Source organism: Tinamus guttatus, unplaced genomic scaffold (genome assembly GCF_059628265.1).
Source record: "Tinamus guttatus ecotype Peru unplaced genomic scaffold, ASM5962826v1 Tinamus_guttatus_pri_ptg000314l, whole genome shotgun sequence".
Taxonomy (NCBI): Eukaryota; Metazoa; Chordata; class Aves; order Tinamiformes; family Tinamidae; genus Tinamus; species Tinamus guttatus.
Genome location: NW_028288848.1, coordinates 5,346,351 through 5,602,189, shown reverse-complemented (window position 1 = coordinate 5,602,189; position 255,839 = coordinate 5,346,351). Strand labels below are relative to the sequence as shown.

At 45.4% G+C, this 255,839-nt stretch overlaps 8 protein-coding genes across 11 annotated transcripts; 3 read left to right on the top strand and 5 right to left on the bottom strand.

Annotated features, from left to right (window-relative positions):
• Nucleotides 1-5,269: 5,269 nt before the first annotated feature.
• On the bottom strand, nucleotides 5,270-28,994 carry PCGF6 (polycomb group ring finger 6). Of its 3 annotated transcripts, none has more exons than XM_010224955.2 (10): nucleotides 28,681-28,994; nucleotides 27,410-27,509; nucleotides 26,255-26,351; nucleotides 25,521-25,576; nucleotides 24,506-24,565; nucleotides 23,831-23,939; nucleotides 19,844-19,871; nucleotides 16,594-16,692; nucleotides 10,514-10,600; nucleotides 5,270-5,593 (listed from the first exon to the last, which is right to left on the bottom strand). In XM_010224955.2, exons 1-10 carry the CDS (start codon nucleotides 28,972-28,974, stop codon nucleotides 5,537-5,539), a joined length of 987 nt encoding a protein of 328 aa, XP_010223257.2. In that variant the 5' UTR covers nucleotides 28,975-28,994; the 3' UTR covers nucleotides 5,270-5,536. The 3 variants fall into 3 exon arrangements, with proteins under 3 accessions (XP_010223257.2, XP_088384782.1, XP_088384783.1); XM_088528656.1 differs by having other exon boundaries at nucleotides 28,675-28,905; XM_088528657.1 differs by lacking the exons at nucleotides 5,270-5,593; nucleotides 19,844-19,871 and having other exon boundaries at nucleotides 10,529-10,600; nucleotides 28,681-28,974.
• Nucleotides 28,995-29,788: 794 nt separating this feature from the next.
• TAF5 (TATA-box binding protein associated factor 5) lies at nucleotides 29,789-41,927 on the top strand. Its single transcript, XM_010224963.2, has 11 exons — nucleotides 29,789-30,349; nucleotides 31,440-31,680; nucleotides 32,859-33,174; nucleotides 33,866-34,029; nucleotides 34,409-34,544; nucleotides 35,618-35,738; nucleotides 37,095-37,224; nucleotides 38,240-38,404; nucleotides 38,817-38,994; nucleotides 39,116-39,293; nucleotides 40,610-41,927. The coding sequence occupies exons 1-11, from the start codon at nucleotides 29,797-29,799 to the stop codon at nucleotides 40,825-40,827; spliced, it is 2,400 nt and encodes a 799-aa protein (XP_010223265.2). The 5' UTR covers nucleotides 29,789-29,796; the 3' UTR covers nucleotides 40,828-41,927.
• Nucleotides 41,928-44,434: 2,507 nt separating this feature from the next.
• ATP5MK (ATP synthase membrane subunit k) lies at nucleotides 44,435-46,593 on the bottom strand. The gene is made up of 4 exons (XM_088528873.1): nucleotides 46,490-46,593; nucleotides 45,733-45,824; nucleotides 45,557-45,652; nucleotides 44,435-44,526 (listed from the first exon to the last, which is right to left on the bottom strand). The coding sequence occupies exons 2-3, from the start codon at nucleotides 45,817-45,819 to the stop codon at nucleotides 45,560-45,562; spliced, it is 180 nt and encodes a 59-aa protein (XP_088384999.1). The 5' UTR covers nucleotides 45,820-45,824; nucleotides 46,490-46,593; the 3' UTR covers nucleotides 44,435-44,526; nucleotides 45,557-45,559.
• A 146-nt stretch (nucleotides 46,594-46,739) lies between these two features.
• PDCD11 (programmed cell death 11) lies at nucleotides 46,740-71,785 on the top strand. The gene is made up of 36 exons (XM_088528645.1): nucleotides 46,740-46,760; nucleotides 47,751-47,862; nucleotides 48,421-48,558; nucleotides 49,555-49,722; nucleotides 50,618-50,779; nucleotides 51,002-51,125; nucleotides 51,485-51,666; nucleotides 52,172-52,279; nucleotides 52,774-52,980; nucleotides 53,354-53,478; nucleotides 53,988-54,048; nucleotides 54,664-54,810; nucleotides 54,940-55,191; nucleotides 55,982-56,125; nucleotides 56,851-57,051; nucleotides 57,453-57,623; nucleotides 57,969-58,188; nucleotides 59,160-59,312; nucleotides 59,741-59,856; nucleotides 60,029-60,543; nucleotides 61,035-61,097; nucleotides 61,552-61,660; nucleotides 62,199-62,288; nucleotides 62,604-62,706; nucleotides 63,179-63,356; nucleotides 64,130-64,186; nucleotides 64,975-65,097; nucleotides 65,393-65,515; nucleotides 65,719-65,917; nucleotides 66,324-66,455; nucleotides 66,845-66,982; nucleotides 68,079-68,329; nucleotides 68,941-69,109; nucleotides 69,616-69,769; nucleotides 70,316-70,481; nucleotides 71,343-71,785. Exons 2-36 carry the CDS (start codon nucleotides 47,761-47,763, stop codon nucleotides 71,512-71,514), a joined length of 5,523 nt encoding a protein of 1,840 aa, XP_088384771.1. The 5' UTR covers nucleotides 46,740-46,760; nucleotides 47,751-47,760; the 3' UTR covers nucleotides 71,515-71,785.
• A 4,197-nt stretch (nucleotides 71,786-75,982) lies between these two features.
• Nucleotides 75,983-77,945, bottom strand: CALHM2 (calcium homeostasis modulator family member 2). The gene is made up of 2 exons (XM_010224959.2): nucleotides 77,132-77,945; nucleotides 75,983-76,694 (listed from the first exon to the last, which is right to left on the bottom strand). The coding sequence occupies exons 1-2, from the start codon at nucleotides 77,672-77,674 to the stop codon at nucleotides 76,278-76,280; spliced, it is 960 nt and encodes a 319-aa protein (XP_010223261.1). The 5' UTR covers nucleotides 77,675-77,945; the 3' UTR covers nucleotides 75,983-76,277.
• A 4,075-nt stretch (nucleotides 77,946-82,020) lies between these two features.
• On the bottom strand, nucleotides 82,021-83,634 carry CALHM1 (calcium homeostasis modulator 1). The gene is made up of 2 exons (XM_088528848.1): nucleotides 83,086-83,634; nucleotides 82,021-82,476 (listed from the first exon to the last, which is right to left on the bottom strand). Exons 1-2 carry the CDS (start codon nucleotides 83,632-83,634, stop codon nucleotides 82,021-82,023), a joined length of 1,005 nt encoding a protein of 334 aa, XP_088384974.1.
• A 5,300-nt stretch (nucleotides 83,635-88,934) lies between these two features.
• On the bottom strand, nucleotides 88,935-91,344 carry CALHM3 (calcium homeostasis modulator 3). Its single transcript, XM_010224965.2, has 3 exons — nucleotides 91,058-91,344; nucleotides 90,033-90,288; nucleotides 88,935-89,396 (listed from the first exon to the last, which is right to left on the bottom strand). The coding sequence occupies exons 1-3, from the start codon at nucleotides 91,342-91,344 to the stop codon at nucleotides 88,935-88,937; spliced, it is 1,005 nt and encodes a 334-aa protein (XP_010223267.2).
• A 16,533-nt stretch (nucleotides 91,345-107,877) lies between these two features.
• Nucleotides 107,878-246,887, top strand: NEURL1 (neuralized E3 ubiquitin protein ligase 1). 2 transcript variants are annotated; one of them, XM_088528655.1, is made up of 6 exons: nucleotides 107,878-108,016; nucleotides 193,889-194,130; nucleotides 199,478-199,799; nucleotides 233,445-234,125; nucleotides 245,233-245,379; nucleotides 246,628-246,887. In XM_088528655.1, the coding sequence occupies exons 1-6, from the start codon at nucleotides 107,932-107,934 to the stop codon at nucleotides 246,867-246,869; spliced, it is 1,719 nt and encodes a 572-aa protein (XP_088384781.1). In that variant the 5' UTR covers nucleotides 107,878-107,931; the 3' UTR covers nucleotides 246,870-246,887. The 2 variants fall into 2 exon arrangements, with proteins under 2 accessions (XP_088384781.1, XP_088384780.1); XM_088528654.1 differs by lacking the exon at nucleotides 107,878-108,016 and adding an exon at nucleotides 171,097-171,184.
• Nucleotides 246,888-255,839: the final 8,952 nt, after the last annotated feature.

Below are 255,839 nucleotides of genomic sequence, written 5' to 3'. Positions count from 1 at the left end.
CCAGAAAGTACCTAAATGCACCAGAAAGGAGCAGTCTGGGGTTTAGGTGACCTTAGGAGTTTGAGGGCACCTCTGCTCCATCCCAAGGACCTTGCAGGGTCTGATCCTGCCCCAGTGACTCCCACAGCAGCCTGTGACCTGCTGCGCCTGATGTAGCTGGGCTGGTCCCAGCCCAGGGGTCCCCCACACAGGGCCACCTTCCAGCACAGCCAGCAGCTCACACAGCTCTGCCAGGCAGAGGCATATGGAAAGGTCACAGCAACCACCCGGGGCAGCAGGGAGGCTCTCAGCCTGGGTCCGGAGCAGGTCCTGACCTGCTCTCACCTCCTACCCTGCGGGATGCTCCTTGCCCTCGCTCTTCCCGGCTTTAGCAGAGTATTGAAGCCAACAGAGAGCTCAGCATGACCTGTTCAGCAGGTCACCAGCACTGTCCCCAGCTGGGGGCATCCACCCAAACCTACAGCTGCCACCTGCACCGCGGCTCCTCGCGCCTGCCGGCTCATGGCACCTCCTGAAGCCTTCGCCAGCACAGCGCCCAGCTCGAGCAGGGCAATAAATCCTCTTTTGCGGTCCCATCTTTTTTTTTCCTGGTTTAATCACCAGGGCTGCCCAGGGAAAGGATCAGAACACACTGCAGGTGCTGCAAGATTTACGCCTCTGCAGAGCCTTGACCGTGCAGATAAAAGGCAGTTGCAGACACCGACTGCACCATTGCATGGGGAGAAGCAAAGAGCAGTCCTTTCTCCACAATGCTACCTTGTGTTCGTCCCTATACCATGAAGGATTCCAGCCACCAAGAAGGGGGACAAGCTCCAACCCTGGAGCTGGCTGGAGATGCGGGCCTGTGCGCAGGCAGCCGTGCTTCGTGGCAGATTCGCTCTGCTCGTTTAATCTCCCCGTGGGCGAGATGGAGCCGCCCGTGCACAGTGGGACACCAACGGAGCGGGTCTGGGTCACCTTCTGCTGCGGCGATGGGAGGTGCTTGTATTCCATCATGATTCTGGAAGCTGGAGAGCTCCTGGGGAGCCTTGCAGTAAGTGAAGCTTACTGAAGCTCCTGAAACGTGCAGCTTCTGAAAGGCAGCAAGAGTCCCTGCACACGGAGGAGAAATTTAGCCAGTGAAACTTGTTGGTGCTGGAATTCATGAAAGAGCAAGCTGCTGAATTGAGCCAAACAAAAATCTTTCAGAGGAAAAAAAAAAAAAAAAAAAAGCACATTTGTCTCTGGAAAGAATGCAAACATCTCCAGCTCTAGGCAGGGAAGAGTCCTGTTACTGAGCAAGGAGGAATCTACAGGCAATTCAGAGCAGAGTCTCCTCCAGCTCCAGAGCACAGACACCTCTGCAGGGGGAAGAGCTTCCTCTGGAGCGAGCAATCCACAGTGAGAGCAGACCCTGAATGGGAGCAGCCAGATGTGCACCTGAACATCTGCAGCAGTAGGGTTTGACACTTCAACACTGCAGAAACAACACTGGTGATATGAGCTCATTTGGGCAAGTATTCACAGGCACTTGGAAATAAGGATCATTTATTCTGCTGGCTGCCTGTGACAGGGAGACCTGGTGGAAGACACAGGGGGCACCACAGGGAATATCCCAGTGTAGCACAGAGGCCCTGGAGATCTATGACTAAAAATGCCCATCACTATTTGAGGCAGGGTAAAATGTTTCCAGCAAAATGAAATGTCCTTAGACTAGAGCCTTAGGGAACCAAGGATTATGTGAGCCTACTGTGAGTGGACACACTCCCTTCCCCGGGCATTTTTTCTGCTCATCAGCTTAACTTTAGCCATATTTGACAGGGAGCAAAGGCCTCAAAGACACCAAACTCCTCTCAGTTTCACACAGGCAGCTGCAAAGGCAAAACATACTCATTGATAACAAATATGAATCCTCTTATTAGTCACGCATGCAGAAGGCAGGAATTATGAACACCTCAAGACCAGTGCAAGCTCTCTTGTGAGCTCATTTACGGGCAAAAGACAAAGTACAAAAGAAAAAGAAAAGAAAGGAACTTTACTGCTTTTTACTGTTTGTTGACTGGACAACTTGTTTCTTTAAAACGGAAATTCTCCACAGGCAAACAAATCAATCACGTGCAGCCACAGCGCCCTACCAATTGCACCTTGTTATTCATCACTCGGAAGAATTTTAAACATGTAAAATTCTGGTCCTCACAAGGTTGCTTTGGTAATAACTATTGGTCCCGCTCTGCCTGTTTTCCTTCGTTAGGCTATGAAAAAGATGGTAGAGTTTTTCAGCTGGTTGCCCACCCTTACATATCCAGCCCAGCACGCAGGGTCTCAATCACACGTGTTCCTGTTGCTCTAAATGGACAAACCGCGGAGGGAGGAACTCGCTTCAAGGCCGCAGAGCAGGTCGGTGACGGAGCTGCCAAGGGAAGGCAGCCGTCCTTGTGTTCAGTGTTTTCACTCGCACGGTCTTCCCAACGCAGAAAAGCCACCATCGGCCACCTTCTCTATGCTGTGGCATTTAAACAATGCTCTATTTTATCACCATTTGTAGGTGAAATATTTTCCCAGGTCCCAGCCCCAGGCGGTCTCACCTCTCAGTCCCTGGTATATGCAGGAATGTGGTATTGTTTCTGGCAGGACACACTGGGTCACCCCTTGAAATAGCATCTTATCTCATCACAGCCTACATAAAAGGCTGCCGCGAGCTCCGAGCGAACTGTGCTATCTTGGAAGGCCGGCTTGCCCCTCGGCACGCAGGGAAAAGGGCTCTCCAGGAACACGCTGTTTTCTTCTTCGTCATCTCTGCCGAGCCCCCACCCGCTTCTCCCTTATTAACGCCGCCCTTGGAGGAAAACAAGTTTTAAGATTTTCTTTCTGAAAAACCGCTCTAATCAAGTGGTAAGAAAAAAAAACAAAAACAAAAAAACAACTCAGAACTTTTTTTTAACTTAGCAAAATAGTTTGTGTCAAAGCAGCAGTAATCTACAATCTAAAAAAACGGGATAAACTAAATCAGAATGTGGTAAAGGTGATGATACTGTTGCAGTTGCAAAATGCTCGCTGAAGCTGAGTGCAAGGCAGTCAATCAATATTGCATTTCACCTCAGAATGGATTACGACTCACCTCAAAAGCAAATAAATAAATAAATAAATAAATAAATAAAATCAATAAAACTTGACCTGTGCAGTAAGGTCAGCACCTTGTAACTGTAGGTACAGTTCCTGTACCTATGGCAACTCTTTGAACCCTCAGCAAATATAGGAAGCTATTAGCTCTTTGTGTGAAGGTCTTGCAAAGTTGCATGGGGGAAGGGGGGGGGAAGGGGGGAAGAGAGAGATGAATGCAAAGCAAAGCCATCTATTCTGTAGGCATGAAGTTCATGTAAGCCACAACCATAGTGCTTTTTATATACATATACACACACACAGTGTTTTGTTATACATAAGAAAAAATATCAACATAAGTAATAATGAAACAGCAGGTGGAAGTATTGTCAAATTGCGTGACTTGAATAAACCCAAGAAGATCAGAGCTGCAGAGACAGAAAAGATTCACAAAGGACCATCCATAAACATGGATGAAAAAGATCTAGAAGCAAACACAGATATATTGAGAAAAAGTGGTCACAACTACATAGCATGCTTTGCATCTGTGTTGACAAGTAATCTGGACGTGTCATTTCCCACTCAAACTCTCATTAACATGATAGTCCCAGAGATTCCACGTAGTTCCAGTTAATGCTATGGTATTCTGGTATTAAACTACTCTACCTTACAACTTTCTCATTTCTTCATTGGAATTTCTAATTCCCTCAGAGCACATCCAGCAGTTTCAATCTGAACTGCTACAATTTTGATGATGACATACAGAAATAGCATGGAAATAAATGAGAGTTGAATTTGAAATCGACTAAAATAAAGTTTATTTTACTGTTACAATATATAATCTCTTATTAACACAACTCACAAAGTGTTTACAAAATAATCTTGTTTGCTGCATTTTCAACACTACTTTTATACAAACTTTGAAAGTAAAATAGTAAATTGTGGTTAGAAACGCTTTTGTTTTCTTTTTTTAGAAGCATCACAAAAATTACTTCAAATAAACACCACTTTTTTCTTTCCTTATGGTTTCATTTTTGCAGGCAAAACCAAGTATTTATTGCAAAGACCTGAAGAAGGATTCACAAAAGCTTTCTTTCAACAGCGGCTGCTGGTCTCCCCCTTGATTGACTGCACAGCAGTAAATATGACGGTGAACAAGTGCATGCGAGTTAAATTAGTTAATGAGTTAAGTTAGGTGCTCTGAGACGCAGAGTGCTCTGAATTTTGCAGAGAAACCTCCTCTCTCCCCCTGCACCAGTGACACAGGGAGTCTGGTCTCCCACGCTTAAAGGCGGCTTTTGTGAATCCACACGTTTACAATGGTGTTCAGCAAGACCACAACACACAAAGCTCTGGTTTTTAATTCTGTGCAAGAAACCATGAAGTCTTGAACACAGCAGAATTTTGAAGTATTGCAGTTTTCAGGAAATTTAGTATTTTAATATGTTAAAACTAAAGTTACCCACCATCATTTTGTGAATCAGGGAGTACCACGTGTGCTTTATGTTGTTCAACATCTTCAACTGTGGTCTCCACTACAACACACTAATATACTTTAAGACTGCAAGAGCTACTGTTTTCACTGGTGCTAGAAGGACAGGCTGAAATGGAAGAGGATCTGTGCTCTTGACTGTCAAAACAGTTAAAGGATGTTACATGACAGCAGAATCAGGCTGATAGTGATTACTTTATGTAGAGCAAGCAGGCACAAAGCGCTACTTTTTTTTTTAAAACAAAACATGCATAGTTTAACCAGCTGGCTCATCTCCATTAAGACTATAAATGCATCATGCACCATTTGGTATAAGTCCAACTACCACCATATTCCCAGTGCAAACAAAATTGTCCTTCTTGAAGAAATACAATTACATTTAATGCTAGCTCTAGAAAGAAAGAGAGAAAAAACAAACCCACCCACACTTGTGTTTTCTTCCTATTTTGGTCTGAATTTGGAAAACTCTTCTCTCCCCCCGCCCAAATCACTTCTGAAGACAGATCACCACAGAACCCTCTTTTTTAGGAAATGACTGTCCTCTCCCAGAATACACTGTACTGCTGACTGAGGATTATCCCTGAGAGCACCCTTCCAGGCAAACACTCCAAAGGCATGCAATATCTCACAGCTTAAAGGAAAAAGACAGTTAACATTCGAGATCTAGGGGGTTAACAGAGTAATTAAGAAAAAATAATGCAGCAAGGCTGAGCACTTAAGTTCCCTGAGCGGAGTGAAATTTGGAGACAGTCATTTCTAACACTAAGCGTAGCAATACGTCTAGCTGCACTTTCAGAAGTTGTAATTTTTACATTAGTAAGACAGGTGTTACATTACAGGCATACAGCAGTTGGTGTTCCCTTAGCTTTCTGGCACTGGAAATAAGATGGCCTTCTTTGGTGAGAGACGGCACTGAGGAAGCTCCATGACTCTGGATTCTTTCACCATCCCACATTGTAGAGATCTTTAAGTTACTGGTAGTGGAGCTACTACAAGGCCATAGTGCAGAACAAGCAAACCATCCTAGAGAAGAGAGAGAGAAACTGTTCTTCACACCACTTTGACCACACAGGGAAGGAAATAACAGGGAAGAAAGTCATTCTGCATCAGAACCTCAGTTTTATCCTCTTTCAGCACTTCATTCCATTCCACTTCCACAGGGCAAAGAAATTTTGAATATCAAAGTAGAGAAATATATCCCCCTTTCCTCTTTGAGGCAGAGAAAGTTTTTTTTTTTCCCCTCAAGAAAAACATTAAAAAACCCACAAATACATACATTATTTTTATAAAAAGATAAAGGGAGTTGTCTTGTCTTCTGTATGTATAATAGGCCCCATTTACAACACATGCTGCTTTTTGCAAGATATTGAAAGGCAGAAAAAAGTTCCCAGTGAATGCTTTTACAAGGAGCCATCAAAAAAGCTTTTAACTTTAGTCACCAAAGGAACAAAACAAACAACCAAATTAACAAATCTCACAACTCTCACCCCCACAGGAATATAGGGCAGGAATGCAGGAAAAGGGAAAGTCATCATTGCCTGTGCACAGTTTTGGATCTCAATCTCTAATCTTAATTTCACTAATCCACTGCTGGCTCTGGCAAATCACTCCTGCCTCTTACAACTGAGGTAAGACACAGAAAGGAGACATGGAAGATCACATAAAAAGCAAAACAGATAAGCATATAATTCTATAATTTCATATTTTTATGAATGAGCCCTGGATATCTCAATAATATGTAATTAATATAATTCTCTTACAGCAGTGTTGTGATTATTTCCTTATATAAAAGCAGTTGGAGAAACTCACACGAGCATCTTACTATTTCTTCCTAATTCTGGATGCATAACTATATTTCTCTTTCAACCCCATAATATTAATGAAATCAATATGCACATAGCAAGTGATACTCCCTGCTTTCATGGGACTACTATTCATACTCAGTATTCCTCAAAGATTGTTGCCTACTTGAGCCTGCAAGCACAGGCATCCTTCTTGCATAAAATTACTCTCCCCTTTCCTAGGGGGGCAATACTCAGAGGTTTTTTGCTTTCCTGAGACATAATGTTCTTCCCCCATCCACTCCTTTTCCTAAAATAATGTCACTACACTGAAAATGCCCAGAACAGTACTACATATTTATTAAGTGAATGCAAGGGACACACACAAAAAAATCCATTATTTTATTAAATCACGGTTCTGTTCTGAGTCTGCTCCACTTAATAGAAAAACCTTCATCTGCAAGACTAGATGTTTCCTGGCTCGTTATAGTCTGTTTTACTTGTATCACTTGATGCATGTGCAGCTGAGAAGCACTCAGTCCGCATCCACCTCTGAAACCTGCTGGCTCTGCTGATCCGCTGGGTATCCAACTAGTTGCCTTAGACCTATTTACATGGACAGCTGCTAATGAAAGTTAGAAATTCTACCATATTTTGGTTTTAATATTTGGATCCACTTGTATGTAGGAACTAAGATAACATGTTCAGATATTTTATGCATTTCTGCATGACACAATGCAGCAGCACATAATAAACATTTTTTTTTATACTGTAGCACTGGCATATTAAAGTTATAGTACAAAGCTCTACATTATTCTTAGTGTTTTGAAATAACTTTTTTTAAGAAAAAAGAATACAATAGTTTATTGTCTATGGGAAAAATATTATCGGATTGTTTGCATCAACTACTTGGAGTAATCTCTGAATGTTTGTGGCACAGGAAACCTAAAATTAAAGAATTGACCTCAAAGAGAATCAACAGAACTCGCTTTTCCGTACTTCTGTGACATTCCCTTTGGCAATTCTTTTCAGACAGTGCCTATCAACACCCTCATTATTTGCCTGAAAGATGTCTTCTTACTAGAAGAACAGCTTTGTTTTGCCTGCAGTGCCACAATGCTCTTTCAACAACAACAACAGCAACAAGAACAACAACAAAAAAAAACCACACACACACAAAAAAACAGAGATTAATTGCTACTGGGTATAACTATTTAACCTCCCCTTCTAGTATGCAGTTTCTTAGATCTGTTCGGCAGCTTAATGGGGTTTCTGGGCAACAAAGCTACTGTTTGTAAAGTAAAATGTTGCAGCTTGTTATCTGTGGAGAAAAAGAAAGTGGAACAGGAACTGGAGTTTTCAAATGCACTGAACAGACTCCTAACAAAGATGATCAGATTTCCAAGAGCAGTAACTTTGCTTTAAGTAGCTTTGCCAGCGTGCTCATTTAGGCTCAAAACTTAACTTCTGCCTATCAATATTCCAAGTCAGGAAAAGACAGCAACACAAGAGCCAGCAAAAATAATAATGACAATAAACAATATACATTTTAGCAATGAAATCTAAAGTCCTAAGAACAGCCGCATCAGGGCAGACCAAAAAGATACCTAGTCCACTGGTGAAAGCCTACATAAAAAAATGTATGGAAAGAACAAATACGTAGTAGTAGCTCCCCAGAAAACTCCTCCAGCCTCCAAAACCTTACTTTTCTGCAACATCGTTAAGATGCAGTTTTGCATTCAGTGTCTTTTATTTTCAAATGAATTTCCTTCCATGAACATGCCTAACCACTTTTCAATTCACAAACTTCTTGCATCTACAAATTGAATCCAAATGCCTTCCAAACTGATGTCAGTCACATGTTCCAGATTGATTATCAAGACAAAGGATTAAAGTGCAAGTGCTGAGAAAAGTGGGCAAAATATTATGAGAACCTACAAGAACAACTAGATGTTGAAAAATGGTCATGTTGAAAAATGGACAGCACATAAACTAACTACAAGCTGCAATATGCATATAAATACATAAATACACTAAAACCTGTGTATATGTACACACACACACTCTACAGCTAGGTGATACAAGTGCTTCAGAGTAACAGCAAACATGCCCATGAGTCTTGTGGAGACATTTCACCTTCCCTTAAGGGAAGCTTACAATGACAAATGAGGGCTTAGTGCAGGCTAGGTGTCAACACCCATCTTAACTTCAATGGACGGGAATGCAAATAGAGTTATTACCAAGAATTATTTTATTGCTGTTTTATAACTGCCAGCTCATTAACTTTCACTTCTCATCCTGTTAATTACTGGGCACCCATGGCTACTCCTAAAAGGATACTGTGAAGAGGTAGGAGCATTTATTTACCCATTTACTCAATGCCTAAAGCAAAGTAAAATGACTATGTTGTATTGAGAAGATAGGATCCTGCTCAATGACAACACAAGACTTCAGAATACCAGACCTATTTGCCCAGCATAGTAGGCTTGCTACAATTCACTGCTAACGGACTAGTTTTGTAGTAACAAAATGTGATACATCCTTGAAGAATGCATGCCGAGATGACTGCTCTTGAAGTTGTTGACTTAGTAACTAAACAGTCACACAAATCCATTTCTAAAAACTGAACCAATGCAGTTTTCCTTTAAGTCCTTTCCCAAGGATATTTTTCAAACATGAAAAGTTTCTGTGAGGATGAAGTTTAAAAGCACTTAAATTTGTCTGTGAATCATTCCCCTTACGTTTACTGAAGTTTTTGGTAGAGGGTATTTCATCACTGTGCTCATTACTGCCTTATTTAGATCAATTCATAAAGTCAGAAGTGAGTTTATGCAGTCAGTGGCTTCCTTTTCCTAATTTCTGCTCCTCACCCCCTGCAGATTGCATTGGCAGTTTTTCTTCATATTTCTCTGTAATGAGCCAAGTCAGCAAGTTTGATATTCACTTCAGTTTCTGAGGTGAAAGAGAATAAAGTTCACAAGCCTCAAAGATTTTTTGAAGGTCTGTCATCACTGCAACACCAGTCATGTGCAAATCCCGGGAGGGGTAAGTCAGGAAAGGACACGTACTGTACAGGATTACTTGAAACAGGCACTCGCTTCTTGCCCCGACCAAGAATTCATAGAATCATAGAATAGAATCATGGAATGCTTAGGGTTGGAAGGGACCTCTAGAGATCATCTAGTCCAACCCCCCTGCACACGCAGGGTCACCTAGAGCATGTGGCACAGGACTGCATCCAAGCGGGTTTTGAAGATCTCCAGAGAAGGAGACTCCACAACCTGTCCGGGCAGCCTGTTCCAGAATTGCAGCATTAAAGGTTTTAATTGGAAATTTAAATACACAGTATTTTGCATACATGTGTGCAAGTAAACTGAGTCTTCAACTACTTCAGTTTTTATGCCAAGTCTTTAGGTTACTTTTCAAATATTATACTGTAACAATATACTTTTCAAATACAATTTAGGTCAGCATTAGATTAGCCATTATTTTAGACTTCCAAAGGTTACATCATGGTTTCCACCTATATCCTACTCTGCACTGTACAGATAACTGTGTTGCTGCTGCACTTCAAAAACAGTGTGAATCCTCTCACTACACAAACACTTTCAAAGATTCCTAAGGAATAAGAAATGCTTTCTTATTTGCAGACTTCGCAACAGTAAGTTACCAACAAGAAGTCACTGGTTATACAGTCAGGCTGCTTTCAGGAACTGTATAATACACAACAACTGATTCCATTCATTAATCTGCATCTTCGGATTGCACTTTTGAGAGCAAAATTGATTCTACAGCCTTGTCACGAGGTTAGTCTTATTTGGGATGCTTTAGTCCTTTTTTTCCCCCCCAGTGGTTACTACCATCAAGGAAGATGACAAGAAATGGGACTGTAAAGAAAGTCTTGCAAAATTCATTTCTGCCATGATAGCAGCTTGTGCCAGACTAGAAAAAGTTTATATCCCAACTATAACACAGACAAGAATGCTCTTAGCACATGGTACACATCTCATATCTATCTACAATATAAAGACCACTTTCTGCAAAGCTGAAGATATTTTGTACGTGACTTCTCCAGACAAGCTGGTGCTAGCTGACAGTTAACAAAGGAGTGTTCTAGTTTAAAACACACAACCAAGAACAAAGCCCCTGCTAGCACACTAACCTGTATTGCACTCTCTCCTATGACCTGACGAATTTCTCTCAGAGTCTGGAAGTGTTCTAGCAGGTGATCGCCACAGATTATGTCTACCTGTGAAAGAACACAAACATGGTTAAGAGTTCGATCTGTCTTTAGAAGAATAAAACAGGTAAGCACTTAATATTTGGCATTTCATAAAGTAAATTCGATGCTGACAAGTGCTATTCTAGCATCTCGTACACCTGGAACAGAGGGAACTGTTTGTTTTACTCGCAGTTTGGTCTTATTGCTGAGAAGAAAGCTGTTTAGTAATAGCTGTGATGGATTCAACGGGAATTTAGATTACATACATTAAAGTTGCCTCACAAGCATCCATCATTATTCATCGGGTCCAAGAAAAAAGTAAATTGCCTGTGCTACTGGCAGGAGATTTAACAGTACTACTCTCATCCTTATCCTGAGTGAGAAAACACATATGTCTGCTTACTAACACGGGTTTGGGCAAAGTGGCTAAACAGAAAAGAACAGCTCACTGCATGCTACTGCCAGCAAGTGCCTCCCACAGCCCTTCTTCAAAATGCAATGAGTACTTCCGCGACACGAGTGAAGGGCTACGCAGCAGTTCTCAGTCATGTCCTCCACTGTGGCAAAATTATGTCAATGATGCCCGCAATTCTGGAGGAGGCACTAGCATTAAGCAACCGTCCACAAAACCAGTTATTTGGGGAAAATGACAGCTGATGCAGGTCCTGTAATCCTTGCCTTGATTATTGTGGATTACAGATTTCTCCACAAAAACATGATTGATTTAGTAGGTGTCACTAAGAAACCATATATAACACAAACACAGTCTCTAACATTTCAAATCAGACCGGCAAGCAGCACAGTTATATTCTTTCACAACTGCAGTTTGGTTACATTTTTCTTATAAGCAAATCCTAAGCTGGAAAATGAGAGGGTTCCCATCTCTCACTTAGTTACAATAACCAAACTGGAAATTAGAATTTAAGAGCATTGACAATAAGCTGTCCAACTTTCTGTGAGGGATAAAACTGAGCTTTGCACTGCAGTAGTCAAGAGGACACTGCAATATCATTACATATTCTCTTACACGGCTATATAGAGAGACTGTACTAACAGGGTATGCTGTTTTCTCTTTCAGCTATTCAGTTTGCCTGGATTTCTATTCTTCTTCATATTCACCCACTATTTTTCTCTTGTTCTTCATGAAAAGATTCTGAAATTATGCCTCATGCTGGTCGACCCCATAGAGACTCAAAAGAGTTAAGTTACTTTACATCATCTGCAATATGACAACTATGCGGTATAATCCATCCCCTCTGGATGCTTTAAATAATGCTTCTAAAATGGGCGGAAGATATAAATTGTTTAGTATTACTTCTGTTTTTAACTTTAGGAAGGAACCAGCATATAAAAATTCATCCAGATATCATATTAAATATTCAAGACCATTAACCCTAATAACGATTTTTTTCTTTGCTTGGGTAACTTGAGTATTTGAGATGTTTTAAAGACAGAACCTGAAAGAAAAAAAAAAAACTTTTTCTTTTTGAAAGCTGTCTACAATTATTACTCCTCTGCTTCCCTTGCACTCTAGCCTGTATGATTATTACCCAAGGAGGAAAGGCATGCCTGCCTTCCATGCTTTCTGCTGACATGAGATTAATTACATCTTATAATTATGTATACCATAAGGCACTGAAAACTGAAACTGCTTCTACACTGGTGCATGGGCATGCATGTGTAAGCATACACACAAATGTATTCTATATGGAAATGGAAAAAAAAATCTAATTGTCTGCTAAAGGATACAAAGACACAGTGACAATCGCTGACAATCTTGCAATACAGAATGTGAATACCTGCTTGAAAACACTCCACTGTTAACCCTACTGTTCCAGTTTCAAATTATAGTCATTAAAGATTCAGTACCTTCAAATAAATTATGGAGAACGGTTTTGAACATCCACCTCCTTAGAGTGCTCTGAATACCAAATGCTTAATCTCCTCATTCTAGCACCAGAGCCTGAATTTCTCCTCACTAATTGTTATGCTGAGATTCACTCTGAAAGGGGAGTAAAATATGCAATGAATAAAGTGTCAGCAAAAGTATGGAAATCAGTTGCAAAATAGCTGTCTTGGAGGTATTCTTATGCAAAAAAAAAAAAATCAATATATTCTATATACAAAAGATGCACCATCAAAATGATACAAATTTACTATAATCTCAACTGATGAAATTACAGTCATCTAATACTGACAGCTACTGAGAACTGAAAACACATTTTGACCTTTTCCTGAAACATCAAAGTGCACCTTACAAATTACTCACACTTGACAAAATTCTTAGCAAAATAAAGTAGCCTTTCCATTACGCCATTTATTTTCATTAGGTGGTATGTTTACTGCACACAATAGCTATTTATCTAAAAGCCAACAATTACAAGTTAACAGCCATTAAGTAAAATGAAGATAAAGTGGGAAGCTCATACGGGCTATCCCATATAAGGCTCATCCCAAGAGAAAATTTGGCCCAGAAAGCCAATTCTCCATGGATTCTTCCCTGGATAATATGAGTTGTTATAGAAACTATGCATGGAAGGACAAATAAAAAAAATATTAGAGGTTGGTCTGAGTATTTGGGCTAATTATCCAAAAGCTGGCAAAGCCTTCTGCTTCCTTTAGCTGTTATTTACTCTTCCAACACACCAAATACAACTATTCTGGAGTCTAAGTCTAGCATGAAGGCACTGTATCAGCTACTACACAATGTGAGCACGGACTTGCTTCCAATCTTTTCTCACAGGCTCCAGTTTCCATGCATGCTTTCAGGAGCACACATTAGGGAACATTTCTATCCCATAAACCACACTAATGCATTCAGATCAAACGAGCTCAAGCCTCCACTCTGCAATTAAGGGATTGCTCTGCTATCTTTGGCAAGAAATGATAATGCTGCTACAGGATACTCAAATGAAGTGATATATCCCATTAGCTTCCCATTTTCTCTCAATTTCCAGGCAAAACACAAACTGTACAGATGTGTATCAGATGCCAAAGCTAAATGTTCCATACACCGCTGCCTGTATTTAGTTCAAATTGAATGTTACCTACTTAGCTCTGTTACCTACTTAGTAATCCTCAAAAGTCTCTCTCAAAACCTCAATATTTCCTCAAAAAGAAAAAAAAAACAACTAGAACATTAAAGACTTTGTAATTAGAAATACATGCATACACATAAGAAATTAATTATTGCCCAAAGCACAGAGATCAAAAAAAGGATAAGAGCACACCAGTCTGTCATCCGAAGTGTTAGATATAAACAGACAAAGCCTTAACCTTTCGGTAAATAGCAAATTTGAACCATTATTCACTTGCAAACTCATGCAAGAGTCAGCAAATAATTTCAGGCTTGCAGGTTACAGACTAGAAAAGACAGTAATTCAAAGCTGCCTTTAGATTTATATAGAGTGTCACACATGAGACGGATGGTTTCTCCTTTCACATTTTCATTAAACACAATCCACCCCACTTAGGCAGGTCTACAAGTAAGTGCAAATATTAGCTAAGATAGCCCAGAAACAAATCAAGTTAAAAAAACAAACAAAAAAAAAATCTAAGAACAGCCAGTAGTTTGGAATAATGAGTAACATATACTTTTCATCAATCAGTCATTGAATCAACTCTAACAAGGAAGAAGCAGAACACTCCAAATAACACTTCTGCAGACTAACAAAATAAGCTGCTCGGTAACAGCCATTTCATTTGCGGAAACACCAAAACTGCTATCCTTACCAAAAGCATCAACAAACTAAGGATATAATCAATGCGCTAAGGAGAAAAAGGAGGGAGGACACACAAGTCTTCTCACAGTAAAACCATTTCAAGTTCTAGGTAAAGCATGATTAAACTCTGTGCCATTAACAGTTTTCTCTAAATAAAAACAGGAAAAATATCCTGCAAGTACAGAGCATTTTTAGCAGAAGAGTGACTGAAACTGGTGCTTCAGTGAAAGGAATTTCCTGTCCTCCCAAGAGGATACTGTTCTCGGATTCTAAGACATACCAAGCTCATGACATTTTTATGCAGAAATTAGTTATTTTAGGTTAGTTATTAATATTTTCTGCTTCTTTAACATACCTGGGGAAGCCTACAGAAAGTGAACCTTTACAATTTCTGAACCATTTCCTATCTAATTTCCATCCCCCCTCCTGCTCCAAAAGGAGCAGACATGTACCCTTCACTTTTACATTCTTTGCATACATAATTGACAGCGTATCTCCCTACCTGCTTCTGTCTGTGCCAATTTAAATATATTTTCCTCCCTTTTTTATCTTCAGTGACACATCTGATATTTCTTCCTCTCCCTAAATCTTTATCGACAAGCCATAAGCTTCAGTTCTGCATACTACAATGAGAGGATGACAGTTTGGTACATATAATACTGCCTTACTTCTAAGCCCTTATGTGGCACAGAAATGATGAATCAATATAGGAAAAATAGTCCCCGTTTCATTTTCTTAATTTCCTAACTTTCAAAAATAGGCCTGAATATACTCTGGAAATCATACAATTTGCAGCCTGAAAAAAGATACATCTTTCTAGTGAGCAATGGAAAGAAAAAAAAAAAAAAAAATCAATTAAAAAAAAAATCAGATAAAGGATCTGACTGGAAAAATTAGAGCAGACTTAATGCCTCTCCCTGATGGGCCTTCTCTATGTATATTCTGCCTGATATTAGAATTAGTCAAGCATTGTGCATTATTACTCTACTCCAGAATAGCATATTGGATACTAGCAGAGATAAGTGATTTGGTCAGCATATAGTCATATCATCTTGAGAAAGTAAGGCTCTAAAGTCATAAGCTTTTTTAGACACAGTTATCTTTCTTCATTAAGACTGGATCACTTCTTGCCTGGTGAAGTCCAAACAGAGAGCAATTCATTATGAATGCACAGCATTTCTGAAAACTTGAGATTATGGTATAATGCTTAAGAAAAACCTAGACAATCCCTTCACCTCAAATAAGCTGCAAGTTCATTAATGTAGGAGACTGCTCTAGCCTCACTTTGAGGAAGTTTTTATTTGCTCATAACATCAAGGCACCACCATATGACAAAGAAGCTACAGAGATTCTTACCAAGAGGAAAATCAGTAAGTGAAAACATTACTCCTTCAGGATTATGAATAATTTATATTCAATTTGTTCTGTCCCCACGGAAAAAGCAGGCAACACAGTGTTGCCTCAAAAAATTATCACTTCATGAAACAACCTTAACTTCTATCACATCTGTTCTCATTAGCAGCAGTGGATTTTCCAATAAACAGTATTTACGAGAACCATTTATACATTATGAAATTCATGAGGCCTTCTTAAAATAAATTCCAGCAAACATTCAGTTAGGAGTTGGGACTGCATATCAAGATTACAGATCACTATAGCTTATAATATAATGTTCAGATTGCACAGCAAAATCTCATCAACTTGGCTGAGAAATGGGAATTTTTTCATTTTATATTCTATTCCACCAAATTCTAAACTTGAAAGCAGGAGCCTACATTTAGCACTCACAGCTTTCATCTCAACTCTTCCACCCAAAATATCATCATCCTTTCTCATCTTTCTCCATTCACTTCCTTCAATGTTCAACTCAATTTACTTTTACTCAGCTCTTATCTCAGTCTCTGCCTTCATATACTCCCATGTTTCAGCATTTTTCTGTCTATGCTTAGTTTTATCTTGGAGCATTATCTTTTGCATTTGGATTTTAACTGCTGAAATTTTACATGACACTTCAGAAGTTCTTTGTTCTTTATTTTATCTTAACTCTTAAAATCTTCTTTATTCATATAACAAAATTAAACATTGCGAGTTGGAAGTTGCAAGTGAGTTATTCCTTGTGGACCACATTTAATAGTTCACAGTATTAAACTATATTACTTCTAACATAAAAGTGTTCTGCCTGAAGCATATGCATTACATGGATCACAGTCAACTACTAAGAGCCAAACATATCATCCACTTCACACATTAGAAGAAAAGCTTTCACTCTATAAAAGGCTTGCCAGTTTTACAGCATACCTGACAAGCAGGATCCAGATCCATTTTTCTTCTGAGAAATTTCTCCACATGTCCAATGGTCGCCTCCCCTGAGACACGCACAAACTTCTTTTCCAAAGGCTACGAGGAAGAAACATGAGATTTTAAGACACTGAACATTTCCAGCCACCATCCCCCACAGAACAAGTGAGGACAACTTAACTTTTGGACCCTTCTCTCATCTACTTCCCAATGACCCCATAGAAAATAAATTAAATATGAATTAATCAGAATCTGGGTTGAAACCTCCTGCTATTTAAAGCAATGCTTTGACTTCAATATTTTTGTATTACTGAAGTACTGGGAAAGTGAGATTTGCCATCACATCAGCAAAGAAATCAGTATCACTGAATTTTAAGAACTTTTATTCCAGAAAATAAACCATTTACTCAGAGGCGCATTAGAGATATTTTCTAAAATCTGCTTATTTTTTCCAAATCAGTCTTGTGTGCCAAACGAATTCAGAAAAGAAAACCTAGTCACTCTATCACACGGAGCTTTGAAATTCTTTACTATTCCAAAAGTATTATGGCTTGAGTGGAATCAACTTAACCTGTGAAATTCCAGACCATTAATATATGCTACTGTGTAGTACATTAGGGCAAGCCTGGTCTGAAACCTTCTCATATAATTTCTAATTATTTTCACAAGGAGAATCTCAGTAACTAAATATCTATGACATCAATCTCAAATATTTTAGTGGTTTTCTCTTCTATGGATAAAATTTTAAACAGCCAACTGGTGCTATGCATGCCTTAGTGAAGAAGAATAAAAACAAAGCAGATTATTGAAATCCATGCCAATAGATTTTCAATACCTGTGATTTGCTATCCAGCTTCACTATTCAGCTTTACCATATTCTTCCCATTTGAAATAGGGTTAGTCTATCCTTCAATTAAATCATGAAGGCACATATGTATCCATGATAACTGTGGTTTTGGAAGAATAATTTGATCAATACATTTAAGAGCTAGAAATATCAATGAGACCTTATCTGGGAACCACGACACTAAAAGTTTGGTGATGACACATGTACAACCCCACCCTCACCCCTTGCATAAAAGCAGCAATCTCTTGCACATGTAATTCAATGTTTAATTCAGACAAACAAGGTAGATAAACAATTGAAAACAATGCTAAGAAGATGAAGATATGTTTTGTGACAAGCGGATATTGAGAGAGGGATTTGGAAGGCTGAGGAGCAAACATTTTGGACAAAGCAAGCAGGAAGAACAAGGAAGTACAAAGGCAGTAAAGAAAAACATGAGGATAGGAAGAAATGACAGTAGACTAAAGTAGAGTTGAGATCACCACAGAATTTTTAAATGGTAGAAAAATATACTAGCTAGGATTTAAAAAAAAATAGCCACCATCTTACAGTATTTCTTAATCTCTTAAATCTATCTATCTTTATATATATGCACTAAATGGCACTTCAGTCCACGGCTTAGTCTACCATACCAGTAAGACTATTTGCAGAAAAGAACTATACATGGGGAGTAAACGTAGGCAGCCCTTCTTGTTCACCACTAGCACTGGAGTTAAAGTAACCAGACATTACTTATGACTTAGAAAGGAATACACATGAAAAAAAATCCACTTCCAAATCATAAACATCCCTTAACAATATCACAGCTAAGTTTGTCTTTTTATTTTTAAGGCAAAAGTGCTCCCTCTGAAAGAGCATGAACCTTAAAAAAAATAAAGAAGGAAATGTCAAACATATTTAATAAAAAAAAAAAAAAGAAAGAAAGAAATTAGTGACACAATTGAACTGTCCTACAATCATTCTTATTGGGCCCTGGATAAATAGGGTGAAAATAAAGAAGTATGAGATGAGAAGGATATGAAGCAATATGAAAAGAAGAAACAATAGAAAAAGGAAGAAGCCAATTAGAAATGTAAGAAATAAGGGGAAATAGGAGAAGCTAGAGAAGAACAACAAAGGAACAAGAAAATTTTAATGGGTGCAATTTCAGGAAAATTCCTTCCCTTCTAGAACTGTAGTCATAATTCAGCTCTTTGGGAAAGGGAAGCCCTTTTTTCCCCATAATTTTTAAGTTTTGTTTGAAATTGCATGCTATGCTCTGACGTAACAAACACTATTATTGTTATAAATAGCATATGTAATTGCAGTCTCATTGAACTGTTCATATTTTTGCCAGAAAATATATTGATCAGAAATCAATACAGCTGAAAACAAAGGAAATTAATAAAATGGAACAATTAAGACAATCCATGCTTAAGTTAGTAAAATGCCTTTGGCATTTTTATTTGCATTTTCTTAAATAGTAAAATTATAGTTTATCTAACTGAACCAATTAAAGTGTCTTACACTCCATTACTCTGTGCCTTTTTGTATCTTTTTATTCCTACAATTCCGATACAAGGAAAGATTAACTGTTATATATACTGTGTAATTTTAAATTGTATCTCCTTGTCCCTGAATAGAGTCCGTTTTCTAAATGTTTAGCCAAACAGTGAAATGAAATCCTCTGAACATCTCTAATTACAGACTACGAAATCATGAATGCAGCAGACAATGTGCAGTTTCCCTATGAATTTGTACCAATTCAGCTCAGTAAGAACAGCTATATTGGAAGAGCAGCCATACTCTTTAGCAAGGATGAGGAATAGCCCCCATTCAGGCAGTGATTGTTGGTTGCCAAGTTCTCAAGAGAATCAGTTTACTGCTAGATAAGGAAGATTAATGTGAGGACTAGCAAAAATATGTATACTTATTTTTTGTTGTATTTTTAAACATACATAATTCCGTTGTTATGCCTCAGGCTACCCTCCCTCAGTATAATATATGTATGTGCTTCACTACAACGAGGGAAACCTTTCCAGACCATTTTTTAAGACAATGGCTATGCCCTTGTGTAGGATTCCAAAAACAAGCCACAGCAATGCTTCTCCTAGAGGGAGATGTAGGAATAGAAAGCTAGGAACATCTAGAGGAAGTTTCATTAGCAAATTCCCCTTCTCCCACTAAAAAACAAACAAAAAACCCTAACATCTAGGGAAATCTAGTCTTTTCTACTAGTCTTTTCCTACTCAGTGATGTTACACAGCAGTAGATTTAAAAGCACACTGTAACATTACCACTATGCTGATCAAAGTTCAGGTTGCACGCAGTGCAAGAAAAACAGAGATAAACTAAATTAAATACATTCAAATTATACATATTTTGAAGTAAATAATGTAAGAAAAAATCAAGTCACATCTGCACCTTAAAATTCCCTGTGCCTTCGTTAGCTCTGAAAAACAAGAGAAAACACAATCAATATTGCTAAGGCAACAGTTTATTAATACCCTTCAAGCTCTTAAATCAGTCACTATTCTAACAAAGAGTCTAGCATATCAAATTCCATTTTTTTTAAATCAGGCTCTTCCTTTTATTAAAATCTAAGAAACGACATAATAGTAGCCTAAATCTATATATCTTTCTCCTACCCTTTACTTGGAATCCCCTTTCACTACTTATGTCTTTAAATGTAGCCTTTATGCAATGGAGAAGGAAAAAAGGCAACAAAATGCAGCCTAACATTACATTTTATATATGCTGTAACACTAATTTTCATAGGAATAGGTTGCCATATTAATGTTGTTTAGTCATTCTAAGTTTCCTGTCCTCAATACTTGAAACTTTAACAGACTGTGCCTAGGAGCTGCTGACAGAACATGCCAAACTGCTGCAGAGACTTCCTCACCCAGCAGAGACTTCCTGGCCCACATGTCAACCTTGTAGACTATTTGTATCACAGCATTAATGCTAACATTATCTAGGAACTTAGGAAGGTAGTGAATGCTTCTCTGGAAGGCGACACGAAGGTGGCAAAAGATCAAAGTGATTACATCCTGCAGTACAAGATGGGAAACACTGAGTATATAAAAATGTCCTGAGGAATTATGTCCAATGCACAGTATCTCACAGTGACATACTACTCTTGCATTGCATTAGTGAGTGCGTATGAACAAAAGAAATGCTATAACTCACTATATCGGAGAAGGTATTAAAAAAAATCAAGTATCACTATAAATAAATTGTATTTCTAGAGAGCATTCGGTATAGCAAAAAAGAATAAAAGAAATCTAAAGTTAGTACAGATCGCACATTAGTACGACACTTAAGGTTACAAAATTTAAGTAATTACATCTCTGAAATATGTACCTGCCATGAGAGAGAGTTAATATCAAACTCTGTTGCTGAAAGGAAATTTAAAGGTAGTGTAGTAAGGTATGTAAGCTTCTCTACTTCAGCATTTTCTTTGACATACTTCAATTGCCATGGGAAAGTTCCAATCATTTAACATACTCCAGAGACACAATACAGACAATTTAAAACAAACTTTTACAGTGAAAAAAACTTCTGTTGAATGGCCCTATCTGCTCCTACTTTATCCACAGAGCTTTCTAAACCTCTCATTGCCAACATTAAAGAGGAAGATATATTAACTCTTAAACATGAGGCATAACAAAGATTATAAGTCATCAAAATAAATTACAAGATAGAAATAAAAAGTAAAAATGAATTCAAAACACATAATTGGAAACCTGTAGGTTGTTAAGTTTCGTATTAGAAATTTTCTGTGGTTCCCTCCATCTGAGTAATGGAAACACACACAACAGTTGCATGGTGTTTGTACAATATTACTTGCTTTGCTACCCCAGGAAAGAAATCTAAAAGTCAACTAGTTTCACATGTGGACACGTACATGTGAATTACTTCCAAAGTCTAAATTTCCTGACATCTTCCTCTTAGAAATAGATGTACCTACTGATAGTCACAAGAGGGGAAAAAAAAAGAAACAAAACAAACAAACAAACAAAAAAACCAGGAGCCTTTAGCAGTAGAAACCATAAACAAAGTACCTTCACTCCAAGGAATACGAACTGTACCTGTTTCTTCAGTCAACACAGTCTCATGAAATTTTTATAGAGTCCCTAGAAACAATGTTTGAACCTGAAGGGACACACTTGGAACAGAATTCTAGTTTCAGATCTTACAGTGATTTTACAGTGTAACCGGCAATGTATCATTGACAAAGGCATACAGTTCTTGGTATAAACATGTGTCAACGAGGACCCTGGGCTCTCTCCGCCATCTACCGGCCCAGCACAGCACTAGCTGGTACCCATCAGGTATCAAAAATGCACCAGGACCCTGACTTCATGAGGTCACAGCTGAGGCAATCAGATAACTGCATACAAAATGAAGTTTCGGTGAAACCATTTTACCTTATGTCTGTGTACATGCAGTTACTCACATTATACTCAACCGAGTATAAAAATCACATGCCTGAACAGAAGGTCTGCACTAAAAAGTGTGTGAATTTTACATGGCGTTCATTGAAAAACAAAACAAACACCAAAAATTAAAAAATACATCAAATTTAAAGTGTTCATTAAACAGAATGGACAATTACCACTCAATGAACCGCTATATAACATCTTGTTTCTCTCCCTGTTCAGTACTTGACTACTGGCTTTATTTATGAAAACTCTGCTTTTATGGCAAAAGCATTAGTTTCCTCAGTGGTCTCATTTCTTCATACAAATGAACGCATCTGCATGTCTTCCTATTCTGCAGGATGGCAATATCGTACCCTGCTTAGAAAGAGGAGCCCAAGACAGATTGTGCCAGGATGTTATCAAGAATTGCAGGTACCCAGTTTGAGACAGCTAAAACGAGTCCCACTGCTTTCAGTTGCACTTGTGAGCGTTTAGCATTTCTGCATGTCAGGCATACAGAAAAACATCAAATTATATCATGTGTATAGATTTACATGGAGACAATAGCACAGGCAGGGTTGGATCTAGTTTTCTACTGGTTTAACTGAAAAACAGACCTTCTCCTCTCTTTCTGCAATCATCTCTCTCATCCAGTGGACGAAACAAAGAAAAAACTACATACCAAAAATTTATCTACAAAGAAAATTTGCTCTTTAAGTGGAAATACTGGACATAACATTCAAAGACGATATAATGATGCCTACACAGAGTGAGATTCAATCAAGATGGCACATTTTGCTGCTAGAATTTCCCAATATTTGAACACTTGACTTCACATCATTTGTGTAATAGTTTGCTATGATTATATACTTGAGTTGTCCAAACAATTTGTTCAGACGAAATCAGGCCAAAAGCAGGCACAGTCTGGGTAAAAGGATAAGAGTTGCACAAGCGTCAAGCTCATCCCTCCCCCACAAATGAAGTGCAGCTACCAGAGCCATTCAGCTCTTACAACGTGCCCTCCCTTTCTTAAATGCTCTCCTGAAAGTCTGCACAAGGGAAAAGTAAAGCAGTGCAATTTCTCCTTCTGGGTTCCTGAAAACAGCTCAAGTTTTGGGGCAGAGATTTACCTCTTAATTTATATTTAAGGGTCATTCTAACCCAAACACTTCAACCACTGATCGAGTCGGCCAAATTCCTTCGGGGCATCAAATTCCTAATGCATTGTCCAAGAAGCTCTTAAGCCTCCAGTATCAGAAGCCAGCACAGTAAGAAGGTATTTCTCCTGCCAAAGTAGCACCACAGTTGCCTGAAGACTGTTTCTAAGTACTAAATTGGTGACAATATTTTAAGTAACCTGTACTGCTCAGCAAAGCAGGATTAGTTATAAGACTCTCCCAGGCATACAGTATCATAGTGATACTATACATTGTAATTTCAACTAATATATGCGAATTACTCATCTTCACACGCTCTATCCTGAAGCTCAAAACATCAATACTCCAATCATGGTGATTTTAGTGCCATTTCCTTCCTTTTCTTCCCCGGTTCTAAAGTGCTACAGCTCACCTTCCTAGTGAGTTGTTTCTAGAACACAGCATTTTCTGGCTAATGAGCACGAAATAATGTACAATTACAGTCCCCTAGTCACCTGAGCCAGTCTGGCAGAGTCAGCATTAGCAGTACTGCCGCCTACACGAATTAGCAGAGTGTAGGAGAGACAGATCTTACTCTCACTCAGGTTATCAAAACTATACTGCTTTGTCAAAAGTAAACAAAACAGAGATAGTTTTAATATTTGAAACTTTTAGGAAGCTCTTTTCATAGGAAGATACCTTCAATGTTTAACTGGGTAACTAGCCACTACTCATTGCTGACTGCTGCTACCTGCTATTAAAGATGGGGAAAAAAACAGTAATGGTCCAACACGCACAAGCAGCATCCTCACACGGGGCATCTACTCTTAAATTTGTCCATAACTCACCCAATGAACTCCAGAAGTATCGAGATATCAAGTTCTGGTGGGATCCGGAACACGGAGCCCAGAACTTTTCGAGGTCTTCCTCGGCTCACTGGAACTGGCTGGGGGACAGCTAAAATATTCAAATAGTTGAAATGCAAACACAAGTTGAAATAAAAAGAACATAAGACACTAACATACACAAGAAAACTAGGAAGAAATGCCCATGTAATTCACCCTAATTATTCTACTAAATCAGCTCTTCTGTGCATCTGAACCACTAGCATTTTCTTGGCATTCAGCGTGGCACCTCTTCAAACAGCTGTGTTTAACAGTAAAACAAAACAAAAGAAAAAACACAGTTAAGAAATTCTCATCTGTTAATGGACTCTCGAGTTCTTCTTACTCTTCTACCTTCTATCACTTACGGCAAGAAAATAAAAATAATGCTCACTTTATAAGAATTTCCTTCTTCTATGCAGAGAAAGATCTGTAACTAAAAATAACAAAATCCAAACAGAAACTGGTTTCAAGCGCTGTCAGTGTCATCCTGCAGCTTGTGTACTGTGACCAATCACAGTAATCAAAAACAAATGATCCCATTTCTTCAATTGTGAACTTGTATTTCAAAGTAATCATTAAGAATTAATGCTATAGCAGATATCTCTAACACAGTCTTCTAGAATGATTATAGCTCACCTGGTTTGGGAACTTCTAGTCCTCTTTCTTTATAGAAGTCATGCATCTGTTTTTTCTCTCCTGGAAAGCACAACACAGAACAGATTGGAATATTACAGAGGCTAAGAATAGCGATGTAGTTTCCTATAGTCAGGACAATTCTGGCTAACATTAGCAGAGACACTGAAAGTATCGACAGACCTTCACTGTCACTAGTATTCCCTACTATACTGGGCTATTTGAGGTACCTAGACTAAGATTTTGTTAATAAAAATGAAAAATATAATCAGACAAGCCAGTTATAAAACTAGCATCCTTCTCACTGTCAAGATTTCATTTATCTGTCTCTACATATACATACAAGCACACTGATCTAAATATAGACCATATAGGCACATATCTACCCCAGGGGACTGCGCAGCACTATCAGATTCATTGTCTCCAAGTTCAAGATAATTGGCTTGTGACAGTAAATGATCTAATAAATCAAAGAAATGTGACAGTGAGAGAAAAATAAAAGCACTTGAGAAAATTGAGCAGTCCTAGTAACTTCTTGCAATGGAGATAAATAAACCTATGATGATTAGACAGAATGACATTTACTGTACGCATACAAAAACCCAAGACATGATACTAGAATATTATATGGATTGTTTTCTGGAAACAATGCAATGTTTATTTCATGACATTAGAAAGCGAAATAAAACACATCCAACAATTGTCTGCTTTGTCCAATAGCAGATCTCGAACAAGACTTTCAAAAACATCAGTGTAAATTTAACTTTAGTATCACTACTATTTCATTGTAAGGATAAGAAAAATAACAGATACCAGAGTATCTTAGCAGGCAAAAAGATGCTAGTTGGTATGGCTATTCACTAAGATTCATAGTCAAGTTACACCATATCTTCTGGTTTTATGAAAAATACTTTACAAAACTACTCTAATGAGCCCAGAATAGAAATGGGGCTTTGAATTATTCTCTTTTCTGTTCAGTCTTTCCAGTATCTAGATGGTAATAAAGAAAGCGACTTACTTTCCTCTAAATTGACGACTAATTTATATACTATGTCTTGCAATTGCCGGTCCAGTCTATAAAGGAAGAAAACCATGAAAATGAGTGTCCTTCAATTCTGAAGGTTCAAAGTACTTAAGTTACTAAAAAGCCGGATAATTCAGGAAACATGCTACAACGTATTTTTGGTGCATTACAGAATTTTTTATATTAAATCACAACAAAGCTGCCAGATACACTGCCAAAATAAGTGACAGATGGAGCTGCTGATCTGCCTTCCTAAATTCAGGTCTTGACAACACAGCTCCAAGAAGGGAAGTCACTCAAACATGAAAAAAGTCTAAAATAGTTAAAGAAACTAAAACTCTAGTTTCAGGGTTAGAAACAAGTATACTATGCAAACCAAGGTTTGTCTAAAAGGCAATGAAAGCAAATAGTTAAGATTTAGTTTCTGGGCAAATGCATAAAAATACCTATTCAGTTGCAGAAAAAAAATAAAACAAAACAAATACATCAGAAACTAGAGAAGAGAAGAAACCAAGTAATCATATTTTCATTGTTGAAACTGTCTGAAGCCTATACGTACATATATATATATATAAAGATGTGTTTCGTTGAACTGTTTCTTCACATGTTAGGTTACCGATTTATTATGCTTTCCTATTACACCAAAGAATCCTGAAACAACACATTTTAAGTAAACAGTACAACTTCATGATAAAAATTACACCTATAAAATGGTATGAATTTATTACCTGATATTATAAAGTGGTTGTGTCTGATGTACAACAATATTGCATTTTGGACATCTGTTGCTGTAGTAGAAGTGTCTCACAATGCAGCTTTTACAAACTGTAACAAAACAAACAAAACACATAAGTCACATGTCCTTGATACAATAGCATTTGTAAGATGCAAGAGAAGAAATTACAGCCAGTTTTGTCACATACAGGTTGCTTGAGAGCAAATCCTTCAGCAATGCTGTAAGACCCAAATAAACCACAACCCTATCTGTACAGACTTCAGCACTCTCTAGTCTTTATAGTTCACAATACCCTACCCACTGATGCATAGGAAGATGTTTAATATTACAACCGTACAACTGTATATAAGAATACATTGTCCTAACTAATAAGTCTTTATTTTCCTAAATTATAAACTGCATTGAAGATTACATGGCATATATTAACTAATTAAAAAAAACAGGCAGAAAAAAAACAGTTTGTGAACTGGCAGGGACTGGAGTACCAAGGAGCAGAGAACTTGAACTAAGACAGAAACATGGCTTAAAGAGACAGTTTCACAGAAAATAATGTAATAGCTTTGCGAGAAAAGAGCAGTTCTGAGTAATAAAAAAAAAAGCATTATTAGAACAGGGACAGAGAAGAAAATAAACATTGGGATCATTTTTGACTAACAATCTATAAATCAGTCACGGGTTCTGTGAATCCATATAAAAATTTCCTGCCATTTCCATGTATCTTCAGCGTTGTGAACAGCTGACATTAGCAACAGTTTAGAAAACTTTCCTACACATTATGGGCAGTGCCACTCAGCTTTCATTTCTCAATTATGTATTTATTACAAATTCCCAGAGCCTACTTTAAGGAGATATGTAATACGTCTGCTTTTGTTTTACTCGGGCTACTTCTTTCTTTACATTTTCCTTCTTTCCCTCTTAACTGGGGAAACTGAGCTGACAGTTATTACTTCAGATTTTCTGATGCTTAAGATATCTGTGCCTATATTCTCTCAAGGAATGATAACGACCACAACACATGCTCACTTACAGAAGTGGGCAAACTCACTTTGTGAAGCCAGACCAAAAGGAACTCAACCAGAACAAATCAACTCCTGTTTTTTATTTAAATTTGCAACTAAATTCTTAGAATGAAAATACTGGTACTTACAGGTGTGTAGACACTCTGTAATGGTTGTAGCATCGATAAAATAGCCTTTACAGATGGAACACAGGATGTAAGGGGTCAACTCAGAGAGGTTTATCATACGCTGCAAACCAAAACAGTTGAAATGAACTTGAATACACAGAATAAGCCAAGAAGTTTCCTGATTCTTGCCTCGAAAATATCCCTATCTCAGACCATATTAAAGATGGAGGGAAAAAAATAAAAAAGAGTCTGAGTCAACATGCTGTAAAAATGTGTTTTCATAAGAGGTCAGTCATTCCTCAGATAAAAGTTATTTTCTAAGAACTTTTAACGCTGCTTTTGGGTTGACTTTTTTTTGTGAGTGATGATTTAATTTATTCGTGAATCATATTCAAAAAGCAAACCACAAGTACCTACACAAGTAAGTCACTTGAGAACACATTTATCAAATACCCAAAAAACCCAGGAAGTCTGAAGCGGCTACCAGCAACAAATAAAAACATTATTTGAAGAGGGCTCAGCAAATATATAGGGCCCCTCAATCAAATACCAACAAACAGAATTTGTGTTATTTCTTCTTTCAGTACACAGTTATCATTCACAGAAATACACACTGAAACAAAGATTCAAATTTCACCATTTTAAATTCTGATTAAAAGTATGTTTACCAGGAAAGCATACAAGGAATTCCATGTTTTGTTTTCTTTCCTATCAGAAGCCTATTAACTTGAATAAAAACAAGCTTATTCTATAGCAGTGGCTTTCACTTGGAGGTTTGCGGCTACCTGCTGCCTCAGAAAGGTAACTCAATAAGTTTTAGTTACGTTCCCCCTAGTCTCAAGAGCGACTTGCTCTCTCTTCCTCGCGCCATTCGCATGGCCCGCATGCTGCTGTTTACCACCTTACAGCCACGCCGCGGGCTTGCATAAACCTCAAGGCGAATCAGGCTGAGCAAATGAACGCGAGCAACAGAAATAATGAGGCGAAGCCCCCTGCAAGGGGCGGTCTGAACTGGCGCTGGGAAGTTTTCAGGAGAACCCGGAGGCGCGTCAAGCTGTGAGCGCCGCTCCGCGGGGCCGGCGGCCGAACGCGGGCTCGCGGCGAGCGCAGCGGGGGCTCCAGCGGGGCCTCCGGCCGCCCGCTCCCCGCGCCGCCCCGCGCGCCCGTCATGGCGGCGGCGGGCAGCGCGCACCCCCGCCTCGAGCCGCACGCGCCGCCGAGGCGCGGGGCACGCCGGGAGCGGGGCCCGGCGCGACCGTTGGCGCCCCCGGCCCAGCTGCCCCCACCTTCACCTCCCGGTCGTCGTCGGAGTCGAGCTCCCCGTCGTCCATGCCGAAGGGGGGCCCTGCCGCCCCCTCCAGCTCCTCTTCCTCCTCCAGCTCCTCTTCCTCGTCGTCCTCGTCGTCGTCTTCGTCGCCGCTGGAGTCCGAGCGGCTGCGCTCGAACTCGAAGGGCAAGGAGCGCGACCCCGAGCAGCTGGGCGCGCCCTCCATCTCCTGCTCCATCTCCTGCTCCTCCTCGGCCGGGCCGGCGCCAGACCCGTCGCCGCCCGAGACCACGGAGCCCGCGTCCACCTCCGTGTCCATGACTCGGGCTGGGGTGGCACCGGGGCGAGGGCTGGGAGCCGCGGGCAGTGCGCACGCGCAACGGCCGCCCTGGGGCCGCCTGGGAATTGTAGTTCAAGGGGGCATGTGACCGGGCCGTGGCGCATGCGCATCAGCCTCTAGCCTTTAACACCCTACATTTCTTTTTTTTTCTTTTTTTTTCTCTTAATTGTCCTTTTATTCTCCTTCACTGAAGAGTTAATTGACCAGTTAAAGAAAAGTAAGAAAAAAAAAATGAAAACTCGTCAGTGACAAGTTACCATCTAAAAGCGCTAGTTCAAAGCACCAAAGAATCTGCAGTTGCAAATAGAAAAAGATGATAGAAATAACTAGAAGCCTAAATGAGGGGAGGGGGGGGGCAATATAAAGGATTATTTTCTCTGTAAGGATTTTGAATATCCTAAAAGGCCCTTAGCAGCTCTTTAATGCTCATTTACAGCATCGTGGAAACACTGCTAATTTATAAAGAGGCTGTAAGAGACCTTATAACAAAAACTGCTACAACAGGTGAATAAAGTTCCGTCTTTCACGCCGCTGGGGGTGGTCAAGAACGCTGTCACCTGCCGCCTAGGCTCCTGCCGCGTAACCCACCCCGCCAGCGGCGCCCGAGCTTCGCCTCTTCTGCGGCGGGTCCCGCGCGGGGCCCTGTCGCCCGCGCTACCGTAAACCACTCCCGACAGCGTCGCAAAGAGAAGCCGCTAGTGCGCGGGGAGGCGGCCGCGCTTTGCCCGGAGTGTCGCAAAAGCGTCCGCGCCTGGCGGCGGCGGTCGCCCGCCCGCCCGCGGCGGATGGGGGCGGCGCAAGATGGCGGCGCTACCCGAGGAGCCGGCGGAGGTGGTGGCCGTGAAGCCGGACCCTGACGCGGGGCCGCCGCCGCCGCAGCCCCCCGCGGCCCCGCCGGCCGTCGCCGCCTCTCCCGCCGTCCCCCCGGCCGCGGCGGCGGAGGGGGAGGCGGCGGCGGCGGGCGGCGGCGGGGAGGCGGCGCCCCCCAAGGCGGCAGCGGCGGCGCCGGGCCCGGCCGCCTCCTCGTCCTCCTCCTCCTCCGCCTCGCCGGCGGCGCTGGACCGGCAGACGCTGGTGGCGGTGCTGCAGTTCCTGCGGCGCAGCAACCTGCGCGAGTCCGAGGAGATCCTGCGGCGCGAGGCGCGGCTGCTCGGCGACGAGCTCGGCGCGGGCGCCCTCAGCCCCGCCGGCCTCGCGGGAGCGGCGGGCGGCGAGGCGGACGGCGCCGGGGCCGGCGAGGCTCTGCTGGGCCGCGTCTCCGCCGCTGCCGCCATCGGCAGTGGGGGCAATGTCGCCGCCGTCGCCTCCACCAGCCCTGGCGTGGCGGCTGTGGCCGCGGTGCCGCCGGGGAAAGGTGGGACCCGCTGCGGGGCTCGGGAGGGTGCGAGGCGCTGCCCTTCGCGGGAGCCCCCGGGCCACACGATCCCCCGCGGGGCAGGGGAGCCCGCCCGGGGTGCTGGGGCTGTTCCGCGGGGCGAGCGGAGAGATGGAGGTGATCACCGCGCCGTCAGGACAGAGGGGGCTCCTGCCACCGTCCCCCAGCTTTGTCCCCCTCTGAGCTAAGAGGCTCTGGGTCCCCTTGGCCCTCAGAGAGGACAGTGCAAGGTGTGGCTACCGGTATGCGAATGGATGCCCATGGCTCTGGATATGTCGAGAGAATGGAACCATAGGATACTTTTGATGGAGGCTCCCTCTCTTTCTAGTCCCCCTTGGAACTTGTGTTCCTGGGGTAGTTTGTGCCAGAGTGCTTTTAAGCAGTGGTTTTCATGGAGCAACTTCACAGAATTTTGAAAGAATTATGAAAGCTTTGGAACTGATGTGTCCAAGATTCAGTACTATAAAGTTATCTTGTTCCCAGTATCAACTCATATGATCATTTTTACGTAAAAGATGAAGTGATGAAAATATGCCTTGACTGCTGTAGATAACAGAGCTTCAAGAGTTGTTAGCAGGGGCGAAACATCACTGCCCTGTAGTGGTTGTGTTGTGCTCCCAGTGAACTGTTCACTTCAAGCTAATTCATTTGGTAAAAGTAAAATAATTACAGCGGGCGTATTCTGCAGACTCAGAAAGATCCTGTTTCTCGTCTGTTTCTAGCCTGAGCAGTGAAGAGAACTTTATCTGATGCTAGCTGTTAGTTAATATAGGGCCTAATTCTGCTAAGATTTTACATGAAAAAGTAGAAACAACTAATTCATGGGCAACTACTAGCAAGAAAGAACAAAAAATAGCTGAGGGTGCAAGAAGAATTGGCTGGTGGGCTGTAGTTCATGTGCTACCACCTTGCTGTTCTTAATGCTTAGGCAGCATTGAACCAGCACAGCTTGGTGTTGAAGTTTTGCTCTGACCACATCACCTTAGCAGAGGGTATGTGAGGCACTGCGTGTTTGTGAGTTCTTTCTGTCCAGCTCACAAGCTCTTGTCGTTTGATAATACCTTTACAGTTGGAGGAGGTGTTGTTGTGGAAGACCAGCCAGATGTGAGTGCAGTGTTATCTGCCTACAATCAGCAGGGGGATCCGACACTCTACGAGGAATACTACAGTGGATTAAAACACTTCATCGAGTGTTCCCTGGACTGTCATCGAGCTGAGCTATCCCAACTGTTTTATCCTCTCTTTGTGCACATGTATTTGGAATTGGTTTACAATCAACACGAGAGTGAAGCAAAGTCTTTCTTTGAAAGGTAATTTATTTATTTTATATATTTGTTATGTAGTTTTGTTTTGTTGGTTTGATAAATCTATGAATGATAGTAGGCTAGCATTGCATATCTATGAATGTGTTATTTTCCTTCTCTAACGGCGAAGGGATTTGACTGAACTAGCAGTAATGTGCATTTCTGTAACAGTTCTTAAATTTTTTTCCATTCTCGTGTGTTAAAAATATATGTTAACTACATGCTTTTGAAGTATATAAATGCACACTTCGAACCTTTTAAATAATTGGCTCATGTGAATTTGAATAGGTAGATGCAAATCATTAAAAAAGAGGTGGTTCTTTCTTAGCGAAAGATTGCTGGGTCGTTTTTTTTCACACTAGGAAACTGCACCGAAATGCAAAAGTACTTCTCAAAGGATTAAGTGAGACATAGTGAGATAAAAAGAAAAAAAGAAAAAAAAAAAAAGGGGTTAACCATAAGTGAATTACTTCAATCTTATTTGAAGATTTTTTTTTGGCACAAACCATGACATTATCCATGAAATTAACAAGTTTTTATAGTGCTGTCACTATGTCTCACTTAATCCTTCGAGGAGAAATTAAAATTTGTTTGGGGTTTTTTGGGCATTCAGGGTAATTACTTCAACCCAAAAGAATAACTTTTTCCTTTAAATGCGGTCATAAAAATAGTTCTGTAAGTGCAGTTAAAATGTTCTTTACCACCAATATTTTATAACACCATTTGAGTAAAATGAAAAGCGTATTTTCTTGAGACTCATGTTGACTTTTAGATATTGCAAGTAGAGAGTAAGAAGCACCTGCCTGTTCATTGCAGATATACATATTCACGTAATTAATCAGCTCTAAATACTAGCAGTCTTGTATAACCAAAAATGCCCTGTAGTTTCTGATTAAGGTTTCTGTAAATAAGCTCGTTAATGTAAATGTTCACTGCAGGTAGTAACCTTTTGCTCATATGAATTCTGTGAGCTTCCATTTGTTCTCCTAATCCTGTTTTTTAGCTACTGTTGGGTGCTTTTATTTTGTACCGTAAATCACTGCTCTAACCCTCTCCAGTATAAAATCTTATTTCAGCAGTAAACATTTTCTTAGTAACTTCTGAAAGCTCTTTAAATGTTTAATGTAACGTGTTCACTTAGGAGGTTTTCATAATAAACACTTCATCTTAAATTGTTACAATAGATTTCATGGAGATCAGGAGTGTTATTACCAGGATGACCTGCGCGTATTATCAAGCTTAACCAAAAAAGAACATATGAAAGGTAATGAGACCATGCTGGACTTCCGAACAAGCAAGTTTGTGCTGCGTATTTCCCGTGACTCCTACCAGCTCTTGAAGAGGCATCTTCAGGAGAAGCAGAACAATCAGATCTGGAACATAGTTCAGGAGCATCTCTACATTGATATCTTCGATGGGATGCCTCGCAGTAAGCAGCAGATAGATGCTATGGTTGGAAGCCTGGCTGGGGAGGCAAAGCGAGAGGCCAATAAAGCAAAGGTAGGAGGCAATGGTTGTTGCACTCTTATTATTGAGTAATTTGAGAAGGTTGGGAAGACATTTTTCACTTTACTATAGGCTGCCCATTGCTCCTGGAGATTTTAACAGACAGCGTGAATGAAGAGAAGGGTGCAATTAGGTGCTGACAGGAGTAGAGAGAGGGACCACTAGCTGGTCTCAGAAGAACCTGTCAAATCTCAGTGAGATATGGTTCAGCTGGTCTGAACACAAGGTGAATTCCTGCATTATTCAGTGATTTTAAAATGAACACCTGGGTCTTTGACTTCTTCTCTTGTATGACCAAGGTAACTTTTAGTTACTGTCACTTGCTATTGTGAGGATTGTTTGTGCGAGTCTAATATGCTTATAGTACTGCATAGACAAGGTATGTAAGCTGTAGGAGCTTACAGAGCAGGAATCTTGCTCTAAGAATGTGCTAAGAGATGGTGGGAGAAATTGCAGTTGTTCAGATGGTCTGTTCGATAAAGACAGCAGAACATATACATCATCAGATTGTTATAGGATAACCAGTAATGAATGCAGTAGTATTAAACATAATAGTTTTAAATAGGCAGCTCTGTTATTTTACGATCTTGGACTACTGTATTGAAGAGTTTCCATTTCAAAAAAAAACTTTTCTGTAGGAACAGCAAATATTGTTTTGTCTCATGTCTGTCATATTGCCTTCCAGGTTTTCTTTGGTTTACTTAAAGAGCCAGAGTTTGATGTGCCTTTGGATGATGAAGATGAAGAAGGGGAAAATGAAGAAGGAAAACCAAAGAAGAAAAAACCTAAAAAAGATAGTGCAGGATCTAAAAGTAAAAAACAAGACCCTAATGCTCCTCCCCAAAACAGGTAACAAGGAGGAGGAGGGCCTCATGGAGAGAGCTTATTAAATCTAGTTCAGTTATACCCAATCTGTAACTTGGCTTACATGGTTTATTTATTTATTTGTCTCTTTGGCTGTTCCATCTGTAGCTGTAAGCTGTTAAAATTTATGTCAGTTACCTTCTAGTGTTTTCAGTCTTGATTGTTGCATTCTTTGTTGCCTGTCTGGAATGAAATTTCTCAAAGAACTGTTGGCTCTCCATTTATTTATTTGTCAGTTAATCTACATATTCTTTCAACTCTTCAATTCTTATTTTGTATTTGAATATTGAGCTATTGAGGTGTCTGTGCTTAAACTGACAAAATGGAAGGTGCTTTTAATTGGTCAAATGTGTCCTGCTTGTAGAATTCCTCTGCCTGAACTGAAAGACTCTGACAAATTGGATAAAATAATGAATGTGAAGGAGGCTGCAAGACGTGTGCGTCTTGGCCCAGACTGCCTGCCCTCCATCTGTTTCTACACGTTCCTTAATGCTTATCAGGTTAGTAAAAGAAGGCCTTGGGTAATATGGAAGAGGGAATCAAAGTGAGAAATTGCCACTCAGTGTAAAAAAGGATGCTTTGATGCATGATTCTTTTTAGGTTTGCAGACTGAGATAACTGGATTGACCATTATATAGTGATTCTGCTCAAAGATCTTCTTGATGAATATTTAGGTTAAAATTTGTAACTTAAATACTGGGACAGCATAGTACGTGGAGTAAAATTGGCTCTGGGCATAAGCAAGCATGGCAGTGACTTAAAGTAGCCGAGTGCTTTGAGGGACAAAATATCCATGGCTCTAGTGCCTAGTTAGAGTTAAATACTGGAAAGCCAAGCTGGCAGCTTTTTTGCCACTATGGGAAAGAGCTGCTGGGAGAAAGTTGTCTGAGCAAGAACAGTCATTTCCCACACGCTGGCCATTCTCCCATCATCAACAGCAAGCTGTAGTTAACAGCTCCTCTGCTTCCTGTGCCAGGAGGATCCAGACTCTGCCTCCTAATACTCAGAATAGCAAAATCTGATGTTTACCCATAGTTTTGAGAAATTTTGTGCCATTTAGCTCACTACTTTCCTCTTTCTTTCTTTTTTTTTTTTTTTTTCCCCCCTCTCCGGCTTCTTGGCAGAATTAGCAAGGCTTACTAGAGTGTAGGGGTGTATTTGGAATGAGCATCCCAGCTCTTTCAAATAATGTTTAAAGGCTTCCTTAAAGTATTTAATTTCTGTGATTTCTGTGGTTTTGTTCTGGTTTTACTGTATTTTTTTTTACCACTTTTCCTGTAGGGTTCTGAGTGTATTTTGTAGAATACACTTGAATACAGTAGATAATTTGCCCTGAAATACTGAAAAGCAGTACTGTCATATTGTTATTAACCAGACTCCATTCATGTTTATTCTGCATGGCATAGAGATGCATGTGTGTTCATTTGAAGTACATGTATACTTTTGTCCAGCATTTTTTAGAATTATTTATTTTGCATATCAATCTAATTTTCTTAGCAGTATTTAGGATTTTCTAGTATTCAAATAATTGTAAAACATACCGACTTATTATAAATGGCTGTTTTGCATGTAGGGTCTAACTGCAGTGGATATTACAGATGACTCTAGCATGATTGTAGGAGGCTTTGCTGACTCTACTGTCAGAGTGTGGTCTGTGACTCCGAAGAAGCTTCGTAGTGTGAAAACAGCAGCAGGTAATGAAATGATGCGTGCTTATCTTAAATGTTATGCTCTTAATATGCTCTTAAGGCAGCTCTGCCCTGTGTGAATAGGGAAAGGTGTCTGTATCAGGAGAAATGTCTTCAGTGGTCAGATGTTATCACTTAATTGATTTTGGAAGAAGCAATATGTGCACAGGTGTGTAATTGTGTACTGTAGTTTGGTGGTTTTTGTTTTTTTAAAAGGATTTTCAGTGCTATATAGAGAGGAAATACACGTTCTTTTTGATGACCAAAACATTGCAGCTCTTTGCTTTAGTCCCCAGTTGGGCATAATCCATAAGCACATATATCTTTTGTGGACAAATAGATTATATTTAGATTTACTGTTATGGAAAGTCAGAGTTTGGATTGCCCAGCACATTGAGCTGTATGGTTGATGTAGCACTTGGCCTTGCTCTGTAATGAGTTAGGTATCAGGCAATTGGAGCTATCAGCTCATAAGTAGTAGTTTAGGTGATCACTCTGTTCCAACAGCTCTCCTGGAAACAATAATTCAGAAGGAATAGTTTTCTTTAGCCAAATCAGTGCCGGAAAAATATCAGAGAGCTCAGTAGTTACCTGTTGTGAGTGTCTGCTGCTAGGTAGTCAGCATGCAGAGCTTGGAATGGCCATACTGCATCTTGCTTCTTGAATGTATGGTGGCCATAGGGTGTAGGAGACAGCCAGGTGTAGGAGATTTAGGGGAGAGACTAGAGGTATCATAGGGGAAATCAAAAGGGGAAACTTTGAGGAGGATGGAAGAAAATGTCAAGTATTTCATCACATGCACAGATTCATGGAAACCAGGCTTCTTTAATTCTGCTGTTATGAAATAGTGTGCTATGTTTGAAGCTAAATATCAAATGAACGTTTCTTTATATTTAACTGACATGTGATTGTGGTGTTCAGCAATCTGTGGTCTACAGACTAGAAGTTATTTTAAGTTGTGCATAGTGTGCTGCTGTCAAAACGTGCCTGAATAGCATGTTTATGGCATATTAACTTTCTGGGAAAAGACAGGAAAAATTGGCATCTCTGTCAAGAAAGGTGTTTGTTTAGAGATTGGATTGTATGCATATGAAAAATAACATACCAGGATTAGTTTATTCTCTACTTTTCATCAAGAGCTTTAAAAAAAAGAGTGGTTAGGTAAAGCGTTGTTTTTACTTCTTTTGGTGATAAAAACACTTCTAAATGCCACTTTGAATTTCAGAATTACAATTCCCTGGTGCTGTATCTTGTTCACTTCATACTCACCTTTTAAAAAGAATACCAACTGCGTTGCTCTTCATGGCAAAATTGTCTTTACTGAATTTCTGACTGTTATGCATGAAATTTGAAATGTTACAGACCTCAGTCTCATCGACAAGGAATCAGATGACGTCTTGGAGAGGATCATGGATGAGAAAACAGCAAGTGAGTTGAAGATTTTATATGGTCACAGTGGACCTGTCTATGGCACCAGCTTCAGTCCTGATAGGTAAAACAAGTTTATGAGTTCCCTAGATAGCTTGTTCCGAGACTTGATCGTATGTTACTGCTATGAACATGTTGATGCAGCTTTTTCCAGAAGGTGAAAGTGATTCTTGTGTACACAGGTTATAAGGAACTGCTAGGTGGGAGTGTAAGTGCTCAGTAAGCCCTGAGAAAGGGCAAGTGTTTGCCCTTGTCAGCTTTTACTGAAATCAATGAGGAGTCAAGGATGCCCTGCACTTTTATTGAGATTTGGGACTTATATGGCAAAATAGACCAAGTTGCAATTTCAGCTGGGTTTTAGCTAAGTGAATTGTAGAGAGGGAAACTACTGCTGCATCGATCCGACATGTGATAATGTAAAACATAAAAATGGACTGAACATAACTTCTCTCTACACTTATTCGTTTCCCTTATGTCCTATAAGCCTTTATTTTCAAAATGTATAGCATGGTATCTTTGAAATGGAGGTTAAAAAACATGAGGTAACTATGAGAGTCTGTACTGCAGAAAGTACATTCAGACAGCTGAAGTATTGCTCACGTGTATGTGGTTGCACAGGAAACAATCACAGCAGAAATACATCTGGGAAGTAAACTCTGTATAGAATCTCAGCATTTTGTTTAGTGTGTTCTTCTTGTTTTAAGTAATAGTGTAAGCCCTTAGTGGGCATTATTTCCATATAACTGGAATTCCTGATTAAAGGTGAGCTGCTTTCCTTCCCCGCTCCTATCCCTCTGCCTCAGTATTGCGATATCATCAAAAATGGTTTCATCAACATCCCAAACTGTCCTTATTTTATTCATTTTTTTTTTAAACATTAGGACCTAAATAAGATTCCTCTTGAACCTTACCTTGCCAGAAGTGTTCATTTCTATTTGACAAGCTGAACAACCGCTGATCAATGGACAATTTCTCTTACCATAGAGCTCATAGTATTTCTGTAGATATAAACATATATGTGGAAATAAATTTTGTGTGTAAGGTCCATATATAACATGCTCTACTCTCTCTTGTGACAGAAACTATCTCCTGTCCTGTTCTGAGGATGGCACAGTTAGATTATGGAGTCTGCAAACATTCACATGTTTGGTGGGATATAAAGGACACAACTACCCAGTATGGGATACGCAGTTTTCTCCTTATGGATATTACTTTGTGTCAGGGGGACATGATAGAGTGGCTCGGTAAGAAACCGGATGACTTTTTAACTTGTAACTTTGTGGTGGATGTGTCTTGGAAACTGATTAGCTGAAACTTTCTAGCCCACTTTGTTGATAGGAATGAATTTTATTTCATGTGAATTAATATGTATATTTTGATGTAGTTTGTTTGCATTTCAACACACTAAATTAAAACAAATGAGATGGTGCACTCTTATGTGTCCATCTAATCATAAGTATTATCTTTCTATTGCTTAATAACATGACAGTATATTTTTCAGCTTCTGAAATGCATCCTTTTCCCAAGCAGCTTTTGCTACTTTAATAAAGTGTCCAGTCAGAAACCACTGCTTAGATACTTTTTTCTATTCCTCAATGTACAACAGATCTCAAAATTCTTTAGGGTTTTCTGTGTTAATTAAATTTTTCTTTCAAGTCTATGGGCAACAGATCACTACCAGCCTTTACGGATATTTGCTGGCCATCTTGCTGATGTGACGTGTACCCGATTTCATCCCAACTCTAACTATATTGCTACGGGCTCAGCAGACAGGACTGTGAGGCTCTGGGATGTTTTGAATGGAAACTGTGTGAGAATATTCACTGGGCATAAGGTAAAGGCAAATCACTCACGGTGTGAAAGTGAGATGCTGAAAAGCAGTGTTCAGCACAAATACAGCTTGACTGAAGGTGAGTAGACCTCATTAACTAATTCTGCCTAAATGTGTGTTTCAGGGACCAATTCATTCACTGGCATTTTCTCCCAATGGACGATTCTTGGCTACTGGAGCAACAGATGGGAGAGTTCTGCTGTGGGACATTGGGCATGGCTTGATGGTGGGAGAACTGAAAGGGCACACTGATACCATCTACGCACTGAGATTCAGTAGAGACGGGGAGATCTTGGCATCAGGTAAAACCCACTGGAGACAGGGAAGTTTCCATTGTGCTCCCTCAATCTGAAGCAGAACAGTATCACTGATTCTTTTAAGATGAAGAAGGCAAATCACTTGCCTAGCAAAAGTAGCAGATTAAACTCTTTCCAAGCTGAGTATTTAAAGGACCACTAAGCATGAACTGAGAGAGAAGTGTTACACTGTTAAAGAGAGTGCAGTGAAGTTCAGGATCTGGGTACAGCAGCAGCAGAGCTTGAAGCAGGAATTAGAAATAACTCTCAGGTAGAAGTGGCTGTAGTAAGAGAGGCGGAATATTGGAATGGGAGGTGGACAAGCGGCAGGACTGGTAAGAGTAGAGAGGAAGGGACGAGTTATGCATTACCTTGTTATTTCTTTATGATAGATTTTTGATATAGAAATATGTGTGTAATATTGCACGTGTATGTATTTACAAATATACATGCACATAGAAATACTCATATAACGATAGTCAGTTCTATGAGCAGTGCTACTTCTGAGGTCTCCTTGTTTTTCCAACTTGTCCATGCAGACTATCTGATGTCTAATATAGCAGAGCCTCTCCTCCAGGAGGAGGAACTAAATGTAGTGTCTCTAACTTCAGTCAACTGTTTACATATTATGTATAGTGATTTATTAATTTTAATTTGCTTTGCTCTGTAAACTACTTGAAACTTAACAACACATTCAAGATACTGATAGGAAAAAAACAATTCATGGAGAGGGCAATCATATAAGGATAACTTTCTTAGGAAAGGTTAAAAATATTTGAGACTTTTTTTTCTTTTGTACATACCTAATTAAGTGCAGTGAAAATCCTTAGTAAACCACAACCACAGGAATGAAAGCTAGCAGATAAGGTATAGGTCTGATCCAGCCCACAGGCTCATTCCTTCAATATATCTCTTAATATTGTAAAGAAAACAGTTCTCTGGACCTATAAAATGATGCTGTCCTCCCTGTATGGAACAGAGAAACTGACACTTGTGATGGGATCATAAACATGTCCTGAAATCAGCTTCTAGACCTCAGGATAGTTGTACTTCCCGGTGCTGATCAGTGTAATCCAAACCCATATGCTTGGAGAAGGAATTTCCTTGGGCTTTATCCACAGCTTCCATTTGAGGTTGCATAAGGGTGGCAATCTGAGGACTTTAATGGGCGTTCAGTTAAGTTAGCGGCTCATTAGAATGAGGAGGAGGGCATAAGTATTCTCTGCTCCAAGCAAACCTTCCATGGGCTCTACTTTTTGTTAAATTTCTCCCCCTTTGTAAAGTGTAAGACCTTAAACTGTTTTTCTCCCATTTCCTCTTAGGTTCAATGGATAACACAGTTCGGCTGTGGGATGCTGTGAAAGCATTTGAAGATTTAGAAACTGATGATTTTACTACTGCCACTGGACATATAAACTTGCCTGAAAACTCACAGGACTTGTTACTGGGCACCTACATGACCAAATCAACCCCGGTGGTACACCTCCATTTCACACGCAGAAACTTGCTGCTAGCTGCAGGAGCCTATAGTTCACAGTAAATTACGAAGCTGTAAGACTGACTGCCAAGTCATTGCAGGAATGACCTCAGGGCTTGAGACGAGGAGGAATGTCTTGTACAGATGGACCCTGCTGGTTTGTTGGAGGAAGAAAAAGCAAAGCTATGTAAACTAATGCAAACAGCATCTTCTCAGTTCTGCATTTCACATTTGTCCACAATTTGAAAATACTGGAAATTGACAAGACATCGTGGCTTTGAAGGAAGGAATTGTTTCATGGTGCTTTTGATAAATACATATATACACGTGTATGAAAATGGCTGTCTCCTCTCAGAGATGGTTTTGAGCTCTGCTGAAACTTTTGGAAAGCTAACAGCCTCCATATGTGTTCTCAAACTTTTTTTAAAGCACTTAATTTATGGTTGGCAAATGTTTACTCTGTCTCAAACACAGGCAAAAACTGTTCACATGCACTCAGAAAAGAAGAATGTAGTGGAATTCACTGTAGCCTGGGCTGGGCAACAGATATGCTGCGAGTAATACTGCAACAAATCGGGCATTGAAAAAGTGGGCCCAACAGGTAGGGGCTGTGGGAACTACAAGGAAGTTGCAGGTTAGAGCTTTTCTGTATCCAAGTATTAACTCCTGTAAAGATTTCAAGTTCCTGCACTCATTTGAGATGCTAGAAATGCAGATCTTGTAATTCTGTTTTCAGAGGTAGCCTACATGTTTTATGTGATATGCAACCAGAACTGAAACCTGAACACCTTGTTGTATGAAAAGAAGGAATTGAGGCACAACTGAGAGATTTTACTCTTAAAAACAGTGGACTTGAACCCTTCTGCAGTATATTAGAAAAGATCTAAAGAGATTTAAAAACCTGCTTCCTTTCTGCATGAGTCTTAATATATCAAATTGTAAATGTAGTGAAGAGCCAAGAAAACGAAACATTGCATCAGAAAGCTTAATCAGTCCTAAGTGCAGAATTTGCTTTTAAAGCTTTTCAAAGGTTGACTTGTCTGCAGAGGTGACAATTTCCACCTGCCAAAATGTTATCCCAGTTATCCCAATAAGTCTTCCTAGAAAATCAGTAAAGCTTGGAACTTGGCTTCTAAGGAAAACAAAACACTGGGAGGTTTAACCTATTTCTGTGTCTTTTAATAGAAGCAACAGCACCAAAGGACAGGTCCTGTTTCTTTCAAATCTTTTACAAGCTGCACAGGGGGAAATCTGTTTTGCATTCCTCTCTGCTTCCAGTAAGAGCTTGGACACTTGTACAATCTACTGCCTTTCCAGAGAAAATAAGAAAAGTGAGACTGGACATTTCTAAGGTAAAGTGAACAGAGAACTACCTCCCCCTCTCACCCTTTCTATGCTTCTAAACCCTGAAGTAAAGGGGAACCTTACATGTCAAAATAAAGGGTGGAAAATCCATTAGGGAAGCTCCCCTTGAAACAGGGGTTAAAATAAATTATTATGGAGGATTTTTTTTGTGTGTTATGGCTGAGTTGTTAGTACTGGTACCTCAACAAAACTTAGCGCTCGATCTGAGCAGTTGGATTTTAGTACAGTTATGGTGAATCAAACAAGTTACCTAAAACATGCACAGTTTTGACAGCTTAAAAAACCTGCCACATTCTGCCTTTGTATTTTGTACAGTTTTATACTTTTGATATTATAATAAATACTAAAACCATTTAGTTTGTGTCTATAGACTTATGTATTGCAGGAAGATGTTTTCTTCCGTGGATACTTGCAACAGAAGCAAGAGCACTGCTGGTAAGTGTAAGCACTCTGCTAAAGGAAACAATAATTTAGAAATGAGTAACTGATAACTTATGTTTAACTATTTAATACGATTTAGTTCTACAGTGGATGATGGCTTCTAGTAATGAGGTGCATTACACTGTTACAGCAACCATTTTATCTGTAAGAATGTATATAGTGCTATACAAACAAGAAGAGGAAGAGTTTCTTGGAACTGCACTCAGTTTTTCACTACTCTGTTTATGCCCCTGTGCTGCTACCCTCAGCTTGGGAAGTAGGTTCTGTGCTTCAGCAGGCAGGTTCAAGCCCTGCTGCTGGCAGCCTTCCAGGCAGCACCGTGTTACTTAATCCTATCCACACAGAAGGCAACATTTCAGTGCTGGGCAGGGAGCAGTTAGGTGCATCCAGCTGTGGTGGAAGTAGCTCACCCAGAGGTGCCTGTGTCTAGGAAAAGGCATCACCTGTCTCCTGGAGTTGGTCTGTGAATCTGCTGGCTTCCATGGTTGGGTCTCTGCCTCCACTATTTTCTGCTGTAACAAATTCAAGGGCCAGTGACTTTCTGCAATGCTTTAACACTCACAGAAAACTGTTTAGTGCTAAGGAATGTGAGTCTTGTTACAGGAATTTAAGCCTCCATTAAATATCTAAGGCAATTGTAGCCTACTTTTTTCCATTTCTAATAATCCCACAGCCTCTAACTGCACTATACAGCCTTATAGTTCCCAGCCTAAATTAATCTTTTGATGAGTTGAACCACATCCCTTCACCCCATTAGATGGTCAGGGCTGAATAAGAACAAGGGCCTTTGAACCTTAAGTGGAATTTTCATATGCATTTGGGCATGTTTGCACTGAAGGGGAAGACTCAGCTTGGCTCCTATTAGCTACAAGATGCCTCTTTGGTACTTGTTTTGGTCTTGGCTAGGAAGCTTCCCTCCAGACTATCTCCTCCAGTCATCCACCTTAACAGTACTTACCTTTCATGATCACCAGAAATGTGCAAAACGCCTTACTCCAATGCAGCACAGTATATTTCAGGTTGAACAGGTAACACACCATCCCTTATAAGGCTTTAATATCAGCTAGAAATTAACCATTTTCTTTCTGGCAGTTATCTCTGCACGAGGCTTCTCACAGATAAAAAGCTAAATACCATATTTCATAGTTGGGCTCCAGCACCAAACCCTGCTTCATTGTTTGGTCCCCTAACTCCCCAGCCACTCCTCTCAACTAGGGTGCCTAAAGCAGTGCTGTGTAAAAGACTCTCACTGGAATACTCGGGAGACACTGCACTAAATAGCTTCCTAACATCAATGTTACCTAAGTGATAAGCAAAAGAAAACAAGCACCTCCATTCACTCATTCTTTTCTCCTCCTTGGGAAAAGGAGACACAGACACACACGCTACACTTTATCAGTCTGTGTTGGAAGGCTTTCCATTCAAAGCAAACAGATTCTGTAAAAATCACACAATACAGACAACTGAGGCAAAAGTAAATCCTGTTAATGTACATCAAATCGCTGTGAGAGAGAGACATGTTTTTAAGCTTTTAAAATACTAAGAACTTAAAAGATGGGAATCAATCAGGACAATCAGTTAACTGCAAACCTCTCATTCAGTAAATTATTTGGGAATACAGAGAGGTTTTGACCAGCTGCAAGCTCCATGCTTGGACATTTATGCTGTTGAGGTTTTTTGCTGCCAAGTTGCCTGAGCTGATGCTCAGGACCTTTTAGAATATGTCATAACAGCAAAAGCATAAAGTAAGGCTAGTAATAACAAGAATCAGCTCCTACACTACAGATAAATATTTTTGTCAGAGAGCGGGGAGAAAGCTAAGTGACACGATTCTGTTCTGTTGCACAATTTCATATTTTAAAGCCAGTTGTTGTATATATTTTATTAGACTAGCCATAACAAGACATCAACTTCTGTTACAGTGACACAGATGGGAGGTTAAGTCATGCCAGCAACCTGCCAAAAGAAGAAAGATCAATCATAGCAGGTCTTGCATAGCAATACTAGTAAGCAAGCACCACTTTCCCTTAAACCCAATTTAAGAGCAAGTAAACTTGACCATACCCAAGACCAAAAGGAAAAAAAAATCTTTTAACTGGCTATGGTTATTGTTTTACAATTAATGCAGATCAGGAGAGACCGTAGTATCCCCTTCTCCCTGCCCGCCCCCCCCCCCCCCCCCAAAAAAGGTCATTTCAGTAGGAATTTTATATTTGACTCTGCTCTTTGCCAGAGTTGTGCAACACGTGTTTGTTGCTATACCAGAACAAAAAGTCTATGAAGCTTTATCAGGTTTGGCTGTACAGACCTTCTTTTTACCATGCTCTAATTCACAAGTCAAATGCTTGTGTTAAGAAATAAAAACATAACCACCCATCAAGCACAGTTCACCCTTGCAGGGATTCACTCTATTAGTCTGAGCACTCGTCTGTAGGGCCCTTCAACAATGAACTGTGCCAGGTGTAGTTTCTTTGTATGCTGCTCCTTCATTATATTTAAAGCAAAGTTTGAAGCAAATGCATCAATCTCTTCCTGGAACTCTTTAATACTACTAACAAATTATTATTGTTGGGTCCTCAACTATTATTTTATTACTTCTATACCCTATGAAGTGACAAGTTAGCCCCATTTAACTGCAAAACATCAGGATAGAGGCACCTAACAGTTTTAGGAAAGGCTGACACACCTTGCTGGGACACCTTTCAATTACCCCTTTCTTGCTGCTTCTCTTTTTCCCTATTCTGCAGGGTAGGGATCATAGTAACCCAAAATTTCTATATCCCCTACTAGGGACCTACTTTGAATATAACCCCAAAGCAAAATGACTTGGTATTTACCATTTTAAGTGGTAAGCTCAACTGAGCTATCAAGTTCACATGCCTATGCTTCTAACTCTAATATTTTTCTAGAAACTTGTCCTTTGTCACTCTTTCTTCCTGGACTAACATTGAATCGTTTTGGTCGTGGAAAAATAGCAGCCACTTACCATTCACTTCTCTGCCACTGCAGGAGTACTCTTTTTAGGCCTAAATTTGAAGTATAAGACGATCATTGCAACGGTGGCGTATGTCGCTAATACATACTGAAAAATAAAAGTCTAGTTTGAGTTCAAAGCCCCTCAAACACCATCACACTACACTACATAAGTTAAGCAATACATACATTCCTCCTGCCTATGATGGTGTAGGAATTGAAGTACTTCTGGAATCCAGTGAACTGGTGTTGAGAGCCCGAGTCATGGCCTGCCATGGTCACTTGTCCTAACAAGCAAAACAGGTAAGTTAGGACAGGATAAGCTGCTAATCATATCCAGTTCTACAGTGAACTTAATGCTTCCGTTGTCAAATATTAAGCTGCCTCAGGGCATTCAGCGGATGCTGAATAAACATAAGGGATAGACATATTCAGAGCACTTTATCTGGAAATGCAGTGTTGCACAAGTGACAGGAATGGAGACAAGGAAGGACAGGGAGGATATTTGTGGTTATATATACACATACATACATATGTATAATACATAAGCTATTATAGCATATACATTATACCTTAGAGCATATGCATATAGCATATGTATATAGCATATGCATTATACATTACATCTTATGTATTATACATATCTATTTATATATATAATGGGGATAGCTGGCTGTTAGTGTGCAAGCAGTGTAAACGCAGCACGGGTGCCCCAGGCTACCCGGGGAAGCAGGAGCGGGCGAGGGCTACGAGCCGCCTCCGCGGCGCGTCCCTCCTTCTCCCCCAAACCGCAGCCTGTCCCGTGCGGGGCGCCCTTGAGCGACCCCATCGCCCGCCCTCCGCCGCAGCCTAGCACCAAGGCCCGGGCCCGACTCCCGCCGTAGGAGGCCGCGTCCCCGGTGCCCCCAGGGCGGAGCGGCCCCCGCCCACGAGGCTTCCCCACTACCTGCGCCGCCGCCGCCACCGCCGTCCCTCAACCGTCGCCGCTCTGCCCTTCGCCAGCGCCCTCCCACAAAATGGCGGCCGCCAGCGCACCGCCCACTGGGCCGCGCCATAGGCCGGCGCCGCCGCGGGGGGCGCGGATTGGCTGCGCCGCCGAGGGCGCGGTCCTTCCCCGCCCCTTTTCCCACTGGTTGGTTGCCGACGCAGGGTTTTGCTTCCGCTTGCCCTTTGCCCCGTGCACGCTGCTTCGGGCGGCGCGGCGGCCGCACGTGCAGGTGAGGGCGGCGCGGCGGGAGCCCCGGGCCGGCCCCAAGGCCCGGGCGGCCCCGGTCACCGTGCGGCTGGACAGGCCCAGAGCGCGCGAATCTCTCCTTGCAGTCCCTTCATTTTTATTTTTAACAGCGTTTAATCCATAGTTAAGGCTCTCCCGGGGGGCGGGAGCAGCCGCTGTCCCTGGGGATCTCGGTGACTGCTGCCTCGGGTCAGTTACCCGCGCTGGGAAGCGTCTTGTTGATTATAGCTCCATGGATAAGTCTATTTGTATGGGCTCCTATTTTATATTCTCCTATTTTAAATCTGTTTTCGTCCTCAAGATAGCGAGCTAGTGCAAATTTCCCTGTAAGTGCTGTGGACCTAAGCAATAAACAGCAAGTGAACCGTGACCCAATAAAAGGCTTTAGCTACTGCCTCGAGCGAATTAAGGTTAAGCAGAGCTGTTAAATTAAATACACATGAGCTTATACACCTTATTTTCATAGCGGTGTTATATGAACTTTTAAGGGCAGCACTTTGAAAGTCGAGATATAGACTAAGCTCCTCCTTATTTAAGTTATTATTTTCTTTTTAACAGTTAAAGCTGCTAATTTCAGCTCCTCCATTTGGTGTAATAGAAGCATACTTAGAGAATATTTCTGAACCACTTTTCTGTGTGTGTATATGGTGCTTTTACTGCTTCAAAAATTTGATACTTAAGTAGAATTAGTAGTAAAAATGTTAGGAGTACATGTGTTTAGATGTACCCTCATAATATTTTGGTGTAGTCAAACATTACATATGGTTAGGTGGGAGTTTTGGTTTTATTTGCAAAATAGCCATCTGAGTTCTTGTTTAGTTTTGCCCCTCCCCCCCACACACTTTTTTTCTCCAGTTTTGATGGGATGTAATTGGTCGTAATAGATATTATTGGTTACCAGATATTATTGGTCATAATATCTGTATACTTAAACTGTTTTTGTTTATTTGTTTTTCCTCTCCTTGCTCTGTAGAAGTTCAAACATGGCATCTGTGGAAGAAAGCTTTCCCCGAGGTGGCACCCAGAAAAAAGCCACAGAGGAAAAAGCAGCCAAACCAAAGATTGAGCAGGACAACTTGTTTGATGTATGTTGTTTATATGTACTTAATGAACTCTTATTAGAACTCTCTAAAACGTGCCCTGAAATCCTTCCTACTGACTTCTCTATACTTATCTCATATAGTTTGTGTTATTTGGACTTTGGGAATGTCTGCTGCCATTCACTTATCTTGTGACTTTTTAAAGATCTTGAATATATGACTTAGGGTGAAGGTAGTGCTAAAAAGTTTGAGCAAAATTGCCAATCAGGCATCAACACTGTAATATTCCACAAGCTCTGGATCCTGAGTTACTTGCTGCTATATTGCAGGGTTGGACCCATCTGTACAGTGATGCTGCAATGAGTTGCATGTTGAGGAATTGTGTTCCTCCCCCACCCCCTCCAAGTTTTAACAAATAATCATCCTCAGCCCAAAAAGATATCTTGAAAGACTTGCATGTAGACCGAGTAATTAGCAAGGGCTTTCCTTTTTCCCTACAATGCCAGCACTTTTTCTCTATTTTTATTCCTAGCAGTGGAATTCTTCAGTAGTATTCTGTTCACCTCTTCTATTATTTTTCTATCTGACTTTAATCTGATTTAGATCCATCATGAAGAAAAAACACACAAAAGAAAAAGAAGTCAAGTTGATCAAGGAAAGCAGAAGAAAAAGAAGCTCAAGCTGGACAAAAAAGACACTTCTAAAGACAATGCTGTCAATCTTGAACCGCTCACAGTTGAGGTTTGTGGATAAATGTTTTGTTTTGTGTGTTTCTGTCATTCTCAAGATGATGAGCTAGGATCTACACAAGGTTTAAAGAAGGGAGTAGATATTTCTTTTTTTAATAGCAACCTTGATAGTTACTTAATGGTAAGAGATAATAGTTTTTGTGTTTTCAGGTTCTAGGCTAGTGTACTAGAGCAAGAGTGAGATGTATATCATGGACATGTTGTAAGGTATCATTTGGAGTTTCTGGGGATTCTAAAATCTTTCATGGGACCAAAAGCTTCTGCTTAATCCTGAGTTGGATTCTAGTGTCATGTGTGTCTGTGTGGGAATGCCACATCCAGTTTGGAAATAAGATTTTATTTCAGAAGTGTTCCATGACTTCTATGAATCAAATGCTGTGGACTGAGAACAATGCGTGGTTGCTACACCTGTAGCTGTTTCTCCTGAACACAGTGAGCCCTCCAGTCATTGTTGTTCCTGTGCCAAGACAGAGATCTTTTCCAGCCTCTTCCTAAACACTGTCAGGCTGTTTTCTGGCTTTCTTCGCCGTATTTATAGATTTTTCTAGAACAAGGCCTCTTCTGTTGAGTCCTGTTACTTCCAGTTAATATGTGCTTATGTAACTGGTGGGTTTGGTTTGATTATGGTGTGAGTTAACATGGTAAATGCTGATGAGCTCCTTTTTGGTTTTGGTGTGATGTCAAACATGGAACATGGGGCTGTTGGGAGACATGAGTCTGTTCTAGCCCTGCTGGATACATTATTGTTTTGTCTGTTTTCCCCTAGTAAAATGGGGAGGGATAGTTCTGATCCATAAAGAGTGTATTATAAAGTACCAGGTGCAAATATTATTTCAGCCTTTTTATTTTGGGGGTTTGGCAGACATTGCGTGTTTTTCTTGTTAAATTTGTACATAGAGCAGTGATTCATAAGGCATTTATATCTACCATACTGTTATCACTCACTTGCCAAAATATCCACCAAATGCTGTTCTTTCTGCTTTCCCAGGCGCTCTGTGAGGGGATGCTGCTTCTTGGTTGTATAAAAGAAGTCAATGACTTTGAATTAGTCATCAGCTTGCCCAATGGACTCTCTGGCTTTGTCCCAGTGACACAGATCAGCGATGCCTACAGCAAGATGCTGAGTGAGCAGGTGGCTGAAGGAGAACTCCGGGAGGTGAGACCTTGGATCTGCACTGGGATTTGTACCAAATTGTTCAGGAGGATTAATAAGATCTCCGAATCAGCCCGAAGGTCTTGCTGAGGAGTCTGGTTTTTATTGTCTCACAGCAGACTTCAGTTTGCCTTCAGCAGCTCACCCTTAGCTATGTGGTCCATGAATTTAGTAGATAGCCTTTTGAACGTGAAGAAATTTGTGTTTGCTGCTGTAGCTAAATACAGATTCCTGTCTGTGCAGCACAGGGAGGAAGTCAAGGAAGTGTGTGGAAGAAGGTGCAAGGTTGCTCACTGGGGCTTGGGGAGTGTTCCAACCTTGAAATTACACTGTATGATCTGTTGTGCAGCATGCTGCTAGGTAGTGCTATTTTAGACTGACCTTGGTTTGGACTATGCTTTTCCAAGCTGCCTTTATAATTTCATGACAATGTTCATTACTGGAAAAACAGAAGAGGGGGATATGTTAGCTCATCTCTCCAGTGTCTGCTTTGCTTAAAAAGGTGGTGTGTAATGTGGGATTTGTGCAAGGTACTAATCTTTTATTGGTGGTGTTTTCCTCTCCTGAAGACGGGGCTGAGATTGGGGTCACTCTTGGCTCTGTGGTTGTGCTTTGACCCTCAGCTACAAGCTCCTGATCGCAGCCCCCATAGCATTCCTTTTTTTTTTTTTTTTTTTAAAGAAAACTTGCCAGACTTGTTGAAATCATATAATTTCATCTCAGCCTCTATACTGAAAAATGTTTTTTGCCTTTTATTGTACTGTTGACAGAGAAACAGCTTTCTTGGGGGGGAGTGAGGGTGGGGAAATAGTTTCAAAAACTGTTTCAGTACCAAACTCTGATGCTCTTGAATTATTTAATATTGTTTCCTTATTCTCTTGATCATCTTGCTGGGCAGGACTTGAACTCTCTCTTGGACATGTATTCTCCAGGAACATTGGTCAGATGCATTGTGACCAGTGTTGAGAAAAGTGCTGATGGACGACGAAGCATCAGATTGTCCATCAACCCCAAGAAGGTCAACAAGGGTCTGGCCGCTGCAGCGCTCGCAGTAGGCATGGTACGTGCTCTGGGTCTGCTGCAGCCTACCGAGGCTTCAGAGGCTCCCCTTGCAGAATCTGCCTTGTAGGGGCACTTAATTGTTTGGATTTTGTATTTCCAGCTTTATGATTGAAGGTACATCTAATTAGAGCACATGCTATTGCTAAGCATCATTTTTTTTTCATGTTTCTTTTCAGCCATTTCTTCACACTACTGATTTGCATTGTCTTTCTCCCAACAGCTGCTCTCTGGCACAGTGTCTAGTGTGGAAGACCATGGTTATATCATTGATATTGGAGTCAGAGGGACTAATGCGTTCCTGCCTCGTCAGAAAGCCCAAAATTACATCAAATTAGCCAAGAAAGGTAGGAAGTAATCAGGATTTTAGTGGGGATGGGTAATAGCAATAACTGGAGCCTTTTATACATTTGGTATTAGTATACCTTAGTGAGATTAGGTCAAAGTGGAGTCTTTTTGTTGCTGAAAGCAATGGCTTTGTGTCTGATCTGGAAGGCCACTAAGCTGCAGTCTGTTTTCTGACAGAGCATGTTCTTATTCCAAGCTCTTCCATCCCTGCTTGCAGTAGACTTTACTTTGATGGAAAAAAAAAAGTTCAGACTTGAAGACAAGGGGCTTTGAAAAGGCTTGGGATAAGGCGGTAGGCAGAAGGGAACCCCTGAAAGTACCTGAAGGAGGTTTTATGCTGTGTGTATTGCTTTTGTAGGACCTGACTTGAAGATAGGCCAGAACCTGAACTGCCTCATTGTGGAAGTAAAGAATGAGGGAAGAATTGTCCGTTTGTCCATTGATCGGTCAGAAGTTGCTGCATCCCTTGCAACAGAGCGACAGAACTGGACACTCACTAACTTACTGCCCGGGCTGGTGGTAAAAGCTCAAGTGCAGAAGGTTAGCACTGGTTTTGTTGAATGTTCCTGGAAGCAGAGGGAGGCAGGGGGAACAAGTGAAATGGAGATGGAAATTTATACCCTGGGAGATTTTGTGCTTTAAAAAACACTTAAACACTTTCCTTTAGATACTCCCTAAGTATCAGTTTCACCTAAGCTCCAATCTCTGCACTGGTTGTGAAATTGCAAGTATAAAGGTTATGTCCTGGAAATGGTGGTGATCTTTGAAACAGAACAGAATCCAGTTTATTATCCTTTTGTCTAGGAAGAGTTGTCTAGGAAAAGTTGAGTAATAGACTTCAAAATAAATACAATATTAGAAAAAAAAATTTTTGCAAAGCAATGTAAATAGATGTAAAAAGCAGAATTGTCAATAATCTGCCTCTCTCGATATACTCGATCTTTAATACCAGGAGACTTTGTGAAATGTGAACATGACTCTCTGAAACTGAGAAACGGAGCACCAATTTATTAGGTATCTCACATAATTTCTTTCTCCTTTCTAGGTGGCCCCATTGGGGATCACTCTGAGCTTTCTCTCTTCCTTCACTGGCATTGTGGATTTCATGCACATGGATCCAAAAAAATCCATGAACTATTCTCCAAATCAAGTGGTAAGGAGAGGATGAAGTACAGCTGAAATTGATATGTTACTTAGAGCATCTCTTCTCTAGCAGCATCCTGGTGAAGAATTATTTATCCAGTGGATTAATCTGTGAAATCTTACTGATAATGACCTCTTGTGTTCGAATTCTAATCATGGCTGCTGTAGAGCTGTAAAGAGCAAAGCCATTCTTGGGATAATGGAAGACTTGTGTGGGAGGCATGAGAGATTTGAGAAGGATGGGAAATGACTTTAGCAGTTCCTCTCACCACACTGGTACCAAATTAGTCTTTATAACTTTAGCAATGAATAAAAGCCAAAATCCCAGAGCTGTGAAGCTGTTAGAACTGAAATAATGTCTTAGTAGCAGTACTGGAAGGTGCTTGTAAGTGGACAAAGAGTTCAGGTACCGAAGATAACATCTAAAAACATGAGCGAGATGGATTTTTCTGCTTCTGTTTATAAGATGGTCTTTAATAAGCCCCCTGTCTTCTCACCATGCAGGTGAAAGCTTGCATCCTCTCCATCCACCCCACCTCCAAGCTGGTGCGACTTACTCTACGGCAGAGCTTCCTCCAGCCTGGAGGATCCCCCAACCAGCTCTCCAGTGACCGCATGGGGGTCGTGGTGGAGGAGTCAACGGTGAAGGCCTTCTTCAAGCAGTTTGGTGCTTTCTTTGAGCTTGATGATGGCAGCCTTGCGTATGCACGGGTAAGTGCCGAGAACCACAAGAGCAGTGAGAGAACTCCTTTGTAGATCTTGTAGCTTATTGAGAAATAAGTTTAGGAGGAAGCTTTATTTTCTTTCTTTTATGTTCGGTGTGAAAAATGTAACAAAATTAGGAGAAACTGGAAGATGTTTGCTAAACTCCCCACTGTCCAGGTATGGAATGTAGGAGGGTTACAAAGGAAGACAGAACTTGTGCAACCTGCTGCACAAGGGGATTGCATTAGAGGGAAGGTTTTGTGAAATTCTGCCATTTTAACCTAGGCTTCAAGGCAGTGTTTCTTATTTCCAAACACTAAATCATTCTTTTTTGTTGTTGTTGGGTTTTTTTTTGTTTGCTTGTTTGTTTTTTTTCTAGTTGAAACACCTTTCAAAAACAAGAAAGTCCTTTAAACCTGCAGCATTTAAGACAGGGTGCAAACACAAATGCCGGATAATTGACTACAGCCTGATGGATGAGATGTGTATTTTATCCCTGAAGTAGTAAGTTTCACAGACTTCCATAACGTTATTTGAAGGCTTAGAAGGGTTTGCGCGAGAGTGGAAAATGCTGCTTTGCTTTGTTGACGTGAAACCTGTTGTTTGGAGTTTCCAGCTTGTATCTGTCTTGTTTCAAGTCAGGGTGCCTGAGCATCTCAAGTATCCTCCTGAAACCCTGGGGAAGAGGGATACCATCTGTTTAACTGGTGGGCCACAGGGAAGCAGGGAGGCTAAATGTCTTTTGTTGGAAGGCTGTAGATGACTGGTGGCCATGACTCTGTAGTTGTCACCTGGAATGGAGTCTGGTGAACCTGTCTGAACTTGATGACCAGAGAGTGGTGGGAGGGGAGTGAACAGAAGTAAAATACAACCCCAAAGTTATGCAGCACGGGCGAGTAAGACAGGGATTTGGGATTTTTTTTTTTTAGGACAAGACAGAGGAGATTGTTTCTCTTATTCTAGTTTTCCTCCAGTGGAGTGATTGGTCATGTCTTGCTGTGTTTCTTTTCTAGTCAAGTTATCGAAGCTCGGTTCCTGCAGTATCAAGATGTCCATACTGGGGATGTGGTGAAGGTGAGATCCCGAAGGACTGACACAGTATCTGGAGCAGTTGCATTTATTTTGCCAAATGCTTGTTTTCAATTTCTGATCCAGGCTGGTGATATAAAAATAAGGAGAAAAACTTCTCCTTGGTGGACTTGCTTAATGGAATTTGGTACTTTACCAAAATTTTGTTTTGTTTTTCATGATGCCTCTAAGTCAATCACATTTCAGCCACATCCAATCACATATTTAAGGCCCTGAATACATTTTTAGCTTCCTTCATTCAGCCTTTCTAAAACTTAACTTGTACTTGGTGCACTGGAAGCATGGAGGTCAAGTGTCCACCATAATCCACAGAAACAATTACTGTGTTATGTCTGACCCATGTATGACTGTTGGATATATCTCTGGAAACATGTAGTCCGACAGAGTCAATTTTGCAGAAGAAGGCTATGCTCAAAAATGAGGTAGTAAACAGTCTTGTTTAACATATGAGCTAATGGATCAGATTGGGTGGATTGTACTTTTGGGAGGGTGGTTAGAGTTGGTGGTAGTTTGTAGTGTGATGCATCAACTGTTTCCTACCCACATACACTGTGCTTACCATGTTGAATTTACACATCTTTTCCCTCTTTTGTGCTCTAGGGTAAAGTATTAGCTCTGAAACCCATTGGGATGCAAGTAAAAATTACTGATGGGATTAAAGGGCTTGTGCCCTCCATGCATCTTGCTGACACAATCCTGAAGCAGCCTGAGAAGAAGTACAGTGTGGGAGATGAAGTCAATTGTCGGGTAAGAGCTGCCAAACAGGGTCTTCAGCTGCTTTAGGCTGCACTTTCTCACTTTGAGTGCTGTGAGCAACTGGCTGATCAGCCAATGGCAGAGATGCTTTTTGAACCTCTTCCTGTTCTGTTCTTCTAGGTGCTGGAGTGCAGACCTGAAGAAAAGAAGCTATTTCTTACTCTGAAAAAAACTCTTGTCCAGTCAAAGCTTCCAGTCCTTTCTAATTATGAAGAGGCTACACCAGGTCTGATCACACATGGCTTTGTGGTGTGTGCAAGGGAGTTTGGCTGCATTGTGAAGTTCTACAATGATGTCAAAGGTCTGGTACCCAAGAATGAGCTGAGTTCAGAGCCCATATCTTCTCCAGAGGAAGTCTTCCATGAAGGCCAGGTAATTCATGCACCTAAACCTATGTTTCATGAAAGAATGCCAAAAAAAGCTGCAGTGTAGTTGGCTCTGGCATGGGGTCTTCCAAAGAAGCGGCAGCTACACCAAGAGATGTCCATGTTCTTTTACATTAGGCAATAGCTGTAGTCGATTTAAGTAGATTGTGTGAGAGACAGCTTCTTGAGCGCTTCAGAACTGAATTTGCTTGTTTTTTCTTTCTAGACTCTTCTGCAGGACAGCAGGCGCCATGTTGTGTGACTTAGGGACCATGGAGATCTTAGTTTGGGATTCTGGGCCACATCTTCTTTTAAGGGAATTAATGCTCTTAATTAAAAAAATCAGGAGAATGGTTTCTTCTTCCTTTATTTTCTCCTGTTTGCTTCAGGTTTTGTGCATCCCTAAGTAGGAACCCTGGGAGTTGTATTGTGGGCAGGCTCAGCCCTATTCACTGTTTTTGTGGAGCACACTCTTGTCTGAAATCCTACTGTTTGTTGGCTAAGGAGAAAAATTTTCAGGAGTTGTGACTGCGGGTCTGGAGATCTGAGTTTTGTTCTCAACTCTGCTACAGACCTGTCAAAGTCATCTCATGACTTAATGAAAGTTATTTATGTGCTTATTTTCCATCTGTGAGGTCAAGAGATGGTTTCTCTGGTGGATCTTAAGGATAGCAGATTTTAACTTAGGGGTGGTAGAAAAATGTATATTTATTTGCCTGTCTCGTATAGGTTGTAGTACGCTGAGGAGGAGGAATGCATCTAAACCTTGTTTATTATTTTTTTTTATTTAACCACAGGTTGTCAAAGTAATGGTCTTAAAATGTGAACCCCAGCAGGAAAGACTTCTGCTGTCCTTCAAGTTAACAAGTAAGCCTGTCCCTAAAGGTAAAAGGGAACATATTCCAATGAAGAACCAGCATGCGAAATATGAAATAGGAAAGGTATTGGATTTAGTGACTGCTTTTTTTGTTGTTGTTGTTATTGTTGTTTTCCCAACCCAGTATTGCAGGCGAGACAATTTGGTATCACTTTGAACAACTTTAGGAAAGGCTTTTGGAGATCAAGAAGTAGCATTAAATGTATTTCTCCTATTGGGTGGTTTGCCTACTGATCAAAGGCAGGAAGGATTTGATCTCATCAGAGGACACGATAAAGAAATCCTGCGGCTCTCTTCTAGGAGATGCAAAAGTTAGTGCCCTTGCTGCTGGGTGAAGTCCTCTCCTGGGTGCTGCTGATGTTCAAGACATCAGAAGCAGTTGCTTTTCTTTGAGAGAGAAGAGAAAAAACAAACAAACAAACAAACATAGATGAACTGTTTTGAAACACTTCACTGCTGTCTTTGGGTTTAAAAAATTGCTTCCAACACTCTGCAGATACTACTAGTGTGGGCAAGGGGCGGTCCTAATTTTCTTTAAATAGTTCTCATCTTTCAATCAGGAAGTTAAAACTAAGTGTTTTTAGCCCTTGATTTCTTTGGTAGCTCAGATTTAATATCAATGTTGACATGCTTTTGAAGCTTGGCTCTGTTGGTGTGAGGCTATTTCCCATATACAGCTGAGAGGTCATGTCAGAACCCTTCCAGTACAGCATTTGGTACTTGTGCCTCAAAAGAGGTCACTTCAAAGGTTCTTGGTATTTTTTATCGCTATGCTTGTTCTTTCTTTAGATGGTTGATGTGAAAGTCTTGAAGAAGAAGGAGAATGGCCTAGAGGTTTCCATCTTGGATGATGAAGGCAAAGCCATTGCCTCGCTTCCCACAGTTTACCTTTCAGACTTCGTTGCTAACTGCAAGCTCCTGTACCATTGCCTTCAAGAGGGAGATGTCCTGCCTAGAGTTATGTGCCTAAATAACAAGGGAGAGCGTATTGTATCCTTTAGCATCTCAGCTGCTTGAATGGAGACCTTTTTTGAGATATATATATATATATATATATATATATATATATATATTTAAACAGATATCTGTAAGAAACAGAAAATATAAGTTTTAATAAGATCACAGTTTTGGCAAAGATTCTGCAGTTTTATCAGTTCTGTCTTTTTGGTAGTGTTGGGAGGTTTACATTTCAGCTAGTGTAAGGTATGCATCTTTAATGCTGTACCTCTTTTGAGAAATTGATTGCTAAAATTTAGTATAGAGAAATCAAGACAGTAATTAAAATTGTGTGATTTTGGGGGCTTCTGTACAATCCTGCCACCGAAGACAGCCAGAGATTTGCTTGGCTCCATTCATTCCTCTTTTCCCGTTTCCCCTAACTGGTGGTTCAGATTTTGTGCAGAAAGTCTGCAGTCATTTCTGCTGTACAGGAGGAGCAAGTGGTGAGAAGCTTCTCTGAAATCCAGCCTGATATGCTTCTGACTGGCTATGTGAGGAGCGTGATGCCTTTTGGCGTGTTTGTGGAATTCCCTTATGGCCTTACAGGACTGGCACCCAAAACAGTAAGTCATGTGTTAGCTTGACTTCAAAAATAGCATGTGTGTAATCAGCAGGCAAGCTTGAAACAAGGCATTAGGCAGAGCTGGAGGGAACAATGGGGCTGTAGATCCTGCATTCACTCTGTCTCCCCCAAAAGCTGCTCTTAGGTTTGTGTGTTAATTCTCTTCCAAAATGAAGTAAAGAGTTTGTTCAAATGAACTTAAGGGATAAGGGGGGATTTAATGTGATATCATTTACCTGTTTATATAGATAGCTTTTCTGTTGTCTTGGCTAACTTTTCCTGAACAGCACTGCAGGTGCTTGGCAGCTGCACTCAGTAACCTCGCTCCTTTGTTTTGTCTGCACAGAGCATGTGTGACAAGTTTGTGACAGACACCAAGGACCACTTTTTGGTGGGACAGACTGTGATCGCAAAGGTGATGAGCACTGATGAAGAGAAGCAGCGTGTGCTCCTCAATCTGAAGGTGTCAGAGTGCAGTTCAGGCAATTCTTCTGTGGAAAGCTTTGCCTTGCTAAGCCAGTACTTCAAGGAGGTGAAAGAAATCAGGAACTTGTTGAGAAGAAGAGGTAAGGATTGTACATGATCTCCTAAAGGGGATCAGGTTGCAAAAACTGACTCTAGAAGAATAGTAAAGTGAAACAACTATGTTTGAACTGGGCTTTCTTTTGTTTAAAAAAGACATGGCTGGAATGGGACAAAAAATTCTTTAAGTAACTGTAAAAGTAAGAAAGTAAGAAACCAGCATGAGATTCAACATTCTTCAAATCACACCTGTTTCCAGCATTGGCCAGGCATTTAATGATTTTTCCCTCTGATTCCATGAAGAATTACCTCTGATTTTGGTCTGGCACTGGATAACTTTTAATATTCCATGCTTCTAATAAGAGCTTTAGTCTGCAGGACTAATTTCTCTGTTCAGTGGACATGAAACTCCATAGGGCTTTATTTTTTAAGGAATATGAGGTTTCAATGCTTGGCCTATTTAATATGCAAATAGAGGTAGATTGCCCAGAAGATTACCCGAGTTGATCATTTTCAGTGGAAAAGTCATTCTTGGAAGCTTGGAAGAAGGATTTTGTGTGTCTGAGTTAATTGCCACAGCACCAGTGGAGCAGAACAGGCTGCCCACTCCCCAGACCTGAATGCTCTTCCTGCAAGCAGAGCCAATATTGGGAACCAGCACTGCTAATCGCTTGATTTAGGAAAGGCAGCACTAGTGTCTCGATATTAGGGTGTTTGGCACATAAGGATCAGAGTAGACCTAATAGGAATTCTTCTCTGTAATCACAAGTGGTGAAAGATATGAGATAACTGGGAGTGGCCTGAGTGCACTGGTGTGATGTGCTATCTTGAGAAAGGCTGGGCAAGTTACCTGTGCTGGTAAAACTCTTACTTTGTTTCACTCAGCAGCCTGGACAGCTGATTGTTTTCCTCTATAAAAGTGGATATAAATGCTTGTTCATGCTTTCTGGTGATCCTTTGGCGAAGATGGAGCACAGGTGAAAATAACCCCCTGCTTTCTTCTCCCTTTGTTTAGGGGAGTCCAGCGTGGCCCGAAGCCTTTGTGACCTGCTGCCTGGGCAGGAGCTGCAGCTGGTTGTGCAGGATGTGAAGGAGGATGGCTCGGCCCTGTTCAGCAGCAGCAGTGCCACGGGCTTGACTGTAACAGCTACTCGCTACCATTTGGGAGGTGGGGCGCTCTTCTTGGACTGTTTTGGTTTTCACTCTGATACATCCAAATCTCTATTCTTCAATGAAATAATTCTTCAATAGGACTAGCAACTTCAATAGAATTAATATCTCAGAATTTCTGTACTCAAAGATTTTGTTTCGTCAGTAGAGTGACCTTTTTGTGCAAAGCTAGCATAATCTTGTTCAAAACCTACATTACATTGAATTTTAGTTTAGTTAATCTGCACTATCAATTTAGTTCTTCCATGAAAGTATCAGATTCTTTCTCTACGTAAAGGAAGCCCTTTCATTTTCCTTACGATTACCATTGGAGGAATCTATTTTTCTGAGACATGTTACACAGCTGGTACTAGCTGTGATTGTTGTTAGCTCCTGACAGAATTAAGAGTTTTGACCACTTCATAGTCTCTCTGTTCTCACTTACAGAGAAAGGTGTTGTTCCTGGTGAGAGAGCAAAAGGATTGGTTCTTCATGTGGATATCCTCTCGTCCGTGGTGCATGTTTCCCTTCGAGAAGAACTGTTAAAACAAAGAACCAAGCAAGTATGTATTCAGTTTTTAGGATTGTCTGTTTTTGACTTTTAACCAACCTTAGCTGGTTAATTAATTTGAGGGGGGACGGGAAACTGTTTAATCCTTTGGAGCTGCAGGAAGTAGAGTGAAGGGAATCAAGGTCCCAGGAGGGAAGGTCATTATCTCTATTTCCATGTTGCAGCTGGCAGAGAACTCCCAACACTGTGCCATCGTGCAGCACATAGCAGACGAGTGTGCCGTCATCTCTTTGGAGACGGGCCAGCTGGCTGCTATCCCCATAGCCTCTCACTTCAACGACACCTTCCGTTTTGACTCAGAAAAACTGAAGGTGGGACAGATGGTCTCTGTGACCTTAAAAACAGTCAAGGGGCATGACCATGGAGTCTTGTTAGCGGTACAAGATCCAGCAAAGAAGAATGTTTTTGTAAGGTTCCGGAAAGAGTCTGAGACGGCTTTGGAAGACACCCTTACTGCTGTGCAGCACTCGCTTTCTGTGGGGGATGTTATTACTGGAACTGTTAAGTCTGTCAAGCCTACCCATGTCACAGTTGCTATTGACGACAAGTTGACGGGTTCAATCCACGCGTCCCGGATCTTGGATGAAGTACCTATGGACTCCTTTCCAACATATACTCTGAAAGCTGGACAGAAGGTGACTGCCCGGGTCATTGGAGGCAGGGATGTGAATACTCACAGGTAGGAAAGCATGCACCTGGTACTACTTGAGTAGCACCTTAGATGGGACACTTAATTCAGATGATCTGGGCTGTTCCCCCTTTTACCAGCCACTGTTACAGCTGCCCTTGCTGGAGTTGGTGCTGAGTGAATCTGTCACCACATTCCATCCTGGGTCAGGGTTGCAGTGAATTAGTTCTTTTCATCTGTGCTGCTGGATCTATCTTGGTGGTAGATTGCAAAAAAGAATGATGTGTGAACTTGTGTTACGGTCCACTAGAAGCCTTAAGTGCAATGTCTCTGCATATCTGCAAGCAGATTTGTCTCAAGGGGCTAAGTTTGTGAAAGTGCTTTTGAGTCCTGAGAAAGTACTGTGAGGAACTGAAACGAGAAGACTTCGGTAGTTTTAGAAGAGCGCTTAACACCTGCTTTTCCTCAGTGCAGTGGGAATATGGGTGACTGGAGCATGGAGAGGTTTTGAGAAATTGTTTGATCCTTTTTCTGTTCTTCAGGTATCTACCCATCACCCATCCACACTTCACACGATCCATCCCAGAGCTCAGCATTCGACCAAGGTGAGTGTTGATATCTCTGATCCCTGCAGATAATTCACAAACCTTGTATTCACATGGCTTCCCTTCCTTGTCCTCCTGTTTGTGAAGGATCTGGACGTAGCAAGGAGCTTTGTGAATGCAGTGTGGCAAGGCCTGTTACTCCCACTTTCACCTCATTTCATATCTGGGAGCTGTTAAAGATCCTGGTGCTCTTGCAGTACATAATTTCCTTTGAATGTTCTTTGGCATCAGGTGTTGCCTGCTTGGAGTCTGATTCCTCCATGTTGGGAGCATTCTCTCTCAAGAGAACTAATGACAAGAACTAATTCCCTGCAGAAGGATGCAACAAGGAAGAGGATGGGGGTGAATGTGTCAGTAATACTGGCTCACTGTAATCTCTTGTGTTTTCTAATGCTAATCTTCATCATTAAGATCAAACCTCTAACTGATGTCCTTTCTGCTTGTATGCAAATAGTGAAATAGAGGGGAAAGCTGTAACAATGCTGAACCATAAAGGAGACAACGCCCCTAAGAAACTTGGACTCTACAAAGTAGGGCAGACTGTGACCTGTTTTGTTAAGAAGGTAAGATCAGAGGCTTTATAAGACATGTACTGGGGATGCAGCAAGTAAGGTGACCTCAGAGATCTCAGCTCAGGCTTCTAGACTGACTCTACTTGTTCTTTGTTAGTTGTTAAGTGTGGCCTGTGCAAAATGCCGTGTCTTATGGGGCCAGCAGGAGAAAGAAACACCACTTTCTATACTAGCAAGAATAGAGCTAACTAATGCTCACTGATATGTCTGTTGCTGGCTTATGTTTTCCACCCTGTAGTTTACCTTGACACAGACCTTTGAGAAACTGTCTGTGCCAGCTGTGCAAAATACACATATTGTCATATGCCTCTTCACTTATATGTGCATCACTGCAACGTTATGGCTATAACATAAATAGGAGTCAAATTACCCTTTTTGGGTGATGCAGGAGCCCAGGCCAGAGGGATCCCTTCTGCCCTTAAAAATGAAGGGGTTCTTTGGTAAAGGTTTTTGTTGTTGTTTTTGGACTTTCGTCTTTTTTTTTTTTCCTTCAAGATCTAATGTTCTCTTCTGTTTGATATCTTCTCAGTATAACACCATCAAAAATTGGTTGGAGGTAGAAGTCACACCTGACATTCGTGGAAGAGTTCCACATTTGCTGCTGTCTCTCAACACCAAGGTAAGAGATTTTTATAGATGAGCTACACAGGTTTCTATGCCTGAGGCTGTGGGTAACAATCACTAACACTTTTCGGTTATCTATGTGAACTTATGTGGATATCCAGTGGTCTGCCCATTATGCACTGCTGTCTCTCACTGACAAACACATATTATGTCTGTTAGTTTAGCCCAGGGTAACAGACCCCTTGAAACAACGTGGAGCTCTTCATCAGAGGTGTGTTTTGAAAGTGTAAAGCTTCACAGGAGAGTACAGCAGTCAGAGCTGGAATTGCAAAGGTCCTTTTTATGGTATTAAGTGATTTTTTTTTTCCAGGTTCTAAAGCATCCAGAAAAGAGCTTCAAAAGTGGCCAGGCATTGTCTGCTACAGTAACTGGAACAGATGTCACTGAAACCAACCTTTGCTTGTCACTTACAGGTATAGTAGAGCCTTAACACCAGGACTCTGCTGCCTGTGATGAGGCACTGAGGTGGAGTTGCACTGACCTCCCTGGGCAAAGACGTTATGCTTCATAGTCAAGCTGCACCTCCCTTGGGAAGGAAGGGAAAGAGCAGAGAAGACCTGGGTCCTTGACTCAGATGTGTGGCAGCATGTAAGATGAGAAAGGATCAGACCTTTAGTCTAAAAGTCACTCACAGATGTGTTGCAGACTGAAACCCTTCTCTGACCTCTTATAAAAAATATTTCCTTCTAATCTCAGGCATGAGATGTTAGAGAAACCATTCCTTTTTTTTTTTTTTTTTTTTTTTTTTTTTCCTGGTGGGGCGGGTGGGGAGACCATGTCTGATACCAGCCATGTCTGATACCAGCCTTGCTGCTGCATTAGCTGTTTTGGTTGTGCACATCTGGAGTATTATGAACCTTCCCCCTCTTCCTTTGCTCTTTCCAGGAATCCAGTCACTGGAACAGGGCAACATCACCGTAGGCACCGTAGCAAAGGTGATTCCACATGTTGGCTTGACCATCGCGTTGCATGGAGGGAAGACTGGCAAAGTCAGTATCTTTCACGTGAGCGATAGCTACACAGAGAAGCCTCTGGATGACTTCAAAATTGGCAGGGTTGTCAGGTCAGTTCTTCTTGCTCCTTCAGATTGGGAGGTTTAGAAATATTCCCCTTTGGTGACACTTCTCTGCTGTAATGTGGCACCAGATGCATAGGGCTCAGTGTTCAGCTCAGAAGTGATGCTGACTTCTTGCGTGAGGTGTATTTCAATCTGTTTTAACAGTACTTCAGAAGACAGTGAGCCTTAAACACTGCTGCAGAGATTGCTAGGTCTGTGGAAGAGATGATGATAACCTTATATATACATGTGCCTGAAATGCTCTTATACCTTCTGTGTATCAAGAGGCATATCTTTGGCTGTCTTTTTGGACTCGGTTTGGGAGAAGATACTCTCACAGTGAGGGTAATGAACAGGACTGAGAGCACTCAGTTATACCAGTCCTGCTATGGTTTTGAAGGTCACTTGTCAAGTTGGGTGTCTTTATACCACATCTGTAACATTGCGTTTTCCTGCTACATAAGTTTATTAGGAATGCTGGAGGTTAAATAAGCCAAGTGACTCAGCTGTAGTAATCTTCAAGTTCTTTGTACCAGTATTAGAGACTGGATAAAGCAAATAGGTCTGTTTCAAAAATCAGCTTCAGCTGGTTTCATGAACAATGGCACTATCGTGTCATGCTGGTTTGTGTTAGACACTAGGTGTTCCAAGAGACAGAACAGTTTGTCTCCTCCAGAGCTTCTTTCTGTTATGGCAAACTATATGTTTTCTGCTAATAGCTTTATTATTATTATTATGAAATAAAACTTTCTGTTCTCTCCCCTTACTCTGCCATACAGGTGTTATGTCCTTTCCACTGAGAATGGCAAAATCCAGTTATCTCTCCGGCAGTCCAGGTAGGCATCTTCCTTCTAGACTATGGATCTGCTATCAGTGATTGAAAAGCAGTGAAAATCCAGTAGCTAATAGCTGGTCTGCCTTGAAACACTGTTGGTTTGGACAGCTCAATGCAAAGTGTTCAAAGGACTAGAGTTTTTTAAGGCATGAACTTTGTTCCTGCTGCATAAAGTTTTCTTGCATGTCAGAAAACCTGGTATGCCTGGCATGTAATGTAGAACTGAGCAAGTGCGCGCTCATTTGGTTACTTTTATTTGCCATCATTCTAGACCTAACTTAACTTTTTAATTTGTGAATCAAGTTCCTCTGTTGCGTTTGCAGCATAAGTTTCTTTTAATTTTCAAGCTGCATTTTTAACTGCTTGGGCTAAAGAGCAGGCCTAGTCTTAAATGTGTGGTAAACCAAGCCTCTTGCTTTGACTTGGTTGTATTAACAAAAATATTAAATTTTGTGGAATGGGATATCTTTAGAAACAAATGGGGGATAAAAACAGGCCAATGTTTTTGAATTTCAGACTGCATTTAATTCATCTCTTTCTCTCAGTGTCAGAGGAAACCAGAACTTTCTCTATTGGCTATGTTTGTGGGAGTATTTGTGTGTTCTCTGAAGTGTGTGTGTGTATGCTTGAGCCAAGATAGAGGTATTCTGCTAGTACAGTTGAATAAAATGAAAAGTCTCTCTGATACAGGATGTTTTTCCAGAAAGTACTTTCTTATTTTTTTGGTATCCAGATCAGAATATGGGTTATTCAAACTGATGCTTTTTTTTTTTCCCCCCCATCTTTTAGGCTAAATCCGAAGAGCAGCAAAAGAGCAGAAGATGTGGAAATAGCAAGTATTAAGGATGTTAAAAAAGGCCAGCTAGTGAGGGGCTATGTCAAATCCGTCACTCCATCAGGGGTATTCTTTAGGTGAGTGGCGTGAGACCAGAATACTGCATTGAGATGTGATGGGTCTTGAACTGTCTTGTTTTGGATTTGTGACTCTAGAATTCTATTTGGGGGGAATCTCTGTATAACATGATGATGCAGAATGAATTTCCTCATGGAAATCAACATTTCATTGTGAGTTTTATTGAGCTTATGAAATTAAAATAAGAAACATTTATGTGGCACAGTATAGAATTTCCTGTGCCACAGAGAAATGCAGAGCATTTTTTCTGGTTGTGTTTTGTTTTGATTTGCCATGATTTTTTTCTCTTCTCAGCCTGTCTGCTTCTCTTCTGGGTCGAATCCTGTTCCAGAATGTTTCCCCTTACTTTGTACGGAAACGCTCCTTATATAAGAAATACCTACCTGAAGGAAAACTGCTTACTGCCAAGGTCCTTGGGTAGGTCTCAAGTTCTTGAAAAGGATCATGAATTAGCAGAAAGGAGATAAGGGAAGGAGTGCAAAGAGGGATAGTATCTAGGAAGAATGGTAGGAAGATTTTGGAATAAGTTTGGGTTTTTGCAGACACTGTAAATGTTGTTCCCCCCCCCCCCCCTTTTTTCTTCTTCCTTTTCCACTCTTCTCCATTACCTGCCCCTGCAGTATAAACAGGGAAGAAAACCACGTTGAGCTTTCTCTCCTGCCTGAGGACACTGGGATGTCAAGCATCTTGCCTGAGTCCCTAGGCCTGCCACGCTATGATGCAGAGGAAGAGAGAAAAGAGAGGGAAGAGAGTGAGAAGCAAAAAGAGCTTAAGAAGCTGAAGAAAAAACAGAAAAGAGGGAACTCTGAAAGTGAGCAGGTATGGATGTGATTGTGCAGGACTTAAGGGGTTGGCTAGCCCAGGCACGACAAAGGATGAGGAAGATCCACTGGCATCAGCCTGGAAAAGAAGTGAGGAATTATATGGAGTGGAGAGGGAAAGGGGGATGAAGCCATATTGGAAACAATCAAAAATCAGAAACTGTAATTTAAGTAAAAGCCACCTGAATTAGCCTGATTGTGTTGCCTGAGTGGCCCATCCCTTGTTCCTGTGTTGGTAAGCATGACTTATGCTTGGTTGTTTCCATTATTTGCAAGAGTGGGAGTTGCTGTTCTGGGGCACTTCCCTCCCTCTGCTGTCAGGATCATTTCTTTGCAGTCAAAATTGCTGGTAGGATTCATTCCAGAAGTTTCTTCAGCATTTACTTGTTTACTCGCTATTGTAGGAGACAAAGCCAAAGAAAAGGAAGATCTGCCCAGCAGATGAAAGTGACAGTGGAATTGAGGTGTATTGCCGAGAGGAGGAGGAGGAGGAGGATGACCAGAAAGAAGAGGAGGCATCTAAAAAGAAATCTATGGTGAGAAGTTCAGTGGCGAATTTGTGCATGGGGGTGAAAGAGAATATTCATATTTAGTCAAGGGTTACCAGAATTGCTGATCTGACACAACCAGTATGGAAAATGACTTTCCAGTGCTGTTGAGATGCATCAGTTTTGACTTGGATGACAAGATTGCAGCAACGCAGACTGGTCTTCATGTCCAACATGTCGACTATGAGTGGTGTGAGAAACATTGACTTAAAATTACAGTAAGGGTGACCAAGTGAGATGTCTTTCCTGTTGGACTGGGGCATGACAAGTTGATAGTACTGACCAGAGAGGAGGCACAAGCAGACATTGCTGTGTCCAGTCTCTGTGCAAAGCTTTCAGATAAAAACCTGTGGTATTCCCTGTCTGTCTCCAAGCAGATAAAGAAACTTGGTGAGGTTCCCAGGCTGCAGGTTTCCACTGGTTTCACTTGGGATGAGGACATGAACACAGTTGATGTGCCAGCACTGAGCCAGAAGGAGAGTTCAGACAGTGAAGAGGAGGATCTGCAGTCCAAGGTACTGTGTGCTAGAACTGCCAGCATAGGAGACACCACGTGGGGGCTCTAATGTGTTGTCTTGATGCTTGAGTGTGTGTGTGTGTGTGTGTGGCAACGTTTGCCACATGTTGAAGCCTTCTAACCCAAGGGACCATCTTTGCCAGGTAATATAGAACTACTTTAACTACTTCGAGTATTAGGGTTAGCAGCAAGTATCTCTGAAGCAGGGGAGAGAAGATTCCCAGTCCATCATGGATGCGTGAAGAACGGGCCTTCTCAGGGTGGCATCCGAAAAAGTGCTGAAACATTATTTACAGAAAAGCATGGTTTCATTAAAAACAAACTTTTTATATTTGATTTCAGCATTGCTTTGGTTGCTGAATGTTTTTGTAATTTTAAAGGAAATCCTGGAGATGAAAAGACTTTTCACATAAAGGCCTTTTTATTAAAAAAAAAAAAAAAAAAAGCCAAAATACTATTTTATGCTGAGATTTTTGGTGAAGTTTTCCACTGTGAGCAATCCAGCAAAATCAGAAACAAGCTCGTGAAGTCCTTTATTCTTTGGGCTTTCCCCTGTTCCCAAAACTAAGCTCTGTGAAGGAGGTCTTGCATGGTTTGGATGCCAATGCATGTCTCCCTAATGTGGAGAACTGTACTGCTCTGTATTCCCAATTTAGTCCTGAGTCACCCTGGTGGTCCAGAAAGATGTCCAGTGTTGAAGCATTTCTCCTATATAGCCTGATTGTTTTTTATTTTAATGGAATTGAGTGGTAGTGGTGAGTTAGAGAAGAATGAAAGGGAGGAGGGAAGTGCAATTATGCAATTGGTGTGCAGGACTAGCAAAGTACTTTGGTCTATTGATGAATTTCATGAATGGAAACCATATTTCTTTCAAGTCTGCTCTTCTCAGACGTGAATTTTCTTTGTGTGTGAATTTTTTTGGGTAGGGGGCAGGACAGGGACTGGTTTTCCTCCTCTCTAAAATAATTGCCCCCGTTTCATCTTATGGAAGTTGCTCTGTTCTGGATGTACTGGGGTCTGACTCTGCTACAGCTGAGTGAGTGTTCACACGTTAAGTGCCTACTTTATACCAATCCCTCTCTTTGCGCCTTCAGCCAAAGAAGCAGACAAAGAAGGAGAAGGAGCTGGAGAAGGAGAAGATGGAGAAGGAGCTCTGCAAAGTAGAAGCTGCCCTGATGGACCCCAGTCGACAGCCCCAGACAGCAGATGATTTTGACCGCCTTGTGCTGAGCAGTCCCAACAGCTCCATCCTCTGGCTGCAGTACATGGCCTTCCACCTGCAGGCCACCGAGATCGAGAAGGCCAGAGCTGTGGCAGAGAGAGCACTTAAAACCATCTGCTTCAGGTAATGATAGGGTTTTGCTTTTTCCTTGTACCAAATGGTAAGTGAAGGTGGGGGTAATGGTGGGAGGGGAGCACTGGGAACGCCATTACTGTGTGCAGGTGTAGCCTGGGAAGGGCTGTTTCAGTGAGTTCAAAGGGACTATGTGGCTGCAGTTGCAAGCTGGCCTCATGAAGTTGTAGCCTGAGTCACCACGCTTGGCCTGCTGCAGCCCATGAGCACTCTGGCTCCCCAGGGTTCCAGTGAGCCACACGGTCATACCTCAGCGGTCAGCAGGGTTTGAAGGACATAGTGCTGTCAGTGAAGTCCTCAAAACAAACTGAAACCTCTGTGGCTTCTTTCCATACCACTGGGTATTGAAACATCTTCACGTTATGTTGTGTTTTCTTGAATCATCCCTGTGGTTTTAAATTATAAACAATAGTGATTAAAGCTTGCAGTGTGAAACAGCTATTGTGCTCTGTCCCAGGAATAGTGTGTTTAAGGGATCGTGTATGCTCACTTCCTATGTCTCAGAAACAAGCTATGTGCCATTGAGTATGTGCCGGATTGTTTGCAAAAACCTCATGAAGGCTGGTGAAAAGCTAAACATTCTTGTTTACATTTGTTTTAAGGGAAGAGCAGGAGAAACTAAATGTCTGGGTAGCTCTGCTGAATCTGGAGAACATGTATGGCACTGAGGAGACCCTGATGAAAGTCTTTGAGAGAGCTGTTCAATACAATGAACCTCTAAAAGTCTTCCAGCATTTGTGTGACATCTATGCCAATTCTGAGAAGTACAAGGTGAGGTGTTTCCTGATTTTGTTTCAAGCAGCATGGGCTTGAATGCCCTGGGACAAGCCTGAAAGACTTTGGGGAAATAGAAGGAAGAGAACTCATTTTCCGCCGGGTCTGGGCTTCCTTGTGCCATGGCTTGTTAATGCTGGTTGCACCCTTGGAGAGTCTGTAATGGGTATGATTCCTTCTGCACTTGTTTTTTTAAAAGACTTAGAATGAGGAGCCCTGATTAGAGGTGGGTATAGTGCAGACAGCTCCCAGGCAAGTATCCTATCCAGACATGCCAGTAAACCCTATTCTGCCTTTGTAAGCTTCCAGCTGTCAGACTTGATATCTGTCTTAGCCCTAACTGTCACTAGCAGTTATGATGGGCAGCTGGCAAGGCACTGTTAATACTTTCTTCTTTCACAAATGTTTGAAGTTACCTGGCCAAGACAAAGAGTCTCTTAGAGCTACAAGACTTTATCATGAATCTGTATGATCTAATTCAGTCTCCCTCTCTGCCCTTCCAGCAAGCAGAAGAGCTATACCACACAATGCTGAAGCGTTTCCGTCAGGAGAAATCTGTGTGGCTGAAGTATGCCTCCTTCCTCCTGAAACAAGGCCAAACTGAGGCTACACACAGACTTCTGGAGCGTGCTCTCAAGGCTTTGCCCACCAAAGAACGTAAGCATTTTCCTACACATCTGTGATGCAGTCTGACAGGTCTGATAAATTAGCTGCTCTCTGATATCTCTATCCTCCTGTGGTAGCGTTTGTAGGAGCTGCAAACTGCAACCAGCTTGAACCTACTGCCCTTGTCTATAAGGGAAAGGAAAATTTCAGCTTGGTATCATTTTTAAGCCCTTTTGTAATAAAATCTGCTGTCATGGGTAAAAGAGAGGGTGATTTTGGTTCTTCAGGCTCTCTGTAAAAGCTCGGTGGTTTTGGTTCCAGGTTTGTGGGGCTGGGCTTGACCCTGGACTGGTGCTTTGAGTGCAAGAACAAACCTCTTTCCTGGAGAGAGCTGAGATGCGAAAGTGGAGCACGACATCTCCCTTTCCACTTCCCCAATCCTGTTTTGGTCCCAAATCTCTTAACAGCAGGCTCTTTTGTATCTGGGTAGAGATGGTGTTCTCCTTGTAACTGCCTCTTTGGTGTAATGGCTGCTCACCTGTGTGTGTTCATGGGGAGAGTGCCACTCTACTACCTTAATGTCTTTACTTCTTCCAGATGTGGATGTCATTTCAAAGTTTGCACAGCTCGAGTTCCGCCTTGGAGACCCAGAACACGCTAAGGCCCTCTTTGAGAGCACCCTCAGCAGTTACCCCAAACGCACGGACATCTGGTCCATCTACATGGACATCATGATCAAACGTGGCAGCCAGAAGGAAGTGCGGTGAGTCCTGCCACAGCAGCTGGGAGGGGAAAGTCCAGTGCTTGAGTAACGCTGAAAAAGAGTAGATACACCATAGCATGTGGCTGTTGAAGGCCTTCCAGAGCAAAGGAGGACTTGTATCACCTGGAGAAAGAGAACTTGGGGAGTGTGGAAGGGTTTATCTTTGCCGTGACTGAGGAGATTCCAAGGAGATCCACAGGGCAGAAGGGGACTGATTCGTAAGGGTGACCTGCATGACAAAAATGAAGTGACTTGCATTGAGGCATCATACTGTACTTAGTGGGACTGCTAGGTTGTTGGTGGGCTCTCCTTGGTTTGTCAGGATCTATAGAGCGATTCTGCTAAGCTGCCATGAGGTTCTGGTGCCTTGACAACTGTAATGCTGTCGTAGCTGCTTGTCGTGCTGTTTAATTCTGCTGTCACTAACTCCACACAGACAGTCTCTGAGCGTACTGATCTCCAGGCTGAGCTGTCCCTAAGGAGAAACAACATTGCCATGTTGTATTTCAGGAGTGAAATTAAGCGTTGCTTTTTGGCATATGTCATAACAAAAAGAGAGATCAGTCACTCTTGCTGAGAGTTGACAAAAGGAAGTCCAGCTTCCTGCTCTATGGATCTAGCTTTGGCCTCCTCTGTGAACTGAGGATCAGATAAAGTGAATGGATCTTAGCACAAGTTGACCAGCAACATTTGAGCTCTGCTTTGAGGTATTTGCCAGTTCTTAGAAATCTCTTGCTTTTCAAGTACCAGCACTTTGCAGCAGTTTGAATGAATTTGCTCTTTATTCAGAAGCAGGAGATAGAGCTTCTGTTGAGCACCATCCCCCACACAGTGATCTGAATGTCCTTTGGTTTCTTACAGGGACATCTTTGAGCGGGTCATACACCTGAGCTTGGCACCCAAGAGGATGAAATTCTTCTTTAAACGCTATCTGGATTATGAGAAGAAATATGGTACAGAAGAAACTGTCCTGGCTGTCAAAACAGCAGCACTAGAGTATGTGGAGGCCAAGAGTTCCCTTGCTGAGAGCTAAATACGGAGCAAATAAAAGCAGAGACTCTCAGTTCTTCATGCAGTGTGGGAACCAAGAGGTGTGGAATTCACCTGGGGATGTCCATGGACAGTGAGTTTACTGACAGTATTGGTATAGCACCAAGCCAAACCAGAAGAACAAATAATCCCAGAAAAGATCTGATAAATGTGTACAACTGCTCATCTGTCATAAATTAGGCTAGCTTGATTCCAGTTATTTAAATATAGACTATTTTATGATCCATTTGAGCATCAGCCCTACCGGTTCTGCTTTCCTATGGAAATGGTGCAGTTATTACCCCTATTATTAGCTACAGTGATATCCTATAAATTTATTTCTCTCTGTCCAATAGCAGAGAAGATCCTTGCCTTTTACCTGAAATCAATGCTTCAAAAGATTACTCAAGTGCCTTTGTGCTGCCAGCAGTTGGCAGAACAACATGGGATCTCTGAGTGGAGGAGGTTGGAAGGTACCTCTAGATACAGTCCCCTTCCCCTGCTCAGATGGGTCAACAAGAGCATGTTTTTCAGGACCACGTCCTGTTGGGTCTTGAATATCTCCAGGAATGGAGATACCACAGCCTCTTTGGGCAACCTGTTCCAGTGTTCACTTACCTTTATGGTGAAGTTTTTTCTTCATGTTTAAATGGAACTGTTTCAGTTTGTGGCCATTGCTTCTTGTCCTTTGACTGGACAACACTGAATAGAGACTGATTCTCTTGTTTTTACACTCTTGGATGTCCCTGAGCTTTCTCTTCTTCGGGCAAAACAGTCCTCCTTAAATATTAGATGCTGCAGTCCTTTAATCATCTGTCACCCTTTTCTGGACCTAGCCCAGTGTAGCCCAGTGTGTTCACCTGCCTTGTACTGGGAGTCTGGCACTGGAAGCAGCAATCCAGGTGTGGCCTCAGCTGTGTTGAGTTAGAGGAGGAATCACCTTCCTCAGCCTGCTGGCAATGCTCTTCCTAATGCAGCCCTGAAGGCCAGTAGCCTTTTTAGCCACAGGGCGTGTGCCTTGAAAGCCCAAAGCATCCAATTATCACAGATCCCATGATCTCTTATAACAAACTGTGAGTGATGGATGATAAAAATAGTGATTTTTTGGTTTTCAATTGCCTCTTTAGAGGTCAGTAAAGTCCATTTTTTTCCTTCTGTGCTGAAAAAACTATCTGATTCCAGTCTAACTTCTATTGGAAAAATAGCTAAGCATCTTGGACACTTATAGGCTTGCTTACTGGTATCAGTGCCTTATGATCCTTACTCTTCTAACTTTTTGGTGGGATGCAGAGGTGGTCATTGTTTTACAGATGAGGAACTGAAGGAGAGGGGAAAAGATGGGTGTGCAAACACTTGTGATTATCCAGTGAGGAATCTAGTTCGTGGGCACCTTGCTTCAAAATATCAAACTCAAAGTCCATGTGTAGGGACTCTGACCTCAAAACCAGCATGCCTACAGACCCAAGTGCTCTGGCTCTGGATACTCAGTGTTAGCAAGGCTGCGTGATTCAGCATTTAATTAATTCCTGTGTCCATTGAGATCCAGAAACAAGTCATCCTGCCTCTTGCCCCAAGGGAGAGCTGGGTACTGTACACGTCTGCAGTTTGCCTAATGCTCTCCTGTGGGAGGAGGTTGCTTGCAACACCCAGTAGCAGCTGCTGCTTTCTTTTAAATCATAGCTGGAGAGATTTTTCTTTTTTGAATTTGTTGCAGAATGGAATATGTAAGCATCGCAACAGAAACCAAAAATCCCTTTGAGGTATTATTTCTTTACAGCTACTGGGATTATAGTTTCTACAGTATTCAGCAGGGCAAATGAAAGAGCTGTGTGTAATTCTCTCTGCTGGAGGAGACTAATTTATACCCACCTTGCTGCTGGGTAATAAAGTGCTCTAATGAGCAGCTGTGTTGAGCTTGTGTTGAGGCTGTTTTTAGCCTTTCTAGGAGGAGCAGAGAGCCTGCAAGCTCATAGCATGTGTGATGTGGCACCATAGGAAGATAGGCAGCTAAATTTCCTCTCCTGATGCTCTAGTCTGCTTGTTTATGCTGGGGTAAAAAGCCCATGTGGCTTAACAAGGGCTTTTTTGCAGAGGTTAATCAAATCTAGACTAGTTTCTTCCTTTGCCTGCAGCCTTTCCCACACCTCTGTAGCCCTTGCACTGACTCCTTTCCTGTCTCAGTATTTATCCCTTGTGCTGCCTCATGGGGAAGGATGGAGCTCCTATGTGGGCAGGGGGATTTGGGAGCAGACAGTAGCTTGGCTGCACACCTTACCATCAGCTGCCCACCAAAACATGCCTCATGAACAAGGAGGAGGCGGGGAAATGGACAAGCAGGACAAGTCTCTGGCCCATCCCAGCAAAGGGAAAGCTGCTGGAGTTAATACAGAAGAGGAAAAATGAACCATGATGAGAGCAGGTTGCTGGAGAGAAAGAGTAAGTGACCCAGTGCTAAGGACAAGTTCTTAAAAACATTAGTCTGCCTCCTTAATTCTACTGGTGTCTGCACACAAGAGAGCCAAACAGCAAAGGCTGGGTAGTCCTCAAGGTTTATTCTCAAGATAAACAAATTTGTTTTATGAGCATTATGTGTCATGCCCCCTTTCCTTTAAAGGAGGGAAGAGGAGAGAAGGAACTGGTTATGGAAGTGGTTCAAAGGAACAACTAGGAATATCAAGGAGGGAGACAGGAGAAATAAAGGAAATAAGAGGCACGGGAATATCCTCCTGCTACTGTGCGTCAGCAGGTCACTTTGCATCTGCTGACTTGCACGTGGGGGTGGTGAGCATGTTCACACCTGAGGGCCAGTCAGAAAAATGCAAATCAACTCTTTCATCTCAAGTTAATGTAGTTTTGTTTAACCCTCACCTGGTCATTCCTCCAGACTAATCAGTGGTGTTTCTATGAGCCAGGCTTCTGCACAAATGCAAGGCAAATCTGTGAAGAAGCCTAACAGAGATCCAAGGATTTCTTTCCACTAAACAGTGTATAGTTTTCTTTACAGTGAGCACCTTCCACACCTTCCAGCTCTCCCTTTTTTTTTTTTTTTTTTTTTTTTTTATCCCCAAGGGGATATATTTGTAAACAGGTTTATAAATGCCTTTTTTTTGATATAGACATGTACCTTTTCATAAAATCTGCACCCCTTATTGAAAGGATGAGTAAAAAGCAGTGTTACTAACTTGTAATATTTGGTGCTGCTTTAAAACTTCAGGTCCTGAAGTCATCTGAATAAGATAGGATCTGAATGTTTAATAGAAGGAAACAGTAACTTCCCAGTCTTTGTGCTTATTAACATATGCCTTCTGTGCCCCCTCCCTGCCCCAGGGGGAAAACAGAAAGGCAATGAAAATGGATTCTCATTCAATAACTTATTTCAATTTTACTTGTGTTTAAGGCTTTTTTCAGTAAAAAAGCATAGTATAAAACTAAAGTCAACTTTATAAAGAAGCAGTACAAATAGGAAAACCAAATTCCATTGTTCTGCCAACTCTTAAAAGCATAGTGGTGGTGCAAGGTTGACCCGTAGGCGCAGGAGACTGGAGTGTTCCAGAAGAGCCTCGGAGCTGCAGCACAGGGAGGACAGTAATTTTACACCGATGCGGCCTCACTTGTCCCTAAAACAGTTTGCTGCAGGAGCCACTTAAGGCAATGGAAAGAGTTTAAGAAAGGTCAGTGGTGGAGGGCTAGAGAAAGCGCTGCTTCCACCCCATTCCACTCCTGCTGATCCTTGTCACTGTGGGGTGGTTGCAGTCTCTGTGTAATAGAGGTGTGTGTGTGTTATGTGGTCTTTTGGCTAGCAAGTTTCTGATCTTGTTCCTGAGAAGAAAAGATGCTTCATTCTTGTGGCCAACTAACCATGCTTATATGGTATAGTTATATGAATATAACTGAATCTGGTTGAGACCTTGCTGCAACTTGTCAACAGTTGGATGAGAAACTCAGTGAGCTACAGGCTGTGGTGTGGTTCACACCAAGGACTGAGCCTCCAGGTAGCTCAGCTAGGAGTGTTCTGCTGATGGTGCTGTCTTCCAGGTTTGTAAACTCATAGTTGTGACCGTTTGGACTCATTTAAAAACCCAGGGCACTTCCAGCAAGAACAAAGGGAGTTTGGTGTCCTACCCAGATTCCAATTTGGTAATTAGGGAGCGTCTCTCTAAATACCGGGAATTTCAGTGGTTCCTCCTGCCTTAGTCTTTCAGCTATTTGGTGTGCTGGTGTGCAATTGCATCCCAGTTGCCACAGGAATTTATCCACTGCCCTGTGTCCTCCCTCTCTCCCTGTGCTGTACAGTCTGTACAGTGCTCTAGGACCTGTTTCCAGCAGGCACTGCAAAGCCATGTAGCAAGATACTGGAGTCAGTCAAACAGGCAGCTGGAGGTGAGTTGGTGCTAACTCTGCTTTGGAGGAGACGAGTGGGACTTGCAGCAGTCACAGTTAAAAATGAACCCTGCCCATCTCTGACTCCCCCGAGGCTTCTGCTGATGCAGTAGGCAGCAGGGCGCAGTGGCTGCCTGGAGGTGAGGTGCATGTCTGCTCCTGGCTCCAGTCATCTCCCTGAGAGAAGCAGCAAGATGGCCCTCCCTGAGGGAGAGGCTCCCCAGCTTAGTGAGCTGCTTATCAGCCTCTACCTTGAGGCACTTGATCCCTTTTTTACCTGCAGAGAGAAATAATCCTGCTGGGAAGAAGAGTGAAACAGTCAGCCACATGCCAATACTGATGGGCCAATCAGATGGTCTAGGGAAATGGTCCCAGCCCCTGCCTGTCTTAGGAGGCCAAAAAGAGCATTTCGTGAGCTTCAGGGCTTGGCCCATTGCCTTCCACACCTTTGGCCCATTTGTGGAGCCGGCTGTAGAGAGGGAAGCCCTTGTCCTCCCTGTAGATGTAGACTCCAGTGATGGCGTTCCACTGGGGGCTTGGCTGGGCACTCTCCACGGGGAACTCCTGCACCATCTCCTTCTCCTCCTTGTCCAGTGCCACGAAGCCGAAGAATTGCTTCACGTTCGTGGCCGCCAGCACCCTAGAGTGGACCTCGGCCGTGCGACGGAAGAGCTTGTCCTCGTTGGCGCGGTACTGGTCCCAGTAGGCTTCCTGGCGGTAGCTCAGTGGGGAGCAGCAGTGCTTCAGGCACTTGGTGAGGAAAATCAGGACCGCGACTATCCCAATGAGCAGCCAGCCGAAGAGCTGAGAAAGAAGGGCTGTGTTACAACACGATGATATGGCCTTCCCTTTGCCCACACCTTCCCATCTTGGGGACCCCATGGGCTTTATGTCTGCCAGTGGTGGGAATTAATAGCTTTGTTGGAGGGAGGAGTGTGATCGGGCACTGGGGCTGCCCAGGAATAGCAAGACTGTGGGGTGAACCCTAGGCATCCTTCCCCATCCATCCCCCCTGCTGGGGGGCACATTGATTAAGGTTGAAAGGGACCTTTGGATATCATCTGGTCATGGAAGGCCACATGTTTTGGGCAGCAAGAGCCTCCTATGTGCTATTGGTTTCTGTTCTTTCACCCCTGGCTGCAAATCCACTCCCTTGAGCCCAGAAGGGGGACTTCAGTGGCCACCAACAAGCCTCTGCTGGTGATCAGCCCTGCCTACAGCCTTTGCCCTGGTGTACCTACCTGGGACTCGTATTTCAGCCTCCTGGTCACTTCGTCCCTAAACTTGGTCAGGTTTGCTGGGACGTCTCTACAGGGGAACCTGGCCAGCGCCTCGGCCCCATACTCGGCTGGAAACTTATCCAGGCTGGCGGGCTGGACGAACTCGCTGAGGGCGCAGATATAGGCCTCCCCGCGGAGCAGCGAGAAGACCGACCAGGTGACAGGTGCCACAGCAGCTCGGCCCATGATGGAGCCAAAGAGGAGGAATGTGGCCGCAGCAGAGAAGTTTTTGGTGCCCCGCTTGTGGCACTCGGCCACCAGGTTCCAGGTATGGTTGTTCCAGACGACGCCAATGAGGAAGAGCGCTAGGGCTGGGACACCGATGGCGGCCAGGCCGTAGATGTAATTGCGAGCTGGGGAGCAGGGGCAGTGGAAGGCCATAACTGAGAAAAGCTCTTCACTGCCCACGGTGCCCAGAGCCACCAGGCCATTAAAAATCATCACATCTTTGCTCTTGAAGAACAGGGAGAGGAAGCGGAAGTTTTCAGCAATGAAAGCAGCCATCTCGTCCCTGCACCAGGGACAAGAAGAGGTGCGTGGTGTGGTCAGGGGCTGTGCTGGCCCACCTTGTAGCACCTAGGGTAACACTGCCGGGGATGAAATGCCCTCGGGTCTGCTAATGTCCATGGAGCTGCTTTTGGAGTGCACCACCTCTTCTGCCACCTCCTACTGCCTTGCGTACCAGGTGCCCCCTTGGAGGACGGACTGCCAATGCCTGGAATATTTAAAAAGAGACCAAAGAGGGATCAGGCCTAAGTGACAAGGAAAAGCTCCATGTTTTCAGTTTCCCACTGACCTCTGCAGAGAAGTATCTGCACCAAAACCTGCTTATAGGACAGTTGAAGTTGTTTTTGTCCCTGTTATTCACATGCTCCTCTTTCCTCCCCTGACTTTAAGTCACCTGCTACATAGGCAATTAGCATGAGCATTGCCATCTTCCAAGTGTGCAACAAAGAAGGATGCAGTGTTATGGAGCAACTGGACCAGAACATTTGGGTTTGAGATGTGTCCCCAACTCTGCTGTTGATTCGCTCTCTGCTCTTAACACTTGCTCACTTGTGACCAGCTGGAGGGAGGCAAAGCCTACAGCACCCACTTTAAGACCTGATGGATTAATATTTAACAGGCACAGGTATGTTACTGTGGGACCACAAGCAAGAGGTGGATCTGCTGTTTAGCTTGAGTTTGCCCAGAAGGTTTGAGTGCAGGAACGTTTCCCAGATGGTGTGACGCGGTTTGTGTGTCCAAGCACCTACTCACGGTACGAGGCTAGTGTAGCTTGGCCACATCCCCAGAGCATCGAGTCATGAGAAACTGAGGTCCGGCTGGCTGAGGGGGTCACCCTAGCCAGGGGATGGGGCAGAGTGGACCATGTGTGTCTTCCCTGTCTTGCAGCCTGCCACCATGGGTCACCAGGGAGCCTGGGCTGCTGCAGCCTCCCATCCCTATTGACAGCCTATACCCAAGATGCAGCAGAAGGCAAGATGGTGATCACAGAGCTGTTGATGATATCAACAAGAGAAGTTATTTACTGGAACAAATGAAACTGTTATGATACGAACACTAAAAATGATGATTTTGTCAGAAGAGCTGGGCCAGCAATTACAAAAGAGTTGTTTCTACGTGTGGGTGAGATAGGGGCATCTTTTTCTCTCCTTCATTTGACTGACGTAGCTGAACTTGACAGCCTAGCCCAGCCTCTTCTGCCCTGGCTGTATTTGAGACCTGCAATAATCCGTGCATTGCTGTGTGACCAGGCAGCTGCCTTGGGACAGCGCTGGATATGTGGAGACACCCTCACCTGGCAGGGTTGACATGGCTTGCAAGCTGTACTTAAATGATCCCTGCCTTTTGCATTGCCTCAGTGCTGCAGCACAGGGGCGTTTTTGCCTCAGGAAGCCCCACACTCCTTGCAGGTTCTGGGAACCCTCACTCATGTGATGAAACCCACTGGCCTCAGGGGAGCTGCCGTTTCCTTGGCAGGGGATGGGCACCTGACTAACTGTCTCTGGCAGCTTTCTCAGGACTGGCAGCGTTGGCGGCACATCTATTGCAGGGTTTAAGATGATACTGATGTGTCTCCATCCCTTCTGCTGCCTCGTGCCAACAGGGAGGAGGGCTGAGTGGCTGGGCCAGACCATTGCCAAAACCCCTGGCATTCTCCGTCCAACCACAGCCAAAGCCATCCTCTCTCAAGCTGCCTCTATCTTTCCCCCGGCATGCAGCAAAGGAAGGTTTTTTCCATGCCAATTGTGGCGCCAGGGAAAAGCTGGTGGGCCTATCTGTGTTCATGCTAACAAGACAAGGGCATTCCAGTGCTTATTATGGCGCCTTAAAAGGCCTGCTGTTGCCTTGCCATGGGGTAAGCAGCTCTTAGGAAAGGGGCCTGGCCTTCTTGCTGTAAGTAGCTGTTGGGGTTTGGTTCTTCTTCTGCCCCTGTTTTACGTTGCTGCTCTATGGGAGAGCCAGGGGCAGAGACTGTTCCTGCATTTCCACCTTGTGGTCCTTGCTGGGAGTGAGTCACAAGCCTAAGTTTAAATGCAAGCAAGCAGGGCCCATATTGTCTCCCTGCATCTTCCCGGTTTTCCATATGCAAAAACTCACTCAGCAAAGGAGACAGACCAGCCTCAAACTGGAGCTGCCTGACGGCGAGTCAGGCCCAGAGCCCAAGCTGCCGCCGCTCGCAACAGACGCTAAAAACTGCAACCTTGCTCCAGCGCCTGCGGTTCAAAACCCTGTTATTAGGGGGAGCCATGAAAGTTACTGATAAAATGCAGCCCTGCAACCTTCCTCCCAGAGCCTGGCCACAGATAAAGCAAAAATCAGAGAGGGCCATTTTGGGGAGTTTTCCTCCATTTATGTGGCCAGTTCAGGGAGAAGGGAAGAGGCGGGGAAACACTGTTTGTGACAGTTAACGTTTTAGCAGCCAGTGTAAAACCTAAAAGCATGGAAAAATGAAGCCACTCACCTGAAAAGTTGCTCTAAACCAATTTTGGAGCCTTCTCTGCATTTTGTGTGGTTTCCGACAGAGGTTTCGGGAGCGGCGGGCCCAGGGGCAGGGATCCTGCAGAGCCCCAGCTCATGGGCGACGTCGAAAGCCGATGAAAGCAGCGGCAGAGCTGGGCAGCTTCCTCCTTTGGGCTTGTAAAGCTGGCAACTTTTGCTGAGGGAGGAGATTGCCCTGGGCCTTGCTGGGGTAGAGCGGGAAGCAGCACCCCGCTTCTGCTGGGTGTGCGGCTGCACTTTTAACACACCGAAAAATGAAAAGGGGGGGAAAAAACAAAAGGAACTGAGAGCCAGTGGAAAAATCGCAGAAGTTCCTCAAATTTGCCTTGCGCCGGTGCAGAGGCAGGCGGAGGGAATCAGTGCGGCCTTGCCGATGCAGCTCTCGTCGTGCTGGGCTGCAACGCCCAGGCAGGAGGCAGCGCTGGAGAACCCGCCATCCCGCTCCTGTGCGAGAGCCGGCGCCCCGCAGGGAGAGACGGGGGCCTGGGGGACCGCTGGAGTCAGTAGGAACGAGTTTCACGGGGTTTCCCTGCGCCCGGCTGGAGCAGTGGGGCGGCAGAGCCCCGCTGGGGTGCAGTGAGGATTTTGGCAAAAGAAGCGCGTTCCTGTCTGATGCGGCTTTTCCGTTTCCCCTGCAGACGGATGTGGCGGCAGCGGGGGCCTCCCTCTCTGGCTGCGTCTCTCCTCGTCCCGTGGCTCCTGTGGGCTCGCAGTGCTTGCTCTGCTGGCTGCTGGGGCGGGAGGCTCGTCCTCCTTCCCCAGCGCCTTGCACGGCCCAGGGGTGCAACTGAGCCCTCCCTGGAGGGTGTCTGCATATGGGCGTATGAACATTCATTCTGCCCCGGGCCAAAATCGAGCTAAGCCTGACGTCTGCAGCTCCTTTGCGTCAGAGGAATGGGTCAGGGGCTCTGCCCAACCTCCCCGCCTCTGCTGAAATTGCTGCGTCGGGGTAAAGCTCTGATGCTGAAAATATAAATTAAAAGGTGCAAAAGCACCAAAGCCAGCACTTTGGTATCTGGACAGGTTTGTCCTGGGGCCGCGAGCCCCGCGTGCTAGCAGTCACCGCGGTGGGGCGAGAGCGCGCCTTCCTCGGTGAGCCACTGCTGAGCCCAAAATAATAGCAGTGGAAACCGCCTTTATCTTTGAATCTCCTTTGCTTTGTAAATCAAGTTTTGCACCTATTAATTTCGAGACAGGTGCCTTAATTAAAGTTTAGGGCGTGAAGGTTAATGCTACGTGTGTGTCACACTGCTTTCTCCCGGCAGCTGGCCGCGTTCACCCTGTGCTGGCGGTGAGCTCGCGCGGTCTCGCTGTGGCTTCGGCCCTCCCACGGTGTTGGTACAGCTGCACCCTGGTAATTCAGGCCCGTGTGGATGACAGTCGCCTCAGTCCTCGCGAGCTGGTCCAGCTAGGGGACGGGACGGGATGCACAGAAGGGCAGACCTGCAAAGTGCCCGTCGCTGCTTCCGCTGTGTTGGGAATGGACACCCAGCGGTGTTACATAAACAGCTCTTCCGAACCCATGTGCCTGAGCACAGCTTGAATGGCAAGCCTGAATAATTTATCTAGCTCCTTAGCTCCTTAAAATAAAATTAAAAAATAGGATGGTTTTGCAAGACAGGCCACATGCCGGGGAGGTAGCCTGGCCGAATGAGGCATCCCGCACAGATGCAGAGCTGCACCGTGTCCCGACCCTGCCTTCCGCTGGGCCCCCCCGTGCACCTTGCTGCAGGGGCCAGGCTGATTTAAAGCTCCTTATGGCCTGGAAAATGAGGGGGGGGATATTGCATGGAGAGGGTGTTGGGGAGACAGGGCACGTTGGGGGATGAGCCTTTGGGTGGCCATCACACGTGGCTGCAGTAGGCGACCGTTTCCCTCCGGGAAGTCCCAGCTCCTGCCCCGGTCCCAGCTGGGCCGTCGGTGCCGGTCTCGGTGTGCGCGCACAGGCGCAGTGGCGGCTTGTGCTCGTGCCAGCTCTGCAGCGCGGCGTCCACAGCACCACGGTCGGTGATGCCCAAGAGCTTCTCAGCCGCCTCAGCGGTGCCGTCAGAGGCTGCGGGCAGCGGGCAGGCGCCAGCCGCCAGCTCCTGGCTCACACCAGCGAAGAACTGGCGGATGCAGAGGCGGGCGAAGGTGCGCGCGTGCTCGCGGCACGTCTCGTCGAAGAGCCGCCGCTCCATGTCGCTGTAGTGCGACCAGTACTTGCTCTTGAGGAAGGCCGCCTGCGTGAAGCAGGGCCGCAGCGCTCTGACCAGGAAGGCCAGCAGGGTCACCAGCAGCACGAAGCACCAGCCCAGCGCCTGCGGGGCGAGGGGGAACATCACGGGTGGCAGGGGCTGCAATGGTGCCTGCAGGGCCTACGGCTCCCCATGGGACCCATGGCTCCCTGTGGGGCCACTTCACGTGGCCAAGGCCAAGGGAGCCCTTCCCGGCAGCGTGGCGCTCACGTCCCCTCCTGTCTGCACAGGGAAGCCCGATGAGGACCCTTGGGGAAGCCAGCATGCCTCCATTTCTCCCCTTAAATAATTCCTAATGTAAGGCGGAGGAGGCAGATTGAATTGCTGCATCTCCCATCTCCATGTTAAGATATTAATATCTAGACCATGTATTTAAGTAGTAACATATGTGAGTGACTGCACTGGGTCAAACCATCCCATCACCAGCGGTGGCCAAGAGCACAGGCATGGGAATGACTAAGCCCAAGCCAAGCAGCTGCTGGGATTCATAAGCAAGTGCTGTTTGTCTCCGTGCAAGGGACAGGCAGTGGAGATGGTAGGGATGAAAGCAGCTCATCCCTCGTGCATTTTGTAGTAAGTGGCCGGAGCAACCACCAGTGACCCACGGTTACCAGGTGGGATGACAAAGTGCCGGCTGTGGCAACACCCCCATAGCCCCCACTCTCCTCTCACCTGCGAGATGCAGCGCAGGTACCTGACGGCCACCTCGCCGGCGATGAGCTCCTGCCCCTCGTAGAGCTCGCGGCAGGGGATCCGGGCCAGGATGCGCCGCAGCTCCCTGTCCGAGAGGCCGTGGCGGCTGCCGTTGCCCAGCACCTCCAGGGGCAGCGCGGTGCAGAAGGCGCAGAGCACGCACTTGCCGTCCAGCAGCGTCACCGAGACCCAGACCGCCGGGGCCACCAGCGCCCGCTGTGCCATGGAGCAGAACATGTAGCGCAGCATGGCCGGGTCCTTGCCCCTGCGGCCCCGCGGGCGCGACCACTCCTCCGCCAGCACGGACACGTTGTTGTTCATGACGAAGCCCAGCAGGAAGAGGATGAGGGGCGGCACCAGCAGGACGCCCAGCCCGTAGGCCAGGTTGTAGTGCGGCAGGCAGGGGCAGTTGAAGTCGAAGGCCGAGTACATCTGCGCGCTGGCCAGGGCCATGATCCCGCAGACGCCGTTCATGAACGACTCCTGGTTGGACTGGAGGAACTGGAAGATCATCCGGAATTTGTCCATCTTCACCTCGGCCCCCTATGTCCACCCGGGGCTCTTGCTGGGAGCGGTACCAGGACCTCGGTCTACTTCCCTTGCTCTGCCAAGACGGGCAAGTCCCTCTGCAGCAGACGGCGTCGCTCGCGCGCTCTCACACCCCAGTGGTTAAGGAAGGGCACTTGGCCATTTCTTTCTCTGCTCATTTCACTGCTTGCCTAAGGTTTGGGATTTGCTTCTCCCCCCACTCTCCAGCACCCATAGGGGCCCATTCGTTCCCACTCCACCAAACCCACCATTGCTCTTAGCTGCGTCCCCACCTCTGCAGGTTCCCGGCCATCTGCCCCGCTGGAGGTGCCGCCGTGCCGGTGCTCCCGGCGGAGTGCCAGGTACCGCCGCAGCAAATGCGGCCAACGGGCAGCGGTGCTGGAGGCTCCTCCCCGGGGGGCAGGACGACCTCCAGCACCGCTGCCGGGGACAGCGGGGCCAGAGCCTCCCCTGTCCCCAGGACTGGCTGCTCCGAGCGCCACGAGGGCCTCCCAGCCCCTTCTTCTGCTGCCGATTTTTTTTTCCCCTGGCATTTTGTTTTCAGCACAGGAAAGGGAAGGAGGAAGGAGAAAAACTGTTCCCAGTGCCCCAGGATATATGTATTTATGCAGCCAAGGTCTCTTATGGTCTCCCTGCCGTCTGGCCAAGATGCACATCTCAGCCGGGCTTGCATCACAGCACTCTCATAGTGCCTTTTCACAGGACTTGCTAAAGTACCTTTTCACCCCTGCCTTGCACAGCCTTGCAGCAGCCCCAGGCACACACGGTGCTTTTGCTGGTTCTGGGCTGGAGAAAAGTGGGTGGAGAAAGGAAAGAGGAACGGAGGATGCCCAGTGTTCTGGGCTCCAACCCCAGCGTGCCTCTGCCCGCAGGTGGATCCTCCCAAAAGCATTTGCTCCCTGGGCAGCTCTGCTGGCTCAGAGGATGCTCCCTGACCTGCAGAGCTGTGAAATTTGTTTTAAATTTTTTTTTTCTTCTAAAAACCTCTGAGTTCCAGTGGGGAAGGGCAGAGCAAGGACCAGTGAGCCAGCAATGTATATCCATCAAACAGGACTGTCTTGACCTGGGATTTGGCCATATTCCTTGGCCTGCAGTTTGGGTGCCCGAGGGCACATATCCAATGCAGAGTGTGGCACGGGGACCCTGAGCTAGCTGGGCTCCAGGTTGGCAGGTCCCTATTGGCACAGATTCACTGGCAGTCCAGCTGTGCCCCGTTAGCAGGGCTTGTTATTCAGTATGCCAGGCAGCACAGGTCCAGCAGACCTGAACACCTGCCCTGCTCTCCCTGCCCTTGGTGGAGCAGGAGCCACGCGGTCAGAGCCAGCTCCAGTCGCCAGGGAACACGTCCTGTGTCCCCTTGGTGTCGGTGCTGGGGTGCAAAGCTTCCCTCCACTTCCATCCCTCTTCCCTTTCGCTCAGGCATGGCTCAGTTTGCCTCGTCACTGCCAGCTTTTCAGACCCGGGGGCTTTCGGGTGCAGAGCAAATGCAGAGATCTCATGTGCACTTGCTAGCACAGAGCCAACTAGGCAGATCCCTCCCAAGCTGCCCAGAAATGAGATGAAAACATTAATGATAGTTGTGCTTGGGCCAAAATTAGCTCCCATAGCACAAAGCCAAGAGACATAGATTTGTTGCTGTGGTGGTTGTCCTGCATCTATTCCCAGGTCATGAAGCCGCTTCAAAGCACTAGGTTGCTCCCTCTAAATGGGGGAACATTTGGGCTACAAGTGGTGGTAAAAAGGCACTGTGTCAGCACAGACTTTTGGTGTGAATCCCAGCAAGACGCTCAGTCGCTCTGGCCCAGGCACCCCGTGTTGCTGACGTGGCATCGAGATCCCCCTGGGTGCCAGGGGAAGCAGGAGGCACCTTGATGTGCAAACCCTGAGCGCGTGGCAGCAGGAAGAAGATACCGGTTTTCCCCGAGGTTTTGCGGCAGGCCCGTAGCAGAGGCAGGAAGGAAGCCAGGCCTTTTGCCCACCGGTCAAACCCCTGCTGACCCTGGGGCTCTGCGGATACTGCAATGTCCTTGCCAAGGTGCCCATTCTGTGGGGCTTCTCAGTGACCACTGGTTCTAAAGCACATTGGTATTACCTGAGTAGACTTAGTGCTGCCTGCTGTGGAGAGGTTAATTGCACGGTCTCATCAAACAGGAGGAGATTTGGCTGCATAAATATAAATGAGGCTTACTGTATTGCCGGCTAAGACCTCAAACTGGCTTCCCTGTTCACCTCACGAATGACTTTTTGAAGGGCAGTTCACATCAAAGCTTGAATGAATCAAACCCTGAAAAACAGCAAGCTTTTTTTTTGATCTCCGGGAAAACTCTGCCTTTCATTAAATACAAGTTTGGAGCCTGTGCAGTGTGCAGCACTGGCAGCTCTCATTGAAGTCAGCAATAAGTCAGTGGGATTCCTCAGTGCACATCAAAGCCCTGGTCTTCCCCGGCCGCTTTGTTGGCAAGGGCCTTGTCATGGTGATCCTGTCCACAGAAAGCCACGTGCAAGTGGTTTGCAAGGGAAGGCAGAGGCAGCGCTCCCTCAAAGCAGGGTCAGCTGGAGCAAGTTGCCCAGGATCCTTCTTGCTGTGAGAGACCTGGCACAGCCTTCCCAGCACCACATGGAGGAGGAAAACAACTTCCCTGGAGCTGCTGGCCACAGTGTCACTCTGCGGGCGTGTGGACAGAAAGGCTGGTGTCCAAGGGGATCAGGACATGGACTCTAGGAGGCTGGGCCAGGCAACCTCCCAAGGTCCCTTCAGAGTTCCCTGATAATCCTAAAGAGAGACAAAGCACCAAGCTCCTCTTTTCCTTTTGCATATTGTATTTTGTGGCCACCCTGGAATGACTTAAAACCTGAGAGCATGAAAAGCAGTATGCAAAGAGAGCTGTGGACTTCTGCTCTGAGCCGAGTTAGGAAAATAACTGATTTGACTAGTGCAGAGTGGTGAGACTGAGCAGAGTGTCAGCCTCGGATTTGCAGTGTAGCATCTGCTAAAAGCGAACCAGGACAGCCCCCTGCTCCCTGCGGCACGTTCATCCCTGCACGCTGCGAGGAGGCTCGAGGCGCTCGCGAGGCAGCACACACTGCTCCTGGCGTAGCACAGATTTCTGCTCCTTTTCCTAAGGAGCACATGGAATGTGTTGGAACGTAATTACCAGGGAGATCTTTTATCTTTGCTTAAATTTGATTGAAACCAGCCGATGAGTTGAACATGATTAGGCAAGGACAGACAGTCCACGCAAAGTCACCTTCCCATTTTTTTTTTTCAGAAAAAGCAGGCCAGGAAATCTTGGATCCTGTTTTGAGGTGAAATTCAAAGTACAATGCCTATTTCAAAAGAAAGCAAAGAAATTGTCCCCCTGGGCTAAAGCAAGTATGAACACTGCTATATTTTCCCCAACCAGCTTGGCTAGAACTGGTACCAGGAGCACGAGCCATCAAGCATAGTCCTCTGAACACAACTTGGTGCAACTCTAAAGTGGTCCAGGAAAAAATGAGCCTGCAACAAACCGATGGGAGAGAGTAAACGCAGAAAAGTGTGTTTTGGGGGCCTGGAAGAGGCAGTAAGAAAAGGGAATGAGGCTGATTTTGTGATATGATTCTGTGCTCCCTCTGAGCACATCCTGGGGAGCTCCGGGGTTCAGCCAGGGTGCTGAAGTCAGGTGGTTTTGCTATAGAAACAAGAAAAGCTCCTGACGGGGTGAAGCAAGGAGGAATGGAGCAGGGCCAGGCAGGAGCAACCGTGTTGTGCCATGTTTGGCTTCTCCGTGGGGACCTTGGCCTCGGCCCCCATGAAGCCCCTGTTTGGGTACTCGGTGAGTGCTGCAAAGCGGGATGGCTGCGGAAGGGAGAGCGCTGCCCCGAGCGTGCCGTGCTTAAAGCCCTGGGTGTGGGCCGGAGAAGCAGCCAGCATTTTCATTAATTTACTTCTTTTCGACATTGATTCCTATCCTTCCTCTGCAGAGCAAAAACTCGGACATGTGCAACAAGTGTCCTCCCCACCAAGCCCTGCTCCTGCAGGGATTTCCTCCTGGCGGCCTGGCTGCCCTCATCCAGCTCTGCATAGCTAGGGAACTTTCTTCTTTCCTATCCATACACCCTTCTCAAGCCCCTCGCTCCTAGGGTCCAGACAAGTGTCCATGGGAGCCTCAGCCTGGAAAGGTACAGTAGTCGGCACTGGATTACTTGGGGTAATAAAGTTTAGTAGTTTAATATAGCTAAGAAGCAAAGCTCAGCAGAAAAATCAGTCAAACTGCCAGGGGACCAAACACTAAATATCTGCAGCAGGGGCTGGAAAAAGGTAAGAAAGAAAATAATTAATGTTACAAGCTCAGAGATAGAGTTTTATTTAAACAATGTTGGAACTAAGGATGGAAGCGCACAACTAAGTGATGCTAGTACTATCCTCCAGATAGAGGGTTTGGAGCTAAAATCTTGCAAGGTGTTGTTTAAAATCTGCCTTCAGACTTCTCCTGCAGAATCCATATCTGCTGTCCTTTCCATGGCCAAATGCCTACACTTACAGCAGCCAGCTGGGCCAGAGCACAGCCCCGTGGCTGTGGGCGTGCTAAGAAAAGCCTCTGTCACCCACTGCAAACCCAACCCAGCCCGGGGACACCTGTTGCTGATCTGAGATTACCTGCAATTAATTTATGTGCCTCCATAAATTCCAGTAGGTTGCCATATTTTGTTTTGTAAATGCATAGACACATTGATGGGTTCTTAGAGGGGGGCTGAATAGTTTGGCAGCTGGGCTGGGGGCAGCCAGAGCTCTCAGCAGATGGGAAGATGTAGGAGGCGGGTTTGCCTTCTTGAGTAACCACGTTGGCGTGGTGCCAAAAGAGTTGCCAATTAAATGCTGTCAGTGTCTGCAACGCTAACTGCCCTAATCAGATTGCACTGAAGCGGGGCTGGAGCTGCTCACGCCTCCCCTGAGCTGCCGTTTCAGTGTGTTTGCACATAGCCAGGTGTTGCTGCCTTGGTTAAATTCCTCCCGGAGCCAGGAGGGTTTTTATGAGAGCTGTCAACTCTTTATTACAACAGAGGAGCTAGGAGGAACCTGCAGATGAGAAATGTCCTTAATGCAGCGGAGTCCCTTGGACTGTAAGGGCTCGCTAGTTCAGCTTGCAGATCTTGCTGGCAAGGCTAGAGCAGCTCACGCCCTCAGGCAGCCCTTGCCAGCGGAAGATTTGAAGGAAGATGTGAGGACCACTGTCACCTACCCACTGGTCATTGCTTTCTACAGAGACACAACAGTGCCCCTTGGGCATGGGGCTCCCCTACACCTCACTGTGTTGAGGGTTGAGGGGCTGCTTGCTGGGGCTGTGTGTCCAGGGTGCCGGCGATCTCTCCCTCCCCAGAGGATGTCGCTGGGTCACCTGGCTCACGTCCAAGGGCGGTTTCTCATAGCACCACGTCTGCAGAAGCCTGTTCACCTGGTCCTGGTCTGTGATGCCCTGGAGAAGGTTTTCCTCTCCTTCAGCCTCCTTCTCCTCCCTGTGCAAGTTGAAGCTGTGCAGCTGGATCTCTTTCCGCATGCTCTCAAAGAAGTGGAGGATGCACTGGTGAGCAAAGTGCCGGCTGTGCTCGCAGCAGGTCTCCTCAAAAATCTTCTGCTCGATGTCGATGTAGTTACTCCAGTAACGGGTCTGCAGGAGGGCGGCGGGGCTCAAGCAAGGTCTCAGCCAACGGGCAAGGAAAGCTGCTATGATCAGGATCAACAAAATGCTCCAGCCGAGTGCCTGGGTGAGAAGAAATAAGCAGTTACACCAGGAATGTTCCTTGCCCATATACGTGGGCTTCAGCAGTAAGGTCGGGGTGGGTTAGGCTATGTGCAACTCTCTTTCATAGGAAGTAGTGCCTATTTCCAGTGTCCTCCTACCAGCCCTATCCTTGACCTGGCATGGTACCGGGCTGGGATCAGGGGATGCAAAGCCAACATTTTGCTGCCAGCCATGTCCCATTCCCATGTCATTCCTGAGCAAGCTGCCTCTGGTCTCTGGTCACTCAGCTTTCACTGTCCTTAAAGAAGGAGAGCTGTGAGGGTTGCAGGTAGAAAAGTCTTCTTGTCCTGAATATAAACAGCCTTAGGACACTCAGATATTCCTTGCAAGATGGTGTTTTTTTGTTTGTTTGCTTTTCTCTAGAAACAAAATTCTGTTAATAAAACTACGTTTTTTCTTCCTTCTCTTTTCTTCCCCAAGTAACTCCCCTGGAGATTACGCTGAGAGGGTCACCCTTGGTGACATGAAGAAGCAAAGAGCAGTCTTGCTCCCCACCTGGCCATGGCAATGCTCTTGTAAATCATGGATTGGAAGGAGCAGCTGAGGCTCCACCGAGTGTCTCTGGTGGCACTGGGAGCCACGGCAGAGACTCACCTGGGACCAGCATCGCAGGTACCTGGACACTGCCTTTCGGGACGTGTTGTTCCTCATGAGCTCGTCGTCTTTGCAGGGCACCTTGGCGAGCAGCTGCTGCACTTGTGCTGGGGTGACGTTGGCAAAGCCCGCAAACTTCTCGGGATCCACCGAGCCGCTGAAAGCACAGATAAAGCATTTCCCATCCAGGAGGGTGATTATGATCCAGACGATGGGCGCAATCATGGCTCTCTGCAGGACGGAGGAACACATGTACCTGGGGTGGGAGAGAGACCCATGAGCAGGGACGTGCTGCAAGCTTTCTCCTTGCCCGTGGGGACCTCCCTGGTGATCAACAGCCCCTTCCTGAGCTGTCTGGTTCACAGGACTTTCCCCAGCCTTGCTCCAGCTAATGTCTTTTTCTGCTCTGAGTCCCTTTGCTGGTGCTGCCTCCCACTGCAAACCTGCTCCAGTGCCTGGTAGCACTTTACATCCTGTCTAAACCTGGTTCAGCGCCTGGTCCTGTTGCTTCAGCTGGAAAAGAAAACATGCTTAATCCTGCTTATATTAGGGGAGAAAATGCTGTTGTGAGTGTGCTGGTTGGTGAGAGATTCCTCTCTCAGGCCCTCAAAATGGAAAGCTCTCCCGTGCACCATCCTTGTCCCAGATGGGACGTGAAAGCGCCACGTATCATTACAGCACTGCGAGGACATCGTGCTGTGCCAGCACCTCCCCTCCCGGGCAGCACGGTGTGTCGTGAGCATCTCCCTGGGACGCAGGGAAGGCAAGATGCATCTCCAGGAACTGATTTCCCGGAGACGGCCTCCAGCTGCTGGAAACCCCCAGAGACTTGCAGACTCTGCCGAGGCCGAACATGGGCTGGTGGGTGAGCACTGCACCATGTGGCCAAGCTGACTTTCAACAGCTTCTTGTCCTGTGCATGGGGTGGGAGCTTTTAGGCAGCACGGGGGACGTGAGTCTCCTCTCCTTGGCCGAAGGCAGGGACTCACTCGCGCAAGGAGCGACGGGGAGGGAAAACCACCCACCTGACAACAGCCGGGTCCTTGCCCCGGCGCCCGCGCGGCCGCCTCCACTCCTCGAGCGCGGCGGCGGGCTGCCGGGTGAGCAGCAGGCCGCAGAGCAGCAGCGCGGCGGGCGGCACGAGCAGCATGCCCAGCCCGTACGCCTCGTTGTACCGCGGCACGCACGGGCAGCTGAAGTCGAAGCACGAGTACAGCTTGACGCTCGCCAGGGCGAGCAGCCCGTACACCCCGTTCGTCACGGACTCCGAGTTGGACTGCAGGTACTGCAAGATCATCCGGAAACGCTCCATCGGGCACGCTCAGCCACAGATGCTCTTCCTGGGAAGCCACCAGCTCCGCTCCTCGCGCAGAAGCAGAGTAGCGCCCCCGCCTCCTCGAGCTTCCTGCTGTCCCCTTCCCAGAGCACAGGTGGGTCTCCAGCTGGATGCTTCTCCCGGTGGCTTTCCGAGGCGAGCAGGGGGATACAGCCCCCGGCTGCCCCCTTTCCCTGGGGAGGCTGCTCCAGAGCTGCCTCCCTGCCTCCGCGCATGGGCAGCTGAGCAGGAGAAGCTGGGCCAGGCAAATGAGCTCATTTGTGTCCCTGCTGCCTGTCCCGGCTGCTCCTGTTTTCCATACACGATGCCTTTCAGGAGGCTGGTGAATATTAAAAGCTGCCATCTGGTACAGCAGAGGATGTTGCAGTGGGGGAAGCCACGTGTGCTTGCCGCTGGCACTGGGCATTTGTTCTGGCTCGCGACCCATCACGCAGCAGGTTGTACACGGACAGGCTCCTTCCTGCTCCCCGTCAGGGACCACAGCGCAGGCACAGCTGCTTGCATGGAAAAAACACCCCAAAACCTCTAAGCGAGGGAGGCTGTGTCCTGCGGGACAGTTTATAATTTCTGGTCATTGTCATCATTTTAGATATTCAAAAGGCAATCTTGCCTTTACTCTAGAAAGTTTATTTTATGGATCAATATATCTCCTTGGCACATGAGAGACCTCTCTCTCGCTCTCTTTTTTTTTTTTTTTCCTGGTCTATTCAATAACCAAGTATCCCTGAATCATTCGTTCATTCTTAACATTCCTATCAGTCATCTCCATCATTTCCATCATCCATCCCCGTTCCCTGCTTTCATTTGAAAGCATTTGCACACTTCTTCACAACTCAGCTTTCCATGTGTGTTTGGGGAGAGAAAAAAAAAAAAAAAGTGCTTCGGTGCTTCGTTTAACTCTCTTCTTTAAAAAAAGAGAGGAATCATCTCCATGGCCACGCACTCACCTTCAATAGTGAGGTTGCTCAGCCGCTGCAGCAGACGCGCGCTGCCTGCTACAGGCACCTGCTCCTTTTACTGGCCTGACTGGTCTGCCAGGATCACAGCAACATGCAGGGAAAGGGTCCGTATCGCTGCTCGCAGGCACTCGTACACATACACACACACACGCTGGGGATGTGACACGTGCTGACAATGTCATCTCTGCTCTATACCGCGCACAATTGCTTTAATGACATGCAATTGCACCAGCCATGAGATTTGTATTGTCTTTTGCTGGTGCATGGAAACAATGGCTAAAAGCAGCAGTAAAATCCTGCAGCTCATCAGCCACCCTTTCCATCTGGCTGCCACGTGGCAGCATTGGGATGTCTTGCTGAACCCAGCAGCCCTACCAGTTCCCCAACTCCTATGACACTATTGGGTTTTGCATTTAATGCCTTGAATTTCTATGCTGACTTGGGCTCAGAAAGTTTTGTGAGCTCTCAGTGGAGCAGTTATTCCAGACAAATCATTTGCCTTCCAGCTCTCCTGGGAAAAAAAAACAGTAAAGGCTAAATAGTTCCTCACAGCTCAGCAAAATAAGGTGTAAAAAAAGTGGGAAGCACCATCTGTGCAAGACAAGCTGCTAGGGAATTTTAGCTCTCCAGAAAACAGTTGCCAAGCCTGGACATTTGGGGTCTCTAAAGGTTGCTCTATGGTCGCTGTCAACAGCTGTTGTGAGCCGAGGTTTTATCGTGACTCGGAGCCGAGCGGTGGAGCTGGTGAGTTCCAGAAAGAAGGAAACATTCCTCAATTTGTGGCGAAGGCCACAGGGAGCTCAGTGGGGCACGAGAGGTGTGCAAATTGCTAGATGCCAGCAGATTTTCAAAACGAGTTGCAAGGATAAACTCTTTTAAAAAAAATCCAGCTTGTTCTTCATTAGAGTGAAAGAAAGGGGAAAAATTAATTATTTAATTATCCAGGCTGAAATTTTCTGCCCTCAGCATCTGCCTCAGGCTAAATGTTTTCAGGAAACCACTATACAGATGGGTCAACTGCTTTTGAAAATGATGTAAAGGGAAACAAACAAACAAAAAAAGCACTTCTGTTAAAAATGGGGAGGTTTGTGTCAGCTAGTGCTTTTCGTGTCCTGGAGAAACGTACTGCAATGACGAATTTGCTTGCATGACCTTTGTAGAGTCTTGGTAAGACACATTTCTCCCATTAGAGCTCCAATATTTCCCTGTGTCTTGTGTGTGATTTTTCTCCCACACTATTGCCTTCCTTTCAGATGAAGCTAAATATCTGAATGTCCAGAAGTTGGATGGCAGCACCGGGAGCCTCTATGCAGGCCTTGGAGAAGCCTGTGCATCTCCTGCTACACTGTGTGTCCAGCATGAGCAGCTGAAGGAGTTTAAATCAGCTCTGGAAATTTAATTTAGGAGACAGTCACCTTTTCAAGTGGCTACAAATGGAATAGGGGAACTGTGTTGGTCTTGGGAGCTGACAAATGAAAACTTGTCACTGGTGATATCCTTTTAATAACCGTATGGCGCTGGATTACTATGTGTGCTGTATCCAGCACTCCAGGATGTCAGGAGGATTGATTTCCTTGTAAGTGCTGCATGTCCCTGGCATAGGGACCACCCTGTCTTTCCAGCACCTCTCACCTGTTGAATTGGAAAATCCCTTCAAGCTGCCCACATCCATCAGAGGACAAGGGCGAACGTTGCTGCAAGGCTTACAGAAAATCTGCCACCTTGTATTTAGGTAAAGGACATTGAAAGCATAAGTGAGCTTTCCTAGCAGAGCTGCCTGCAGCCCAGCACCTCCTCTTTTCCTGTGTGAAGTGGGTGGACCTGCTGCTCACCCTGAGGCACGCAGTAAATACCCGGGGCACCTGCCTGTATTTGATTAGCAGGTTGCAAACAGACATTAGTTTTATTACCTTTATTCCAGGCTGCTTGGGGAGTGATGTCCCAGCCATGTCTGAGGGAAAGGGAACTGGAACAAAAGAGCTGCAAAGCTGCCAGAGGATTTTACCCCTTAGCAGTTGGAAAGCATCAGCATCTTAGACTTATTGCAGGGGAAATGACCTTCCATTCCCACTGCCCACAAAGGAGGGCACAGGCAGCAGTTCCTCCTTCCAGATACCAAATCATCACTGGCAGCATAGACAAATCAGACACTCTTAGCTCCTTGGGGCAGGGACCACCTGCATCTTTGGATTTTTGTGGAGCTGCCCAGCCTAAGCAAATAACTGAGTAACAACTGCCAAATGATAAATGAGATGCTAGAAGAATAACAGCAGCATTGTGAAATGTTGTTTGTCTTCACTAATAGGGCTCCCAGGAGATGAGATACTCCCGTGTGCTGCCTCCTAACTTCATTAAATCACCAACTGCAGCTGACTGCCAGTGAGGAAATACATGACTTAGGTGTATGCTGGGCTTCTTAAGAACTCATTACATTCTGTTATCCTGGCCATTAGAGCTTAGTTTTCTGGCATACATGAAAGCTCAATTTCCTAATCTCTGTGTTGTCCCAACCTCAACCTAATTCACACACTGGGAGCGCTTTCTGCAAGGCCATTTATCTGCACGGCTTCGAGCTGATGATGCAGCAGGATAGGCCTAGGCGGAGTCTCTTCTCACCTTGAGAGTGAATTAGGGAATAAGGCTGAGAATTAGGAAATGAGGCTGATCTCTTAGTATCCCAGCTCAGTGATTTTCAGTCTTTTCCGATTTGCTGACACTCGTGCATCTTCCAGCAGCTGTGCAGGCCCTGCATAGCAGACTTAAGGCTGCTGACATTTAGTTAGCTTTTCTCATTTTTTCCCACTCTCATAAAATCAGTCTTCATCCCTGGGGAGTCCAGAGGTTACAGGCTGAAAACCACTGATAACAAACTTATCTCAGAAGATCAGGGGTCTTCAGTTCGCAGAGATGTCACAGAAGGTATCTGGGTAGGAAGAAATAGGCCTCGGTTGATGGAGATTCTCTCCAAGCAGTGACCCCAGGCCTGAGCATCCACATCGGATTTGGGGCTGGCATGAAAGGTCCCAGCCCTGCGTCACTGCTTCATGAGGCAGGAGAAAAGAGCAGTTAAAGCCAGAATTTATGCCTGTACCGGGTAATTATTTCACCCAAGATGCTCGCTCAGGTAAGTCACTGCTAAAAGCTGATTCTGCCACTATGCTCTCTTGTACCAGCCAGAGCAGCTCTTGGTTAGCAGGTGCAAGACACAAGGTCTCTCTAGGGGCAGATTTCAACTGCCAGTCCTCCAATATGATGAACATGTTGGATTACTGACATTCCTGTCTGTTATGTTAAGACTGCAGGTTTAAATGAGCATCAGATAATACAAGCTTGCTTTGTTTAACCATAGAGAATGCTGCTTTGCAAAATAAACTCTTGATCGTGTTCCATATCTCATTACAAGGAGTTTCATATTGGCAATCAAGATAACATGTCATATAAGAATTATGCTTTTTATCATCTACTACCAGCAATTTGGGTAGACATTTGAGTTTCTAGATAAGCACACTTGAATTTTCCACACAAAATTCCTAGCAAACATTTCTTAAAATTCTCTCTTGGCTATGGACAGGTTACTATAACATGGATCTACCTATACTGAGATAAGGATTGAAAATATCACTTCTGGGACCCACAAGCAATAATTTTTGAGTTCCCTAGAGACAAACCAAATAATCCTGTAGATCTTTTGCAAGGAGTAGTCTTAGATTTCCATAATTTATCTGTAAGGAATGGAAGGAGGTTGTAAAGATAGAAAGAAAAAGGAAATTTGTCAGGAAATTTCACATTTTTTAAAAAAATTTCTTTTTTTGATTACTTGCAGCCTTTAGAAAAACCTTCTGTGTTTTTGAGTCCAACATAGGACTATGAAGATACACCCTGGTGCCACCACTGCACACTCGGGCAGTTTCAATGGGAACAGGGTTAAGGGGGAAGCCCTGGCTCCTTGCACAGGGCAGTGCAGGGATTAGAGCAGAGGAGGGAGCAGCACAAAGCCCCCAGACAGCATGAAAATGTCTCTTCTGGGCACAGCACTGTGCCCTTGCAGACGTGGGTAGGAAGGAAACGCGCTGCGGGTCGTCCTGGCAGCTGTGCAGATGAGCCCGTGGCCACGGAGCGGAGCTGCAGGCCCTGCGCACCGCTGCTTCCGAGTGCTGCAAGGGCTGCCTGGCCGGTCCGCCCGCACCCGGAGGGGAGAGGGGGTTTTTAACAGTGCAGAGCATCCCTCTGCATCCCTTGAGGCGAGCGGCCGGGGCCTCTGCAAAGCGGCGCCAGGCAGGAGGTGCCATCCATGCACCGGCACCGCCGCTGCCGCCAGCTCCGCTGCTGCGCGCTGGGATTCCCAGGAATGGCTCGCTGAGCGCTCAGGCAGCAGCACTGAAACCCTACAGATGTTTTCTTGTTATGAGAGAACCTGATTCTTCCCCATGAGGGTTAAAACTCCTCTCTTGCCCATTTTTTTGGGGCCTGTGTAGTGGGAGATTTATTCCTCCGGTGCACGGTGCAGTTATTCCCTCCTCTATGGAGGGATAATTGTATAAATCCACCTTTGTGAAAGGGGGATTTGCACACAATGAGATTTGATTGGGCATTGCGAAGGTGCAAACCAGCACAGAAAGCAGCAGTAAATCTGGCTGGGGTTGGGATCCCCCCCATGTCTCAGATTTCCTTCATGCTCTAGCACTGACTGCACACACACAGGGAGGGCTAAGCATCACTGGCACCTTCCTACCCCTAACTGCTGCCTCTTTTTAAAAAGTCTTTTCTTTCAGATAAAAATTTGTCTTGTCTAATGGATGCCTTTGGTTAGGATCAGCTCTATGGAAGAACAGCTCTCTCTCTGTCATTTTGTTAAGCAGCAGAAAAAAAACGAGGTTGCTTAGAAGATGAAGGGTATCTTAGTCATGCATGGAAACATCATAATTTTCTCTCCTAGCTCTTCTCACCTGCTGAAAGTAAGGAGCCTTTCTAAGTATCTGGGGCTCAGATAGCAGCTTAAGTGTCACGGGGACCTGTGAGATCTGCTACCCAGGGTATGTGCACACACACATGGAGTGCTGTCTGGTCATCAGGTTCCTCTGCAAAGTAACAGCAGAAGATTTCTGATCCTCAGTACAATCCGTGTTCCAACAAATAAGTACCATTTCACTTATCTGGTGAAGGTAGGGTCATCGAGGCTGAACCCCTTAGCTCTGAATTGCTCAGAACTGCTCCTTCACCCTAGCTGCAATTCATCTTCTGGCAAAATTAGTGTCCTCTTTCACCAGATTGTCTTGTCATATGGTTCTTGGCTTTATCTGTGTATATAATGCATATTCTCACATCAGTAATCTTCTTTTCTGCAAATTTGTGTGGTATTTGTGTAGTGCCGGGTGTCTCTGGGATGTTGCGAACACAAATGCAGTTATCTGATTATGGCAATGCTGTCTTTCTCCCAGGAAAATAACATCCTTCCTTACCCTTCTTGAGGGAGTCTGTTCCGTTCACCAGCAGCAGATACTCTCTGTGATAAGTGACTTGTGAGTGGTGACTATGGCAAATTTCACCTCTGCTTTGCTATGGTAAATGAGAAACCGACAAGTCCTAGATGGTTCAAGGTGTTCAGAGTTGAAGGCCCAGCTTCTCTCACTCTGCCCCACTCTTATTCTCTTTCGCACACTTCTGGAGCCTTGGAGCTTGTCTCTGCAGTCAAAACCAAACCACTAAATCCACCCCCTCAGCAAGCTCTCACAGTCCATTTAGGACAGAAACACACCATCATCAGGGACTTCAGGTTCTTCAGAAAGTCTACTCTGCCCTCCTAGTCATCAGACCACAAAATAGCTTTGGAAGACAAGATTATGAAGTACAATTTGTAACTCTACCAAAAGCCAGCAATTATGGGCTCAGCAGAGAAATGGCCTTTTAGGGCATGCTGCAATTTTCCATGTTCACTGTCCCAAGCCAAGCTTGTGGTCCCAGGGGCCATCGCTACCTGCTGTGTCATGTGCCCCGCAGGGGCTTAAATCCCACAGCCTCTGCCTTGGGCAACATTCCATATTCTGACCTGGATTTTTTAAAAAAAGCTCTTAAAAGTTCTCCTGCTTTTAAGCAAATAGCTGGAATCACCTCCCATGGGCTGACAGGATCCTGTGGCTTCGTAATAGCTGCTTTTCTGCTCCTCCAAGTTTCATCTGCCATAAGTGCTTTGAGCATGGGCCTGTTCGGCGAGCTCTGAGTGCACCTGAGTCTGTGTCCAGCCTCCCAGGAGCTTGACTTCTAGACTATCAGTGGCATTAGATGTGCTATTGGAAACGAAACACTGTCCTTTCATCAAGATCTCTCATGGGTAGGACACCCCCTTCCCTCCCATCTCCACAGAGAGATGAACCACTTCTTGTCTTTAAACTTCATTAAATATGCCTTTAACTAATGGCACTCTCCCTCTGTAAAATATCATACCTCAAGGGCTGTGGGATGTTGGAGGCCTGAGCCCAGACCAACTATTTTGGTGCCTAAGGAGTAAATTCAAGTTTTAGAGGCACAGCAGCTGTGTTGGGGCACTGAGGAGTCCCCCCTTGGCACCCAGGCGGAGGCCGGGACGCTTTCCCAGCGCCCTGCGCTGCCTCCCCGCGCCGCTCGCTGGCGTTTGGCTGCTCTTCACCGACCTGCGCAGTGGAGCAGAACAATTGGCCATATAAGTGCAAGACATCAGTTTTATTTTGGATTACTTCTGGTTATCAACCTCCCAATCTCTGCATCTGGCATGGCTGTTGTTTTACTGCCTGTGTCCTCTTTTAGCTGCAAGTATACTCTGGACGGAGAGAACCATTTCAAACCCAGCTATGGCTCTTGATTTCTTTCCCAAATTCAGGCTGGAGTCTACCCTAAAGGGATTTGGCTATTGCTAAGATAGAGAAAGTGAAAATGAGAACTGCAATAATTATATAAAAATTAGACCCTTGTCTTTGCAGTAAGAGCCTAGGGCTTTAACCTGTTCAATCTGTGGAAAAGAAGGTCAAACGATGGAACCACAATTTATAAATATCTACTTTGGCTACTGGATCGAACAGAAAAACACATAATGAGCTCCACTGACCTGGAACCTGCAACTCAGCAAATTCAGGAGGGAAGTGAGTTGCAAGTTTTTAACAGAGAGTCATCTAAAATTTGCAAAAATTAACCTGATAGTGTGGTAAAGCTTCTCCTTTACTTGCAGTCCCAAAATTAAAGGAGAATTTGTTTTGAAATAAGTCTTAGAAACATTGAAAATCTCAGCAATAACTCTTAGGCAGACAAAAAAAATTGCCTTTGAATTCAGTAGACATAACTGGTGCAGAGACATGTAGAAAAGATGATAATGTCAGAAATATGTTCATCAGTAAATGAGTGCAGAAAATTTAAATCTATTCGTGAAATGAGTAGTGATGGGTGATGCTCAGTTACTAGGCTCTAATGCTGCCTGCAGGATTTTAGTGACAGCATGAACAATATGAGCTGCGCGGTTAGAACCCGGTATTTATTCGTACTGAAAGGGAATGTTTAGCCCTTATGTTCACATTTACCAGAACCCAGTGACAGTATCTGATTTCATATTGTGATCTGTTGTGCAGACGAGAAATTTTGAGAAAAGAACAGATCTGTCAGCAAGATTATTCAAATCAGCCCTTTTGGGGACTTGCTCTTCTCTGCTCCTCCCTGGTTGCGTTGTGCGTTTCGAGATAACAGTCTCCATGCACAGACTAGCTGTCCTCAGCTGGCAAAGCAGAACTGAGGCTGACACGTGCCTGGGGGGCCAGTCCTCAGCACCAGGATGGGATCGCACCCCTGCAAAAGGAGGGTGGCCCCTGCTTTGCTCAGCTCTGCAGCGCCTGATGTTCTCCTGGTGAAAAGCGTCCCATCATGAGTGCACTCCAAGCAGTCTTTGGGAATCAAAGGGGCTTTATGCTACCAAGCTTGACATTTCTGTGTTTCTGGCTCACTACCACCATTTGAGTCACAGCACAAGAAGGAGAAACCACGATGCTGACGGCACCGAGCAGGCTGCACAGCCAGTGCCACCAGGACAGAAGGTGACTGCTGCTATATCTAGGTCACCCCTTTCTGCTCCAGCCCAGCCCAGAGTGACCTGCCAGAGAATCCCGACTGAGCCTGGGAGGGAATTAGAGAGCAGGCCCTTCTCCAGGATCTCCGAGGGCGGCACTTAGTGCCAGGAAAGCACGAGGTGGCTGCTGGGCTGGGAGCTGCCAGGAGGTGCCAGGAGCCACTCCAGCAAGGAATGCGCTGGGAAGGGTCTGGGCAAACAAAGTTGTTATAAACGTTGCTAGCCCTCAAATGCAATAGGCTTGGGAAGCACAACCTTGAAAGAAGTCCTTTTGTGGGCAAAACATCATGCAGGCTCAAGACACACTTAACACCTTGCAGTTGCCACCCTGGGACAGCTGACTGCTGAGGGGTGTACCAAAAAACTGTTGGGTGCCTCTCTTTTGACAGTGCAAGCCAGAAACAGGGTGTCAAGTACATTTGGAGGTTCAGTCTAGTGGCCCTTAACGCACCTCCTCTTTTGGCAGCTGACGCATTTAAACATTTGCTTTTTGCAATATTCCCCAAGAAGGTTGACTTCTCAGCATGACGTAAAGTTGGCTTGCAATGACCCAATTAGAAATCTGGGCACCTCCAATGTTAATTGCAGCAGCAGCTCTAATTAAAAGCAAATATTTGGAAGGAGAAATAGGAATGGGATGTGTGGTTGGCATTGGCATCTGCCACTAAAGTCTTGACTCGTTTGTTGTTCCTGCCTTAATAAAACCCGTGCAGTTTTAAAAAGAACATATGATTCCCTTTAAAAGGGAAATATCACTCAAACTGTCATGTTCTGCCACAATGATCTGTCTGCCTTTTCATTAGAAATATTCACCATCTTGACTCAGATGTCAAAGTGACACTGAAGGAGAGCTCCGTTGTCCATGGAAATGTTTTGATGGAGAAATTATGCAAAAGTAAAGTGAATGGGAGCAAAAAAAGAAACCCAGGAAACTCAATAATCTATGGAGCTAGCAAAGCACCTTAAGGTGCTAGGGAGGAATTTGCGGTTTTCATTGCTGGAAGCAGGGGGTCGATCTGTCTGACAGGCAGTGAAACTCCCAAAGGAAGATCAAAAGCTTGATTATTAGCAGCACTAAAATCCTATTAGATTTCTCTTTCAGATCAAAGGACCTTTTAAGGAGGGAGAAGCTGATTCCCCTGGAAATTATTGGCTTTTCATGTAAGCCCCAGCACCGCGGCAGGATCTGGGCCTGGGGGACAGGGCACAAGCGAGCTGCAACAGCGACCCTTGCTGCTTCTTGGAGCTTTCCAATGTGCAAGGAAGCAGCCTTGGGGCTGCTCTAACGTGTGCCTGGGGCTCAGAAGGCCCTGCAGAGCACCCAGTATGGGAAGCACAATACGCTTGAATTAAAAAGAACGTAAACACTCTTTACCTAAGTACTGCAAAGAGGATATCTTGGATTTGCATGCCAGAGCCTCAAAAATGTAACCCACATTTGGGAGAGAAACTATCGAACAACTTCTCCCACGTTATTGCTTTCTCCACAGTTAGTAACAAAAGTATAAACAGTGTTTTGAAAAAAAAATGAAAAAGATGTAGAAGAGCATCATTCTCTGCTTGTCAGAATAGGAATCAGATCATTATTAATACTTTTGCCCCATCAACAGACTGAGGTTCATTTGCTGAGGAAAGGAATAGTCTGGGATGTCTCTTGCAGGGTTTCTCTAGCTGTTTACTAGATATGGCTGACACAGCTGCTAACTCCAGCACACTGCCCAGCCCATCGAATGCCAATTCCATATTTGTTGTCCTTGGCAAGGTGTAGGACCCCCTGTGAAGCTTGGACTTACTAGATCCTCCAGGGTACAGAGGGAGGCAGAGGGTTGTTCCACCTCCTTGTACCTCTCATCTTCTTCTGCAAGTTTTCCTGCTCTGGCAGATGTGGGAAATGTAACGTGGACTTCGAACCGATGGAGACGACAGCCAAGCAGGGCTAGGACATGCTTTGTCAGAGCTGTGGGGCAAGAAACCCTGCAAAACACATTGCGTGTGGGGCAGGGCCTGAAACAGTCTGAGATTCAGGGTATAGGAGCGAGCTGGATGGAGCGTGCATGCAAATACCGGCTAATTTCTACAGAAAAGGAGAAGGGGACACAGTTGATGGATGCTGGCATCCATGGCTAAAAGCAGGAGTCAGCCTTCTGGAGGAGGGAGCTGGGTCTCTGAAAAACCTTGAAAAAGCTTGATACCACCAGGAAAAGAAGCCTAAGAGGCTGCGCAAAGCAGCGGAAACACGGCTGCAGCGCCAATCCAGATGAACCATTTTTCTTGCTGTGTATATATGAGGCACCAAAGTGCCATGTAAGTGGTACTGCATCCTGCCTTCAGGGTCAGGCAGCTGCTTCTGCTCTCGTGCAGGTGGCGATGAATGGGAGAACTGCTCGTGTAGAAGTCAGAACAGAGACAGAACTGATCTAAAGCATCAAACTTGCCATACCAAGCAAGTTTTCCAAGCCTGTGCACAGTGGAGACTGTGTTTCATTAAAGACAAAAACTTTTTTGCTCTCCCACTAATACAAAACAAATATTTACATTTCTTACAACAGAGCTGTCCTTGGAATTAGCTTTTTTGGGGAAGGAACACTGAGTTAAATCACCTCTCATGATGACCTTTGGTTGACTGCTGGCTGAAGGTAAGCATTTAGAAACGCTGGTTTATTTGCATCTTCATATCCGTTTCCCCTCTTAATTTCTAGACATATCTTCAGTTCTGAGATGCACCAGATGCTGATGTGATATCTGTTGTCTTATCAGACAGAGAGGTCTGTCAGAAGGAAGATTCTTGCTCACCTGTGCCTGAGAACAGCCTCTTGTCACTCTGTCTTATCTCAATTCATAACGCAGCACTTTGCTTCCATCCCATCTTATTCTGACATCCAACCCTGGCCCACTTTCAGAGGTGACAGCAATAGAAGGAACCATTCCTGACGTAAAGGCTGCAGTGTATTTTATTTTAGAGTGATGCATGCCCTGATCTGGCAATGAAAAAAGAGTGCTGGCTTTAGTGGTGGGAGATTCACAGCCTAGGGCAGTAAATGCAGCAAGAATGGCATCAAAGTATGCTTACTGCATGGGGTAAGATGATGAATGGCTAACCCAGGGTCTATAGCTATACAGGAAAACTACTGAAAAGCTGTTTTTTCCAAGTAAACCACTGTCAAAAAGTGAACAAAGTATGCCCAGGTATCAGACATGATTATTTACAATACTGTCTTTTGGGCAAAGTGAAAAAGGCACCAATAGTATGAATTCTGGACCACAACAAGCATGTCAGTCCCCAGTTATTCAGGCAATTTAAAAAAAAAAAAGTGGAAATTAGCTCAGCAATTAGGTGCACTGAATGTCTCCCAAATGATCTCCTTCTCCCCATGGCATGCAGATCTGCGCGTTTTCAGGCTATGAGCGGCTTTTTCTCCCACTTCTGTGGAAATTCTGATTCTAGGCATTTAATTAGGGCCAATTAAGCAGCAGATGATTTCTTCTGTGGATTCTTCTCCCGTGTATAAAGGAATTTAATTAAAGGGTGTGTGAAATGAGGAGGGCCCCGTGCAACAAGCCCTGGTCTAGGAGGGAGATACAGCTAAACTCCAGCTGTGGCCCCAATGCCACATCTGGCAAGACAGTTGAACAGCTGGTTGCCTCAGTTTCTCCATCTGCAAAAGGAGAGAAACAGTCCTTCCTTTCGACTATTTTTGGGAGCAATGAAAGGCAGTCAGGCCATTATAAGTCCAATTTTTTTAGCATTTCCGTTGTAGGGGTATGTGTGTCCAAGTGAATGGTCCGGGCTCCTGGACCAACACGACCAAGGCAGAGTCTGCTGACTGCTCCTAAGTTTTATTCTTGCTCCTTTCTTGGGTCAGGTCTCCTACCCTGAGCATCCTCTTGGGGCATAAACTCATGTCTCTGCCCAAGCCACTGGCAATGATGACTCGGGCTTCTTGTGGAGTCTTGTTCTTATCATTCCCCATAATTGCACCTTGTCTGTGCTCACTTGGTTTCTTGTGAAATCCTCTGAGGAATGAGGTACCTAGAAGGCACAAACATAGGCTTTGCAAAGGAAATGTTCAACCTCGCTTGCTTGATTGCTGCATAACATGTGGAGCTAGAGATCTCTGCAAAATATCGAGAGTCCTTAGACAGAAATCCTCTCGTCTGATCTGGCTTCCTTCATAGTTTGAGAGCATGCCTCAGAGTGCCCAGTCTGGCAGTCTGTCCTGTCTTCCTTCTTTGATGAGATCTTCTTGCAGGTGACAGTAGCTGTTACCCTCAAGCCGTCTCAGAAACTCTATTCTACTCTCAATCCCGCTCCTCTTTGACACACTCCTGAACTGAAAAACTGCAGCCCATCCATATGCCCAGCTTTTGGACAGAGAGTTCTTGGATGTTCTCATGGCTTGAGGCACCAGACGTTATTCCAGCAACCCCCCGTGACTGTGTGCTGACTCTCCTCATGCTCCTTCACAGTCAGAGCAGGGATGTTTGCACCTTGCCACTGCTGATGCTTATTCTGAAGAAGGTGCAGCCGGCTGATAGCGTCTTCTGCACTGACTCTTCAGCACAGGCTACAGAAAGGTGTCCAGCTGCCTCCATGCAAATAACAGAAGATGGAGGGGAATTGTAATTCAGGATGAGATATCTTGCTCTACCACTCAGCAGTGCCTTTCCACCTGATGCCCACTACCTAACAGGTACCAGGCTGGTACTAAGAAATTGCATGTTCCCCAGCAGCTATTTCAAATGGTATCACTTATTCTGAGAAACATTGAATTTCTTCAATTACTGGCATGAAAGTCCTGCAGATTTGGCAAGTTGTTTCAATACTCCCTGTTGCTCAAGCACAAGATAGAGGCAGTAAAGCAGAATCAGTAGGATCTTGTTTGGTCTATCAAGGGCCTCTGTGATCACAGAGCATATTTCTCACCTTGCTCAACATTTTTTTTTTGTGTAGAAAGAGCTGACATAAGCTGGCAAGAACAGCAAAAGAAGAAAAAAAAACCCTCCTCTTCGTCCCTTACCCAACCACGGTCACGAGCAATTTCAAGGCTCTTTTATACAGAGAACCAAGATGAACCACAGCACAACTCTGATGCTCTTTTGCACAGCTCCTCCCAGGGCTGCCTGTGGTGTGGGGCAGACAAAATCCATCCCTCAGGAGTTGAACATGCTGCTAGGGCAGATCCATGCAGCTCCCTATTTTTACAGATATAACTGTGCTTTACCTTGGATGTTCAGTGCAAAATGGGAGCTGGCTGAGGACATGATCTATCAGCCATGTTTGGCATAATTTACTGTTAACGCTATCAGTTGGTGCAAAGACTAAACTTTTTGTTGTTTAATGTCTTAAACATGGCTAGATTTGGGAGCGGAAGACCCTCTCCAGGTGCTACCGGGAGCGGGCGCACGGGGCAGTGGGACAGTGCGCAGAAAGCGCAGGCAGCAGCGGGCACAGCGCACACTTGAGTGCTTGCAGTTTAATGGATGGCTGCACAGAGATGTTCCCTGCGCTATTATACGCATTTCCCCCGTGCTGCCAGTCCGAAACACTGCTACTGTTCCCTTTCCATGACCTCGTTTATCCAATGCAAAGGAGCATCTTCCCATTGCCTTGCGATAACACCCCCTCGCACCACATAAACACAAAGCTTCTCAGAAATGTAGAAAGGGTCGGTGCTTCCTCAAGGCTGCTTACAGTGCAAGGATAGACACAGGCACGGATTAGACAAAAGGAAATAAGAGAATAGAAAGGGAAAAAGGGGATTTTCCTGCAAGCTGCTGAAGATTCAGCAGGAGGGCAAGGGTGGCTTGATGAGTCGTCTGCAGCAGTCAGGAACTGAAGGCCACGCGAGGGCCATTCCTGGCTTGGGTTTCTTTGTGAGCTCACTGTAATGAGCTGGCTGGAAATAAAATGTCTGTAAAAGACCTAAGTAAAGATGTGACTCAGGTGTGGTCTCACCTCTGCTCGTGAACTTCTGCCTGCAGAGGCTGCTGGCTCCACAACGTGGCGCCAGAGAAGGGCCTGAGGCACAGGAGAAGGAGAAGGGCCTGAGGCACAGGCAGCAGCTCAGGTCTGACAGGACCTTGAGGTGTCCGGGGCTGTGGGAGTCACTTGGCCACCTCTTTTAGCTTGCTAGAAAATGAGAAATATGTGGACCCCTTATGCATGTTGGTTCCTCTCTGTGTCCAAGAAGGAATAGGACCATTATACACAGGAAGGTTTAATCTCCATGTGAGGAACTTCTTTACTGTGAGTACTAGCAGAGCACTGGAACAGGCTGCCCGGAGAGGTTGTGGAGTCTCCTTCTCTGATCTTCAAAAACCTGCCTGGATGCCACCCTGTGCCATGTGCTCTGGGTGTCCCTGCTGGAGCAGGGGGGTTGGACTAGATGATCTCTAGAGGCCCCTTCCAACCTCAACCATTCTGTGATTCTGTGATTATGACTCCTTGGCCCAACCTCCTGCATCATGCAGACACCCAAGAACCCTCATCCTGATTTCAGGATTTCAGATTTTGGTAATGAGTTCTAGAAGTTTTTTGCTGTGACCTCAGAAGGGCTTCCACTTCTCTTCTGAGGACATAGAGGGCCTTTTAGACTCCTGACTGGCAAAAACATCCTGAAAATATTGATGCACCTGCTCGACCTCAGCAAGAAAAACTTCTCTTGAGTTTTACCAGGAAGAAGGAGAGGATGGATGCACAGATGTGCACAATGGGTGTTACCTTATGGAAGAAGACTGAATACTAAGAATTTCATTCAATGGGAAGATGGATCCAACCTTTAACACCCCCATGTAGCTGAACTGAAACTGTTCTGAGCTGCCAGCGCTCCGCAAAACCCCAGGAGCAGCGTGCAGGGTGGGATGAAAAGCAGATGCCATGGCACAGCTGCCACAGCTGCAGGAGAGACTGGGCTGGGCCCCACAGGCCCCTTCCCATCCCGAGTTCGGGTGCTCTTGGCCACCGCAGTAACAGCGGCAGCCGGCTGGCCCTGCGCACCCTTCCTTGGCCGGGAAGGGAAACCTCCGGAACGCACAAGTCTCAAAAATAACGGAATAAAGAGGTGCGGGGGAAGGACCTTTCCTCATGTTAATGCGGCACCGCCAGGTCGGGGGCCGCGGTCACCTGCGGCGGCGCGGGGGGGCGGCACATCTGGGCGGGGGACACATCTGGGCGGGGGGGGGGGCTGCACATCTGGGCGGGGGGGCTGCCCGTGCGGGAGGGGCGCGCGCGCCCCGGGCGACCCCGCGTGAGCAGACAGGCGTCTCCATGGCGACGGGCGGCGCGGGGGGGCGGGGGAAGCCGCCGCCCCGCCCCGCCCCGCCCGCCCCGCTCCGCTCCGCGGCGGCAGCGCGGGCCATGGGGGCGGCCCCGCGGCGCGGCCGCTGCGGGAGCCGCCGCGGGCGGCGCTGAGACCCCCCCGCGCCGCCGCAGCCCCCGGGGGCGGGCGCTGAGCTCGGCTCGGTTCGGCCCTGCCCGGTTCGGCTCGGCTCGGTTCGGTTCGGCTCGGCTCGGATGCCGCCATGGGGAGCAGCTTCTCGAGTATCCCCGCGCTGCCCCGCGGCGGCCAGGGCCGCCTGCACCGCGCCCGCCACCACCACCTCAAAGGTACGGAGCGCCGGGACCCACGCGCGGCCGCGGCCGGCGCCCCACGGGGACGGGCACCTGCGGGCACCTGGCGCGGGGTGGGCACCCGGGGCGGGTGTTGCGGTGCGGGGACCCGTTCGCAGCGGGTCGGGAACGCGGGGGCTCGCGGCCGGGGACAGTCTGTGCCAGGTGAGCGGCAGCAGGTGCCCAGGGCGTCGCGGGAAACAACCTGTCGCCCACGGGGGATCTCCCCAGGCAGGTCGCCCCACGCGCGGTTCCCCGAGCGGCCGGGGGCACCCAGCGGCGTGTCGTGTCCGTCCCCACGCGGGGTGCGCGCGGAGGCGCCGTCCCGTGTGGAGCGAGCAGAACTTGTTGCTGCTTCCCCCCGGCGCCGCAGAGCCACGAGGAGCCGCAGCGATGCCCGTGTCCCCCTTCGCAGCAGGGCCACTGTCCCCCTCGCTGCCACCCTTGGCTCCGCGTGCGGATTAGCGATGGTGAGGGCAGCCCGCGCTGTGCCGAGGCATTTCCCCATATTTATGTTATTTCCCATGCTCCTGGTTCGGATATGTGTGTGAAGGAAGGGGATGCCGCCGCAGTGTTCCCAATGGCCACGCACGGAGGTGCCGGCGGGTGCCTTGCCTGGCACGGGCAGAGCGCGTGGGAGCTCATCCCGGGATGCCGGTGCTCGGCGAGGGCTGCGTGCCGGCCCCGCCACGCGTGGACGCAGAGCCCCCATCGCAGGGCCCGTGGCGTCCGGCTGTAGCCACCCGGGAGGATTTAGCAACAGGAATCCCGCTGTCAGCTGGAACCCTTGCTGGAGCCAGCGGGAGCAGATAAGAATTTACAGGCTGTGGAGCCAGAAGGGACGTGCCACTTAATCCGTTATCACCGCCTTACCTGAGATTTCCAAGATGCCGTGTATGAATCACCTGATTTTTGTCTTTTTTTTTTTTTAATGGCGCTTTTGTTTCTTGCTGCCCTTAGTTTCCATTTCCATTAGCCTGCTGCCTGTGCAGGGGCGGTGAGCAGAATTGCTCTCGCGCTGCAACGTAGCACAACCCCAGAATCATTCAGATTTGGAGTAAAGAGTTAACAAGGCGCTATGTTGTAAAAACCAAGCAACTGCCAGGGACAATATGTGCCTTTTCTGTCTGTTTTGAACTGGACTGCCTCCGGTCCTACATTTAAATGCAGAATAAACAAGTCTGATCAGATCTGACAGGTTCCTGTAAAATGGTCTGGAGGCATAGCATCAAAAGTATGAATGTCACACTGTTTTGTTGCATATCTGCCATTTAACATTTTGTAAAGTGTATTTTAATTGAAGGTCCCCTGTTCTTCTTCCCTTCGTCCCTGGCTTGGTGTTAGGGATAAAAAGAGCTGCTTGCTCTGTGATTACTGGGAGCCTTCGGCCACCATCTGGCACTCTCCTCCTTCAGATGACTTCTTCCTAAGCTGGTGCCAGGGATAATTTTGGCTTATTCTTGCTGCAGCCATGAGGGCATTAAGTTTTTGATAGTTGTCTGGGACTCTGAAGTCTGTTTCTGAACCTTTACATCTCTGTTCCCTAAGAAATCTCCATACGTTGTAGATCTGCTTCCTGCGTGCAGTGACACTGTAAGCTCTAACTCTTTTCTATTCTTATTAATCCTGCAAAAACCAGCAGAGCTTCTGTTGGACCATCCTCAGAGTAACGCACCAGTTGTCCCATCATCTTTACTAAAGCAGACCTTCTGAAGACCCCGAAATACTTTGGTGACATTGAAGGCATTATACAAAAGTGGCAGAAATTTTGCTCATTTCTGGTGGTCATGCATAAGAAGAAAAGTGTCCACCCTCATTCTCAATTTGTAAACCAGGTAGCTGGAAAAAGCAGGTCTTTTTGGAAGGTGCTTGGTGCCATAAATCTGGAACCCCTGGCTGACCTCAGAGGTGTTTCCTGGGTAGGACAATCCTTTAAAACCTTATATATTCAGCCCTTTATAGAAGGACTTTATGCTTCTGTTTACTAGAAACTGCAATTTGGCAATAGCATGAGAAGGTGGAGATGAGATTATTTTCAGCTCCTGTGAGGTTTTCATGCCCCATAGCCCAGATGCAGCTTTTTGCTGGGAATGATGGAGTGTGCTCCATTGCATCTTTCCCTAATGCCAAGCAAGCGGCTGCAAATACTGGGTAGCACTCTGCTCATGACGAGCTGCAGGAGGCTGGTGCCGTGGCCCCTGTGAACATGGTTCATGGTAGCTGTCACATAAGGTGGGCATGGCTGGTGGAAGTGGAAATGGATAGAAAAACTCCAGCCATAGCTAATCTCTCAGATTCTGAGATGAAAAGGTGAGCCAGGCGGTTCCTCTGTGTCTCTATCAGTGTGTCTGTGTACTGTTTAATTACGAGTACTGAGGCAGCCTGAGCTGTTCCCATCCAAGGGGCCACTAGTATTCCTAAGGTGAACATGCCCCGTGTAGCCCGTCCTGCTGTTCCACAGCTCTCCTGAGACAGTTTATGCAATTTCCTCTCTTAATTCTCCTTTTTGATTCTGGTGTAGTTCCTTCAGTTATCTTCTTCATCTGATGTCACAGCTTTCCAATTTCTGTACTTTTAGCATTTTTACCTTAGCTCTTGCCCAGCCTTGCTAGCTGTATTTAACACTTCCAGCTGTGATTTTAAGGCAGCTTTTAGGCTGCTTTTATTTTCCTGATTTGCTGGTCCAGGCTGTTAGAAAGGCAGTTTTTGCTAGCCCTTGGGTCAGAGGGGAGGACATGGGACCTGAATGCCGTTTCCTGGGCTCTCCAGGCAAGTGGCTCTTTGTCCTCACCGGTCTCTGTGTCCTGAGCTGCAAGGAGGCTTAGCCATTTCTGGACAGCAGATCGATGGGGCATTGTAAAGGCTAAGAGGTATTACTGTCTCCTGTGTTAAATCCCTTCCTCCAGCCTCCTACTCCGTTTTTCTGATCTCCACTGAACACTCTCTTGCTTTGGAAGATAGTGGGTGGTCACTAGCAAGATTTCTTCTTGTGAGTGTTCTCACAGTTAAATGCATGCGATGTTTATGCAAGAGAGTGCATCAAGAGTGCTGTGTGACAGAGCCAGCACAAATGACTTGGAGATCCACTTTTCAGCAGTGGCTGATTATTAATGGGTTATTTTTTTGTTATTGATACTACAGGCATTTGGAGACTCCCATAAACATCTGAGTCATGTGCTGGCATGGTCTGTGCCTAAAGATTATGCGATATTTACTGCTGTTCTATACAGATAACCTTTGCTCATGTGGGTGGGTGATTTCTATGGAACGAGCCTGGGCTCCAAAGTACCATGTGAAACAGGCTGGAAGGACCTTGGCAGGACGCTTCCTAGTCCCTTCTTATACCTAGGAAAGCCCAAGTCAGAGTCAGCAATTGTTTGCTGAAGGCTGTGCACTGCCCTCCCAAAAATGCAACTTGCTGGGAAGCAAATTACCACAGAAGCAGGAGCTGTGCTGTTTTCCTTGTACATGAGGAAATGACACGGTGATATGGTCTTTACCTGCATTTTAGCAGTTGCTATTCCAAGCATTATATGTCCTGTTCAAATAGGCCAGACTTCTTTTTCTTCCTCCTTCCAATAGTATTTTATGAGTGTCTGAAATAAAAGCAAAAATGCTAATCTGGCTGGTATAGGCATTTCAATAATTGTATGCTGTTGACAGGAAAAAGTATCCTGTTGCCAGCTCCATTTTGTGTACTTGCTGGATAACCCTGTGGTGGGAGAAAAGAGGCATTAGGGCTGATGAGTTTGGGATTAGAAGTGGGGATGCAAGTGGTGTCCCTGGACAGGGGGGCCAGTACTGTTGCTGATCTCAGTTATCTTCTCATGGGAAGATAAGTATCCTCAGCTCCTTTGGCTGTCATAACTGCTTCTTCTTTGAAGTCTCATGTCGCCTTCTTCTGGCTTTACAGAAGGTAGAGGTTCTCACAGACTCTGGCTTCCATCTTTGTGGCTTTAAAGGCTGCCTCCTGCTTCCCGTCCTTTTGCTTTCGTTCTCTCCTGGTTTGTGCTTCCTCTGACCCGCCAGTGTCTCTAGGGTGTAGGTGGAAGTTTTTTTTTTTTTCATTCAGGTTTATATGGCCTCCTGTCTTGTAATAGATTTTTTTTTCTCAAGCTACTGAACTTTGATTTATTGCACTTAACTCCCTATAATTGCCCAGTACTCCAAACACAGTCATTTACTAGACTTACTTCTCATTTCTCCTATTGCTTCAGGTATTGGTGCAGTTTGTCAGAAATTGCGCAGGAAATCTGGTGCTACTTTGTCAAGAGGTGATTCTCTGTATTTTGACCTGGGGCAAAAAAAGGCTGCTCTTGAAAACCACAAAGAACCAAAAGAGGAGTGGAGGGATCAGGCTGAAAATGTTCCTCCAAGGCTCAGTAACAGTCAAAAGAAATAAATGAAATTTAGAAATTATAATGAAGCAAAGCAGAAGAAAATAGAGGCTGTGATTACATTGTTGTGTGAATGTGAACATTGTGTGTAGTTATGACTCTTCCCTTTCCCCATACCAAAAACGATTAGGGAAAAACTAGAAAAGAAATGGAAAAGGTTCTGAGGTGGGCATCAAGGATGATCAAAAGTCTGAAATAATTTCATATAAGGAATGCCTGAATAAGATAGGACTCCTACCTTTGGACAGAGACTATTGGCATGGGAAATGATCAAGATCTGCAAAATCCTGACTGGTACGTAGAGAAGGGGCAGTAGAGAAGGTTCATTGTTCCTTCCAGTACAAGGACAGGAGGACATCAAATGAAGTCAGCAGATTGCTGGTCCTTTTGAACAAAAAGAAGTTGTAGCCATCTCCAGTGGCTCTGTAGAGCTCATTGACAGTGGACATTACAAATGCCAAAATGGGTCCCATTTTAGGGGAGATTGGGCGAGATCATGAAGAGGAATCATGTGAAGCAGCAGCAGATGGAGCTGGGATGTCAGACCCTGCTGTGGTGGATGGCGGCCCTCCTCCGGCCTGCTCTGGTGTTGGCTGGTCTCCAGCTGGATCCATGCTCTCGGGTTGTCACTCAGTGCTTCATTGCCATGGCAGCCTCCAAGTCAGCTGTAGAACATGCTGGGTTCATTTGGAGAGAGCAGGGGTTGTGATGAAGCCCCTGTGCAAACTCCCAGCACATCTTGGACGAGATACAGCAGCAGCATCTGCCCTGCTGTGTGATTTCGGCGGGCAAAGGTGCTGGTGCATTCGTGGGCTTTCTGGAGGGAGAGGAGGCAGTTTTCCTGGCTAACTTTGAACTCCTGAGTGACAAGGGCCTGAGGGCCACTGCTTCATTTTGCTTTTGAGGCTGCTGATGTAGACGCTTTTGTGGGTATCACTGTATCTGTGAAGGTGTTTAATACAGAGGCTTGGAAGATCTTGCTACTGCTAGGATTGCAGGAACCAGCTACTTCTGCATGGCTGAAGTTGTTGCCTGTGGCACGTGCGTAAGTACATGTTGTTTTGCTTCAGGTGCATAACTTTTCAGGTGGCTACCAGGAAGCAGTAGGTGGAAATCCACATGTGCTCTGTCTTGGTTTGCCTTGAAAATTTAGGACATCTGAGCAATCTGGGCCTGACCTGTCCTGAGGAGTGGGGTTGGCAACACGTCTGCTCCAGGATCATCTCTGTCTGGACATGGCTGATTTAAGTCGGACCTCAGCACAGCACCGTGCTGTGCTCAGCTCTGTGCAGCACGCTGCCAAATCCCAAAGTGGTTCTTAACTTTAATCACAGCACTGTGCACGTGCTCAGCTCTGGGCTGCACACTGGCAAATCCCAGAGTAGTCTGGAGCTCAAGAGCTGAATTCTAACTGAAAATTAGAATCTGGTAATGGTTAAAATGTCTGCTGTGACTATAGCACGTACACACGAAGCTGAGCTAGCTTTCAGCCTAGCTACCTTGGGTACTGCTGGCTGTGTGGCTGGGCAGTGGGGTAGACACTTAGGGTTGTTACTCACACTAAGGTATGTGCTCGTGTAACTGTGTGGTTAAAATGGAGCTGGTGTAGATTTTCACCAGTTCATTATTGAGGCTCTCTACCTGCTATATGAGAGTTGCATGTAAGACTGCAGTTTTACCAGCATGTGTATATTACTCATTATTTAGCCTTCTCATTACTTAAATTGAATAGGATGTAGGGCAGAGCATGTCATGGCGATGCTATATTTATGTAATATTCTGTTAGTGTACCTTAGCTCAACTCTTTGCTGAAGTGTAGGGAAGGATTCTCAGTTCTCAGAAAACTGTCAGGTTAAACCTCAGGGCTCTTCTATGCAAATGTCTGAAATGTTAATCTTAATAGTTCTTGGCCAGCCTCGGAAATAAAACACCATGCAAATTTTCTTTAGCTAATGCAATGCACAAAGTGTAAACATTTTTTTTTAACTTGCAGTAAACTCTTAGAATAAATTCTGAAGGTACTGGCATTGCTTGCAATGTCTCTTCCCTCTCTTTACTCCTTCATATTCAATATTTGTGGTTTCATGCTGGTAACATGGACACTTCCACACCTTCCTTAACATGTTGGCTCACACATATGTCCATGGACATATGCAGGGATTCCCTATTGACCGGCTTTCAGAGATGATCTCACCATTTTTCTGATATATCCAGAACACATGCTATGTCCAGCATTGGGACTTGGAAAGATTGGCAGCTTCCAGGTTATTTTCCAGTAGCAATACAGTCCTTTCAGCAAAGCCATGTCTGGGAGCTCTGTAACTAGTGCAGTTAGTAGTAACTAGTGCAGTTAACTAACAAGTGTAGCTGCTGGTGAACGAAGCTGGTGGATTAGATATAGGGCTATGTGTGTGTGTGTATATATATATATATTTATAATATATAATCCTGCGCTGGTCTGTCTTCGTCTTGGTCTGCTGACTTGTTTGCACTTTCACCTTTGTGCTCCCTTTGCTTGTGCCATGGAGGGTGACTGGGTGCAATGTATCAGGCATGATGAAGACTTCACGTGTGCCTTCAGAAACCGCTGCTGAGCGTCTTCCTAGCCGGGCGAGGGGAATATTCTGGGAAGCAATGGTGTGAATAGTTGAGGAGCAATAAAGTTAATGAAGATTTCCTCTGACCCAGTGGGATTGTTTCTCCCTTTGGAGGTATGCTAAAAAAGTTTCTATGTTGAGTCAAAGAAAAGGTTCTGTTGGTTTTCAAATAAAATCTGGGTGGATGGTTGTGGCAGGTGGGCCGGTAGTGACAGGTTTTGAACATTTCCACACACTTTTCTTTGAGGAGATTCAGGAGGTATTAGAGGTACCTTTCCCAAAAGTGAGAGAAAGGTGGCGCCAGTAGAGACGTCTTCTCAGGAGCAGTCACGTCTTTCCTGAGATGGCATTTTTATTTTTAGTGGTGGTATTGATTTTGGTAAACAGGGAATCTCAATGCTTGTAAGAATGATCTTAGTGCTTGCGTTCACTGAATTTTATAGTGTTTTGTCAAGCAAGTAAAAAGAATTTCAACTGCAAGGTGTATTTATAGTCCCTGAAAGTGCTGCATGTGGTCAAAGTATCTGCTAAAAGGCAAATAGATTAAAGCATGGAGGGCCAGAATTTTCCAATATGTTGCACCTGCTTTCCGGGTTACCCTTTGAGAAGAGGTCTGATCATATGGGGCAGCCGACAAGAAGCCGGTGCTTGGGATGCTGAGCAGAGCCAGGAATGTGGACTCCTTTGTCCCAGTAAAAGTAACTAGGGGCCCTTCTGGCCTGTTGGCTTCTTCCTTAGGGACCTTAATGGGAGCATGAAAGTCTGACCTTGGCGTGGGGTCGGGCTGCTCTGGAAGCCTGGCCCCTGTGGCTGCCGTCTGATGGACTTTCACACGGGGATGGTGCCCCTCCGCACACGGAGGAGCGGGGCAGCAAAGTGGGGACGGCAGCAGGATGCAGGTTGCTGGGGATTCAGTTTCCCCATTCCCAGTGTGCTTGTCGGGACCATCATCCGGCCCTGGTGTCCTTGGAAGCTGCAGCTCACCCCCTGACCCTGACCTGCTCCGAGGACACGTAATCGCGTTGTGCTTGATTCATTCTAATTTACACTGACTTCCCATATGTCAACATACGATTTTAAACCCCCACTGATCATCTTTTATCCTCTGTTAGGCATAAGCTCTGCTTGATTTCCCTTTAACTGCCACTTGGATGGAGACGTGCCTGTGTTTTGTGCTCTGCTGCTCATCAACACCATCTAATGTAAAGATTAGCTTTAGAGTCTTAACTTGCTACTGGACAGGCTTTTGCCAGGTAAGCCGAGCAGCCATAGATCCTGAGCTTACTTGAAATCCAGGTTCCAGCTCTTCATCAGAAGGTCAGTTCAAATCTCCTTCACTCATATCTGTTTAATTTTGCATTTAATTCTATTGATATTAATCTGGATTTATTTGAGCAGCTAGTGCCATTGCAGTTTTTATATCTATTGTGCGGGATCATTTTGGTCTGTGATAAACACTTGGTTTTTACCTTTGGCAAGTGTTTACTTAGTAGGAAGGGATGAAGTGGTTTCATATAGAAATATTACATAGCTTTAGAAAGCATGATACAAATAACTTTAAAAGTTGCCAACAGAATCTGAGTCATTTGAACAGATGTGACAGAGAAAGGAGAAGAAATTTGTGCCTCACTGATCTATTATGTTGCAGCATTTCTACACAGAAATATGGAAAGATGAGTTGAGATGATTTGTCTATAAAAATGCAGTAAACACATTATAAAGGACCTGGTTAACCTCTGACGTACAGTGCTGGATTTCTACATGCCCATCAACTTTCTGTGCATCATTCAATGTATGTGCTCTAGCAGTTCATCCCTTTAACAATTACATGCTTTTCAGGGATAAAATTTACCTATAGGGATACAAAAAAATCTCCCTATTTAAATCTGTGAATACCTTCTTTGAAGACCTCTTGCAAGTTGAGGGCTGAGATGCCAAGTGATAAATCCTGACGACCGAGAGCCTTATTCCTCCGGCTGAAATCCGTCCAGCCCAACAGCCTCTTTAGACAACCTGGTGTTGGGTGTGTTCCCTTTACACAGTTGTTCTCAGCCTGTATTGGCACGAATTGGCAGAGAGATTAAAAAATAGCTGGAACTCTCAGCTGGAAAAGAGGAGGTCCTGTGGGTAGGAAGTGCAGCAATGGATGGGACAAGCTCTGCTAGGGCTTGCCCACGCTCTGGGTACCTGGTGGCTGAGTAGCTAATGTCAATCCAACCTGAGGCCCATGAGGAAAAATTGCAAAGGGATGAGTGGGAAGAGAGACGAAAGGTAAACTCCCAATTGGAAATGTTAATATCACATCCATTATGAATAACCCCAATGCATTTTTTTTGAAGCTTCAAATGAAGTTATGACACAGGGAAGTGTAAGGCAAAATAAAAATTTCTTACTTGTTGTGGTCTTACAACAAAGGTTTTGTGATATACACCCCGCAATGCTACTATAAATAGTCCTGTTATCTAATCTTCCAAATCAGAAGATGACAGAAGATGACGACTAGGGAAGCAGTTCAGTGTAGCTTTTAGCTATTTTCCCACTGCTTCCCTTGCTCCATGGGAGCATTATTGCAGTGCCTCTTGTGATTCGTATGGAGACAACGTTATTCAGAAGTACAGGATGTCACTAGGAGGAGGAGAGTCCAGATAAAACCCTGAAGATTTATGACACGGTTTAGATAAGGCCGTGTAGGAACTGTGACAAGGGAAGTCGCGATAATTTGCAGTGTAGCAGTTCTTTCTAGGGTGCGGTGAGAGCGTTCTTCATGCTGAATGTATAGGGTCAGGTATGGAGCGGGGGGTGTTTTAATGAGGTGCTTTAAATGCTGTCCTGCAGAGACGACCAGTTGCCTAATGATTAGCCAAGACACATAATGCAGTATGTCCCTGTCCCAAGGCCTGACTTACGGCCTGATCCCAAACCAGCAGAAAGACCCTAGAAAGTGGTCAGGTGCTAGTGGAGGACCTTAGAAAATGATCAAACCTGAGGAATTGTGTCTTATGGCAGCTGTTGCCAAGAAGCAGAGAAGAGAGCTTGTGCCATCCCTCGTCCTAAAATAGACTGATGTCTAGGGAGGTAAAATGATTTATTTATTTTTTTGCACAACAACTTGGCAGCAAAAGTTCATCCCTTCCACACAGCAGTTCTGCATCCTCTCATCCTCCATGGCATCCTCTCTGTGCTTGGGAAAGCATTGACTTTGTGCCACAAACTTTGCTCCTGGAAGTACTTTTTTTTATTTGTCGTGCTGCTGAACTGAAGCAAAGGCTCCCAGTGCGTATTATACACAGAAGCAGCAGAGCAGGGCCCCTTTGCTCTGATTCTGGAGGCTGTTTGAAGTCAGTAATGGGTGTCATGGGTGTCAGGTAGTTAAGTCCTTGCATGAGTTGATTTGTTAAATTAGAAAGGGTTAAAAGGAGGAGTTATTTTTGGAATAAAAACATTAAATAGTTATGTAGTGCTGGAGAGTTCCAGCTAGGTATTGGATGCTATTTTATTATTCTAAGTGGTTGTCCAAAGTCCTCAGACCATCAGAATAGAAAGCTGTGAGAATAACACATTTCTCTAGATTTACACCAAAATACTTGAGCTGAGTTCAAAGAACTTAATGTCTTTGCTTGTGACATTCATTGGTATCTTTAAGGATCCAGCCAAATGCAGAGCCCCAGCTCTGGACTCGAGAGGCCAGTAATTACAAAACGGAGTTGCTCCATTGCCCCTAGTTTATGGCAACATGGCTCTGGGAACGTTCGGGAAAAAGGGAAACTTTGCAAGCAAAGAAATGTCTATTTACATCCTTTATAATTAAATATATTTGGTCTACATGTACAAATGCATATAATTTATTGTTACGTAATTGCATTTTTTTGCTGTAAAGTTATGCATATTTGCACATTAACATGATGGATGGGGTGGTTTAATTTTAAATATATCTTTTAGCATATTGATAAGTGGCCAAACCACTAGAAAAGCTGTTACTTGCCTAGGAAACCATCGCAAGCACAGCTCTTGGTTCATTTTGCTCTTTCTTCCTCCTACCAGTAGTCTGTTGTGTTTCTTGTTTAATTTATTCTCTAAGTTCACCTTAAATAGCCTCTGACATTTATTTTTTGTATATAGCTCATTTATAGTTCTATTTTTTATTCTATTTTCTCATCACCTACTTAATCAGTCTTTTACCCTTATTAGACATAATTTAGCCTTTTAAAATTTCTGTGGGCCATCTTGAAGCCCTTGAATGGTGATTATTTAAAGCGAAATGAAGAGTCAGGATGAGACCTCACTTCCAGTGCCTCAGAGCTCAAAATTGACGTTAGTAACTGCTACTTATAAATTGCCTGCTGTGCCCCACAAAATAATATGATGCTGTAATTATTTATGACAGTTAAAATGCCCTGAAGAATTCAAATAAAAGCCAAATATATAGGGAAAACATATCCCATATAGGAAGGTTATTGTGTAAAAAATAGCTGTCTTGCTTTGTCTGTAGGTCACATTGGCAGGCCAACTGGAAATATGTGCAAGACATGGATTCAAGACGGGCTCGTTTTCAGGGGAAACTCCATAGCTGCTGCTGTTGGGCTATTTTCAGGTGTTTAGATGAGTGAATGACCCAAATATCGTTTAAGGCTGTGACTATTTCATTTCCATAGCAATGCAAATATGGTCCGTAAAGGCTAAGAGCTCTGCATCCAATTTAGCAGTGTTGCTTTGGCAACCCCATGCAGGATGCAAACAGTCTCCTTGGAAACACTTCCTAAGTGTCATTAGATAAGCGATGGTTACAAACACGGAAGCAGATCGGGATGAGAGACAGGCTCTTGCATGATGTCTTTTTATAGCCCCAGGCATCAGGGTCGATCAGGGTGGTGAAAGGAGGGAGAAAAGATACTTTGACGGCCATCGCTCAGGTTTGTGTCCTGTTGTGCTGTGGAAAAGAGCACCTGCAGGGACTGGGGTCACGTAAGCGAAGGGAGGACACGTCCCTGCTCACGGATCTGCGTGTCGGAGCCTGCAGAGCAGAGTCCTCCCTCTGCTCCAGGCCAGGCAGCTCTCCTGCCCTCCTCGTATCATCATTCCTGGTCTCCGTGACCTTCGCATCTGCACGTAGCGCCTGCAAGAGGGAAGGAGAGCCCAGAGCCCAGTAGCACAAGTGCAGTCCCACCACCTTTGCTCAAGAGCCCCAAGGGCTGGAGGTGCCGTCAAGCGCCAGCTCTGCCCTCTCCTGCCAAGACATTTCCCCTGCTCTGTAACTTTGCTCTCTAAATTTGGGCTTATTTGCAGAATTTTGAAGACTGTTTTCTCAGAGGTAGTAGCAGGGGGGAGATAAAAGTAGGAATTGGGGCTATTTAATGCTCAGAAATGGGGCAGTTATTTCTGCCCCATTATATAAAGTCATATAAAGAGTGTCATGAATGGAGGCAGCTTTCCCAGCACTTACAATAACTCATTTCTTCCAAAAGCCTCAGGTGTTGGACTGAAGGGGTTACACTACTGGCTTTGGTTTAAAAACTCTTCCGTTTTTTATACTTCTCTGTCACCAAGAAAAGCTAAAAAGCATAAGAAGAATATGATCTAATGGCTCAGAAATCAGAAACCAAACAAAAGAACTGCCTCTTCTTTTGTTTTAAACTGATCTTTGTTTTGATTCCTCTGGGTTAGGCCTGTGGATCTCATCCATGGAGCCTCAATGCGTGGTGTCAACTGGACACATGAAACAGTGATGGAAGGAGCCAAGTCCCCAGGGGCATCCAAAGACCTTTATTCTGGTTTGGGATGAAAGTTTGTAAGAGGAGGTGGTTTTATTTTATCAAAAGCTTGGGCCAGCTTCAGTGGGCCGAGGCAGCTGGTGGACTTGGACTTCTGTGCCTTTTTCAGGAACCATGTGGAGCGAAACTAGGCCAGACCCTTGCAGCCAGCAGTGCCTGGGTGTGATGTTCAGGTCCACATGAAAGGACAGTGACTGGGACTGCCTGGTCCAGCGGTCCCCCCGTCACTTCAATAGCGTGCAGCGTCCTGTAATTCAGACACCTGGCAAAAGACGGTCCCAGTGATTGCATTTATTTTTCCTATCCTAAACCAAGCACTGAATTCAAAGGCCAACAGCCTCTCTTTTCAAGGAGAACGTACCAAGCAAAATAACATCACTCCCCTACAGGCCTTTCCCCTCCACTTGGCTTTCTTCCATCTTCATATCGCTCTTATCTCAGGGCTTCTGCTCTGAATGTCAGTGCTAATTAACATGGGTCCTTGGCCGTCCCAGCACTTCAGGTGAGTTACAATCCAGCATCTGTTTGTGCACTGGGAGCGGGTCCATCCCCACCTCCCCAGGGGAAGCCAGGGGGCCTGTTAGGGAATCTTGTGTCCTTTGGGGAGAACCCAAGGACCCGTGGGATAAGGGAGGACTTCTCTACACACCCCTCCCTGCTGCTCTGGGTTCTCGGTGCTCCTGCCCTGGCTGCGCTCGTGTGCGACGCTGCTCCGGGGCCAACCTGGAAGAAGGAGCAGCTGCTTTTGTGTTCCCGATGCAGCTTCCTGCCGCACCTGGGTTCTCCTTGGAGACCTCCCGCTCGCACGTGGAGCCAGCAGAGCTCTTGAGCGCACACGGGAGCGCAGGCCCCCGTGCGAGGCCCGGAGCCAGCCCCTGTCTCTGAGCTCGTGCACCTGCGACAGGAGCGCTCTGGCTTTTGTGCAGATATAAACACTTTCGATATGAGCAGGGCAGTTCTGGCCTCCAGCCTTTTCTTAGACCTTGTGTTTCCCCTCTACACCACAGTGGGAACTGGGAATTTCACACTCCACCAGAGCAAATCCCTGAAGAGGGAGAGATCCTGGTTCCCCATCCAGCACCTGAGACTCCCGCGTCCTCCCTCTGTACCCCATTCCTGACCGCCTGGTCTGGCTTTGCTGCCTGCTCTGCGAACGTGCTCCTGCGCTTGCAGAAAAGCAAACGGAAGAGTGAGATGGCAGCCAAAAATCCTCCCCAGGCGACGCGGGCAGCCGTGGGCGACCCTCACGCTGACGCGGACGTCTCTCCCGTTCGGCGTTCCCCTCCGGCGCTGGATTGCTCTCCGCAATGCTCTTTTTGCTCAAGTGTATTTGTTACCACTTTCTATCCGCTGCCTGTGCAGCTGGAGGCTGTGCTGAGCCCCCCGCACTCATCCTCACAGTCTCACACAGGCGCTGCTCACACTCCTATCCATTATTTTTATATCTTTAGTGATATTCTCTGTGCAAGAGCGTGAGTTATCTTTTTGATGAGCATCCTGGTAGCAGAATATTAGTGTGTATAATTAAGTTAGTATTTGGCTCTTGAATCACACTTTCATCCAAAATTGTCTTAATTACACAGCTGCTCCTCTAGGAATTAGGCTATGTTTGGATCTATAGGCTAGATATATTTGAGAAGAAAAAACTCCTTTTCTATTTTCAAACTACATTGTAAACTGTGCTCTTTTTTTTAAGGAGGGGGAGAAGTAGAGAGAATTGTATAGCTGATTTTTGTTTTCATCCTGTACATAAGGAGATGGGGCACAAACTCCCCTGTTTTATCTTACTCCTGAGTTATTGAGGGAATCTCGCCTTCCTTGGGTTGGTTCACATGGTGTTTTTTTCTTTCTTTAACCACTTGAAACTCAGGCATCCCTAACAGCCAGAAAGAGGATGAAGGGGAATAAAACACCAGCTTCCAGTTTGCTAACCATAAAACTAGCTTTAGCAGCAGCCTTAACTTCTTCGTGTTGTAGCAACATGGAAGAAAAATGTCTCTAGACGGGCCTGCAGGATTACTTTAGCTTTCTGTGATGCAGCTGAGAACTTATGCTCAATTTTGCTATCAAATCTTCAGCTTTAAACACTGCAGCTGTAAATTAGCAGCCCCTGCTGCAAGTGTGCTGGCGCGTGGAAGTGCACAGTAAATCAGATTATAGCTACCCTTCATTAACTCTGATGCACAAGACTTCAGCAGTAGAGGTTTGATTCAGGGGAAATGAATGAGGATAGTTAAAGTCAAATATAAATAGAGCTCATTAAAAAACAAACAAAGCAGCCTCTGTTTCATTATGTGACTCTTAACTGCACCAGGAGAGCAGAAGCAGTTCTCATTAGTGGCCTCTGGCAGCCTTGTTCTCTGCATCTTCTGCAAACGCCCTCGCAGCCTCCTAGGAGCTCAGGGGATGCAAAGCCCACGTGCACCCTGCGCAGGGAGGAGCAGGGGGAGAGCAAAGCGAACGCACGTGCGTGCCTGCAGACCCCGCCACGACCTGGAAAATCAGGATAAGCTGCATGTTGCAGAACACGGGGTGTAGGGGTCCTGTGCCCAGTTACAACCACAGTTGCATGAATTACCCGCTGTTCATCCCAGTGTAGGTGGATTTGTTCGTTTCTGTTGTGTTTTTTTTTTTTAAGTGCCTGTGTTTTGGGGGAAGGGAGAAAGTTAAAAAAGTTGTGATTTACTCAGAACATGGAAAAAATCCAGCCAAAGCAAGGAAATATAGCGTATAGCAGCCTGTGCAGAAGAATTAAGGGCTGCAGGATGCTATTCAGAGCTTCCAATTTACTAATGTACCTTCACCCATTAGCTTCAATGAGGCTTTCACTGTTGCTTTATTGAGTAGGAAAGCTAACCTTCCTGAGAGCCTGATATTGAATGCTGGAAAAAGGATATTGGACAGTGTTTGAAAGAACGACTAGTAGTTTGGGAAAAATCAGCTATTTTTAAAGCAAAGCTGAAATAATTTTTCTTTTTAAAAAGGTGTATTCAAGGGAAGACTGCATGACTTTCAGTGCTATTAGTACGATAGCCCAAGTGGGAGATTAATGTTCTGGTTAAGGAAATAAAAATGCAGTATCTCCTGAGCAATTTATTACCACATGCACTGGAGAGGCAAACACTAGCTAGCAGCTTTCTGCTATTTATGATTGCAGGAAAACATGTGGAGCCTCTCCGCCAGCCAAACCACCAGTTCAGACCTTCTCTTATCACCAGTTCAATCCCAGTGCGAGTAGCCCTGGGAACACCAAGTCAAGTCGCTGGTATTTTAAAGCAGTATATCATCTTCTGTTCAGTGCAGGTTTCATTGGCATGATGCCTGAATGACAGTCACAAGGGCTCACTCCATTCAATTTTGTGTGGAAAGTCATTCCAAAGTTTTCATTAATTTTAATTCATGATTGCAGAGCAATTCAGCCTGTGCAGATGGAAGTCAGTAGAGAAGTGTTAGTTCATCTCGCTTTAATATTTTTTATGTATACATATGTTTTACACAGAGAGTTGCGGCTTACTCAGAACCTGGACTGGACTATGTCTGACTGTTTAATTACTGTTTACACAGAAGTAATTTGCAAAGCGTTAATTTTGGAAATCAATACACTCCAGTCCAATAAATATTTAATGCTCCCATCTGCCATTTCTAGATTAGTTACCAACCCTGTTAGATGAAGTCTATGAAACAGTTCTGCTGTTGATGTAAAGAAGGGTTTTCAGATCCAACTTGAATGAAAACCTAGGAAAAAGTAGGCTCTCTAAACCAAATTGTATTGTCTTTTCTTGATCAAACATGCAAGGGGAGAATACTCCCTGTGGAGATAACATTATAGCAAGTAGGCTCATAAAAATTACATCTTCATTTACAGAGAGAAAATACATTGAGTCTTTCTTAATGAGACTATGTGTCATAAGTCAGAGTTCAGCTCACACTGCTGTAATCAAAAAAAAATCTGCTGATGGGAGGGCAATTAGGCCCTGTATTAATAGCCTGGGATGGGTAGACTGGGCAACTAAGCTGTAGTAATAACATGGGACTTGGCTGATGCCTCTGCTACGCCTTGGAGCTTGCTCTACAGAAAATAAGCATAGGCCGGCTGGATTGCAGACAAGCTTGATGGGCTTGAGAAGCAGACGTTGTTGTTCTTGGGTCCTCAGCTGGTTTCTCTCGGTTTTTTTTTTTTTGTTGTTGTTTTGTTTTGTTTTTTCCAGCTGCAAAATGGATTGGGTATTTTAAGCATTAGTTAACATTTGTCAAACTCATGGGGAGAGACCTATTTTATGAATCACCCTCCTGTAACAAGTAGCATCTTTACCACTGGGAAAAGCCTAATAAAACAAAGGGCGCGATAGTCGTCTTACAGGGCAAAGGGCAAGGGGAGGTGGAGAGGAATGAGGCTGAGCGGCAGTTATCAGGAAGAAGAGGTGAGAGAGCAGGAGAGGAGGAAGGGAGACATCCCAGGAGGGATCGGGGAGGTATCCTGGGTCAACACAATGAGTTTGATCACGCCAGCAGGTCTATCCACTGGGCAACACCAGGAGGCTGAGGGCACCTGAGAAGAAGATGGCAGCTCCAAAGACTCCGTTTCTTGGAGAAATCTGGGCCTGGGATGTGGGGAACAGACCCACAAGTAGGAGAAGGAGAGCTTTGGGAGTGGGGCCTGAGAGGACCCACCACCCCTACCCATGTGGGGGTCCAGTGTGGAGCCGGGATCCCCGCAGGTCCTGGCAGCCTCCGCCACTGCCTCCCGCGGCTGCGAAAATGGGGGAGTGAAACTTGTCTCCCTCAGGCTGCGCAGACAGCGACTTAATTACAGATATTCATAGAGGACTTGGAGCTCTCTGGATGGGAATGCCCTGTGCCAATGCAAATGTCATTGCTCGCGGTACAACACAGGCCTTGATGATTAGTTCTGTTTTACTGTTTTTCTGGGATAATTATGTATAATTCATGTGTTGTTTCATCAAAGTGTTTGCCACTCAGGGCTTGGCCTCATCTTCTTAAATAGCTGGATATAAAATTACAATGTGTTCCTCCAGTGAGACCATATTTCCAGAACATCATGACAGCTTTATTATGACACAGAGTTTTCTGTTTAACTAGAACAGATATAGTGAATTATCCTTTAAAAAAATCAAAGTCTCTTGTGGTGGATCATTAGGCTTATGCCATTTTCTATACGAGGTTGCTCTAAATCAACATATTAACACTCTGTAGAGGGGCCATTTGTGCTATGGCCTCTAGGCTTTCTTCCTAGGTCAGGATGGGCCAGTACTGTTCATGGGAGGCAAACTGCAACGCAGCACACAGAGCAGGGCAGATTTTCCAGCAGAAGAGGATCTGCCTTTGAGTCCTTCCCCAGCCTAGTGCTAGCTTCCAGGGATTATCCCTTTGGGATAGGTAAACATGTAAATGAAATTAATAGTGACATATCTGCATTAAAAAGTTTTGGATTATGGAAAAATCTTCTGTATTGCTACTACTATGGGCTACCTTGGTTTAACCAGACACTACACACAGATGCTTTTTTTTAGTGTTCATGGGAGTGGTGATGTGCCAGAAAGGAAAACAAGAAAGCAGGGGAAATGGTTTTGGAAGCATAAAGTTTTTAGTATTGCTGCTTTGGTGCAGGTCACTCCTTTCCAAGCTTTTAAACTTTGTGGGGCAGCAGGTGCTGAATGGCTGCTCTATGGCTCAATTAACCAGCATCTAACTTCAGAAAATCCCTAGTGGCTGGAAATAAGAATTAAATTCAGCAGTCATTCTGGCTAATGCTATACCTCTGCTGCTAGTACCAGCAGTATCTCTTCAACTGAAAGGAGGAGTGGTGTCTCAGGCAGTTTTCTTGCTGTGTTGATCTGGTTTTCTGAGGAAGCCAGACCCAGTGGTTTGTGCAGTGCGAGGCATTTTCTATGCCTACAGTCTCCTTTGCAGCAACCTCTGTAGGAGCATATAAATTAAGCACTGCAGAAATCCACTTGTTAATGGACGACAGCATGGTCTACTAGTCACAGCATGACTTAGTGGAGATAAATCCCTCTACTTGATATTCCCAGCTCTCCCACGCAGATGCCAAGGCATTTCACCTCTCTGTGCCTCGCTGTGCCAATGAATAGAGGAAGGAGAGACGTAGCGCTGCATTATTATTATGGTCTAATTCTAATCAGAGCAGAGTGGCAGGAAACAGCAGGCCATTCTGGGCTCCTGCTGCTGTCATTTAGACCCAAGCTCCTGCCTCCGAGTGAGTTCATGGCCAGGTTGAGCTGATCTCTGCTGGGTCTGCTGCGGTCCCCCTGTTTCCGCCACCACCACATGAGAGAATCCAGCCAAGAGGATGCTCTTGGCCACAAAGCAATTCCTCTTCTGCCCAGCTCCTATTCCAAAAGCTTCGTTTTTGACTGATCAGCTGCCTGAGCTGGCTTGCAGTGCCATGACGTGTGCTGAGGCAAGGGATGAGGTGGGATGGGTTGACCAGTGGACGGAGCCACATTGCACCCCGACAAGAATCATCTCATGTGACTTTGTTAAAAATCAAACTTATTTGGAGGGATCGTTTTGAAGACTGTAGGCATGCTTGAACTCAGGCATTGTCATTTTGTCAGCTTGTTGGCTTGAGTTGCTGAGCTCTTGTGAACATTAGAGGAGATTCTCCTCCAGCGACACCCCTGTGCAAGCAGCACGCTCACAGGGGTTTGCACTGATCCGCAAGGCTGTCCCTTGAAATCTGCTGAAGGCCAGTTTCCCAGGGCTGTGATTTTCGTGTTTTTCTGAACCAAGATCCGACTGTATATTGTGAATTCAGCAGATAAAGCCAACAAGGGGGTCTTGTTGTACTGCTTCCATCCATGCATCATCCACCTGCATCTCCATGCCGGAAATGATGTCCAGACATGCACAGAGGCTGGGCTACCCAGTTCAGTTTTGGGAATACCAGCCCTCTTGCAAGCCACAGTACAGTGGCCTCTTCATCGACCCTGAGCCTCCCCACAGAGGCCCGATTGTGTTGCCTCTGTATGCTTCAGCCGAGGAACTCGCTTCCTAAGACCATATCAGTATTCTGCAAAGAATATTGAAGTGCTTTCTTCATTGAGGCTGCTCAAAGGACTAGTGTGTGAGCAGTTGTAGAAAATAAAATGGCTGCTAAAAAATTAAAGTTTTTTTTTTCCCCTTATATTCTGCATTGAATTGATTAGGTTCAGGAAAATACTTTGCTTTAATAGGATGGGACCTGGGATGGGAAAGCACAGGGGCAGCTCAACTCCCATAAAGTGCTGTGAGAGCTGGCAGCCGCCCAAGCCTGCAGGATGTGACCCCAGTATAAATCTTGAATTCTTTAGTCTCCAGCTGGGCAGTGAGCACAGAAGGAGCTTCGTAAAAGCGATAAGCAAAGGCGAGCTGGGGAATAACAGTGCTCCTATCATGCTATGTTTCCTGGGTATTAGAGCAACTCTGTGATACAGGAATTTAATAGCTTAAGGTTAGCTTATAAACCTTTAGGTAAATAATAATAAAAAAGCTCTGGCAGTTCATCTCTAGCTTGACTAATGTAATGATAGTATCTGGCTCAAAGAGAAAAATGGGACAGCATGGAAAATTCCTCTCTGCCATTTGTCAGGTTTGCAGAGGTTGTCACTGGGTGACATTCAGGCCTGTGCACGTGACCAGCACGTGGCTTTCGGTCTTTTTAAAGCCTTCTTAACCACCCCTACTACCTCCCCCTGCAAAAAAAAACCCAAACCATCCCAAACCCACCCTGTACCTGTACCCCAAACCTCTGTGTTTGGTGCATTTTGCACCAAGTGCAGTGATGCACTTCCCTTTGTACAAAAAGTAGCTGCCTTCTGCCCAAATTTAATGTGGTGATAGATTCTTCTAACAACCAGCAAAGAATGAAACAGGAACCCAAGCAGTCTGTTTCTCCTTTACTACATGATAGTGTTTTTTAGTATTAAGAGACCTCTGCAGCCCTAGGCAGCAATATGGATTGTGTGTTTTTCTTATTTAAAGACTGAGAGGAGCCAGAGATAGGTGATAAACTTGGCCAGGCATCAAGTGTTGAATGCATCTGAGCACAAGGAAACAGCAGCTTCCTCGCTGGGCATTCCCACTCTTCTCCTGGCCTAGCTTGTAGCACTAAAACCTAGCATTATGGCTTTGGGTGGATTAATTGGGATTAATTGGGATGGGCTGCTGAGTCATCCCTTCCCATCTGCCTACCAGTGCTGCCTCACACCTTTCCTCCCTTCCTTTCCCTCTGGAAGCAGGGGGCTGAGGGGACCTGCTGGAAGTGCCTGTGGCAGAGCTGGGAGAGCCGCCTCCAGCAGCTGCTCTGTCAGGTAGGACCTGCTGTCTCCCCCGAAAAGTTTGCTTGATCTTCAGGTCTGCTGGCTGCAGCCAGGGACCCTTAGCTCCTTCTTTCCCAGATAGACACTGATGCTGTTGTCTGAATAGCCCCAGAGGGAAGCTCTGTGTGGAGAAATATGGAGACTCTGAGAGCTCTCCTTTTAACTGGAGATGCGCAGTTTCTGCTCTGTAACTCAGGTGAATTGTCTGTTATATTTTTAAGTATATTTAAAGTATATTTTAAGAGACTATCCCTCTCGTCATTTACTTAGATGGTAACAGGATCTGGCTTTCAAAGTAGTAATAGTCAGTGCTGGTTCTATTTATACAGCAACAAGCTGGAGGCCCCAACTGGGATTATGGCCCATGCCATCTGGTGCAGTGAGGAACACCCAGGAACACCCAGGTTTGGCTTAGAGGGAGAATTTGCCTTTCCTGGAAGGGTCTTCCGTAGGTCTGTATGACTTGCCTGTCCAAGCAGTTTTAAGTCCCCAGGAGTTCAAGTTCACTCTTCTTTTTGTTTTTTGGAGAAGTAAGTTTCCTGAAGCAAAATTTAACTAGAATAGCCCCTTATGTAAGGTAATGTCATTTCCAGCTTTCTAGGAAAGTGTTGGAAGGGGAAAGTGCAAACCTTCACTGTATTTGGCAGCTTCCTAGGAAACCCTATCCTTGTGCTAGATTGCATTAAATATAATGCTGTCTGGCAACGTTTTTGGAACCTGGTAGTAGCCAATGTTGTATCACAGGCTTCCTATGTCCCCATTAAATCTGAAATCATGAAATTCAGCCTTAAACTCATGCTCCTGGAGAACAAAGTGGTTTGTTGCACTTAGCTTAATAACAAAACGTTATTAAACTTGTTCTTTTACTTTTCCCTAGCCCTGGAATGGGGCTTATGCTTTCATGTGATAACCCAGGAGGAGCCTCCCTAAGACTCTCTGAAGGCTAATTCTCTGGTATAAGTTTGCCTGAAGCTTGTCTGTTGGTGCCTGCTGCTATATTGTCTCTTTGGCTGGGATTTCATCCAAGTTTGTAAGTAGAAATGAGGCTCTGCCTCTGAGTTTGGATCTAGCTCTTGAGTTTTCCTGGAGTGCCAAGTGGCCTGGCATGTGCTATGAACAGTACCAGCTCTGGTAATAAATCACATGGTCATGGGTGATAAAAATCAATTTCTGAGTTTAGGATACCAAAAAAGTGGTACCTGTTATTAAGAGGGAATTTTTTTTTCTTTTCCTCCTCTTTCTCCTCTCTGACTTGTTAACAAGGTATGTGTTACTGGAAAATTCCCCTCATTATTGAAGAAAGTACCTTTTTTCCCGCCCCTCATTACTGAAGACTTACCCATTCATCATTTAACCACAGCGCGAGAGTATTAGTAAGCATAAGCTTATTATTGGGCTTTCTGATGCCTAACTGGAGGGGATATCTGCAGCATAAAAGGGGAGATGGAATAATAAAACCCCATTTGTAACCAGCCTGTGCTTGGGAAATGGCAGTAGTTGATGTTAGCCCTGAGGAGGAGTTACGTTTCTTCCGTTCAGCAGTAATCCTTGAATCTTGATCCTCGAATGAGAGAGAGAACGGAAAGGAGAAAAAAAAAAAAAAAAAAAACCCTCTAATCGTGGCTGTAGCTTTGTGTCTGGAGCTGTGGCTCGTGCTCAGCTTCAGTTATTCTGACGTGTGACCGAAGAATTGCCGTGCTAGAGACATTCGGAGATGTGATTTCAGAAACCTGCTAGCTGGCAACTGTGCTCGCTCTGGCTCCCCTAAGTCTTCTGCCATCAGAACAAATGGTTCCCTCTCTCTGTTAAAGGCACATAACTGATGCGTATTTTTTTCCTCCCTTTGTCATCTTAACAAGCAGTGATAAATGTTAAATATAAGCACCCCTTGAGGGCATGCCGTACATTCAGGGGGGGAAAAAAATCCTTTTCTTGGCTTGCATGAGTGTTTAATGTTAACGAGCTGCATGGGTGACTTTATGGGGATAAGGATCTTTATGCGGTGTCATGTGGCACATGGGGAGATGCAGCGGCCTGGCACGTCCTTTATTTTTTGTACAACAATCTGATGCCCTTTAGGAATTGGCCATGCATAGTCCCTTGCATTAGCTTCTGGGCACCTGCTTAGTGGAAAGGTTGACAAAGACAAGAGGAATTAAGAAAAAATAAGTATACAGTTATCAGTGGAGCTGAAAAAAAAATAAGAACAAGATTTAAGAGCAAAGATTAAAGGCCTGAATATGGGTAATTTTGCCAAGTGAAGACTAAATAAGAATAGTAAATAGACTAAATATGTTTGTACCCTATTTGGTGGTGCAAACGTGAGGGAGGAAGCCTTATTTAACATGGAGTCTCCTCCTTTGGAGATCTTCAAAACCCGCCTGGCTGCCACTCTGTGCCATGTGCTCCAGGTGTCCCTGCTTGAGCAGGGGGTTGGGCTAGATGATCTCTAGAGGTCCCTTCCATCCTCAGCCGTTCTGTGATTCTGTGTGCTCACCGAGTCTCAAAACGGATGAGTCAAAAGGCAAGACTTGATGTGATTACCAGGAAAATTTAAGAGATGCCCTGTGCTATGGAGGTCTCAGGCCCTGTAACATCAGACCCTTATTGATTTAGTTCTTAGGTAATAACTTTAGTCAAGGAACAATCCATCTCTAGAGGATAAGTTAATAGATTTGGGCCTGAAGGAATTACTCTGGTTGTGCAGTCTGGTCCCTGTCCAGTTAAATTAAATGTTACAACAAGCTCTTCTCAGAGATCTTGGGGGTGGTGGGATCTATCATACAGTCAGCGGAGCGGATACAAACCCTCCGTGGACTTTCCTGGCTGATGGGTGAACAGCTCTGGAATCGGTGGTCTAGAAACTCAGCATAACTAGGCAGAGGGGCTGGGGTGTGCGGCAGTGCCCTAGCCTGTCCCCTGTTGCAAACACCCTTGCTTTTCCCCTGCGATTTCTGCTGAGGTCCGTTACTAATCCTGTCTAACAGCTCATGGTTCATTTTTGACGGCCAGAAAGTACTGGGGATCCAAAAAACAACTGGCAACGAACAGAGCAAAGTTTTGCAGGTCCTGACTTTGCTTCCTACAGATTAGCAGCAAAACTCTGAAATGAGAAAGCTCAGAATTGGCCTCTTAGGGCAAAAAGGGCAAGCCTATGCTCAGAGTTGTAGTTGTAGTATTTCTTGCTCCTCTGTTTTCTGATGTAGTTTGCTCAAGATTTACGTAGGTTATAGAGTCATTACCTGCAGTCCTGATGATGGAGGTGCTTGGTGTGGTACTGAAATATCCACTTTGGACCTTGCTGGCAGCGCATGCCACGGGTTTACAGCACTGGCAAGGGGGTCCTGGGCTGGGTGGAGGTGTGTGGGGGTTCTGGCTTGTTTTTGTTTGTCGCTTTCTCTCCACCCACATGATTTGTAATCCTTTATTTCTGCGACTGTGGGAAATGGTGTGCTCCCCTCTCAGTCTTATGCCCTCAGGAGGCCCCGGCACTCGAGTGCTGCTCGCCTGGGTCTCTGACAGGCTTGCTGCTGTTATCCCTCCCCCTGAATTCCTGCCCCGCCATCTCTCTCTGCCCAGCGCCTGCAGTTCGTTTTGTTGTGAACCCCCTTACCTGCTCTTTAGTCAGTGGGATGACAAGTCTGCTACATGCAGGACAAAATCCCCTACCCTGGAGGGATGGCCTGAACTCTCCCCCCCGTCCTTCTGTGTGTCTGTAGGAGTACAAGTGTGTCTGTGGCTGCTTCCCGCTTCCTCTGCCATTCCACCATACACAACTAAAGGGGGGCACCAAGGGGGCCCCATTCCTTCCCTTCCTCCCTGTTACTGCTGCCTTTCCAGACTGGCAAAATGGATGAGTCAGTGCCTGACATCTGGGATGGACTCTGTTATAGGCTGATGGATGCGAGAAAAGTCCGGGTTGTGTTTTTTGTTGTTGTCTGTTCCTCTTCCTTCCCCTCCAAGGGGTCAGTGTGGGGGAATCTTTTATTTCAAATGGGTGGGTGGGTAAAGGAATAAAATTATCTGGAGGTGACTGAGTCACATTAGTGAGTCATCAATAGTGGGAAGAGGGGGCTTAATAGTTGTGTACAGCCTGTGCGCTGCGTGGTGCGAGAGAGGAAGCAATGGGCTCTTACACAAGCTGTCTTCTCCCCAAAAGAAGAAATGGGTTTAAGATTGCAGCACCCTGGGCTCAAGGCTGGGCCCATGTGGGCACTGGGGTTGTGCTGATTCCTCAGCCCACCCTTGTTGCCTTGAGGGGTCGGCAAGCCCCAGGACTTCAGCCCCTCGCTGCTGGTGGCTTTTGTGGCATGAATGTGGACGTGTCTTCCCACATCCCACTTGCGCCTCTAGTGGGAGGGCACTGCCAGTGACTTGCAGTTCAGTCAAAGCCAGATTTTGTGCCTTAAGCGGCCCATTTTCTTTCCCCTGAATCTGTATATGCAGCCAAGTGCCCCAGGCAGCAAAAGAGGGTGACAAGTCAACTGCAAAGCAGCAAATCATGCTGTGGATGTGCTAGTACCTTCTTTGAACTCCTGTTCTCTGCTGCATGTGAAAAGCGTGACTGTTCAAAATCTCCTAAAGGAGAGTGAATGGCCCCACCGTGCAGGCGGCCCTTGAGCCCTGGCGCAGTCACCAGCAGAGAGAGCAAGACTGGAAAGGCGCCGTCTTGGGATCCTTCTCTTTAAACCAAGTAGCAATTTGTGCAGGCAGCGGATAGCTGGAGTTGCGGGGCTCCTTGCTCTCCCTCGGGGTGTGCGTGTGGCCGTGACCAGGCGGCGCGGGGGGTTTTCCTCCCCGTGACCGCCAGCTGTCACTGTTGCCGCACACACATCTGTGGGCGGATGCATTTTGTCCGGCTGTGATTTACAGCCGGTCCCAGCTCTTTAAACGCTGACTTGTGTCCAGGCTGGACTAGGGCACCTCCTGCTAGACACTGGAATATGTGTAGGACAACACTTATCACCCCAAGGAGCTGAAGTGCTTTGGTTCATCCCCAGCGTTAGAGAGTATTTAGCCTGGTCTCAACAGCCTGGGCCTGAAGCCTGAGCTTTATTGCCTATTAAAATGCTCTGTAAAGACACTGTATATATTTTTAGCACCCATACATTTCCTGCTTTCAGATCTAGCCTTTTAGAGGTTTTTTGCTTTGTCTTTACAGAACTCAAATTCCCTTTAAGTGATTCTCTGACTAAACAACGTTTTGTAAAAATGAGAAAAATGCAGCAGTAAGTTAGGAAGGTCACAGTAGGATCCAGCAGGCTTTCTTGGTTACAGTGCCCTTCCAACCCTTCATTTCTCCTCCTGCATTGTCCCTGAATTGGGGAGAGTGAGCCCCTAGCCTCCCATAATACATGGCACAGGTACACCCACTAACTTGACTGCATTTAAGGAAGAGCCAAATAACATTCCACATTTGAAAGCCATGTAAATGTAGAAATCATTTTTCCCCCTGCTGAAATCAAAATACACATCTATGTGTGTGCACGCAGATCCACACATCCTTATGTGTGTGTACCTGTGCTAAGCTCTTCCACGTTGTATCCTGCATGTGTTTCCCTGGTTTAGATGGATAAGGATTGTTTCTGTTTGCACATTGGAATTGCTGGAGTCTGGCCTCCCTCATGGGACAGGGATCAGAGATGGAGGCATTTCTCTTGGGAGCTGCTCTAAAGCTGCCTGTAGGAGCAGTTAGCACCTATTCAAGGCTTGGGCTCCTCATGCCGGGGCTCATGAGCACAAAGTGTGATGGGCAGTGATGAGCTGGAGGCAAGGTGAGCCTGGAATGAGCTCAGCGCGCTTGCTCCATGTTCAAGAGCCCATATGTCTACACTGTTAGTGCGTTTTACTTTAGTCCAAATATCCCAGAACTTGGTACTTGAGTGGATTGAGTCAGCTTGCTGTTATTTGAATTAACTCTTAATTTACTTTGCGGAGATTATGCAGCAGCTAAGGAGTGCTTTTAAGCGTGACCTAATTTTGGACTTCGATGGACCTTAAGGACACCTTGCCTGTTGGAGCAGGCTCTGCTGTGGGAGGGACAAATGCAGATTGGGAATGGTGCCGTCAGTCAGTGATGCCGCTCGGGACTTAGAGCGAAGTGCAGAATTTGACCTCTACAGTTTAATTCCAGTAAAAGCAAACACCAATCTAAATGCATTTCCCCATTTAGATTAGGTTTTGCCTCAGATATTATTCAGAAAAGAAACTGAGCTACTGGCAAAGGGACAGATGGATAATCCCAGCCCCTGCTTTCTGTTCGTGCACTTTGTTTTCTGTTTATAAACAACCTGTGCTTTTGGGTCACTAATGTCTTCCATGAAGCTAAGTGTGAAGAATAGTAAACTTGATTTTTTTTCCCATAGTTTTCCTCAATTCCTGACCAGATTAGAAGCACTGACTACAAAGAGGAAGAATTTGTGGTAACGTGTGGCCGTATATAGCTAGAAACTACATGAGGAGTCTCTTGGGAAGGAGTCAATTGAGTTTAAAATGGGTTTCTTCTTTTGAATCCACCCTACCACATCAGTAAGACCATTTCTGAGCTAGGTGGCTGTGCAGCTACTGAGAAAAAGGCATCTTTCCCATCTGCATTTCTGCTTTTGATTTGACACTGCAGAGGCCTGGTTTGCGGCCAGGTAAGTAGCTGTGCTTGCCGTCCTGCCTGCGTCCTTAGTGTAATTGTGTATTTATACATGGGGCTTTTGAGTGCGAAAATGGCAAGTTATCAAAGAAGCCATTTGTTTCTCTAATGATGTTTTTTTGCATGTGTAGTTCAAATAAACACATTAGGAGAGGAGGCGCGCTGTTGTGAGCTTTGGAAACCGGGTGTTTCATCATCAAACTCGTAGACATGGAAGGAAGCTGATAAGAATGTGGTTCTTTTGGGGCTCTCCGCAGCCTTCCCGGTTCCAGCAGGGCTCTGCTGCCCAGGGCTCCTCCAGTCTATTTTTAATTGCTTTACACCGATGCGATGATTTCTGTTGGGATCCCAGGGCGCTGGCAATAACGCAGGCTGCTGGTGGTGCTCCCCCATGGCTGCAACAAAAAAACTCGCTCTTTGGCTGTGATTCTTCCTTGCTTTTCTACCGATGGACGGTAGGAAGAAGGAGACTTCATTTAATTAGGGTGGCATGACTTAAGCAGTTTAAAAAGGGGGATGGTGGGGGGAAGTAGCCTGCTTTGCCCTAAATTCATTATAGCAGTTAAAAGATGCATGGACATGTGGTATAAGATTGCTGCAAAGTAGCGAGACTTCTCCTGATCTGACACTTAATGAATTACGTGCTTAAAAAGAAAAAAAAGGCTGACTTGTGCACCAGCAGAAAAAGTGGGGAAATAAATAGAAAAACAATCTGTCACGGGGGCACATGTTAACCCTGGTGTAAATCCAGGAAATTTAAGTGAGTTCATGTGGTTTTGCCAAAGTGTGATGGGGATGAGCCCTTCTCGAGACTTGCACTTGTTTATTCCTCCCTGGCTCTGACCCGAAACTTTTAAGCAAAACTAGATAACCCGGTGCTGGGTTTGTCGGGGCATCGATTCCAAAAGAGGCCGCTGGCGGTAGAACTTTCCTTCATCTGTACTCTGGAAACAAACAACCAATTTTTCATTTTTAGTGGTTAATTCTGAAAATATGAAGGTCTGTTTAGTCTTGTCTCCCTAACATAAACCAGCCAGAACAAGGCAGCTTGAGGGAAGTTTGCAACAAGTTCCCTTATTTGGAATAACAGTCATTGTCTGACCGCGGCCGCCAGCGCGCGGCTCGGGGATCTCGCTGCTCGAGACGCGGCCGTGGGAGGGTTTTGTGCCCCCGGGTCCTCTCCGATGTGTGTGTTGCCTTCGGGTTATGCCAGGGCTCCCCCCGTGGGACAGACCCCGAGATGTGGAGGAAGCTGCTTGTGCTTCCACCTCTCTGGGACGCTCTAGGCGAAAGCTCTCGGGGGAAGCGCCGCTGCCCTTTATGGGTTGGTCGCTTTTAGGCAAGTGTCACCTTTGGTGTGAGGATGTCCCATGGTGGCCCTGCTGAGCAGACAGACCTGAAGGACCTCAGCTGAGTTTCTAGTGACCTGAACCAGGTTTTGGTGAGCTGGGCTTTTTTTGAACTGTGGCATCTTCCTTATTTTTGAGGTCCAGTTCCTCTTACCTTTGACAGAAGCAGAAAAAAACTCAAATATGTATAGTACGTTTCTATATATAGCTTTAAAGTTCATTATTATGTAGTTCTGTTTGCTGAATTGCACTCCAGTATTTTGTATGAAGGATGCTAAGCACAATTAAAATATGGTAATATTAAGATATTCATTTGTTTGCAAAAAAAGCTGATGGCACGTTCAGATCCAAAGCAAGTGCTGTGTCCTCCCAGTCCTCCTGAGACTTCTTGCAGTATCATTCACTTAGTGCAGCTGGCATTCTTTATTGAATATGCTCATCAGTCTGGAAGGTATATTCACTCTGATAGGAGGTGCTTATCATTTCAGAGTCATCGAACTATATTTCCGTAAATAGAGCTTTAAGCACAGTCTAAATTACTTCCATGTCATATAGCATTTTTCATGGGCCATTTTCAGGAACTAATGATGGCTCTAAGACAATAGAAATCTGCATTGCCATGAAAAAATATATTCCTTTTCTGCACAGCAGCCTTTTTTTTTTTCCTCAAAGTAGGTATTATAATATCTTGTACTTCTGCTCAAGGTGCTTTTGGACCTAGTTCAGCAATCCATCTCTGTTGAGCAAAACATTAGGTACGTGCGTGAGTACGTCATGGGAGCAATGCAGCAGCTCCAGCCCCATTCCCACAGTTCTCGGGAATCTTCCAAGTCCTTCTTCCCAACAGTTCTTGAATGAATTAAAATGGGCCTGGGCTGGGGACAGAGCTCACCTGAGATGCCTCCAAGATGTTGTGGGTTGGGGAGTTGCTGGTGGGAAGGGTTGAGCCGTGCTGATGCCCTGCATTGGTGGAACGGGGCAATGCCGCGATGGTCCTGGTTGCTCCTTACTCCCGCAGCAGCCAGACGGATGGGATGAGCTTTTGTAAACGAGGGCCTTTTCTTTTTCTTTTCTTTTTTTTTTTTTTTTCAATCTTTCATTGCTTTTAATTGGCAGTTGGGACTGCGAGAGCTTATTTCCCCTTCACGCCCACCTTTCCCTTTAATGCTCCCACTCGCAGCAGGAGCAGTAATTACAGCCGCCGCTGGATTGCTTTGCTCTCTGTGAACACGAGCCTGACATCTGGCATATTTTGAAGTCACTCGATTGAATCTTGATCACTGTGTGCATGTCATGGCCCGGGGGCAGTGCCTAGACGTGGCCTGTCCCCCAGTGCCCATGGCAGAGCCGCCTTCCCGCAGCCGAGGGTGGCCGGATCCCCCGGCACAGCCCGGGAAGCCTGCGGGTGCCTGCGCGCAGATACGCTGCATTAACGTCAGCATCCCTAGGATGGCTAAACAACGGGGATGGGAGAGATGAAATGGTGCTGGACGGCAGGATCAAGTCACTTGTGAGGTTGTTTCTGGTCACTCGGCTGTGGATGGGCATGAAACAGGCTCTTTTCTGGATTTAGAAGCTTTTCTCCTTTCTTTTCTTTTTCTTTCTAAACAGAAATTCCTTCCTGGTGCAGTATGAAACTCAGCCAGGTATTAAAATTGCTTCCATTTAGAGCAATTAGGAGATGTAGAGTTTCTCATATTGCAATATAGCTTTAAAAAACAAAACAAAAAAAATGCACTCATGGTAAGGAAATTCTGATAGATAATACAAAATTAAAAGACAGACAATGACACAGACAGACTGTGAGTGTATGTTGGGTTTTTTCTTTTCTTTTTTCTTTTTTTCTTTTTTTTTTTTTTTCCCCAAAGATGAAAGTCAACTAATTTCTCTGAGTAGAAGTCTGGTTAATGAGTGTGCCGATGGCATAGCATTTCCCTCCTCCCTATATCTAAATTTCAGCATAAAATCATTCCTGAAGGATGTTCTCACAGGTCTCTGGTGAGCTGGAAATGTAGCTGCTGATTTACAGACTCGGGAAAAGGAAAGTAAAGGGGCAATGACCTCCCTGGGATCCCAGGGGAAGTTCATCAGGAATTGATCCCAGTTATCTCAACTTCCCTTTGGCTTTTAGATTGTGTCTGGGCAAGCTTATTTTCTGCCCTTGCTTGTACTTATACAGGAATTGACAGAATTAAAAAGAAGTTGTAAAGTTACATTTGGTATAAACAATTCTTTCTGGATGGTTCATGTTCATGCACGTCTTGTGACAAAGAAAGGCGAATATGTTATGAAGGGCTGCAGTTTTTATACATTGAAGGGAATGAAATATTGCACTTAATCTCAATAGCGTAGTCCATATTTTTCTTGCTTTGGTTACGTTTTTGTGAGGGGAGCTATGAATTCCCTCGCCTATTATTAATTTATTGTTACTGGAACATAATAGCACAGAATGCAGTTCGTCCAGGAAAAAAGCTTCAGCAGGGAGTGAGTCATTGATGGTAATAAACTTCCGTCCCTCTCAATAGACCGTAGGACCGTTTAGCAAAATGCTTTTGCCATGATTCCTGAGTCGCTTGTGCTTTGTGCAGCAGCTGGTAGAGATAAAACTGAGCAGAGCTGGGCAGACTCCCTGTCTCCCCTCTATTACTATAGCGTGTTTCTGAATCATACACAGAAGAATGTTTTTGGTATGTAAAAGTGACTTCAGACAGGCAATTCCAACTAGAGAGCAGCCAGTGCTGCAGTGGGAATACATTCTCTGAGCATGATACAGTGCGCGATATCTACCACGTACAGATATATACATGTATTTTGTGCAGAGTTGTGGAGCTCTCAAATGTTATCCTTTTGGGACATGTTACCTTCTAGGAGCCCCAGGGCCTTCTGGAGGGGAATATAAACTGAATCAGATGGTGCTTTGCTGCTCGCTGCTGTAGCTTTGCGTGTTCCTGCTGGGAATGTCCATGTTTTGCAAAGTCTCTTTTGCAGAAGGTTTTGGGGTGCAGCAGAGCTGTGCTTTGCCTGGCTTGATGCAGGGGTCTGGGGCTGGGCTCCCTTTCATCTAGATACAGGTCTGGCCACCAGCTTTTGCTCTCCACCCTGAATGCTGCTCTGCACTGGCCACTGGGCAGTCATGCTTAGACACTGGGCAGGTACTCAGCACCTTTAGAAGATGCTCAACACGGTCTATTAAAAATGTGTTGCTAGAGAATAAAGAGCCTAGGCAGTCCTCAGTCAGCAAATGGCTTTTGTGGCACAGGCCTTAAAATTAAGCAGTGGGAAGAGTTAAATGCTGTTAATCTAGTTTCCAGCTTGCTTCTGTCAGCATCCTTTAAGGCTCCTGGTGCTCCAGAAGGCTCCTGCATCCGCAGGGGAGGCTGTGCTGCGGTGCTGCTTTCCAGGGAGCTGGGCCGTTAGCAGGAAATGAGTGTATACATTTGCGGGGCAGATCTGGGAAAGCTCATTATACGGAGTATCATATAGAGCAAGCTGCCCCGTGGCTGTCCCAGGCCAGTGGATGTCGCCGGGCAGCTCTGAGCGAGTGGGCAGGCGTCAGCCGAGCTGTCGCGCGTGGCGTAGAGCGGCGGGGGGCAGGCGCTCTTCTAAAATCTTCCAGTGCAAACCAGGAGCTACTTTTTGTAGACGGGATAGTAAATGAACCCAGCATTGTCTGAATAATGCGTTTATTTCTAGTTTATCTCATGATGCTTTTGGATGACAGATTTTGATTCCAGCGAGCGCGATTGCTGTCAGCCTTCAGGGCATGTGTTCACTGCAAAGCCTGTGACTGGGTGACTCTCTGGAGTGCAGTGGTGTTATCTGTAGTGCTGCCTATTGCAATGCTAATGCAATCTTTTCTTTTTCTGTAGTACAGCAACAAGCCATAATTCCTCACAGGAGATAATAAGGTATTATGAGATATTTCATCATTTCTATCATTGTGTTTAACAGATAGCTTTCCACATCCTCCTTCATTAGAAGCCTCGCTGTTGTCAGCACACTTTGTATATCTGCAGAAATATTTGCTCTGTGTTTAATGCGGGCTGGCAGCTGCTCCAGAGCAGCGGCTCCGCAGATGGGGGACGATGGGGTCCCCGGGTGAGAGCAGCCCAGGGCGGGAGGGCTGGCTCTTGTCCTGCTTGGGTGTCTTTGGGTTTGTATCCCTTCTGCCAGGGAAGGGAAGGTTTCTTTGCAACACCACAACAAAATACCCTATGGAACGATGAATAAAAGCTTTCAATGCTGTACATGGAGCTCCTGGTCTGCTGTAGCTTCTATCTAGAGTGGCACTTGGACACCTATCTGCTTGGTTTCCTGATGTTTACTAGGAGACATGGTGCATATATTGCTACCATCTCATGCATCTCCAAGTTGCAGGCAGGCTTCCTTTTCTCGGGCCAGGAGCTGCCCTCCCAGATCCACATAGTGTTTCCTGCTCCCTCGTGCCTGCGTTCCTCCACATGCTTTTTTCTCCTCAAGCATATGCAGGAAGACAAGCTGCACATTAATTAATTAAAAAGAAAAAGAGAAAAAAGCACACGAGTGAAGAGGCATTTGCATTCACATAAGGGATGTTCATGTGTACGAGGCTTGCAAGTGCTTTCTGCATTGCAGAAATATGTGGTGCTTTCAGATGCACTTTGGGGAGAGATACTGCTCCCTTTACGCAAGACCCACGTAGTCGTGGACATGCAGATAACTGCTGTGGTGCAGCTTGGAGTTTTCCGGATGTAAATTCCAGCAAGAGAGGATTTGGAGGTGATGAACTTCTGTGGTTGTCTGCCCTAAGGAGCGTGGGCTGCTCTTTGGAGAGCCCTGGGGAAGCTGCGGAGGCTGAAGCAGCCCTGCCTGCAGCACGGGACATCAGTGCAAGTAAACAGCAAGTGCAGCAAGTGAATCTGTTTGCTGTGGCCAGAACAGTTGTAGGTACCTGAGTTAAGCGGCCAGCAGGGTGGCTGGAGACTCTCCGAAGGTCCATGGTCCCTGCTGCATGGGGACTTGCTGCATGATCCCGGCACGCTTGGTGATTGGAGTGGGGATTCTAGGTGCCCCTAAGCTGTGTCTCTGAGCAGCACCCAGCAGGTGTGGGTGACCTGGCCAAGGCTGGCTTCATTTTTTTTTTTTTTTTTAAATCATTCGTTGTTTAATCTCTATGCTGGCACAGGCCAGCACAGTATAAACAGAAGAATAATCAGGCTTGCTGCAATTGTATTCAACCTGCTTGGAGTTCATAAGGTGGAAGAAAAATCACTCCTCTGTTTTACTTAACAAGCTTTATCAATGGCAGGAGAGCAGAGCATAGCAAGGCACAGTGTGGAGTCTGCAGGGGATTAATATAGTTGTGCCGTTGCTAAGTGTTGTTTTTTTTTTTTTTTTTTCCTCCATATAGCCATGAGACAACCAGGTCAAAGGCATCGGAAGGAAGGGGCACAAGGTTAGAAGGACATAATGTACCCTTTTTATTTTGGATGTCTTTGGCAGTTATTACATCTGTGTGCAGAAGGCATCATGCCGTGGTTGTATCACAGGGAACTGACAACAGAGGGAAACGTTCATTTGTGCAGCACATCATCCACAAGGTGCCCGTGCTGCTGCTGTGCAGGAGCCTGCCATGAGACCTAATCTGCCCAGGCAGAGGATTAGGAGGTGGTTTGCAGTGTTTCATGGCTGAGCTGGGCACAGTCCCCATCTGTCGCATGCGACACAGCTCGTGGGGCTGCCTCCTGCACGGGGAACGGCCACACTCCTGTCCCTGACGTTGGTCCCGAGGAGCCCGTGGGGCAGCCTGAGGTGCCAGGGCCCCTTTCCCCTTGGTAGGTGCCGCAGCCGCAGGAGAGGCTGGCGAAGGAGACGCGTTGGGTAGCGCAAACCTGCCAACCGGCTTGTGTTCGCAGGGAAGCTGGGGAATTTGGTGCCAGCTCTGGGTAGGCCAACGGGTGCTGAAGGCTGTGAAAGCCTTGTGGAGAGGCTCTAAAGGATGCAAAGGAGAAGTGCTCCCAGGAAGGATGGGCTGGGCAGCAGCTGCCCTCCTTCCCCAAGCCGGCTGGCTGCTCCCCCGCTGCCCTCGTGGCGCGGTCCCTTCTGGACATTCCTCTTGTCTCACTGTGTCCAGCTGCCTCCGCTCTGTCCCAATTCCTGCTGGCTCTTCCTCCTCACACCTCATCTTCCTGAGTGCCTGCTGGTGGCCTCTGGCTGTCCTGTGTCCCCTTTCCTGGCTGGCTCTCCTGCTCGCCCACAGGTTTCTTTCGCAGCCTGCCCAGGCTCTTGGGTATCTTTTCCCTGGCTGTCGGAGCTCCGCACGCAGCCCTGCTGCCTTGTAACATCCAGTGTCAGCAGTGACATCTCCGGTTTGCATTGCATTGCTTGAGAAGTTCTGGGTCCCTCTGAAAATGTGGTTCATGCCAACACTAAAAAAAAAAAAAAAAAAAAAAAAAAAAAAAAACCCGGAGCTTTTTCTAAAGTTGTTGCCTATGTGACATTGAAAGAGTAGTTGATGATCTGGTTGGGCTCCTCCACTTCAGACCTACAGTACAGGAAGATCCAGTCCAGGGCTCATATAAATCAGTGGAAGTTGTGTCACTGAATGCAGCCAGGACAGGACTTGGCTGGAAGAACTACTTCCTTTTTGGGAAAGAAGGAATTTAATTCCTTTATGCTTTTTTTGTCATCAAATCAATGTTTTATTTGCACAAGTAAAATGGATGCTGTCCCAATTAATTTTAGCTAATGGGGGTGGGTGCTGCTTGTCTTTTTTGCCTGTCTACTTATTGAACACTCGACTCCTAAACTCCTCTGATTATCTTTCCCAACCATAAGTTAGTAGGGAAGAAACTTTCCAGACTTCAAATACATGATATTTGAGAGTGTGTTTTTCCCTACAGAAATGAGATGCTGCTGTAGGTAGGAGGCTTTCTGATATTGGAATTACTTCTATTGATTCTTATCTAATCCAGGTGTTTTTGTAACACTTCTCTCCCTGTACTAACAGATAAAGATTTACTATAGCTCTTATTTTCCTCTCTTCTCCCATTTCCCACTTAAACAATTTTCTTATTGCTGCGGCAGACAGTGATTTGACAAGCTACGATTGGCTTCCGTTCTTGCAGATATTTTTATTCTTTTGCGCTAACGCATAATAATTGCTGTCGTTTTCACTGCAAATTAGACAGACAAGTAGCCATAGTCACTTGTTCTCATTTGCTGCTTGATCTTCAGAATAATGGAAGATGCTAAGATACACTGAGTGCTTAAAACTAAGCTTCACCCTGATCAAATGGCGAGTACTGATCATTTGTGAAGTGAGTTTGTGTTCTCAACTAGCTTCCTTGTGGTTATCTCTTGAATTTATCCAAATGTTCTCAATTTGTATTGTAAATTCAGCGTAGCAGGCACTGTTTTAAAAGGCAGAGAAGAAAATCTATTATCCATCATTCCAGAGCTCTTCTCTTTCTATCAAGGTAGGGTTTTAGAGAGCAGGTAAATATGGGGAGTTTTTACTGCCATTAGCTACTGTGGAGAAGAGCTGCTTTTGGATATCTGGGCTTATCTGTCTTCAGGATGAAGCTGTTTTAAATAGTTTTGTGAATAGTAGCTGTTGCTCTGTTAACATGGCACACTGCTCGCACTGTTTATTAAATCTGAAGCTGAAGAGAAGATAAGGTGAAGTCATTGCTGACGAGATAAAGCCGAATTTTTCTCTGTGACAGTTGCCTGTCTGCAATGGGGCTCTGCATTTTGTCTTTTAACGTTTGTAATACTTTCTAAAATCATTGCTGGCTTGTAAATATTTTACTGTCTGAATACATTTAAAAAGGCTGTTAGTATTTAAATCTGCACCTGGAATGTTTTCTGCACAGCAATCAAAATGCAGCCAGAAAATGATGCTTCAGCTTAATGGTTCGTGAACTCCAACAGCAGCAATACCATTTTCTAACAGGCGCGTCTGTAATTTTCAAGAGGAAAGACCATCAAGAAGGGAAAATATTCACCATGTTGGAAAATGTCTTTAATCCCAGAATGGTGGAACCTGGCAGAAGACGTATGGTCTGACAGGACTCCGTTTTGGGTGGGAAATCCCTTAACTGAGCAGGACAGGTTTGGCATGTCTTAGCTGACTCTGGGGATAATTCCACTTTTTCAGTGATTATTCTTACAGATATTCAAGAGTGGACTGGGAATTGCTGCATTGAGCATACAGTATTTCAGGTGTAATCATCATGTACCGTCCATAATCAAGGAAGACTGTAATCATTCTAATCATCATATAATCATCCTAAGCATGATATCAAAGTCCCCCAGTGTGACAGCTTTTGATGCTATCCTTTTCCACAGCCATTGAGCTTCCTCCCATCATTGCTTGCCCATCTTTAGATGGGCAGGTTTCCCTGCCCTGTGGATTTTATTTATTAGAAGTTGTTTTCTTTAAGGTATACCAAGGTTGAAGCCTTGGACTCTGCTTTCCCTTTGCTGTTTTCTGCCAGCTTTCCCAGCACTCCAAAGGTTCCTCCTGCTTATTTATTTATACTCACTGGTGATACTGGTGATACCACTTCCTAACTAGTATGTTCTCCAATTTCACTTATGCTTGGTGGCCATAGCCCTTTCATGGACCGGATATCATGCCATCAGGTGATCCTATGGGTACCTCAGCTTGCTTTCTCTAAAACGTAGAGATCTCTATTCTGTAGACCATAATTAACAAAAAAACATATCTCCGCAACAGCTGGTTTCTTGCTGCTGGTGACTTCTATCTATTAATGGATTTGGCTGATGGCATGTGGATTAATATCTATCAGCTTTTTAAAAGAATAATCCCTCACTTTAATAATTTTATTGAATCCCTTTCCCCTCGCACTTTTCAATATAACTCTGTGTTTTAGCTGCCTATTGTTGTTTTCTAAATCGAGTGCTTTTATCTTTGCTTTTAGCAGTCTATTTCAGTTGTTGCTGTTCTGACATTTGGTGAAGTATCTCCCTTGGCTATATTTTTTCATTAATTTTCTTTCCCACCTAATTTCACTCGTAATTGCATTCTTTTTTTTTTTTTTTTGTGAGCATAGTCTTTCTTATCACATGCATTATTCTTTAATTACTGTTTTGAACTCATGATGTTTCATGTGCAGAATGAAATCAAGTTAAGGAAACGAAGCACCTGGCTGCTACTATTTTTTATTCTTTGTTTAACTCCTCTTTCTCTCCCAAGAAGAGATCTAATTTCTTCTAATTCTGGAAATCTTGGAACATGAATTTTCAAACTAGAACTTAGCTTCAGTTGAACACCTGAACCCTAGCAGACGTGCATGGGAGTTTTTCACTGATGCCATGTTGGGTCACCCCTTTGCTGCTGCGGCTCCTCAGTTTGTGCAGCAGCAGTTGGCAGGGCACCTTCCTCAGCAAGGTTTTCCATGTCTTCCTCACGGCAGGTTGTCCTGCAAAACTATTTCATCCATCTTCCACCAAATGACTTTCCAGGTTGATGGCATCAAAGATGCTCACTGTGAATGAGAAGAGCCAAGTGCTCGGCTTGGTTTCCTCATTGTTGCACTTTTGACAACATTAGAAGAGCTTGGAAATACCTAGTAAGAAATAACCTTAGCTTATGTTGTGCCTTTTGTCCAGGAGAGTCGTAAAACGCTCGAGTCATTTGGCAAAGTGACCGGCCTGTCACGATCTATTTGTATTGATTATCCTTTGCATGGTAATGAAGGTGCTGCCTAGGGCAGGATGTTGATGCTGTGATGTTTCTGAAATGTTGCTAACAAATCCTCCCGTAAGAACAGGCTCACCTTCACGATGAGGGAAGCGACAGCATTTTATTGCACGTTTCAGCAGGCCGAGAGCTGGCGCATCAGCAGTTAGTGCGGCTCGCTTGCTGAGGTGTAATTAGTTAAGTAACTAGTTATGTGCCCATATGTTCAATCCATTAACTGGATCGATAGCCTAACATAGCAAAATTCCTAATAAAGGAATTCCTAATTCCTTTATGAAACTTTGTTCAGATCTTGGGTTCAGTCCAAGAGGCAGCTTCTTTTTCCGTTAGTGGTTATCTAACAAAGCAGCTAAGAGCACTCCCTAGAATTAGTGTCAAGAATAACATGAAAGGAATATTTGCTCCTCTTACTTGCGGTGCAATAAATCACTTGAAAAGCAATGAATTGGTGAGAGAATCTCTCAATCGATCGGATGCCTGCAGCAACCCTCTTGCCTCTTCCAGCAGTCTCGATCTGAACAGCCATGCTGTAAAGCAAAGATGTAAGGTACAGCTGCTGGGGAGTTGAATGAGGTGATTTTAACGAACACTCAATGCTCTTGGAGATCAATAATTAGCAACTGTATTAATAGCTGTATATGAAAAGGAGATTTTTCTGAAAAATGCCTGTTTGTTTTCTGTCAGTGGCTTAATGTCTGAGGCAGGTTCGAGTTGATACAGTTGTTTGAAGGGAGTAATTTTATTTATTTAATTATTTATTTATTTATTCCCCAAGCCAATTTGTCAGAAAGTGAGTGCCATGTTTAGTGGATTGGGCCTGGAAGACTTTAGCTCACTAGGCATTCAAAACCATCTTGTTAAAATTTGAGAGGTAATTTAGAATGGGCAATGCAACTATGAGCAAAATACTGTTCTTGGAGAGAAGTCATGGGTGCAGATAAATATTGTTGTGACTGGGGTGTGGGAGGTAAACTCAGAGGTGGTAGAATCCTGCTGTAAAAGAATGAGATCTTACTGAAATGCAGCAAAAGAAGCCCCATAGCTGGCCTGGGGCAGTTGTTCCCCTTGTACCCATGGAAGCTGAGCTGGAATAACACGGCCCACTTTGGCTAGTGTGCTTTCAGAAACACATGGGACCATTTAATAGCATAGTTAATAGGACAGCAAAAGCAATGAGGCAGTGGGAGCTGTTTCCAATGAGAAAATGTTGGAGAAAAAAATGGATTAATTTTCTTTAGAAAGGTGAAGAGAGGTGAAGCCTCTTTAAGAAGGTTATGAGAAAGAGCAGAGCAATCTGCTGTCTTTCTCTTCAGAAGCAGGGAAGAGGCAATCGGCTTAAGTGGAGTGTTTTAGATAAACATTAGGAAAAGCTCCTATAGGTAAAGACAGCTAAGCAGGATGGTCAGTACCAGAGAGATCTATTTCATTGGAAGTTTTGGTATCAAGTTGGACAATATCAGTTAGGTGTTTGGCAGATATTCCCTGTTGTGGGTCCTTGGCATCCCTAATTTGCTGTCATTTCTGTAGTTTTTCAACTCTTATTTGGGCTAACATCTTCAATTTGCTTCTATGCGATTGTGGAGCAGTGCAAGCAGGATGGACTCCCATTTTATCAGCTGTTCGGTGCAATTACTTGAGGTCCAGCTCCTTGCTGCATCGCGTGCTCCAGCTTCGTGTCCCTCTTCCCTCCTGTCCATACATTTTGCATGGAGACCAGGCCCTGTGCAAGAGGACAGGCCAGGCAGAGAAAGTCCTTTGCTAATCTCTTCTGCAGGTATCTTGCAGTGACACTGATGGTGCCAGCAGTGCTACCGTTTAATCCTGACCCCATGGGAACCACCTCAAAGGTGAAAGGGCAGTCAATCCCATGGAAGAGTCTTATATTATAGGATTAGGACTGATTTATTTCAGGGCCAAATAGGCAATCCTGGATTTCTCTTAAGCAGCAGCAGCTGAAATCTAAATTTTAAATCTATCTATAAAAGCATTTTACTGAAAAATTGTTGATCTCTTGCCAGAGAGAAAACAGAGGGGGAATATAGGTAGTTCAACTGCATCTTAGTGTTCAAGTAGCTTAGAAAAGTAGGTTTTAGTTTGTGTCTTAGTGAATGTGTTTTCCCTTTCTCTCTCTTTTAGATGTAGCTATGCCCCACTCTGTTCCACGTGGTACCTTTGTATGTGTGATGTAACGGTGAGCTTCTGTCCCTGAAAATAGGAAGTATAGCGGGAATGTCACTGAAACCTTGAAACTCAGCTCTTAACTCTGTAGTTATACTACGAAATAATTGGTCAAATGCTGAGCACACCACAGCCCCTAAATCCTATCTGAAGCCTCAGGAATCTGACAGCTCTGCTCTCCTGTGAAAATCAGGCCTATTTATTTACTACAATTGATGCTATTTAAAGGATCATGTGATATATGAAGCTAATGGACTTCTGAAAACATCTCATTTGTTGTTCATCCTCTGTCTGTACCTAACCTCAGGTCTCTGAGCATCCGTGGTATGCAGCAAGATCCCGTAGTAGGAAAACAAGCGAGACCTCAACAGACATGGGAGAGCAGCTCAGAGATTTGCACTGGAGCAGCAGATGGGACTGGGGTTTTCTGCAAGTCGATGATTCTCAAATCCTCTTAAGAACAGCCTGAATTAAATCCCCTTTGTGGCATTACGTACAGCTTCAGGACAGGTGGCCGGTACCTCAGCCCTGTCACCTGCCTTGCGAGCTGCTTTGCTCCTGGAACATCTCTGGTAGGAAAATCTCCTGTAAAAACAAGCGAGCTGCCAGGTGCCCTGGGAAGAGCCCCGGTGGTGACGTGATGGGAGACCTTTTGCTGAATACAGCTCAGCGGTCTTGGGTGCTGGTAGGGCTTGGTGTCTGTGGGTGCTTGTTGCAGAAATGACAAGCGCCTTTACTAGCAACTAAATAAGTAAATGGTTATAAAATTAGGGGAGTACCAGGTATGGGTTGCCGGTGACTGAGAGAATGGGGTAGTATCAGAAGCCTCATGGTTATTGTGGTGTGAATTTCTAGGACAAAAGGAATATTTTGCAGCTCCTTCTGCTTTTCTCTGGGGAGATCCACTTGCCCTTCATTTCTTGCCTGCCCAGATGCAAAGGCAGATGGGTGGATTGTGAATAGCTCAGTGAAGGAGAGTGTTTGCTGGGGCTGGAAGGTGCTCTGACACCTGGCATTGCTTCCCTGCCTTGTCATACATTTTTGATATGACTTTGGACAAAATATTTTGCCCTTTTCTGTGATGATCTTGGCTTTCCTAATACCATCTCTTGGGCCTGGCACAGCACCCTTCTGGTCTGGCAGTCCCTCTCATCTGGCTAGCGAAGGTCTTTGTTTGGTGGCCTGTGGAAATCAAGGGATCTAGGGTTGTGAGTGGTAACAACATTTTAGTCCAATTAAACACAGCCCCGCAGGCATGGTTCCATATGGATGGTTATTTGATTGCTTTTTGTAAATTTAATAAAATTCTTGTCTTTCAAAAGATCTTCTTCCACTGGGTCCTAGTAACATGTTAGAAATCCAGCACCTGCTGTGAAGCACAGTTTGCTTCATACTTAAGATTTAAGCAGGAACAAATTGCCCCCTGAAGGTATTTTCCTCTGTTCAGTAAGCACCTGAACTTTCCGGTAGTAAAACAAGCTGTTCTGAGCTTTCTTGGAGTTTGGGTGTTTGGGATGTTCCGTCAGACTCAGAACCTGTTCCTGGCTCAGCCCTTGGCCCTGAGGGACCCCAACCTTCCTGCACTCGATTTCATTTAATGGGTAAGTAGAAAGAGAGTTAGTAAGAAAACATCCAGAGGCTAGCTTACCTTTTGGCTTTTAAAAGACTATAAAGGATGGTCAAGGGCTGTTACAACATTATGTACCCTATGGCTTCTGGGGAACTACTCTGTATTTTCCCTGATATAAAGAAGATCTGAATCTGGCCTCTTGGCTGCTCCACTTCAGCAATTGATTTTTAAATCAGCCTTGCTATCCAAACATGTAGATTTAAAGATTTGTTACTAATTATATAGCTGCTATTCCCAGCTATTTTTCTTCCTAGTTTAGTCACAATCTTTCTGACATTTAGCAGATTGACATTCTCTTAACATCTCCACAACAATCTGTCCAGTTTGTTTAAGAAGGCAACTTTTTTGGAAGAAACTTCAGTATCTCTGTTGGAAGCTCAAGTACCTGGCGAGAGACAGTCTTGATGCTCTCTGAGCCTGCCAAGTTTTGCTGCTGTGCTTAGTGATAGTGTTGGGCAGTCGTGTGACCCCGTGTTGCTTTGATTGCCTAGGATTCCCCTTCTGCCTCCTGCTAGGAGGCTTGGGAAAAGCAACACGATTAACAGACCAAGGAAAGCGCTGTGGCCCTGGGTGGTTCCTTCTCTGTAGTGTTGACTGCTCTCTTTGCTGGGAGATGATGGATGCCAGTGTGACACATGGTTGTATTTCTAGTTTGCTTATGCTTTCGCTCATGCCTGTTGCGGAGTAGTGGTTGCTCGCTGTTGAGATGTTGTCATAAACCTGGTGAATGACTCTCTGTGCTGGAGGTAAAAATGCCAGATGCTGGTTCTTAGTCCCAGGGCTTTGGGGCAGAGGGCATGTGTGTGTGGGGATGGGGGTGGAAAAGGATTCTGTATTAAAATTGTCACTTTATGTATTTATTTTAGGGGGCTGTTTATTTAAGAAGCAAATCTGTGTCCTGGGCACAGACAGGACATGCTCTGAGACTAGCAATTCCTGGAAGGGCATCATTACCCTGAAGATAACTTTGAGAAATTTGCCCCCAGCTGTTCACTGTGCCTTTATGTGGAGTTCCCAGCTGCATTCAGGGGTTGCAGTACCTGGCATCTGATGGTGCTGAGTCTTGCTGTGCTTTTCATGACACTACCTAAATAGTGTGAGTTTGAGCTTGATTTTTATTTCTACCAGTTATTGCCAAAGTGACCTGTCAAAGACTGTAGCAACTGCAAAAATGCTTCCAAAAGCATAAAAATAGAAGAAATAGTCATTCTTCTCTTGTTTTTGGTTGTGGGCAGCGCACTCAGGTATTTACACACATTTCAAAGCAATCGTGTTGATGACCTCTGCCTGTGCTGGATGGGGATGAATTGCATGATATGTGCTCACAAGGAAGCTTGGCTGTTCTCGCTCGTTTATATGGTTTTTTTCTAGCTGTAGTTCAGTGCTGCAGCCATTCTTCCACCCTGTCACCAAATCGGTTGCCTCGTGCGATGCCTGTGCTCCCTGCGGGCAAGAGGAGCAGCTCACATCACTCCTGACATAGCAGCAGCCGCTTCCCCGGGCGTGTGAGGATAGGTACACGGTTTGGGGGAGCCCTAGAAATGAGCACTATTTTTGCTGCAGTCCTTTTCAGGCTGTAGTAAAAGGCAGTGGTGACTTTCGGTGTTACTACCTCGTTCAACAAAGGTTACCCAAAGTTCAGCCTTTTAGCAGATACTTAGCTTATCTGTACTTGTCCCCACTGGAAGATCACTGTTTATTCTCATTGTGAGCTACATGATTTGGATAGCTTTTTACACATTGCTCATTATAAATTATATTTAGTGTGTTTCCATTTGGCCTGGATTCCTCACTTTTAAAAGCTTATTCCAGGATTTGTTCGCTATCTCTGTTTCATATTCCTGGGGCCCTCGGTGAGAATTTACGTGTAATTTAAAGCCTTGGGACCAGTTTCAGTTTATAGACCCCTTTCGTTTATGGCACAAGTGCAGACTGTGTTCTGATGTAGACACAACACTTAAATCAGTATTGCTGAAAAGGTTGTAAAGATTTGGTTACAGGGACAACTGACTGGCAAACTGCTTGTTATCTTAATTTCAGCATGGCAGTGGAGAAAATACAAGGGCAGAGCTGAGTCAGAGCATTAAGGGTAACACTAATAATCAGCACCTCTGAATAGAAGATTAACTGATGGACCCCCAGGGGCCAAAACTTCAGGGCAAAAAAAGCTGAGATGGGTAACGTGCTCCTTTCCCTAAGAGCCCAGGATCCTTGACTTCATCTGCAGCCTAAGTCTTCCTTGCTGTTGGTTGAAGAGGGTGTGTGACACACTTGAGCATTGCTTACCCTGGCTGTTTCTTTGCCGTCTAAGAGGCCATCTATTACGTAGTACGCTGGCAGAAACCTATACTCTTTTATACCGCACTTGTCATTTGAAGTTCTCCAAATTTGTCTAAAGTAGATGGTATTTTGTAAATTTGTAAGCTTGAAGCAGACTCAAGGTCTGAAAACCATTGCCAGGCCTGGAAATAGAGCCCAGCTCTCTTGAGTCACGGTTTCTCATGTTGTCATTAACAAGATCACATGCGGGGAAAGGAAACCAGTTCCTAAAACCTCATTTACTAATCTTAGCCTACCTCCTGTTGGAGTTGCTAGGCAGCCGTAGTCTTTATGTTGTTATCTTGCGTGGGTTAAATAAAAGCTGCTTATACAGGGTAAGCTGAAACATTGCTTAAATGTGGCAGTAAACAATTGTGGAATTACAAACAATTGTGTAACACAATTGTGTAAACAATTGTGGAATTTAATAATGATGAGGATGTGATGGTGGGAGCTGCATTTGTGTTCCCACCTTTATCCAGCAATGTGGCATTAGCTATTCAGCCAATGGGATGCATACAAATCCGATGGGATTTGTCTGCCAGTGCCTTCATACAGAGCCTGGCAGCATGGGGCTATGTCCTGCCTTCAACCAAGATGTCACTGAACGTAAATAGTAAAGAATGTATTTTTAGACAGAGAAGACAGTGAACTTGTAACAGCCGAAGGGGAAATCCTCATACATTGCTGCATTCAGTGAACCTGCCACCTATTTTCTTGCTTTCTCAAGTCATTTAGACAGTCTCACTCAGCGTCAGCAAGTAAGGAAGCGCTTGCAAACCTAGTTTGGATCCCAGAATATGAGAAAACTAGTTCTTTGTGGTGAGTTGCTGGAGAGACTTTGTCTCCTGTATGCAGGAGAACTTTGTCTCCTGTATGGCTTGGAGAACATTACTGCTTCTTTTAAAAATAGTAGATGCTGGCTTGCTGTGCTTGCTTTTCTCACTGGGTAGCTCACTCCTAAATTCCACCAGTCCAGTAATGGGCGAAAAGGAGTTTCTCATCCTTGTCTCTGGTGGAGCTTTCTGCCTTATTTGCAGCTCTTCTCTTCTAGAGGTGACTGAAGCCTAGAAATAAGGAAAGTATAAGGAAACTGAAAGTATTTCAGTTGTATCTCTGTTCTTACACTGATGCCCATGACTGTTTAAAGCATCTATTGCCTGGGGAAGACCATTTACTTCAGTATTTTGTTTTGGAAATTGCACTGACATAAAAAGACAGCATCATCAGATTCAGGACTGTGAATGCACTTCCCAGACTCTTCGTATCTCCAGGCTATCTAATAGAGGAAAAGAGTTGAAAGTATTTACAGTGAGTTCACTTTAGATCCTAACTCATTTAAATCCTCGGTCTTTTTTAGACATTGCTCTTACAGGATGTATATATAGTGGCACAAAGAAATGATGTGTTCATTGTCTCCTCTTCCACACTTGCTCCTGAACAGCCTGGCAGGCTCTGGGACAGCAAGTTAATGGGATCTCTTTGTTAAAATGAGAATCTCCACTCTGAAAAGGAGAGTGCCCTGAGCTTTGACTGTGCTTTCTGACTTTATGGAATAATACCAAAAAAAAAAAAAGTCTTTCTTGTCACGTAATGGGCAACTTTAAAAATCTTTAGTTTGGACATACATCAGGGAAAAGATGTGTCCAGCCACCCTGAGAACTGCTGGGAGCCTGAAAGAAAGCCCACCTTTCCTTCTGTGTTGGTGCCAGTGCTGGGAATGTATTTTTTCTAATTCTGAAACTGAATCCGGAAAGCAAATCCTGATGACTGTTTGTAGAAGCTACTGCTGAAGCAAGCTGATGAAAATTCCTGAAAGCTTTTCTAGAATGTAAAGCGAAGTGAAGGTGTCCACTGCGTTCTGCTCTAAGATGTCTCAGCACTTCTGTTGGGTGACAGATAACTTGTAGAAGGGCTGGCTGTCCTGTTGTGCTGGGATAGTCTTTTCTGGCTTATGATGCATAACCTAGAAGTTTTGCTCCCAGATTCTGTTTGTTGTTTCTTCAGTTCTGTTTTTTTCAGTGTTGCCTTTTCAGGAAAAGTAGTAATGCACAGCACAGAAATAGTCAAGTGAAAAAACCTTTATCACATGAGATCCTCCAGGTTGGAGCAGAATGCTTTGAAACTTTCTTTGATTAACTCCAAAGACCAACACACAGGTCAGATTCCTGACCTGGAGGTTAAACAGTCCTTGAATTTGCTTTGATTTTTTTTTTCCTTGTTATGAATGTGCCTGGTGATTGTCTGGGTAGTGCCAGCAGTGCAACCAGCAGTGACCAGATTTCATACTCCTTCAATCTTAAAGCTTGAAAACAAACTGGAAACCAAATGACATCATTCTATATCATCCAGACTGTTGAAAGCCTTTGTATAGACCATGAACTGATGCCGTTCACTGTCCTACCTTTAATGAGGGTTCTGCAACTTAACAGTAGAGTTTCATCAAAGAAGTTTATTGCTTAAGTCCTAATCAAGGACTCAAGTCACCTGATAGATGTGCAGGCATCTTGAGGGCTTTGGAAGGCTAAAGTCACCAAGGTGTAAGATCTGGTACAGATTTTGGCAGATGAGGACAAGGACATTTAAGGCATGAGGTGCTGAACACCAACAATCCCTTCCTTCTCTGATGATGCTTCAGTTGGACCAGGTAGCATCCTTACATCTTTTAGCTTCTTTGTTCTGCAGCTTGGCTCATCTCTAGCTGGGAATTCCAAGCGACAGCAAGCAAGTTTCAGACAAAGCTAGAACGAGCTGTATATTCAGTCCTGTAGCTGCAGGTTTTTGTCTTGATTGCTTTCAGCTGTAGAGCCATTTTATGTATTCATAAGGTATTGAGTACCTTGGTCTCTTAAGCAGTAAAATATTCAGCACTGGGGGATGTGGATCTAACAAAACACAAGGTGCTTTCTCTGGCACATGGTGTTTTCGGTTGTATGAGAGTGTGTGAAATAGTTCAGAGCTCAGAGTGGGGCCCAGGTCTATCCTGGTTGTGCGAACAGAGCAAGTGTTTTCCATAGGCTTTATATCTCAGGTCTGCCCTTCTTGCTGCTTATTACTTCTCAAATGAAGCGGTAGATTCACTGCAGGTTCAGCTATGGGTTCACTGTCACTACTCTGCAGCATCAAAAACACAGGTTTTGATGCTCAGGGAGAGGTGACATCTTGGGGACACCAGGCCATCATCCTGCAGCCTGCCCTCACCCCCGGTCTGGCCTGGCTGTTTTTGCTGTCACTTAAATGCTCAAACACAACCATTGCTGGCACCGTGCCCTCCTTTTGCAAGCCAACAGAGCAAAGGAAAGGCTGTGTTGCTTATGTGGTTTGGGGGATTTTATGTTTGTTTGTTTTTATCACCTCAAGGCAGATGTGTTTATGAATAATATCAGTAAATCACCTACCCTGTTGCTTGTGGGAGGAAATGGCAAGAGCCCAAGTCAGAAACTTGTGCCTGGAAGTAGGCTCAGCATGGTGTGTTGCTGTCTTGCAGTGTCATCCAGGGGTTGTTGGAAATGAGAATTACTCACATGATTTTTATGCTGGTGTGAAATGTTCATTGAATTCAGCTGTGTATGAGATACTAAAAAAAAAAAAAAAAAAAAAAAAAAAAGGCTGGGCAGTGGGTAGACAACTCTTATGCAACTGTCATGCTAGCATCCTGTGTCTTGCACTTAAGCAGCTAGATACTTCTCGTGGTCTTTGCTTGCAAATGCTTCTCTACTGGAGTGCTGTGTGTGTGTAGGCAAAGAACCCTGCATCCACAGAAGTTCTCTCTCCCCTTCTATTCTTCCCAAAAGATCCACCCTTATATTCTGCCTTTTGGAAGATCCTTGCATCCCTTGGCTTAACACAGGCATTTATGTGTCCCCTTTCCTCAAGGCTCTGTCCCACATGACATCTCTCAGGTCAATGCTCTGTGTGGCCCCTTCTCCCTCTGTGAGACAAGTGATTTAACTTGTGATTTTTCCATAACTTTTTCCTGGGGGGAACAGAAGGGAGATGAAGAGTTGTCATGGCCACCACCACTCCTTTGGTCTGCCAGCAATTACTGAAACAGCAGCAGTGTTGTGTACACAGGATGGACACACAGATCTGCATCCTCAATTTTCTCCTCCTGATTTTTTTCCTTCCTGATATTCCCCCAGAAACTGATAGTATTTCCCTTGGTAAAACCTGGAATGCTTCCTTGCATTTTGAAGCAGATCTAGTGGGATTTTGCAAGGCAGTTGTACTCTAATAGAGCAATCGGATTGCTCTTGACTTGAGCAGAATAGCTCGCTCTGCTCACCAGTTTGAGCCAGGAAAGCTTTGGACTCTGTTGTCCTCCCTGGTGGCTGACAGGCATGGCCCCTTGAGAGATGGTGTGGTGGCTTGCAGTGGCCACCTCTACTGATGGGCAGCTGAATGAAGGATCTGTTATGGTAAAAGCACATTAGTCATATTGGCCGGCAGGTGATAGTGGAAGAACAGCAAAAAAATCTGAGGTGCCATTTGAGCTGGTGCTGTAGCATGTGGACACCTTCTGCAGACTGGGTAGGGAGCAGGCCCGTAACTGCTCCAGCTGCATTTGGAGGACTTCATTGCTGTTGACAACTGCTCATCCTTCAGATCTTCCCTAGGTGCTGCAGACAGCCTGTGTTGCCTGAAGTAACTGTACAGGTGACCCCTAGGAAAAGTGGTCCTCTTGATCTGGTTCCATTTTCACATCACAGATGAGAAAAATCACTCTCAAAACACAGAGAAGCCCAGGGATGCTGACAGCCTTGCAGAAGGTCACCCGCGTAGCTTGGGAACTGCTGCAGCTTTCACAGACTCACGGAATGGTTGAGGTTGGAAGGGACCTCTAGAGAACATCTGTCCAACTGCCCTGCTCAAGCAGAGACACCTGGAGCACCCTGTGCCTCCTTGCAAATGTGGGTCTAACTGGCTGGTTTGCAGCAAACAGTTTGTTTGATTGAGTTATCCCATTTTTCTGTTTTGTAATTGCTTATGAGCAATCTGAGATGCTTATGTTCATTTATTGTCTGAAGCTGTTTGGATACTCTTGGTACAATTAGCTACTTCTGTCCTGTTAATCATGGATCAGTTATTAATTAACTGCTCGCCTCCCCAGGCATGTGACAGATTTCTTAAGGATATTGCTTTTATTTACTGGTTGGATGATTGTAGCAGTCTACTTTGGGATGGGTAATATACTTTCTCCACACATTTCTATTAGTACAGTTTTGCCTGTCTGAGCATCCATCAGTGGTGAATAAAACTGCATTACAAGTATGGTAGGTTTGTTATTACTGACGTTTCTCTGAGTATTTAAAGACACTGCAAAGCAATTTACTATGGTCTGGTTGAGGGGGAATTACAGTGTCATGGCCATGTTGTATGGCTTGGTCAGTGAAGAGAGGAATACAGGCTGTTCAATTTTTTTGCATCTTTTAATTCAGTTTTAAAACCATTCATTTAAAAAAAGAAGCTATAAATACTACTTTAATGTGAAGATATTGCAAAAGAACCTGCTGCAGCATGGAAACTTATAGGATATAACAGTATTCAGGAAAGATGCTGAGCTGAACCACATGAGATTTGCAATGACTGTCCTTTCCCTGGGGTTGGCAGTGAGGAACTTGCCAAAAGGCACAGCTGGTCCCTCACCAGCGATGGGCCATTAACATGTTTGCTGCTTGGCAGCGAGCTGTCAGGGACAGCGCTCTGAGCTCCTCAAAGGCCCAGACAGGCCCAGACCCTTCTGTCACGTCCCCGGCTCTGCTGGCCTTGCTCAGATGTCAGTATTCACCAGCATTGCTGCTCCCTCCTCCGCTCCCTTTCTGCCTCTCAGTTTGTGACTTTTCCTCTTCCTTTTAAGAAGAAAAAAAAGTCACACAGTGCCAGTCTCCATGGTATGTGCTGCCCTCTTATCACTACCGTGTAATTTTTCACATGTGAGTAAGGGGAAATCATTTCACTTGCTGCTTCAGAAACTTTGGGAGAAATTTCTAACATTTTGCACCGAGAAAGCAACAGTACAGAAGCTAATCAAACTTAACCTTTCCCTCCATTATTTTATTCTGTTGAATAAAAAACATGAACACCTTACTTATTAGGTAGGAAACAGATGGCAGAGGCTTGAGGGGTAGTGCACACACACACAACATCTGCTAGGCAGATAATATTTAGAAAATGATTATATCAGATCTGTTGCATCCAAATGTTGTAAACTGTGGGAACACCTATAGCACATGCAGTTCCCAGAGCAGGACCCAACCCCACACTTGGCTGCCCTGCATTTCTGGACCTGAATCTGGCTGTTGTGGCTTGATATTGCTCTGTTGCTTGTTCATGGGTTAGTTGTTCAGCTTGAGTGGAGGAGAATTGAGCTGAGGAACCCGAAGCCTTGAAGACCGCGGTGAACTTAAGCAATGCAGACATCTGAGAGGACAGCAAGTGGAGAGAATGTGATCTGCCCAACAGCCTGCAATTTTAATATGGAAAAATAAGAGGTGCAGCAATTCTGATTTTCTTGACCTATTTGATCTTTGCGGCTCTGTAGGGATTTCACTGTGGAATTATGTTGTGATGGTATAAAAGCTGCTTGTATAGATGTTATCAAATGTCATTCTAGTGGCAGCATCTGAATGAGTGACCTTGGAAGGTGGCACACCTTTCCTGCTATCAGGGTTTTATGCTCCCTTTTGCATTACCTCTCTTTACTATGGGAATCTTGTAAAATAATTGCTTTGTTTTGAAGCTTCTCTTTCTCCTGGCTGGGGATCTTGAACTTGATGGATTGTCCCTGTTATCAACAGAGACTTATCTGCAGTTGCTTCCTTCCCATAGCTCCCAGGGAGAGGAGCTGCATGAGTAGATCCTGCACTGGTGTTTAGCTGTTCTCACTGTTACTGGTGGTGTTATGAGTTTGGGCTAAGTGTGTGATGATACCCTCATGTCTCAGCAATACAGCATCTTCTTTTGCTGCGGGATTGTTAAATGTTTCTGTCAGCCTTTGTGCTAGTGCAAGTGAGAGTTGTATGGCCTTAGTCAGCTAAATCTCCTGGTACATAAAAACTCGGGAAATTGTAGCATATCAGTTTTTTAAGAATATCAACCAGTACTGTTTAATATAGTTGTGCAGTTCTCAGTTTTGAAACTTCTAGATGGGACTTTGGATAATAACAAAGCAGATGTTTAGAGATTAACACATTGCTGAGTATCTTCTCAGTCCTGCCACTGGAGGCTTTGAAAATAATGAATGCTGAGGATTTGTGCAGGTACTTTCCTTCTGTGGTGGTTGGGTGTTGCCCATGGATTTGCAAATCTGCAGCCCTTAGGGTGGTGCATCTGACACCCTTTTTGTCCTGAGCTTGGTTGGTGCATGTGCCAGATGATCTATGAATGTTGCTGACAGTGAAATATGAAAGGTTGGGGGAAAGAAAGCATGCCAAGGTGCAGACTAGTTGAAATTCAGATTCATTAGAATGAGGGTCGTCTTAAAATAAAATTGCACAAAACCTTGCTCAATAGTAATCTCTGCTTCAAATGCATTGAGCAAAACCTTTGATTTCTAAGGAGTGTCTTTGGTGGGAGTGGGGCACGGAGATCTCTGTTTCCAAGGGTCTTCCAGGAGTTCAGTGTTTGTTCATCTGCCCTGGGAACATCTTGGTGCCTACCCTGCTGAGCTCTTCAGAAAATCTGACCTCTTTGTCAGCCAAATGGAAGCTGAGAGCTTTCTGCAACGTGCCCACACCCCTTTAGTTCTTCCATTTCTTGCTCCCTTTCTTGCTTCTGGGCTGCTACAGATTTCTCTGCATTATGCTGTTCTGCTGCTGTCTCCCAGAGCGGGGCTGCTGCCTGTACTACTAATCCACTGAGTATCCCTGGATTTTGATATGACAGTCAAGTCCTGTTTTGCTGTTCTGTCTTATCTTTGCTGTGTGTTCTGTACCCAGAGAGATATTAGTTTCTAAATACCATGCTTCCCATGTTGATTGCTCTGCAGCCATTTCATTTGATCTCAAAGATACAAGGTCAGATGCTTTGATTTACATCAACTAAGGAGTTGGCTTCTGGGATTTGTATAATCCGTTCCCAATATTAATAATTTGCAGAAATACTTTTTGTTTACATTCCAGCAACTTAAGTTTATGAGGACTACTGGAACAATAAATTATATACAAAAACATTATCCAAATTCTTTTCTATTCTTGAGCGTATAACTTAATCTTTATGTTGTATTTTTATCTCTTTTTCCTTTCACATTTTCTTTTATTTGGTGTCTTTATAGATTTAGCATCACTATCTAAATGGAAAATCTCTTTCCAACTATGACTCGGCATAAGCAGCCTTTACCAGCTTCAAAACTCCCCAGATCATGACACCCTCATACTGTGAAAATGGAAGCTTAAAATCCTCCCTGCCTATGGTATATTATCTACTCAGTGCTCAGGCTATTGACTACAGCAATTTGTATGGGTCTAACATAGCAATTGTCAGATGTTGTTTCCATTCCTGCTTTTGCTTCACTGGCAAAATTCTCATTGATTTCACTTGTAGCAGATTAAGCCCTGCATATGTTTCATTTTCATTAGCTAGCAAAAATGTCTTTTTATTCTTTATTGTGTCCATCTCCCTTAAATATTTTAGTACATCTCTGCACAGCTGTCCCACTCACATTTTTTTCAATGTCTTCCAAGTCTCCTTTCTCAATTCGAGCTGTCTAAATCCAGACAAGCATTGGCCCAGACTATAGTCTTACCCATGTTAAGTGTAAGACCATATCCCAACTGCATGGCAGAGAGACTGCTTCTGTTTGCTGGGATCTGAAATGAGGTGCTGAATAAAGACATTTTTCTATGTTGTTTGTGTTTTGAGGTTAGGTAGTTATACCTATCCCAAGCTTGCAAACAGCAGATAGCTAAAGGGGATCAGCCTTATGCTGTAAGGATTGTATGGAAGAAGCACAAGCTACTGATTTTTGGTTTCACCTCAGCTAGACTAAGGAAAGTCCAGGAAAGAAACCTCGTGGTCTTGGAGCCAGACTGTTCCTCACCATGAGATCAGCTGATGGAGAGGGTAGTCATTTGGGCCATTATGGTACCAGTTGCTCAAATTTCATGCATATTCTGTTAGATTCTCTGCCTTGACAGGTTTCAGTGGGGTCAATCTGGAGGCAAAAATCGCAATCTGAGGAGATCATAAACTGCCTAACATATGGATGTTGAGTGCCCTTCTACCAGTGAACAGGGCCATCATCTGAAATAGCATCACATCCATGTAATGTACGGAGCTACTCAGTTTAACATTATACCTGTAGAGATGCTAATCTTTTCATGACCCATGTCTAATGTTCTTATTATAATTTAGAAGCAATGAATAAGACTTATACTTCCAGACTGCTACATATTAATGTACAATGTTCTGTTCTCCTGTGCTCCAGACAAACTCTGTTGGCCACAGGGGAAATAAGCTCTGAAGTAGGAGTGAGAGCACGGTTACTTCTAATGAGGTCTTGGAAATGTCAGTACATTGCATGTGAATCAGGAGTGAGTCACAGTGTAATCTGACAGTCTGGTTGAAGAGGAACAGTGAGTGTCAGTCGGCTGTCAGTGTCAAAGGTGTTTTTTCTCTTGGAGGTGAAGGCTGGGCAAGAGTTATCTGGAGGTAATGTTGGGCAAGACCAACAGTCTCCCAAAGTTTAGGGTGCCACCAAGGATTTTGTCCTGATTCCTAAGGTAACAAGGCAAAGAGAGTCATGTGAAAGTTTCCACTTTTGCCTGTAATAGGTTAGAAACATGATAAAGAGCATGGCTGATTTTCGGCCTCTAAAGAGAAATGCGAATAGTTGCTATCCACAGAGCTGTCAGTTGGGTTCTTGCTCTAAACTTAGCTAAAATTTTCATCTACATTAAGGTGTCTGTTGCTGTAACTGTGTTGATAGCCATTTTCAATGGTTCTATTTTGTCTGTGTGGCTACTTTACCTTTCAAAGCCACAGTGATAAAAATCATCATTTGGTAGCGGCGACTCTTTTTTATCAAAGACTTCTTTGCTGGTATAGCTGGGCCAGAGGAGAAGCGTAGTGGTTTCGAGTCCCATATAGGTGTACTTGAACAAGTAAAACAATCTTGTGAAGATGAGGTGCAGATGTTTCACAGCTTAAGAACAGCACAGTTAAGGTCACTTGACAGAGAGAGAGACTGTTGGGTTGGGATTGCAGCTCTGCTGAAGTCATTGCTAGTTTTACTAACCTGGATATGGTGCTCAGCTCAGCTTGAGGAGGCAAATAGCTCTAGAGGCTCTGAATCATCCCCTGGGCCATATGTTGATCCTAACAATGTTTATACCTTCATTGAACCTCGATCAGAAACTCTGAGGTTCTGATTTTATGTAGGAATCTGAAATGTTAGTTTTTGTTTCCTAGGCTGAAGAGAATTCGGATGTATTTTATCTATTTAGATACTAATTGTGGCTGGGTCGGATTCTGGCTATTGTTAGGCATATGTGAATTTAATAAAATCTGCTGTTTATATCCTGGCTAACCATTTTCTTTTTTGTCTGTTTCTCAGATAGGTTTGATTTAACCTCTTATGTGCCTCTATGAAAGATACTTCCCTGTTCTCCACTGAGAGCAAATAACAGTTTGGGAGACGGAGAGAAAGGCGAGCGGGAAGGAGCAGGCATCTAAGTAAAACATATGTTGAATGGGAAAAAGTCAGTCACCCTGGCTTCTGGGCCTGTGATTATTTCCACATGCCTGGCCTGGCTCCCGGTGCTCTGTGCCATTAATGGCATTAGATGCTCTATGTCAGAGGAGGGTTTTGAGCTTGCAGGATTGGGACCTACCGCAAGCGCAGATTTGGTGTCACGGAGGCCCGTGCCCCTTGTGGACCCACACGGCCTCCCTTCCTGGGATGTCGCTTCCCACAGGGGCCGCGTGCCCGGCCGGAGCAGCCGGCCCTGGGGCACTGTGATTGGCGCCCAGCTGGTCACTGAGCCTCTGGGCAGGAGACCTTCTCCTTGGCTTCAAAACAGGCAAAGAAAGCAGCTGATTAATCAAACCCCACCTTGTAAAATGGGTATTTTTAACTGGCGCTCGGTACTAGAAGACCGCCCTATTCAAAACAAGCTGAGTGCTCACGCTTGAAGCGGGATGAGTGTGTGTGTCGGAGGGCAATGCGAACTGCCTTCCCTGTCCTCCTTGTCTGGGCTGATTTGCAGGATTGGGAGCCCTTGGGAGATAGTTCCCTTCCCCTGGCTTCATGAGGAAGGGAAGAGAGATTTGATGGCTCCCTCCAGATGAAAATACAAAGGAGTCCTTTAGGCCAGAAAGCATTTTTTCCCCCCTTCTCTTATATTTCATTATTGCTTGAGCCTGCCAGATTGGTCTGCTCTTTTCTCTCCAAGTGCGTGGGCGGCACAGAAGAGGATGCTGAGACAAAGAACGGGGGCGGGAGGAAAGAGGGGGGGAAAAAGACCTTTGGACTAAAGGCATGGAGCATGGGGGAAGAGAAAGCAGTGGCAGAGCCAGAGCTGGGGTGCTCTGCAGAGGGTTGCAGATCAGAAGAGCTGTAGTAGGTCAGGGGCGCTCAGTCTAGATGCAGCAGTGGTGGATGTATCCGCGTGTTTTAGATCCAAGGCGTACAGATGTTTTTATGCACTTGGTGATTTTATGAAGTTTGTCCCACAGTGTTCCGATCCCCCTACTGCAAATTGGGAGGTTGCATGGAGGAGTGGCGGGGAGGGACACAACCATTGCTCTGCTCAGCAGAGTTATTTCCATGTTCGTCTGTTTAGTGCTTTGCTGAATTAGGTCCTAAACGAGTGGCATTTAGTGAAGGTAAACCTCTGGTTTCATCCTGATTAAATCCCATGCTGCTAAGCTGAAGAACCAAAACTCATTTCTCATTCCAATAATAGCTGATCTCCTTTCTCTGGCTCATGAATTTTCTCAATACTTTTGTGGGATTGAGTTATATGCAAAACCTGATGTCATCCGAGGAGCAGAAGAAAGGAGTTAAAAGGTGTAACGAGGGAAGCAGAATAAAATTTCAAATAAAACCTGAGAGGACAAAGCAGACGGGGTGGAGAGCCGCAGGGCAGCAGAGCCAAGGGAGGAGAGAGCAGCAGACAGGAGAAGGGGAGAGTGAAGGAAGGAAAGGTGCATGTGAGGCATTGCACAACTTGTTGCATATTTGCACCTGCAAGGTTCGTCTTGAGCACGGCCTAGAAAATTCCCCCGTGAGCTGCCTTTTGCCCTCAGAGCATTTGTTCTCCAGCGCCTTGAAGTCCAGCATTAAACACTTCCGAGCCCAAAGTGGGCATTTGGGTTGGGATGCACGTGGTGTGGAGGGGGATGCTGTGGTGGAAACGTGTTCCTGCTCGCCTGTGTCTGCATCACGGCCGTGTCCTTGGAGCTGGTTGTCCTTTGCCTCCCTCACTGAAGGACTTGAGCAGGGTGAGGGCTGCAGGCAGTAAAAAGGTGTTTCTCTGCTGGGCTAATATTGACACCACAAACATAGGTGCATTGGTTCGGGTGCAAACACTGGTACGTGTGAGCGAGAGGCTTTTCTCAGAAAGGGCAAAATGGAAAGCACAGAGCTGGTTCTTTCCCGTCGCAGCGTTTCTGGGAAGAACCTTTCCAAATGACCATCTGCACCTGGAGAACGTTATTTAGCTTCTAAACCAACTACTCAAAAGATTAAAACCAAGAGTTGAAGGGGTCTGTCCAACCTGCATTTGTACCCAAGGGGCACTGTTCTTTCCAAGCCAGCTGGGGCTGTTTGCAAGATTCCTGTTTCTCTTCTCTCTTTTCTCTCTCTTTCTCCCTCTCTTTTCTCTCTCTTTCTCCCTCTCTTTTCTCTCTCTTTCTCCCTCTCTTTTCTCTCTCTTTCTCCCTCTCTTTTTTCTTCTTAATAATTAAAGAATTTCTAGCTCAGATGGAGATACTAGAAACACTACGGGAATGTTGTGAAAACAAATGTATTGTTTGCTCAACATTCACATATTAAAAAGAAAGCACCATAAAAATGCTGGTAACTTCAGATGGTAGTTTAGGGTGATGATTTAATTTTTCCAGGTGGAGCTTGGATGTTGCCTGTGAATGAGCTACTTTGTATAATATACAAATATGTTGCAAAAATATTCCCTGTGTAGAAAAATAGTGCATTTGTGCCACTAAAGATTATCAAATGCAGTATCACAAGGAGTGATACTGTCCTAAGTTTTGAAATAGCTATTTGGAGCCCAGCTCTATGGCTTCATTCATTAGGTGAATGTTATAAATCACTTTCTTCTTAATTATGGCATTTCTTCTGGTGAGTTGCTTGCCTTTAGCTTCATTTTCTTAGTACACTTAGATCTAAGTTTCTTTTTCAGGGTTCTTGAAAAGGTATCTGGAAAAGACTGACAGGCTAACAAATTCATGTTCAATTAGTATATATTAAAAACAGTGAGAACTTAGAGCCATATGGAGGCAGAGTAGACATCATGTGCAGCAAGATATTTTTGCTAGAGGAAGGCTTTTAGCATATTCCAGGTGATATTTGCTTCAGACCATACAAGGGTTTTCCATATGGTCTAAAAATTATTATTTTTGGAAATACCGGGTAGCCCCATGCAGTGCAAGGCATATCTTCTCATGAATGTTACCCTTTCCAGGCTCTGCTGCCTTGTGTTGAGTTTTTTTTCACTGTATCAGCCATGATACTGCCAAAAAAAAAAAAAAAAAAAAAAAGAGGAAGTGGGAGAATTTCTGGCTTTTGCAGCATTGCTTACTTTTCTGATGCTACTCGTGTGTGGAGTCGCTGGTGGAGGCTGGTTGTGGCTCTGGCTTTGGGTGTGCGTGGGTGCCTGGGTGCTCCACGTGAAAACAGCCTACATGGGTAATAGATGCTGTAGAGCATCCTGCCAGGCTGTGGAAATGGCCCTCTGATCCTGCTGAACTTGCCATGTGGTGAAGCCCCGTCTGTCCTCCGGGGCAGCAGCTCTTTGCGCAGCGCGCGGCGCTGATGTCTTCATCGCGCGGCCGAGCGCAGCGCGTGGCGCCGCGCGCCTGGCACCAGCGCGCGAGGCTGACGTCTCACTCAGCCGAGCGCCGGCGCGAGGAGCGCGGGCGGCGTCGCCGCTCCGCAGCCAGCGCCGAGGGATCCGTGTGGGCTGGCAGCTCTGCTGCTCTAGTTCGTGGGTACAAGTGTTAACTCCTATTTCTAAGTGTTTCAGCCGGGACTTTGATTTCCTTTCAATTTATACATTCAGCCTAGTCCAACCTAGTCCGTTTTTGTTCAAAACCAGAACTTTAGAATAATATATTTCTATATTTTTACTCTAATAGTTGTATAACCATTGTATTCTCAAGTGACTGCCTAAACATCAGCTAAGTAGTGTTTTTTTGTTACAGCAGTATCTGGGTCTTTGTATGACAGATAACGAAATGAAAGCAGACAGACATCTTTGGTCTAAGGCACCTTCATTAGCAACAAAAACGAATGTTAAAATGGTGTTAGCATATAAGAATTCCCACCTCTGGTCCCTGCATTCTGTGTGCTAGTGAGAAATTTTCTGTTTGAATTTCCTGTTGGGAAGGTTTTCCTTCCATAGTTTTCTTTCTAGGGTCACAGTGGCAGCATTTCCCAGTGGGAGCCTGCTTTCTGTGCAGGTGAAGTTTATTTCTTAGTTGCAGTCAGAGTCATGCTGGAAAAAAAGATGAGAGAATATACTTGCCCACATCCTTCCAACTTTCTAGATCGTCTCCAGCTGCTTGCACAGAGACACTTGTTTTGAGAGAAAAGGGACCATTTTTAGTCTAGGTGTTTCTCACCATAAAGTCAGTACAAGTGATGATAGAGAAGTTGCTGGCACCTTTTTAAACATAAAAAAACCTTGAGTGAAAATTCCCTCTCCCTGGCCAATATCAGAGCAAGTTCAGCTATTCCCTCATGTCTCCATACTGGTGTTCAGGGCCTCCTTCTGTAGACACATCTCCATGTGTAGCACCATTAAACTGGGTTAAGCCCCTGTACAGGTGCAGGGTTCATTGCTTGTTTAGGAAGAGTAAATTTCTGGCCTCCATAGAGCCATATCCAATGCCCAGAGTTGTAGTTGTGTGTAATTTGTGTGCAGTGGGGTTGTGTTTTCCTGAACGTATTGTCTTGTCTGCCCTCCCACTGTGGTGGTTGCTCATCCCTCCTCCTCTCCTGGCCTTTTCTGCCCTGCTCTTGTAGCAGGGATAGTGCCTCGGACTTTGCTTCCCCCCTTGCTTTGCAGGCAATGCTGTGGTTTGGTTGTTGAACAGGCAAATTGGAGCGCAAGCGGCACGGAGCGCCAGCCTGCTCCATGCTGCAGCCGGCAGCCTCGGCCGTGCAGCGCTGCCGCGAGCCTGGAAAAGATGCAGTCTCAGGGCTTTAATCCTGCGGTTAATAAATATATTTAGCAAGGACATTGTCTCAAAATATTCCTGCGGCAGATTGGTATCCGCTTGGAGAGCAACATTGCCGCTTGGCCTGAGCATCTGTTGGATGCTTGTGTGGGCTGGGTATGGATTTTTGGGGGCTGGGTTTCTATTGGGGCCACCCTTAATACCTTCATTGATAATTTAGAAAGGAAAGCAAATGGTGATATTATTGACGTTTATGCCTGATGCCAAAACGGGCCTTGGCAGGAACGGAAGGATGAAGAAATAACCCAAGGGGATCTGGAGGGTATTGCCATAGACAGCTGAGAGACAGGGCTGGAGATGCGTTTTTCTCTGTCTAGAGAATCAGAAACGCAACGAGTGAAGTGAGATTTGACAAATGGCAACATCTGAAAGGGAGCTGAGCGTGCTAAGGGCAAATCGGAAAGGAGTTGCAGCGTGCGGCGGCTGCGAGGGAACATTTCCCATATGTCAGATGATCCTTGGGGGTTATCGCACGAGGGCACGTGGCACTTTAACTCCCGTGGCTCCTCGACCCTGCATCCCTCAGGAGTTGTGTCGCTGCCTGGAGTGACATTTCAGGGGTGCTAGAGATTTTTTCTTCCCCCTCTCCCCAAATTGCAATTTTTAAATCAACCAAAATTGTTTATGATTTCCTGCCAGGCTCAATGACTCATTCTGGCAATCTGCCCTCTCTGGCCTCCCCCTCAAACAGGCAAACAAAGCCAATAACTTGCAAACAGTAGAAAATAATCTAAAAAATAAAAATTCAGAATTTTCCTCCTCTCAGGGTATTCAAAACAAAATGACTTTTTCTAAGCATCACTTCAGAACTGAATTGAATGACCGTAACTTGAAGTAATGAGGTAGAAATAACTGAAAAGAGAATGCTTCATCTTGAATTAAAGAAATTTTTTTCATCAACTTTCACAAGTTTATATATATATATATATATATATATATATATATATATATATATATGCATATTTGGTATATACACAAAATGGTGTATGTATTTTTTTCCCTAGCAAGCTCTTGGTTGAGGCCCTGAACCAACCAGTTATACACAGAGTTCTAGCAAGATTCAAGTGAGGACGGAAAACAGAGCTGAGAAAAGAAGGTGAGGGAGAAAATTCCAAGCTGAACGTCTCCGTAAAGCTCCCTTTCTCAGCATGATTGTGTTTATGGTATAAGAAAATGGTCCCTTTGCTGATAGCCCCAAGGGTGAGCGGCTGAACCAGGAGCATCCTTGCGACCGCAGAGGCTTCCGAGGGTTGGGACAGGGTTGGGTGCCGTGGTGAGCGCCGTGGGGACGTGTGTCCCAGTGCGGCCCCGCTGCTGCGGCCTGCGCCCTCGCTGCTGCCAGAGACGCAGCATCGGCTGGGAGGGGAAGGAGGGGGGAAAAAGAAGAAGAAAAAAGGCTGCTTCTGCCAAGAAGCTGCCGTAAGATCTGCAGAGTGTGACTTTGTGCAGGGAGGAGCTCCGTGCTGCCGGCGTGCTGCTTATCTAGGGAAAAGCTTCTTTTTTGGCGCCGGGGCCCGGGTGCGAGTCCCGCCTTGGATGGGCAGAGGAGCCCGGGCTAACGGAGAACATCTGCGGTGGCGCCCGGCGGCCCCTCCGAGCCTTGGAAGTGCTCGGGGCACAGCAGCTCTCGCTTTCCCCACTCTAGTACTAACGTACTGACCCTGCATTTTGGGCTGGGGCTCTCTTTTGCTGTTTTGTGTGGATTTTTTTGCTTTTCTTTTCCTTTTCCTCCAGAAGCGCTGAGCCCCCTCAGCACCCAGCCCTCGCTCACCGCCCCACTCAGGGAGACCTTTCCCGCCGCTTTCCCGGTGGGAGCAGCAAGGCCGTGAGATGGCAGGACTTGCCCGGCGCCATGGTAAGAGTTGGGCAGCAGGCAGCGCTGCGCTGGAGGAGCTCGGCCCTCGCTCCCGCATAGGCCGCAAAGATGCGTGGGCAGCAGCGAGGCGCCCGGGTGACCACGGTGCCCCGTGGCCGCCGTCGAGAGACGCAGAGGGGAGAGCGGCGGCGCGGCGAGGGGCGCGTGGCGACGGGCACGGCGTCTTCCGGCCCTGCAGCCTCGAGGTGATGGGCTAGAGAGCAGCGAGTGCTGCCCCAGAAGAGCGTCTGGGGACTGATGTTTTCATTACTGCAGTCTGTCGTGAACTGCTCTGCATTTTGAGCACTACTTCTTTACTATTAGGTAATTAATAATTAACCAGCAGAGGCCGTTTGAAGACTCTGGTGCAGTGATGGCTGGTAACAATTTTTTTTCTTCCCTCCCTTCCTACATTTTTTTTTTTAATTCCCCCCGTTTCTATTTATTTATGTGTTTATTTTGCCACTCCCGTCACGCCGCATTTGGCGAGGGCCGCAGCCGCTCGCCGCTCTGCACGATCCCGTGCGCGGTGCGGCGAAGTTGGCAGCACCGTGCGCTTTGTCCTGCGCGTTGCCTAGGAGCAGGTACCGCGCGCGGCCTCCGCAGCTCCCGGGCCTCTCTGTCCCGCGGAACAGGGCGTGCAAAGGAGGGGAAAAAAAAAATAGCGATGATGATGATGATTTAAAAAATAATAAATAAGATCCCGCGCGTTTTGCGGCGGGAGGGCCGCGGCATCTCCAGGGCGCTGCGAGCTATTTCGGGCCCCCGCGCAGTCTCCTCCTTCTTATGTAAATAAACGTGACAGATGCCGGGGCCGCGGCGGGCGGAGCGCGGCGGAGCGGAGCGGAGCGGAGCGGGCGGCGGCGGCGGCTCCGCGCGGGGCGCCCCGGGGACGCGCCGTGGCCGGGGCCCCGCGTGGGCGCCATGGGCGGCCAGGTGGCGAGGAGCGCGCGCCACGGTAAGGACCCCGCTGCGCGCCCTCCCGCCCCCTCGTTTCCTCGCGAAACCCGGTTCCGCGTGGGGGACCCTGAGGTGCGCGCGGGGACGCGTGTCCTGCCCTGTCCCGTGTGGAGGAGGGACCAGCCAAACACGGGGGCTCGGCCGTTACGGCAGGAAAGTAACTGTCCATCTACGGTGACAGCTCCCAGCAGGGAGAAGCCGGGGCAGCCTCAGAGCAGCCTTGCTATTATTATTTTATTATTATTTATTTTATTGTTTGTATTATTTTTTTCTTTCCATCGTTGATTTCTGCGGAATTCCCAATGTGTTTTGCATTAGCTCGGGGCAGTTCACAGTGTGTATTGGTTGGCTTTGGTCAGTTGGCTTTTAGGCTCGGCAGAGACCATCAGGTGCTGCCGGCCGTGCATCTTGGCTAGGGCACGGGAGAGGTGAGGGGAGCTGGGAAGACCCCAGAAAATCTCACGCAGAGCAAGGTTAAAGCCAAATGGGGTCTGGAGATAAGGTGTAATACTATATGATAAGAAGATAATAATAAGATGTAATAATATAATATGTGTCTCTGAGTGCCTAAGCCTGAAATGCTAAATAATTGTGCGGTGATATTGAGCTCATTGATATGAAGCTTGGCTGTTGCTTGGAAATGTCCTGCTTAACTCTGGACAGAGCAAACGCTCTACACGACCTGTGCAGCTTGGGAGTAGTTTCCAAGGTGCTTCCTTGTTGCCACAGTAAACATGGATGCGAAGCCAAAGCGCCCCGTGAGCGCGAAGCGTCTCGTGGGCTCCTTCGGGCAGAGGTGCAGGAGGTGGGCGCTTCAGCTGGGAACATCTGCACGTTTCTCCTTTTTGTCATCTTCTTTACCAAGTCCAAACTCAGTAGTTAAGGGACTAGGGGACATAGTAAAGGGTATATTTAAGTGCATTTCTCCTTAACTACATGTAGCAAGGATGCCTCTGTAGAGATCTTCTGTTTGTTCATCATTCGTATTCTGCAGTTTCACCCCTGGGCTGACCTTATTATTTCCTTGTTAATCTCACTGTATGAATGCAACATGCAGAATAACAGCCCTGTCGGTTCAGCATTAAAAGAAATCAAAAAGAGACATTGTGGCTGTTGTCCTTGCAGGTGCCCTTTTCCCTTTGAACTTCTTCTTCAGTCAGGCGTTCTCTGAATGAATTTGAAAAACCTGGGTGGGAAAAAATAATAGCCGTGTGTGTTCCTGGTACACGCCAGGGATTTGGCACCTGCTGTGGGTTTCTCCCGCCGGCAGCCCGCGCTGTGCCGTGCGTAGTCCTGCAACTGCTGCCTTGCTGACATCCGACTCCAGCACACACAGTTCTTCTGAACCCTCTTTGGTTAGGAGACGGAAGCTAATGAGGAGATGTGAGTAATTAACTCTGTCAAACGTACCTCTTTGTATGGAGCTAGGGCTGCCGACTGTGTTAAATCAAAGGTGCTCCGCTGCTGTGTTCAGCACAGTAATGCTTTAAAAAAGAATAGGCTAAGTGTTGTATTTAAATAATAAAAAGTCATGCAACCAAGAGCACTTAGCAAAAATAGGCTGCCTCTGCAGTTGTGGTTTTTTTTTTTCTGCCTCTCCCGCTCCTTTAGTTCCATCTTTCTGTTGTCTACTTCTATTTTGGATGTGCCTCAGAAGAACTTGAAAAGAGAAGTGAAACCTTATCTATTTCTCCGAATTGTGTTTTGACTGCGAATGAAGGCAGGGGCTGCGCTGGCGCCATGGACGCGTGTCCTCTGTTTGCAGAGAGCGCAGGTAGGGGCAGCCCTGTCCTCTCCTGCCTGCGGCGCCCAGGCTCCTCGCTGCATTGAGAGTCTGGCCTGGGATTTTCAAAAGCACCTCAAAAATTTAACCTCACTGAAAATGACCGTAAAAGGCGGGGGAAAGTTCTAGTGTCCCAGAGCTGGCTGGTGGGGCACGAATGGAGATGTGCAGCCCATGCTGAACCCATCTGGGTCCAAAAAGCACATTGAGATAAAAGCTGCCGAAGAGGGTGATGGTGGAGAAACCTTTCCAGAAAGCGCAGAGGCAGCCAGGGATGCCCCCAACAGAGGGCAGAGGTTGGTAATGGTCAAATGCAATCAATAGGGGCAGTCGTGATGAAGAGCATCTGGCTTTGTTTTAACTGCTATTATCCTCAAAGCTGTTTGTAGACGGCCAAGCAGGCCGCATTCCTGTGTGGCAGAGGAGCTGTAGTGTCCTGCTGTGTGCTGGGAAAAGCTGAGCCTGGGAGAGGGGTTGTGCTTGAGGGTGCTCTGACCATGGCCAAGGAATGAGGAACATCCTAGTACAGGCACACCTGATACTTCTCCTGTGAGACTGGCCAGAAGGAGAATTTGAGTTGCTTGGGAAGAAGCACAGTGGTGTGCAGAGACACCTCCTGGGAGGCCTGGGGGGATATGGGCTGAAAATGGTGGTTTTGAACGATGAAGTTGAGGGCTTGGGAGGAGAGCTGTGCCAGTGCGTCCCAGCGGCAACGCTGGCCGAGGTTGAGCAGCGCTCAGGGTCTCCCCTACCCGGTGGGACAGTCTCTGTTTCTCCTTTCCTCTGCAGTCCCCGTGCACTAAAGCCCTCGGTGAGCGTCGTGGTTCACTCTGGGCGAGGGAAAGGAAAGCTGCAGTAGGAAGTTCAAAGGTAACGCAGCCTTGATGGGCAGGATGTTTACACGCTGCATGGAAAGTCTCATCTGTGCATGTGGTGTTTATCTTAACAATATTTTAAACAGGAAATGTTAATATGATTGGAGATTTCGCGCGTGGTTCGCACAGGCTGGCTCCTTCAGGGGAGACTGCATAGGATGGCATTCCTGTCACACGCAGAATGCACTAAAAAGTTGCGTCAGAAAGGACTTGCCAGCTAAACATGAATGAAACATATTGCTCCTAGACATCTATCTAACAATAAGTACATTCTTATGTACATTCTTGTTAGGTACTTAGTTCGATTGTTTCTTGCTCTTTTCCTTTGTAATTTCTCCATTTGGTTATGAGTGAAACACTATGTGTTGATTTCTTAATTTTAGGGGCCAAATCCAGGAGTTTCTATCCAGAAAAAACACTGTGAAACTCTGACTAGTTATTTTTTTCCTTCTCTTATACTCACAATAACACTAACAAAAACTCACGCTCCAGCCAAGGAAGCTACCGCGCTGTGCCAGGAGAGGAATTGGGCGTATGTATACGTGCAGAGGTTAGTGATTAACATGTATGCATCTCCTCCAGCCAAAAGTGCTCTGAAGGTCCATAGGAGATTAAATCCTGCGCAGGGGATGTGTGTGCCTGTGCATTTGATCAATGCCTTTCCCCTTACAAGTCGCAGTCACTAATAGGTCCCTCATTGCAGGCCTTTGCTTTATTTTTATTTAATTACTTGCACGTCACAGGCGTTTGTCAGTATTCTACAGCAGAGTAATTTCTATGAGGAGCAGGACAAGAAGAGGGATCTCGTGTAAGGTTTTCCAAACTGTAATTGTATGGTATTGATGCAATTGCAAAAAAGTCCCTAGTGAGACTGCGCTGGCTCTTAGCCTGGGCAACAGCAGTGCCTGACAGCTCTAGTTTTCAGTTTGAGCAGGTGAGACCTTAAGCTTCTTACAGCCTGAGGTGCTCCGCAAGGTGTGGGTGCAATATAAATAACGGCCTGTGGGTCTGCGGGTGGTGTGTACAGAGCAAGGCACAAATCCTGCGCGTGGCTGGGTTCTCCCCTCGCCGCACATCCCGAGGTCCCGGCGGGCCGTGCCGCTGTGAGCAGTTCAGTTGTGCTGCCCCAAGGCAGAGGAAGCCGGAGGCTTGCGCAGCGTCGCCCCAGCAGCGCTGCGAGGTGATGAAGGGTTTTGGGTGGCAACCGGGGTCTATTTCCCGTGTCCTTGGGACCTTTTATTTTCCCACAGTTTTTGCCTGCACCTGGCTGGTCCCTTATGCCAATGCAAAACAGGCACGAAAGCCAGGCAGTTTCCTTAGTGCACGCTTTGTTTGCACGGGGAACGCTCTGCAGAGCTCGCTCGCACGTGCTGCCCGTGCAGTGCTCGGGTGTGTGGAAGGGACCCTGCCAGAGCCGCCGCGCTGCTGCCGTTGGGCTTTGGGGAACGGGAGGAGGGTGCAGGCCATTTCCCTAACGCGAAACAGCCACAGTGTGCAACTTCATTTATTCTTGCTCAGCACAATAGGGCTCTATTTTTATCCTTCTCTTAATTCCATGTTGCACAGTGGATGGTGTATCTATATGCAAGTGCAGCAGTCAGCCCCGTGCTTTGTTTTCCACTCTGTATATCCATTGCCTCTACTAGTAACCTTCCTGCTAGTGCAATTCACCCTTGCAGTTAGTACCACTTAATGGAATTATACTCCAATGCATGCCTTCATGTTTAGTACTTTCTAGCTTCTTCTAAATAACTGAAATTGTGAATATTCCAGAAGAAATGAGAAAAAAAGGCAATAATAAAGGTATGAAGATGGAACCAATTGTTAGTGAGATTTCTTTACAGATTAAATACGGTTTTGTATTTTACTATCTCTAAATCAGTGTCAAGATTTTGGGTACCATCTGGCTCCCACATTTGGTGGACTATCTCACTGGTGGAGGAATATAGCTTTTTCCATGTTCTGCCACATGGTTGCTCATTGAGGCCCAGGACATGACTAGGGAGAAAAGGCTCTTTCTAAACTCACCCTCCTTTCAGCAGGATTGGAAATAGCCCTGAAGAGCAAATGTGTGTACGTGTGTCTGTATGATACTCTAATCCTGCTCAGGGTTGGATTAACTGGTGCAGAAGACCCTGGGCAGAGCGCCAAAGCAGCGTTGGCGTTTGCAAAAAGTGGGGCTCCCAGGGATTATTTCAGTTTGTGCCTCTGACCTATGGGTCTCGTTCCTGTGAGTGGCTGGTGGTAAACTATTGACTGATGGTGATACTTTTGAAAATGTGTGTAGTACCTCCATATATATATCACCATTATGGGTAAGACACATTTGAAACTGCGTGTTTGTTTTGAAAAACAAGTGGATTTGGTTCATTAGGTGTGGCAATATTTGACTGTAAAGGTCTTGCTGTAAATGGTGAGAGCAAAGAGCATCTCTCTTCTGATTTTGTCCTTTGCTTTGATGGCAGTCTCAGTATATTTTGCACATCCGTTTGATACTCAGTTCTGATGGGACCCAGGGACTGAATGTCATTGTTCAGATTTTATTGTCTGACTATTTTCCTCTTTAACTTGATCTCCCTTCCTACATGAAAGTGATCTTTTTGATACTGCTTCTTAGTTCCTGTTTTATTAAGAATTTTATCAATGATATATTTTGTCAATTCATTAATCTAAGGGTAGCAGGTGCCTATTCAGGAGGGTTTTGTGGGTCACCTGATGTATGCTAGGGAGACATTTACATGCTTAATCAAAACTACTCCCCGAGCAGAAGATTCCCTGTCATTAATGATATAAAATCAAATTTGTGAAATGAATACTTTTACCATTGCTGATATCTAGCAGGCATTAAAGGAGAAGATCTTTAGAGATTCACTGTCAACATTGATAGGCCTGCTTTCATTTTGTTAAAAAAATGTCACATTAATGAAGTCAATGCATACTGAAAGCAAAACCGAAATAACTTGAAAAAAGATTAGTCATAAAGGGGAGTTTCTTGGGAAGTGAAAGCAAAGCAATTAATTGATCCTGCTTGACTGCCCTAGGGAGTGATCACAGGTTGCTGATTGCACAAGATGTGGAGCTGAAGGTCAGGAGAGACCTTGTCTTCTAGGCTCAGCGCTGACCTATAGTTCCTAAACAGAGCCAGCCACGAGCCCCGTGATATGTGCACCCATGATCTGAGCATATGCTACAATCCTGCCTACAGCTGTATTTTGCTCTAGGGTTGATCTTCCTTAGTGTCACTGTCCGTTTGTTCTCCTCCTCCTCCAAACCACAGCATTTGCTTTGAAAGCAAAATTTATTTGAGAGAAGCTGGTCCGAGATGAGTCAGAGTCGCCTTCTCCATAGCTCATGTCAAGTTAGTATCACTGGTGTTCTTGTTCCATGACTCTCTCCTTGATTGCCTCTCACAGGGGTGCTGCAATTGGTTGGCATTAAAAATAGCATTCAAGATGACTGCAGTTGATGGGGCTTCTTGGTTTATCTGAGCTAGTCTACCATGCACCTGATAGCACAGCAAAGAGAGGTGGGCTCAGAGAGGGGCATAATTGATCAGATGCATTAACATCTTTTTTTTTTCTCCTGAAAATGTCGACAGTGCTTTTGTTTTAAAGAGAGGGGAAAAAAAAAAAAAGGAAAGCAGTAAAAGGTCAAAAGCATATTCATTAGCTAACATTATATGGGATGTAAATTGGGTGACCCTGTTTGCCTTCCTTGCAAACATCCTGTATCAGCAGAAACCTGGAGTCCTGGCTCTCTTTCCTGCATGTTAAAATCACTTTTGTAAGAGAAGCTTTCAGAATAAACCAAGGTCCCTTGCCAGACAAGGCAGCTTCTTTCTGGGGGACAGTTCACATCCCTTTCTGCGACGCTAGTGAGTGGACCCCAGTACAGAGGGGAAACATCAGGGATCATGCAACACTGAATACCTAAGGTCTGAATCTGTCCCACCTTAGAGGTCACGTTCGTAACAGAGCAGCTCTGCGTAGCCTGGCTATGGGGCTGGGCCAGACAGGAGAGACCTTCCTGCTCTATCTGCCTCTGTGTGCTGTGATGGACAGGTTTTCTTACTGCACGTGCACCCCCGCCTTCACAGTGTTTTGAGCAATCCAGGCTTCTCCCCAGCCAGAGGCTTTCCCGCTCGGGAAATGGGCACGACAGCCACGTTGTTTTCCTTCCGATACCCCTGATGTCGCAGGCTGCCATTCCGGCGCTGGGAGCCTCTGGCCAACAGCCTTGTCCGTGAAAGCCAAGCCTGTTGCGAGATGCCTGACCAGGGCTGACAGGGGCTTTTTGAGGGATGGTAAAGCTCGTAGCCTGGTTCAAGCAGAGCTGAGGAGTCAAGGTGGCCACCTCCCAAGCAACGTCTGTGGCACGTGGGGGCATCCAAGGGCAGTGTGAGGCCCAGCTCTGTGGCGGCCCTTAGCCCGGCTTGTTTTCCTCAGCGTGGCTCCCTCCGGAGCCCCCTCTGCTACTGCTCTCCCTGTGGCACCTCTCAGCAACCGAGCCCTGTGCTTGCTCTGCAAAACTCCAGTAACCCTCAGGCTGCCATGAGGCCTGGAGCTCGTCGCTGGCCCAGGCCGTAGGAGTGGCACTCGGCCCCACAGGGCTACCCCAGCGCAGGAGAGGAGCCCTCCTGGAGCACCACAGAGCTGGCGTGGGGAGCGCTCTGCAGAGCCCTCGCGTGTGTGACCAGTATAAAAAAGAAACATTTATGTTTCTAGGAGCGTAAGCCTCCCAAATAGTGTTGCTCAGTAATTCCCTTTCTAAAACACGAGGGGCCAGGGCGCTGGGAAGAAGGGAAAGGCTATAGGGGCTGTTTCTGGAAGCCAGGATTTCAGCTCTGATCTGTCCGTCTTATATAGTCATTGACTAGACTATATTCGCTAGGCTACTTTTTTTTTCCCTTAATCTTACTTTTCTTTAGGGCTGTTGGGAGGCTGACCAAGACATAAGGATGGTTAAGAATTGATGTTTTCAAGGGTTAAAAGATGCCAGCTTACAAAGGAACTGGAATTAAGAAAAGTTAAAAGAAAGAAAAAAAAAACTGTGTAGAAAATGGAGATAAATAGGTGCCCACAACATGCTGAAGCATCCAAGATCAAAATGAGTTCTGCTTTTGCGCATCAAATAGAATCAGATTATCAAATATAAAATAGAGCCCTAAGAATTGAGTTTCTTCTACAAAGGCATGATTGATGCTGTGAATTTTATGCAACTTGGAAAAGGAAATTTGCTCAATTTTATTTTCTGGTTATCCTAAGCCAGTTCAAAGCTACTGTCTCCTTCAGCTCCCAAGAGAAGAACATCATTATAAATGCTATCATTCATGCTGCTACCATGCATTTTATTTCACTTTTCTGAGAAGTTATATATTTGAAGAGAGCTGTAGTGGAGGAGTCTTGATGGACACTGGACCATCCTGCGCAGTAGGAATTGCTATGTCATAGTATTGTACATGACCCTGCATGGTCGGAGTTGCTCTCTCATTTTCAGTCCCTCTGTTTCTCAGAAGTTTTGCAAAATCACACAAGCAGACCTTGATCAACTGGCATGGCTGAGGCAAGATTCCTGGATCATCTTTGTCTCCTTTCTGTCTTTGATGCTGCTGTGAGACCTTCATCCAGGGTCAGTGTCTCTTGTGTTCCCCACCTGGTGCAGGGAAAGGTGAAATTCCTGCCAAATTTAGTAATTAAGATGGTATTTGGAGTAGTTATCAAATGATAACAAGAAGACGACCTGGAAGCCCTATTGGGAGATTGCCATGCCCCCCTGCACTTTAGGTGTTTTTCTACTTGTATTAAGTGATCTGAAGGACACCTCCCAATCTCTGCTGAAAGTGGTTATGGAAATCCAGCAACTGCAGCTCCCTGTCCCCTTCCTAGGGACAGAAATGTCCCTCCCCGCTGGAGGATGAGAGATGTGCGCTGGCATTTATCATACAAAGTACAAAATATTCAGGTTATTTGTTCTCAAGGTAGAAAGGATGCTATACAGAAATATTCTCCAAATGTTCTGCAAATGGATTTGAAAGGGTGCTGAAGTCACTGAGTATGTCAGAAAGGGATGACTGTAGTTCTTAAAATGCTTTTCACCAGAGCTTAAGTAACCTCAGCCGTTTCACTGGAAGATGTATCTGTACCATTATCTGTAATGTGACTGCCTGGAGCTCTTTGCCTGTTCATGAGGCGTTTCACGGTTTGAGACCTTGCTGATCTCACTCCTCCTTTAGCAAAGCAGTACTGCAGTTGCTGCCCACTGGGCACGTGGAGTTCACACTCCATCCTGAGTGGATCATGGCTTCAAATTTTCCAATGTTCAGGCAATTACCTGAAGGAGATTAAGAAATTATTTCACGTATGATAACTGTGATCTTTTGAGATTCAGTGCCTATATATATACATGGCACTGCACACTCTGGACCCTCTCTTAATCCTGAACTTCTGGAAATCCGTGTGGACATCTGTTTGAACCTTATGGGCGTACTTCATCTGCTTGGGGTTTTGTGTGTGACAAAGTTTTCTGCACCTGCATGCCTGGTGCTACTCATTCAGGTACTCCAAAAATGGGAGTATGGCGTGAGGGTAGCTGTAACAATGTAAATATGAACAAGGTAGCTTGAGAATAACTTCAGCATGCAAGAGATGTGCTTTGGCAGGGCATATGCTTGGAAAAACTAAAGCTTGAGAGCAGTTTTGAATTTATGCAACTTCATTTCAGAGTATTGCTACTCTTGTACAGGTACAATTATATACTTAAAAAAAAAGTGGTCTTTGTGAGGAAAAAATGCATCTTATTGATGCATTTTATTGATGATAAAAGATCTAGAGAACTTTCCACAATTCTAATTTCACAAAGTGTGAGGAAAGTGAACAAATGCATCACATTAAATGCTACTTTTTTCTTCTGAAATAGTGTATGTGTCTTTTCGCCAAGAGAGTAACTCTCCCAAGCATTTCAGATTTGTTTCCTATTCTCCTGAGTCCCTTAGGACAGTCATGCCATGCATGTGGCTGTATCTGGAGCAACGCTCAGAAGTGTGTGACGATGCAGTTCTTCCTCTTTCTACTCTTAGCAATACCCTCATATGTAAAAATGTCCTTTTGCATGGATTTTCAGAGAGTGTGTTGGCCTTTTCCAAGCTGGCTTGCTTTTTCTTTCTCCAAGTAGTTAGAAATAAAGTTATCCATCATCATGACTTTTCATCCAAGTCACCTGCTGTAAGTTACCCAACTGAGTAAATGCTAATCAGTTGTCTGAGTAAGGACCAGTCATGTGAGTAAGTTTGCAATATGAGACTGCTGAAAATTTCACCGGGGAATTCCCTTCTGCAGACCTTGCTCACACTAGTGTTAATACAGTTTTCAAGCTAAGGCTTTCTTGATGTCTTCCCACAAGAAATGCTAGGGTAGCCTCTTCTGTGAAGGCTTGAGAGGTCGGCTCTGTTACCTCAATGTAAGCAAATGACCAGTAGAGTTTAGGGGCATTCTCTGAGAGCATTTAATGAAGGAATTTTGAGCTTCTAGTCTGAAGTGTATCTTTGCCTATGTGAATTGCTGGGGACTGGGGCAGTTTTATGTGGTAGGAGAACGCTTGGATTTGGAGTTAGCTCCTGCTGAGGAATTTGGTTCTGTGTGCACTGGATGGCACGTATCCTCACTAATTCTTTCAAAGCCACTGAAATTGAGGTAAAACCCAGTCTGGCTTATAAACCTTTCTTCCTCTTTCTTCAAAGTCCTCTCATTCTTCTCTTCTGCCCCCCTTATTTGTTATTCCTTTTCTCACAGTTTGGGGCAAGAGCTATCTCTTCTTTCTCCGTTAATGAACTTTAGTTCAGAGGGTTGCCTAGCAGGTAGGATCACTTTTAAAAAATAAATCATCTTATGTGCTCTTTGTCCTCAGGCAATAAGGTTTCAACAGCCTTGATCTTTTACTGGATGTCCTGTTGTAGAAAATGTTAAGGAAAACAAGTTCCTGCATGGACTACTCCAGCAGCTATTTATAGCCAAGCATTGAGTAATAAGTTTGTGGGTCTGTCATCGGAGTTGCTAGGAAGGATGATGGAATGGTACTCGCGCTTCTTCTTTGGAATAACTGCCGGGGATGCTGTTTATCTTTCTTGCAAGATTTGTTAGTGCCACTTAGATTTTGCACTGAGCTAAACACAGAAATTTCCCTTTCCCCTGTAACTTTATTTCCTCTGTGGGAATCACATTGGCGACTTAAACTTAATGCTTGAATTGAATGGGCCAGATTTAGATGGTAGTTTGCAAAACAGAGAGGGTGTCTAAACTGGAATAAGCTGCATGCTTCAGAATAGTGGAGAACACTAGTAATTTAAATACCATTTATGATTTTAGTACCGACAGTACAGATCAAGAAAGGAATACATAAGAATTTGGCCATCCATTGGTGCAAAGGGAGAAGGGTTGCCCTTTCTCCTGCTTTTTGTCTCCACAGTACTTAAATCAGTTGCCTGAAAGAAATAGTGTTTTAATCATGTGTGATGGCTTAACACTTTTAGTGCTTTTGGAGAGCTTTCTGGGCGAAAGTTCTCTGTTAGCAGTTCTGTTTGTATTGCAAGATGTTGCTGGATGGCAGGGTTTGTGTCTTGTTGGCAGTTTTATTTCCCTGCTCCCTTTCCAGCTCTGCCAGACAGTCTGGAAGTTTCGTAGCTGGACTGTGGGAGTCAGAGGTGGAGCTCCTGTGTTTTTAGTCCCGGCTCTGTACCTGAAGCGACTCATCTCAAAAATGCCATTTGTGGTGACTAACCTTGATCAAATGGTTAACGTCACTTCATACCTAGCACAAGTTACTTTGCAGGAATGCTTTACACATTAACTAGTGGGTCACCAGAGTCTGCTTAAAACTTCGTGGTGTTGAGGAGCTTGCTCACAACCTGCTACATTTGAGGAGGGGGTGTTTTTCTTCTTTCTATTTTATTTTTTTTATGATAAAAAAAAGGAACATGGCTGTTTTAATTAATTAAGTGGGGGAGCTCTAGTGCTGCAATAAGGTGAAGGAAGTGCCTGAGAAAATGTAATACTTGAGGCAAGGGAGGATGCTAAGGATGTTTTGGAGAGAAAGGCATGGCAAACCAAGCAAAGAGGAAGGTTGTGTATTCTGTGCAGTTTCTTAAAGGAAACTTGGATGAGGTCATGGACTGAGGGAGAGGTGAGAAACAGAAGAAAGGAGAATTTGAATTATGAAGTTTTGGACAAGGGCTTTAAGGAAACATGTTGTTCCTGTAATCCTGAAACATTTAAGAGGATGTTAAACATGGTCAAATAGTAAAGGCACATTTTCATGTACCCACTAAGTTGTTAACTGTAGTAACCTCATACTTTAAGTATTTATTTGTTGCCTACATAGTCAGGGAAAAAAAAAGGGCATTGGAATCAATGTCAGTGCTACACACTGTAGCAAAACTTAACGAATTCAGGTGCGTTTTTATTTTTTGTGGGCTAATGCTGAGATGCCAGTTTCCACCCCACAGACAGAGGCATAAGCTCTGCAGGCAGAAGAGCCCTAGTAGTTATATGCTTTAAAGATCTCCCTTCAGGGTTTTTTTGAACTTTATATTCAATGAAAATCTCTTGGATGTTTGGGCAACCAGTGAGCATGTAAAGTTTTGCAGCTATGGTGAGTAACAACAGCATGAACGGTGCAGTTTTCCTGTGCTGAAGCAGGGACTTATCTTTCCGTTCTGATCAATTGGAAACCGAGGCCAAAAAAGACATTAAAGCCATAAAAGAGACGCTGCATGACAGTCTGTCTTTTCACCAAGCTGTAGAAAGCAAAAGGCAATGATCTGCATATTAAGACATCAACACCAGAAGGTTTTTGCAAGATTCATTGCCGGCTTGCGTAGCTGATCAGCGTTATCGTAGCCACGATTAAGCGCTTGCTCAGGCAGCTTCTGTGGTGAAGGGCGAAACGCTGCTGCGGCACCGGCATCACAGCCATCTCGGTGTCACCTCTGTGGGGTCCCAGATGTCCATTGCAGGCCGGGCTCTGTCCTGCTGCTGCCCGATGGCCTTGTGGTGGCCCCTGCGTGGCCGGGTGCTGCTCTGCACAAGGAGGAGCTCTGGCTCCCTGGATGCAGCCTTTTCAGATGCTTTCTCGAATGCTTGTGGGCAGGCAGCAGCCTTGGAGGAGCACGTAAACCACCAAGAGCCGTGGAGTGGGAAGCTCCGTGCGACGAACTGCTTGGGCTCTGGAAAAATAATCACAACATCTTAGAAGTGCTCATAAAGTTTTAAATGCAGAGTGGGTGAGGAGCTGCTTCGAGCAGGCGTGCTCTCAAGAGACCCTGCAAACAGCAAACTTTGGGAGGAAGAGCGTGCGATAAATATGACTCGAGTGCTGCATTTTTAAACAAGACTGGCATGCAAAAGGACCCAACTTCCCTGCACCTCGAAATGACTCTAAATGGATGATTTGTAAGATGGAAAAAGCAACGCTCCAAGTGTAACTGTCTTGTACAACAGAGGAAAAAAAACTGTTTCCTGAGATTCTTTAGAAATGGCATTGGAGTTTAAAACTTCATGGTATGTGCTGCTGAGTGATAAACATAATCTATGCTGTACATATGTACAAGTAAAAGAACAGGCTCTGGGATATTTATTCTGTCCTGTCAAGTTCCTAAGTACAGTGAGGGCATCTGCACATCACTCTTGCAGTAGATTGAAACAGAAAATGCAAAGAAAAAGAAAAAAAGGCTACCAAATGTGTTTGAATGGTGATATCCCTGCATGTTCGAGCCAGTTTGCTCCTGGTGCTGTTTGCTGTGATCTCAAGATCACCTAACAGGCTGCACCTTTGTGTCTGCAGAGACTCTCCTGCGTTCTCTCCCGTGTTGGGCAGCCCCTGTTATTCCACATACTATGATCTGCTTCCTGCTGTATGTTCTTATGCACTGGGGAGAGAGGCAGCAAGTTGGAGACGGTTCTCCAACAGATGATACAGAGAAGTGTAATTCCAAGGTGCTCCTCACTATCCTCGTAAAACCATCTCGCTCTCCACTGGTGATAGTAGGGTTTTTTTAGGGAATAGCATCCTAATTTAGCTCATTATATTGTTAAGGGTGCAGTGTCAATAGCCTGCTGTGGGCTTAATTCAGCCTCTTGAGTCCAGAGTCTTTGATTAGGGATTATTCAGAATTGACTGAGAGGCCGAGTTTGGAACATCAGCTTCTATCTTGCATTTTCTTTCTGTGGCTTAGTATTCGTATTACCATCCCCTACTACATTTTGGAATTTCATTCTGCATGTTCATTTTCATGTGTCTGCCATGTTTGCTTTACTTTTTTCCCTGGTCTCCATTGCTTCTAGCTTCCTTCTCTTCCTGACAAATATCTAAAGTTTATCCTTGATAGGTTATTCTATTGATAGATGACTCCTGCTTTTGATGAGCTCTTGATATTTTGACTTCCAAACTATTACACCGTACATGGAAAATGTGCCCAGGATAGACTTTCCATTAAACCGTATTTAAATTGGAAGAGAATGCTGGCACATCTACAAGTATTCCAGAATTAGATCCCAAAATACTGAGACTAGTTAATCTTTTGGAAGAACAAAAACTCTTACTGATTTATATTTAGCAGAGGGAATGCTTTTTAAAAACACAGTCTATATGAGGCCCCTTGAAGAAAACATCTTTTGCCTTGATTTGTAGTCCATGGAAATACTACGTGGCTATAAAATATTTGCAGTTGGGTTCTGCTTTTATGTAGCTGCTTTTTGCAGTGTGAACTGTCATTAACCTTCCAAGGGGGACTGCTCTGCTCCAATGAAATGCAGCTACCTCCAGGGCAGCAGTTTTGCTGTTCATCACTGCTGTGCCCAACACTGCAGGAGAGACAAAACGGGGTGCAGTCAGCACTGCAGTGGAAACACTAGACTCATGGGGTGAAACTTTGGTCCAAAACTGATGCGGTGTTTGTATTTGGGGGAAAAAAAAACTGTCTTGGCTATGTGAAGCGTGTAGCATGAATGCCAGGGGATTTGTACAGCATCTCTGCAATTGCTGAGATGTTACTGGTGAGCAGGGATGTGGCTCATACCCTTCTCTCAACCAGAACGGCGTGGGGGGTGTCCCCTGGGGCTGGCCTGGGCTGGAGGGGCTGAAGGACGTGTTATTGGGGCAGCACGTGAGGAGATGCCTCTGGTTCCCCTGACGGTCTCACATGAGGACACGATGAGAGCAGAAGCTGCTCTTGGGCTGTTTGGTGCAGGATGGGCGCTCTTAGAAAGCCTAGAGAGAGGTGCCCCTGGCCCTAATGGTGACCACCCTGATTTTGGTTAGATATCTGTGGTGTCTGATTAGGCTTAATTTAGCTTATGATAAGTTGGGTAATATTTGGTAATAACACAAATGTAAAATGTGATTAGTGTCCTGTGCATAGTTCTAATCTGTACAAAGGAAACCAGTAACGGGAATGGATGAAAAACTGGATCATGCCTGGTAGACAGACTATGGTACGTGGCCAATTCCCAGAAAAGAAGCTACTGAAGGTAACTGATAAAGGGAATAAGGTCGGACCTCCTGTGAAACTAAATCTGAAAAGTTGGGACAAACCAGGGAAAAATGCTGTTGCATATGGATGATTTCAGATCAGCCTCTGCAATTCATTAACAGAGCGGGTCAGAAAAGCAAAGATAACTGTAAGCTTATTTTATAAAGTGTATATAACCTTACGCCCAAGAGTATATCTGCTTACCTTTGAGAAGATGAAGATATTCAATCTCAGACTCTAGGGACTGAGGAGGTAGCATAGGAAGTTTATTTTTCCTTCCTCTTTCCCTCCATCCGCAGATTAGCTGCTCATCCTATGCAAATTGTTCTTCCTTCTCCTGAAGCACCAGATATTAGCAAAGGATAAGAGCTGAGGCAGCAGTATGGACGTGCTGTGCATCCACAAGAGAAGGATGAACAGGATTTTAAAAACATCCATAGATCTTAAACTGAACTGGACTTAATCTCGCTCTCTTTTTTTTTTTTTTTTGTTAGAAACATAAATACATTTTTACATCTCCCATTAGCCTGCTGACAGACCTGACCTGATCACAGCAAAGCAAAAATACTCCAGATCAAGAACAAGATCTCGGATGCTTTCAGAGCACGATTCTTTTTCCTTTGATGTTCTTACCGCCTGCTCGCGGCATCCGCTGCCTCGGCGCTGGTCCCGACGAGTCACGGGCACCTGACGAGAGGAGCCGAGCGCCTCCCTCGCCGCTCTCGGACGAGAGCGGCGAGGGAGGCGCTCGGCTCCTCTCGTCAGGTCCTTATGGACTTGGTGGCCACGAGGGAGCAGGCGCTGGGGGATGAGCAGAGGGGGATCCCGTGCTCGCCGCCTTCCTGGCCCCGCGGGCAGGGCTGCTGGCCCTGCGCTGGCTGCGTCGCAGCGGGCGCCGGGGGGACCTGCTGGGCAAACGGGGCCCCAGCAGGGCAGAGGAGGTGGTTAATGATTGCGCCGTGTCATTGCTGGAGCGGGAGAATTTATAAATTAATTAGAAAGGGAGAGGTTTTCTTCTAGGCATTCACTTTCACTTCATATCTCCATAGAAATATAGCTGTATTCACGCACCTCTCATCTGATACTGTATTTTCTTCATGGAGAAAGAGCTTGATAATCCATCTCCACTGTGCCTGGTATTTGAGGTGCTTCTGGTGCGGTGAGGGGCTGCTTCTGAGCACAGCCCTGCCCTGCTCTCCTCTCCTCTCACCTCTCCGGCATTTCCAGGGCTGTCCTCACCTTTCCGCTCGCTTCCAGCGGAGGCTGCACTGGGCTCTGCCCAGCATCCTCTGCACATTTCTCTCTGCATCTTATTTCTGGGTAATTTCATCCAGAAACAAATTTAGCCATAATCTCCCTGCAGGAGGTTGCATGGATTCCGCTCTCCTTTACAATCCTCTAGCTGTTTTGTGCCCAACTAAATTTTTGAATCTTTGCTCTGTTTGTTTCTTTTTCTTTTTTTTGATAAAAAAAATTAACAGACTTAATACACCCGCTTAATACACCTCACCTATGTTCTTTTGCCTCCTTTTTTTTTTTTTTTTTTAACCTTGCATCCTTTTTTTGGCCATCATCTTCAAACAAACCCTCATAAAGCCTTGCATCCAGATTGTATCCAAGGTCTTGTAACTCCGTGGATTCAGCTGAGGCTGCTGGTTTCTAAAAATAAGCAAATAAATAGATAAACAAGGCGCTCCACACCCAGGTAATTGCCTGGCCCTCTTCCAGGGGTTATTGCTTGTGCACAAGGAGTGGCTGAGAGGAGGGGGATCCGCTCGGCAGCTGCTGCTCTGCACGGGCTGGGGAGCAAGTGCGCAGCCCTGAACAGCAGAAGGACAACGGCAGAAATGGGAGTCTCAGCCCATCCTGCTATAAACCCGCTTGCAAATATCGGCGTCTTCCTCTTGCAGATTCTGCCTGCACCCCGTGTTCAGGACTTAGCCTTTCCCCATCAACTGCAAGCCTCAATTTTCCATGTCTTCTGTCACTGGCAAAGTCTTCCTTTGCCTGGATTTATCCCACATTTCTTTTCTTGTACCTGTTTTCCTGCCCTCTGTTTTTGCACCTCTCTGATTGGTTTTATTTGCTCTGTGAAATCAAAAACAAGCTCCTTCACTTTTAAGGTGCCTCGCAACCAAATCCATCATTCACTGATGAAACATGGACTTGTTTTGGCTCATCCTGCAATCAGTTTGGCTTCTGATGCCCACTTTTTATGTTGGGAAGGCCCTCTCATAGATGCCCATCAAGTCACCTTGTTGTTTTTCAAATCTGTTCCTTTAAACACTTCTGTTTTTAAAAAAAAAAAAAAAAAAATCCACTCCCTACCCCGGCTAGTATTATCTCCTTTCATGTACATGTGGTCTGCACCTGTCTCTTGTTTCTGAGTTTGCAGTTTAAGTGGAAAATCTTACACTATGTGCGAACCTACTCTCTTGAGACATCTTCTCAGTGCTAAAATAGCACGGATGAAAATAAGTTATATTTTGGCATAATGTGTTTTGAAGTCTTGGATGGGAGTGCTAGATCTGACCTGCTGGCTCTGCTCCACCTTGTAGATAAGTCCCTAATTGACTTGAGTTTAACTCAAGATGCTCCATGATTTCAGGCAGAGGGGATTTAATGCTCCAGAATTAACCCTTTGCATTTCTTTGGCTGCACATGGTTAGAGCTGCAAAGCTGTAGCCTTTCACTGTAGAAGAGGGCAGCTTTGTGTCCTGGTAAGAACATTGATGGCAGAGATCTAAGCAGGGCCATCGTCATAGAGATAGGAGGAGGGAGAGTTGGGTATAGGCTGGGGATACACAATTACTTATTCCTTCAAGCACAGCAAGAACAGAATTGCAAAAGCAATGTAAAAGCCCTTGTTTTTTGTTTACACTAATTTGCGGTTCTCTGTCTCCTGTGCCCTGGGTCAGGCTGCATGTGGGAAAGTGGGATTTGGAACCCTGTTAGTGTTTCCATCAGTGTTAAGATAATAGTTATTTTTAGAAAACTGCATCTTGGAGTGCGCTTTTAAGAATTCATTTGCAAAGCTTAGCGTTTGCCGTGGTGGAATTGTTTGTGTAGGAGTTGTTGTGGTTTTCTCCTTTTGAACTTTATTATTAAATTAAAAGGATCAGTGTAATCAGTTGCATCAATCCTTTGAGTATCTCCTTGTCACAGTTCCCCAAACTACAGGACCAACTCAAAAAGCAGGCAGGCTTACAGGAGTCATCTCACAGCTGTTTCGCCCTATCTGTTCTTTTCACCATGAGTCTCCTGCGGGACTTGCTCACCTCCACCGCCACCCAGACACTCTCTTCTCTTCCTCCCCAGACAGAGGTGGGTTTTGCCTTCCCGCTTGCTCACGGCGTGACTATCTCTGGACTCTATTTTGAAGTCGTCTTCTCCTTTGCGATCACTTCTGGATGCCTCTTGTTTCACGTGCTCCATGAAATTCATCTTTGATACCTTGCAGTTAGTTTTCAGTCTGAAATGAGTTTTGACTGCTTTCTGACAGGTTGCCTATCAAGATTTCTTCAAGTGTAAAAAGTGTCTTAAAAAAAAAAAAAAAAAAAGTGAAATCCAGTCACTTTCTGCAGCATTTTAAGAAATCTCAAGCCTTGAAGATTATGTCTCATTTTCACAGAGCACGAACGCTTCTGCCGAAAAGCCCTAACAGGCTTTGAGATGCATTTTACTAAGCTGAGAACATCCAGTGCTCCAGTGCTGTCTCTTAGAAAGCACTCCGATCATGCTCAGGGCTCAGGATCTGGGAGAACGTGGACAGCAACCATGTGTGGAAGGAGAGGTGTGCCATTTTGGGGGCAGATTTCTTCTTTCTTGAACAAAAGGGCTGCAGAAAGGATGTGTTTGGGAGTGGAACACTGAAGACAAAGAGGTTCAGAGGGCTCCACGTTGTGATTCATGTAGCCTTGGCTTACTAAATATTTCAGGGGATCTGGCCCATGTGCTTGCAGCTGGGGGAGCAGATGGGTCAGTGACAACGTTGTCCTCCTTGGAGCCTGTGATAACAGGGGCAGCATCTGTTACTGAGTGTGATTTGAAAATGGAAGTCTATATAATCTTTGAAACTATGAGAATGGGCGGTTGTTGTTCTTTGGGAACACAGTATAAGCCCAACCCTATGGAAGTTTGTGGTATTTCTGTAGATTTGACACAGAGGGATATCTCTGTGGCTGTTGTCCTGTGGCGTGGAGAGATGCAGGTTGTCTGTGTGGTACTGTGGTGTCGTTGCAGCTCTTGGTCGCCGGCGGGAAGTGTTTTTTTGTCCGCCTGGTTTTACAGCCATGTTGTGGAGTGAGAAACCTGCAGTGCCCTTGACCAGGAGCTCAGATTTCAACCTTCTTTCAAATGCTCCCTTGTTTGCAAATTTTATTTCTGAGCAGTCACTTTCCTTCTCTTCTGCAGGTAAGTGATAAGTCAGGTTGTGCAAGAACGTCTGGGAGAGAGGCTCAGTTCCTGCAATCTTGCATGGGATCCCTGAAGCCAAAGGTCTTCTCTCTATTTTGCCAACAGAAAATCTGAGTTTGTGAGGTTTGCTCAACTCTTTTGTATAAAGAAAATTGTTTGTAGACCTCCTGCTGGTCAGAATTTTTAGTAATTTAAATGAGGGAATGGGAGAAGACTGGCCTCAGAGTGAACAGAGTCTATAAGCAGAGGATTTATGTTATTTTTAGCAGGCCGAGCTAGGACAGCGACGTCGCTTGTGAGCCGGTGTTTCTGAAGCATCCTCCCCTTGCCCAAGTCCAGCCGTAGGCAGCTGAGCTCGTGCCCTCCACTCGTGCCCTCCGTGTTCCTGCCTTCGTGTCGGGCCCGTGGCTTTGCAGCTTGTGAAGGGGTTGGCGAGGCCCCGATTCTCGCACCGTGGTGCACGAGCGTGTGGTCCTGTGGCACCGGTTGTAGCCACAGCCCAGGTATCCATGAAATCAAAGCAGTGAGGCAGGCACACGAGCTAAAACGTGTGTGAGTCTCTGCTGCAGATGTTTGATTTGGTGATTACTGCTAGCAAAACGTTTGAGCTGCAAAAGTCACATCTGGATTGAAAGGCATTGCTTGAAAGTGTGGAGGAAAAATGGAGAAAACTTAAGAGTTTTAGTGGCTTCAGCCTAAAACCCCAATTCAAAGTGGGTCCGCAGGAGAGTCCACTTGATTTTCCTTTGGCTTGTAGTCCATACGATTGTGCCAGCATGTTTATAACTGGAATCTTTCCACTTACACGTGTCACTTAGAGCTCAAACTGCAGGTTTTGTCTTGGCTGCTGCTATCAGCTGCAGTGTTTCTATGGAAAAGTAAAAATTTTTCACAGAACATACTTAAGATCTGTGTGGGGTTTGCAGTTCAGCGTGGTGGTGTTGCTCTCTGGAATACAACGTGCAGCGTTCCCGGTTTTAATGAGAAAGGCTTTGCCAAAATTGCCAAAGGTAAAGCCAGGAGAAAGTCGGGATGGAGATTTCCAGGTGTGAACCTGGTCGAGCAGTGGAGGGGAGCAGCCCTCGTGACCAGCGTGGAGCTGAAGGGGAGCTGAGCCCCTAGAGAGGGGGCCGCGTGGGAGCTGGTCGCAGCAGTCACAGAAATGGGGGTTTTACCTGGTTTTGTGCGTGGTTTTTCATACAGTCGGTTCTGCCAAGCTGGATCTCCCTGCATCTGCACAGCCCTGATTTTCTGAAGTCAGGCTCTGAAATTAATGTGGGCTGTTTCTGGCAGGCAAGATAACGTGAAATGAATGTATATTCCATTCCCTGTCTGCTCTTTCTCTTTCACATCTGTGCACCTTTGAAAACTATGGGAGAGAGGAAGATGAAAAAGCAAAATTAGAAGTTATCAGAAAAAAAAAGTTATTCCTATTTGGCTATGGTTTCCTTAATTTTAAATTATCAAAAACAATTGATTATATTCCATAAATATGTGACATATCAGAAATAGTGACTCATTTCCTGTTTATTTTAGAGCAGTTGGAAAAGTTAAGAATGGAAGACTTTTCCCTGGATGTTTACCTTCTTTACCTTCTGCTCTTCAGGGCATCAGTGAATCCACAATTACATAAGTCATAGGTGACCTCAGACGATTGGAGAAGCTACAGATATTGAAGTTGGCTTTGATGATCTTGAAAGTCTTTTGTAACCATTATGATTCTACGATGTCTGGTGTTGAAGCCGAATTAAAATATTCCCATTGGAAAACAAGGGCTTACCTTTCGTTTGTGTTTGTTCAAGCTTATACTGATGATCGATCGTGCAACCTCTTACAGCTACAGACTTAAATTACCCCAAAGGTTAGGAGAAATAGGGTCTAGGTTTTATATTTTTACCTCCAAGGATTGTATTAGAGGTGTATGCATTAATCTGTAATAGTCAGCAATTAATCTGAATAAAGAATATAACAACTATGTGTTTATATATGTGTTACATAGAAGTTAGTGTATATAATGAGTGCATTTGAGGAACAGAGTTTTAAACATACGGTTGAGTCATACATCTTCACAGGACAACGTGACACGTTGCTAAGGTCACATCTGTTTTTATTGCATCCCTTTGCCTTTCATGAAATAGTCCTTTGTGCTGGTGGTACTCTGACTCCAGATCTATGCGTATCTCCTTCCAAACACACGTGTGGAATATGGTGTGCATATGTACCCGAGGAAAAGGAAGCAGGTGATTGGCATTCAGTATAATGACTGTTTTGTGTTTAAGCTGCTGCAGGTACCTGGTTGGGAAGAAAGCCACGAATCCACTCGTTCATGAGCAAAGCTGCTGTCGTGCCTGTGTTTGTTGACTGTATAGAGCCTTGGTTAGACAAAGACCTAATCTCCTCCCTGCTTGTACCCTTTCTCCTGCTGCATTTTCCTGTCCTGATCCTGGTGTGGTGACTTTATGAAAAGTGGGACCTCAGCTGAGTTCTGGTCGGTGGAGGAGTTAGGGGGATCGATAGTGGTTGGTGAAGGAAGCCCGGTGGGTTTGTCCCTGAGTTGTGCTTGAGTACAAGTCAGCAGTGCAAGTCTTTAAAGGGGCAGCCAGTGAGGGTGGATATGGAGCATCTAAAGGCAAAAATAGACAAGCACTGGCAGGACTGCTGCCACGACGGAGAAGCAGAGGGAAGGGAGCAAGTGTGCCTGCAGGTCGGGTGGTGCAACCTTCCAGAAATGGAATATTTCACATAAATGTGAGAGCTTTGATATGTCATGTCCGTATGTGCTTTGGTCTGTTTCTCAGAACTGGTTGCTGATTTCTGTCTCGCTGCGTGGTCTCAGTATGGGCTGCGATTTCAGGTGCTGAGCCATGTTCCTCGTGACATGCTCCGTATTGTCAGGCTGTCCAGATAGGAGCCTTCGGTGTCATGATAACCTTTTATTGCTTAAGATGCTCGAGAAACATTCAGTGATTTACACAGTAAGGATTTGCAAACTTTTATTTCACTCTGAATCACGTATCCCTGTTTTTTTTTTTTTTTGCATTGAGAGTTCTTTTTACTTATTGTTCACTGCAGATTGTAAATCCTTTCCCTTCCCCCTTCTGCTTTCAGATTCCATAGGTGGCTCGTTTCCAGCTTCCTCTCACCGATGCCACCACAAGCAGAAGCACTGTCTCCCCATCCCGCAGTGTGCAGCTCTGTCCATCAGCCCTCTGCTTTTCCATCCCCACACAAAGGGATCCCAGATCATCATGGACACGACGCAGAAGGCAGTGAAGCGCCAGGCTAGCTTCTGCAATGCCATTACCTTCAGCAACAGGCCCATCGTTATCTATGAACAAGTCAGGCTTAAGGTGAGTACATATTATTTTCCCCTATTGAAATGGTGGCTGTTGTGAATGAATGTTGAGGTGTGGCGGGTTTTGGTGCTTGCACCACATCTATCGATCTCCCTTCATTGAAAAGGGAGTAGTTGGATCTTATCCTTAAAGATCTGCAGTCTTTGGTGCTCCTGCTTTCACCACCGTAGTTCTTGGAGCCATCAGTACAAACCTATGTAGAAACTGGGAAGAAAGGAGTGAACTGTACTTCAAAAAAGCTCACCTAGGTATTAGAGAGGAACAGTAGGGTAAGCTGAGGTTAGGTGGAAAACACAATAAAGAGAGCTGTACTGGTCAGCCTGAGAGGCAGCAGCCTCAGTTACCACTAGCCACGTGTTGCCTAGACTTTGCATACATCATGTGGCAGAGTTTTAGTGGTCTGGGTTGGCTGAAGGAGCATTCAAACAAGACAGCAATGAGGCCTGGACTTGGGGAGCTGGGAGTCAGCCTCTCCGCAGCAAATGGAGGAGAGAGAAGTAGGCAGAAAGGACCTGAAGGTGAAGGCAAACAGCTTGTGAACTTGGCACAGGAGACGAAAGGCTGAAAGGAGCGGTCAGCGGGGACACAGTTGCCTTCTAAGAAAAGGTTCTTTTAAGCAGCTGCTGAGTGCTTTGTTGAATCAGTCTGCTGATTGCATTTCGATCAAAGGAGAGAACATTGCGGGCATCATGTTTTTCTCGCAGACCTCAAGTGGTTTTATGTCCTTTGTGTCTGTGTTACAACCAAGAGGATGGAGGTGGTGCCCCTTTAGCTTCAGTCCAGAGGCAGTTCAGCCCCTCTGAAAGCAGGATGTACATTTGGAGGTGTTTGCTGGGAGCTGCCTCCAGTGGAAGAAGTTCATCAGTCTCCTTAGGAACTGGCCACCTTTTAGGCTCTCAGCACATTTTTAGGCCCTCAGCACTTTAAAGGAACTTGGAGCTCTTTGCAATTCATGCAGAGATTTTCTAATCTTTGTGCCCCCATATTTTCAGGACTGCAAAAATCACTTTAAGCTGATCCCGTTTTTTTCATTGGTACAACGTGGGTGTTTTTCTTCAGCAGTGTTTAGTTTGTGGCACGCACTGAAGATCTACCTGCAAATTCTTTGCTTTGCACAAGAGTTTTCCAATAGATTTATCCACATATAGCATCTGAATGATCCTCCTGTTGCCCATCACTCAAGACACCAGAGCACTAGGAGCTGTGGCAGAGTTTCATCCTTCTCTTCCTCTTTCATTGTAGCCAGGAACTAGAGCAAGAAAGAAGGAAGATGAGGCCACCAATGGCTTTAGCCGCCTGGAAAAAAAAAATCTGGGAGAATAGCAGGGAATAGGCAAGGCATTAATGAAGGACACGGGGGAGATGGAAGGGAGAACCCACAGTGCAGAGAAATGCAGGAAAGTGGAGGTACGGAAAAGGACTCCAAAGAGTAGAAGGGAAGAGTACAGACTGAAAAGGGAAGGAAAGATGAATTAAAAAAAAAAAAAAAAAGGGAGAAAAAGTAAACTGAAGCAAAGTATGGGGCATTAACTATCCCCCCAAGTTTGTTTTATTTGCTACAGAACCTCTTATTCAGCATGCCTCACCTCTGAAGATATTCATGACTTGTCCCAGCCTCCTCAGATCAGCTCCATGCTCTCAGTCCCAGGGTGCTGGTGGTAAAAGCCCGAGCACTTGCTCCAGCACCCCAAATGTAACTTCTTCTGGAAATGCACTGAAATTTCAGTGATTTCAGGATCAGACCCACAGGGGGAAAAATGCTCCTGCAGGTTGAATTAAATTGCCTGTAGAATTCTTCCTGTCTCTATCCAGGCTAGGAAACCAGCAGAACTCACATGGTCTAATGGGATTTTTTCCATGCTGGCCAGCAGTTTGGACAAGCAACTGTGGAAAATTGATTTGAGAGGTGATGAAAGCAGCATTTTGTTTTTGAAAATGCCATCAAAGGTTTGCGTGGGTTTAGTGTTGTAGATGAAGGTTCTGGGTTATTTCTTCCTCATGCTGAAACAATGCAACCATCCCAGGAAAATTCACACTTGTTTATCACTGTGTATTTTAGGATTTTAGCTTGCATAACATATGTGAGGAATATGCATGCAGATCTTTCATCTGTGCACCAGGGATTTACAAGCAGAGCTTCTGCTGAATCTAAAGGGGAGGTCTCAAGTGAATAATCAACAGGCTTCAGCAGAAGCTGTGCTCTGTGGATGGATGGAAATGCTTTTGCTTTTCTGCTGAGTCCCTCCTCCATATGCTTTGTTATTGTTTGTGCCTGTAAAAAAATGGCATGTTAAACCTTTTGTGTTTCTCGCCATGTAAAGACTAGCCATGCGCCTAGTCATCTGGGTTCTTTAAGGTCTAAACTCCCTTTGAAAACCAGAGGAAAGAAATCTTGAGATTTCGTTCAGTTTATTATTTGTTGCATTTGGAGGTTTATTCTGGCATTTCTTTGTTGCTTTGGGAATCCCATCTAGTAGCCAGAGCTGCTGTTTCACTGCCTCAGAGGTGTTGGTAGCAGTGTGGTTTCTTCCATGGGACTGGGGCACAGCTAGGGGTGGAGTGGGAGTTTGTCAAAGGTAACACAGGGCTGTAAAGAGCCGAATCTCTGTAATCAGCTGTGGTTTGCCAGTTTGGATGAGGAGTGCATCTATTCCTTCCCTTCTGGTACCCAGTGGACCTCCCAAGCTTTTCTCCTAGCAGTGGTTGCTGAATAGAGAATTTGGTCCATCATTAACCACTGCCTTTTTTAGCAAAGCTGTGTATCCTTTGTCCAGCTGTGTCTAATTCTTGGCAGGCATCACACTCAATTTTAATTTGGATATTAGTTTGCCTGTGGTCAGACTGTGTTGAGAACTGTTTGTTTATAGGTGCTGATTAATACATGGAACATGTGCAGCCTAGATTACCATATGAATATTTACTTCATACGGACTGTGATTGCTGTAAAGTATTGGCAAGAGACTGTGCAAGAGTAACTTGTACGAATAACAATGAGGCTATATTAATCTCAGTCCCAGGAGCTTTTAGGATTTGCAGTGTATTTGCTACAATAAATAATCCAGTCTTCCTCTTGGAGTTCATGTTTATACCCCATTTTAGCACGTGCACACCCCATTTACCCCTCTCCTACTGGGGGAAGGTGCACAATCGCATCCTATCCTGTCCAGAGATGAGATGCATCAAATCAGTCTTCTCAGTGCCACCCCAGGGTCCATCCCACAAGCTGGAGCTTCTCAGGATTCCTGGGACTGAGGACAATTCTAAAATGTTTCGTATTGATTGGTGTAAATCATTTAGATGTTTGACTAGGATGAAAAGGGATAAACAACAACACTTGTTTAACTGCAAAACAGTCTGTCTTTTGAGAGATTTTTGTTTTGTTTTGTTTTAAGCCCTGAGGTGTTTTCTCTGATACTTTAATTATAAAGCAGATATCTCTAGGCTTTAAACAATGTCTTTGCTGTGAGACTGTTATGCCCATAAGGGCATGCGTTCTGGATTTGCCTTGCAGAGGAACATGTGAAAGAATAATGCAGTATTTATAAATGTTACTAGAAGAGAATTCAGAAGTCCAAAAAATCATGTCTCGAAGAATCCCTGGTAGTAGAAAACCCTGTGCTTCCAGACCGGGACATGAGGAGCTGCAACCAGCCTTTTGCAGAGGAAGTCCATCTGTGCAATTCCTCTCTGGTCATGTTTGGAAAACACCTCATTCCCCTCTAGTTGCATCCTCTTCTAAGATAGCTTTACCTTTGAGTTATTCCACATCTAGAGAGCTTTCCAAGCCAAGAAGCTGCCATCTAGCACCCACAGAAGTGCCCAAAGATGTCATGTGTCTGAAAAATTATCATATGAGCAATCTTATTCCAACTGGAAGGACAGACTCCTCTGCAATCCTCCTTACTGTGACCTGAGGCCAACAGCTGTGAGTGACAGAGGTGACAACCCTGTGGTTGTGCTGTGGCCTGAGGTCTGCTGTTCACTTTGGGGATGGGCTTCTGACAAATCCCAGCTCTCCATGCTGGGTACTGAGCACACTTTGTTGTATGCTCTGTCCCTCTTGTAAGTGTTGTCCCCCCTCTCAAGGCTCCAGAGGTGCATGGCATCCCGCAGTGCTGTCCCTGTGCGTGATGGCCTCCCTGGTGTCCTTCACAGCTGGGCAGCAGGGAGGCCTCTCCGTTAGGGGTTATGGTTCTGCGAGGTTTACTGCCTGCTCTTCTAGGTCCTCACTATTGAAGCTGGTCGACGTGGCCAAAAACTTAGGCCATAAAGCTTTTTTGCCATGGGATCGTGTCCATTGTTTCTAGGGTATGTTTTTCATTTTCCAGTTCAGGGAGGCTTCTAGGTTGAAGTTAATTGAGGTTGTCACTAGTTTTGCTTAAAAAAAAAAAAAATCACTCCAGTGATGATAGATGAATTTAGCTTTTCAAAAACCCCTTTTTAGGCAGCTCTTGTTGCAATGGTTGTGGTCTCCAGTTGGTTCTCCAGCCCTTGGATATTTCAGTCATGTGTTTGCTGCAGGTTCAGTGTATGAGCAAAAACACCTTTTGTGCATCAGCTGACACAAAGTAGATATTGTGGACCCAGATCATGGCTGGATTGGTGCTGCCGTACCACATGCTGCCAAGTAGAGTATAGATGTCCTCAACATATCCTGAAAAACAACAATCACTGTTGAACTGAGTAGATTTTACTCAGACATAAGACATTGTAGATATTCTTCTATTTGTGTATTTAATATTCTTCAATACCTTAAGTTGTGTTTTTCCTCATGCCATTCATCTACAGAAAACTTGCGATTTCATCCATTCCGACAAGCTAAACAGGGCCAAGATTGCCTTTTATAGGGCTAGGAAACCCTGAAAACCCTGCGGTGGTGACTGTGATTCTAAGCCAGTGCTTCTCCCTCAGGTCATGGGGAATCCTGCTGTCCAAGCACCGTGGTGGGGAGGTCCGTGCTGCTGCAGGTGTTGTCTCAGCTGAGATACAAGTTCATGTGGCCATTTCTTGGCACATTTTGTAAGAGGACAGTTCTAAGGCCAAAAGGAATTACCCTAGAAATAGAAGTGAGTCATAATGCAGCTGTAATTACATTTCATTTCTCCCCATGGATTTTTTTCAAGTGTGCAGCATTGCTACTTGCATTTAAAATAGCTGCAACATTTTGGTGGGGGGGGGGGGTGAATGGGTAAAATGTTTCTTGAATCCAGTGGACTTGTCCTGTGGGAACGGAGCACTCAGAGCTCTGTGGTGGCCTTCAGTGCTCAACGTCACGGAGCCTGCGGTGTGTGAATTCACATTTGAGTGCCAAATGCTGTTATTGCTGCTGTTATCTTTGCAGATCACTAAAAAGCAGTGTTGCTGGAGTGGGGCTCTCCGACTTGGGTTTACTTCCAAGGATCCATCCAGGATTAATCCTGACACCCTGCCGAAGTACGCATGCCCCGACTTGGTTTCCCAAAGTGGCTTCTGGGCCAAGGCTCTGCCAGAAGAGTTTGCGAACGAAGGAAACATCATAGCGTTCTGGGTGGACAAGAAGGGACGGGTTTTCTATCGGGTGAACGACTCTGCCGCGATGCTCTTCTTCAGCGGGGTGAGGACTGCAGAACCCCTCTGGGCTCTGATTGACGTCTATGGGCTCACTCGTGGCGTGCAGCTCTTAGGTGAGTGTGTTTCGGGGCTACGACCATGCAATGTGGGCATCGTGCTCAAGTCCTAAGCTGTAGGAATGGTGCTGTCCCATCCCCTGGGATGGACCAGCCTGGTGTGGTCTATCCCATTCGCTATGCTGACTCTGGGACAGTGGAAGAGAAAGGAATGTTATTCTTTCTCAGAGCATCTCACAATATGAGCTGAGATTAACTGGTTTCTAGAATTTAGCACTTAAATATCACACAAGTGGAGGGTGGGAAGCAACCACTGTGCTATATCACTAGAAACCATCTGTAAATAAATAGATTTCTGCTGAGAAATCGTGTGCCAACCAAACTGCATGGGAGCACAATCTGGAGTGTGGAATGTACTTTGAAAAACTTGCTTTTTATCTTACTTGCTGCTTTCCCCAAACCAAAGTGAGGAATGTATTTTAATTTTATGGATAATTCCTTCCTAGGTGGCACTGTTATGATTTTCTGGATGGGCAGAGTTATAATATGGATTTATTCCAAATAACTTGTGAGAAGCTTCTGCTGGTTTTCCCGGAATGTTGCTTGCACAGGGCAGGACTTTTGCAGAGGAGTTTGATTCACCCTCTGATGATTGGAAATGCACTTAAGATTGAAGTATGAGGAATGCTGCATCTTCTGCCATCCTCACTTGAAACTAAAGTAGTTGGATACTCCTGAGGGTTCAGTCTGGCTCCAAATGTGCACTGTCAAGGGTCGGGGTACCTGAGCTTATAGATCTTATACCAACTGAGAAGAGCTGCGGAGGATCCAGCTCAGTGGGCAGCTGGATTAGTGGGGAAGCAGAGATGTCAGGGCGCAGACCTGGAGGTGCCTTTGTGGAGTTGCTGGGGGACAAATAATAGCACTTTTCCAGGTCACAGTAGTTTCATTGCTCTTGTTTTCACCATGGGAAAAGTTAGGTGACACCTGTTAGCTGAAGTTCCTACTGGAGATGAGATGATCCTGTTAGATTGAGGGAGATTCTGGCTTTTTCCTGTATTTTAGCCAGCTAGTTCTGCTAAAACAACAAACATTCTCATCTTCATATTACCTGTACTGAAAGCTTAAAGGAAGTCTCTTTCAGGCAATTCTGCTGCCTTCCTGCCCTGTTTGCTATATTAAAAAATATGGTGGCAGGAGCGCCCATAGCAACCTGCCCAGCAGGGAAGAAAGATATTGCTTCAGGAGGCAGGGAAATGCCACCAACCTCACTGCAAAAAATACTGGCTCAGGATTGCACAACACAGAGGAAGGAATTAAAGGATTTCTCAGCAGCTTTTTGCCTTTTGTTTTAGTAGTAGAAAGATTTATCTTTTGTTGTGAGTCAACTTGAGTCAGAGCCACTAGGCAACTGTTCCCAGGCCAAGAAGGTGATATTTGAATTGAGATCTGGAGTTGGTGATGTGTCATGTTCAGACTCGGTTCGGAAGAGCTTACAAATGGCTCAAACGCCTCCGGGCTGTTGAGAGATTTGGCACCCCTTGATTCCAATGTGTGATTAATGAGGGCCCGTAACTCTCGATTATGTGTTTCCTAGCAAAACACTCAAGAAATAATTCCCTGTCCTCCGCCTGCTCCTACGTTGTCCCAGCATCTCTCACATCCCTTTCCACAGGGAAAATGTGACTTCGTCCAGCCACTGATTTGCCTCAAATGTAGCAGGTTCCAGCTTCCAGTTGCAGCTCTGGTTGGTATGAACTCTCTCAATGAAGCAGGCAGCTTCTGAGTTTACACAGTTGGCGTGGGGCTTGACTATGTATTTATAGCACGTTCCAACAGCCTTCAGCAGGTTATAATCCTAGCAACTGTGCCGAAACATCTTCAGCTTGAGCCCTCCATATCTCCATTCATTATTACACAGCGCTAAAAATCCCAGCATTGAAAGCATCAACTGTGCTGCCTGTGGCTCATATGGCCATACCCACTGCAAAGCTCTGCATGCCCATTTTAGTATAGCAGACCACACATACAGTACAGGACATCTTGCCAAAAACGCCAGGGACTTGACAAATGAATTTCATACCTTAGCTACAAACATATGGTCAGATTCAGCGTGGTGCGGCACGCAGGGCATCTGATGGAGGGGATGCTGGCGGGGTGTGTTCAACGGAAGAGCCTAGCATTTTACATACCAGTTATTTCTTTTTTTTTTTTTTTTTTTATTCTCCTCCTAATGAGGCTTCTTGTTCTTGACCCTTGTTATTTTGCTAATGATTAATGTTGAAGCACCAATGACTTATAATCTCATCCTGCACCTCTGCACTGCCTTTCTTTTTATTTTTATTTATTTACTGATTGATTGATTGATTGTGTACTTCACCCAAGGATCTGAGCTTCCTCACTAAAATTAGGGACCCTATAAAGTGAGGCAATTTCAGAGTCCAGAGAGAGTCTCTTCCCCAAATCTGGAAGATCAAATGACCTTTGTATCATCCTTTTTAGGGACACCATGACCCCTGTCCATGTGCCACTGCTTCCCTGTGCTCCATGCCCATCAGCACTGCAGGTGCTCTGCCTGCAGATGAAAGCAAAGAAGCTGTAAATAAAACCCTAACTTTTCATTTCCTTGGGCTTACAGCCTTACTCATAGAAACAGCCCTACTGGTAATTACCCACATGTAATTACTGCTGTGGATACATAGGTATTTATGTGGCTATTGCAGGAGTGCTTGTGTATGAATGCCCTTGCTATATGGTCAAAAGAAGAGTATTTTAAGCATTGTTAAAGCTGTTTGCCTCTACGCACTCTATATACATGAAAAGGCTCAAATTTGCACCATGAGCTTGTGCCCAGGCCACGTATCCTCAGCTAAAAGGCCCTGTGCAGGCAAGGTGGCCGCATGGATGTTCAGTGACTTAGAGTGTGAGTTTCAGCACAGATGCAGGCTTAAGTGACCTGTAAACATACCCTTATAGAGTGACTCTCCTGCGGACACGCTCAGCTTGTAGGCAGGATGGTTTACAGCTCCGCTTCCCTTTTAGGGCAGCTAGTTTTGCACAAGTGCACTTCTACATTCCAGGATGACATGGGGTAATTTAAAGTAATATTTACTACGAATGTGACTTAGCCTTATGTTATCACTTCAACATACACACATGCTCATTCACACTTCAGAAAGAGTCCGAGAAAAACGGAATATAAGCAGTCTGCTGCCTCCCTGCTATAATAAAGCTGTAAAAAAGAGCAAAAAAAGAAAAGAAAAAAAAAGGGGAAAAAAAAGGAAAAAACGGAAAAAAAAAAGAGAGAGGACCAGCTGTTTAACAACCAGGGCCTTCCAATCCTAGCAGTAAGAATGGCAATTGCAATAAGGATGGCAGCTCAAGGGAACCAAATGGTGGTGTCTCACATGAAGTGGCTTGTGCCAAGCACTCAGCTAATAAGACTGGTGTAGACTAAGAAATGCTCACGTGGCTTCCCTGCAGGACAGCACGGCTGGAAGCTTCTCTTAGAGATGTGTAAGGCAAGGAGGAATGCATGTTTTCAGCAGATTCCTCTATCTTTCGGGGTGGAATTCTGGGTTTTCCCGCTATATGGCACTGTGTTGAAAATCACTCTATTTTACTGTAGTAAATATTAGTAAATATTGTATCACAGAACAGTTGAGGTCAGAAGGGATGTCTGGTGATCATCTGGTCTAAGTGTCTGGTATGTTTTCTTCCAAACTAGAGCAGATGCATACCAAAAAGTATGAAAAAATGGGACTACAAAAGATCTGATTTCAGCACACATTCCCCTTGCTCTGTTTCACTTAGTGAACAGCCCGTTGGCTTTCCTCTTAGTCCTATTTATTACTAGTATGGTCAAAATCCAAACACTTTTGTTCCTAATTATTTTACTTATGCTTTTCTGCCATTTGTCTTTATTTTTATGTGCTGGTATTACACAGGAGTTTTGGTACTTTTGCTAGTAAAAAATGGAAAACTAGTGTAAACCATCAGTTGAAAGCAAAACTTCACCAACTTTTTGTAATATAAAATATGTGAAAATCTAGTAAGACTTTGAAAAGTGGAAAAAATTAAATGTGCGTACATTTAATTTTGCAGATGTAGAAACCGTATGAATATATACATCAAGCATAAGTGTATATGCAGATATGACTAAAATTAACTAGAAGTGCTACATTACATTAGATATTTGGGGAATCTTCTTTCTGCAGCTCTTCTTTGTAGGTTTTTGTCACCTCGTGTTTGCAAACAGCCAAAACATGATCGTGGAGGGAGATTTATCCTTCTTGAGACTCAAGCTAGTGTAAATTTGACATGGAAATTGCACTTTCTGAAAGGAAGAAATGAAATGTTTTTCTTTTTTTTACCTATGTCAGTGCTTGAGTGATTTGAATCTCTGGCTCCAGGGTAACCTAAAAAAGCCCCAGATTAGGTGAATTTTGGGGCAGATTTCAGATGGGAGTGGTATAAGCCTAAAAAATGTAACTTGCTACGTGCATCTGCAGTTTTACCATGTGGTTACTACTATTCTAGTTTTCAAGTGCAAAAGCTTCCTTTTCCGTTGCCCATGGGGAATTCATTTCCATTGCTGCTCTGACACTTGCCAGCGAGCACACTCAGCTTCCGAGGGTGCTTCATGGTGAGCAAAATTGGATCCTCAAGCAAGACTGCTGCGTCCTTTTACAGTATGCTGTGGGAAAAAGGAAGCTATAAACTGTTTGCCCTCCCTGTGAAAGTTTGTGACGATCTGATAGAAAAGAGCAGTATGTGTTTAAAGAGTCCTCCTTAATGAAAGGAAGATATATGCCACATGGAAGCAGTCAGTTGTCGTCGTTTTTCCACGTCTCCTAAGGGGAGAGAGAATTTAAATTGCCCGTAAGGTTTTATTGTCCATAGCTGTTGCCTCTGTGGCAGCCACTGGAAGCTCTCTAACGTAACTAAAAATATGAAAAGAGTTTAATAAGTAACTCATCTGTTGCTCTTTAATCCATCCTTGCTTTGCCTTAGCACATAGGTGGGACATATTTTTTTCCAGATGTGATAGGTACCCGAGAGTTAGTCTGCAGCCCAAAGGCAGCTCCCTGGGCCTGAAAGTTTGTCTGTCCCTCGGGGTCCATCCGTCTTGATGACAGCAGTGGAGATGGCTGGAGGTGGCCCTTTGGAGCACGTCGGGGCTGTCCCCTCCTGCGGCAGATCACAGATGTGGAGTCAGTCCGGACAGCCGGGTGCCAAGTGCAAGAAGCTCTGCAGGGATCAGGCTTGAGGGGGTCTCCATGAGGTGCTGAGTTCCCACACTGCTCAGTAGGTGCGTTTTTACCCTCGTTGCTCTGAGCAAATATCTCACCTGTGCTGGCTGCCTTTGGTGCATCATCTGAAGATGAATCCCCATCAGCGTCAGGAGATCCCACAAGCAAACCTAGGTAGAAATAAACTTGGCAGTGGTTTTTCCAGCTCTTGCTGTCTAGACTGATAAATGAAGATTTTAACAACACAGGATGATCAGTGGGAAAAAAAATGATGGTGGTAGGTATTATATACACATATTGGTATGTGAATGCTGTAGTCGAGACACAGAAATGCAAAGATAAGCCCCATTATTTAAATTAAAAAGACAGATTCACATTAAATATCTGTTCTGCTATTGGTTTAGTGGTTGCTTTGAAGAATTAAGCATTACTGGTTAGCGCAAAGAACTTTACCTTGCTTTTCCTAAGTGTTACTATTTTTAGCAAAAGCGGGGAGCTTTTAGTCTGAAAACAGTGATTCCAATTCAAAGGTACTATGCTTTGACCTAGTTTTACTTCTTCTAAAGGCAAAAGCTACTAGAATAATTGGATATATACTGAATTAATTAAACAACCATAGTTACGGAAGTTTCTGGTGTAGGCAGGGCCTTAGAGAATAAGAACAGACACTGCTAGGGGAGCAGTGTGTTCCTTTGAGGAAGATTGTGTTGTGTTCTAACTTGTGTTAGAAGAGAGTCTGGTATTTCGATTAGAACTATTAGATTTTTGTGACTATTAGGATACCTGTGTTATTCTTTAAAAAATATATTCTCCTAACTGATCCTTGTGTAGCATAGAGTTGTATTTTCCTTAGTTTATCTGATGGTTTCATATTATAATTCTGTAAGTCTTCAGAAGAAAAAATGGAAATAATGCAGTAGGGAGTTAAACTTTACAGCCTTTCTTAATAACTTCCTCAAAAATATTCAGTAAAATCATTTAAACTCTGCAAAAAATGTCATAATGCTGAAAGTTAACAGCTCTTTATTCATAAACATAGCTTAACAAAGAGTAGATTTACCCCAGTGCAAGACAGTTGAACTGGAGGTGAATTGGGGTGCAAAAAGATGATCTGGTAGAAAAATGAGTGTTTATTGCTCTAATCTTGCAATTCCAGCTGTTCCAGCTGAGAGAGGCATGTTCTCCTAAGCCTATGTGACAGATGACAGCTAAACATTGCTCATGTGGTAAAACTAAACACAGGCTCTGTACAGTATGGCTCTGCTGGCGTGAGATAGCACTTTGTCATTTCAACATCTAATTGGTATCACGGCTGCTGAATATGCAGTTTACCATACAGAGGACATGATTTTGTTATCCCCGTAGGCCTCTGGGTTATTAAAAAGTTAGACAACAAAATTTAAGTTGGTTTTACTATCCATATCAGCAACAGAGCTAAAAATGGGGTTGCTTTGAACTCCAAAGTCTCCGTTTGTTTTTCCTAGCTTTATAAGAAGAACTGCTCGGTCTATAAATCCTTACATACAGCTTTGCTCTGTTTTAACTTATATCAGCCTAAACTTGCAACAACTTGTGGAGTCTCTTTGGTTTTGCACTGTAAGCAGAACCTTGTCCCTGTGTTTTGCTTCTTCATTACATCTCTGGTGAAACCCAGAGCACCAGAAGCTCCTGCAGCCTTTGCTGGGCCTGTCCCAACGAGACTAAAACAGTTCTGACTGTGGGAACCTGTGCTGGCCCAAGGTGGGAGTTCATAGGCACCCACAGCCTCTGTGTTCACCAGCTGTATGTGACTCTCTTCTGACATGTAAGGTGTGCAATTCAAACGACTGGGTCTGTGCGCAGCTTCAGGGTTGTCCAAATAGGAAGCATATTGAGTCAAATGATTTCATAAAAAGATTTTCCAGTGGTGCTTCGTGGGCAGTCACATGCAAAGGCATCACTGACGCTCTGGATATGGGTCAGAGTAGGTGGGAGCACGCGTGGAGAAGGGATCTCTGCTTGCCATATGCCTGGGCTCCTCCCTAGGAATCAGTTTTGCTGGATGAAGAGCCCAGGGACAGGTGGGTCTTGGGTCTCACAACACACTGCTCTCCTCTTGTCCTCAACCTGCTTCAGCCTTTTACAGCTTTAGCCTGACGAGACCATCTTGGGGCCCAGTACTGCTCCAGAAGAGTTTTGCTATTAACTTTCCTAGGTTGCAGACTGTGTACCCCAAGAATCCCAAAGTTGGCATCCAGAATACACTGTAAGACGTTTTCCTCCTTCCAGATACATTTCAAGTCAATTTGCTGCTTTTAGCTGTGTCGGTCCTTCCAAATTTATGTTCTTTTGATGGGTATGGATGCATACTTTGCATCCTAGAGGATGGCGTATCGCTAGAGGACTGATGTGATGCCACGCTGAAGGTCTACTGAATCCAATCCTCTGTCTCAGACAACAGCCAGCACCTCTAGATCTTGCTTGGAAAAAGTTTCTGTAAGTGCTAATGTTATTTTCCTTTGCTTTTCATGTGTTTGGTCGTGTTTAGCTTTAATGTCTGTTCTCCATGATACTGCATCAGATTGACTACTGTAAATAGGAGCAGAAGACTGATAGATCAGATTGCTGACCACAGATTCAGATCTTGTGCCACTGACTAAGATGAAAATATCCTGTCTATCACCCGGCCATCACTGTAACCCTTCTCAAAGTTAATTCTCATCTGGGAGGAAAACACAATCCTTAATTGCTCTATCTTTCTTTAAGAGGATAAAGGCCATTCCAAGGAAAAAGCCTTTCGAATCCACTAATCCTATTCCCATGTCAGTACCATGCCAATAAGCACTGTGTCACTTTTATGGAAAGAACAGATGCCTTTAAAATCCGTAATGCAAAACATCCCCCTTCCTCTGCAGCCCTGGAGTGGGGAGGACTGCAGCACTGCAGAGCTGTGTAACTGGATACTTGAACCAAGGAGACTGATGGCAATGTGATCAAAATATTTCTGAAGGCAATTACATTTCTTCGTCCTCCTTCTGCAATGCTGTTTTTGTTTGCCCTCTTCAGTGTATGGAAGCAGCATCAGCCTCTTGAGGCTTTCACAAGCATCAGCAGACCACCTTGATAGGGTCTCCAGATCTTGACTCTCATGTTGTTCAGGCAGATGCAAGGAAATTGGCCCTAAATGGGAGGTCAGTGCAAGAAAAAAACTGAACAGAAAACTGAATTGATGGAGATTTTCAGTGCAGAGCTGCGGGGACTCGCAATTTCACCTCGACCTAATTAGCCCACTCAAGTATATAAATAGTTTGGTCATAGACCATGCTTAATATTATGACTATTCATATTTTAATTTTTAGTTCTTCAGTTCTAGATGTGAGACCGAAAAGACCAATGCTCTATAAAAAAACAAGTAAGTTTCAAAGAGCCTGCAGTCTAAATAACTACTAATGGTAGGGCAAAACCAGTCTATTTTGGTAAGCGAATGGATGAAAGCTGATGTAAGAGAAATTCAAAAGACTGTTCAGGCTTCGGGAGCAAATTCATCAACATAGTTAAATAATTACCAACTTCATATGTGTATGTACCCTGTGTGCCAGAAACCAGGTGTATGCTTGAGTAAGTCTGTTAATGCACATTCCTGAAGAGAAAAATGTGCTCGAGTTCCCTGCTCAACTCTTCTCCATCTGCTAGTTTCTGGGTTCTGTGCAGGATTTACTGGCTCAAAACCCAGGCTCTGTGGTTAATCAGTGATCGGTGGTTATGTAGGGATTGGGCTCTAGGCTTAATGGTTCTTCTGGCCTGAGAAACAAAGTACTACTGTTTTAGTAGTGGCTTTGGAGGAGAATGCTGTTGGGTAGCTCAGCGTGGCATGGGTCACTCGGGACACCTGCCGTGTCCCTTCCCGGGCAACCAGCTCTCTTTCAGGTCAAGTACATACCACTGACACCATCCTGAGCAAAGGGATTATGAATATTCAGGAGAACAACACTCCGTGGGAAAATACCTAAGGCAGGTGTGTTTCTTGCATCCCAGATTAAATCAGTGGCTTGATAACACCTTTTTCTCTTTGAGCAAAAGTGTTTTCTGTGATACAGTGAATTTCTCGTAGAAGTCTTCTGCCATCACCACTGCCAGATCTGGCAAAGGGAGGCTTTGGTTGTGCGTGGTAAGGGTCTCTGAGGATAGAGCAGACCCTCTTTTGATCATCAGTAGTTTGCAGTGGGGGTTTCACACCCCTCAATCTCTGTCTGCAGAATTGGTTGCTGGATAGCAGCTGATTCTGTCTCTTTAGAGTCCACTGCTTTGTAGGAAAAAAAAAAAGAAAAAAAAGGCAATCAAAAATAAAAATCTCTTTAAAATGTGAATTGAGTGTAGCATTTTCCAGCAGAGGGTTTATATTTGACTATTGACAGAGAGTCTAGAAAATTAATGTAAATTAATTATAAATATATTTTCTAAAAGTACTAGTTATGCCTCCTGGGATCACTTTCATGGCCAAGCGTTTAGAACTCGAAAGGCCTGACTTTGGTTCAGCTTCGTTCAAAGTGAATCCAACTGATCCTTGATCTGCTTTAAAAGCTTTGCAACAACAGAAGTGAGCAGAAACACAAGCCGTAGGTGCCTCTGCAATGGCCCTGCGGGCAGGTGGTGGCGGAGGAGGTGCTGCTGTGTTGCTGCCGAAGCCTCTGGCAGACTTTGCTGCGTCCCTCTGCTTCTTGGCTGGCCCGGGTGACCCTTCCTGCAGCGTGAGCAGTGGCTGAAGGTGGCCGGCCAAGGGGGAAACCCGCAGCGCGAGTCCGTCCTGTCCTTAGCTGAAGTGTGGAAACTGAGTTGCTAATGAGAGCAGCTTCTCAGGCTGCTGCAGGTGGGTACAGACACAACCTCGGCACCACGACCTGAAACCTTCGTTCCTGATCATTCTAGCATAAGTGTTTTCTCGTTCTTGTTCGTGGTTACTGCTTGTTTCTGGCTTCTCCCCAGGTCCTAGGTGCTGACGGCTGCTATCAGGGTATTGCTTTTGGTGACTCTTTGACCAACCTATCATTTTAGGGTATATTTAATTCTTTTTAATCTTTCTTTACTGTCAGTCTCTCCAGTCCAATAATCATGTATTTTTTTTTCTTTACCACAGCCTCCATTTCCTGATGTCATTCTAAAACACTCCTGAGATATTAAATCTTTTCCAGTTATATGATGAGAATTAATTCATTTTGACACAGCCATGAAAATCTGATTCAGTTCGTTTTTTTGGTATCTCAGTCACAGTCCTTCATCACAAATCAGCATGAATCAGAATTTCCCAGGTTGTTATTTTCTCAGAAAGGCTGATTGCAACCCTGTCTCCATATTTATTATCCTTTTTTCTGACTCTGGTGAAGATAAACAGTTCAGGCTGCTGCATTTTTCTTTGAGACCTGTCCACACTTCTGTCTTCTGGTGTCACAAGTGAAAAAAGGGGTGGCACAAAAATATATCTCAGGCCAGTTTTAGTGTTGCACTTTACCATTATCAGATAGCTGAGGCCACACTCTTTAGCATGAAGATGCCTACAAAAGCTATCAGGATTTATTTTTCTGGAGACTAAGAAATCTTGTCACAGGTGAGGAAGGAACATGGTGCCTTTATCAGCTTGTGCCAGGGCATGAGAATTTAGTAATGACGGGTTTTCAAACTGGCTGCACTGTGCTGAGATCATCTGCCAAAATGTGGTGCTTTTAAACACTTCCGGATAGGTTTTCAATCTTTTGTGGCCCTGCTGCTTAAATGAGTAGCTTAGCTAGAGTTGCTGAAAGCAGACCAGAATAAGAAATATGTGGGAAATACTCTGATGGGGCCCTTGCAATTAATTTATTCTCTCCAATAGATATTTGTCTCAAATACTGTATCTGGAGGCCAGAAACATGTTGGCTGCCCACTGAAAGGTTGGGAAGGAACCTGGGGCGACTTCAGTCTGTTGCTTCTGTGTGGAGCTGCTCTGTGGTCAGTCAGTGTTTGAAGGTTAATTTTAGTGATCAGAGAGGGGAGGCCGTGGACAAAACACGCAGTTAGGATTCAGCTCCTGATTCAAGCCCAGATTTCTTGTCTTCTGGAGACAAGTCATGTAAATGCCTGCTTTCTGTGGAACGGGGATATTGCTTCCCTCCCTCCTAGGGGACTGTGGGCATCATCTCCTCTGGGGATCCATCGCTTGCTAACGTGGGCAAGCCAAGCTACACAAACAGCCAAGGCACCTTACATTTCTTTCATATATGTGCCTTTAGAGTGTGGGTATTTATGGCAGAGGCTTGACTTATCATTTCAATATTTAATTTTATAGCACATTAGGTATGTCAGAGGCTCTGCTCTGATGCTCCTGTCCTCCTAGATACAGAAGTTAATAAGTTCAGGTAAGTGAACTCAATTTCCCTCAAAACTTCCAAAGCAATTCTCAGCATTATTGATGAGGATAATTGGGATAAGAGGCTCATGCACTGGGTGGAATGGGTGGCCTTTGCGAGGCTCATCTATTATTAATCACCCATGTAATTTCCCTTAAGTGACGAGACACGATTGCTTTTTTTAGACCCAATTACATCTTCATGCTATGAGCAAAGACACAAGCCTTTAGCTCGCATTATTGTGAATTGGCCATTTGGGAAATGAGAGCACTGTAGGTTGGAGATGCTGCTTGGGAGCTTGTCCATGAGTCAAAGCGAGTCAGGTGCTGAATTAGTAAGATGGTAATTTCCCTTTTTCCTTTCTGCGTAAGAGACTTGTTTGTTTTTGCTGAGGTTTTGCCTGCCTAAAAGCTGCGGCATGGAGCCAGTGTGTGGTCATGCTTCACCTTTGGCATGTTGAAAAACAACTTGTTACAAGGGCAAAAAGGCTCCTCTGATCATAGTATCTGCTGAATTTGCTTATAACGTGGACAGGTTCTGGGAGGAGTGCAGCACAGAGGTATCAACAACACATTAAAATGTTGGACGGCAAGCTTCACAGGCGAAACAAATGTGATTTTCTGATTTAATATATTACTGTTGTGCTTCAAATGGCTTATAATGAAGAACCGAATCAGTATACTCTTCCTAAAAAAACAAAGTGATAACATAGCGTAATAAACATAACCTAATTAAACTCGAGGAAGCATAGATCATGTGTAATTCTGAAGCATTATAAAAATGATTAGAGTTCACCGTTGAACTTGGTGAGCTTGTGAAAATGAGTTGTGATTTGCTTTTTAAAAAGGCCAGTTCCTCTTAATCAAAGCTGTTGCGATTAGATAGAGCGAGAAAGATCCAGAAGATAGTGGGGCTGATGTTGCCTTTTGAGGATGTCTCCAGCTGCCATTTTCAGAGCGTGAAAAGTGATGCTTGGTGTTGGCAGAGGAGCTCCTGCAAACCAGAGCAATTGGAAACGTTGTGTTTTGCAATACACCCTTATTCCCCCAAACTCACCATGATGTTGAATTCCATCCACTTAAAACACAGCTTATGTTTAACAATAATTTAAATCATTATCCTGCCTGTCAGCTTGGAGTTAAGGGGCTACGCAACCGCGACTCTCTGTTTAGAAACTGCCTGGAATAATAACTTTCAGATGTCTCAAATATGCACCACTTATCTATAACATCTAAATACAAATGTCTCCCCGCTGAGCGGGCCCGACACTGTTTACCTATCGCGTCCAAGCCATTCCAGCGGGTTTGCTTGGCGCGTTGCGGAAGGTCCTATATCCGCGGCTCCTCCGGCGCTGTCAGCGTCAGCTTTGCGGCTCCTCGGCACCTTTAGATGCCTGTGAAGAGAGAAGCGCTCTCAGCCGGGGGGTGACATGGCTGCAGGCCCCTGGTGCGGGGGAGAAGAGCTCACGACGTTCTCACCACTCAAGATGCTCCAGCTGCTGGATCCCGGCCAACCCGCTATGCAATGAGCCAAGTGCCGAAGCCCACGTGCCCCGAGCGTGGCGGGACTGGGCAGAGTTGAGGCGCTGTCGCCGGCCGGGTGACCCTGGGCGTTTTGTGTGAGCACTGAGCTCGGTCAGAGCTGTGAGGTCTCTCTGAGCGCCAGGCTCCGTGGTTGGCTTGTTCCGTATGTTCCCCCGTGGCTACGGCTCATGAAGCGTGTGCCGGACACGTGCCCTCAAGTGACGGTGGCTCTTCACGAGCCTCCTCCCGTCAGCCCTGGGGTGTCCTCTGGCCATCCTGCCTGTGCGAACCGTCTCCTTGACGGCTTTCGTCTCTGCCGACGTGGCCAACAGGCATCGTGCTGAGCGCGAGGACTTCGCAGTTATGGGAGGTGCCTTGAGCTACTCGGGCACTCAGCTCTCCATGATGTTTCAGAGCTGGGTCTAAGAACTTCTGTTTCAGGTCTGTGACTGACCAGAGTTGGGAGAAGTAGCAAATTCCTCCGAAGCTCTCTGGGATCTCCTGTGGATTTGGTCCTGCCCAAGACATGGAGCATCTCATTCTGCCCCGTGCCGCTTGGCAAGAGAGGAGCTGCCTCCCTGGAGCTGGCACCCAGCAGCCACGGCCTCTGCGCCCATCCTCCACAGCCTCCCCATTTCCTGACACCTCCCGGGGAGCTCGTGCGGGTCTTGGGCTTTGCTCCCTTGGGGTCTGCTGAATACCCTTAGCTGGTTTGCATTGTTCTGGTTCAGCTGATGAAGGGGAAGCAAGAAATATTTATTGCATCTGAAATGCATACATTGTTGCATATACAGAGTCTGAAATCCCTGGAATGTATACATTTAAAACTGCTATTGTGGTCTTTATTTCTTACAGAAAACATGAAAGTTTGACTCTTTGCAGGAGACAGACTTGGTACTGAATGGCTTTACCTGGCCATATCTATGGAAGCAATTGTCTTCTGCCTCCTGAGCCTGGGTTTAGCCCAGTGCAGTATTTTTCAGCAAAGCTAATATTAATGAGTGAATAGCTTTAGCTGAGGCCAGAATATGGTGTCTTGTCTGCCTCTCCTCCTCCTCCCCTCACCCCCCTTTTTTTTTAAGGTAGGTGTCTGTGTAGGGCCGTGATTTGGAGAAGGGTGTCTGGTAGTTCACTGTCAGCCTACCATCTGATGGCTTCCTGCATGTACCATGCCTGCCTCTGTGTATATGAATATACAGCCTAGTTTGCTTGCTTGAAATGCCCAGATTGTGTTTCCCTTCTTCATGAAATATTCATCTGCTTGGAGGTAATAAGACTGGATTTTCTGGCGGCAGCATTTCTGGACTCAAGCACTCACAGACGAGTTGCTTGGACGCCCACTCGCTTGTTTGAGCTGGCTTTCTCACTGCCACCGCTGCCTTCAGTGCTGCCGTCCAAGGGGTTGTGTTCCAGCAGAAAACCTGCTTGCTGAACGTATAATTTGCTCTGGGACTGGCTTCTCTCATCTCCCCATCTTTTTATGGTCTCTGGGCTCCACCTTTATGGGTCTGGCCCCACTCTGCCCAAGGGATGGACATCAGGCCACCCAAAGGCCTTCCGCCATTCCTGGCTGTGCATGGAACTGTCCCTTGAACCATTTACCTTTTCAGCATCTTGTCACCATCTCTTCCACCATCATCTATGTCAGAGGGACTGGAACAAGCATTAGCGAAGTAGGAAAATTTCCTATATAGGGCCTGTTATGGTACACACTTCATCCCCTTGCTGTGTGACACTGTTGAAAGCTACATATATCACTTGCACATAATGTCATATTTACCAGATGTTTTCTGATAACAGTTGGCCCCTTGGGGGTGAAAGAAGGAAAGTAATTTGATGGTATCTGAGTAGCCCTCATGATTGCTGCTTTAAAGTTATTATTATTTTTTCTGGGTTTTTGCTGCCTGGATGAAGAGAAGGCTGTGATCCAGGGTGCTGCCATCTCAGCCATCTTCAGCAAGAGATGGCCAATGACATGTTGCTTCCTGAGCAGTGACCATGAGGTGACATGACAGAAGGTTCTGTGTTGCACAAGAAGCACTGCTGGCCAAAAGGGTGCTGGGAGAGTAAGCAACCAGTGAAAACCTGGGGGATCAGGTACATCCAGTCCATGGCAGGAGTGGTGGCTAATTTCACTTACTGGTGATGGGAATTGTTTGCTGTGACAAACTCAAGGTACAAAGTTAAACTGAATTGCAGCTCCTCCAAAACACCCAGTGCTCTCAAATCTGCTGTTTTGATTACCTGGGCCCATTTTAAATGCTAGCTCAAGCGTCAAGCCCTCACATTTCCATTTAGCCATTCAAAGCAAACAATTTTAATAGCTACCCAGCTATTCATCAGGATTAGGCACTGATGGGCTATTTTGGATAACACACAAGCTAAGTGCAGATCTCTCCCTTCCGAGCTTAACTTGGAATGACCAGAGGTGTCAAAAAAACATTTGCTGTAGTAACTCAGGCACTTTCCTCAGCCTCGTGCTCTTGGTGACATTGGCCGTGCCCAGGGCCGGCACAGAGCCTGGGAAGGGCTGGCTCTCCTGTTATTCCTGGCCCTGATGGAAGTGAGGAGAAGCAAAATAATCAGCAGGAAGCCTGCACTTTTGGAGCTCCTATCTCTGATTTGACACCGATGCAGACAGATAAGCATCCACATACTGGGGGGACTTATCCAGATGACCCCCTCTCCATGGCAGCAAGAGTCCTACCCATTGCTTTTGGTGTCCCCCATATCCAGGCAGAGCCACAGTGACCTCCCCAAAGCACTTTTGGGATTTGAATGGAGCTCAGGAAGTTAATTCCTTATTTACTGTCCAAGTGTGGATAACTAATAAACTGCACTGCCAAGTATTGGGAGAAAACTTAACTTTTAAGTATTTCTTGGAATGGTTTGGGCTGAACTGAAAACCCCTGGCCAGCTCTGAGCCAAATTTTGTGTTGGGCCTGAAGACATGAGTTTGCCAGTGACTTCAAGACTGGTGGTGCAAGTGGTTTTCTGCTGTTATCCACATATCTTCACACAGACATCTAGCGGTTTTGTTTGTTTTAACCACCCAGTTTTCAGTGGGAAAATCCTAGGCATTTGTTTATGTTCTTCAAAAAAAGAGAATTAATAGAAGAATAGATTACAAATGCTGTCATGCTCTCCTTGTTGACTGGCTTTTTTTTTTTTTTTCTGTCCAGACCAGTTTCTTTGGAAACTCCAGTTATACAGAAATTGCAGGATTCCTCAGAAAGTCTGATACCCGCTAATGCACTCAGGGGTTTGGCTCGTGGCAGAGGAGCGAGGTGGGGACCTGTCAAGGGCGAAGCTGGCTACCTTCAGTTTAATTGCTGTGGTCTGGAAGTGGCAGCTTGAAATCTTGTAAGACTGTTTTTTTTTAAGGACTTTGACCCTTTGTATTGGCTGTGGAGTCTCCTGGGACAGCAAAATTTATGTAAGACATTTTGCAGTGTCATCTTCTTTTCAATTTTAGGAAATGTTGAGGTTGGCTTGGGTTCAGCGGGGCGAACGGGACAGTTCTCCTGCGTTTAATAACGGCTGCTGTTTGCTGCAGAGAAGTGCCAGTTGCTCTGCAAGGGGAGGCAGGATCGTCTCTGTTTTGTGTCTAGCCGGACAGCGACCGTTTTATTCGCAAAAGAACCTGGATAAAGATAAACTACTGAATCTTGTCGTGATGGTGGGACAAAGCCCTCTCACCGGCAAAATAACAGCAGTTTGTTAGAAGCTCCTTGAGTAAATATTTATATGTTTGGATACCAAGGCAAAACAAACAAACAAAAATCCCCCAAACCAAACACTGCATGGGGACCAGAAACCAGATCAGCAGTTGGAGGGAAAGTGAGGGGAAAGCAATTCATTAAAGTGTTCACACATCTTTCCATCATCCCCTGGGCGCTGCCTCTAGGAAGAGGCTGCGGCTAAATGCGGCTGTCGGCCGCCCTCGTCCCCACGCTGTCCTCGGGCCCTGTGCCCAGCGGAGACCTCAGCACGTCCAGGGGTTGCAGATAGCAATGGGCATCCTCTGCACGATCATAGAACAGAGTTGCGTGTGCTGCAAAGGAAGGAGTCTAGCTCTCGCAGGTTAAATATTTACCATTCTTTAAGGATCTCAAAACAAACAACAAAAAAAGACGGTTGAACTCGGTGTTGTTTCTGTTGTCATGGGACTATTCTTGTGGCCCTCTGCGTTGTGGCATTGCTCAACAGGCACGAGTAGGGGAAGTGCAGCAGCTCGCTTGAAAACCGCAATACCTCTTGTTTCCTCTGGCTGTTTCGGTTGGATTCCAGAACACGCAGCGCCGTGCGGGTGTATTTTATATTGCTGTACTACCACTCAGTGCACTCCTCCTCATCAGTCCTCCCAGCCACGAGGGGTTATACTGGCTGCTTTATGGAGAAGAGCTGTGCTTCAAGCTAAATTTCACTTTATCCCCACACTAACAAATAGCCTTGGCAGCTACAAAAAAGCCTTATTGCCCTTGCTGCTGGGGCAGTTTCCCTTGCCTGCTTTTGCTAAGGGGTGGGAGAGGCGCGTTTCCAAAAGGAAGCTGAAATGTCTCCAGGTCCTTCTGGGTGGGATGAAGTAGGAATGGGGCAAGTGAGACGCTGAAATGTGCTGTGCTGGGGGCTGGCAGGTGCCCTCTGTGAGGAAGCACTTGAGGCTGTGCCAAGTTGCTCCTGTTAGTCTGTCGGCATCGTCTTAACTGAGCTGACATGTATTTTAGATGGTGCTTGAGCCAGCCTGTGACTTGTGTTTCTCTTGGGAGAGCCAGGAGATAGCTCTGTGTGCGCCTGCTAAAAGCAGAGACACGAATCTGAGGTCTGTTTCATCAGAAAACTGCCATGAAGTCCTCGTTTCTTTTGCATAGATCCTGGATGAGGAAGACAAGTTTGGGCATTGTGGAAGTGTCAAAATAGAGAGAGACCTTGCTGGGGAAGCAGAGCCGATTCTAGGGTTTACTCCCAAAGAAAGAAGGAAGAGCACTTCAAAATAGTCCCTTGCAGCCTCAGGAAGTCTCATGGCTAAGTTACAAACACTTCATGCTCAGCCACACAGAAGGCTGGCTAAAGGTATAGTGGTAACAGCAAGGGCAGTATGGATTGTAAACCACTGGATACTACAGTCTACAAGAGATTTATTTAAAATCTCTAAGGCTGTCTTGCCCACTTTAAACTGCACAGCTTGATGTTCAGCTGCTGGCCATCTGCTTCCCGAAGCAACCCTTACAAGGGCCCTTTCTCCCTTTTAACACCTAGGAAGTTTCAATGTGTAGTAATTCAAGTGTTGGCTTTGTAATGGGGGGTGCTCAATGTCGCTCCTCCATGGACCCCAGGGGCTATGTATGTGGAGCATTGCTAGCTCCGTGCGGAAGGAAGGCTTGAGCCTCAGATCCCAGAGTGGTGACACAACCTCCCACAGGCCCTGCAGGGAGACCCCACCAAAAAGGGTGAGTGTGGAAAACACTCATTTAGCTCAGTTTGGAGACCACAGAAATTACTGTCGAACGCACTCATGGGACAGGCAGCCCAGCGTTTCTGAGCTGAGCTCATGTTGTCTAACAGGTTTTTGGCTGTTAACAGTTTCTAGATTATTGTGTAAATACATTCTGTTTTAACATCTTGGTGAATAGCTTCCTGGGAAAAGCCCCATTCCTGCACTGCTCCTCCTGGATTGCATTGTCCCGTCATGGGGTCAGGGTCTTATTTTCCCTTCCTGTTCCACATGAGCACGTAGCGCTTGGACAATTGCACTTTGTAGTCTTAAAAGGGGAATGACTCGCAGAGCTCAAAGGAGTCTTTCAGTTTTTGAGATTGACCTTGGATTTCTAGTGACAGCCAGGATGGATTTCTGCAATTTTTCATGTTGCCCAAGGCCTGACGTTGACTAATAGGACTGGATATTCAGTAGGAATAGTAGGAAACTCTCAGTGATGAGATTTATTCATGCCCTCAGTGCACGGTTTCAGAACTGTAGGGCTAAATTCATGGTTGGGGTGAGTGTAACGGTGTTAGGAGTAAATTTAGACTGTTGCCCCTGAAAGCCCAGAGCAGCTCTTCCCTTCAACCCCCCCAGACTGTGTGATCAACAGAAAGCAGGCCATGCTGCTCCAAATACTGCAGTAACTGCATGCAAAATCACATTTTCTTTAATGTTGAAAACGCTAACATTTCATTTTCCTTTTATTTATCTGTTTTAAGAGAGCAGAGCAGATTCTGCCTGTTTTTAACTGAAATAGTTGGAAATCACTGGCTGCACACACATGCACAAAAAAAAAGTCGGGCCCCAGTAGCCCGTATCTGAGGAGGGATGTTGCAGAGCTGCCAGGTGACTGGACTGGGGACACGGCAGCGGGAGGCAGCTTGCAGGAGCTGGGGGTGTCTCCCAAAGCTATTTTGTGTTCTGGCTATGTCTTTGTTTCCGGCAAGTCTGTGACACAGTAAAACCAGCGTGTCCATCCCGATCCTGGAGAACCTTTGAGCGCAGAGGAATGTCCCTTTTGTCGTCCTCACTGCTTCGTTTGTGACTGTTACTTGCGTTGCTGAGATCCTCCTCACCAGCCAAGGTGGGAGCTTTGCAGGAGTGTTATTTTTGATGCAATTGTATTTCAGCTTCATCCTTCCCAGCATAAAAGCTGTGTGCAATTGCTTGTCCTGACTTTGAGAGGCTTTTGCTCACTACTGACTCCCATTGCTTGGAGTCTTGTAGAGGAAATAGATTTTGCTGCAACCTTGGTATAGGATCAGTAAGCATTTATGTGGTTTGCTTAAATGCCCTATTCTACCTCTGAGATCAGGATTTGACCCTAGTTCAAGCAAAACCAGAGTCAAGCAACACCCAGCCCTGGCTCTTGTGTGGCATTCAAATCAGTTCTAGCATTTGAAGCTCATTTCAAAACAAAGAGGTCCTCTAGCAGTTAGTTTGGACACACACATGCACTCTCAAAGGAAGCATCCTTGGAGAAATGCAGCAGCTGAATCCTTGACCTCAAAAGGACCCCTAAATATAGTGTTGTATGCAATGTGCCTCTTTTTGTGGGTGAGATATTAAGAGCTTATTTATTTATTACCAAGTGGTTTACAATGTAAGTAAATTTGTGAGTTCCAAGTCCCTCTCCCAGCTGCCAGATGCTGGGAGGATGTTTATGGTCACTGTAAATAATTTCTTAGCTTAATACAAATACATTTTTAGAAATCAAGGGCTGATGGCTGCATGTTTATGCTGCAGTTGAGGATTTATCGATTTCTCCATCGCAGGAGCAAGAAAACAAACAGTATTTCAGATATTTTAAAAATATCTTTTTTTTTTATCCTATGCGTGTAAAAACTCATAGGAATGCAAAACCTCAGAGATGTCGCCCAGTGACAGTGCTACAGGCTCACGTCTGCGCCGCTTCTGCTGAGCTCGCTCAGATCTTGTCAAGTTGGTGGGATTGGAAGGTGCTCAGCGCCGTTCAGCACCCAGCTCGTGCGTGTTAGAGAGTGCAAAGACTGGGACTTCATGGTGTGGGTGCCCCCTCCCCACCGCAGTACTGAATATAGCCCTGGATATAATTCTGATTTTGCAGAGCACTTTCCGCTACTGAATGACTTTGCTAAGGTCAGCCGTAAATGAAGGAAATCAGATCCTTCCGTAAAGGCAATTAGGTAGACGAGCACACGGAATTTGCTTTATGTTGTGGCTAAAAGATAACACGGTCTGAGCGGCACCTGTGAGTGCCAGCAGAAGGATGAATGGGGAGGGAAACCTGCTTCACAGACAAAAATAGGACAGAGAATTAAAACTGAGCTATACGGAATTTCCTTTTCAAGGCATGCGTGCCATGGGGAATTAGAAATCGGCGGCGTGACGTCAGGCTCTATGTGGGATGCTTGGGATGATTTTTGCAAAAAGTCTCTGTGCCTCAGGCAGGGATGGGAAGAAATGAACTATTAGAGATGCTTCATTGGAGCTTCAGATCTATTTTCAGCAGTGGTGTGGATGGAAGTGGAGGGCCTGCAAATATCAGCAGGAGCTGTGGGCTGCCGGCGCCCTCGTGTATCCTAGTCACAGCACGTTGTCAACGCTGGCCTCTCCATAGCAACGTATTTTCGGTGTAAAACCACAAAACCAGCTGAATAACTGTAAGCACCTTCACCCCACGCGCACACGAGAAACCTGCCGCTGCTGCTGCGCTGCTCAGAGGCCGACACGCTCCTCGTTTGAATCTGGAGCCTGAGCTCAACTCCCACCCTGGAGCTGAAATGCAGTTTTGAAGGTGGGGAGTGTTTCGGTGCTCCCTAGGAGGGAAGAGAATCCTGTTTTCATTACCCCAGAAGCCCCCCGAGAAGCACTTTCTCTGGGGGCAGGTGCTCCAGCAGCCCAGAAGGAGATGTCCGGACGCAGCAAGGCTTGCCCAGGCTGAAGGTCCTGCCTTCCAGTGCAGTACAGTTAATTTAGGGCAAAATACCTCCTTTGGAGGTGGCGGGGGTTCTAGCATGCCTCTGCGCTGTTCACTGTTCTCTTTCCTCATGTCTGCACCAAGTTGCCCAGGCCTTGAACTTAGCAGCCCGGACCTCATCCTGGCCCACCTGCGTCTCTCCCTTGGATCACTGCCCCACTGCCGGTCCCTGGGGCTGGCGGTGCAGGTGTGGGACAGCCCTTGTTGGAGGAGATCGCCCAGACCGTGCACGGAGCATCCGTGTTTCTCCCAGGCACGGAGCTGGCGGGAGCAGGATGGTGCCTGTGCACCACTGCGACCTAGTGGAGGGAATCGCAGCCGGGCGGACGCTCGGGATTTCTGAGGCCCGATAGCTACTCGGGAGGCCGGTTTAGCCCAAGTACGGGAGAGGTCTTGGCTTTCACTTCGCGAGGGTGCTGAGTCCGTCCCAGCCAAGCCTGTGCAAGCACCAAGTGGTCGTAGTGTGACCCGCCAACGTGACACTTGTAAAAATGTCAGGGACTGCACATCTGTGGCGGTGTTATCAGGAGGAATACAGGAGCTGGCAGGGCATACGAGCACGGTCTCGCCATCTCCGGCCGAGCCCCTAGCCTCACTCCGTTGTTTCTCGCACCCTCCTGCTGCCTTACGTCTAACTTGGGCCCCAGGCTCCTCTGGGCTGGGACCTGTCACATGTAGGGGCCAGGCATGAGGCCATCTAGGACACCCTACAAGTAACGATCCGGCACCCAGGGAAACGTGGCCCTGCATGTAAGGAGGTCGCTATGGCAACGGGTTTTGCCTGTTGTTTTCCGCAAAGAGCGGAAGGGGCTGGGGATGTATCCGTGCTCTGGGCTCTGGTGGAGCGGGCCCGGCTCTGCTGCACCTCTTCTGGAATGCGTTTTCTCCACTCCTGCTGCAGGACTAGTGTTTTGTTTAGTCTCATGTGAAAAAGAGCCACAGAGCAGCAGTGCAGCCTGTAGGAACCCGTTCTCTGCTTTAGGTACTAGGATAATGTCAGACCTGGGCGCATCGCTTGGGCTTTTTCCTCCTCACCACAAATGGGGATCACTGAATTTTAAGGGACCCTTGTCCTATCTGCCACTCAGCCCGTCCTCAAAAGCTCCCCGCAGCCAGCAATATTGCAAACCAGTTGCGAAGTCGGGTGTCCTTCCAGTGCCTCCCAGTGCCACCTTTATAGCTGGCGCTTTCTGGCACAGACTTTCTGCTTGGGGCAGTTGTGAAGTAGTCCCAAAAAGGGCTTTTCTCCCTAAGTTAGTGCACTGCTCAGATCCAATAGTCCGTAGGGAGAGCTGAGCCTTGGCTGCTGAGCCGAGGTTGCCCGTCCTGAGGGACAACTTGTGGCCACCAGTGCACTGAGCATCAGCGGGTGCCCCCAGACCACATTCTCCGTGCAGCGCCCATGGACTTCAGCAAGGCTGCTCTGCCCTCACTGACAGCAGAGCTGCAGCCCTCGGGCCTGTTCGTACTTACACTTCCAGTTTGCAGCTTCAGAAGAGCCTCCTGACTTTGTGCCTAAACCTGCTCAGGCCATCTCCTGTGATCCATGCACTCAGATTAGCTTTACTGATAGCCAGGGTGTTCCCTGAGGTAAGCAAGAGCAGAATTTGTCTTTATTTCTTTTTTGAGGGCTTCAGAATAATTTCAGCAGAGATCACACTGGAGCCCAACAAACATTTGCCAATGGCAGAAGTAAAGGATTTACTGAACAGTGACTTTTCAATTGCATACCTTGGCAGAAATGAATGTAGCCCCTCTTTGATTCCCTCCTCATTTTGTCCATCCACGACAGCTCGGAAGACTGATGTAAGATCATTGTTTTAGGACATCTCCTTTGCTTTTTACTCCCCTGGTATATGCGATGGGAGAGAGGTGAAAAGTAGTTTGCAGGAGAACTTTCCTTGGGACATGGAGACCAGATATTGAACGTTACTCTGCATAACTCCTGTGATGAAAAACGTCCTGATTTGGGGCTGCTGCTCTCATGGATTTCCCACTGCCTTCAGTGTGCTGCAGATGCCTGGTTAGATGAAGCAGATGTTTAAGTGCTTTCATGAAGTGGAACAGGCTTCAACACATGCTGAACTTTTCTGAATTGGTGCGGACTGAAATAGCTGTGCTGTTTTAAAACAAGCTTCTCAGGAGAAGGCTTGATTTAGTGTCCCTAGATGGGACATGCATCTTGCAGACCACACCAGCTATGGAATATAAGCAGGGTACACGTGGTATAATAGTTGCACTGCCATTTTATACATGTGGAAAATAAGTCAGAAAGCTCTTGAGAGTTTGTTCATGCCGGATTCTGGAGAAGAAATTCTCTAAGTAGGGGTTATTAGGAAATAAAAGAAAGAAATATCCTGGACAAATGGCATTATGTGTGTTCTTTCAGAAATGTAATTGTTGGAGCTTTAGGTAGGGAACTAATATGGAGGCGGAGGGATGATTTGTGAATTTAATTAGTCGTGGCTGAAAAATTGAAACAATTTTGGCACACAGCAGCTGTTTTCTTTCACTATTTTCACACTGATCTATTTCCATTTCGAGCCTTGAAAAAACATTTTAACCTCTAAAATTGCCGCAGTGATTTCCAAGCAAGCCCAAAAAAATCAACTGGAGAAGTAACCCTTAGCTCAATATTCATTTCTTTTTCTAGAAAATGAACTTAAAGATGCACTGAGTAGACTGTTTCAGCTTAGCTCAGGAAGATGCTCCCAGCAGTGCAGGCTCAGGTGATCTTCACAATTTCTGGTTGTTCCTAAGGGAAAGAGGGAAGGTGCAGGAGCCTGATTGCAATTAGGTTGGTCTGCAATGGTCGATAAGCTGATGAGGTGCTGGATCACGGGCAGGCGATTGCAGGGACAAGGTGGTTTCTACTGTGTTGACTTCTCTCTGAGCAGCTGGCTTTGAAACTCAAGAAATGTGGGGAGAAATTGGGGAATGAGTCATAATCTCCATGCCGGGAGTGAAGAGAGAGAAGGAAATGAAGGCAGGTAAAGAAGGATAAATGCAGGATGAATAAACACCATGGAAGGGAGCATGATGAACAGGGAGGAGACAGAAAGTGCCTGTTTTGAAGAGAATTGCTGTCAGATGATTCAGGCACTGAAGGGATATGTTTAGTGTAGCTTCGGAATTGGCTGTGAGCACCGGGATGCCAAGGAGGCATCTGCACAGCAGTGCACAGAGCAGCAGGTCCTGGAGGGCCCGTAGTGCTCTGCAACACAATAAAGGAGGGCGAAGTTGGGGGATTAGCACTGTGCAGTAAGGAACTAGTCATTTGCCTGAATAGCCAAGATAAAAGATAAAATTTCTTGGAGCAAAGGAGGATAAAAGGGATGATAATGCCAGGAGTAAGCAGTGGAGTCACTGAGACTGGGTAGGAAGAGCGAGATCTAAAAAGTTATTAGACTAAAGAAATGACTATTAAATACTTTAATTTCCCATGGAGAAAAAAGGCAAGATGAGTTTTTCTACAAAGGACTTTACATCTTAAAGATCAGGAAGCATCAGATAAATGAAAATTGTCAGTCTCCAGGGACATCTTGCACAGGTAATTAAAACAAAAAGCAAAAAACTTTCCAGACATAGAAAGATAAAGAGGAGATAGCCTGAAAAAATGGGACACTAAACGGAGAGGGACTAAGATTAATAGTAATATAACCGTGAACCTAAAAATAGCGAATGTTTTGCTATGGTTTTCAGTAGGAACTGATCAAGGAATCTAGCAGGCATGAGGGAAGGAAGGTGGAAATTACTGCCTGAGAGATGAGAATAAAATTGAGAGACTTTCATGTGTTTGATTGGGAGATGGAGGAAGAATAGGTAGAATAATGGATTAGATGATCTCCATACTTTTTTTTTTTTTTTTTTTTTTTTTGTAAGTATTTGATATCTGCTCCTGTGTGTGTGACCAAACTATGTTTCTCTGACTTTGTGGGGAAAGACTAAATGTCAAACGGAAGACCTGTGAACCTGGTCAAGGAAATCAGACAGGGAAGTGCCAGCTCCCAGAGCGGGCTGTGACGTCGCCGGGCACGTCCTTAACCCAAGGGACATCCCTCGGGCTGCGTGAGCGCTGGCCACGGGAACGACTCAGTGCAGAAGGGAAAGCCTTCCTCAGCTCAAACCAGCTCCAAAGCCTCTGGGACACAGAGGTTGCCAGCACCCTGTAGACTCTCTCCAAGCATCTTTTTTTTTTTTTGAAAAGTGAACAAATCCACAACTGTAACTAAAGTATGGAAGTTTCTTCTGCGTAATCTACTGCTGTGCTCTTTCAAAACAGTCATATTTGTGGAGGAAAACAAGGATTTCATTTCATTTTATGCAGCTAGTTGTGCTCTTTGTGCTGTTTCATGTAATGAAATCAATTGGACATGCTTGCAAATATTGAGCAGAATTATATGAAAGTTTGTTATGAACTGGACTGGTTTAGAATATTTCATTAAATAGTGTTTGTCCCCAAACTACAATATATCAGGCATTACTTGGCCTTTTTGCCTTAAACTATATTCTTATTTATGTAGGATTTTTTTTTGCTTTCATTCCTTAGGTTTTATTGAAAAATATGTGGATGATCAATTCAATTACTAAGCTGGCCTGAAAACTGCAATTGTTCAGTCTGGTTTAAAAACATCTGCAATTCTCGTATGCTTGGGATTTTGTGTTTCTTTCTGAATATTTCAGCTTGGAAGCCAGTGCTTGGACCACATCCCTTCTTTTTAGACTCTGATTCTTTTAGTTTGTTTGTTCGTTTCTGATTTGTTTTTCTGTGGTACTTTATCTGTACTGTTGGAATAACATTGACAGGCTGTGACAAAAAATCTGTGATCCTCCTAGCAAGAAAAGGAAAGAAAATACTTAGAATCCTTGGAAAAGTATTCTGAACAGATCTCAAGGGTTTCTTGAAATTCACCTTACAGGACGCCCATTGCCTTGTGCGTGATGTACAAACACACCATCTATTTGAGAGCAGCATTTGGTGTTAAATGACCACAGCCAGTCACCAGAATTGCACAGTAATTTTAACAAACTTCTCGCTGTCCACAGCAGCTAAATGGCTGTGTTTTCTCTTCCAGCCTTTTTTTTTTAAAATCATCTCTCAGAGATTGGATCATGCAAACCAAATAGCTTTGTACTTGGTCTCCACAGAAATGCATGGAAAGAAATGCAAACACAAAGCAAATACCAGTCCAGTGAGGTGCTAATTAAGCACTGTTGTTTCAATTCATTTCTATTAAACTGGAAGATGTTTGTGGCCTTGCAATCAGTACCGCAGAATCCATGGTCTGGCTTCTTTTGTAACCCAGTTTGAAAAGCTGATGAGAATTTTTAGAGTAAAAATGAATGATTTCTTTTCTAAGTGCCCTACCACAAACAAACTCCAGCTTTGGGCCTTTTCCCTTTTGGCTTGAACTTTGGCTTCTAACCTATGGTTATAGTAGGAAATCTCTGTGATGCCTTTTGCAATATTGGAAAGATACCTGAGTATCTTGTCAGAAAGCTAATTTGGATTGTGTTGGTCCTAGGCAAAAAAGTGCATTCATTTGATTTAAATACTTGTGTTGCAATAATGAAAGTTGGAGGTATGAAATATCAGTCAGATTGGTTTCCACACTGAAATGAGCGGAAGCCAGTATTGGCAAATAAGCAGTAACTTGCACTTCAACAGTGTGAATGCACGAGGAGTCTTTTTGCCCTTCACTGACTATGCAAATACGAAGCTGGGGTGTCTGCAAGGACAGCAGTTTCCCTGCTCGTGGTTGGGATCCATAAAGGAAGAGGGACCTCAAGGAGGTTGAGTTTTCAGGCCCAAGAAGCAACCTGTACATGGAAGGAAAGGAGCGGCAGATAGAGAATAAGACACCAAGCAGAGGTCAGAAATGTGCTGGTATTTGGCTGACCGCTTTCTGCCTTTACCTATTTTACATCTTCTCTCCACTTGTCAGCTTTAGTTAGTCTGCTTGGAAGTGGCTTACGGGACGGGCGCTTTTACGTGTGACTCAAGGGAAGAGGGGATGGGATCACAGAGGAGCTGGGGCGGGGAGGCCCGTGTCAACACAGGTGATGTATGGAGGAGATGCTGAGGAAGGCTCCGAGTGGTGGGAGGTGCGGGGAGGACCCTGGAGACGGGCCGGTTTTGGCGTGTGCTGGGCTGGAGCCCGAGTGGTTTCAATTAAACAGCAGGAGGAGCCCTGAATCCCCTTGGAGCCCTTACCCCAGCCCACGGGTCCCGGCCTGTAAAATGGGAACTTGATTCCTCCTGCCTCCCACTCACCGCTCATATATCCTTACTGCTTATGTGGGGGACAGTGTTTGGCTGCAGTGAGCAGCAGCTGGTCCTGACCTCACGTGCTGTTTGCTGCAGAGCAGATTTCACTGTCTGCTAAGGAGCAGCCTGGGCACCTTGCGTTTATAGCAGGTACAAGTGTTTCCGTGGGCTGCAGTTTTGCAAATATTCCTGTAAGCGTGCAAGAAGAGAGGAGAGGGGAGCAGGGAGAGGAGAGGGGAGCAGCTTTCTTTGAAAGGGGATAGTGTGGCTTTAAATGAAAGAAATACATGCGCACATACAGGTGCTGTGTAAGTAGATATTTATTTAACTGATGTCCTTGATGTGATGGGGATTTTCACAAGGAGAAGGAATGGTTGTTCTGAGGTAATAACTCAGGCAGTTTTATTTCTCAGCTGTTCATAAAGGGAAATGTACTTTGTAGAACTGAATTCCTAAGTATATGGCAAGGGAGGTTTTCAGTCTGAATCATTCCTTTGAGGGATTTTAAACATTTGCCTCCCACATGCAAATAATGCTCCGAAAGTGGCTTCGCTCTATGAGCTGAGCGGCTGCATTCTGGCGCCTGCTTGTTTATGAGCAGTAAACACACTGGAGTGGTCTCAGCTCATATAAATTCAAGATTAAAGGTTGCAAGCAGGAAGGGGAGGGGGAAACCTGTGTGCACATCACAGCAGAAGGCCCCGTTTAGGAGTGTGGGTCTTTGCAGCCTTACACTGACCACACCAGGACCCAGCCTCCTCTCCAGACCTCCCAGGGAGAACACAAGTTTTCAGAGAAGCAGATAGCTTTGTAAGTGTCTACCCTGACACGTTGCCAGCAGGCAAGAGCCTTTCTGACATTCTTTGCAAGTGGAGTTTTGGCTCTTATTGCCTGCGAGCGTGGCCTCGGCGTTCTCCTTCTTCCATTCCTCTCTCCATGTCTCAATTTTTCTCCCGTGTTTATTTTAAATAAGGGCACTTTTCACATTTCTGTTTGCTTGGCCCCTGCCAATACACTAAAACATTAAGACACCCATGGCAGAGCCAGAGCATCGCACAGTTCTGAGGATGTCTGGAACACTGTGGGGGCAGTGAGCTGTGTGAAGACCTACTTCCAACTACCCTTTAATTTGAGGGAATTCTGAATCCAGGACCAGGAGCCATCCGCCTTGTTCCAGATCCAGCCAGGGCTTCTCTTCATTCCAGTACAGGCGATTCTGTGGATTCAGAGCCAGACATGTGCTGGTAGCCTAAAGGGTTTGGGAGCCAGTATTGTCCCTGCAACCACAATGATCTTCATCCTTCTTTCAGGAGGGATAAATGAGGATATTGCTTACTTAATTTTACTGGATTTTCTATCTTTGGTCACCTCAAAGCCGTGTAATAAAGTGAGTTATAAAGGATGCCCAGGAGTAGTTCTGGCTCTTTCTGAGGTGCAGTGGGTTTCCAATGGTACACAGCAACTCTGCACGAGTGAGTTGGCAAGGGAGCAGAGTGCCTCAACGTGACACGGGCACCATTAGCAAAGCAGGCAGTAGAGCTGGAGCTCAGTTAAGAACAATACCCTTATGCACACGATGGGGAATATGGGGCTGCATGTGACGGAAGACTTCCAGGAACGAAGTTTACTTCTTGTCTTAGCACTGGTTGCTCTTGCTGATTGTTAAGTGCAGTGTTATTTATGGCCTGGTACATCTGCCTCGCATTTCAAACACTTCTTCCCACAGTGTCAAAGTCTTGCCAAATGGCCTCTTAGCTGCCCAGCTCTGCTCTGGACCATGGCAGGGTTAGTGTGACAGTTCAAGGGTTGCAGTTTCAGTTAGCTTCCCTGCATCAGCACTTGTGGCATGTAGCCTTGAGGAGGGAATAGGAGCCTTCATCTTCCTGACTCCTGGAGTTCCTGGAGTAGGAATGGTGTCCCTCTGACGTGGTGGGAATAACAGAGTATAGGTCCTTTTGCAGATGTACATTTGCAAAGAAATTTCTTGTTGGGACAACTGGCTTGAAGTCAACCTTTGGTAGATTAGCACCTGTCCGGTTCTTTTTCACACAGTCACGTCTCAAGTTTGCTTTGCTTATACCAGGTTTCCCTTACCTCATTCTTGAGAGCAGGGCAGCCCTTCTGTTCTGGAGAAATGTAATTTCCGTGGAGGTTTGCTCTAGCCCCAGAAAGCAGGAGCATGCAGTTAACTACCTGATTCTGCAAGTTTCCAGTGTGTGTGTGCAGTGCGCTGTGCTTTCTCGGGTCTTGTGCAGGTAGGAGAATTCTGGCTGCTCTTGACTTCAGACTGTCAAGCCTTTAGGCAACTCATATACAATACTGAAAAAGGAAAAGGTGAAGGATATAATGATTTCACAGTCCGGCATTAATTCATCCCCTCACATCTGGGGTAGGTCAGAGATTGTCCGTGCATGCTGGTGTCTATAAATGTATTTGAATGTGCATGTAACTATATTATATAGACATCTAAATGCTCTCTATAATAAATGTTATATACATTATACATGTTGAAAGAAATTCATGATCTTAAGAAGTCAAAAATTGTCCGCAGTTCAAAACAAGAAGGTAGTGCTAAAGTGTTTCTGATCTGGATGCAGTACTTCCAGCTGCTCACCAGCTCCTCGTAACAGTTGTTTTAAAGTGTTACTACAGTCACTTAGATCCTGCACAAAGGAGGAGGCTTTTCTAGGCATCTGAGCAGGAAACGGGGGAGCTTTGAAGCCCCTTGTCCAAGAAAGATATTGCAAGTTAATGTTGTGCATAAGAAGCCAACTGCTGCAAACACGAATTTTGCAGATAAACCTCACAAAAGAGCAGGAGAAAGCAGAAGACCGGTGAACTCTTCAAGTATCCTCCATCACTTCTTTGCTAAGTGAATCATTCCCACTCACTTCTTTTTCCTTAAACAAGATCAGAAAAAGAATCAGAAGAGTTCGTAAAGCTGGGCCTCCCTTCCAGAAATGCCGTGTCCTAGCTTCTCCAACTGAGGAGTAGGAAGCTTGCGTTTGGTGGAAATCATTTCCACATTGGCTGTGTCTGTATTGCTCCCATAAGCCTGGGAGTCACTAATTGGGCTGCCGGCCTCGTGCCTGCAGCAAGGCAGAGCTCTGTGCAACCTTCCTGCAAAGCACGCGGGTCCGCCGAGCTGTGTGTGGCCACGGCTGGCTCGTGAGCAGGACCCGACCTAGCCAGGCTGAAACTCGCTCCGGTGACTCAGTGGGAGCTGCGGTCTTGACTCATGAGCCTGTCCATTCCCACACAAGGACTTCTCCCACCAGTTGACTTATCCCAGAGAACTCCCGTGAGGCGCCCGCGTAGCTGTGGCCGGGCTGTAGACATCACGTCGGGGTTCACGGGGGCTGTGTTTCAGTGGTGGATGGAGCATTAATGTAGGTTCAGGCCCGAAATTCCTCACGCATGTTTACTTTGTCCTTATATAGGCAAATTTCTAACTTTGATTACTTAACGAAAGGGCAGGATTTCTAAATTCTCCAGGCTCAAGCCAGATGATCCCTCCAGGAATGGGCTGTTCTGCCACAGGAAGCGTCATGCTTGGGGGAAAAGTAGCAATGCACTTTCATATGTCACGGTCTCCTCTCTCAAAAGTCGTCATGCCTTTCTGATGTGTGCTCCAGATTTGTCTCTGCAAATGTGAGTGTGCCCGAGCGCTCTTGCCCAGAGTCCCTCCTTGCTGCGTTATGGGCCACGGTGGTATGAGCAGCTTTATATTAGCAAAGTGATGAATGAAGCTTTGGTGGGACAGGACGACTCATTCCTCTCAACTCAAGACAATTCTTCTAATGAAGGAAACAGCTCGAAGTCATCTCATTTGTTTGACATCTCTCCCGGACAGTCTGGAGTTGTTCTCTGATTCTTCCCAGCTCCTGGCCCGTTAGCTGTTATTGGGGATAAAGGATGTTCCACACCTCTTGCAACGTTAATGCCAGCAAAAAAAAAAAAAAAAGATTAAAATGCTACTGTTTTAATTTATATTCAGTGGAATTGGCTTAGTGTTTTTGTCTTCTTCACCAGCTGGGTAGGTTGTGTTTTGTGAAAAAACAGAGCCAACATCTCTTAGAGACCCAACTCTCAATTTGCACAAATCCACCTCACATACCCATCAATTGCAATCTCCTCTTCCAAAGATATTTCCAAACATTAATGAACTAAGCCTCAGTCAAGCCCATATGCCATACAGAACTTATCCCTTATGCGGCCAGGCATCTGAGTTACTGCTCGATTTAAGCACAACAGTTGGAAGTAGAAGCCTGGTTTGCTATCGCTGCCATGTGTCTTGGCTGCAGCAGAGCTCCAGCTCTCTTAACCTCTTTTCAGTTGGAAAAAAGATATTTTGTCCAGCAGCCAAAGGGAAATGCAAGCATCCTGGTGGAAAACAAGCTGTTTCAAAACCTTGGCTGCAAGCTACCCACACATCACGGTTGTCAGCCAGGCTGCACATGTATAGTTACAGGGAATAAAACAGAGAGGACCTTCTGCTCCTATTCAGAAAGGTCTCTACCCATTCACCTACACTAAAGGATCTTCGTCAGCTGCCAGTATTAATTTGTTCTCTTGCTTGGGTTTCCAGCCAAAGGAGGGTAAAATAAGCCTAATTCTATCCAGCAGGGGCACTTGCAATGCAAATGCTAGCCCATACATTACAAAGCATTAATGCAACCAGCTTCTAAATCACTTGGGGTTATTTCTGGTTTTATTTAGGCCTCCTTCTCTTTAATTAACTTCTGGGAAGAGAAGCTGCAATATCACTATGGGGAAAAATCAAATATGAGAAACGCAGCCCCTTTTTATTTTGAGACCGTGTTTCTCTTGCAATAAGCGGATTATTTAAAGAGGAGCCTGGAATAATCCAGTTTAAGCAAAGCAAAGAGCCTTGCTGCAGCCAAGCCGTGTGTGGGTGTGCTCTTGTCAGGGCTCCCAGACGAGGAGGGCAGCAGAGGCTCTTAGTCAGAGCTCAGATCCGCAGGCCGTGGTGGTGGCTCTGCCGTAGCTGGCGTTTGCCCTTGTCCGTACATCCCGTGCATGGGGCAGGTTCCTCCAAAGCAGTGAGCAGCTCTTCTCCATGCAGACCCCGAGAGAGACATTGACCAAGCCTATTCCAAGGCATTAAAGGCGAGTGCTTGTGTTCTTTAGAAAAAGAATTAAATAAATGAATGAGTGTCTTTGGAAACAGCAGGGCAGGCTAACGCAGAGGGTGAGGTGCAACTGTTTCCGCAGATGAATTTAAATGTTCTTTTTTATATATGCACGGGTTCGATTTTTAATTCTTTGTCTTGGAGATAATGAATGATTGCACTTTATTTATAGAAAATCACATATTCCCTTATTCGAAACTGTGAAACGCATATCTGCATCCGTCTGCAGTAGGCACTGGAGCACAGTTAGTTATATTAAAGACTATTAATTAAATTTCCTCCAGTGATAAATAAATTAGAGGTGAACATAATGTTTCTTTTAAAACAAAAGCATCTACTGAGGAATTAATCTCCTAGGCCTCGCAGGCTGGCGGTGAGCAGTGAGGCGGGCACGCGAGCGCAGGTACCGATCGGTGCGTTCAGGGCGTATTGCAGTTACTGCCCCTCTGTTTTCCCTCTCCAAGGAAATCCTCCTGTGGTTGATTCTTTCCATCGCTGTTGAGTCTGCTGGCTCTGAAGCTGAAAGCCTTGATCCTGCAATCAATTGCAAATGTGCTTTATGATTTCCTCTATTTTGAAGGGAAAATGTATGAAGGGCAGCCTGCTTTTCTCCTTTAAACGTATCATTCAAACCCATAGCAATTCGTAAGCTCTTGGGCGTTTTCGCTCCCTCTCAAGTGATCTTTTTGGTTTTTCTCTCCTGCAGATAGTGAAATCATCCCTCCCGACTGCCTGCGGCCCCGCTCCTTCACTGCCATCCGCCGGCCCTCGCTGCGCCGCGACACGGAGGACACGCGCCTCTCCGTCAGCCTCTGCGACCTCAACCTGCAGGAGGAGACCTTCCACGTGACGGCCACCACGTGCCCCATCCCGCAGAACTCCCTCAACTCCCAGCACTCTCACCTGCTCCCCTCGCAGCTCGAGAGCGACCTCCGCTTCCACCAGCTCAGGGGAGCCCACGTGAAAATCCTGGACGACCAAACCGTGGCCCGGCTGGAGCACGCCCGCGAGGAGAGGACTTTGGTTTTCACCAGCAGACCCCTCAGAATCAACGAGACCATTTTCGTCAAGATCAACAAGTCCAACGCGGCGCGCACCGGGACGCTGTCCTACGGGGTGACGTCCTGCGACCCCAGCACCCTGCGGCCCAGCGACCTGCCCTATAACCCCGAGTCTCTGGTCGACCGAAAGGAGTTCTGGGCCGTCTGCCGCGTCCTGGTTCCCCTGCAGAGCGGAGACATCTTGGGGTTTATGGTGAATTCGGAGGGCGAGCTGCACTTGAGCCACAACGGCGCGAGCACGGGCATGCAGGTCTGCGTGGACTGCTCCCAGCCCCTGTGGATGTTCTTTGGTTTACACGGCGCCGTCATGCAGATTCGCGTGCTAGGTAGGTCTCGGACCCGCTACTGCACTCTCACACCCAAAGCACCAAGGTGGGATATGTCCCAGGGTGAGGGTGAAGGGAAGGAATGGAAGTGTGAGTGGTTCCTACTCTAGGATCAGTTGCAAATTTTATTTTGAAAGAGGAAAAATTAATAATCTGCAAAGGGATGTACATAACACCTGGGTATCTGTTATAAGACTTAAGATTTTTACCCTTCTCTAGCATCTTTCATTTGAAGGTTTCAAAGGTCTCCTCAAATGGATGAAGTCTCAGAGTCCTCCTCTGAAGTCCTTCTCTGTCCCTGAGCTCTGCTCACCAGTGGACTTTAAATGCTGAAAGTGTGGAGAAAAAAGCCCCAAAACAGGATCAAACTTTTTTGTGTATGTGTGTGTATGGCTGTTGGGCAGTGTCATCTTTATGTAGTCACAAGTGTGGGGTGTATTTGGGCTTGAATTTAGGCTGCAGCAGTGTCAGAAACTAACTGATGGTCTCTGAGAACGCTCTCTAATTCCTGATCCTTCTCTAAGTGATTTACAAATAAGAGCTGACACATTTACTTAAAGGGTAGTTAGATATCCACCTAAGAGCTAATCCAATTATTGGCCTGGGGAGAATGTCTCATGGTAAAGAAAGCTCTGACATATTAGAGGAAAATCTATAGTAATGTCATCAGCATTTGCATTCTCTATAGGGGAATTACAAAAAAAAATTACTTAAACCTTTCCAATTAACATCACTGTAGTGGAGACAAACCAATTTAAATTAAGGCCACTCAGATTAGGCTTTGAGCAAATAATAGCTGAAACCAAACAGCAGAATTCGGGTGAAAGAGAGTCAAGTGTCTTTCTCCGAATACTCCAGATACTGGAAGCTGAAGTGTTAAAAAAGCCTTCTGCCTTGTCTGGTGTTCCAGCAGGGCAGATCTGTGGCTCCTTCGCCATCCTGCCTTTCACTGGCTCATACCAGACACCAGCCCGGGCTGTCCCTTCTCTTGCTCCTCCATCTGTGCCGCTCCCTCCACATCAGAGGACAGCATCAGCCGTCCACTCGGCTGTGAATTCCTAACCCAGCAGCGCCTGTTCCCTCGAGCCACCTCTCTTTATATTTTCTCACTGTGTGTGTTTAAGCCAAAACCATTTAATGTTATATGAGTTGTACCAAGCCCCAGCAGGCTCGTTTCTATCTCAAGTGGAGCTGGCTCTTCAGACTTTTTTTTTTTCCCCCACTGAGATGTCCCAGAAAGTTATCCCCACTGTGACCCCCAGATGGAACAGTCTCAGAGTAAAGAAATTACCTGCTTTTGGAGCATGATTTTGCCTTTGTAAGTAAGCTTGTTTGTGCAATTAGACAGCCAATTTGCAGCCATAACTCATGCAAAAGAATGCCAATAAATGGGGCATACTGGTGCATGTAAATGATTTGGAAATGCTCCTTTATTGCTTATATTGTTACATTCATATTTCTTTAAATATATCCCTTTAGTGTTTAAAATTCCGATTATTAAAACGCTGCTTTTACTCAACAGAAAAAAAACAAATCTCAACATCTAACAGCTCCTGGGTAGACAGTCTTTGAAGATAAATTGTGATGAGCACACACTTCTCTCTGCAGGGTCCAATCCACCTTAGTCACTGTCTTTAAGTGTCCTAAGCGATTTGCTTAAAGTCAACCATAGACCTATGCTGTGAATATTTTGTGGCTATTAAAGGCTCACAGATGACGTATATAATACTATAATTTATCTCCAGGAGCCCAGGAATCAAACCCCAATAGTTCCCCTTGATTACATTTCTGTGCACATTGTACCTAATCCATGGCTAGCTCTGCTCACAGCCAACACATCATTTTGATAAAGGTAGATGAAGTCAACCAGATCCCAGGTGAAGGAGGAAGATTAAATGCTCCTGTATACGTAAGAAGGAAAATATTCTCAGGCCATTTAGCTGCTGGTGAGACTAAGTCATCAGCCCATTACTTCTTTTCCTATGAGATCACTGATTTTGCCTGTTTTGCGCAGAGCAAATGGCCTGTTTGCCGTAGATCCTAGAACGGGGCAGAGAGGGTGTTTCTCCACAGAGGATCACAGTCGCATCCTGTCGCAGTGCTCGACAGAGCACAGACCTGACGTGGCCCTGCTGCAACCTGGGCAAACCTCCCGCTGAGCAAGTTATTACCGAGTCTCTGTGCGTGTCGTCCCTACCTGCTCACAAGTTCTGCGCAATGGACATTTTAGATAAATCCATGTTTTCCACTGAAAATCTGCTCACTGGTCTCCTGTTTCCAACAAGAGTTGGAAAACTCTACCTATATTTACGAGCGTGCAAGAAGCTTTTCCTGGCGTCAGTCATGGGAGAACAAATGGCAAATGAGCCCTTGGGTCTCAAGTGAGATACAGAGGGAACCAAACACGCTGATAGAGCCTCGCCGGAGGGCTAGAATATAAATGTAGCTTTTCAGACACGCGTTTACAGTGCTGTGGTACAGTGCAACTGCCCAGAAAGCGGCTGTGAGGCTGTCTCCAGCACAGCACAGGTCTGTAGCTGCAGTAGTTATGATGTGGATCAGCCATACTCGGCCAGAAGGATAAAGCCCATAATGAACTTGCATCTCTGCCTTTTGCAATGCAATTGTAGTGCAGTGACGTGTGCTGTTTGCACTGCAGGAGAACAGCTTATGACACTTGCCATAATATCTGCTATTATAATATTAGAAAATGTACAGAGACCATAAAGTGTTTATCTTATGTCTAATGACAAGCTCCATCTCCAGAATGCAAACAAGAGTAATTTTATGTGATCCATCTTTTGTAATTTGAGCTTTTTATCACAGGAGAAGACATGTTTATAGTCATCTTTTCTAGCTTTAATAGAAAACGTGAAGTTCCATATCCTTGAAATAAATGAGACACACATCCTGCAAGAGGGAAATGGTAGCAAACCTGTCCTATATAGCAGATGTCATTCTATTTCTGGGGCATCTCTTCTGCCATTATTAAATTAATCAAAGCACTATTATGCAGTGTTAAAGGAACATCAGAGCTATGGCAAACTATACAATACAGAAAATGAGATGTGCTGTGTCTACTTTCTCTCCATTTTTTTCTGATTGTTTTGGAGGATGGAGAAGGTGGAGAGCAGCAATGCCACTCTTGCAATTAGAGAGGTTCTGCTTTTGAAAACTGGGTGGCTCAGAGTTTTCAGCACTGGCCACTGCATTTCAGACCTTGAGATTAATGATTTGGTTCTGACCCATAGCAGGACCAAGGCTTTTGCCTCAGTCTTACCAGTCTGGTGTCGTAGACTGGCACTAAACTTACTGTAAAGGAAATTAAAAAAGCAGAAAATAAAGACGAGATTGGAAAAACTTTATCTTTTTTTTTGGCACCCAGCAAAGGTAAAATAATTATAGGCCAAGCACCTCTACAGTGCAGTGAGAGACTACAGTCATCTGTAGCAAGAAGCGATGATATCAGTTTGTTTCATTTACCAAAGAAAAGATCAAGAGGCAACTTGACCACATGGAGGGAAGATAAATGAAAGCAGAGGGCACTTCACTGTAGCAGATATTAGCATAAAAATCTCAAGTTGCTGGAAAATGAATGTATGCAAATTCCAGCTAGACATAACTGAAAGTAATTAGCTTGGGGAACCAGCTATCGAGGGAGGCAGTAGATCTTCTTGTCAAGATTGGAAACCTTTCTGATTATTTTATATTTAAGGTGCTGCTCTTCTATGGGTTGTGCAGGTGGGACAGGCAAAAAAGAAACCGAGTCATTAGGAGGCTGCATGGGCAAGGAGAAGCAAAGCACTGGCTTTGCCAGGGCTGTAGGAATTCCACTGCTTCAGGCCTGTGGGTTTTCTCAGGCATCGTTCCTGTCCCGTAGGCACGACCAGACTTTTAAAAGTGATTTATCATTTTCAGCTTTTACTCATAAGCATTTGAGTTCACACACGGTTTTATCAACAGCTCTGAAAGATTGAAATGAGACAGTCTGGATATATTGGCCTGGCTTTGGTGTTGTAATTCATTTGTGAAGTTTAAATTGATTGACCCCATAAGGTCTTGAAATGTATGACTCATGTCTGGAGGAACCATTGCAACAACAAGTTTATATATTTAGAATTTGGGAAGCCAAAGGGTTGGGGGGATTCTTTCATTTTCTTGTATCTCACAATGAATCACCAGCATGTAAAACATCTTTCGTCTTCTCTTTTGTTTTGTTTTTTTGGTGCAGTTTCCCTCATGAATTACAGCCTTGCCATTAATATCAACATTTCCTTTTAAGCAATGAAATAACTTCTTCCATCAGCAGTTATGCTAATGAAGCCCAGTTTCTTCCACGTCTGTGTCCTTTCTATCCACCCTTGGAACAATTCCAGGCCCCCCAGAGCAGTCACACATTTCTGCAGCTCCCTGGATGTCTCTGGACTATTTTTTAGCCTGCGGGACAGCTGAGAGCCAGGATGTGGGGCGGGCAGTCTGGCTTCCCAGCTGCAGTGGGTGCGTGCAGGATGCGCACGGGCTAAACGCGCCGGCCTCTTTACCCGTGGGCAGCGGGTTGGCACCCTTGCTCAGCCCCTGGTTGCCAGGAAGGTAGGAATATTGCAAGAGGTTAATATTTAGTGCCTTTTGCAAAGAAATTAGCTAGTATTAAGCCATTCCCGCTTCATAAACCCTTCTATGACACTTGGGTTTATCTTTCTTTGGAAATAATAGATGTTACTGATGTTAAGTGGTGAGGGAGACACAGGAGCATTACAACTTCTGTAACTTGCTGGCCTTGATTCTGGCACTGCATACAGCTCTTCGTACACCCTCCTGGTTTATCTTCATTTTTTTAAAAAAAAGAATTTAAAAATAAAATTTAAAAGAGGACAGGGTGCTTTACCACTTAGATCTCAGAAAACTGGAGAGTTGCCGCAACCTGGATGCAGTCAAATAGTTATTCCTTGTGGGAAGTGCCAGCAACGTCAGGGTTAATACCAGCTCACAGCACCTGTGTACATCCAACTAAAGAGCTCATCACAAATGACACATAATTAACCCGCTCTTGACGTGGGTAAGTGAAAGGGCATTTTTTTTTTTTGCCCTAGCCTGAACACTGAGGTGTCAGCCAGCATCTGGAAAGGAAGCCCTCAATGTGCCGGGTTCATGTCTCCCTCCAGCCCTTGGGGTGGATCGGCAGCCTCTGCCTGCTGAAGCTGCAAACCAGGAGTCTTCCCTGCTTGCAGGCTCAGTCCTGTGGCTGAGCTGCTGTGTCTGGGTGCTGTAGTCTGTCCTTGTGGCTGCAAAGGCACCAGCCCCTCCAGGAGTGTTTTGGGGAGCAAAGCTACTTTTTGCCAAGTCTGAGTGAAGCACACTGACCTCGTCCCAGCAGCAGGCACGGGATATGGCCTGCTCATTAACTCTCCACACATGTCTGCAAATGTCTCTCCCTCTGTGCACGTCCCTCCACGAGAATAATGATCTTCATCACTAGGATAATAAACTATCCCTGGATGCAGTGAGAAGTTCATAATAAGTGATATATAGACCTCCCTTCTCCCATAGTGCCTTTGCCTGTCTGCAGTGAATATACAGGATCATTTACCAACCTCCTTGAATTACGTCTCATCTATCGGGAGAGATAATATCTGCATATTCTTTGAACTAACCCTGACATGAGTTAATTCTGGCTACTGTGACAATGACAAAACAGGTTAAACTCTTTCTTTTCCTTTGTCAGATGCATTTTCATCCACCAGAAAGTCCCATAGCAATTGAGAGCAGTGCTGGCAGGAAAAGGATAAATTGTTTCCAATATGCATCTGCCACCCTACTTAAACATATTGCTGCTGGAGGAGCGTGGAAGTGCTAGGTTATGCAGTGGTTTTGCTTTTGCTCACAGGCCTGTGTTTGCTGTGGTCTCCCAACCACTCTGACCAAATAGCCTTTGTGAGATGAGGTGGAAAAAGCCATGGCTTTTGCACAGATGCATTTTTGGTCAGGATAATTAATACCCGTGAGCTCTTAGAAGGCTTTTTTGTTCTTAAACAAAATGAAAACTCCAATTCTTGCTTTTTGCATGGTTCATTTTAAGATTAAGACTTAATCTAGGCTTCTTTTTTCACCTCTGACAGACCTAGGCATCCATCTCACATTTCACCAGCTTTGACACGGAGGCCTATGGGGAAGGTGAGGAAGGTTAAACTTTCCTGCTAAAAGGGACATGAGGACTCGAGGAAGATGCTCCCAGCCCTTCATAACTATGCCAGCAGCTCTTTGACTTCAGTTCAGCTAGATGCTCATTGCAGAGTGTCTGCGCCCTCAGGATTGCTCAGGACAAAGTGCTGAGTAAATGTTGAGCTTCACCTTTCAGGCCGAGAAAGACACCAGCTCACATGCAATTTTGTCCTGTGCTCTTGGCCTTCGTGCAGCTCCTTGGGCTGGGGCTGTGAGTGCTGACAGATCAAGAGCTCCTCTGGAATTGCAGCAGTTTTAGTATTCCTGCAGCTTAGCTGCAGGGTGCGTGTTGCTGCAGCAGAGTAACAGACCTGCTGGTGAGGACAGCAATGCTCCAGTGAAGCCCTAAAGCACACTCCTTTTCTGCTCCACCCAAAACAGTAGACTGTTGATCTCATGTGAATTTGACCCAACTTTTGCTTCCCCAAACAGAGGTTGAATTTGAAATTCTTCTTGCACATACAGGCCTTTTGGTTTTGCATGCAAAAATCTTTCTGGTTGCTTTTGGACTTATTCTTGGCTATTTGTGTAGCATAATGCAAAATCCTGTATGTTTTCACAGGCTTGTAAAGAACAAAATGTAATATTGTTCCACTCAAAATTGTTCAGAAAGCTCCAGGAAGTGTCTGAATGCAGAAAGCCCCGTGGAATATCAAGGGGTGTCAGTCACCTGAGAGGCAGCGTGAGCTGCCGCCCAGAGACCGGGCTCCCAGCGTGGCTGAGCCCGCGGGGAAGGAAGCTCTGGTTTCTGATCAATGCAGTATTGTTTTCATCACCATGGGAACGTAGCAACTTGCTGGGTAAATACATGTATTTTGCAGCATGCACAAGTGATGGATGTGATTACATCCTTCCCTAACGTTGCTCGCTTTTAACCTCCATGTGCCCAGGCACTGCGGGTGCTGCGTTCTTTTGTTTTAGTGTGATGTGCTCAAAAGTCCCCCCGGGTAAGACCTCAGTGTACTGATTCCACCAAAGGCTGCATGCTCTAAAGGTAAAATTATATCTATGCCTTTTTCTGTAATGGCAGGATGGACAAAGGAAACAGTAGTGGGAAAGTACATCAATGAGCAAGAAAAATAGGATGTATATAGAAGATTTTTCAAGCAAAGGAACCCAAATGTAGGTCCCGATCCTACTAGATTCCACCTACAGGAATAGCCCTACATCACCTCTTTTAGGAATGGGTACCAGAGTAAGAAATGCATTCTGAACACCATAAATTGGCAATCTTCCAACATCCTTTGATCCAAAGCAAGCAATCACATAAGGAAGCAATACGCTACTGCACAGTACTAGACTTTTCCTCTCTTTCTCAGCTGCTGTTTGAGCCAGGAAATGGGTTGGAGTTAGCATGAACTTGGGGTCCATGGCAGCTACTGCACTGCCCCCTGCTCGATGCCACAGAGGTTCTCCGGGGATTTGCCGGCACTGGAGCCAGTTCAGCAGGGAATGCAAACTACACATTGCTCTTTCTTACCAACCTTTTTTGATCCTTTCTCTGGGGCATGTGGAATAATAAATAGGTCAACTATTGCTATGAAATCATTTTGCCATGAAAAAGAAATGTAGAAGTATGATTTTTATAAATGAGGAAGAATTACCGGAGCAGGGAGGAGGTTTAATTGACTAATTTCCTGTATTTTTAGGGAGTATTGCCATTGTATCTGGCCTCCTTCCCAACTGAGATCCATCAGCAGCACAGTTCTCCCCAGACAGATGCCATTAAGAGTGATGAAGGAAAAGATGTTTGCTTAAAAGCTGGAATGGCCTAAGGAGAGTGAATTGCAGTTGTTCTGGGAAACCAGCCTGTCCTCAATACACAGAGAGCCAAAAGTATCTCTGGGAGCCACAGCTGCTGTGTTTTGGTTGTAGTTAGGGCTTTTGTGGCGGGGCAGTTACAACTATGGGTAACTACTCTCATAAAAGCCATAGCTGGCTGGATGGGAACCCAAGAGGTGACCTACCACAAACTTCTAGAGCTCTGATCACAGAGATACCACAGTCTCTTGAGGAAACCCAACTGCTTTTCAATGCTTCACTATCTACATAATGTCTAACGTGAATGTCCTGGGTGTCTGAGCTCATGGTTTCTTGTGCTATTCAGGACTTTCACAGAGGAGAAATTGTTTCCTCCCTCGTTTTAACAGCCTGCGAAAACTGTTATCATCTTACAGACACACAACAGCATTGGTTGGAAAGGGATCCATGGGAGGCATCTTGTCCAACCTCCTGCTCAGAGCAGGGCTAACTTCCAAGGCAGCTCTGGACCTGCCCGGGCAGGATTTGAGGGACAGAGATGGCATAGTGCTGCTAGGCCCCAGTACGTCTGGCCCTCGTATAACAGGTTTGGCGTAGCCGTCTTTAAACGGGACAGCACTGATGATTTATGATCATCTACTGACCTCCAGCAGCTTTTCCCTGTAAGACAGGATATATTTCTAACTAAATGGTCTGATCCCCTCGCCTGTACTTCGGAAGCTGATTGTCTCTGCCTAAATAATATTCTACATTTGATCCTATTGAGTAGCATCCCACTTATTGCTGATCCAATTTCCAGTTTGGCTAGATCATTTTGCATTGTAAACCTGTCCTCCAGCATACCAGCAGCCTTTCCCAGCATGATGTTGTCAGCACGTTTGATAATCGTGCTCCTTTGTACTGAAAATTTAATATTCTCTTTCCTTTGGTGGATGAATGTATAGGTTCATTTATTTGCACCTCTCCAATAGTGATGACACAGAATTGCAGAGAAATAGTCAGTCCATGCTGGATCTTGTTAGTACAAGTACAACAAAGATAAAATAGCAAATGGAATTGATTCAAAATCCATTTAGAAGCGATTCCAGCGTGTTCAGTGTGTTTGAGATCAAGATCTAGCAGCAAAGACAAGTTATCTGGAGTCTTTACAGAGAGGAAGAATATTTCTAAATTAGTATTTAAATTGATTTATTTAGAATTATTTACTTTTCAAAGCCCGGTTTGAAAGCCAGCTCGTGGTGCACACACTGAGCGTGCCTGGCCTGAGCACACGTGTCTGGTTTGAGTTAAGCCAAGCTGGCCGCGCTCCTTCCGCCCTGCCCGTGATCTCATTCCACGCTCCGTGTCATGGTATCTGTGCACCATCCAGCAATATATTAACAGCATGAGTAACGTGCCATATGCTGATTATTTTGCCACTAAGGGAGAAGTTTGTCTTGTCTGCTAGGCAGTTCATGTTATTTTAAGTGAAGAAATCTCTGTATTTCTGCTGGAGAAAGCCAAAACCTGTGCTCTCAGTAGGAGAAGCTGTTGGGAAGGTGTGTGCTGGTCCTTGGGTCCTCACGAAGGCTGTTTGAGGACCCAGCCCCGCCGCGCGGGCAGGGGAGGTTGTGTTTCCTTTGCCAGTGAGCGCTCCTTGCACTGTAGAACAGTCCTTTGTGCCACTGCCATCAGTTCATACTCTGTAGTGCCTGGGGCATCTCCAAATTCTCCTGTTAGCCCAAGTTTAAAAAAAAAAAGAAAAAAGAAAGTCTCAGTAGGCTTTATTTTGCATTTAAAGTGACCAGGCTGGTATTAGAAACGCAACGCGCTGCTACGCGCAAGCTGAGTGGAAGCCACGTCTCCAGGCTGCAGGGAGGAGAGGGAAGGCTTGAAAACACGTTCAGCTGTTCAGTGTTCACATTTGGTATGTGTGCAGTGACCGAGCTGAAATGGTGCCCCTGCTGCGTCTGTTTACAGTGTGCGTTACCCACAGGGCAGGTTTTCTGCTAGGGTCATCTGTCGGATTGGGAAGGAAGGGCCGTTGCTAGTGGCTGTCACTGGAGGCTGCGCTGGGCTCGGTGCATATGTCAGCGAGCCAAGCGCCGGCCTCGGGCCTGTCCGGGCGGTGAGCAAGGGCCCTTCCCACTGCGTTGTGTGCACGAGGGCCCTGGGGCCCGTCACGGAGGCCAGGTCAACCCCGGAGGACACCCGTGAGGAAAGCTCTCCTCGGTGGAACGCTGAGGGGCTGGGGTTGAAGGGACGCGCCTCTTGTCCCCTGTAAGGTCCTCAGGGCAGGTTTAGACCCAAGCACGACCTCCCCAGGTCCCTGGGCTGCTCCTTAACAGCTCTGTCTTGTTCTGCTGAAAAGGGCAAGAAAATCTGGCATACGCTGCTGCTCTGCTTTTGGCTTTTGCTGCATCTGAAGTTGGCACTTGGAGTCTCTGCTCCCTGGGTTGGGTGCTCGCTTGCTCAATAGCCTCTCTGCAAGCAGGAGCTGCAGGACCTGTTCTGGAGTGCACTCCTTTCCCTGGCCTCCTATGGCTCTCAGCCTCCGGAGAGCGGCCTCAAGTCCATCAAGGACACGGTGGAGTCGAACCCTCTGTGTCGCTCTGCTCCTTGTATGGTAACGTGAAGTTTTCACATTTTAGCTGTGATTTGGAGTTACCCTGCTTGTTTTTTTTTTTTCCTCAGCTGGAGAGTGAGAAACTTTGTGGACAAATCAGTCCTGTGCGTTGCTTCCTGCACTTGTGTGCTGCTCCCTCACCACTGCAGTTTTAGTGAAGGCCAGGCTGCATGGTTAGCAATGAAACCCCTCTGCAAAACTTGCAGCTGCCAGAATTGAAAACGTACCTCCAAACTTTCCTCATGCAAGGGGATTTGAGTTGCTTCTGGCCATAGGATCAGTAGAAGGAAGCAGGGTGAGATGGAGGGAGGAAGCAGGGCAGGCGCCGGAGCAGAAGTGCCAGGTACCTGCACTGACACCGACCTGACTGGGGGCAGGAGGTGGCGGAGCCAGGAACGCCTAGAAAAGACCTTGAGGGACTCTGTGCCCGTGAGCAGTCACATCCAGGCATGCAGGGAGCAGGAGGAATGCTGCTGATTGCAGAAGCAGGACCGTGTTTTTGTTTTTTTTCCTCATGTGCAGGTTCCACCATCTTAGCCGAACGGCTGGGGATTTCCACGCCGAGCTCGCCCACATCAACACCAAATTCGCCCACCGTGCTCTGCAGTGGCATCTCGGACCCCATATTGTCCACATGTGGCTCTGGCCCCCTCTGCAGCTCCATAAGCGGTAAGTTGGGTTGGATTTCCCCCGTCCTGTGCGCTCGTCTCACGTGCCTGCCCTTGCCTGCTTCCGCGCGGAGCGCTTGGTGTCCTGTGCTTAGTCCCAAAGGCCGCTGGAAGCAGTGATGGATGGAGGCTCCCCTTGGGAGGAAGGGAGAACCTCTGTAAAAATCTATTTTCTGCCTCTTTTACGTGGAAGCTGCTTAGATGCCCAGACAGCAATATTCCTCCAACCACTTTCGTCGTGAAAGGTCCCAGAGGAGGTTCTGTGCGGTGCGCGTGGCTGTGACGCGCTGCTCCTTCTGCAGGGCTCTGCAGCAGCCGCACGAGCCTCGCTAGCTTAGGCGAGAGCTGCGAATAGACCTAATTCTCCCCATTTTTGCTTTCCACACACCTACAGTACCTCCTGCAGAAAAAGCCAGTGTTGATATTTCTAATACTCTGATTAAGTCCTGCGAGATCTGCATAAATGTACTTGCTGCAGGAAATGAGAAGGTATCCTGCAGTGTTTTCAATACCCCAAGGACCTGGGTGATCATAAGGCACGGATGGTGGGGTGTGTAACACACAAGTCCTTGTCAGTGCTGACTGTTTTCTTCTGGAGGTGGCTCTCAGTGTCAGCTCTAGTAACTGGTGACAAGCAAACATGCAGATGTTTGGGGGAAAAAATGGTTGGGGGGGAAAAAAAATCATTATCATGGCACCTCATCTGGCTTCACTGGGAGCCCTGGTGGCAGGTATGGGACAAGCCTTGCCCTTGTAGCCCTTGCTGATGCAGCAGTGTGCCCACTGCCTGCTCGCTGCTGCCCGTATGGGTGCCACAGGCTGCCACCCTGCTCTGTCCCTGGGGTGGTTTGCAGCAGGGCGCAGAGGACCCACATCCCCAGGGTGGCCCTAGAGATGAAGCCCTGAAGGTCTCGGCAGTGGCTGCGGCCACGCGCTACCCTGGCAGAGCAGACAGCTCTCAGCACCCATTCCAGCTCGTCCCCCTTCATCCCTGCTCAGACCGTTCTCCTCGTCCCTGTTGCCGGGAGCGGCTGCGTTGCGCTTTGCTCTGCGTGGGCGGCAGATCCCAGCGGCCCAGGCCCTGGCGTGTGAACACGGGCTCTACCTGGGTGGGTGAGAGCAGGTCACAGGCAGCACCCTGGTCCTGCAGCCCCCATGCGGACCAGGGCCCCGTGAGCTGGCGCTGGGGCAGCAGGTCCCCGGGACGTCCTTTTCCACAGTGTGATTCACCCTGTTCCTTGCGTTGCAGGCACGGCGCCCAACTCTCCGGTCAGCTTGCCCGAGTCACCCATCTCCCCAGCTGTCTCGGGGCCCTGGGGAGACGAATGCACCATCTGCTATGAGAACATGGTGGACACGGTCATTTACTCCTGTGGACACATGTGTCTCTGCTACTCGTGCGGGCTGAAGCTCAAGAAGATGTCCAACGCGTGCTGCCCCATCTGCAGACGGGCCATCAAGGACATCATCAAAACGTACCGCAGCACTTAGAGCAACAGCCGGTGCTGCTGTGAGACCGGGGCAGCGGCCACAAGGCTGTGACCTAACACAGGTCCTGGCCTCCGACCATGGCCTAGGCCATCCAACAGCCACCACCACCCACTGCCCCGATCCCCTCTTCTACGGACAAGATGAGACCAGCTTAGCAGCTGCTTTTCTGCCCTCTGAGCAAGCCCTGAGGCTGAACGCCCGGGTGTCAGGGAAGTCATCATGGACTGCTCTCCCCCTTGGATTTTAAACTTTATCTCAAAAGAAAAACAAAGGTCAAAAACAGCTGGAGCAATCATCCCTTTCCTACACCGTGCACAGATGCAGGGAGGCTCCAGGGCCTAGCAGGGACACTAGCGGCAACGGCTCCACTGCTGCCGCGTGGCCACCGCGCGCAGCGGCCGGGCGCTCCACACCAAGGCAAAGCAGCAGCACGTTCCCCGTGCAGCTCACCCGCCCGCAGGACCCCCACCCTGGCCAGCCAGAGCATAGAAAAGCGCAGCAAAGGCGTTCAAGGCAAAAGGACGGGGTGGCGGGGCGGATGCAGGCGAAAACCTGAGAATCAGGCTGCCCAAACCCCCCAGCTCGCGGGGCGCTGAGCAGGGCACGGCTCGTGGGTGGCCCCCTGCATGGCCAGCAGCCCTCCCTGCTCCCCTCCCCGGCACCCACATGGCCCCTTCCCTGTCCCCACGGCCTCTGTGGCGCCCTGGGGCGGCTGCAGCGGTTCCACTCTGGCCGGCGGGGAGGGAGCTGCAGCGCCCGCTCCAGCAACTGCCTCTGGGGGAGACCTGGAAAAAGCCAAAAGGAGATGAGAAACAAACAAAAATCCCCACTGGGACAGAATGTATAAACCCACGTGTCTGCAGGTCTCATTTACTGGTAACTTTATCACTGTGCTTTAAAAAATGAACATAGCCAGGTGGTACTTAGCCCTTGGCAGCCAGCCCGCCGGCAGGACATGGCTGTCCTTACAACTTACCAAGGGAAAGAAAAGGAAAAAAAAAAAAGAAAAAAAATTATGTAGCTTGATGAGTTTTGTTTGCATTAGTTTATTTAAATACCCCTCTGCCCCATTTTGCACGTGGTGAGGTCTGGCAGCAATGCTCATGTGGAGCCTTTTCTGCACTTCACCTACAAAAACAGATGCTGAAGATGCTCCCGGCTGGAGGAGGCACCGCAGAACCCTCCTCCAGCAGCGCTGACCTCGCTCCGTCCTGTAGCAGGGGGCTGTGGTTATTCCCCACCTGCCGTGGGGAATCCTTAACTTGAACGCTGATATTCTGGTTACAGGGATTTTGTGTGTGTGGTAATTTTATTTTATTTTTTTTTTGGATTTTGCATACCTCTCAAGCACACACTTGCAGCCAGGGCCCGAGCACAGTGGCTCCTTGGAAGTCCTGGACCTTCCCGGTGGACCCAGGCCACTTCCACAGCACGCAGGTCAGGATGCTGGATGCATCCGTGCTGGGAGCGCAGCTGAGCTGCTTGGGCATGAACCCAACCTCCGAGGGCAGGTAGCAGCGAGGGGCCGGTCACAGTCGCTGTTAAAACCTCAGTGCAAAGGCTTGGGAGCAGGGAAACCCAAGGAGGGGAGAAACATGAAATAGTGGATGTGGGAAAATGTGCAATAAGCAGCCTCCCACGCCCTCACCAAGCCAGGGCCATTGATTTCCTTCTGTGCAGGGCAAGCCAAGGGGTACGTTTTATTTCTCAAGAACCTCCGTCCATGGATACCGGTGCAGTGGTGTGAAATCCCCTTTCCATCTTTTGAATTCAGAGTACTCTAATATATAACTGTGTTTGTTTTACTGTGGACCAAACTCTAGGAGTTAGAGCAGCAGCTGAAACCTCTCCCAGCAGCCAAGCTCGAGCATTGGGGTTCAGTCCTGCCTGGCCCCCCTGGCCAGCACCAGCCCCTGGGCACCGCTGGCCTTGGGACCCCAGTCAGCAGGAGGGGAGTGAGGCCCTCCTCACAACAGCAAAAGCAGTAACAGGAACGCCGAAAATCCTGACGTTATGTTTTGTTTGACTCGTGTAGGTTTCCCAGGTACCTCCGTGTTCTCGTGTCATTTGCATTTCATTGCTTTACTTTAAGATGTTTTGTGTTCTGTTCAATGAGAAGAATAACTCATTGTGAAAAATTGGGTAACTGTGATTGTGAATAAAGTTGATTTAGGTATCCCATGGCGGTGTGAGCACCTGCTTGCTGCTTGCACAAGAGTTGCCCAAGTGTGCCGGGCCACACCACGCAGCGAGGCTGAAGCAGGAGCAGGGACATGAGCACAGGGAAGGCCGCAGGAGGTGGGGAGGCAGCCGGGGCAGAGGGCTGACTCCTGAGCACCCCTCCGTCCTCCTTAGGGAGCTTCGCCTCCCACCCTGTTGTTGACCAGGTCCACAGCTGAGCGGCCCTCCTGGCACAGGACGTGTTTGCGTTGGCAGCCTCTGGTGCTGTGGGAGGCACCACACGCGAGCGGCCGCCTCAGGCTCTCCCGCTGAAGCGGCTCCCCTCGCAGCGGGAGGGGACACTGTGCTGGGGTGAAGCCAGGCCCCGGCTGCACCCCGGCCATCCTGGAACCACAGGAGCACCAAGATCCCCAGGGCTGTTGGGGCGAGCTGAGCTCACGCAGACCTGCGCTGTGAGTGGAGCCAGGCCCTGTGCCGGGAGGAGCTCGAGCGGGGCTGGGGGGCCTCCTCCCGTGAAGAAGGCAAATGCTGTCCAAGGGCCAGGCAGCCTGCGACACGGCAGCCCCGAGCAGCGCAGGGTATGAGGCAGCCTGCGACACAGCGGCCCTGAGCACCACTGGGTGTTCAGTTAAGCAAAATGCTAAGGGGGAGGAGAGGGGCAGGCAGGTACCCCCTCCCTCCATCGCCTCATGTAGCCTCTCCATGAAACTTCGTGCAGCACTTTGGGCACACTCACTGCAGTCACCGTGGCCTGAAGCCTGTCCTGTGCCACCATCCTTAGCCCACCAAGTACCCAGCAGGGCTGCAAGCTCGCCCTCATAAATGAGCAGGTTGTGCTGCCTGTTACTATGTTAAAGTGAAACCTTCACCATAGGTCCTGCCCCAAGAAGGGCCCTACAGACCCCTCTTCCTGCTTTAATAGCCCGTGTGTCCCTGGGCTTCTCCGGGAGGGCTCAGGGCTGCACAGAGCCGCAAGGCTGCAGGGAGACGGAGGAGGAGGAAGGATGGGATCTCCCGCCGAGCTGCTCCGGCATCGCCCCCTGCCGCCCGCGCCTGCAGTGACACCCGCAGCGGCCTCCGCCCGGGCTGCCCTCCCTGCTCTCTCTTGAGAGGAGATTTTGCTCCTTTTCACAAATACTTTAGCACAACTGGGGCCAGAGAAATTTAGCCCGGGGGCTAAATTGGAGAATTAAACAGGGACTTGGCACTTAAGTGGCTGGTAAAGGATAATGTCACACAACATCGCTCTCTGCTGCGGTGGGCTCGGCCACCCCCAATTCCGCACTTGAAAACCAGGCACGAGGAACAACCCTCTCCGACAGATTCACCAGCTACTAACAGACAGGGGGGAAACAGGAACCAACACTTCACAGAGAACTCCCATCACCCATAGCAGATGTGGAGGTTGAAGAGCTAGAGAGCAAGATCACCCCCAAAACACCACCCCATCCACAAGCATAGGGAGCCAGGAGAAGCTCCTCAGTTCCCATCTGGCTCCATACAGAAGAGATCTTCATACCTGAGGGTAGAGATTATCAGTCCATGAAACTGGGTGGATTAAAAAAGTAAATACAGTACAATGTATTAATCTAGGGCAGGGGGGCAGCAGGGGAAGAGACACACTCCTTTCTCCCTTCAGGACTGAGCTGGAATTTGCCATTTCACATAGACATAAGTGATAAGTGACTCTGGGGAAGCTGAAGTCAGTGGATTTTATGAACACAAGGAGGGATTAAAGCAGCACTGAAAGAAGCTGGAATAATAAACCATCTGGATCACAATTAAAAAGGTCAAAAATTTATTTTCATTAGGGCATAAGAGGCAATGTAAACAAAATACAAAAAAAAAACAAAAACAAAAAACAAACACAAGTCAATTCTTACAGTCTGCAAGCATTGGAAGATTGAGTACCCTTTTCCCACCTCCCCCCATAACACTGCAAGCCTGCTCCAATGTTGATAAGCAACGATCCTGAACCCTGAAGGTCCAGTGGGTTTTGCCAAATCCCAACCTAGGAGTGTTTCTCACGTAACGACACTGCATCTGTTTGATAGAACACTTCAAAAAAGTCCAACAAAACATAAATATTAGAAGTTAGCACCACCTTTGGTCCAAGTGATCAATGCACTGGGAGATGACAGGTACAGTCTATCTAGCAAGTCCTTTCTGCCTGAGTCTTTAAAAACATTAGAGTTTCACATTGCAAAGAACTCGCGATGACTCTGAGAAAACAGCCCTCAAATTCCAGCCATCCCTAGAGCAGCCCTGGGCACCAGGAGAGGCGAAAGGCACAGCCGGAGCCGCACACGTGGCCAGGCGGCTCCAAGCACCCGGCGCGGGGCCCTCCAGGACGGCACAGACCCATGTGCTTGGCCAGGGCAGAGCTCCGAGACGCGGCAGGCTCGAAGCACACGAAGGGCAGGGTGGCAGTGTGTGTGTGTGTGCCCTGAACTGCCTTTCCCACTGGCATCCGCCACGCGCCAAAGGCCCAGGCTGGTGCAGCCGCGTGTTGGGAGGGCGCGCGATGGCAGATGCCAAGGAAGGAGCTAAGGTCACCGGCACTCAAGATTCCTCCCAGGTATTTCAATGGTTGAAACACGCAAATCAGGAGCTGTTTTATCAGGTTGCACTTAGCCCTTATGAGGCTGACCAATTTCAGTACTCACATGCACATCACAAACATACGGCTATGCATCTTTGTGGAAAGGTGTCAATATCCACCAATATGGCCAAAGATGCAGTCATTAGCACCTATGGCAATCCTAGGAAAAAAAAGATTTAAACCCTTAAAGTTCCTGGCAATATTTTATATGTTTGGCAACTCTCTTCTCCCAAAATATCCTGGACTTCAACTGGAGATGATCTGTCTTTTCCTCCAAAAGTTGTGGAGTAGTTCTAGTTAATATTTATTAAATGCTATTCACTTCCAAAATCAAACCAGCTCCATTAGATGCCTAAAAACAGATGCTAAGACCTACTTTTAGCCACAGCAATCTGAAGTTTTTGCTCTGCTTTTTCACATGCACAATTCCTCAGGACAACATTTTGTTTCTGATCCTCCATTGAGGGACCCAAGCACAATTTTCACGTTTGCAGATACAGACATGGTTAATCCCCCCCAAAAAGTTCACTTTACTTGACTGTTTCTGAAGAGGGGGGGGAAATAATCCTCATTTACATTATATTGTAGGTCTTGGAGCAAGTGTTTGGGTTTGGCCTGTGGTCATTGGCACAGACAAGAGGGCAACACTACATAAGATACCTGCCAGCAGGCCCAGCCACCACAGCACCTGCGCTTGCGACGTGATCACAAGCAGGATGCAGCTAAGCAATAGGCGAACCCTCGCTCTAGGACAGCTCTGCAACCAATCCTGGACCAAGTGCTCAAGTCAGGCAAATTCTACAAGTCTGGATTAGCAGAAGGCAACGTTTTGTCCAACTTTCTCCCCCTGGCAAACCTGGAGCAATGAAAATGCTGTGATACAGGTCTCACTAGAACTGAGCTCCATTTCATTTTCCTCAGTCACATAACCAGGCCCCCAGCACCATATATATCAGATATATAATTACAGAGGTCCCCAACTATCTTGCGTGCTAAAGCACAAGGGGCATTTCTAGAGGGTCACTTGGCAAAAGAGCGCTGTATTTTTTCCCCTCACTGAGGATGCACTTGTGCTGGCCCATAAGTTGCTTATCTCTGCTAACCAGAGATGTATCAAATCTGTCATTCTTGCACAGCAGACTCTGGGATTGGTCCCCAAAGTGCCTTTTTCTCCTGTTTTGTGCCAGTTCGAAGAGACCAGGACATTTCAACCTAGTCCATCAACAGTAACTCTTGCCATCAATGGTAAGTGATACTGTTATGCACAGAAGTGTCATTTTTCTGGATTTAAGTTAGATTGTGAGGCAAAGGGCAAGATTTTCTATCATGCATCTGATGTGCTTTTCTTAAAAAAAAAAAAAAAAAAAAAAAAAAAAAAAAAAAGATACCAAGGTCAAAATACATTTGGACCCTTGCAGGAGCTGTTCACCGTGCAAACAGTTTTATCTGCCTAGTCACCCTCTTCAGGTCCTGAAACCACAGCCGGACAAGCTGCAACCCTACGACCCATCTAGCTCCACATTTGTTCTAAGTGCATTAAGGGGCTTCGAGCAAGTCAGAAAATCCTGGTCAGCTGCAGAAGAATCAATACAAGACCAAAGGCTGCACTACAGTCATTCTGCTGCCTTTGATGGAACTGGATCAGAGGCCACAGGTAAATATAGTATATGAAGCTGTTACCAAAAAGAAAGGTTTCCCTAAACTCATTTTCCTCCTCTTGGCAGTGATTAGAAAAATACCCTCATAGCTTTAACTCGCATCCCAAAACAAACTGAACAAACTCCCGCCTACAAACTCTCTTAAAAGCAAAAATAACCCTTAATTCTTCTGTCTCTAAATATGCTACAACAGAAACTGCATCATCAACTTCTAGACCTTTTCCCAAGAAGGACAGACAAAATGACACCCACATACATTAAAAAAATACATTTAAAAAAAAAGCATCACCAACTTGACCACATGCACTAAACCACACGTTTCTCCATCTCTGGTCACCGACATACTCTCCCAAGCTCCCCACCAGGTACATTCCCACCACCAATCTGCTCACAAACGGATTGCTACACCAACACAGAAATCACCACAGCAAATACGCAAGAGCACCTATGATCCAGGAAACCCGCTGCAAAGCCTTGTTAAGACCAGGCCCAGCTTGATCTTCTATTAAATAAACATTTAGGACAGCAAAACCAACAGCAGCTTCTGCTCCAGCGCAACTGCTCCAACAGGTCGCAGCTTAATTCAGCAAGAGGTTTAGGCTCCTCATGACACTCCCCGTTTCCTTAACTAGTTAACAGCTAGTTAATGGTTCTGGGAACTGCTACTGGTGCACATGCTCAAATGAGTTGCCATCAGTGCCCTGAATTAGTTATGCAAGCCTCAACTTCAGCCTAAGTAGCAATCAAGCAAACTGCTGGCCTGAAACTTGATATCAAGCCTTCCCACAAAGAGACTCATCTATTTGGTTCTCCTTGCACATTGCAACCAGAGTAATGAACGCTGCTGTCTGCACTTACACCTGCAATAAAGAAACAGCCCCGACAACATGAAGCTCAACCAGACAACAGAAACACACAACCAACCCCAACTGTTGACCCCACAACGCTCAGTTTGGCCCTTGGCACAAAACTGCTGTTTTACCAGCATGCGCCGTCTGTGTTCACAGGACTCCTGGTCTGAGCTTGACGTGAGGACTGAGCAACTCTTTCCAGTGAGTCTGTTCAGCATGCTGCAAGAAAAGAGAATTCACCTAGAGACTGGAAACAATTATATATATATTTTTCTCTACTCCTCAAAAGCAGAGACAGGAAATAGTTGTCAGCTATTACAAAAATATTTCATTTTTAAAAGGGTTGGTTTTAACTCCCTTTTTATTTGTTCCTTGTCACACGGTAAATACCAGGGTCTGCAATATTCTTAGTCCCACTTTTACAGAACAGAACCAAACCGAGTGCTCAGGGAAATCCAGAACTGAATCCGATGCCCCTCAATCTGAACCCCAGGGGTGATGAAAAGATTTTTTTCACCCCTTTCACTACTTCACTGCTGCCCCAGAAGGGGTTCAAGAATAAGCTCTCAAAGACAAATAAAACTGTTTGCACAGCAAAGGCCTGTCACTTTGCTTAAATTTCAGACACCAGCCAAATACAGAGTCAGTAACAAAGATTTGAAGTAGAATATCTGGAGAAGCCTGAAGCATTTAATATTTCAAAGTTAAATTAGAAAGAAGTTCTCCTACGGGGCCAAGTGACTCTCTTCCCCTCTGCTCCTCTTCACCAAGCAAAGACCAAGAAGGAAAGGTACCTTTGTAACCCAGTAACCCTCTGTATCTAGGAAAGATCAGTACAACTCAAGACAAAACGTTTTCCCCGTGATGCCACTAGCACGTGGTTATTCAGAGGGCCACAGCAGGCACACCTGGACCAGCCACCCTCGGCAGCTCTGGCCGGCGGCTGACGCCCGGTGTGCGCACACCCTGACACACACAACACCCCAGTTACACCAACACGGAGCACCAGTTCAGCCGACTTTGGTGGATCATCTCCTTCAGGATGCAGGCTGTCCTAGCACAGTACGGAGCACAAAACTCAGCATTTCTCAGCAAAGAAAAATGCTGACAGAGCAGTGATGTATTAAAACCAGTTATACAGAGAAACACCTGCAGTGTTAGACCCAATAATTTACGGCCTTATAAGAAACATTTTCCCTCATATTTTATCTTTATCTATCCCTCCTCTGCCAATATAGCTACCTCTTATTTCTTACCAAATTGTTACTAAAATTCCCCTTTTTTTGATTCAGTAACAAACAGGAGTCTCAACTCAGGACAGTAGTGGCTTATGCTGACAATAACAGGTCTGTAAAACGCCAGTGTGAAGCTTAAAACCAAATTTATTTATATTAAAAAAAAACACAAAACAAAAAAATTGCACTCTCCAACTAAAATCAACACTACCTCAATGCAAGAACAAATGCACAACGTTGTGAATGGGACCAGCCCAGCCCTGACATTATAAAACGGGAGAAACTAAGTTTGCTCTGGCTGTGCCAGGGAGGAAAGCGGCAGCGGCGCTTGCCTGGGAAGCCCTTGGTGCCCAGCGTGGTGCGGGGAGACCCTGCGACACCCCGCAGGGACGAGGACGCTCCCGGGAAAGCCCGGAGACGTGCGGGTTGAGGAGAGGCAGCAC

What these genes read in the sequence shown, in the direction of transcription:
- PCGF6 (XM_010224955.2), bottom strand. Translation starts at nt 28,974, where the DNA reads ATGGACACGGAGGTGGACGCGGGCTCCGTGGTCTCGGGCGGCGACGGG. An exon ending in AGTCGTCAATTTAGAGGAAA is followed by an intron (nt 24,566 to 25,520) that starts GTAAGTCGCTTT and finishes TGTGCTTTCCAG; the next exon opens with GAGAGAAAAAACAGATGCAT. An exon ending in ATCTGGATCCTGCTTGTCAG is followed by an intron (nt 10,601 to 16,593) that starts GTATGCTGTAAA and finishes GTTCTTTCACAG; the next exon opens with GTAGACATAATCTGTGGCGA.
- TAF5 (XM_010224963.2), top strand. Translation starts at nt 29,797, where the DNA reads ATGGCGGCGCTACCCGAGGAGCCGGCGGAGGTGGTGGCCGTGAAGCCG. An exon ending in GAGAGGCCAATAAAGCAAAG is followed by an intron (nt 33,175 to 33,865) that starts GTAGGAGGCAAT and finishes ATTGCCTTCCAG; the next exon opens with GTTTTCTTTGGTTTACTTAA. An exon ending in GGACATGATAGAGTGGCTCG is followed by an intron (nt 38,405 to 38,816) that starts GTAAGAAACCGG and finishes TTTTCTTTCAAG; the next exon opens with TCTATGGGCAACAGATCACT.
- ATP5MK (XM_088528873.1), bottom strand. Translation starts at nt 45,819, where the DNA reads ATGGCAGGCCATGACTCGGGCTCTCAACACCAGTTCACTGGATTCCAG. An exon ending in CCATCATAGGCAGGAGGAAT is followed by an intron (nt 45,653 to 45,732) that starts GTATGTATTGCT and finishes TTTATTTTTCAG; the next exon opens with TATGTATTAGCGACATACGC.
- PDCD11 (XM_088528645.1), top strand. Translation starts at nt 47,761, where the DNA reads ATGGCATCTGTGGAAGAAAGCTTTCCCCGAGGTGGCACCCAGAAAAAA. An exon ending in TGCTGTCTCTCAACACCAAG is followed by an intron (nt 62,289 to 62,603) that starts GTAAGAGATTTT and finishes TTTTTTTTCCAG; the next exon opens with GTTCTAAAGCATCCAGAAAA. An exon ending in AAAATTGGCAGGGTTGTCAG is followed by an intron (nt 63,357 to 64,129) that starts GTCAGTTCTTCT and finishes TCTGCCATACAG; the next exon opens with GTGTTATGTCCTTTCCACTG.
- CALHM2 (XM_010224959.2), bottom strand. Translation starts at nt 77,674, where the DNA reads ATGGCTGCTTTCATTGCTGAAAACTTCCGCTTCCTCTCCCTGTTCTTC. An exon ending in GGCTGAAATACGAGTCCCAG is followed by an intron (nt 76,695 to 77,131) that starts GTAGGTACACCA and finishes CTTCTTTCTCAG; the next exon opens with CTCTTCGGCTGGCTGCTCAT.
- CALHM1 (XM_088528848.1), bottom strand. Translation starts at nt 83,634, where the DNA reads ATGGACAAATTCCGGATGATCTTCCAGTTCCTCCAGTCCAACCAGGAG. An exon ending in ACCTGCGCTGCATCTCGCAG is followed by an intron (nt 82,477 to 83,085) that starts GTGAGAGGAGAG and finishes CTCGCCCCGCAG; the next exon opens with GCGCTGGGCTGGTGCTTCGT.
- CALHM3 (XM_010224965.2), bottom strand. Translation starts at nt 91,344, where the DNA reads ATGGAGCGTTTCCGGATGATCTTGCAGTACCTGCAGTCCAACTCGGAG. An exon ending in AAGGACCCGGCTGTTGTCAG is followed by an intron (nt 90,289 to 91,057) that starts GTGGGTGGTTTT and finishes CTCCCACCCCAG; the next exon opens with GTACATGTGTTCCTCCGTCC. An exon ending in ACCTGCGATGCTGGTCCCAG is followed by an intron (nt 89,397 to 90,032) that starts GTGAGTCTCTGC and finishes CTTCTCACCCAG; the next exon opens with GCACTCGGCTGGAGCATTTT.
- NEURL1 (XM_088528655.1), top strand. Translation starts at nt 107,932, where the DNA reads ATGGGGAGCAGCTTCTCGAGTATCCCCGCGCTGCCCCGCGGCGGCCAG. An exon ending in ATGAACAAGTCAGGCTTAAG is followed by an intron (nt 194,131 to 199,477) that starts GTGAGTACATAT and finishes TTATCTTTGCAG; the next exon opens with ATCACTAAAAAGCAGTGTTG. An exon ending in CCTCTGCAGCTCCATAAGCG is followed by an intron (nt 245,380 to 246,627) that starts GTAAGTTGGGTT and finishes CTTGCGTTGCAG; the next exon opens with GCACGGCGCCCAACTCTCCG.